This window comes from Canis lupus, chromosome 10, assembly GCF_048164855.1.
Source record: "Canis lupus baileyi chromosome 10, mCanLup2.hap1, whole genome shotgun sequence".
Lineage (NCBI taxonomy): Eukaryota > Metazoa > Chordata > Mammalia > Carnivora > Canidae > Canis > Canis lupus.
This window is the reverse complement of record NC_132847.1, coordinates 9,328,398-9,600,569: the sequence shown is the minus strand read 5'-3', so window position 1 is coordinate 9,600,569 and position 272,172 is coordinate 9,328,398. Positions and strand designations below refer to the sequence as shown.

At 39.7% G+C, this 272,172-nt stretch overlaps 2 protein-coding genes across 16 annotated transcripts; both read right to left on the bottom strand.

Annotated features, from left to right (window-relative positions):
* Positions 1-16,424: 16,424 nt before the first annotated feature.
* On the bottom strand, positions 16,425-129,625 carry TNFAIP8 (TNF alpha induced protein 8). 6 transcript variants are annotated; one of them, XM_072840650.1, is made up of 3 exons: positions 129,479-129,618; positions 56,878-56,937; positions 16,425-18,070 (listed from the first exon to the last, which is right to left on the bottom strand). In XM_072840650.1, the coding sequence occupies exons 2-3, from the start codon at positions 56,930-56,932 to the stop codon at positions 17,505-17,507; spliced, it is 621 nt and encodes a 206-aa protein (XP_072696751.1). In that variant the 5' UTR covers positions 56,933-56,937; positions 129,479-129,618; the 3' UTR covers positions 16,425-17,504. The 6 variants fall into 6 exon arrangements, with proteins under 6 accessions (XP_072696751.1, XP_072696750.1, XP_072696753.1 ...); XM_072840649.1 differs by lacking the exon at positions 129,479-129,618 and adding an exon at positions 77,292-77,532; XM_072840652.1 differs by lacking the exon at positions 56,878-56,937 and having other exon boundaries at positions 129,479-129,625.
* Positions 129,626-139,160: 9,535 nt separating this feature from the next.
* Positions 139,161-266,960, bottom strand: DMXL1 (Dmx like 1). 10 transcript variants are annotated; one of them, XM_072840635.1, is made up of 46 exons: positions 266,858-266,960; positions 251,399-251,524; positions 248,521-248,592; positions 245,002-245,080; positions 240,358-240,490; positions 236,131-236,197; positions 234,711-234,889; positions 230,225-230,414; positions 228,257-228,425; positions 224,877-225,089; positions 223,786-224,039; positions 222,990-223,674; positions 222,778-222,899; positions 220,282-220,371; positions 220,099-220,201; positions 210,613-210,732; positions 210,123-210,344; positions 206,055-207,740; positions 204,909-205,016; positions 202,485-202,654; positions 201,846-201,943; positions 200,636-200,801; positions 199,183-199,444; positions 196,325-197,418; positions 195,582-195,773; positions 193,174-193,250; positions 190,066-190,193; positions 189,264-189,512; positions 188,806-188,919; positions 181,480-181,658; positions 179,747-179,889; positions 176,793-176,878; positions 175,469-175,670; positions 174,323-174,440; positions 170,755-170,817; positions 161,252-161,338; positions 158,369-158,490; positions 157,894-158,035; positions 154,463-154,513; positions 154,150-154,210; positions 152,080-152,207; positions 148,209-148,301; positions 145,764-145,855; positions 144,601-144,653; positions 142,507-142,724; positions 139,161-141,262 (listed from the first exon to the last, which is right to left on the bottom strand). In XM_072840635.1, exons 2-46 carry the CDS (start codon positions 251,411-251,413, stop codon positions 141,038-141,040), a joined length of 9,120 nt encoding a protein of 3,039 aa, XP_072696736.1. In that variant the 5' UTR covers positions 251,414-251,524; positions 266,858-266,960; the 3' UTR covers positions 139,161-141,037. The 10 variants fall into 10 exon arrangements, with proteins under 10 accessions (XP_072696736.1, XP_072696729.1, XP_072696730.1 ...); XM_072840628.1 differs by lacking the exon at positions 266,858-266,960 and adding an exon at positions 266,535-266,834; XM_072840629.1 differs by lacking the exons at positions 154,463-154,513; positions 266,858-266,960 and adding an exon at positions 266,535-266,834.
* Positions 266,961-272,172: the final 5,212 nt, after the last annotated feature.

Below are 272,172 nucleotides of genomic sequence, written 5' to 3'. Positions count from 1 at the left end.
GTGCTTGGGTGGTTCAGTCCATTAAATGTCTGCCTTTGGCTCAGGTCATGATCCTCGGGTCCTGGGATCCAGTCTTTTCCCTGCTGCTCAGCAGGGAGTCTGCTTCTCCCTCTGACACTCCCCCTGCTTGTGCTCTCTCTCTCTCTCAAATAAATAAGTAAAATCTTTTTAGAAACAACAACAAAAAAAACAACTTATCAGCTGTGTCCCTCAACCATCCTTTTTTTTCTGAGCCTGACTTTTTTCCCCTGTAAAATGACAGTAGATTTTCCTACCTTTTCAAGTTGTGATGGAAAACAAGATGGCCCACCGAGTTTCACCAGGCCCTTAGTACTAAATTATTTTGGATCGTGCTTTTTGATTTGTATTGTTGTTGTTGTTTATTTTGTTTTTAAGTGCCCAGGTGATAAAGCTTGGCCTGAACTCTTGCTTCCATCAGAAGGTCTGTCATTGACAGCTTTTAGCAGCCTTCAACTGAGCAAGAGGAACACCATTGGGTAAGTTGACCAACTCTCACTAAAAATAAGAAAACAATCAGTACTAAGGCTTCCTTTTGCCTACCAACTTGTAAGAGCTAGCAAACAAATCTTAGGCAGTCTAAAGAATGTTAAATATACCTAATATCCTCTTTCTGGCAAGTTTGTGCTTTTAGCTTATGCTCTGTTTTGTTTTTTTATCTCAAGGATTTTTTTTTATTAGTGTCATTTTTAAGGTTTCATATTTTGGTCTTTGTGACTCATTCATGTAAACATTTTTTTCAGTTAATAGCTTTCATTTTTCTTTTAACAGTTTTGGACTCAAGGATTTCATTCTTCAGTTTACATTACTTTGACTCTTAATTTTGGCTCAAGGATATATTATGACCCATCATATAGTCCAAATGGACTCAGCATTTACATAGCCAAAAAATTTACCTGTTTTAAGTGTACAATCTAATGACTTCTAGTAAATTTACAGAGTGATGAACCTAGGTATGTTTTCCTTGTGTGTGTTTCTATGTGTGCATTGATATTTGGTGTGTATATACACATGTTCACACTGATGTTTCAGCTACAAATTATTTTTGTTTAATATTCAAAGTTAATTTCTGATTGACCCAATTCTCTGCAATTATGTTTAGAGTTGCATAAAAAACTAGAAACTGAGCAGCATATTATTCAGCAAATTTAACTACATCTATTTATGAATACTAATCTATTTTTAAAATATTTAATATGATTGTTTATCCCTTGTTACAAAAGTCTGCCTTTAACATCTCAGATTACATCAGAATCTTACATTATTGTTTTGCTTTTTTATAACATGTCATGCCAAATGGCAAAATTCAGAATTTTCTTGACTATTTGTATTTTTTATACTTGCATTTTAATTCCAGTTAGTTAACATAAAGTTTTACATTAGTTTCAAGTGTTCAATATAGGAATTCAACACTCCCATACATCACCAGGTACTCATCAGGACAAGTACACTCCTTAATCCCCATCACCTATTTCATCCATCCCCCCACCACCTCCCCTCTGGTACTATCAGTATGTTAAGAGTCTATTTCTTGATTTATCTCTACATCTTTTTCTCCCCTTTGCTTGTTTGTTTCATTTCTTAAATTCCATGAATGAATGAAATCATATGGTATTTGTCTTTCTCTGACTTATTTCACTTAGAATTATACCCTCTAGCTCCACTCATGTTCTTGCAAATGGCAAGATTTCATTCTTTAGTTTACTTTACTATGAATCTTAATTTTGGCTCAATTTGGCTTAATTTTGGCTCAAGGACATAATATGATCCATCATACAGTCCAAAAAGGAAAAATTCAGAGCATTATTAATAGTAATAGCTTCTATTTATTGAGGATGTACTAGGCTTCTTATTCTGAGTGTGTAATGTGCCTTTAATGATTATTTGAAGTAGTTTATACCCACTTTATAGATGAGGAAACAGGCTCAAAAAATGAAGCCACATTCCCAAGCTTCGACTACAAAGCTGCTTTTCTTCCCTTGGGGACACTTTACAGCCTTTCACAATTCTTTAAATAAACTGGAAGTGTGGGTGACTCAGTCAGTTAAGCACCTGCCTTCAGCTCAGGTCATGATCCTGGGGTCCTGGGTTTAAGCCCTACAGGGGACTCTCTGCTCAGTGGGGAGCCTGCTTCTCCCTTTGCTGCTCTCCCTTCCTGTACTCAAACGCTTTCTCTCAAATGAGTAAATAAAATCTTTTAAAAATACTTTAAATAATCACAAGTGTATAAAAATACTAAACCTCAACCTGAATCCATAAATTCTCACGACACTTCAGAGACTATAATTCTGTGCTATAGCTGGTCTATGTCCACTGACCACACCAGGTGCCCACAAGTCTGTCTCTTGTCCTGGGACTAGCGCTTCCTTAGGGTCCCTCCCCCTTCTCTGTTCTACAGGGAACACAAAGCCAACCTAGCAATCACCTTGTATCAATCAGAACTCTTTTCAGTCATACGGAAAGCAACTTGACTTAAGCTGGCTTAAGCAAAAGGATGAAATGTATTGGCTCTCGAGACTAAGAAGTCCAGAGGACGGCTGATGTCAGACGAGGCTCAAAGCTCTACCTCAGCTGATGGCATTAGGAGTCATTTTCTCTCTCTGCCTGGAAACACATTGGCTGCCGGAAGCTCCAGACTCAAAATTTCATTGTTTCAGGTTCTTTTCCTGTTTCTCAAGTAAAAGTCCCAGGATGATCTACAGTTGACCCTGATCACATGGTTATATTATGTATTCATCTCTACATCAATGGCTGAGTCGATGGGGATGAAATGCTCTGATTGGCTAGACCCATTTCATGTGCCCAACTGTCATCAGAGTTGACATCAGCACTTGGATAGAGAGTTGGGGACAGGCGGTACTCCTGAAGAAAAACCAAGATGTTGTTAACAGCAGAATGAGAATGAATGCCAAACAGCAAATGTAAATGACCACAACATAATAGGTCCTAATGCCCTATGAGCCTAGGGATCCTCAATTATATATATTCTGAAGTCTGGACATATGGAATGACAACAAGATATAACGTGAGAAATCAAGATAGTTCCTAAAATGCAGATAACTGCCAACATATGGACAGATGTCCTATGCTCTGGCTACGTGTGGATTTAATCAGTTATATAAAGCACCTTTCATGCAAAAATTAAGTTATGCCAGAGTCAATACCTGTGTTTCCATAGCAATGTAACAAGTGTCAATCATCCCTCTTCCCCCACGCTCACTTTATCATGACCTTGGAAATTCCAGGGCTTAAAACAAAGAAGCCATAACAGAGACTGAAGGAGCCACAGGAAAACAGGCCCCAAAATTTTCAGTTTATCCTAAAAGAGAGCTAACAGAGGAGGAAGTCTCTACTCAGATGGTGTCCATATGGTTTAACATATTGTGTTCATAGAGTTTATGTCAAACCTCCAGGCAGAGACAAGGGTGATGCGGGAGGAACCAACCAATCACCTTTCATGGAGCTGGAATCCGCTGAGAACATGAGCTCAGCTAGGCACTGGGGAATGAGAGGGGTCATTGTTGGAGGAGCCAGAAGACGGGTAAGATGGAATTTGGTTTTGCTTAGGTGGAACTGTTAGCACAGCCCCAATACCCTTGCTGGAATATATTATTATATCCTGAAACTAAAGAGAAGGGTGCAACCTGATAGCAGTGAGTATTTTCAGAGTGGAGAATATTTAACTCTGGATCTGAATCTTCCTCAAATATAAACTGCTAATTTAAAATGCCCTAAGGATGAAGCAGGTCTCCTAAATAAACCCTCTCTACATTAGATTCCTTCTTCATAAAACAGCAAGGATGCTGCCTCAGTTTATTTCAAACAAAACTCAATAACCAGCTTTTTTTTTTTTTTTTTTTTAAAGGCAGCTGTCAACTGCACAGGGATGTCAGCCCAGAGACTTGGCCTCAGCTCCCACATGGCACCACCCCTTCACCCTCATCTACAAGTGGTGGTGATGATGATGGTGGTGGTGGTAGTGGTGGCAGTTCCCAGAAGTCAATCACTTACTATATTCTGGGCACTTTTCTTTACCTAAGTGTTTTACATGGATAATCTGTAAGTACCACAATTATCTACATTTAACAGATGAAAATAACAAACAAGAGACAGAGAGAATAACCTGCAAACGACAGCCACTAAGTGCTCCCTCCCCAACCTGTTTAACCCAATCATCTGATTTGTGGACATGGTAGTAAGGATCTCAATTTTCACACTTTCAGTAGCATGAGGTTGTTACTTCTAAAAATTGTCAACCTTATAATTTGTTTATGCATGAACAAGCCTCACATAGGTAAGGGCGGGACTTAGGCGATTTAGATCATTTTTTGATAGCTACTTTCTCAGAACGTTCTGTCATTGAACATCTAGAACCAGGGAAGGCGAATAATACAAATTCACCTCAGCCACCCACTCATTCTGGGAACTGTAGGACGTCACTCAGCCCACGTCCTGGGCTCTCAGTGGCAGTCCTGGGTTCAAGCCTTGGCTCTTCCACTTACCAGCTGAGTCACTAAGAAAAGTTCTTATCTTCTCAGGGTCAGTTTCTCTCTTGCACAACATACCTCACAGTACACAGTACAATATAAAACAGCTAGCAGCTTCATGTTGGCACACAGTAAATGCTTCATGATAATAGCATCATATTCAGGGTGGGAAACTTTGAATCCCATGATGATCTATATAAGATAGCTGCAGAAGAGACAGAAAGTTCAGAAGACAGGAAAGGATTACATTTAGAGATAGCTGTTCTATCTCTGCAAGAACTGATCTTGACTAAAATAACCCCAAATATGCCACTTCCTCTTTCCTGGAACAAAGAGAGAATGTATCATCTGTGAGAACCTTCCATCAAAGGTTCCCTCGATCCACTCTCACTTGTACTCAAATGTTTTCAAATTATAACTACTGGTAAGGAAAGGAGCTGGAGAGGGGGTTGAGGAGCACAGATCAGGCAATTTGCTTCTACCTGCATCCAAATGATCTCAAGAATGCCTTTTCTTGAGAGATACTGGGAGGTTGATGGTGGTGGTTCATCACACCTCGGGGAAGTATGATACCTATTCCAAATCATTCATCTTCCTTCTTGATAATGTCCGCTTCCCCATTACCAAAGCTATCTTTTTTTTTCTTTTCGAGAGAGAGAGAGTGAACGCAGTGAGGTGGGGGCAGAGAGGGAGAGGAAGAGGGAAAATCTCAAGCAGGCTCATTGCTCAGGGAAGAGCTGGACCTGGGGCTTGATCTTATGACTCTAAATCATGACCTGAGCAGAAATCAAGAGTCAGATGTTTAATTGACTGAGCCACCCAGGTGCCCCATACTGAGGCTATCCTTAAGGCAGCTCGTATTCCTTTGAAAACATGAATACAAGAAGAAGGTGGAGAGGGTAGGAGGTTGTTCAGTGGCTTATATTTCAGAAGTTGCTCTGCCAGACCCTTACCATCAGCATCCTGAAACAAGATTTGGTCATTGATGTTAGTCAGGCATCAGAACTACTTGCTGGTTGGCTGCTGACATTAAGCCTAAGTGAGCAGGGAACCCAGTGCTTTTGTACCCTAATATTTAACTCCACAACATCTTCATGGTATTGGCTGCCTAAACTTCATAGTCTGTCACTCTTTGAGATGTTTTAAAAGAATACTTGATGAATCTTATGAGTAAAATAAATATAAAAATAAATAAATAAAATAAAATAAATAAAATAAATAAAATAAAATAAAAATAAATATATACTGAATGATTCCATTCATATGAAGCTCAAAAATAGGCAAAACTAGTCCATAGTGCCAGAAGTCAGAATAATGGACACCTTGGGTGGGGGACTTACAGGTAACAGAAATGGTTTTTTGGTTTTTGAGAAAGAGAGAGCACAAGTGCTGGTGGGGAGGGAAGGGGAGAGGGAGAGAGAATTTTAAGCAGGCTCCATACCCAGCCAGGATCCCAACATGACCAATCTCAGGACCCTGAGATCATGACCTGAGCCAAAACCAAGAGTTGGATGCTTAACCAATTGAGCCACCCAGGAACTCCAGAAATGTTCTTTTCTAAATGAAGCACTGATTAACAGGTGGGTTCCCTTTGTGAGAAATGTCTAGAACTGTATCCTTATGATTTTCTATATATATACATGTTATGCTTTTGTAAATTTACTGAGAAGTGAAGGAGGAGAGAAATGGAAATTTAAAATAAAAGAAAAGTAAAATTAGAGTCTGAAAAGATGTTTCATTAATCAAAATCACAATAAGCTATCATCACACATGTATTAGAGCAGCTAAAGTAGAGACTGTTGATAATGCCAAACGCTGGCAAGGATTTGGAGAAACTGGTTCTCATACAATGCAGCTGTCAATGTAAAATGGCATAGCTACTCTGGAAAAAAAATTTTTTTTGTAGTATTCACCATATGAGTCAGTAGTCACCCTTGGGCATTTATCCGAAGAAATAAGAACTTATTTCACCCCAAAACATGTAAAACATGTTTATAGCAACTTTATTCAAGGTAGAAAAATTTTGGAAACAACTCCAATGTCCTTCAGTGGATGAATGATTGAACAAACTCTACTATATCCATATAATGGGATACTACGCAGCAATAAAAAAAGGGGTACATTGCTGATACATGCAGCGACCAGAATGGACCCCAAGGGCATTCTACTTAGGAAATAAAAAAATCAATCTCAATAGATAACATACATTGTGATCCCACTTACACAACATTCCCCAAATGACAAAACCACAGAGCTGGAGAACAGATGACTGGTTAGTACAAAGAGGTGGGTGGCATGAGGGAATTCTTTTGTGGTGAGGAATCAGTTCTGTGTCTTGATTATGGTGGTAGTTTCACAAATCTGTTTATGCAATAAAATTACATTGAACTCTATGCACACACAGACACAAACGCAAGTTGAAAACTAATGGAACCTGGTTTAGTGAAAATTAAGAAACTTCTGTAGTCTGGTCCGAACATAGTGATGTCAACTCCTGGTTTTAATATTGTACCATACCTATGCAACAGGCCACTGCTGGAGAAAGCTGGAGGAAGGGTACACAGGATGCCTTGTACTATTTTTACAACTTCTTATGAGTCTGGGATTATTTTAGGATGAAAAGTGTGAAAGAAAAAAGAGTGAAGAATCTTTAACCCTGCCCAGTATCAACTAGCCTTATACATGTTTACAAATCCTGTTCCCTTCAGGCAAGGTTGTTCTCCATCAGGCACTGTCAGATGAAAACACTCAGCCCGTGTGGCTCAGTGGTTTAGCGCCACCTTCAGCCCAGGGCATGATCCTGGAGACCCGGGATCGAGTCCCACATCGGGCTCCCTGCACGGAGCCTGCTTCTCCCTCAGCCTGTGTCTCTGCCTGCCTCTCTCTCTCAATCTCTCTCTCTCATGGATAAATAAATAAAATCTTAAAAAAAAAAAAAAAGAAAACACTCAGCTCTTACTTGGAAGTTTATCTACAAAAAACACTTAAATTATGAGGGAAAGGAGTAGCCAAAGTATGCTTTGTAGACTCACAGGTTTGTGTCTCTTGCTCCTTAAGCTTTGTATGATTTGCATAACAGGTTTCACATCAACTTTGAATTTAAGACCTTTTACTGAAAATAGAATCTCCATATATGTGTACAAAGATTTTCTTAAACATCATGATAACTAAACAGAAGTATGGCAGGAGAGAAGGGAGACAAGCTGGCCAAAGTAAAACCATTTTGGCTTTAGGCTGGCCCTTAACCTGAAAGTCCTTGGATCATAAAAAGGGTCACAAGATCAGACTCCTAGAAAGCCGAAAGACCCCACTCCAACTGCCAGTAAAAGCCACATAGGTTGGGCATTCTTAAAATTGCTCCCCGTGCATAATTCCACAACCCTAAGACAATAGAAAAACTAACCACCCAACATAAGTGCTAATCTCAAAGTTAAAGAGTAAGCTGTATGGTTAGCTAATTTTTGAAAACTTACAAAGCCCTTTTTTAGAGGCAAAGGGAAGTGGTCTTCCCCATCTGGGAAGAAAGACCACTACTTTGTCTATGAAATAGCTCCTTTCTTCTATACTTAATACATCTTTGTTTCTCTGAAAGTCTTTTCTTGAATTCTTTTCATGCAAAGCCAAAAACCTTCTTGGCGAGTGGCCTAAGGTCCTCCCTCACAGAGCCTTAGCTCATTTGGGATCAGAAGAGTTAAAGATAAGCTATTTAGGAAAAATATCTGTATTAAAATTAGCACCAGAAAAAGACTGTAAAGCTTAGGTTGTCTTAAATTCCAAACTTAGTTCTTGCTGACAGCAACCAGCAAGTCAGAGCCTCTTACCAAGAAGGCAGCTTTCCCTTTCCTTAGGTTAAAAGGAGTGACCGTGGTCCTATCAATGGGGCTGCTGCTTTTAAAGTCTGAGAGACAGAAATGTAGCAAACAATATTTTCACACAGATTAGAAGGGACATCTTTCTTGGTTTGCTACTAAAAGCCGAACTGGTTCAGAATGTAGGGTGGGGTTTTTTTAAATTTTTGTTTTAATTTTTTTTAAAGATTTTATTTATTCATGAGAGACATAGGTAGAGGGAGAAGTAGGCTCCCTGCAGGAGTCCAATGCGGGACTCGATCCCAGGACCCCGGGATCACAACCTGAGCCAAAGGCAGATGCTCAAACACTGAGCCATCCAGGTGCCCCTGTAGAGTGGGTTTCAAAGCAATCACCCATGTTTCTATTATTAATCTTGGTCAAAATTATGTGGTTAGCTAAGAGAGAGATAAAACAAACTAAAACTAGGGCAGCTGGGGTGGCTCAGTGGTTTAGCGCCTGCCTTCAGCCCTGGGTGTGATCCTGGAGACCCGGGATCGAGTCCCACGTCGGGCTCCCTGCACGGAGCCTGCTTCTCCCTCTGCCTCTCTCTGCGTCTCTCATGAATAAATAAATAAAATCTTAAAAAGAAAAAAACCCCTAAAACTACAAAGGCCCATCTTTTTGTAATCATGAGATATAAAAAATCCTGTCGAGTCAGCAAGTATTAGGAAATGTTGTGATTTGTCCAAAAAGAACTTTGGACACCAGTTCTCTGAACATAACCCAATGAGAAAGAAAAGCCTCCTGTCTTGTCTGCAGGGAAAGCCACGGCAGGTGGTGGAACCAGGCAGGGTCTAAACCACACACTGGACGCCTTCCGCAAGCTGTGTTCCTGGTCCTTTGCTAGCAAGAGGACATGCTGCTTGTTACTGTTTCCTCCTGAAGACTCAGGGAGCTGGGCAGTGGTGGTCAATGACAAGTGGGCAGACAGAACCAAGTAGTGGGCAGGACCCACTGAGATCTGGCTCACTGCCTAGGCTGGCAAGAAACATGGAAGGGCCATGCTCACGGAACCAGTTCAACCATGTACTTCTGTGTCCTGGTCTGAAGCCTCAGGGGACACAGATAGACCTCACTGAGCACAAGGATGTATAGCCAGAATTTATCTAGCTTCACAAGTTTGGCTGCGATCTGCTTCTGGAAAAATGATTCTTTTTAAAAAGACTTCCATGTTGCTATTTCTCATATTTTCCCATGAGCTAAAATATTAATTAAATGTTAATTAAGATGTGATTTCATAGTTTTCACCTAGATTATTCTACTCAATAGATTTTGCCATGAGCTTGTTTACAATCATTTTTATTTTGAATTAAAAAAATGGACTATAAACATTTTTACTTTATCCATACTTTCACATGCACACACACATATTTGCCATTGATTTTGAAAATGAAACCTGCCATTACTATGAGCATAGTGCTTTTATTTTTTAGTTTATTTTTATTTTTTAAGATTTATTTATTTGAGAAAGAGAGCAGGGGGTGGAGGGGAAGAGGGAGAGGGAGAAAGAGTCTTAAGCAGACTCTGCACCAAGTGAGGAGCCAGATACAAGGCTCGATCTCATGACCCTGAAATCACAACCTGAGCCAAAACCAAGAGCTGGATGCTTAACTGACTGAGCCACCCAAAGCCCTGAGCATATTATTTTTAAAGCACCAATTTTAAAACTCAAAAACTGTTTGAAAATTTTCTTTTATTTCTTAAAGGTTTTATTTGTTTATTCATGTTAGACATAGAGAGAGAGAGGCAGAGACACAGGCAGAGGGAGAAGCAGGCTCCATGTCAGGGAACCTGACGTGGGACTCGATCCCGGGACTCCGGGATGGTGCCCTGGACCAAAGGCAGGCGCCAAACCGCTGAGCCACCCAGGGGTCCCCAAAAAACTGTTTGAAAATTTTAAAGCCAGACAGCCTATGTAGGCCTTTTCTTGGGATCTTCCTCATCCTGGGAATCTCAGTTTTGTACTAACTTACCAGTACATGGTCACTGTCCCTGCCAATCAGTAAAGTATTCTTCAGGTACAGGAATTAGGTAATCTTGTATAGTTCCAGGGCCCAGACTGGTGTTAGACACATGAAAGATATGCAATCATCATTTCTTGAATTACATAGATTAATTTACCAGGCACAGATGGGATTCACATCTTCATATGGACAAGAATGTGGTTATTAACAGGTTTGCCCACTGTTATTTCATTTTTTTAAATATACATTCATTTCCAGTTCAAACAGACTATCCCATGAAGAACTCCAGACACCCTAAGTACTCTGTTACCTCTTTGGAGCCATGAGGGGAAAATAGTGATATGGCACCTAGTTTTCAAAGATGGCCCCAAAGAACCCTGTATCTCAGAATTCATGCCCTTGTGTGGATTTTCCTATACTAAATCATAGTAGATCTTATGAGCAGTAAAGGGGTAACTCAGCAGCCTTGGGATGGTCAAAATTTATACTTTCCAAAGAAAGGACTGACTCTTGACCAGCTCTGAGGACATAAGCTCTAAATCCTTGATATATCCTCCTTAATTAGAGCATCTTTGTATATCTAGGACTCGGGCCATACCAAATAGTTTATGCTAACAATGTGATTTAACTTCTGTTCTTATTTTCCTGGGACTCTGGACCATCAGGCATCACTTTGACCTCTGGACAAACTGGCGACTAACAAAGATCAGTACTCTGTGCATTTTGTGCCTATGTGACTGACCTCCTAACAAAACCCCAGAGATCAAGCTTCAGGTGAGCTTCCCTAGTTGGCAACACCATATGTGTTGTTATACATCATTGCTGAGATGATTAAGTATTGTCTCTAAAACTACTGGAAGAGGACAACTGGAAACTTGTACCTGATTTCTCTTGGATTTGTTCCGATGTGCCTTTTTCCTTTGCTAATTTGAATCCATACCTTTTTGCTATAATAGACTTTGAGTATAATAGCTTTTCTGAGTTCTGTGAGTCCTTCCAACAAATCATCAAACCTGAATGTGGTCTTGAGGACCCTACACATCGCCTGTAGTTTGCTTTAACTAATAGAATCAGAGGGAGAAGCGACAGTGTATCTGTTCTGGGTGTTTGCCTTAAGAAGGCCCAGAAACTTCTACTCCTGCACTTTTGGACGCCCTGAGAAAGTAACAAGTAAAGACCAGGGGAAGAGGAGAGGCTGGCATAGTGGCACACTCAAATCTCCGGTCCGAGCCACTGAGTGCAACCGCATAAGACCCCAGTAAAGACAACTGGTCAGTTAAGTCCAGTCAGCCCACAGAACCATGGGAGAAAAAAAGTGCTTGTTGTTTAAACCACTAACCCACTTAACTTTGGGATGGCTTCTTTTTTTTTAAATTTTTATTTATTTATTTATAATAGTCACACACACAGAGAGAGAGGCAGAGACATAGGCAGAGGGAGAAGCAGGCTCCATGCACCAGGAGTCCGACGTGGGATTCGATCCCGGGTCTCCAGGACCGCGCCCTGGGCCAAAGACAGGCGCCAATCCGCTGAGCCACCCAGGGATTCCTTTGGGATGGCTGCTAATGCAGCAATAGAAAACAAAAGCCAGTAGGAATGGTAAAATAATGAAGTAATTCTGAATTTAATTGGCTAAGAAATCATACATCAGTAACTGCCAGAAACCATTACTTCCAACAACTCAACCCAAAAGAATTTTCCTAAATTGAAAGCAAAAAGTAATTTATTAAGGAAACCAGAAATTAATAAAATTCTCCCGAGCTGTGGAAGTCTGTTGTTTAATTTATATAAGGCTCCAGGCTTATGTTCACTGCTTGTTTGGAAAACAGCAACACACCATCCATAAACAGTACGTCACACAAATGGCCCACCATGTTTTAAGTTTGTCCTTAAAATAAGAATGTGAGGTAATTGATCTTATTCAAAGTTCAGATATGGTGGGAGAGGTCCCTGGCAGACAAGCTGAAACACAGGTTTTAACCCACATACCCTCTGTATCCCTGGGCTTCCACCTGACCACCCACCAGTGACTTCCCCCAGAGGAAGAGATGCCAAACTCCTGACCCATGATGTTTGGAAATACTGTGGAATATTTCCACTCATGGATTTTACCACAAGCTCAGTGAATATTTTCAGCAAGCTAAAAATGTGGCTCCTCAGTCATGATAATACGAAGTCCATACGATTAAGGGAACAGCAACGATGCTGGCAATTTAATTATCAAGTCCTCTTCCAGAACACTCAATGTCTGATAAAAATGTATAATTTGCTTTGCAAGTACTTATCCTTTAGTGAACATAAGTGGTCTTAGACAAGAGCAATAAGAGATGAAGTCACTTAGGTTGGTTGAGTGGTGGCTCTTCTAACAGCCCCTTTCTTGGAAAATTGAACCTGGATTTCTCATAAAACATCAATCATCCCAGATAATGGTGATAACCCAGGTATGTATACTTAATTTTCACTTCCTTGCCTTGAATTTATACCTCACATTCAGCAGGTTTAAATGACTTAATCAATCTGTAAGCTTTTAAATGGAAAAAAAAACAAAGTATAAAGAAGCACATTGTCTTAGGTTGCTCTGCAAATCAAAACACATACTTTTAAAAATCACATATTCTTTCCTTGTGTTAACAACCAACCCTAAGGGGCACCTGGGTGTCTCAGTCGTTGAGCGTCTCAGGGCATGATCCTGGGGTCCTGGGATCAAGTCCTGCATCGGGCCTTCACAGGGACCCTGCTTTTCCCTCTGCCTAAGTCTCTTATGAATAAATGTTTCTGCCTCTCTCAGTCTCTCATGAATAAATAAAATCTTAAACAAAACAAAACTGACCCCAAGTACCAAAAAATAGACTCTTAACTGCAGAGAAAACACTGATGGTGACCTGAAGGATGAAGGAGGGCACTTGCTGTGATGAGCCCTGAGTAATGTGAATTCTTGAGTCACTATATTGCACACCTGAAACTAATATAACACTGTGTTAACTATCCGGGAATTAAAAAAAAAAAAAAAAAAAAAGAACAAATGCCAAGTGCCTGGTCTGCACCTTCTCTCCACAAGGCTGAAATAGTTATGCACCTATTAGGGAAGTAGGCAGAGAATTTCCTCAGGCATGCATGAAAGAAGATGAGGAGGCTTTATTCATTGGCTGCCTCCTCTTACAAAGATTTCATGGAAATTTGGTGGACGTACAGCACATTTCTCTGTACTTAACATTTTCCAAAGCCCAGATGTTTTTCTCGTAACTGTGAACGCTGGCTGACTTGTCTGTGTCCTTCTCAGTGCTCAGCAGACGGGACGTTTTTGGAGTGTCTTGTCCCCTATAACTTGGGGGCTGATGTTCCCTACTGGATGGAAAACACATATTTGGCTAGACAGACATGAAAACACATCTTTGGCTGGTTACACGAAAATGTTTCCATTTTGGGAAATTCCCTGTGATAAAAGTGTTTTTCTGCTCTGGGCATACATAAGTAACCACGAGGACACCTCAGTAAGAGAGAAAACAGATTTATAGTACCTTGCCATGATAGTGACATGCGATTATAAGCTCCTGAGGATTTTCCTGTTGTTTCATTTTGGAAACAAAAAGTTGACTCATTTTTCTGGTTAGTACCTCAGTGTTTTCATTAGGGGGTTTCTATAAAGACTCTCTCTGAATCATCATAAGGAAAATTATTTCAGAGATTGGATAAAAGCTTATCCCCCATAAACAACACAGACTGCTAAAACCTGCTTGGAGTTGAACAAATTGCATAGAAGATTTATCCTCAGGAATGCAATGTATCAAGTAAAACAGTGATTTTTTTCAAACACTGCCAAGTTCAACTAGTTTAGATAATGCAAGTCTGGAAATGCAAATTGACTAAAAATGTCAAAGTATTCTTATACTAATTAAATTTGTTTCATTGGAATATTTTAATTTCCTAGCAATTACATAGCACTGAACTATTTACTAAAATATCTCATCAAATGGTTAGATGTATTCATTCTTCATTTATTATCTGTCAAGGTTGGTATGCTAAATTATAATTGAGTGCTCTCATCAGGGACTTCAAGGATAAATTAAAATTCTCAGTAAATTTCCAGTTGGTATATACAGACCACAAAATACCATTTTAATCCTTTGCAGGGGCAAGACAGGAATTGGAAGCTCAAGGCTTTCATTTTTTTAAGTGGTGGGGAAACAAAATATTCCAGATCATTGTGAATGAGACATGGTTCTGTAAGACCGAAAAAAAAAAAAAAAGCCTATTTCTGTACCATTCAAGTTTCTAACACTGGTTCTTCTTTTAAACTAATTTTGAGTTATATATGGAAGCTCTAAGAATCCGAAAAAAACAAGGCTATCTTAAAAGTGACTTACCCAGCTATTTCTAGCCTCTAAAGCTGGCAAATCATGGTAAAGTTGCAAAGTGAATCCATAACTTTTCTGGGGAACATAGTGGTGAAGGCCACTTCTCTCTTGGTTGTTGGCACATATAATGCCTTTCTCACCTATGGAAAGCCAGCCTGGGGAATCATAGCTGGTTGTGAATACCTCTCATTAAAATTCTGGAGGGGTCTGAAATTTGAGCCATGAGATAGCTGCAAATTAGGAGCCATGTTCAAAAGTTTGTGAGATGTCTCTGTATGAAAATCATACCCAGATCTTTAGAGAATAGGTCAAACCTGTATGATTTAAATAGCATCTCAAATGTCACCATGTGAAAAATCATTTCAGAAGCACACTGCCCGTTGTTGTCTGAAGCAATGTTGTTTCTAGAATGGTCTTTATCTATACCATATTTATTTATTTAAAGATTATATTTATTTATTTGAGAGAGCATGATGGGGATGCAACGGGGGGGGGGGGGGGGGTGGGCAGAGAGGGAGAGGGAGAAGCAGACTTCCTGCTGAGCAGGAAGCCCTGTGGGGCTCAATCCCATGACCCTGAGACCATGACCTGAGCTGAAGGCAGACACTTAACCAGCCACCCAGGTGCCCCTATCCATACTACATTTAAAGAAAAATAGGGTTTTACGGATATCCTGGTTTTGACAATAGCTAGGTGATCTTGGGCAGATTCCTTAACTTCTCTCGCCTTACTTCCTTCATCTGTAAAACAGTAAAGGTCATGGTAGGGAATAAGTGAGTTAATGTGTCTGGTGACCTAATTACTACTCTGTGTCAGCTGTTAACATCAGTATTATCACTCACCTATTACATTAACTCATAATGTTTGCAGAAAGGCCATCAGCATGAAGTTTTTAAAAATTTGATTTTAAAAAATCAGCTAATAGGACTCCCTCCTTCCAGATAGTCCTCATTGCCTTCCTTTTGTGTGGGCTTAAGGGTTGCTCTCTCTCCCCTTCATGCATGTTTGATTGTTAGCCTGTAGGCACAACTGTGTGATCCAAATGTGCCCAGCTGGATCAAAATTTATCCTTACAACCCCTCTCTCTAGTTGGTCCTGTTCATAGCTAGAGAGGAGCAAGCAGTACCCACCAACTGGCTGGGGAATCCATTTTGTATACTTCTGCGGAAGGAGATCTGTTATAGAACAGAAAAGCACCAAGTCAGTAGCTCCCGCAGACCACACTCTCATGTAGGGAAAGCAGAACTGGTCAGGCCAGGCTGCTGAACTAAACTTCATAAGCAACATAGCAGACCATGAAGCTGTGCTATTGCTGCAACATAGAAGAGTCACCCATCAGCTCTGGGAGACGAAAATGGTAATTTCAGTTGGCATCTGGGGGGTCGAGGATTTTATATCAAACAAGGAGACATTCTGACTGTGCTCCTTGTCTTGGACAAGCACACAGGGACCCCGAGAAACCGACACCTCCTTTAGGCTGGAGTGGGTTAAAGCAGATCACAACCTCTGGAATTTTTAAGTTAGGACATTTCCTGGTGAGCCCTTATTGTAATATCAATCTTTTGGAGGCAGGCAAATTCAAGTACACTAAATCATAGACACAGTGACAATGCAAATATTTAGGGCTGGTAGTTAAGTCTGCTATTTCCTGATAGCTGGCTGGCAGGGGTTTTGTTTCTTTTTATAAAAGAAGATGTTTACTTTATCATTCACAAACATAAAATTACATAGAAACAACACACAAAGTACTTAGAATGCAAATATTCTTTGGTTTACTCATCAAAATTGTAAATAACAAAATAGCAAAAACCTTATCAGTTAAATAAAAAAAAGTGACATTCTTTATTCACCTATCAAACCTTATTAAACATTGAAATGCATTTATTTTCATTCTCATGTTCCACAGCAATATGCTTTTTTTCCCTTTTGGCCCATACCCCCCCCTCCAAATTATTTTGATGAGCTCATCTCTAAAATAAAGACAGTTGTACTTTTCTTAACATCACTGGCTTTTATAAGAATCACCTAGATTTTTCTTTGTGTCTCTTACATCCCAAACGGATACTAAAAATGGAGATCTCCCCACCAGCATATTTTCAAGAATGATCACATTTTGGAAGTATCACTGTTGGTACTAAAAAACAGGACTCCACTCCAGAAGCATATTCATATCTTAGACATTATTTACAATGTCAGATACAGTTGGTTCCTACAATACTGATTTCAGAGAAGCAGTTTCCCGTTTTTTGACGGTTCACTTTGCCTCAATTCTTAAATGTCTTAATTCTCAATGAAGACTTAATTCTTAAATGTCTATGATAAGATCTTTAGCAAAAGAACATTTAACAAAAAGGTAGACTTGAAATTGTCTCAAAAGGAGCAACGATAGCAAAAGAAAATTCTCAGCTTTTTTTAACACAGGCACACATACATAGTAAGGAGCAAGAGTGAATCAAAGTACAAAACTCTGCACACGAGAGAAATACCCAATGTACTGACACATCAAATGACCTAAAAAACATATCTTGAGGTTTGGTGTCATCCATATCTTTCTTTGTCTAACTCCAAATTTGCATCACAACCATATACCTTTCCCGCGATCTGCTAACTGTAAGGGAGGGAGCGTTTGATCAGAATTTTTGGCAATATGCTTTTCTTCAAACAAAACAAGCTGCATAAAACGTTACAGACAATGCCTAACAACTGAACTGGGCAGAAGTCTTTCTGAAACGTGGGTAATCTTGAAAAAAATTCATTTTTTTCCTTCATAAATCAGCAGTGCTCTGTTTTCAAAGAAATCCCGAGCGCTCATAGTCTGAATTCACAGGATCATATGTTCTCCTCATCCAACATTTTGTTGACACCATCACAGAGTTTTTGTAAATGGGGTTTAAAATTTCCGAAGGGGTTATATAAGGCCGCTAAAAAATCACAATCTGAAAAATGATCAAAGACGTTATTAACTCGTCCATGTGACTTGGCAGTGAGGTGGCGCTGGATGATTTGGTGGAGCATCTCTCTGCACTCATTCAGCAGCCGGGATAACACGTTCCGGTCAAAGGTGTACTCCACCTGGTGGAAGCTGACCACGGTCATGGCAAGCTGGTGAACTTTCTTCTTAAATTTCTCCATCAGCGCCAGCTCATCTTGGTTGAACTGGTTATTCCTGTAGAGAATGGCCAGCTTGATGACTGTCTTGATGAGGTTCTTGATGATCTTCTCTGCCTCCTTCTTGTTCTGGGTGTACTCCTTGGTCACTCGGTAGAGTTCATCCAGCACTTCGCTGCTTGTGTCGTCGATGAGGGTAGTGGCGATGGATTTGGACACCATTTTCCCCAAGATCTTCTTTTGTGCCTGCACGGCCAGGTTTTTGGAATTGAAGACATCTGTGGCCACTAAAAAGAAGCAAATGAGAAAACAGATATTAAGGATTTTTTTTAAAGATGTTATTTATTTATTTATTTATTTATTTATTTATTTATTTATTCATGAGAGACACAGAGAGAGAGGCAGAGACACTGCAGAGGAAGAAGCATGTTCCTCGAGGGGAGCCCGATGCGGGACTCAATCCCAGGACCTCAGGATCATGACTTGAGCTGAAGGCAGCCACCGAGATGCCCCTAAGGAGTATCTTCCTTCTCATTTTCCCACTCTGTGGTTGCCTCCCATCTACTCACATTAGTTTCTGTTCAGAAAAGTACTAAAAATTTTAACCATATTTCTGGGCATTAGGTTCTCCTTTCTGAAAAGGACAAGTCATTGTGCATAATCTTTAAGGCCTCTGGCAACTCAAATGTTGAATACCTTCTGCTATATACTCAATACTTTGTTCAGCAGTTGAAGGTGAAAACCTTCCAAAAAGATAACTTTTTCTGATTAAAAAAAACGGAACGTCTCACGAGGCAGGAAGTACTTACGCAATTTCCCCCCAGTTCAACTTTGTAAGACATACATCAAAAATACAAAATCAACTCCACAGCTGTCCTCTGGACAGCAGGCACCGAGAACAATGTAAAGAAACCCCTTTAAATATAAGAAGGATAAATAGCAAAGCCACATGGAGTCTAGTACCAAATTCATGGAAGCCAATCAAGAGGAGAACCTTGCTTTAAACTTCAGCGGCAAAAAGTCAAATTCTCTGAGATACTGGCCCGCCTCTTCCAGGTAGGTCATCTTAACCGTCCAGAATTTCAACTCCCAGAAGTTGAGTCTTAGAAAAGAATATTCCTTGGAGAGCTCATTGTCACTTGCTATTTCTGAGGAACGGCCACCGTTCGTTCCCTTGAGACATTTATACGTTATGTGGAAATAACCACTTCCATGACCTAATGAAATGTGTTACATGAATAACACACATTTAAGCTGATGCTTAAAGTTTGCTTTTGAAATTGCCATCCCTTAGTGTGACAGAGGTGTAACATACAGGTAATAACCATTGCACGTACTAAATATGAATGAAACGCTGTGTGATGCTCAGTGAAAATGCTCAATAAATGTTTACTCCCCTAGCCAAGTTTAGTTTTTCCCCTGAATTTCCCCCTACTGTTCATGCTACTCCACCAAACTGTGCTTTCTCCCTCCCCGTCTAGGTCCTGTGAGCTAGAGTTGTGCCCCCACCCTGGATCCAGGACCAGTTGTCATCTCTTGTATACTAGTCTATAAGGCCAGGCCTGGGTGTTGGAAAGCAGTCATTTAGTAATGAAAGATAGAAAGACTAAAAATACAGATAGGTAGGAATGAGGCAGGGCATTAGTGGTATACGGTTATTTCTACTTTGGACGGGCTGGCGGCAGAAAGCAAAAAAGGCAGCTGCTCCCAAATCCAGGCTGGGGGAGGGTATCTAAGAAGAGTGACCCCCTCTGCGTGGAACTGCCACGTTAGATCTGATGCGCTTGGGCCAAAGTAGCTCATGCTATATATTCCAGGTAGTACCAAGTGGTTCCTACTGACCAGAACGCCGCTCACAAATACACAGGGTCACAGCCCTAAAAGAACGCCCTCACTGAACCAGAAGCAGTGTCCTCACAAATGTCGACATTTAAGTGTCTGAAACACGAACTGAAACTGCAGAAGAAGAACTGAAATATATTTTGAGAAAGAAGAGGAAAGTGAAAAAGCATGAGAAACGGACTTGTTAAGGTTTCCAAACTTTTTTCATATTTTCATCAGTTACACCCACCTCTCTTCCTAAAGGTTTGCAAAAGAGTGTATGGGTTAATCGATATTAAATAGTTTGTATCAAAATAAATGGCACATGCGTAGTCAATATTATCACATTAGGTCCAGGGACCTATCTTCCATTGCAGAACTTATGATATGGACTTCAACAAATAAACCTGATTTACGTAGGAAGGGATCCTACCCACCCCCCAATTTCAGATTCACAGTAAATAACATGATTTCAGAAACTCACACAAAGTTGAAGAGTTATTCTGTGTTGAGTCTTTAGGAATGTGACAGTCTCCCAACATCCATCTAGGATTTACTACAATGTCTACTCGATGGAAACATTGTACACTATGAAATCACTGGGAAAAATCCTTCTTGCTTCTCTCTCTAAGACTGGACTTGAAAGTTTGCACCTCCTGTAAGCTACTTTGCTTATTAAACCTCAATGCCCCATTCGATTTCCAACATAAAGACAATGCCACAAAAAAATTGTTTAGTGTAGTAGTGCTTGAACCCCCCATAAGAGAAATTGTGAAAAGCAAGGCCATGGCCAAAAAAAATCGCTCCCATTTACCACTAACAAGTCTCACTCAGGACAGAGAAGCTGACTTCTGAGGCTTTCCCAGTTACCCCAGAGGAACTTCCAAGCCCAACTCTAGAAACATAGCAGCCACTTCTTCTTCTTTTTGTTTTCTTCTTTGGGTTACAACCAGCTCAGCCATCTTTTTTTTTTTTTTTTTTTTTTTTTAAGATTTTATATATTTTTTTCATGAGAGATACAGAAAGAGAGGCAGAGACACAGGCTCCTTCCCTGCAAGGAGCCTGATGCAGGACTTGATCCCAGGACCTCAGGATCACAACCTGAGCCAAAGGCAGACGCTCAACCACTGAGCCACCCAGGAGCCCCAGCTCAGCCATCTTTTAAAGGAAAGCCCAAGCCCTTTCCCCTCCACTGTGCAGGGAAGACATGCTTGCAGTGGATTTCTTTTCTAGCATTCGTGAAGGCTTCTTTGGAGCCAACTGGGGGTTGTGGCTGAGAGTTGCTGGCCAGGGCTGTGTGGTCTGTGATCATGGAGTATGATTTTTTTTCCCCCTTGCAAATTAACTGCCATTAGCCTTTCCTGCTCAGGCTCATCTGTCAGTTCCACATCCTCCACCAGATCCCTTCTCTTACAGGCCTGGTGTATCTCAGAGCTAGTCCTGGATCAAGTTTTTCTCCTTTGCTCTACCCTCGGCCTTGTGTGAGCTCATGCACTCCCATGGCTTCAGATCTCCCCCTCCAGATGCCAGCAACTCCCACACTTAGAACTCACTCTGACCTCTTTCCCAGACTCATTTTGCAAATGCATTCAACGTTTTCCTTTCTCTTGGCTATTTTGCGGGCATTCCAAATGCACCATGTCCAAATTGGAATCCTTGATTCCCTCCTGCTTCCCACCCCCAAGCGTTCCTCCTCCATTCTACCTTCATGAATAGTATCCCTTCCATCCACTTGCTCAAAGGGGGCCTGGCTGTCACCCAGTGCCCCATCCTCTCTCTTGCCCAGCCCATTACTGACAGCCTTCCCTTCATGTCCACAGATACCAGCCTAGTTCAAAGTCTTTCCAATCTCTTCTCACAGAGCAGCTAGAGCTTTTCAAAATGTAAATTAGAAAAAGATGCTGACTTCAAGTCTTTGCTAACCAACACACTTCCTTGTTTCTGAAATCCTCATTTGCCTAAATTTTGATTGTATGCCTCTCCTCCCTAGGCTTGAAGTTCTCTGTGAGCAGAGATGGAGGTGATGGGGGTGCCTGGTCCATGGCGCTTCCGACAGAAAGGGAAGCCCATTTCCCCCTTCCCTTCCCTCCATTTAAATGCTTTCCTATGAATACATGGTGGGCTGCAAAATGAGAGTTTTAAATACATATGTGGGTGTTTTTGGTTGTTTGCTTTAAAAGCTGGAGAAACAGATATTTATTTTACCTAGCTAGCTATGTGGTTTTCTTATCTTGCACTCAAGAGTGTGGTTTCTCTTACTGCCGTCAATCAGGGTTTTTTTTCCCCCCAGAGGACAGATTTGTTGTGCATAGTGAGAAAACACCAGAGGGCAATAATACAGATATTGAGCATAAAAGCCAGTGCAATGGTTTTGCGTTGCATCTGCTACCTCTGGCTACAGTGAAGGATCAAACACAGGCTCACCTCTTCCTCTGGAGGGATCTACTCTTAAACACATAGCAGAGGGATGGACCCAAGGTAAGTCCTGGGAAGTAGCTAAGAGATGAAGAGGAGATATTCTCAACGGAGAGGGTGCTAAAAATATGGTTTCAACATTTCATCAAGATCAATTCACTTGTGTTTGAAAATCTACATGTACATCACTGACTAAGGAAAAATGATGCCATATATCAAAAATATACCAAGGACTGCCAGTAGTAAGATTGTTGTATGGAAAGACGTGTAAATGTTATTTTTATGCCTACTTATCTTTGGGTCCTTCCTCTATATCTCTATATCTCCTTTCTTGGTTTAACGAAATTGTCCATGTCAGCAACGTTTACTGTAAAGCCAACTGATATTCAGGGAATCCCAGGTCTAGCATCAACAATTACAAATTTGGAGACAAATTTTGATGGTAAAAATATACTGACCCCCATATATAAGGGGAAAAAAGTACATGTAAAAAACCAACCAACCAACCAACTAAACAAACAAACCCAACCAACCCAAGAATTTTCCATAAAATTAATGAAAAACTATAGTTTACTGAAATTAACAATTCCCCATAATATTATTCCAACTAAGAAATTGCTGACATCGTGAAGCACTCAAGTGACTTTCTATACAACCTCACCAGCAAACAAATAATTTATTCATCCATCAAATTTGTTATACTTGGAAATTTAAGCAATGACTACAGATGCACATGTATGCCATTTCTAATTCCCACCTAGTTAAAATTTGATCCAGCTGGCCCAGTCTTAGGAAAGATGGAAAAGAAAACAATTTAGAGAGTATGTCTGGCTGTTGTGAGCTGTTAATAAAAGCTCTTTAAACAAATATATAAAACCTTAGCTCTCCTGCACCTGAATAACTCCAAAGCTAAATGGGGCTTAGTAATGGGGATAAGAAGGTGGCCATAGCAAACTGTAAACAGTGTCACAAGAAGTCAACAGACTAAGAGTTGGTCTCCCTCCCTTGGGGTCTGGTACCACTCCAGTGGAGAAGCAAGAAATAGGATGGCTGGCGAGGAGGCATCTGTGACACCAGCTTCCATACTCAACAATCCCAAAGTGGGAAATTCAACAGGATAGAGAAGAAATAACAAACAAAAAGAAAGAAAGAGAGGGATAGTACAGGGGAGGGTAGGGGTGAGGGTCCTGGGCAGCAGAAGCAGCTGAGACTCCGACTGTGACAGTCTGCCTGCCTGCAAGGGTCAGAAGCAGGGACCATGATAGGAAGCTGGAGGCAGAGAAAAAGAGACAAGTGCCAGGCACCTGAGCCCCCAAATCGGCCTTTGATCACACAGATGGAGGCCCTGACACGAAAGAACATAATCTTAAGAGGATCAGTACCCCTGGGGTCCTTCACCTGGTACTAAATGCAGATTTGGATGCCTATACATTTTCCTGACTCCACATGGATAAGGACCTAGGGTAAGCATCATCACACTGGCAAGCTAAATATTCAATTCACTCCAGGCCTCCTACCATCTCCAGAAGAGTACACATTCACTTTAAAAGGCAACATAACAGGGGCAGCAGGGTGGCTCAGTTGGTTGAGCATCAATTCTTGAACTCAGCTCAGGTCTTTAATATCAGGGTTGTGAGTTCAAGCCCTGCATTGGGCTCCATGCTGGGCATGGACCCTACTTCAAAAGAAAAGAAAAGGCAACATAATAAAGAAAACAAATGTTAGGGAAAATGGTGACTTTGAAATGGGCCAAAAAAGGAAAAAAAAAAAAAAAATCCCTGCGTGGCTTTTCAGTGGAGTACCAGCAACCAGAAAGTACTCTGTTCCAAATTCCTATTACCATTCTTCAAGCAGCTACTCTACAGTTCTATAAGTCGTAGAAGACTGGTAGTATAGCAAATGCCTCTTGTCCACAGAGATACAAATATTTTTTTTCTAGTGGAGGTGCAACTCCTTCTTCATTTTCTTGTTCACCTGTGCTGTGCTTGGGATTCTCCTGAACCAATTATAAGAGCTTACGGGTTCCTTATTAATTAGTGACGTCAGTCAAATCTTTGGCATCCCCATTTTCTTTTGTAGGAGAGTCATGAATTTACCTTCTTAAAAATAACCTTCAATGCATATTAGAATTTTTTCATCAAAACTATTTAAAACAGAAAAATCGTAGCATAAATCTTCAGCATAACTAGTGAGAATTAATATACATTTCCTGTGGCAACTTACTCTGCCAGGGGAGAGTAAAAGAAAAGAAGAGTGGACTATAAAAGTGCAAAGATTCTGTACCTAATGGTTCCAGAAACTACCATACTGCTCAGGGATATAGCTGAGACTCAGTTTTCCCATCTGTAAGAGGAGAATATTGATGCCCACACTTCTGGGACTTGTTCCAAAACTAACGGACATAGGCCACCTAACAGTGCCTCACCCAATGCCTAGCACAAAAGAGCCTTCTCCACAGGTTTCTTCAAAGAACTCAACAAACTAAACTTCGACTGCATTCTGATGCTTTTGAACACTGAATCACATTTGGTCAGAATTAATCAACTCCTTCTGGAAGAAATACGTAGCTGAGAAATGCAAAACGCCAGATGGTTCTGTGAAAACAGAGACCTCATAGAGATCTCAGTTAATAAGGAGTTACATTTCCTTTTCCATGATGACATTATAAAAAACTAACATATATTAAAATTTTATCAGGGAATTTATCCTTTCTTTTAAGGTGTTGAATCTCTTGCTAGCAAGGACTCTGACAGGTAGTGTAAAGGTATTTTGTCCAGAGCAAATTGGCCAATGGAGAACAGAATCGAAGTCTACCACAAAAAGACAAGAGGAGAAGCAGCGTCAATACCCATGCAAAGCTGTGCAGCGGGGGACAGATGCAGAGCAAATGGGCCAAAAATAAAGCCAAAGTAAAAACCCACAGCGGCCAACAAGATTACCCCCAAAGAGTTACAGCATCTCCCCAGGAGTTTGTGAACCAGAGAACCAGAAACCCAAAGGCAGGGCAGGAAGCCAAGTGAGAATAGCATGAAGAAGACAAAAGGCTCAAGGTCAAGAGTTCTGGATTGTAAACTTGAGTGCAATTTAATTCTTTGAACCTCAGTTTTCTCATCTGTTAAGTGGACCTCATTTCAAATCAGTATGGCTTTGATGAGAGTGAATGAGTTAGGAATCTGAAAACACCCAGCAGTGGACTAGACTTATGATCACAGATGAACACAGAACCTTGTACCCTCATTGAATACCACCTGAAATGGAGGAGCAGGGATCCAAACCTAATACACACACTCACTGTGTTCTTTCTCCTTGTATCTCCCTGTGTTCCCTGTTTCCCAAATTTGTACACAAGATAAATTATGTCCTAAAGAAAACACTGTGAAGTCTTTCCCTGTGTGATCTTGGGCTGTCTTTGTTGCTTTAATTCTGGAATCTCTTCATCATGATTTTAGGATCAACTCTGTATCCCTGATGCCTGTAGCTTAGTTTTGTGACGATTTTAAAATTGAAAATGTAATTCCCTGAGTTTCAACCCCCTTTAACTTCGTATTAGACTTTATCTTTGTCCCTTTGCAGCCGACTTGCTGTAGGAATCATGTGATGCCTTGATTGCTTTCTGCATGGCATGAACTCTGGCAAGATGTTTCTGCTGCTGTTCACCAGTACCAGGAGTGGAAGAGAGGCTGGTGGTATTTATATGAAGTAGACCCCAAAGAATGTCTGTCTTGTAAATATTAGTACAGAAGATACAAGAATAGAAATGAATTCTGTGGTTACCTCAAGTCAGACTGGAAGGTTTACAGTCATGACAACCCATTAACTAGCCACCATAGTTTGGACATTTACCACACGATCCCCAGAACCTCCCAGAATCTGCATTATCTTATTGACGTTTCACAACAATTCCAAGAGGGTGGTTGTTATTGTTCCCATTTTACAGATAAGGTCATTGAGGTTCAGATAAATTAGGTTACTTTCTTAAGGCCATATAGTTAGTAAGTGGAAGAGAGGAACTTGAATGTTCAACTCCAAGGCTTCTTCTTGAAGGTACAGGAATACTTAATATATCTGGCTAAGTAAAAGGAAAGAAAAGGAAAGAAAACAAAAGCAAGAGATCAGTTCTCCTTGGGGGAAGGAAACAGATTCCATATAAAGGAGCTCAAACCAGCCAGGCTTAAAATAGTTTTTATTTCCAGGAAAAACTGAGCAGTTTTTAAACATTTTTAAATAGAACTCGAAAAAGCAAAAAATATGCTTACATTGTTCAAAAGCCAGGATGTAAATATATAAAGTGAAAAATCTCTCAGCTTTGCCACCCAACAGCATAGTCCAGATCCCAACTCCTGCTTCCCAGAGGCAACAAGTGTTCTTAGATTTCTGCAACTCTTTAGAACTGCGTTTTTTCCCTGCATATATAAGCATACACAGGAAAGAAACTGAAGTAGGAAGAAGTCTTACAGGCTTGCAATTCTTAAGAAATGCAACATTTTTGTTTTTTTTTAAAGTTGGCCATGGAGCCTAACGCCAAGCTTGAACTCACGACCCTGAGGTCAAGACCTGAGCTGAGATCAAGAGTCAGATGTTCAACCAACTGAGCCATCCGGGAACCCCAAGAAATGCAACTTTCGAGTGATACAAACTGTGTAAATGTCCATAGTTCCACCCAAGACTCTGACACAAAATGGTGAGATGCTAGAAGCACATGGCTGTTACCTTTGTCTCTTTCTGTACACACAACAGCACTACAAGTCTTTCAGTGAGCAATGAGAAGGCAGTGAGAATGAAACATAGATCTTTATTTAGTGGAGGCAAAGAAATGTCATAATTAGGGCAATCACAGATTATCATGAAAATGAAATACCTCTGAAAAGAGCACTCTTAGCAATTATACCACAACAACAGATCTGTGACTATCCCAGCGATGTGTCGGTGGCCACTGATGACTACCCGAGCACTTAAACACAAAAGACACTCAAAACTAAATAAGAAAGGGTCAAAAGTAAGAGACACATAAGCATTTAGGACCCAAGAAATTTCTTGGGAACCCCACAAAAGCACTAGCCAGCTTTGCTTCCAAATTATGCTAAAAACAAAACAAACCAAAAACCAAACCCAAAAACCTAGTTCTTCAAGAAGTTAAAAAGTCTTATGGGTAACAAAATTCTCCCTAGTGAAATAAGTTTGGGAAAGAGTATATACTAAGACACCCTTCGAGATGCCCAAAGAGCATTAATAATATTAAAGTCTGGAGGATTCATGCAGTCAAGAACACCTGAACTTTATTTACCCTAGTTTTCCAAACTAATAACACAAAGGTCCCACTAACAGATTGGTAGGATAAGGTCACTGAAGATTCCTGGCTAACAAATCGACGTGGAGTCTTGTTATTCCTCTAGAATGGATTCACAGTTGTCTTGTGCAAATACCAGAGGGCAAGACAGGCAGTCAGGCAAAGCCGGGCTACGTGAGCACGGACTCCAGAGCCATGCTGTATGGGTCAGCAGTCTGGCTCGGCCACCCAGTGCAGTGTCCCTGGGGCAAATGATCTAACCTCTCCATGCCTCGACTTCCCTGTGTGCAAATGAGGCCACCTAAGGTTTTTATGAGGATTCAATGAGAAGAATGATCCATATTAAAGTGAGAACATTAACTCAGAGACATGAATCATTCCACAAAACTTCCGTTGAAGTGTTTAAAATGTATCAGATACTGTGGTTTCAGTGATAAATGACAGTATCTCTTCTCCCCGGCACTCACATGGGGTCTTAAAACAGGCCTTGCTACCAAAGAGAGGGAACATTCCTTTTGCTGGATGTGGGGATGAAGGGAAGCTAGGTTTGAGAAAGGTATCACAAAAGGAGGTTCGCCCAAAATATTGAACTTGGAGGAAAAGAGGACTGCTTCACAGAGTAGAGAAGTAAACATGCTTACAGAAGTAAACATGACCGTATTCCAGAGCTGATCTATAGAATCCCTACCGGCTGGAGAGGGATTAACATTTCTGCCCAGCAGTGTAGCTGCATGTCACAAGCCCAATGATATGTGTGGGCCCTACAGATTTTAGAAAAATTGGAAACACAAACCATGTATAACTGTGGTCTAGGCCAGGAAAACTCACCACGCAGAGGTGCCCTATTTTCAAGAGGGTACTGGCAGGGAGGGAGGGGACATGTACAGTAGGTATCTAGGAGCAGTGCCAGTGACACAGGCCACCTGCATAGAAGAATCTGGAGGCTTCTTAGAAGTACAGATTGCCCTACCTACTGAATCAGAATCCCCAGGATGATAGTTGAAGAAGCTGCATTTGTAAGAGGCACCCTATGTGGCTTGGATGTATAAATACTGAAGTGTATTTCCTAGAATGCTGTACTTTAAAATGTTCAAACAGGGCCACCTGGGTGGCTCAGCGGTTGGGCACCTGCCTTCGGCCCAGGTTGTGATCTGGGGATCCGGGATCAAGTCCCACATTGGGCTCCCTGCGAGGAGCCTGCTTCTCTCTCTGCCTATGTTTCTGCCTCTCTCTCAGTCTGTGTCTCTCATGAATAAGTCTTTAAAAAAAATGTTCAAACAGATGTACTTTGGTCACAAAGGCATGTTCTAAGTAGATCACGAATGGATTTAATTCCCTGTCAAAAATTTATCACCAAAAAATAGATGTGAACTTGTGCACAGAATCCAAAGAAAATGTTTTAAGAATAGAGCTTATTGTATTATAGCCCCAAATAATTTTAATAATGTATCTAAGAGAACAGAAAAGTTAGTCTCTCTTAGATGTTACTTAAACCAAAATTTTGGACAGGGCCTACCTTTATCACTCATATGAGTTTGAAACGAAATAAAAATGTCCTACAAGCATTTATACAAAACTGACTTTAGTGAACTGTTCTTTCATATTAAATGAACCCCTCCTTACTTATTATGTTGGATTAAGATATTTTATATATCTCCTAAAGACTTTTCAATTAAGCTGGGCTTATTTACCCATTTTCTTGAGGGCATGAAACCTCTCTACTATCGATAAAATTCAATCTTTTATCAGAATGTATAGGAAAATCCTCTAAATAAGCTCTATGATTTTCTTTCTTTCTTTTTTTTTTTTCTTACAGATTTATCTATCCACTTGAGAGAGAATGAGTGGAAGAGGAGCACGGGAAGAGAGACAATCCTTAACTTAAGTGGACTCCCCATTGAGTGTGGAGCCTGACACAGGACTCGATCCCAAGACCCTGAGATCACGACCTGAGCTTCAATCAAGAGTCAGACAATCAACTGAGCCACCCAGGAACACTATGAGTTTCTACACTTTTCTACTTCCAAGTTCTCTTACCCTGCGAGAGGCTCTGCTCCTGATGAATATTCATATACACACATTACTTAGAAAACCAGTAACAGTTTTTAAAATCCAGCACACAGGAGTACAGTTTCGTTACTGCACCAGCCCCTAAAATTGGCATCAGTAGTCAACATAGCCCTTCTGGTCTCATCAGGTTGCTCCCAGTCAAATAATATGGACAATCAGACAATAAAATTACAGCTGACATTTGTGTAGCACTCTAAAATACGCAAAACATTTTCACTGTAACACTTTTTATGTTTATGAAAGTGTTTGTTCTGGTTTAGTCCTCTTATTACTTAACCCTGAGGCAACTAAATGAGAGAGCCAAGATTCAGAAGTCAAGTGACTTGTCCAAGGACACGGCAAAGTTAAGCTATGCTGCTTTGGCCCACAGCACACAACTGCTCTATAAGCAAAGTGAATTTCAGATAGTTCTCATTGTTTATGCATTTTCTATCAAATGCCATGATGTTGCTGGACCAGTAATAGAATCCCACTTCTTAGAGCTTGTCTGCTTCCCAGGATAAAGCAACTCCTTAAACCAGAAAAAGGGAACAAGCATAGGTCTTACACATTGGAGGACGAAGAAAAGCCATGTCTCTACCCTCACCCTCTCCCTCTATCCCTGTCTGAAAAAGTCCTGCTCGCATCCTATAACATCAGCCACCTCTATCAAGCTTTTCCAAATCCAGTGGCAGAATGATCTCTCCAAATCCAATGCAGAGAATAAATCTCTCCGTCTTTTAATGTGATTTTCTGCCTTGTGATAGAGTTAAATTCCTATCTTATCATACTCAGTTATGATCCTTGTCAACCAAGGGAGAATGTCTACTCATCTGGGTAGTCTTCAAATGTGCCCTCCAGCTGGCATGGAGTGAACTCCATGGAACTCATCAATATTTTTTACAGCAACTCACAAAGATTTGTCAGGAAATCAATCATATTTCATACATCTAATGCTTAACAAATTTACTTGTATTTCATGGACAAAAACAGCCCTGCCAGTAAGACATAATTTTTTTTTGTTTTGTTTTAAAGGAGAGGAATCTACATAAAAGACATGCATTTTCCTTTTCTGTCTCTTGCTTTTCTCCTCTGTTCTTTGCCAAAACATACAGAATAACCAGCCACTTCTGTTTGGAAAAGTGACCATATTTAGATAACTCTATCCCTACAGTAAATGTTCTGGAGTCTTCCATGCAAATATCCCAAGCCCATCTGTTTGAGTATTTTAGGAGTAACCTCTTGGCCTCAGCTTGGGCATCTCTCAAATATGCATCTTGGCACAACCTCCCAACATTCTTGTCAGAACTTTTCCCCAATAATTGCATGAAACAGTTAAGCTAGTGAAGCATTTTATAGCCATGTCAGTGTCCTAGGGGCAAGATCCCATTGATGGTAAGGCAACAGTAAGACGGGCCTTGCTGGGCCTGAAGCTAAACCAACTCATTCCAAGTATCAGGATACACTGAAGCCCTGAAATTCCTGGATAAAATACTAGCAAAATCCCACAGATTTCCAGAAGCAGTTTTGCATACTGCCAGTCCTTCCAGCTGGACACTTAGCTCTCTGTAAAGTACTTGCTACCTGTCTTTCTAACCTTTTCTCCTCTGCGTTTCTGATTTTCTTTGAACAATCATAAAAAGATCTGAACAAATGAGGCCCACATACCCACATGGCAACCAGTAGACTGTGGTTGCCTCCTTGAGAAGGAGAGTACCCTTCCCAGTGTATCACAGGCCCTCCTTGGTCTTCTCCACCAATGTTTATTCATCTCCCATGTTCTCTGGCCATTAGTATGGACAACTCCTACCTTCCAGAAACAAATGTGACTATATTTCAGAGCCAGCCTATAGAACTCCCACTGGTTCCTTAGGAATTAGAAATTCTGCCCAGCAGTGTACCTGAATGAAGCTACAATGGCACACCAAAATCCCCCCACCCTTATATCTACAGAATAATGCTGACTGGGTCACAGACAGGTGGTGAATTTGCCACATTTATCAATGTCCTAAGAGAAAGTTGCACTTGGATTTTCCTTACCAGTTTCGAGCTCTCCACAGAAAACAGGCATTTAGCAGAAAATTCTATACTCATTGATGCATTCTTTCATTCAACATATGGTATTCAGCACCTAAGATATGCTCTCAAGAAGTGCCTGCTCTCAAGAAGCACAGATTCTAGCACAGGGAGACCTAAGACACAAAGTAACAAATGTGTGCCAAAATGTCCAATTGAAAAAAAAAAAAAGTCCAATTGTGATAGGGGCTAGAAGAAAACTAAGGGTGGGGGATGCATATGTATGCCTGCACTAGAGAAGAGGATGAGGGGAAGATGGTTGGGGGAATTATGCTATTTTGTCCAGGGTAGGTGGGGAAGGTCCTTCTGAAAGGTGATATTTGAGCAGAGACATGAAGGAAGCAAGGAAGAACCATCTTGGGGCCATCCCAAATATTTAATAGAAGACCATTAAGTCTTTACTGACTAGCCCAGTCAGAAATGCTTTCTTCTGTCTCTAACTCTTACTGCAAACTGCTTTATACCATGCTTATTTGCTTCCATTTTCCCTGAAAGTTAAACCCTTGGGATTACTTATAATTTATTATTCATTTCCTGATGTAATAAATGCTCAATTAATCTTTACAATGTATCCTCTGTCTTTAAAAATTCCCAGGTCCTTTTGGGGGAGGGTGGGAAGCAAGATTGGGGATGGGGTGAGGGAAGCAATACTGCCTTCTTTTTATAAGACATAAGCAAAATAAGACTATAAATGAATACATTATTTTTCATTATCATATCTCAAATACCCTAAGAAACAAACATTACAATGCAAACCTATGGAAAAAGTGTATTATAAATGAAAATCAATTCATAACTAAAGATAGCATCTAAAACAACCATCTTTTGATAACATTTGGAACTGGTAAGATTTACTAAACAACCCACACTGCAGAGATAATTCTGTTTTTAGGACAGAGGTTGCTTCTTACTCTAAAAAAAGCCTATTTTTTAGAGTAAACATAAAAGACACTGGAAATTTTGAAAAGCATGAACACTCCTGTCTGCCAGGTTATGAAGAAAGAAAGAGTTGAAAATTAAGTTAGGATACATAGTAAAACCTTTTAAGTTCTCTATCTTACCCTTAGTGAAATTGGCTAACTTAAAATTATATTTAGAATTAAAAATAATAAAGCTTCCCCAAACCATAGAGACAAATAATCACATTAAAATAATTATAATCCTTTGATGTTGATGACACATACTTGGTATATTAAACTCATTTTTCAGTTAAAGAAAATAACTAAAAAGGCCATTATAGTCACTCTCTTGTAAGAACTGAAAACTGTTTCTCTAAATATATGAGCTTGCTGTCCTGGAGATGAATTACTTCCCTAATGGTAGATATTTGGGCAAAATAAACTTTGGCAAACAACATAACTTATCAATTTTACAACTGGTTGCCAACTAACAACAAAATAAATCACTTCTCTAAAATACTCTGGCTGGGCGCGCCTGGGTGGTGCAGTTAGGCGACCAACTCTTGGTTTCAGCTCAAGTCTGATCCCACGGTGGTGAGACTGAGCCCCGTCAGGCTCCACCAGCAGCAGGGAGTCTGCCTGAGGACTCTCTCTCTGTCTCCCACTGCTGCTCACCCCCAAGCACTCTCTCTCAAAGAAGTAAATAAATTTAAAAAATATATGTAAAAAATAAAATAAAATCTTTGGCCACCCCCACCTTCTCATAGCTTTGCCTTTTCATCCATACAGCTTGATGCTCCAGAATTAAGTCTACAATTTCTCTTCTCACTGTGCCTCTTGCCTGTTCTGTTATTAGAGATACAAGAAGCCATGAAGACGACAGGTAGAAACACAGAGGCCCCAAGGTCAATGCAGGGTTATAAAGTGATCCCCTTAACTCCTGGACACTGGCTCCCCTATGGAAAGGTGCTTTGTGTTGGGATTATCAAAAGTAGCAAAGAGTAATTCCTCTATTTAAAGAGGAGATCATAGGGGGATCCCTGGGTGGCTCAGCGGTTTAGCGCCCGCCTTCACGCCCAGGGCGTGATCCTGGAGTCCAGGGATCAAGTCCCACATCGGGCTCCCTGCATGGAGCCTGCTTCTCCGCCCCCCTCCCCCTGCCCCCCATGTCTCTCATGAATAAATAAACAAAATCTTTAAAAAAAAAAAAAAAAGATAATATACTTTGGGCTGGTAACATGTTTTGGTTGGATGTCCATATGTATTTTTCTTTTTAAAATTGAGATAAAATTCATATAACACAATGCATCACCACCACCACCACTTTAAAAATGTACAATTTGGTATTGGGCAAACTATCACCACTGTCTCCTTCAAGAACATTTTCATCAGCCCCCCCAAATGGGCCCTCGTAATGTTTTAATCCTTTTTGCAATTAGTGAAAAATATGTAAAAGTTGGGAACATTGACCCAAAAATTTACATTTTCAGCTTCTTAAGAAAAATCCGACCTTCTGACAGCATTGGGGGTGGGGGCTCGACGTGGGGAGAAACTGGCTCTCCAGTTCATTACCTGGCCAGGAAATTACCCAAGGCATATGAGTTAGCTACCTCTGCTTTAATAACCAGGGATTTAAGCCATTCTGAATCACTCTTGGGAGAGCCTTGGGTGTGACTCCATTAGATTCCCAAAGGCTAACAGCTCTCTGCTCCCCTAGCTGGCAATCAAGCTGAGCAAGAAGGCTTCCGAACTCTTCAACGGTTCTATGGGTTCCAGCAATTAATTAACTTACTTTCTTTCTTTGTTTCTTTCTTGGAGAGAGTACTTAAAGCAGGGGGAGAGGCAGAGGAAAGGGAGAGAGAATCTCAAGCAGACTCCCTGCTGAATATGGAGCCTGACGCTGGGCTCGATTCCAGGACTCTAAGATCACGACCTGAGCTGAAACCAAGAGTCGGCCCCTTAACTGACCGAGCCACCCCGGTGTCCCCAACAACTTCTTCATTCACTTTTCCTCAAAATGTCTTGCATTTCCCACCCCATGATATTTGCTGAAGTCTCTCTTTTTACCTAGAAAGCCCTCTCATATTTACCTGAGTGTCATCCTAAACCCCTGTCCAGTAGACCACCTTTGCAATGCGCTTTCACTTTCCACTTACTATTGTACTTTATTTCTCTGTGATTACTTAATATATTATTAAACAAGCAATATTTTTTATAAAAAGAATTATATATGTGAATGGTAAGGTACTGCTCCCTGACATATACCATAATAAAAATAATTTAAATTTTTTTAATTATTAAAATCAACTGAGAAAAAATATCAATGCTATTCATTTCTAACCATAAATTGTTGTCTGCTAAAGGCCATGAGCCCCATGACTACCTGCATGGTATAAAAGGAGGTGAGTCAGGATGAGTAAGGTAGCAAAGGTCACAGAGCCTCAAACACAGACATTCCCCATGGATGATGCAAAGTATTCCAAGGAAACTGAAATGGACAGATCTTCCTGTAATATGATTGAAGATGATTTAATCCTATGCCTGGAGCCTCCTAAAATCATATACTATACCATCACCAATGAAATACTCACCATATGTTGGGAAACAAACACAGCCCCTCCCTCCCAAAGCTTCCTGGCAATGCTATCCATCTTAAGAGCTGTGCCCAAATATCTCAGCCACAGACAGCCCATCTTCAACCTCTCTAACCTGGACATGGCATTCCCCTTGCATGTACTTCCATATGTGTAGATCTCTTTTTTTTTTTTTAATTTTAAAAATTTTGTTATTTATTCATGAGACACAGAGAGAGGGGCAGAGACATAGGCAGAGGAAGAAGCAGGCTCCCCGTGGGGATGTGGGACTCGATACCAGAACCTTGGGATCACCAATTGAGCCTAAGGTGGATGCTCAACCACTGAGCCACCCAGGCGTCCCCGTATGTGTAGATCTGATTGCTTCTAGACTGAAAACTACTCAAGGCCACAGAACAGATATTCCACCTTGCAAATCCTTTTTTGGTGAAGGCTTATCAGCATTAACTTCTATCTGATCACCTTCTTGGGGTATGCCTGTCTTGACATCCCTGGTGAGAGGAGTCTCAAAGTGATTTTTAAAAACTGCAAACTACTTTCCTAAATGAACTGAAACATGTCCTATAGATAAAGTGCCCAATATGGTGAATAGCATGGGGATAAATACCTGCATCTCTGTTCTTTCTTAAATTTAAGGGTATTATGAAGATTGAATGCAATTATAACTGGCAAGGCATTCTTGGTGTGCTCAATAAGAGCTATTCTGTTTAAGTCAGTTCTTGTTTTGAGGGTTGGTAAGTGTGGTGGCTCCCGACTGAGAGAGAGGCAGATACATGGGGAGAGGGAGAAGCAAGTTCATACTCTCTCTCACTATCTCTTTCTCAAATCTCTCAAATGGGTAAATAAAATGGAAAGAAAGAAAGAAAGAAAGAAAGAAAGAAAGAAAGAAAGAAAGAAAGAGAAAGAAAGAAAGAAAAGAAAGAAAGAAAAAGGAAGAAAGGAAGGAAGGAAGGAAGGAAGGAAGGAAGGAAGGAAGGAAGGAAGGAAGGAAGATAAGTAAGTATGTCTGGCAGGCTGAGGGTGGGGAGGTGGATAGTTAGGCTTTGTTTCTGGAGTGGGCAAGGGGGCTGAGCACCTTTTATGGTGTTACACATGCCTGGGAATAGTTTGCACTATCTGTCAGCTTGGTAAAGAGAGAAAGGACAAAAATCTCCATAAGCAAATAAAAGCAGGTAAGTAATCTAACCTTTAAAAAAATATAAAAGACAACGTATGATGGTCAATGTGTACTTTTTAGAATCTAGAGTGGTTTTCTAAAAATTGGAGGCCTTATAAGATCTGCTGAAGCTCAGTTTATAAGGCTTCAAATATGATTTTACTGATTTAAGTGATTAGCAAGCTTTATTGTCAAATCTTTGGGAAATATTACTGATCATGTCAAGCAGTTACTTTATAGTAAGTTCTTCATTAAGTAACAAAACCTCCAATTGAAATATTATTTCTGGGGCACCTGGGTGGCTCAATGGTTGAGTGTCTGCCTTTGGCTCAGGTTGTAATCCCGGGGTCCTGGGATCGAATCCTACATCAGGTTCCCTGCAGGGAGCCTGCTTCTCTGTCTACCTGTGTATCTGCCTCTCTCTCAGTGTCAGAAAAAAGAAAAGAAAAGAAAAGAGAAGAGAAGAAAAGAAAAAAGAAAAGAAAGTTTAAAAAAAACGAAAAACAACCCGTTATTTCTAAGGAGAAAGACAACCTACCTAAAAGCAAAATTTTCTGACTTACATGATTTCTAGTATTCTCATTTCTGCAAAAGGCAGAACGTATCTTAGAAAAATAATAATGCATTTATCTCTAAGATGTGAGACAATGTATATTAAAAAGAGTACATGCTCAGGAAAAAGATGAATCAAGTCTTTAGATGTATGATTGGAGTCAATTTCTGAATCTGAAAATTTATTCTATCACCAAACATTTTCCCTCTTGAACTCATGTCCTCTCATCTCTTGTTGATTTTTCATTTAGGCCATTCAGTCTATGCTCCTGCTTTGAAAAGGATGGTGAGTAGAGTTAATGGATTTGAGGGGGGTGAGGGGAGGCTTTTTCTCTTACATTTTCGGCATCTATCTTTCATGCCATTTGTTGAACTTGGAATGAAGGAAACAGATGTTACCGTTGGACATAAATGTCATCTCATACAGTATTTTTAAGCTGTCAGCTGTACAGTTGGTCTTTATATAGGCAATGAACAAGTGCTTCTCTGTACCTTTATTTCCCCAAAACATACAAATACACAAATGCCAGAACTCCACCCACATTCCAAGGCAGGGCACATTCTATAGCAAATAGCCAAAATGAATTCTGCTGTATTTTCCCTGCTAATGAATCAAAATAATTTTTTCATTACATCCTACAGAATAAAATAAAACCATTTCACACGCTGCCCGCTCCAAAATTATTGGAACTATGTTTAAATGAATGTGTAGAGATTCTAGCTAACAACAAAAGGAATTTAATTCTTGAATAGCAAACATCTAGCATCTATGAATAGGTTTCTTCCATTGAATTGGTATCATCACAGAATGGAGCAAAATTAGATACAGACAAAAAAAAAAAAAGTTATAGAACTCTTGGATTAAGATTCCAGGTTCCAAAAGCAGGCTTTAATAATATTCCAGCTCTCAAAGTTCTTAATGGCATCTAACAAAGTATGGAGGAGTCAGTTGGGTCATCTTTTTTTGAGCTGACTTATGGTTCATTGCATTTTGATGGAAGGTAAAGAATCTGAAATATTTTAATATGCATATTTTTTAAATCATTAGGGGTAATGAAGAGAGGCCTGGAACTCTGACTGGAGGCTGGTGTTGGGTCAGAAGAGGTCTTAGTAACAGCAGCTTGTCTTTGTCCCTGTCCTCAGTGCAAAATGGTGGTCCAAACCTAGAAAGACCACTGCTTTGGTCCTTTCTGGTCTGAGAGGTAAGATTTTTTTCAAGCACAATTCAGATCATTTTGACGAGTAGCCTGTCTTTATCACTCATTATTTGATAGAACTTCATATATGTTGATATATATATGTTGATGGTTCAACACAGGCTGGGGCCTTTAATTTGCTGTCAAAGTCTGAAAAAGCCCATTTCTATCTTCTGGGTATAAACTAACAAATGAAAGCTGGAATTTTAGCTGTTAAAAGCATTAAATCAGGTATAAAGACCTACTTTACTTAGCCTAAAGAATTTTACATCTGAATTTACCCACTCTTTCCCTGTCTCCCAATCAAATAACAGCTTTCTCTTCTCCTAGAAGTTGCTTTTTATTTTAAAGTAGACTTAAGAGTAATATACTTCTCTGGGCTGATCCATGTACCAGTGGCTGGAACTCAGGAAAAAACCCACAGACACACAATTCTAATGAACCAAAATGGAAAGATACTTCGGTGGCAAAACAAACAAACGGGGGGGGGGGGGGGGGTGGGCAGGAGGAATTTCAAACACAAGGGTTGCCTAAACCACTCTGTTTTCCATTATCCCAGAAGTGTTTTGATAATAAAGCCCGTTTGACCCAAATTTGGAAGACAACTCTTCAGTGACCATCATTTCTTCAACATAGGAAGAAATTGCCCTATTATGGCCCCCAACACCCTGAACTGACCTGGTCTGGTTAAAACCCTCTCCTGAGTCTATGCTGAGCTTAGGTCTGACCACTGTGATTCAAAACAGCAGCTAGGAAACGGAACATCTACCACATGGTCTCAAAGGGAACCAGCAAGAAGAAAGTCCTACCAGGCCTGCTTAAATGCCCCCCATACGCACAGCACATCTTGGTTTTATCTGGTTGCTGGAACCATGCATGGCACAAGTACTTGCCAAGAACAACACTGTTCTATATCTAAAAATCAGACAGCAAGGACAAATGATGGATCATCATCAGTGCTTGGTTGATCCATGAATCTCAGGAGAACAGCAGAGATTTTAATTCTGCAAAATATTTTACCCCTGGACCATGTCTATTCTCACACACCGTTAGTCATCAAGCATTTTCTGTCTGCCTACAATATGCCCATGTATCATAAAAACTAGAAGAGTCTTTCCACTACAAGAGTCTTGCTTACTACAAAGGTAAAGGAAATGAGTATTTTTGATGAAGGAATCGTTTTATTCAATGAAAATCTGGCTTGTATAAACACTTCGTTTTCCTCTTGAAAGCATCCTACTAGAACAGGTATACAGGGTATCTGAAGCACAAATACAGGAATCTTGTATTTTCAAAAGACTAGATTTTTATCAAACTCTAACCCAAAGCATAGCAGAGGCTGCTAACTCTGTCCTGCCTCAGTCTTGATAACAGAGAGGGCAATGAGGAGGAGGCATGGGAAAACAAGCATTTCAGAGTCACAGCCACATTTCACCCAAGTATGGCAACCAAAACCCTATTCTTCACAGGTGTGACTTATTTCTAAACTTGGCAAATGAAGCCTCATTGTCCCAAAAAAATCATTACTGCCTTTACCCTAACCCAAACCAAAGACATTTGCATGTATTTTGCATTTTAAATCATCATTCCAAAAAAAAAAAAGAAAAAAATCATCATTCCCTGGGCATGCTTTCTTACTTGAAAAAAGAATAGAAACACAGACACGAACACTTGCTCTGAGTTAAGGATTCAGAGAGAGGAACACTTTTTGTTGTTGCCAGAGACACTCTCGTCTAATAAATGCTGTGTTTCATTTAGCATTTCCACAAAATGTGATGGTGTTAATAATTAAGACCAAAAAAAAAAAAAAAAAGCTATTCAGGATAAGAAAGAACGGAGAGAAAAAAACTATATTTTCATCAAGGGAGGGAACATTATATTATTTTAGGGAGAGCAAGAAAAACAAAAACACGAAGTTATCTGTAAAGTCCTAAAATGATAGCTATAGGGAACAAGATGCCAAAAAACCTTTTGGTATCTGTCGAAATGGTACAGTTCTTTCAGAATGGCTAAGGGGCTTCGTGACAAAAGAAATCTAAAAAGGACTAAATTGATTGGCAGTAACTTTGCAGGGAAAAGTGCTCTTTCCAGCGGGCCTTGGATTCAAGAGGACCAGTGACACAGGATGCAGAGCTGTCCAGGCACATTCTTGCTCCTTTGAGCTGAAGCTCATACCTGGGCAGGTGACACCCTGACATCCCATTACACTCCTCAGGAGGGTGATGATTTAAAAGAAGCTCAAGATAAAAGAGACAACAAGGAGAGAATCATGACTCTGGCTGATTCTCACAATTCAAATCTCCTCTTATTTCATTAAAAACCAATGAGCACCATAAAATAAGTTTCAATCTGTATAATAGAAAATGTCAGGTGAACAACAGCACGGAAAAAATGAGAAAGCCAAGTGGCTGGCTTTGAGCTTCACACTTAGTGGGGCTGTTGAAACGAGTGACAAAGACCTCTTCTGTCCAGAAATCCCCCACTTTATTTTTAAGCCTGGAAACTGGTTAGTCACATCTATACAGAACACTTCCTGTCCAGGGGTACAACGATGGCAACGCGCTGCCAAGTTTAGTAGCTGCCTACATTTCATCAATTGAGTCATTCATGGAATAAAAAACAGCATCAAACATTAAAAAAAAAAAATCTGGTTAACTGAAGCTTTAAAAGATAGACAAAACAGGTTTGACTGTGACACAGAATCGGGAGACATGATGCCATGAAAAAAAAAAAAAGAAAGAAAAGAACAGACAATACGACTAGGAGCCTATTTGCTGGTAGTTCCTGGGCGATTCTAGCATCACTACCAAATAGAACACTTCCCACTCCCACCCTTGAGATTAATAGAGCAATTGATTTCTCACATCTTCATTTACAAAAATATCTGAAGACTGCAGACTATCTCGAGGAACCAAGCAACGGCAAGCAAGTCAATGCATTCCTTTTTTTCCTCTGAACGTGGTCTGTAATTACATTTGAAACCAGGGGCCGCCTGAGAAGTTGACAAAAGCAAGAAGGCAAGGGATCAAAATACAGATCGGGAACGGCAAATTTTATCAACTGGTCTAACGTGCCATCACGAGCCGTTTTAAGAAGGGGTATTTGGGAAAGAGAGGGAAACAGGGATGGGGAGAAGGCCCTCGACCCCCAAAACCCCAGGCCCGGCAGGCTCCGGCGGGGCTGCCTCTCCCAACAGCGGTTAGGATTTTACCTGACTGACCCCTGCGAGGCAGCTGAGGTCCCCCCAGAGCAGCACGGCGGGCAGCTCCCCCAAGCCTGAACCCCGGCACCCAGGCGCAAGCCCCCAGCAGGCCAGCAGCAGGATGCCAAGCCACGGCCGTGCTTCTAGGCCTATCAGTCTCATCAGGCGGGCTACGGCCGACTGAGCCAAATAATTTAAACCAGCTCTCCCCATGAACAGCCTCGTTCTGGAATTCTTCAGTGAGCCTGCTTGCCATCAGCCTCGGTAGCTGGCCGACCCCCCCCCCGGGTCAGGGACAGCCGCACTGGGAGCCGGCCCGGCTCTCCACCCCTCCACCAGCCGTTCAGCGCAAGTCCCGCTGGCCTCCCAGAAACCGGACGGCCGCTCCTGCAGGCCGCCTTTGCCGGGTGCTCCCCTTTCGTCATCTGCCATTTGCAAGCTTTTGGGGCGAAATAGTTTTTTATGACCCGGCAGGAGTGTCACTAGCAATCCAAGCCAACACTGCCCAGCCCTGGCTTCCAACTGGCCCCAATCTAGCAGCTGCGGAGGCAGCGGCATTCCTCAGTGTCACGTCCCTGCTGATGGGCTCATCCCAGCACAGGGGGAGGTGGGGACCCCGGAGCTTCTGTGTCCTGCAGGGGCCACCGGTTGACTGCCTCCAAGCTGGCCTCGCCCTCCGGGACCCGCTGGCCATCCTAGCCCCTATGCACTCCCAGGCAGACAGACCCAACAGGCTGCTGAAGCGTCTTATCCCATTTATCTCTGTTCCCCGCTGCTCACCTCTCTCCTTTCGCCCAAGATTTTGTTTTGGTTTTCTTTTCTTTTTTTCATTCCAGAGCTATTTCCTCACTCCTCCCTTCCTGCCTCTCCACACACCTACCCCTTTCCCTTCCCCGGGGAGACTCTCTGCACCAGGCCTGGATCTCACCCTGTAGATGCCATCCCGGCCCTCCCCACCCTGCTCCCACTCACCATTTCTTTCTCATTGTTCCCTTGAAATTTTGAAACCTGCCCAATGGCCACTCCCTCCCTCGAGGATCCCTGCTGTTCTGGTTTTCCAGGCCGGTTCCTGCCACACAGTGCATGCTGCTGGCCTCTAAACTCCCCCGAGAGACTCCTTCTTTCTCTGTCATCTCCTTTCTCTGGAGACCACGTTTAGGTTCAACATGGTGATACTGGGGAGGGGTCTATTTCATAACTGGCTGAATTTTAATTCTAACCCTCAAGAGGTGAAAATGGTTTTATGAAGCGCTTTATAATGAGAACAATTGGAGCACGAGTATCTTACTTTTATCAAATCACTTGAGAGAAGGAAAAAAGGTCCTTGGGACAGGGCCACCCTCCCCTGCTTTCTACAGAACGGGGAAGGAGGACTTGGTCAGGTGAAGAGCGTGGGGAGGCCTTGGACGGGTTCTGGCCCCGGGTGTCATCATAAGCCTCCTATCCACACAGCACCTGCCGAGGAAAGTTGTCCAATCACCGACACAAGTGTCCTCTCAGGGGCTTTCACAGGGGACGGGCATATTTCCACCACTGTGACCACTGCTTCCCACCTCAGGAGAAGTAGAAAACTTCTCAGGCTGGCTCAACTAATGAGCATGGCCCAGGTCCTATTTAACATGTATAAGACTGAAGCCTGAAGAGTTCTAGTTCATGTGTCAAATCTCGGGTGTCCCTGGCAAACACATCAGCAGTCTCCTGACGTGTTCTCAGGAAGAAAAGATGCAGGGTTGGGCAGGCGGTGGGGAGGGAGGACTCGAAGGCAAAAAGGAGGCCAGAAACAGTCTCTAATTCTCAGTTTGGCAAAAGCTTCTTCCTGGCAGGAAGGGCTGGATTTCTTGCTGACTTTCCCTGGTCAGCCCCACACACCGGTGCTGACTGTACATGATGCCACACAGAGAGAGGGTGGAGGTGGTGGGCATGAGGATCAAGAAAGGGATCTGAAGGTGACTAAGACTCCAGGGTGTGCATCCATGGAGACACGGAACACCCCCCTTCCTCAGGAGACTGGACACTTGCTCACAGCTGGGCCGTCATCCTGCACCCCCCACGCCTCCCCTCGTTCCCACCTAGTACTGGCTGAAGGTTCATCATGTGTTCCCATCCCCTAGCGGACGAGATCTGAGGCTCTCAGCTTTGGCTGAGGTGCCAGAGAGAAGGCGGCAAAGCAGAACCTCCTGAGACGTGGCTGTCACCATCCTTGCCGGCTCTCATTCCCCCGGCTCCTCAAGCCTGGGTCCCTCCTAGTTTTTCTCCTACCTCCTGAGCTACTGCATATCTGTTTCTTTTCACAGGTTGCACTGACCTCTTTGCTTTGTAAAAGTGAGTGTCCTCAGAGGTGAAACCCACGACTCAGACCCCATATCCCTTCAGTGTTTCCCTGAGAGATCACATGAGAGAGATCAAGTCTTCTCTTCTGGTTGGATATTCACACGCTGCTGCCTCGGCTCTTTACCCAGGCTCAGTCTCCAGGCCAACCTGTGGTTCTTGCCAGCTGGGTATTCCTAAAACAGTACTCTGCATCTGCCCCCTTCCAGCTCAGACCCAGGCCCTGGCCCAGTTCCCATAGAGTTCTCCTAGGAGGGATCTTGGGCACGCCTCGGTCTACTACGATGCCTGCATGATAGCGTCTAACAAGGAAACAGAAGTTCAGAGACAGTAATCAGTGACTCTTTGTCAGAGACAACCAGGGGTAAGGAGTAGAAGTGGTGTCCTGATTCCTGGGGTCTTTGTCTGTTACTCAGTGTCCCTCCGGGCAGACTGGTGTCTAGTCTGGCTCTCTGTACTGCCACATGGTCCACCAATGCCGTCCAGGTCATGAGCTCTCCACTACACCATGCTGTAAACCTCTTCCTCCTCCTTTCTTCTTGTGCAAAGAGCCTAGCTGAAGTCCTAGCTAACTCCCCTGTGAAGTCATTGCTGCCATGATGATATGTGAATGATCCCATCCTCTAGGTTCTCATAGGGTGCATGCCCCCATCCTTGAGCTGTATTCATCCTAAGCTTCTCATCACATATGTTATCCTATGAATGCACATATGCACATGTGCTGTGTATGATGCCTTGAACAGAAGTCCTTTGAGGTCAAGGTCCTCTACACACACACGCCCCCACACACCCCTCTGCTTCCCCAGGCCCCACAGGAGGTTCTGACTCAGTCAACATTTATTGCTATGAGTATCTGAGGCCCAGGGAAGGCCGCAGGGATGAAGGAGAGAGACTGTACTCTGGAAGCAGGACTCTACTGTCCATGGCAGACAGAACAGCCTGTGCTTCTGGGGACAACTTTGGTCCCCAGACCCCTCGCCCTAGCTGAGTGAGCCAACATAAAAAATACATACCTGGGCTGGGTGAGCTTGCATCAAACAGACAGGACATGTCAAACTGGAAGGAGAGAGTTCATGAACTGCTCATTCTTTCTTTGACAGTTAACCTCCGACTTGGACAATAAGGTCTCAAGGCTTCAGAAGCCTAAAGCCATCATGGTCACTTAGGGCATTCCGCTTTGTGGCCTCTTTGCTCCACCATTTCCTTGAGAGAAACCCCCCTCCAGTTACTTACAAAATTAAATCTGGTCACCGCAAACCTGGAGAGTGTATTCCCACGTAAGAGCACAGATGATACCACACATACAAACACCAAACTCCCCAACATCTTTAAAACCAAAAATAGCACAAGGTACCACCTAATAGTAACACAGGTTTTACACAGTCTTAGAGGTCCCTCCCCCCCCCCACAGAGCAGCACCCCTCAGACATTTACTGCCCACTGAGCAGCTAGCCACTCAGGATATACTACAGCTCTATGTCCGTCCACCTCTTCTTCAGGGATCTTAAGCCCTAAGAACAGGATTTAAGTAACTGCTCTTTCAGATTCTTTGGGCAGCAGCCAGGGGAGCAGTGGGTTGACTCCCAGAATGCACCAGGCCCGCGGGGCTCTGGGGTGCCCATCTTGTACTGCGACTGCATGTCTGGTGTCTGAACGCTTCCCACCCACATACATGCACACCTTCTCCCCAAGGAAGAGCGTCCCTGCCCAACCAGCACCCTCCATTGCTAATTTCCCTGAATGATGTTCTTCTCAAAGGAATGAAAACAAATGAGCTCACTGTTTAATTGCCTCTCCCTTGGTCCCCTGCTTTCTAAGCCAGGGACCGACTAGGACCTAATTGCAGAGCTAAATTTTATCTCACGATGCCTCCTCATCTTCCTCCTCTGTGACTCTCCTGACTTCCACATAGGAGAAGGTGAAATAGGAGCTCTTCATGTGTTCAACCACTCCCTTTAGGTTTGTGAATTCCCTTCCAAAGCTGGCGAATGGCACCTATACAAACAGATGAGGTCTGTCCCGCCTCAGGGAGGTCTCATGCATGAATCCAGGATGTGAAAACCTAGGTTTGCAAAACTTCTTGTTTGCCAAACAGGCATAAAGTGGGGAGGGAGGGCGTCGAGAGGGCCTGGATGTCACTTCTCTGGGCCTCAGTTCTCCAGCTCTTAAAATTAGAGGTCAGATGCAAGAGTGTGCAAAGTTGCTTTTAACTCTAAATCGTGGTAATTCTACTTGTGTTTGTAGCAGAATCATTTTAATTACAAAGTCTTCTTACTGTAGATCTTCCTGAAACATTACAGATAGGCATAATGAGTTGATTTCTTAAAAATTCAGCTTACACTAATCGTTTTAGGCACAGCTCACTAAATGAACAGAGGTCTACCACCATGTTCCTTCTTTTCCAAGTTGTCAGCATCTTTCTCGTACCAACAGAAATGTTGACAAATAAATGGTTTGTGGCAGATCTAGTGACTCTGCATTATTCCGAAATGAATCACTGGGTCCTGAGATTTTTCTAGCCCTATCGAGTGCTCTTTCACCTGCCCACCTTTTCTTGGTTTACCAAAGGCCAGGAACAGGGAACTTAATCATCCATGTTATTTTGATTGTTCACTGGTGTCATCATTTGAGGACAAGAAAGGCATGATGCGTATTCAATCTGATGGCAATTTCAGAAGTGAGGAAGAAAAAGGCTCAGATGTACTGAAGCCGACAGAGCTGGGTGTGTGGGGCAGCATCAGGTCATCAGTGATGTCCACTGTGCAGGAGACAGTGTGGCATGGAGCTCTAAATGGATTTTCCACTTTTAAGTCCTTGCGAGCACACCGCACTCCAAGGCTAATGACTACATAAAAGGAAACATAAGCACATCAAAGTCCAGTCTTTTAGGGCATATGCTGTGCCTTCTACGTTATACGTGACATCAGGTCAGCCGCACCCAGGGTTATATATTCCATCAGAGCCTTTCCTCTTTCCCTCTGCAAAGCAAGGGCTGGCGCAGGGAGGGAAAAGGGGAGAGCACTGGTATAGCAATGCATAGCAAGGAATGCAATCACATAAACTGCCACACCTCCTGAGGTTCAGACAGTGAGGACCCTACATGGTGTGGTTGTTTGTGTAATCCCACTGGGCTTTCTGATTCCAGAAGATATGAATAAGTAACCACCAAGGGAAAAACTGAACTCTTCTCTCTTCTATGATAAATGCTCTACCGGGTGTTGGTCCCATTCTCTCTAGTGTAAGTCTCTACTTTGTGTCTCTTTGAGGAGTTATCATCCCTCGGAAGTGGGGCAATGTTGACCATGAGGCCCCCAGATGGCTCAGTGGACGTGGGCCACAGTCCTCAGGCATACCTCTGTCTTGGCATTTGACTGACCTCAGACACTTGACTGGCAAGCTGATGGATCCAAACAGACTTCCTGTAAACCCACCAGGGAAGTGAGGACCCCAGCGAAGACAGAGCATGGTGAGGCAGAGTCACCACAGGTGTCCTGAAGCCTGGAGAATCCACTGCACAGGCGATGGGGAATGGGTCAGTTACCTGCTAAACGATATTCAAACCAAGGAAGGCTACAACTGAGTGTGTAAATGCCTGGGCATATCCCCAACAAATGTACACATCATCAGGAGACAGGACAAAGGAAGTGAGCCGAGAATCACTTACTTGTGTTGCACACACCTTGGCGATTTGAAAGAAAAGTGAAACTCAACGGGTGCTACAAAGTCGCTGAGTTGTGATAACCTAACACACACAGAAATGAACCTTATTTCACGGCAGCGACCACATCCACACTCTGTTTTCAAGCTGGCCACTCAAAAATGTGAGGGTTCCCTACCTTGTCCTGTAGGTGCTTGGGTCCCTTCCACTGTAGCGGGCTCCAGGCACCTCCTACCAGCCCTGCTGATCTCCTAGTTCCTCTCATCAGAGGTGGCAGGATGCACCCGATACTCACTACCTCCACCCCTGAGGGGCACAGAAACAGCTGGGGCCTGGGCTCTCCACTTTCTCCTCCAAACACCTGGTCTCTCCACTCCTGGTTTCTCAAACTGGGGTAAAGACAGACACAAGACCACAGAGAGCATCCCCCTGGGTGCCACGCTTGAGGACAGGGGAGGGTGGCTTTTGGACATTACCTGGTACTATCAGGTCAGGGTCAAAAGCACAGATTCTACAGTTAGTTGGCCTCCATTCCACTTCTTCTAGCTTTGTGCTTTTTAGGCACAAGTTTTAGCCTCTCAGAAGTTCAGATTCCTTGACTGTTATGTGGAATTAACCCAAAGCGTTTTTATACAAGTATTAAATGGGATAATATACATAATCAGATGCCTAGCACCACATCTGGCATGTGGAAGAGTTTGACACCTTTTAGTTTAAAAAACTGTGTCTTCAGTTTGCCAGGCAATGTGAGATGCTGGCAAGCCACTTGGGCCTTGACCTCAGAGATCAAAGACACATGTGCTTGTTTTGACTTTACCATTAAGAGTAGAGAATTTAAGGAACCCTAAATAGGTAAGCCCTTTAGGTTTGGAAGGCACTCTAGAAACCAGATGCAGGGTTCTAAAGTTTTCGTCATTTCATGTAATCTCGTTTTAAATCGATTCATTTGATAATGCTTTATTAAGGCTCTCTAATGGGAGAGGCCCAAGGTCAGCCGCTAGGGATTCAGGAAATAAAACATGCACAAACCTTGCCATCAAGGCAACAATGAAGTGGAGGCAACGGAAAAGAACATCAGGAACAGTACACATGAAGATATGGGACAATGGAGGGAAGTATGGGGTGTTATGGGAATGCCCTCAAAGAGCATCTACTCCAAACAGGGTCCAGTTGAAAATAATGAGCCACATGAGAGTGATCCCAGTAAAGGAAACAGCATTTGTTGAGGAAGAAGGGAGGACATGAACAGGCAACACTAGGGCCGGACAGGACAAGCCCAGTGGGTTAGTAGATATTTGTTGTTGTTTTGGTGATTCATGTCAGAACTCCCTTCCTGATTCTGGAGGAGCCCTCCTTTTGCAAGAAGTGGTAGGAGTTAGACTCCTATCTCCCACTCCCAAAGTTGAAAGCAGAAGTTTCCTCTCCCCAGCGGCAGGTGCACTTTCTCACACTCCCCAATCAGCTGATTTCAGGGATTTCTGAAGGCTCAGTATGACCAAAAAACGTTCAGCCACATCTAGAGTCCCGGGAGTGACAAAAATGAAAAATCCAGCAGAGAGGGGTGCGGTAAGGTCCTAACTAGGTGATTCTCGGGTATGGCCTTAGCTCCAAAGCCTGATGCATTTCAGGGGCCAATTTGCAGGCTTTTTGTGGATGTGTGAACTATGCAACGTGCTTCCAATACATTTTTCAGCTTATGATAGCAGGACTCAGTTTCCACTTCTTATAACCAAGAGTCCTGATGACAGAGGTGTTTATTGTCACCATCAGGGTACAAATGCCGAGGTCTTGCAAAAAGGCTGGGACAGGGGAGAAGAAAAGAAGATGCATCCAAGAGATAACGAGGAGGATGAACTGCCAGATGGCAGCTGCAGATAAACAAGAGGGTAGGGTCAAGGACACCTTGCAGATGTGTAGTCTGGAAGCCAAAAAGAGAGCAGTGATATATTTAGGGGAAAGACCAAAAGCAGATCACAGTTATGAAGAGTAGGGAATGATGGGCTCCATCCAGACCTGCTGAGTTTGAGGTTCCTGTGTGACATTCAAAGCATGGTGTTTACCAGGCAGCTGGCTGTACAGGTGGTTCTCAGAAAAGCCCCAGCTGGAGGTCTAGATAAGAAAGAAAACAGCTAGAAAAAGGAAAGGAGAGCAGAACACTGTAGTCAATGTTATAGGAGCCCAGGAAAGAGTTTAGGAGTGCAGCAACCCTGGTCTCCTAGCACAGCGCTGAGAAAGAAAGAAGGAAAGAAAGGAAGAAAGAGAAGGAAAGGGAGGGGAAGGAAAAGAAAAGAAAAGAGAAGAAAAGGAAAGAAAAAAGAAAAGGAAAGAAAAAAGAAAAGAAAAGAAAAAGAAAAGAAAAGAAAAGAAAAAAGTCTAGTTTGATCAGAACAGGACAAAATATGAATGCTGGGTCACTGGTGATTTTTAGCACCTGGGAAGTTCCTGGTGATTTTGGAGATTTCCGTGGAATGGTTGAGAACGACATATTTTGGTGGGATGAGGGGTGACAAGGATTGAGACACTAGGACCCGTGGGGGAAAATAATCTTTTTAAAAGATTCATTTAAAGGAGAGATAAATGCCTAAAATTGGACAGAGTGTCGAGGATACTTTAAAGAACAGAGGTCGGTCGTTCATTTTCTAAAGAGGCAGCGATCACCTCTGATCACTTGCGGCGAGGGACCGGACGCGAGGGAGAGGACACAGGGTCCTGCCCTCAAGAGCCTGTGGCCCGGAGGAGACGCTGACCGGCACCGAGCAGCAGAACGGGCGCCCTGAGAGAGGTCGGCGGGGATTCTAATTCAGGCTGGAGGTTCAGAAAAAGCCCCTGTGAGGAACCGAACGGGGGACAGGAGGGAGAAGGCTATTTCGGGCAGGAGGACCAGCAAAGCGCCAATACCTGAAGTAGGGAGCTGAGCATATCTCCATGCAGAAAGCCGGGGAGCAGGAAAGCCGTGGGGCCCACGGGTGGGCGAGGAGCGCCCGGTGGAAGGAGTGGCCGCCTGCGGTGGGAAGGACCCGGCTCTACAGACACCGGGAGGGGGTGCGTGTGGGCGACGGGAGTCTGTCACCCGGGAGCAGGAAGGTGAGGGCGCTGTGTACTGGCTACAGTTTTCTTGGTGAAACGGCAGGCCCGGTGAGGAGGCAGGAGAGAACCTGGCCGTGAGGTGGTGGCGGGGGGAATGTTCTCGTGGGCCGTGGAGGAGGAGCTCACTCACAGCTCTTTCCGCCTAAGGCAACAGCAACGATGGCCTCCTCACTTCCGGGCACCAACACTACAAGAACAGGGGCAAAGGAGCCCGTGGTCCCTTGATGCTTAGCACTAGGAAGGCCCTCAGAGATCTTAGTTGTCATTCCTCTTTTTTTTTTTTTTCCTACTTCATAACTAAGTAATTTACTCAACAGTCTGCAACTAAATGTGAAGAATATGGCCAACGACCTATCTCCTCAGGAAGCCGGAAGCCGCCAGCCACTGGAAACTGGTGATAGCCTCCTTCCTGTGACATTCCCCTTTTTACCACAGTGGGTTTCTTACTTCATTTCTCTTGCTTTCTCATTCACATCAGGCCTGGAATCTTAAATTCATACAGCTTGTCATGAAGCGAGGCCTGGATGATTTCTCTCTGTTTAATACTCAAGCACAATCACCTACTCATTTGCAAGGGGGCAAAATTAGATCAGTTCTTTAGGAGGTGGCTCTAGACTGAGGATGGAGGTTCAGCCCTCCTGGCACAGAGTCAAGTACGTTCTAAGCTATGATGGCTTAACAATATCCCCAGTCATTGGCTTCCACGTTCACTCACATACACAAATATGTTGGCCTCTGAGGACTTCTGAGTCGACTTGAAATTTCTTTCAGATTTAACCCCAAAGAAAGTATACTGGTCTTTCACTGAGGCTCAGAATAATGACTTAAAAATATACCCCACTATAGCCAATCAGGCATGAAGTGTCCAATGGCAATTTTTCTTGCAATGTAGACACTGTAAAGAGCTTGTAGTGATCTCACACTGACTGGGATGCTTAAGTCCATCAGGAGGGAAAAAAAAAAAACAGCTAAGGAGAAGGAAAAGGATAAATAAGGATAGAGAAGGTAACCGATAATGATTTACACAGTGTAGCTCTTTTCATAGACATCTGAGAGGTAGTAGCCAAACAGAGGGATCTAGATCACAGCTAACACCCAGCCTTGCAAGACCTGCTGAGGACATGGACACACACACATACACATGCACGCACACACACCCTTCACTTCCTGGCAGAGGTTACAGAATGATTCTATTAATAAAGCATTTGTTCTATCTCCCTGAAGAGCTATTCCATATTCTACCCCTGTCATCAATTTAAAACTCTGGCATCTCATATCATTATTATTTGTTAAATTCTGTGCTCTCTGCAAAAGGCAGAAGCTAGATAAACTGCTGCAGATCTGCAGAGTGCAAATGATGGCACGTGGAGGAAAGGTGAGGACCAAGTAGGAAGGGACCATCAAGAGACCTCTCCACATCCACAGAGCTGGGCAGGAGGGAACAATGTGGATATTCCTAGAAGAGTATATCATACACCGGGGGACACTGTGTTTCCACCTTCTTCTCGCTCCTTCTTTCCCAGAAGAAAGGAAAAACACACTCAGAAAAAAAGAAAAAAAAAAAAACCGATTTAAATGGTACTTGTAATCCATACAAAAGTTCACCAGGTTTGGGGTTCTCAGTCTGTGTCCTATTTGCCTCGGACAACTTTTGATTTACTCCTAAGTGTTGTTACAAAGACAGCAAAAAAGCATCCATCAGCACGTAGCTCCAGAAGGACAGAGGCTACAGCAAGGACACGTTAATCCCCCAAACTCCCCATCAAGTTCAAAAACAATGCCCCTGGCTGTCATTTTCATTCACAACAGTCTTGTATTTTCTATTAAACAAACCTCTTTTACAGACTTCTCCCCCCATACGGCATAATAAGGTACACAGCAGCCCACAGAGACTACATTATGAAACCCAGAGCTTTACTTTGGGAGGGGAGGCGGTAAAAGACAGAAGACGGCAAGCTTCAAGGGATCTCGCCTACCCCTGCCTACCACATGGAGAAGGAAGGGGGGGGGGGGTCCTTTCTGCTCCCCAGGCTCCCAGGGGCTCCTGGGATTGACTCGAAACTCACCAGCCTCCCAAGAGGCTCCTTGGAAAGAACAGGAATTTTCATAACTCTGCACAGTCTCGGCTCCTACTCTAATCCCCACTCCCACCCCCACTTACAAGAGGACTTTTGTAGACGCAGAGTTGCAGGAAACAAACCCTACAAACACTCACACACAAATAAACTCCCTGAACTAACACCAGCGTATAATTGTGTTTGGGTTGGAGCCTTTCCAGCCCTGTCACCCGTTCTCTGTTAGGAGTAAATGTAACCCTTTGCTTTGGCAAAGTTAGAAGCCGACAACGCTCCTCGGCTGCAGGCTGCCCAAGGCGCCCCTCGCATCTCTGCGCCCCCCGAAGCCCCCCACGGGATGAGTTCACTGCTGAAAAGTCGGCAAGGGAGAACAGAGAGAGAACGGGAGAAGGAAAACCCCAAACCCAAGCAACCTATTCCCCAAATGAAGCTCTTTCAGTTCTCTCTCTCTCAGCTTCTTCCCCCTTTAACCGGAAACACAGCGGGTTTCCAGTTTCTGAAACCCTCCTGCGGGGCTGCTGGGCGCCCGGGGCTCCTCCGGGGGCTCCTCCCGGGGCTCCTCCGGGGGCTCCTCCGGGGGCTCCTCCGGGGCGTCGCTCTGGGCTGTCCTGGTGCAGGCAGCAGCGCTCTTCAGAGCTCGCTCCGCGTTCCAGGAGGCGACACGGGAGCCCTCCGTTTCCAGATGGATCTAGGAGGCAGCCTTTAGCGGGCTGGCTGGGCGCGCGGACTCGCACCCCTCGGGCCTCGCTCAGGGCGTCGGGTGCCAAGGCACAGGGGCCGCGAACTCCGCCCTCCCCGAGCTGCCAGGGCGGGCCGAGGGGCAGAGTCGCGCCGCTCAGGACGCCCCCCCCCCCCCCCCGGGATCGGGCATACCGTCCTTGGGCTCGTCTGCCTCGCACTGCATGGTGGCGGGGGCGCGGGCTGCAGGGGCGAGGGCCGCGGACATGCGCTCCGACCAGCCCGAGTTCGCGCCGAGGTCCAGGCGCGCGCGCGACGCAAAATAAAAGGAAGGAAAGCCACTAAAATCAAAACCTCCCCGGGGCGGAGGGGCCGGTTCTGGTGCAGGGATTTTTTTTTTTTTTTTCAGGGGGAAAGTTCTGCAAGAGTGACGAATCGCGTCTCAGCTGGGCGGCGGGAGTCCGCCCCCGGGCCGCGCGCCCCGGCCCGTCGCAGGGCGGAGGCGACCTGGCGCTGCTGGCGGGGCCCGGGCGCTCGCAGGTGGGGCGGGGGCGGGGGCGGGGGCGGGGGCGGGGGGGCAGGACCGACCAGCCGCAGCGCCCAGACCCGAGAAACACACGCGCGGGAAGGAAATGCCTCTGGATCTTCGGGTTAACATTCCCCGGAGTGCACTGAACTTTCCTTGTTCTGGGATCTTCTATTAAAAAAAAAAGACACAACAATAATAATAATGATGATGATTTTGAAGCTGCTCTGCTTTGTACGTTATTTTTGCTGGAGTAACGTGGATATTGGTCGATGCGGCTGGAAGGACCAGTTTGAACAGGCAGCAGGGCCTTTTGAAGAAAGTGGGGGCGGCCCCCGCCCCTCACCTTTGCACGGGAAAAGCACACAGGGCGGCTGACTCAGCACGACCCGGGCGGGCACACTTACTCCAACCCCACCCGGGGGCGGGGGCAGCTGGCAGGGAGCCCCAGGGTGGTCCTCGCCCCCGAGGGCGCCCTGCCCTCCCTGCCCCAGGGGGAGGCCGGTATTCGGGTTTTTGAAATGCTGATTGGAATGCGGAGCCCGGGGAGACACCGCAGTTCTGCCCTCAGGTCGGGTCCACCGGCTCTTACAACTGGCTGAGAGGTGGGCGTCTTCGGTTTTAACTTCCGAGGAGCGAGGACCAGAGGTGACATTGCTGTACCTGACTTAATGGAGGTATTTGCACAGCATCAGTTCTATCATTAGTCTAAGCCAAAAGATCCTCCAATAATGCACCGAAAGGTCGATTTAGGAATTGTGGGAAACTCATGAAAATCCTTTCCATAAGTTTATTTTCCAGCTGCTTTCTTTTCTCTCATTTCCCATTTTTATATGGGCAAAAACAAAACAAAACAAGAGTAGACACTCGGGTATAAATTTAGTGAAAAGAATACGTAAAAGATTTGGATTTAAAGAGCCTGAATTAACATGTATCATCTTTATGACCTTGAGCAAATTATTTAATCTCTCTGGGAACCCCTTCCCTCGCATGTAATATGAGGATGAAAAACAGTATTTACTTCACAGATTTATGCGTGGTAGGAAATAAGGTAATACAAGCCAGAAGCAATTTGGAAACCATAAAATACTACACAGATTATTACAAACTACTGCACCACTCAAGTAAATTTTTGTAAAAGATGCTCAGGTTTATTTCAAAATTGGGTTCCATCAGGGAAAAAGTTTTTATGCAAGTCACAAGCAGTAAAAGTGTTTATAAATATTAATATAAGGCCTAGATATTAAATCACTTCCTATTGCTGAGTGATTCTCACATGCCTACGACCCTGAACAGACTTTTATCTCAATTTCACTGAAAGGGCAGGATGATGAGAGGAAAATCTAGCCAATGGAGAGAAGGGGAGAAACATCTGGAAAATATCAGTGTTGTGGAGCCTCCTGAAAAGTGACCTCACCACCAAAAGGGTAAGAGTGTGCACCCTTCTGAAAGTCATGGTGAACTGTGTGGTCCCCTCTGCCACGCATTCTGGGCCAGCAGCTGCAAAGATGCATACCTTCACTCAGTAACCTCCAACTTACAAGGGAGACATGATGATTTTGCTTGCAAAGAAATGCTCAGTCACCAGTAAGAAACGACCTTTCCGGTCCTGTCTACGGAATCGTTCTGGGAGATCCCCCCTCACACATCATCTGGTCTTGCCCTCCCTCTCCACAGCTCAGATGCCCATGGATGGCCATCAGAAGCCCCCCAGGATGTCAGCCGGGCTGTGTGCCACACAGATAAGACAGCTTCCATTCAGCTATCTTTGCACTAAGACTGCAACACCTTTTTCAAGGTGATGATTATGCAAATTCAGACGAGTCAAATCCCAAGCCCGACCCACTACAGGTAGGGCTCACTTTCACTCCCTTCTTTCACCCTCTTCCTCAGAATTATTTATTAAATGTCCTTTCGCAAGTCCGATGATGTAGAAACTGCATGAGATGTGCTAAAATGCATGCCCCTAACGTTCTGCTTGTTTTTACAACTGGTTCACAAAAAAGGCCTTCAGCCCGGCTCAAGTTAGCCAAGGAGAAAGCCTGCTGAATGAACAGCCCCCAGGCTGCCAGGTCAGCCTTATAATCAGCTTAGAGTCATTTTAGCAGCTCCATCTTTGAACACTCACGGGACCCTCAGGAAACCTGGAAAAAAACTTCTTTAGTATCTAAATGCAATCCAGCAGTCATCTTGGCAAAGGATGTCCCGATCTAGCTCAAGAGCGAGGAATGCTCAGCTTATTTTAAGAGACTGTATATGGACAAGGATGCTCCTAGGCCAGCAGTATAACCTTGGGCACACAACATGCCCCAGGCCCCAGGCCCCCAGCCTGCAAAGTGAAGCCAAAGGGTAGCTGATTCTCCTGGGCTTCCCTGTCACTTCTGGTATATGCTCAGGCAGTCACTTCATCTTGATTTTGTTCTTCTTTTGTTCCAAAGGCGATTAGTCACTTTTCAGCCCCCAGAGACTAATGCTCCAATACTTCATAACGATTAACCTCCTGTACACGGAATCTGATCACTCACGAAAATTTAAGAAATACTCCAACATGCTATAGGGTGGCAACATGCTTAGAAGTCACACCAACAATCATTATAGACCACCTGATACAAAATAGCAATTAAGTCAGCAACACTTTGTCAGTGAATACCATGTGGCATTTATACACTACCTTAAACTTCTACTCATGTCTAACATTGGGTCTTCCCAGTTCTGTGCCAAGGTGGGAGACGTAAAATGCCAGCTAAGATTCTGACATTTTTTTTCATTCATTCAGGCATTATCAACTGTGTATAGGTATTTCGTGTCAATGCGTCCTGCTCACCTGGATTACTGGTGTAATTTTGGTAATCTCGATCACAGATCTAAATAATCCAACCTTCCAAGTGACCTTGATTCTAATAGAGGTTTATTAATACCATCTCTTAATTGAATTTTATCACAGAGCAGCAGAAAAATCTCCTCTTAAATTATACCACACAAAAAAGCTCTTGTTTTTTTGTTTGCTTTTTTTAAAGAAAAAAAAAAGCCTGGATTTTGGGGTCTTTTGCTCAGAGCTAGCCAGGTCAGCAAGTGTTCAGACTCACACAAATGAGAACAGCAGAATTTGAGGTTTATTCAGGAGGTATCAAACTCTAGTCACTTTCAACAATGTAAATTCTCTGCAGTGAAAAATACTAAATTAACCAGATCTACATTCCCAGGTCACAGGAATGTCAGGTCATAACAACATGCATTGTATTAACATTTTTTATTTCTACCCTGCCGACAAGAGGTTGAACAGTTACATATGACATTTTAGGTCAGAAACAAAAGTTGTCTACTTAGCATAAAAAGTGGCTTTCTTCTATTTGACTTGAGGCTTTCCTCAACTTTTCTTGTATTACTTACGTCCACACCCTCGAAAGTCTTTGGAAGACTTCCATGATCAATACATACAGCTGGCTTTCCATCTCTCTCCTCCCATATGGGAAAGGTCTGTGTTCTTGGTCTCACCTGGTTGGAGCTTCAGGCTTTGCGTCCTTCTTATCCTTCTCAGACTCTTCTGCATTTTACCTTCCGAAAAAGAGGTGAGGCTACATGGGTGTCTCTCCAGAGCCCTCCCTGCTCCCCACCCGGCCTTGGTGATCTTGCTCTTCTTGCCTTAAGGACATTTTTATTTACCAGAAATAGAGATAAGGACACTCAGAAGAGAACAGAGGTCACTTATGTACCTTCTCAGGAGGCCAAGCACCCCGATGCTCATGCATTGCTGGATACTGAATGAGGCTGGGGGGTGGGGAGTGAGGAGTGGGGGCGGGACACAGAGCTGCTGTGAATCAGGAAAGACCCACTGAGATTAAGTGTGGCCATGGAGGAGGGGGAAAGCTGCCTCCCAGGGCCCTCCCGGGGAGTTTGAAGTTTGTTACAGGTAACCCCTCTCATTCTATCCCGGTGATACCACCTTCTCCTGCATCCACACTAATGCTCTGGCTGTGTGAGTGTATAATTCTGAGAGGCTGGGAAGAAGTGCTGACATCTGGGGTGAGCACATGTAGAGACAACAGTACATCTCCGATATACTTGTTGCCTCGGCTTTTCATCATTTGTGTTATTTTTCTTCTAAGAAATCTTCCTTCCTTGCTAAAAAATGTTCAGCAGATGATTTCAATGCACATACATGCACACACACACTCAAAATCAAGCCTGAAAATATGACCTGAAGAATGTATGATGCATGGTCTTTCTTTTACAATACTTAGCAATGATGCCTTGCATTCACATAGATTTTAATTTAAAAAAGAAGAAGAAGAAGAAGAAGAAGAAGAAGAAGAAGAAGAAGAAGAAGAAAGAAAGAAAGAAAGAAAGAAGAAAGAAAGAAAGAAAGAAAGAAAGAAAGAAAGAAAGAAAGAAAGAAAGAAAGAAAGAAAGAAAGAAAGAAAGAAGGATGCTTGGGTGGTTCAGCGGTTGGGCACCTGCCTTTGGCTCAGGTCATGATCCCAGGATCCCCGATCGAGTCCCTCTGCCTGTGTCTCGCCTCTCTCTCTCTCTCTCTTAGTCTGTGTCTCTCATGAATAAATAAATAAATCTTTAAACAAAATAAAAAATAAGATTAAAAAAAGAAGATTTTATTCAGACTCCCTAGTTATCTCCCTTGGGTCATTATACCCACTTTACGGATATGTCATTCAAGAAAAGGAGGTTATATGAGTTGCTCAAGATCACAAAACTAAGTAATAGTGTTCTTCAGACTGCAGTAAATGCAGTCTAGGCTTCCTGGGTCCTATATCTAGACTTTCTTACTCTGTGAAAGTACTCATGTAAAATTCAAGCGCTTTATTTTTTAGAAGGGTAACTCAAAGACTGCTACATTGGGAGGTTTCCAGAGTTTGAACTGACCAGGATGCTAGCAGAGACTGCTCAAATAGCTGTCTGAATGCTTAGATCAGCCTCAAATGAAAGTTATTCCATTCCTGATATTCAATGCTTAAATAAACTATAAGTTCAATAGCTTCTATTTATTCAGCTACATGAAACCACTACCATTTTTTTTTTTTTAAATAAAAAGTTTGGTCAGGACCTTAACTAAACCCGCTCAGCTATGAGGCTGCCAAGAGTAGGGAAAAGAACACCAGGCTCGGTGTGGGAGACCTGGGCCAGATCACCATAAACCCAGAAGCACTGCCTCCTGTGCATTAGGATGGTTTTTTTCCTATTCCTTCTCGTCTCACTTTTCTGCTAAATATGGGCAAGCCAGGGGTGCCTGGATGGTGCAGTTGGTTAAGCAACTGACTCTTGGTTTTGGCTCAGATGATGATCTCAGGGTCATGAGATCAAGCCCTCCATTTAGCCCCATGTCAGGCCCCATGCTCAGTCAGAGTCTGCTTGAGACTCTCTTTCCTTTTCCCCCTCTACACAAACCCCCACCCCCCGGCTCTTCTCTCTCAAATAAATAAATAAATTCTTTAAAAACATTTTTTAAAAGATTTTATTTATTTATTTATTCATGAAAGACAAACAGAGAAAGAGAGAGAGAAAGAGAGAGAGACAGAGACACAGGCAGAGGGAGAAGCAGGCTCTATGCAGGGATCCTGACGTGGGACTCGATCCCGGGACTCCAGGACCACGCACTGGGCTGAAGGCAGGTGCTAAACCGCTGAGCCACCCAGGGATTCCCTAAAAACCTTTTTTTAAAGGGACAAGCCATTGAACCTCTCTGTTTGCCCATCTATAAAATGGGGCCCAGTGCATGCCATTTATTTAACAGAGGAGAAACAATAGGCAAGAAATGAGGCAAGAATGTGACAAAGCACTGAAAACTCTACAATCCCCCTTTGACTCTTTCCCAAATACTTTCATGAATGAGACCATGTTGTCTTAGATTGTGGAACATGTATTTGGAAGCTCTCAGTGCTGGCCCTAGACACTCCAGATAGGAATGGTGATCTAATGTGTGTGGTCCAGCAACAGAACATGAACATAGAAGGGCTCAGCTTCTGTATTGTGTCCAGATTCATGGGGCCAGCACAGGGATAACATGAGAGGAGTTCCTAAAGGGACTCACCAGGGGAAGTAGGGCAGGAGTGAGGCTGAGCCTGGAAGCACCGTGTCACATCGGACCCCTGAATCCGTGGCTTTCCTCCAGAAAAGCAGCAGGAGGAAAAAGGGATCAACAACCATAGTCCCAGAAAGTACCACTTGGAGGTAACCTTAGAGCTCACCCCTCTAATCCTCTAGCTGGCTGATGAAGCGATCTCTTACCCACATCCCAAGCAGTAAGCATTCACCCAGACCCTCCTTGCTCACCTCTAGGCAAAGATTCACTCCTTTAAGAGCCTCATCTCCTTTCTGATCAGTAGGAAGCTCCTCCTTATAGTAAACTGCAATTCAAGAGAAGTCTGAAGAGGGGTGCCTGAGTGGCTCAGTGGTTGAGCGTCTGCTTTGGCTCAGGTTGTGGTCTCAGGGTCCAGGGATCAAGTCCCGTATTGGGCTCCCTGCATGGAGCCTGCTTCTCCCTCTGCCTATATCTGCCTATTTTTCTGTGTCTATCATGAATAAATAAATACAATCTTTAAAAAAAGAGCAGTAAGAAGAGAAACATAGATTATTTTGTTTGTCCATTTGAGAGAGAGAGAAAGAGAGAGCAAGTAGAGGAGGAGCAGAGAATACCAAGCAGGCTCCATGCTCAGTGCAGAGCCTGACACGGGACTTAATCTCATGACCCCCAGATCATGACCTGAGCTGAAATCAAAAGTTGGTTGCTTAACTGACTCAGCCACCCAGGTGCCCCCCAAAACACAGGTTTTTAAACTACATTGTCTTTTTTAACAACCCAGGGGGGATCTTCCTCATACTGTCTATAATGGACTGCAGTTGAATGCAATGTGGAGACACTTATGCAATTTTCCAGTGCCAGCCACACATCTGTTACTGGTTATGGTGAAGAATTCAGAAGCAAGCCACTCTGGATGAGTGGCTTTTCTCTTCTCTTCTCATCTCTTTTCTCTTCCATGTGCTCCCTCTAAGGCCATAGAAAACGATGCCAAGACAGGTTGGGTAGCTGGCCCTACTTGATTGCATCTGAGGAATTAAGAAGCTTTATTCTCGTTTCTGAACAAAATGTGAAATCCACAAGGAAACCAAACTAGTGCTTCATATGTGGAATTTGGACCATACACAGGCTCCTGGCCGGAGATCCGTTTGAAAGTCTAATCCTCTCCAAGCTGTCATAATTTTATTCTGACATTTGAGTTTCTGACACTGGTAGAATGGCTATTAAATTAACATCTGTGCCAACTAGTCACCGTTAAGAGACAGAAAAGCCTGGTAGGTGGAGCTCCCGGGCTGGACAGGCTTGCCAGGTGAAAGCAACCAGGGCTGAAACCCAACAGACAGACTCAGCAGGTGGTAAAAATGTGAACCAAAGCAGAACTTATCCAAACAGGGTTGGTTTCAGGGGAAAGAGCTGGGGGGGTGGGGGGTGGGGGGGCTGTTTCGCAGGTAACATTGAAAGGCCCGGGTCAGTTTTTCCATTTGAACAGATCAGGTTGCAAAACTTTAGCTATTCAGTTTCTCCTTAAAGAAGAGCTATAGAAATATGTAATCATTAAGATTCACCAAGTTGGAGACATCACCAAAATAAATATCTTTTCTGAGAAACTGCTAACATAAACAGGGTGCCTGTCTAACGAGAAAAGGTCTTGTGAAGCCCATACGTTTCCCAGCAGAAACAGAAGAGAGCTAAAACCCCTAACATTTCATAATCTGAAATCTATTCCAGCAGAAGTTTACTGAATTCAGCAAAGTACCATTATATGCCATTTAACTTCCTCAATTGCAACTATGTACAATCGGCCCAAAACAGAACAAGAGAAAACGTAACCACCTAAATGCATCTGCCCACCATTCCACGGAATAAGTTTATGCTGAGGGGTGAGCCTGAAACAAAGCTGTGTATTGACTGGTCCCTCCCTGACTCTCGTCTCTGTATGGCCTCCTCACACTGTGAGCATCTCATGCACTCAAGGTGTATTTAAGGCTGTATCTAAGACTATGTATGTCTTTTCACATCAAAGTGCCTCCAAAGACAAGCCAACTATTTCATCTAGCAACCCATTCCAATGGTAGAGGAAACACTTAGATAGTAAGTCTTATACTTACTGGCAAGTGATATGTTGTTCTCAAATCTGGTCACTTCCTAAGAAGCTTTCAAAAATAATATTACCCCAGACAGTCCTGATTTTACACATGACTCTTCTGTCCTCTTACCCCAAACTAGCACCTTAAATTGTCATATATTACAGTGGTGTGATCAGAGTTGTTGAAACAGACTCATAATTTGAGCCCTGAGATCCCCAAATTGTATGCCATGGGCACTATGGTAAGCACACGGGGGTGGGGATGGGGTGTTGGAGGATATTTTAAATTTTCGAAGAAAACAAAGCATTATTCAACATCTCTCAGAAACTGTATGAACTACTACTTTGAGCAAGTTCACAGCGTAACATTAGATTGTGCTACATTTCTTTTAATGACATCATTTCTTTGCCAAGCTAGGCTGTTGGCAGTTGCTGTGATAAAAAGCAAGTATTATATTAAAAAGTACATAAGGCAGGAAATTAGGGTAGTGAGAGCCAATCCGATTTCAAGGTTTGAGAAGTTGTGAGTTGGCCAGTGATCCGTTTATTGCCTGACAGCCCCAAATGCACCCTTCATCACCTGCTCTGAGAAAAGAAAGACGGGACTTTGAGTACTTCTTCTCTCTTGCCAGCCAGTACAATTCTAAGCTTTGTCAGTGGGATGCAGTGCAGAGACATTACAGGAAGAAAAACTTTCCCTCCCTGGTGCTGGTGTGCTCCTTCGAGAAACCTCCCCATAAACAGATTTCCTGAGCATCCTAGCGGGTGGATTTCCAGCAAGTTCTACCAGCCTGGCACTACAGTGACTTCTCTGCCATCCAAGGAGCCTGGCTAGCCATTCTTTCTCCTTCAAGGTCAGGCGTGAAATGGGGGAAACTCATGCTTGGTGCTCTACCTTGAACCCAAGGTATGCGGTTGCTCCTTACACTAGCTATGCCTCTATTATTTACAATTCTCTTCACTTGCTAGATAGTCCTTATTAAAGTTAGTGTTTCTTTTAATTGCTTTCTTTTTTATTATTATTAGTTGTGGTAAAACACACATCACATTAAATTTACCATCTTAATCATTTTTTTTAAAGATTTTATTTATTTATTCATGGCAGACACACACAGAGAGAGAGAGAGAGAGAGAGAGGCAGAGACACAGGTAGAGGGAGATGCAGGCTCCATGCAGGGAGCCTGATGTGGGACTTGATCTGGGTCTCCAGGATCACGCCCCAGGTTGAAGGTGGCGCTAAACCACTGGGCCACCGGGGCTGCCCATCTTAATCATTTTTAAGGGTACAGTTCTGACATTTCAGAGAGGGAGACAGAACATGAGAGACTCCTAACTCTGGGAAACTAGGGGTGGTGGAAGGGGATGTGGGCGGGGGGTGAGGGTGACTGGGTGATGGGCACTGAGGGGGGCACTTGATGGGATGAGCACTGGGTGTTATTCTATATGTTGGCAAATTGAACACCAATCAAAAATAAATTTATTAAAAAAATAAGGGTACAGTTCAACTGTACTAAGCACCTTTACATTATTGTGCAATCCTTACCACCACCCATTTCCAGAACCCTTTCATCTTGCAAAACTGAAACTCTGTACCCATTAAACACTACCTTTCTAACCTCTACTCCCCTCAGTCTCTGGCAACCACCTTTCTATTTTCTGTTTCTGAATATGACTACCAAAGACATCTCACGTAAGTGGAAATAGAGTATTTGTCTTTTTTTTGTGATGGGCATATTTCACTTAACATAAAGTCCCAAAAGTTTCATCCATGTTGTTGCTTGTGCCAGAATTTCCTTCCTTTTTAAGACTGAATGATATTCTATTGCATGGAGATACCATTCTGTTTGTCCATTCATTCATGGACCATTCAATGGGCAACTGGGTTACTACCACCTTCTGGCTATTGGGAATAAACATGAGTTTGTGAAATTGCAGTTCTTTTGGGAACATTCCCAGAAGTGGAATTGCTAGCTATATAGTAATGCTCTCTTTTTCAAAAAGATTTTTATTTATTCATGAGAGACACAGAGAGAGGCATAGACATAGGCAGAGGGAGAAGCAGGCTCCCTATGGGGAGCCTGACACAGGACTTGATCCCAGGACCCCAGGATCACAATGTGAGCCAAAGGCAGATGCTCAACTACTGAGCCACCCAGGCATCTCTATATAGTAATTTTCTATTATTAGTCTTTTGAGGAGCCACCTACCATATGGCCAATTCATATTTATTTATATTAAGCTTTCCTGTTCCAATTATCATGTCTCCTGATTGGATCCTGGCTGAACCATGCAAGGCCCAACAGGGGTACACATTCTGGGAGTCACTGTGGTGAAGAATGAAATAAAAGCATGGTTTTTAATCTTTCAATTTATATGTATGATGTGTTCCAAATGGTACCAAGTGACCAATACAGAAATACATAGTAAGTTATATAGACCTACACACCCAACAAATGAAACTGTTAGGTATTCCTGGTGTCTAGGAAAATGATGTGAAAACAAAACAAAACAAAACAAAAACAGAGACACTAAGGGGTCCCTAAGTGAAGCATGTTGGGAAACCTTTGCTCTTGTCTACATGTTTCCAGCTGCCACGGGGGCCTGTCCTAGATGGCTCCTACGTTCACTCCCTGTCCAGGAGTATCCTTCCATGTGAGGGCACAGACACACCACACACCCCCAACACCACCAGCAGCAGCAGTGTGACACATACCCACAGCATCTTGATTTTCTTCACCATATTTAATTATTTCTCGCTTAGGCAACAGTGGCTAGAATCCTGCCACTGTCTCTGACTTAGGCCCTGTGTCTGCCTTAATTTCCAATCTCACTATGTCCCCCCATCAGCATGTTTCCTCGACAGGCCTTCTCTCCATTCCTAGGCTGTCTTTCCAACTGTCATCTCTAGCTGGTAGAGTCTAACAGGGTATAAGCCGATTTCCATTCAATGAGACCAGGAGGTAGACCCCTCAAATGCCCACAGAGGCTGAAAATAGAGTAAATCTGTACCTGCCACAACTTCTGGCTGCCTGAGTCTCTGCACCCAGGAAGACACCAAGATAGGCAGGCTGCGAGCGACGTGCTCAGGATGCCAGCTGGAGTACCAGCCTCTCCCACAGAAGGCCGAGGCGGCAAAGTGCACATGCATGCTCCCACCAGGGGCCAAACCATGCATGTGCACCCCACCCCCCAAGTAGAAATGAATGCTCTGAAAAGTACTCATTCAGAAACTTCAACACTTGTTTTCATTCACTGGAAACAAACATGACAGTGAACCATGACACCTTGCACAGCCACCAGCCACGCCATGGGAGGAGCTGTTGCTGCCCGTCTATATTTCCTACTATGCTGCACTCTTTTTGTTTTTTTCTGAACCCCTGCTATAATCTTGCTCAGGTCTCAATTCCTCCAGAAAGCCTAGTAAAGCCCACAACAAACCTACACTTCCGGAGTGAACGTCTACTATGCTTAAAGTCGATCATCCTGATGTTTGTTGTCTTGTGAGGCAGATTTGTAAGCTGCTTAAAACACGATTATACTTTGTGGGTTTTTCCCCCTCCTTTTTAAGGAGGAGAACACGTTGGACGCTTGGAAGGCACTATAGCACTAATAAAACATCATCTAATCAGTTCGTAATCCTGAATTATGACAACGTGTACTAACAATTTTAATTTCCCCTTACCCCAAAAGTACATTACAAGGAAATGTGTACATAAATATCTGTTATCTTCAAAGAAAGAAGCAAGAGAAGAAAATTTGCATTACATCTGAAGGGCTGACGCTGGTGATCTGCAACAATCCATAAATCTGTCAGGTTTACAAAAAAGCCCATCAGATAAAGAGCCAAGAAGAAAATAACTCTGACAGCTGCAAACCTTCTGTTTTACAACAGGCACAGAATGGACGCACTTCCTTTTAACATCTTCATAAACACAGAGTGACGAGCAAAGGCAAACATCCCCAGTAGAAGCCTCTGGAGTCTAAGTCTGTGCTTATCTTTACAGAGGCAGCCTTGCCAGCCATCTATCAAATCCACCCCAGTTAGATGGATCCACCACTAATGAGCGAGACTGAACAGAATTCCCAGTTTGGTGGATGGAATTTCCAGGGCCAGCAAGGTACTGGCAGCAGCTGCCCACATTCAAAGGGCAGTGACCTCGCCATCCTCAGAATGGGAGTTTTTGTTTCCTTTAGGTGAAGAACTAAAGCACAGGGCCACCTGAATATATACACTAATAAATCCCAGATGGGAATTCCAGGCACCTCTTTACACAAAGCATGAGCTCCTCTTGGGCAATAAACATTCTATTAGCCCACTCTCTTAGGAATGAGCTTCCCCTCAGGGGCTGTTTGTGTTTATCATCTGCTGTGTTTTCTAAAGCCAATTTGGGATTCGTTGTTGCATAATATGTACTTAATTTTGTCATCTGTTTGCTTAATGGATGAGATTAACCTTTGAATGTAAAAAGGCAGAACTCTGGGTGTCCCATATATCCCATTATCTGGGCCAGAGGAAGGAAACAATATTCTACTTGGCCATTGCCCCAAATTCTGAACCAGCAGTCCAGTTTGGAATCGAATGATGTTTATGTTTATATTCAGCTGTCTTCCTGGCCTCAGGTATAGTTTATCAAGCACCTACTGCGTGCTAGGCACATTATGGAACACATCTCTAATTTACAACATCTCAGCAAAGTGGTATTTTCTACTTCTTGAAGTGTTTCTGCATACATCGCATTGATCCTCATTAAAAATCCCTCATGGAAAGAATCTTAGGTATTTTTGGCTCCATGTGCTTCTGAGGAGGATATAGATGCTCAGAGACATTAAGTGGTTGGACCAAGGTCATTGAGCTAGGACTGAGACTGGAATGTGGGTCTTCTGATCTCATTTTGTGCTACTTTTGTCTACAGTCTCCGAGTGAGCAGAACACCAATAATTTTATTTCAAAGCAAACAGCATATGCTCCCATGGAAGAGGGTTATAGAGCAGTGAGAGAGGTCAGGCAGCAACGGTGACTGGGAGGCTCTGAGCCTGGCTGACTTAGAAGAGGGAGCCAGACATTAATAGAAGAGAGGAAGTCTAGAGAGGAACAGGCGTGGCTAGGGGGAAGGGGAGGAGTCCATTTCACACCTCTGAGTCTGAACAGATCCACCAGTGTGGGGATGTGCCTAAGCCACTTGTATCAGACCGATATCCCACATGAGCAGGGCTCTTCCCGGGAGTGCTGCTGTTTCTATAAAGCCACAGCTTTTGATGAAAATATTTCTTAAATGGATTGCAAAGAATACCTCCTCTTAACTAAACAAAGGGTATGGAGTGTTACTATTATTATTATTTTTTATTTGCAAAGCAGGCTATTGTTGCCGATCACACTATTCTGTAAAGAGATATGAACCTACTTTTGCTCACTAAACTCTGCCTAATAAAGTTGTCCTTTTTCATTGTCTTTATACCCAGCCAACAATTCCTATCCAACTTCAAGACACAAGGAGATGCATGTGATCAAGATTTCACATTCTTTTCAAATGCACTAGAAAGCCAGTCCCAATATAGAGATCTACAGAGCAGGTGCACTGCCTTTAACAGAGCAGAGTCATGTTTTCAGAGGGGAGGGGAGGGACACTGGGTTCTTAAATCAGTAAAGCAAAATTGTATATAGTTGAAATTATATTAAAAAGTCCTTAAATGGCCCAAAAAGTACAGTACTGTCTACACAGTTTTGTATCTACACAACAGTTCCTTTAACAGTCTATGTTTCTCTAGAGCTGCCAATCAGATATTCAAGTTCTCCCTCCATGGTGATGATAATATTAATAGTGCCCAATTGTCTAGCTCTCTGAACAATGTGTTTCCCATTCTGTCAGTGGTCAGAACCCTCAAGACTCACCCACTCCATTGGTCCCTTCCCTTCCCTTCCCTTCCCTTCCCTCCCCTCCCCTCCCCTCCCCTTCCCTTCCCTTCTTTCCTTTCCACTATTTTATTTATTTATTCATGAGAGACACACAGAGAGAGGCAAATACCCAGGCAGAGGAAGAAGCAGGCTCCCTGCGGGGAGCCCAATGTGAGACTCGATCCCAGGACCCCGGGATCATGCCCTGAGCTGAAAGCAGATGCTCAACCACTGAGCCAGCCACCCAGGTGCCCCTCCATTGGTTTCATCAACAGGTAGCCCTCACTTGTCCAGAATAAGCAATGTGGAGAGTTAGTACCTGGTCATGTAGTGGCTAAATAGGAATGGTCAGGATTTCCTGACACCTGTTTTCTTCCTCAGAGTCAGATGCCACTTTTTACTGACACCATGTAACAATTCCTCTTACATCTACTAATTGGAAGTCCAAGGGACCTAGGGAGAACCAAAACTTAGCGAAGGAAGCCAGAGGTTCATTGCCTGTTCTAAAGGAAGCCATAGATGGCACTGTGACTGTGCAGATGTTGTCTTCATTTATTTAGTTCTTCAGTCTGCAGATACTTACTGAACATTTACCATATACAGGTACAAGGCAAATGGTGCAGATAAAACAACTCTGGTGCCCGTCCTCATGAAGCCTATAGTACAGGTGGGGGACCGGGAAGACACTAATTAAAATATAGTCTAAGTGCAAAAGCAGAAAAGTATGGGGTGCTACAAAAGCTGGTAGGACAAGCATGTAAATCAGGTCTGGAGGAGTGAGTCAATCAGGGAAGGCTTCCTGAAAGAAGTGATGACTACACTAAACCTTGAAGGTAGAGGAATTAGCCAAAGAAAAGGGGAAGTGAGATAGAAAAGAAGGAAGAATGGCTCCTGGTAGAGTTAACAGGTGAAAGAAAAACCCACCAGAAAGGAAAGCTAAAGAAAAAGCCACTGGCTATAATGATGAAGTGGCCGCCAGCATTCTTTGAGAATGACAACTGAGTAACATGACTAGATATAGGAGCCAAATTGCAAGGGATTCAGGGGTAAAATGCTGTTAAGAAAGTAGAGAAAGAATGGTGGACTCTTCTTTATGAAGTCTCACAGAAAGGAAGAAGATAGTACTCTAGAGAGTAAAACATTATCGGAAGAGCACAATTTTAGCCCAGCTTTAACTGAATGGCTTTGCACAAAGAGTACTTAAATCCCCATGATGTTCCCACTGGCCAGATACAGGGCAGCCTGAGCACCATCAATCCCTTACAAAAGCACATTTGAAGGAGTTTCCATGGACTCTGACAGGAGTGTGAAAAACGTGTAAAAAAAAAAAAAAAAGGATAAAGCCAAATCCCCCTCCATGCTCAGTGGCCGGCCAGTGCCAATCCAGCAGGTCTTACCTAAAGCAGAGCTACTAAGGTGCTATCTCTGGGGTGCCCAGAAGTCTCCCCAGCCCCAAATTAGCCAGTTAGAGCTACAGGAAATACTCTTATTATAGAAGAAGGACTTTTGGCAAAATTTTCCCTATTTCCTGTTGTACCATCAGGTTCTCTGAAAAACATAAGTGCCTCTTAAGGCCTGTGGATGACTGACACACCTAAGCATATAAGCGAATCTTTGTTCCTTCTTGAGAAGGGGTGTAGGGGGGAGCAGGGATGCAGAAATTAAGACCATGAGTGTGGGGAGGCTTGGAATGGGTGGGAACACAAGCTTGTCTTGTTCCAGATTCCACCCTGGTCCCTACCTCCAATCAGCCTAACTCAGAGAAAAGGCCAAGAAGAGTGAATATACCCAGCAGACAACTGGCAAGGCAGGTGTGGGCATTGCAAATGCTGAAGGTTTCTTGTTTTTAGTGACGCAAATTATTTTTTTTTTAAATGTAAAATACTCAGAACTGTTTTGAATGAGATTTCCATCCCTGCTTCTCTGAATTGATTCACTCTCTAAAGGTCATGAACCAAAGGAATGATATTTGTGAGACCATCATTTCTTTAGAAGGATTTCTAATTTGTGGGTAAAAGTTAGAGTGGCCCACTTACCTCAGTGACCACCTGTCATCTAAGGTAAAGAGCTAAAATCTACTCAGAAACAAAATTACAATAACATCTGACATCTCTGAGGCAGAGCCAATATATCAATGAGAGCTCAAGTTTGCTGATTCATAGCCCAGTGGTAGCCTTAGGACAGAATCCAGCTACACACGGTTTTCTTGGGCCAGATAAGTTTTTTGTTTTTCATCTGAACTCCAATGCCTGCCTGGGGATGGGACCTGTTCTCTCCAAGTCAGCCCCAGGCATCATGCTTTCCAACTGTTCATAGAAAACAGTTATTTCCACCTTCGTGTTTCTTACCTGGTTCTTGTAGACATTTGAGCTCGGGACCACTGGTTTATACGGACTAATAAAAACATGAACAAAGGGCGCCTAGGTGGCTCATTGGTTGAGCGTCTGCCTTCAGCTCAGGGCGTGATCCTGGAGTTCTGGGATCGAGTCCCGCATCAGGCTCCCTACAGGGAGCCTGCTTCTCCCTCTGCCTATGTCTCCGCCTCTATGTTTCTCCTGAATATATGGATGGAATCTTTAAAAAAAAAAAAAAAAAAACCCACACAAACAAACAACCTCTCTCCTATCACGGTAGAGCTCCAGAGTCAACCGTTTCCAAGCACCACACATGTGGGTAATTGAGCAACAAGAGCATTAAACACCGATAAAGCACAACAGTATGCAATATCACTTGTAATCAGACTCTTAACAAAACAGGAGACCAAAAACACAGCAGGGCTTGCCCATCCCAAGATAAGCCATGAGACCACAGCTTTGAAACCACTTTTGAACACAAGTATCTGCCAGCAACAGCAGTCTCCATCTGATCTCACCCCATGTACACGGTTCCTGCGAGACCCCTGACATCTGGAACGTCACGGAACACAAGCCTGGCAGCCAGCATCCAAGCCAGGCTTGGCACAGCAAACAACCCCTCTATTCAGTGAGCTGTGGCTATGCTGCAGAATCTGTAGTATCCAACTAACACCACACAAGTTGGAGCCATTCACATCCAGCCCTCAGCCAGCTGAGCTGCTTAGTACTCTTTAAGACATCTGTAGCACACAATGCAGAAACTGTGCCATCATCTATCTGTCCATAGACGATTTAAGTCCCCTACCCTTGACCCCACCACAGCTCCACATGACGCCTCCCATCACATCCAGCACAGAAGCCCAAAACCAGAAAGCCAGTGCTTCAGGGAAGCTTTTGAAGTCTTCTTGTTCAATCTCCTTATTCCTCAGACTTGTTCATCAATGAGAAATTAGGCCCAGAAAGGGTTTTTGATTTTTTTTTTTAAGATTTTATTTATTCATGAGAGACACGGAGAGAGAGGCAGGGACATACGCAGAGGGAGAAGCAGGCTCTCTGGGGGGAGCCCAATGCGGGACTCGATCCCAGGACCCCTGGTATCATGCCCTGAGCCCAAGGCAGATGCTCAACCACAGAACCACCCAGGTGCCCCAGGCCCAGGAAGTTGATAGGATCGATGTGTCCAGAGCTCATCATGCAAGTGTTCTAAGTAAGATGCACTAGAACCTACATCTCTAAGACCTCCTCTGTGGAGGTGAACTCTCTGTGACATAGCATCGCACCTTTAAAGGCACCCACATCCTTCTGCAGCCTCACCCAGTGTCTTAGACTTTATTTCCATGACCCTCATGTGCAGTCTGGCTCCTCTCTATAAAACATAAAGGTATTCTTAACAGGAACAAATGGCCTTATTACATTGTTCTAAATGAAAAATTACATTTGACTTCAGTGTTTTGTGGGGACATATAATTACCATAGATGGAAGGGCTGCCTGTAATTAATTTTCTCTAATTCTTATTCTCATTGTGCAGCGCTTACCAGACCAGGTCTATGATACCTTGGGGATGCTTTATTGACTTCTGAGAATCTCTCTTTCTGATCTGCCGGCTGTTGTGGTTCATGGAGGGTATGCCCTCATCTTCCCTGATAGTATCCGTGTCACAGTCACGGAGGCCAGGGGTGCTGGTAATCCAATAGGCAAGGCTCCATTCACTGTATTATTAAACCATAGCCAGTCACCACATAAGAAGCAACAGGGGGAAAAAATCCCCAAAAAACACAGTGAAAGGAAGTCTGTTTAATAGACACCATGGCCCACTCAATGTCACTTCCATCACCCCTCCCTAAGGAGCAGGATACTCTTTGAGGCAGACACTAAGCCCATCCCCAGCTCTCAGGTTTACCCTGACCCACTACAAGTCGCTCTTGGTCATTCTATACCCCGTGCCATACAGTGACTAGTTTAGACAACCCAAGCCTACACCCCTCAACACCACATTCTACAGCCAATCAACTGGCTTAAGATGGGGCAATGAGGCTTGAGAAGTTTGCTGGAGGCTTCTGGAAAAGGTCACTGTCTCCTCTGATGGAACTGCCAGAAACCAGTTCTTTCTCTCCTCCTGGACAGCGCATTGTGCATATGAAGTAAGAATTACTGCAGACGTTTAACCACTGTGAGAGAAGCTAACTGAGAATCACACTCAACCACAGAGGGCAGATTGGAAAGAAGATGGGTTCTTGACATCACGGTGCGGCTGAACCAAATCTCGTTCCAGTTAGGCAAGCTAATAAAAAATTCTCTTTTGGATGAGCTAATCTAAACTGGGGTTTCTCTTTCTTGCATAATAGGAGCCATAACTGATATACTATTCTGGACAGCTAATGAGGAGCATGCCTGAGGACTTCTAATCTTGTTGCCTAACCACGTGCCCAGCCCCTAAAGGAAAGTGGGCGAAGGAGCCCCAGAATACACAGATGACTGATACTTTCTCCCCCATTTTCTCAAGCTGGCTGCCTCACAAAGGCCAGAGCACAGCCCAGAAAGCCCCTCTCCTGCAGAGCCAAGTCTTGTCCATCTGATTGCAGGAGGAGTCAAGCACAGAGACCCAAGGGTGGGGTGTTGATGCTTAGAAACCTTAGTTACACAGACGGGGAAGAGAATCTGAGAGGCAGGACCTGGGTCTTCCACACCCAGTATGGTGCTGCCCCATCATCTCTGATGATGGACCTCTGATATGGGGCCTCCCAATGGACCCAATAGGGAAACATCCTTGCCACAAGCTGGGGGCTGCCTTCCTTGCAAAAAGAGCAAGACTGGGGATGCCTGGGTGGCTCAGTGGGTGAGTGTCTGCCTTCGGCTCAGGTCATGATCCCAGGGTCCTGGGATTGAGTCCCACATTGGACTCCCTGCCCCTGCAGCCTGCTTCTCCCTCTGCCTGGGTCTCTGCTTCTCTCTTTCTGTGTCTCTCATGAATAAATAAGTAAACACTTTAAAAAAGAAAAAGAAAAAAGAACAAGACTTAAAGTAGGAAAAAGTAAAAGCATCCCCAGTTGCACCCACTCTCCCAAAGACCCAAACCAAAGGACCCCAGGGAATGGTGCCCTCGGGCTCCAGAGATAAATGAAGAGCTTAGCAGCTGAAGGGACTATGGATTCCCAAGGATGCAAATAAGTGCTGATCCTGACAGCTGGAGGCAGTGGGATTTCAGAGCCCATTTAAAAAAAAAAAAAAAAAAAAACATAGACAAATGGACACATGAAATTATCTTGGTTGGCAAAAAATTCAAGAAAAAAAGAAAAAAGAGAAAGTACTACACAAACAAATGTACATGCCAAATAAGATGACGTAAACCTCACATTGCCTATACTGGGAGCTTTGCTTTGGAAGAGTGGGAAGGAAGGAGCAAGAGGGTGAGAGTCATGAGTTAGTTTTCTCCATTGGATGGGACTGACCTGGTGCCAGTACCTCCTGTTACTCTGTCCACAGGATCCAGGCTGTGGCTGTGATGGAGAGGGGATGATGTGGGTTCTCCTCTATTTTTGGCACTAGTCTGACCTTTGTCAGAAGGTGAGATTAGAGGGTTTGGCCTATGTCCAGAGGACAGTGGTCATAAGAACTAAAGAAGGTGGAAGGGAAGGGGTGCTTGAATGGGCTTACAGCAAAACAAGAAGACGAAGAATGTTGGGCAAAACTGTCCAGGTCCAGCTGCATTCGGTGACAACCAGTGGCTCCTCATCCCATGATCCTATTTTCAAATTTTTTTTTTTAAAGATTTTTATTTATTTATCTGAGAGAGAGAGAAAGAGGGAGGAAGAGGGAGAGGGAATCCCAAGCAGACTCCCCACTGAGCATGGAGCCTGACATGGGGCTCAATCCCATGATCCCCAGATCAAGTCCTGAGCCAAAATCAAGAGTTCCGATGTTTAACCGAGTCACCCAGGTGGCCCTCGTTTCAAATTCACTTTAAATAATTTCTATTCTTCAATTGTACTAACTCTCATGACAAAAACTGTGATCCAACCCCGTAAGATGTAAAAATCTCATATTCACTATATCCAAGTAACTGCAAAATGAACGTAGGGAGCCTTGAGGAGATTGTAGGTTTAGGGGTTTAACGGCGGGCAAAACCCAAAGGATTTATCTCTATACCAAAACTAAGGAAGGCCATACTTGGCAGTGTAGTCCTCTGAGATAAGGGGTCTGCTTGTTCCCATGTTTGCCGTGGCCACACCGAGGGAAGGACCAGGGTGACCCGTGCTGACACGCAGCAGCTGGAGGAGCCACACGCCTGGCTAATTCAAGACCCCTGCTCTTGGAAGCCAGAGCCTGCGTGTGGTCACACATCCCCTCCGAGGCAGGCTAGGGTGGCAGGAAGAAAACAGGGGTAGGAGGCATGGTTCCCCCCATCCCAACTCTGACACTCTGATGCTAAATAACCACAGACACCCGACTTGATTTCTTTGTCCTGAGTTTCATTTGTCAAAGGAGAAAATTGGGCTACATGGAATGGCTTCTCATCTCATGTCCAGGAAAAGTCAAATTCCTTATAATTGTCCTCATGGCCCAAGCTGAATTGGCCCCTTTCTATCTCTCAGGCTCGTCTTTCAAGTGATAAGCTCCCTGGTGCTTTCGGGAACACGCGAGGACCGTTCCCACCCCTGGGACCTTTGTATCTGCTTGCCCTCTGCCTGGAATGTTCCTCCCCAGAATATTCACATGTCTGGCTTCCTCACACCTTTAGGAGAGACTACTGTCACATTCTCAGTGTGGACACACAACTGCAAATCCTCCCTCTGTTCCCACCATGTACAATAATCCTTTCCCCAATTTCAGATTAAAACAATTTTTTTCCTCCTTAGCACTTAACAGTACTTATTGGGTTATTGTCCATCTTTCCCACTGGAATGTTGGCACTCCAAGGGTAGGGATTTCTTTATTCTATTTCTTTATTGTTCCTCAGGAGCAGGGATCTCTATCCACTCTCTTCACTGGTGTATCCTCAGTAACTAAAAGAGAGCTGGATCCATAACAGGAATTCAGGAAGTTTTACTGAACAGATGCAGGCATGGATGGGGGCAAGGGAAGATGGGAGGGGTATGGCCTTCTACAGTGTCTTCCAGCTCTGAGGTCTGTGGGCCGTGGTGCCTCCGGTGGGAGGGCTATCCTCCACCCCCATTGTACCTGGGTGGACGTTAGCTATAGCCAGGTGACACAAGCCAGCCCGGGGCCCGATGTGGTGCGCTTTCCCTGTGCTGTAGAACTTCTCACGTGCTCCTTCCTGCCATGCATACTTTGCGCTCCTCACAACACCACAACCTCCAAGCATCGCCTGTGAAAAACGCTTTATGTTGGGATTCAGTTCAATTTTCTAGAGTCAAATTTAGCATCATTTGGGGGCACACAGTTGCATCCACCTCCTCTCTCTGATTCTTCATTTAAAATTCCTGGGGAAGGGACACCTGGGTGGCTCAGTGGTTGAGCATCTGCCTTCGGCTCAGGGCGTGATCCTGGAGTCCTGGGATCTAGTCCTGGGATCTAGTCCTGGGATCAGGCTTCCTGCATGGAGCCTGCTTCTCCCTCTGCTTGTGTCTCTGCCTCTCTACTGTGTCTCTCATGAATAAATAAATAAAATCTTTTAAAAAAATAAAAATTCCTGGGGAAAAGAGAAGTGAGAATCCCCCTCTGCCAGCACACCAGCCACACTCTTGATTGAACCTGAGCTGAGAAGAGAGCGGTGCATTTCGGCCAGCTCCACTAGATGGCAACATGGTCAGCGGGGATCCCCGCGTGAAATTCCCAGCAACACACAAGAGCAGCTCCCACAGCCTCTGCTGGCCTCCTCCTCTATGCTTCCCCAGGGGGGTTCCTCTTCACCCGTAGCCTGGCTATTTTCAACCAATAATTTACAATGTGCTCTTATATGGTTCATGTTTACTCACTGAATACAACTAACTTAATCGCTCTAGCCTTGGAAGCTTTAGTCTGCTTCTTCCTTCTGCTTAGGTGCGATACTTACTTCTCCTTTGATACTCTCCCCAAAACTCACTTCTCCCAGGAAACTTTCCCAACCAAACCTGGATAGATCCCAACTGCATATGTGCCGTGAGACACAGTCATAGGCCTATAACCATTTTTAAATATTTGATAGAATGTGCCTTTATACATTCATAAAGAAAGTAGAGAATCCCGTGCACAGCTCCAGGCATCTGGAGCACAAATGTCCACTTAACATAAATGATGTGCAGGTGACCATCTACCACACACAAAAAGAAGCCATGGCTCTAGGAAATTGCAGTGGCTGCCAAAGTTCAATTAATGGGCCAAGAAACTAAATATACTGATGCCTAGCTACTTCTTCCAATTTCTAATTCCCTCCTCATATTCAGTTTAAGCTCCAGAAAGTCCCTTTTTTTGAAAATGTTATTTATTTATTTGAGAGACAGAGTGAGTGAGAGAGAGAGAGCACATGAGCAGGGGCAGAGGGAGAGGAAGAAGTAGGCTCCTCGCTGAGCAGGGAGCCCGATGCAGGGGCTCAATCCCAGGACTCTGGAATCATGACCTGAGCTGAAAGCAGACGCCTAACTCACTGAGCCACCCAGGCACTCTGCCAAAATGTCTTTTGAGCAGAAAAATGTTAAATGAACTTCAGCAAATATTGGGCATAGACTTGAACAAGTGTGCAACTACCTATATAACCTTAAGGGCTATGTAGATTGTTCTATTTCAATGCCAAAAAGTTTTCCAATTTACCTCAAAAATAAAATTAAGGGGCACCTGTGTAGCTCAGTCAGTTAAGTGTCTGCCTTGGGCTTAGGTTGTGATCCCAGGGTCCTGGGAGGAAGCCCCATGAGGGGCTCTCTGCTCCATGGGGAGTCTGCTTATCCCTCTCCCTCTGCCTGCCGTTCCCCCTGCTTGTGCTGTGTCAAATAAATACGTAAAATCTTAATAAAATAAAATGAAGTCTACTTGTAGAAGCATTAACTATGGCTGAAAACAAGCCCAAGATGTGCTTTTAAAATACAAAAGCCCATATACACGTTGGGTAAAATTGCTTTTTGGCTTAGGGAGAATGGTAGCCACAATAATTTTCTGATAAACATCTACACAACAGGAGAATAGAAATAAATACCCTGGTATTTGCAGGTCATTGCCCAACACACTGGGAGCCAGAGACTGCTTACAGTTAACAAATACATGGAAAATGTAAAAAGGAGAAACTATAAGTGAAAAAGCTACCCAATCTTCTCGGAGTCCCATTTCTGAAGCATTTCCATCCTTCATTTGTTTACAGAGGAAACCATCTACATGCAAACTTTAGATGCCCATTCTCCACCCACAATATTCATACTTCCCTCAGCTTAACACCAGATCCCCACAGCCAGTCACAGAGAAAGAAAAGCAGTGATTTGTTTGACATAACCACTTTAAAGCCGCGACCGAATGTTATTCCCTTGCACACAGCAGCACCATGTTACTGAGTCATCCGAACATTCCGCCAGATTCCGACACACTACACCCAAGCTAGTCGGAGGGCAGTTTTAACTCACCTAGTTTCAGCATTTTCCCCCTGTCCTCAGTCAGAAGGACAGCTTCACAGTGTCTTGGTTGTCACGTGGAGGAACATACACAGCCACTCTGCTGATACGGATCCTATGGTAACCGATTCACCCTCAGGAAGGATCACCCTTCCCCAAGAATAATTCCCAAGAATTTACACCATCCTTTAAAAAGGAAAAACTCCACCGTACGCTTACCAAACGCACAGAAGACACTGGTCAATAAGAGTCACTTTAAAAGTTGTCTTGCTAAAAAAAAAAAAAAAAAAAAAAAAAAAAAAAAAAAAAAAATAAAAGTTGTCTTGCTTGTTATTCTGGGAGCTGGGTTTCGTCACCTGTAGTGGAATGCATTCTGCAGCCTTTAATTGTGAATCCAGAGAGGTCCCCACATTCACAGCAGGGACGGACTGGTTGTTGCCTGCACTTGCTGCCCATAAATGAGGGCTACACAGAAACACAGGGATTACCTGTGATAGGCGGACAGGAGATGTTTTCAAAATCAAGTAGAAACAGGAAGTCTTAACGTTTCAACATGCTAGAAAAGAGGAGCCGATACTTTAAAAAAAAAAAAAAAAAAAGGAGCAGCTCCAATCATAGATGCCAGGCCAAAAAAAAAAAAAAAAAAATCAAAAAAAGCTCTTCATTCCTACCTGGCCTGTATAAACATGAATGTCTATTAAAAGGTACTACTGCTTAGAGGTATTCTTGTTCTCAGCAGACATAGAGAAAGGAGTTTGGACAATGTTGTGACTCAAGACCATTAGTCTTTTACTTTTGAAAAGAGTGTAAGGCCTTTCTAAAGAATGGTGTGTGACTGTATTCGGGCACACACAACACACGCACACGTACGTACAGAAAGATATATGCATATATACTATTAGTCTCTTCAGAAGCTTATTGATTTACCTGAGCATTTGGCAGTCATCACTACCCACTGGGCAAGATTCTACTGGTCCTGCAAGGCCTGCTTCCAAGTACGCCACCTCTGTGAACACTTTGAGCATTCCAACCAGCTATGTAGGATCTCAACTTCTTCCTTTGACCCCCATGGCACCTCACTTGAACATCCTTGGTAAGACTTCCTGGGTACCTCTCACAGGTGTCTGTGAATTATCTTTAGTGGCCTGTTTCAGCCCCAAACATGCTAACTTCCTAGATTTTATTTTTATCCTCCATAGCAATGACACTGTCCTGAGGCTACCAGGTACTCAGCAAAAAAGATACCTAGTGGAATACAATGGATAAATACTTGGGAGTCTGCTAGGTCTGGTTCATATTCCAGCTATGCCACTTCCTGGTTTTACAGAACTGCAAGTTACGTCACCTCTCTGAGCGATTTTATTCTCTGTCAAATGAGAATAACATCATCTACCCCATGGAATTGCTATCAGGATAAAGAGAACCACGTGAAGCAAGTAACACCTTGTCTGATGCACAGTGAGGGCTCAGAGAGCAAAGGGCATTATTGTTGACCTGAATTACAAACCAACCCGCCTACGACTAATTTGGGGAGGAGGATGAAAGAGATACCAGATCCACATCAATGTACAAACACATTATCCATTTCTTATTTTCTTTAGCCTACATTATCGTGTGACTAACTCGTGATAGCTTGAAGCTTACACCACAGAAACCATCGGTTTGCGTTCCTTAGGTTATCTCCCCACATTCTCACCGGCCCCTTCATGCTATGACTTCATCGGAGACCAAGGATCACAGGAGATGCCAAGAGCTTGCTCTCTTCTCCTTGGAAGTTCGAGATGCTGAACCACTAGGACTTTGCAAACTCTAACCCATTGGCTATTCTGAGCTCCACAGTGTAAAGAGCAGTGATGCCACATCTAAACAGAAGAACTGGTCCCTCACATTTCCTTAAAATGTGGTCTCGGTGGCAGCTGCATGGCTAGGTGGCTACCCAAGAACTGGTCTGTCCACTACAGCTGGAGAGGATGGAGTGGCACTGCGAAGCCAGGGGGAAAGGGGTGAATGGCCTCACAGAAAACAGCATGGTGGTGGAGCCCTCACATGTGCGCCGGACCTAGTGGCCCAGTGACCGAGGAATCTGTCCAGACTCAGCTCTGGGAGGCAGTTCATGTTCAGGAATGCACACACGGCTGTCTTTTCTAGGGAGCACAGCTTGGTAGCTGAAGCCAAGTGCTGCTCAGCACCCCACCACCCGCAGTCACCCGCTCGTGGCCACTGCTGCTGCTGCTGCTGGAAACGCTCTGGAATTTCATGGTGAGGCTAAATCACTGTCATTAGGCAAGTCTGGGTCCATCTCCCATGGTCTTTCTTCTCCATCGATCTGCAGCCATGTGACAGTGGCAGGCAGGACACCAGACTCTCCTCTTTGGTGTGCACATGCTTTAGGTTACCTAGCATCTCAGGGCAAGGCACTATCATCCAAATCATTTCACAATCCCCACACACCCAGGGGAAGTGGGTGGCGATCCCAGTTTCCACAGAGACTGGCGGAGCAGAAGAGGTTAAGCAGCAGAGCCAACAGGACTGCAAGCCCTACCCTCCCAGAACAATCCCCAGAGCGCGCACTCTCTCTCTCTGGCCTAGTTTCATCGACTGCGTGTTACATACCCCAAGAAAAATACTGCCCTGACACTTACCCACATCCTTATCTGCTGTGCATTCAACAAAATCACCACAATTGGGCAATTTGGGCCTGTGTGAGGAAGATACCTGCACCTGTTTACTTCATCTGATTTTTAGAGCCTTAGAGACAGAAGTGGTGATGTCTACAAAACACCTTGACCTTCACGCCCTGGCATTTCCAGGACGCTCCCTGGTCCCTAGGGTATGCTGCCATGGCCGCCAAGAAGAGAGGTCATCTCCCCTTTTGGCCCTTTCTGGACCTCCTCTGCCCTGCCTCCTCCAGCCACCTCCACTCTTTCAGTGGCCTCCTGAAAACCATGGCCCCCAACAGAGCCTCCTCCTCAGTTTGACTTGCTTTTCTGGGCTCCGCTGCTCTTCTTCTAGGAGGAAGGAGTCAGACCCACCCTCTCACCCGAAGAGGCTTGGCACTGGCAGAGAAGCCCATGGTTCAAGCCTACCTAAGCGTGGGAAGATCTAGCTGACTGGTGTCAGGAACCCTGCATGATGCTCTCCCTGAAACCACTCGGTCCTCACTGGGACCTCGGGACATGGGCACCATGATCCCCAGGTTACAGGTGAGGAGTGTGAGCTCCCACACGTCATGCTCCTACTCAGTGCAGTGCCAGCATATGGACCCAGGTACACCCTGCTCTCAATCTGCTGGCTTTTCTCTCTGCATATCACATTTGTGCAAGTGTCCTTGGTTTACCAGACAGAAAGCACAAATAGGTCAGCGTCTAGAAAACAAAAAGAACACCCGGCAAGCCACCTTTCAAAGCCAGGAGAGCAGTGACCAAGACAGTGTGAGTTGGAGCCCTGAGGGTGGGGGCCGGCGCTGGCATCAGGGACAGGACCGGGGCCCAGAGGAGTGACTTCTTAAATCTGTTAAACGTCCGCTGCCATTCACAGCCTCCTCCACCCTGAAACAAGCTGCACAAAATACAAGTGTGAGATGGCAGGCCTTTCTATCACATCGTATGTGTCTCTATGTTTTAAGCATAAATTTTATAAAATGCTACTCAGAGCCCCTCCCCACTCCAAAAGACCATTTTTGTCTTTTCTTTTTTAAAATTCACATAACTTCAGTGTTGGCAAGACCTCTGATAGCGTCCAATCTTATTTCACAAGCAAGGGAAATGAAGCCACCCAAGGAAGCTGAAAGCCATGCCCCAAATCACACTGCTAGCTGGTTAGCGGAGCAGCTGCAGTGAGGCCTGGATCCCAGGACTCCAGAAGGAGTCTGTCTTCCTCAGATACAGGCTCCAAGCTCTCTTCACACCTGCACCACCAATGAAAACACTAAATCAGCATTTACAAGGCAAAAAAACAAAAAAAAAACACCCAAACTAAACACCAAGCGTCTGCTGCAATAAATATGCTGGCACTTGAATGTGGTTTACTTTCTGCTGAACTGAATATAAATGGAATCCTGACACCTTCTAGCATTCTTCCTTTGCAAACCTTCATGTGACACTGAGCACAAGCCCTAGCGATAAAATATTAAACTAATTAAACTTTCTACTTGCCAAGAAAAACTCCAATTGCACAGTCAATTTCTCTATAAATTTCTAGAATGTCTAGTTAATATGCAACATCTGATATTTCCCAAGCTGAATTCCTCAACATCCCTCCCCTGCCAAACCCGATCCTTTTGCTCTGAGTCTTAGACTCTCTGGCTTCCATCACCACCCTGCCCGTGATCACTGCGGATTCCTCTCAGTGCAGATGGTCGTCACTCATTCACCAAGTCCCACTGCTTTCCCCCTGTGCTTCTGCTGTTCTCATTTTCATCTGGAACTTGTGAAACCCTTTGCTTTAGAAGTGGCACAAGCTGCCTTCTTGAAAAGACAACTTTCCAGGGAAGGCCAGTAAGCAGTTCTCCTGGCCCTTCCTCCATTAGAGGACAGAGAGCTTTGTCATCATGCAATTTTACCCCTGTGGTTATTTTTAAACCTAAGATGAGGAAAAAAAAAACAACACATAACTTTCAGAAACTTCTCCACTTAGAGAGTAATCAGACACTATAGCATGTACTGAGTAAAGTTTCTCAGATTTTTCCCTTCAGTAAAAACACATAATCAGATTTGACCGCTTGCAGGGAAAGCGCACTGTGTCACCCAGTGACATTTGTACTCAGAGTGCCGTGCTCATGCAGCCAACGCAGAGCCACCTGTCCTCCACCCCATCCTCCTCAGTCTCCAGACTGAACAAATTTACCCAATGGCAAGCTGATCCCAAACGAGTTCCTTCCACAAGTGACTGGGAGCAGACACTGCCGGCGAACTGCCTCGCATCCCCTGGGTGGTGGTGGTGGGGGGTGCTGGAGACCCACTTGCCCGTCTCGCTGGGCAGCCCAATGAGAAGGGGACTGTGAGAGCCTGATTGCTGGCCCCCTCCTCTACCGTCCCATCACCCGAAGCCCCTCAGGGCAAGGGAGGGCACATGAGCTGTTGTGATCTACGAAGTGCTCACTGATCCAGCGGAGGAGGGGACCCTAAATAAAACCACATGCCAGCTCCCACTCCCGTCTCCCTGTGCTGCGTGGAAGCTGGCGTGTGGCAAGCTTGCACATGCAGCACAGGTAGCCTCCGCCGGACCGGTTTCCTCATCTGCGCTCCGCTGTCCCCTCACGGGCCACACAGAGTTCCTCCATTCATTGGACAGCGTCACCCCGTATCCACCCGGTCCCGAGGGCAGGTCAGCTACTGCCCGGGCGCTGCGAGCACAGTGCAAGGGACACACACGAGGCTGCCCAGCTAGGAAATTAACATTCGCGGCGGAAAGAGACAGCAACCAACAAGACGCATAAATAATTAAAGGACAGATGGTGAGAGGTGCCAGACTGGAAACGGACAGGAAGGGAGCGGGGCCGGAGTGCACTCTGGCGGAGGTGGCACGGGAGGAGTGTGCCAAGAGCCAGAGGGGGAACGGCAGGCCCGGCGGCGCGGCGGGAGGAGCAGGTGCTCCTGCCCAACCCAGGACAAGCTGAGCACGCTGTAGGGAATGGAGCAGAAAGGGGGCTGGTGGGGCTGCGTGTTGGAGGCACAGGCAAGGGTGTGAGAAGCAGATGGGAGTCAGGCAAAGGCCACAACAGATAGTGCCATATGGGACGTGGTGAGAGGTTTATATTATATGGTGGGGATGTAAAACGGGACAACCGTCTGGAAGGCAGAGTGGCAGTGAAGAGCAAAACCCAAAAACTCCACATGTCCTTTGAACCACTTCCAGGAACACGTCCAATGAAGCAGGGACAAGTGTGAGCAGCTGTAGTACAAGGGAGTTGTGTGGTGTTTGAATAACACCGGAGACTGAAGCAGCCCCAGTATCCGAATAGGGGACTGGCTAAGTGAATTACAGCACGTCCCTATAATACAGTCTCTGAAAATGATCGTGTCAAGTAATTAATAACATGAGAACTCTTCAGAAAGTCTCCAAAGCAATATATAAAAGAAATTTTATTAAGTACCATATAATTTTTGTAGAGAAAAACTAGAGGTGTATGGGAAAAGCCTAGAGTGATACAAACCTTTTTTTTTTCCCCTGGGTGGTGAAATTAAGGAGTACCATTCTCCCCCCTGTTTTCGGTTAAATAGTAGTTGATAAATACACTATACAAGCATGCTATATACTTTTGTAATACACAAAAAAAGGCTTTTAGAAACCTGTACGTAACAAGGAGACCTAGCAGGGTAGGTATCCTAGGAGATCACAAAAATAGAGGTGGCTGATCCAAAGATGGGCCAGGGGGATCTCCTGTCTTTTTAGGGAAACTTCAAAGCAAAACAGAAAAAAATCCTAAAAACTCCCTAGAACAGGGCAGGAAATGTGTCATTCCTTTTTTGCATCTCCCTCTGACTCAGCACTGACTGTTGGCCTTTCTAATCCTCGTCATGAAGAGGTTACAGATAGGAGTTTGATGAGGACGGCGATGGAGAAACCTCACCCAGGAGCTCCCAGCCCTGTGGGGGAAGTCTGAGACACTGGACCCGAATCTTCTAAAGGAAAAAACACTTCCCCGTTCTCCTTTAGATTCATGGCAGCAGGGGCGGAGCAAGTGTCCTGTATATTACGACAGGTTAAACATGATTAAGTTCTTGTCCGATCCTTTGAAATCAGATTGGTTGAAGATAAGACCCAAGCACACTGTTGTGTGCAAGCCTCCTTCCCAAACAGGTTTGAAAATTCAATAAACAGTTTAGACAAGTCCCAGCAAGTCTCAGGTATTCGGATCCTGGCTTACGCATGCCCAAGTTGAAACAATTGACTGCAGAGGCTCATGCTGCGACAACCAAGCTGCCTCCCTGCTCGCCACTGGGTCAGGAAGGTGGTTCCCTGCCTCTGCCTTGTTTGGCAGCCTCTGAAGCTCAGCACTCAAAGGCCATTCAAAGAGCACAGACTGCAAACAATTTGCTAGCAGATGCCCACATACTTCTCTTCCATTATTGTTATTTTTTTTTTTTTTTTTTAAATCCCCTGGAACCTACAGAGCTGAGGGAAGCCCACACATAGGACTATTCGACAAAACAGACATTTTTGACTCTGGAAATCTTTCAGTTTTTAAGGCAAGGTAAATCAGAACTGGACCACAATCTAGGGTTACTGCCTTCCCACATTTATTCAACAAATATTTGTGGAGGTCTTATTGTGCCCTGTGGTAGCCCTGAGGATTCATGATAAACGAGGGGCCAGAGCAGGTAGTTATGTGTGTGTCCTGGGGTGATGGGATGGGGGTATGGAAGGAGGGAGGCAGATACTTCCAAGAAATCCCAACAGGTACAGCCTGTTGAGAACAGGTTACTAAGGATCCTTCCTCTAATTGCTGTTTAAAAGTTAATACTTCAGGGCTGCCTGGGTGGCTCAGTTGGTTAAGTATCTGCTTTTGGCTCAGATCATGATCCCAGGGTCCTGGGATCGAGCCTGCATAGGGCTCCCTGCTCCAAGGCGAGTCTGTGCTCCTTCTCCCTTTGTCCCTCCCCCCACCTGTGCTCTCTCTCAAATAGATATTTAAAAAAAAAATAAGTAAAAAGGGACACCTAGGTGGCTCAGCGATTAAGCATCTGCCTTCAGCTCAGGGCGTGATCCTGGGGTCCCTGGATTGAGTCCTGTTTTTCCCTCTGCCTATGTCTCTGCCTCTCTCTCTCTGTGTCTCTCATGAATAAGTAAATAAAATCGTTAAAAAATAAGTAAAAGTTAAGATTTTATTAAAACTCCAATAAGGCATCTTAGGCAAGGAGTGACACAATCAGATGGGCGTTTTATGAAGAGCAATGATGGCACAGGAGCCAACAGAGTGGGAGTTGGGGGACATAGCATCTATCCTTGAAGCAACCTAGGTAAGAGGTGATGTGATGGTGGTAGCCTGGTCTTGGTTGGTGGCAGCAGACAGTGACAAGAAGTGTATAGGTTTCATAGCTATTAAAATTGGCAATATTGATCACAGTAGCAACAGAGGGGGCATAGGGACAAGGTAGAGGGAGATGCCTTGCAGGTTTCAGGATAGTCAACTGGATAATTCACTAGGAGGAAACTAGAAGAGAAGATAATTGAAATTGTCTGTGATTTATCCTGGTGCTGATGAACACTCTATAGTGGGACATGCACATCTAGAATGCTGACAAGAGATTGGGCCTGAAAAATAAATTTGGACGTCATTGCCATATAGGGAATCTGAAGTCCCAGGACCAGGTAGGATGACCAAGGAAGAGAGTAGAATCAGAACAGCAGAAAAGCCAAACCAAGCCCAACATTTAAAGGACCAAGAAGAGGGAGGGGAACTTCAAAGGAGATGGAAGAGAACAGAGAGAGAAGCAAGAAGAAAATCAGGAGAGTAGATCATCAAGGAAAATGGACAGGACTTGCTTTTAGATGAGCTGTGTAGCCCCAAGGGAAGGAGGAGGGAGATGCAAGAGGTGACCTAGGCTTTTAGCTTGAGAGCTGCGTCTCCAATGTGTTGATTGAGAAGGGCAAACCTAGGGGAGGAGCAGGTTTGGGGATAGGAGGGAGCCGGTGAAATCAAGGTACTTGTCCCCAGAGGAAGTGTAAAATAGACAACAGCATAATCGAGTGTGGCATTTGGGAAAGATATATCACATACATTAATTTGGGAATCATTAGCTGGTATTTGGTATTGATTCCATAGGATTCGATAAAATCACCTGGATTCTCAATCCTGGCCACACCTCAGTATAGTCAAGTAGCAAAAACAAACAAACGAAGCAACATTTTTAACAACTGATTTCCATGGTCTTCCCTGGGGATTCTGGATTAATTAAAGAGGACCTACTACCCCCACATTTTAGCAACCCAAAGCCAGGTGAAGAACCGCTGCCCCCAAGGATGGAGCTGGGGCACTTCAGCGTGTGGACAGCCTCCAAAGGAGAGGTTGCAGAGGTAGGTGGAAAGGTGTAAGCCAAGTCAAGAAGGCATTTTAAGAAGAGGGAGGGAAGGATGTTGCAGAATACCACTGAGGCTATGAGGATGGAGAAGTGGTTATGGGAATTATTAAAGAGGAGGTCTCTGGTGACTTTTTTTTTTAAGATTTTATTTATTTATTCATGAGAGACAGGGAGAGGCAGAGACGTAGGAGGAGAAGCAGGCTCCCCGAGGGGAACCTGATGTAGGACTCGATCCCAGGACCCTGGGATCACGACCTGAGCAAAGGCAGACACTCAACCACTGAGCCACCCAGGTGCCCATCTCTGGTGATCTTAATAGAAATGGTTTTGGAGAGTGGAGGGGTGACGAGGGGCACCAGGAAGGGGAGACTATGCTGAGATAACTCTTTTGGGGATTCCATCACAGCGGAGAGCAGAGAAGTAGGGCAGGACCTGGCAGGCTTCTTCAGGTTGAGGAATTTTGTTTTTCATTTGCCTCTCAAGGCAGTTGATAAAAAGGTATGTCCTCATGCTGGTAAGGATGTTCCCACATGGAGAAAGAAGCCAATGTTGGAGAAGAGGAGGTGTAATTGCTCACAGGACTCACAGATGCTGGAGAGAAAAACCCATTAAGCAGCCTGAGCACTTGATTCTGAAATTCCCCTTCAAACGCTTGTGTCTCCACTCTTTACTTTTCAGGGGGTGTAAGAAGTCCTAAAAAAAATCACAGAATGGCTACACTGGAAAGGAACTTAAAGATCATCTGGTCCTACATTCATTCCCAGGTCCGCTGTTCAAATCCCCATGTCCTGTCCCATTCATGGTCTTCCTGACAACTCCAATTGGAAGGGGATTCCCACACTTCTTCACTCCATCCACCCCTACCCTTCACCAACCCATGGTTCATGTACCCTTTGGACGCTCCCTGAAATGAGCTAGAGTCTGTTTTCCCATATTTCGATCCACCACCTTCAGGATACACAGAACATATCTGATTGCTCTTCTTTGTCTTTCAAATATTTTCCACTATGAACTCTTGTCCCATCCTTTTAATCCTTTATTCCCCAAACCAAATCAGTTCTTTTTACATGTTGGGACAAACAGGTCCCCATTCTAGGAAATATCTAGACAGGAGCTACCAATCCACCTATGTGGTCTTCAATATGTTAAAGGTCTAGACAAACATATTGAAATAAAAGTTATACCCATTTATACAAATAATGTACAACATCCCTCATTTCCAAGAAACAAAAACGTTTTCAGAATATTTGTACTTCCAAGATTTGGGCAGGATCTACTCAGTCCATAAACACTAATTTGTTGTTGTTTTTTTTTTTAATTTTTTTTTTAATTTATTTATGATAGTCACACAGAGAGAGAGAGAGAGAGGTAGAGACACAGGCAGAGGGAGAAGCAGGCTCCATGCACCGGGAGCCTGATGTGGGATTCGATCCTGGGTCTCCAGGATCACGCCCTGGGCCAAAGGCAGGCGCCAAACCGCTGCGCCACCCAGGGATCCCGATAAACACTAATTTGATTCTCATCTTCCCTGTCTGACCTCAATCCCAGAGGACAATCCCCCCCAACTCAGACAAACACCCCCCCCCAAAATACATATGCGCACTCATTCAACCCTCAGGTAAGAGAATATTTGACCAATTATTCTTAAGCACACCTGTTATTAAGCAAATCTTGTGTTGGTTCTCATGACAATTGAATTTGAGGAAAAAAATCTCTATACCATAAAAACGGATTAATTTCTTACATACTCCTACAACAAATCTTCAAAGGCAGAGTAAAAACTTGAATGTTTACATATGCAAAGAGAACTTTCAAAAATGCAATTATAAATTAAAAGCACAGCTACAAAAACCAGGTTTGGATTAGGAAGTCATTGCTAAAACTCAATGAAGAAACAGTATATGTTATTCTAACCTTTAAGTTTGGAATATTCATGCCAAATATCACATGAGCTATTACTCTTCTACTCTTAATTTAAAACATTCCAACCAGTAGGTGTAAAAGGAACACAGCACTCAAGAGTATTGGCTTTAGTGCCTCAAGTTACATTAAACTAGGCTAAGCAATTTTTATAGATATTATAGTAATTAAGGCAAAATGCACATAGTGGGGCTTGAAATATTTACTGAATGAATAAACTGCATTACATAGGAGTCACAGTTTATGTAATAGGAAAAAAAAAAAACAAGAGAAAGCTGAAAAACTCTCATAACCTCAGATTCATACACATGAATCGAATTCTATAACAAAAGGTTGATGTAGTTGACATAGAACATTCAAGGTACCCCTTGAAATCTCTTTAGAGGACCAAATTTAAAAAAAATGTCAATCAACTACCTGCATAAAAAGATTAATGAATTTAGAGCAATTTCAAGAGTCCTAACTATTCACTTTCATCAGTTTTTGGAAACACAGTTTTGAGTATTTGTAATATATGCATAGTTGGTATTAAAATTCACTGCCTCAACTAAACACTTTAAACTTCACAAGTGTATATGAACCCACAAACAATTTATTGATGGCACAGATCTTTTAGCGTGTCACACTCGGAAACCTGCATATGTCCAGAGTAAGACAGAGTTCAAGAGATTAATGATACAATATAATAAACAGAAGTTAAAGTTAACCTGTTATAAAAGTATTACAGAATGACTCAAAATCAAAAACTACACTGTGCTAAAACTAAAAATGCCTTTCCTAGCCTCTTCTTCTCTAATCGAAAGAAAAGAAAAAGCAAAAGAATTCTTAACAGCACATAAAATCAGATTTTTTTTCTTAAAGCCCGTGCATAACCATTTTCAAATGGTTTACTCCCTAACTTAAGAAAACTTCATATTAGAAAACAAGCAGCTCCCAAGCTTATTTTACATTTATTTATTTTGGCTAATTTCTATGGGTTTAATTTTCCTAACTTTGGTCTTCTTCCAAGTCATTCAAGAACAATCAACTTATGGAAGCACAGGAAGAGATTCTGCCCCAAAATTCAGAACAAGGAGGTGCACCAGCTATAAGTAGGGACCACGACTGCATCATTGAACCACCACGATGGCAGGCACCAGGCACAGGAGAGACTCAAGGGAGAGAGACACTTAAAAGCCATATTATCCCTTTCCTCATCTTGCTGGGAGGCCAAAAATGTAAACTTCTTTATGCTATGATTTCCTCACAATTGGCACATACATTGCCCTGGCAGAGCCTATATTTGAAGTCTGATTATTCTAGAGCATTGTCTCTCCACCTTAGTACTACTAACATTTTGAGGCCACAATTATTTGTCATGGTGGAGCTATCTGTCCTCTGCATTGTAAGATGTTAAGCAGCATCTACCCGCTAGATACCACTTAACACACCCTTCCCCTAGTTGTGACAACCAAAAATATCTCCAGATATTGCCAAATGTCCCCTGGGGTGGTGGGTGGAGCCAGGGAGGGGCAAACTGTTCTAGTTAAGAGCCATTGTTTTAAAGCACTGGTTCTTAGTTATACATTGGAAGCACATTTTTTTAGAAAATCAGAATTTTCTAAAATACTGATTTCAAGTCTCACCCTGAGAGATTCTGATTTAATTCATTTGAGCTAAGTCCTGGGCATCCGGAGTTTTGAAAGCCAGGAGATACTAATAGGCAGCCAAGTATGAGAATTTGTGCCCTAGAGTACATCGATGACACCAAGTAAGTCACTGACTCAATATAACGCAACACAAAAATGCCTTATATTCCCCCAAATTAGAATAGTCTTTATCTTGGTATGAGAGTCAACATGATGACAGTAAAAAGAAAAAAGCAGAGGAAACAGAAAAAAAGGTTGACTGTAGCTCTGAACACTGCAAACTTCTTTTCCCTTTTGATTGGACAGGAAGTAGAGCATAAAGATTTATCTGAATCCCTACACTGTCTCTCACAACACTCTACGGTGTGGGGGGTTTAGAAACCAAGCTTCACAGTAGGAAACACAGAACTATTTCTGCACAGGGTGGAAATGCCAGCTCTCCCATGAAGACAGCTTTGGAGCTGCCATCTCTTTAATGAGTGCCACTAAGCCAGGCTTGGAGAAATGCAGAGTTCGTTAAAAATAATACACAAACAATCTGTGGGCTGGGAAGAAACCCAGAGAACTCTCATGGGAGCTAACTCAAGCCCTTCCTGAGTGTGTGGATGGGGGGTGCTGTTCATCCTCACAGCAGATGACATGACCAGGGACCTACCTACCTGGAACTGACGGCAAAGCTGGACTCCTGTACAAAAGCTCCAAGGCCACAAACATAAAAATTCTTTCTTCAAAAAAAAAAAAAAAATTCTTTCTTCCTCAGTGTTACACCTCAACATCCTCTGCCAGCCTCCCCAGTCTGCTCAAAAACACTGGGCCTGGTTCCAACTTTTGTAAAGAATGGCATGCCACGGCCCCTAAGGGCACTGCTCCCCCAAGTGCCAGTCTGGCGATGTCAACCATGTGCCAGCCTACCAGTTGTGCTAACAGATTGACTGCTGTTTCTTTAATTAGGGGGAAAAAAAAAGTAGACACACACATGCAAACACATATGACAGGGATTCTTCTCCCAGTTCAGGAATAGTAATAATCAGCAAACGTTACTGAGGGCTTACTGTGCCTACAGTACTTTGCTAAGTGCCTCGCAGGCATTATCTCGCTGACTCCTGCCAGCGCTCTGCAGGAGATACTATCATTGTTCCTGTGCGATAGACAAGGTTCCTGAGGCTAAGGCAGTATAAGAAACTCACCCAAGGCAAAGCCAGGACCCATTTCTGTTGGACCCCAAAGCCCGTGCTCTTACCCACCGTACAACGCTGTCTCTCCTGGTTCTCCAAAAAGAACCCCAACCAGTGATGGAACTCTACCAACTGTGAATGTTTCAAGCTTTCAAAAACTTGGGTTAGTAATGCTAAGTTAGGAGGAAATTTTCCAAATATAGAGAAGACGCCAAAGTTTGTTCCAGATTCCATCCATGAGACCGGGAAGCACTGTGTGGGTCTCTGTCCGTGCCTTAAGTGAACTTGGAGTTCAGCTTTGAATCCTCACATTCACCATGCTTTCTCGATTCTTATTTCAAGTGTCCTCCCTATTTTTTTTCCTTGGACTCTCATTTCTTACTCTTGGATTGGCAAGTGCATCTGAGCTGGCTGACGTAACTGCAATCCACCTTACATACAGATGTCAAATCTGCTTCCAAGCTGTCCCTTTTCTGCTCAAAAGTCTACCAAGGCTCCCCCTTTCTGATGGTCCCAACTCTTCTGCACAGCAGTGAAGATCGAAAGCTCCTTTTGCTCAGATCCTACAGTAACCAGTCAGTATTCTCCTTACTATTTCTCACTATAAAACCACAAAACTCTAGGACTAGAGCAATTTCCAATTCTGTTGGAAACTGGAATCAATCAACTGGAATCAATCTGACCAATTTCGATTATCTCCCACCAATACACTGTTCACACCAATCTCTGTGTCCTGGCTCTGATGGTCCCATTCTCTATATGTGAATCAAGTACTACCTCCTTCACTTTGAATCCTTTCTTACATTCATTTATTCATTTAGCTGCACATGTGTGTGTGTGGATGTATATATGTATGTATGTATTTATACATATATATGTATAAAATCTAAGGCAGAACTACCTTACTGAGACAATCTGATCTTGGGACCTGGTGGGGCTCTCCTCCCCCTAAAAATTTATTAAGCAGTGCCAAGCATTGTTTTAGGTGCCAGAGATAGACCAGTGAGTACAAGAGGTCAAGTTTCCCGTACTCCCAGAGTCTTCCTTCTCCAGATTTCCACAGGACTTTGTATGGCCAAATCAACCATTCCCAGAGATGCCAGGCCCACACACATTAATGCACAGAGGACTTCAGTAAATGCTACAGGCTGTATTCAGCACCTTCTTAAAGAATCAACATGAGAAGTCCTGTAGAACAAAATCCCCCTTTACTTGACCTAGCATTTGTCAAGTAAAACCCTGCTTGTGTTCATGCAAGTTTGTAAGCCCCCAGAGGACATGGACTACTCTGTGAACACTTACTCCGTCCACAGCTATTACTGAATGGTTGCTAACAGACAGATCCTGTCCTATTTGCTGGAGATTCATGGGAAAACAGGACAGATAGAGGCTGTTCTTTTTTTTTTTTTTTTTTAAGACCTTATTTATTTATTTGAGTGAGAGAGAGCGTGTGAGCCTAAGCAGGAGGAAGGGCAGAGGGACAAGCAGACTCCCCGCTGACAAGTCATGGGGCTTAATGCCAGGACTCTGAGATCAGAACGTGGGCCAAAGTCAGACGCTTAACCAACTGAGCCACCCAGGTGCCCTGACACAGGCTGTTCTCAACCACTATGCTATAGAGTCTCTTGCCTCTATTATGTTGTGTGCTAATCGCATTTGAACAAATACTCTGTCTACTGTGTGGAAAACTAGTCTCTGTGTCTGATTTTAACCCTATATCTAGCATATAAATGTCTAGCATATAATAAGTGCTCAGATACTTGTTGGATAAATGAATCAATCCATGCCTTGCAATTTAGCACTAAGTTTACAAGGTAAGGTACATCCAGGAACATGTTTCATGTGCTTGAGCCTTGTCTTCAGGCAGAGTATAAACTTCTTAGCCACAAGGATCACACTCTGCTCATACATCAGAACTAAAACCACTCCATCTTAAGCTGCTTCTTAATATACAACCTCAGAATTTAAAAGAAGCATACATAGTCCGTCCTTCTTTCTGCCACAGCTGACTACTCCATCATGTGGCCATGCCACAAGTAAGTTGACCTTAGGTAAATTAGGTTTGGTTAAGTTTGATGATCGTTTAGGCCGTTTCCAATTTTTTTCTATTACGTGTAATGTTGCCGTGGCTAAGCTCAGAATGCATTTGAGCCTCATACATTCGTGCACGCGTCCAATTACTACAGAAGAATTAATTCCAAGGAGTGGCATCGCTGGGTCTTTTAAATCTTGCTACTACAGTATTGCCCGGCTGCTCCCCGGAAAGTTGCCAACTTGCAATGTTTTCAGTAGTGTTTGAGGTTGAGAATGCCTGCTTCGCACCATCCCTCCGACCCTGTTGGTCTGTCAGAGAAGTAAAAAAACGATACTCCAAAGCATACGGACCTGGTATTGCTCTGTAGTTACCTAACATTTCCCTCCTGATAAACATAATGCCTGGGTTCCCATTGAAAATGTTCTAGATAAGAGTTCCATTTAAACCAATCCTGAGTTGTAATTACAAGGTTATCAGCAATTGCTATTTTCAATAGCCCCTATCATGACGCTACATCAATTTTCCACAACAAAAGGAGCCCAGAAAAATAATGCCATAGAAAGGATGCGGAAAAAGAGAGAATCACAGATGGGAGGAGTGGTTCTTTAAGGACGGACATGGTGGAAACTGGATAAGAATCCCTTGTACTGTTAAGAAGCTAGTTCCATACCTTGTAATCTTCCCGGAGAAGCAGCAGAAGTAACCTTCTGCCCAGTGTGGGATGGACCACAGGGCTATGGATATTTTTATTCCTCTGCCTAATACCCAAACCCCCCAAACCAGAGTTTTGTTCTTCCTGAGTGAATACCTAGAAGATCCCTTCATCAACACTATGTACTAATTTTACTCCACATTTGCTAGTCATCTTAGTTTCCAATTCCATCCAGTGGATCAAAAAGGGGTCATTCATTAGGTTCTTAATATTCATTTTAACCTTTCAAAATTCATGTTGTCATTTCCCCCTTTTGTTCCCTTTAAAATGAATGCCAAACAAAGCTAGGAATGTTTAAGCATTTGGAGTATGTTTTTGTTCAACAGCTCTTCAGTGAATCTTTGAGAATAGAGAAGGAGAAGGAAGGGAAGCCTTGCTCAGAGCATTGTCATCAGCCTTCAAGACTAGATTTTGGCCATGACCAAGTCTAGTTCTCTCTCCTCTCTAAGATTTCTAAGATCTTCCTTTCCTCCACTGTGGAGAGTTTCCCTGTAAGCCTCCAGACTCCAGCCTTTCTCCATGGTGTCTCCCCTGCTGAAGCTACTGTCCTGGGCGGAGGTTCAACCTCTGAGAGTGAGTACAGGGCCTCCCCCCGTCCCAGCCCTCCCAAGATGACCCCACTCCTTTTCCAGCCTTCTTGCAGGGCCTACCAGAGAAAGTGCCTCCCAGGGGCATCCTGTGTGTGTGTTTGGTGTGTGTCGGTATGTGTGGGGTGGTCCAAAGAGTGATATTTATTGCCTAATATCTGCAAAAGCATGTGAGTCCTGAGAGATACAATTCACCTCAGTGCAGTACGTGGTAACTCTTGTTCTGAAATCCATCTTGGAGAAAACCTCTCCACACTAAAGCGAAGATGGACAGAGGAGGGGAAAGGGACAGCAAGCTGCTGAAAATCCCGATATATGCCAGGTGTTTTATTCAGGTTATCCCCAGTTAGGCCTCCCCAGAGTCCTGTGCGCCTGACTTTCTCTCTTTCCACTTTTTTTTTAATAGAGATTTTATTTATTTATTTACGAGAGACACAGAGAGAGAGGCAGAGACATAGGCAGAGGAGAAGCAGGCTCCCCTTGAGGAGCCTGATGAGGGACTCCATCCCAGGACCCTGGAGTCATGCCCTAAGGCGAAAGCAGACCCTCAACTGCTGAGCCACCCAGGCGCCCCTCATTAAACAACTCTTTAAGGGGAATCGCTTTTGGGGAATGTGCCAGAGTGAACCACGGCTCTCCTGGGCTACCAAGCATCACCCACCACCCTCAAGCTTGCTTCAGATTCTCAGAAGGGTCCATTACTCAAGAAAGTTGAAAACTAGTGAGGAGCACCTCTATTAAGACTTAGTTCCCAAAAAAAAAAAAAAAAAAGACTTAGTTCCCTTAAGATGTGAAGACTCATAAGTAGCGCTTTAAGCATCCTGCAAGACCATCTGCTCAGAGGTACGACGCAGCCACAGATGAAGTGGCCACTGGTCACGCTGGGCCAACGAAAATACTATTTGCCACTCAGGGGTGAGAAAGTAGATTTCGAATGTAAGCTGCAGAGGCTTTGACTACAGAGGAAGGAAACTGTGGTTTGAGACGAGGAGGAAGCTGCAGAAAAGGTCTTTGATCTCCGTATTTCACAAAAAGCAACTGAAAATGTAAATAACTGTCTCCTACAATACCAGTTGACCGTTAACAAGGAGCAGTTGAACCATTTTATCACACACGTGCACAACTGCTTTTGCTTTTTGACCAGGCATGGGATAGATAACTGGAGAGAAAACGAGTCACCTTTTGCGGGACACACAGAAGTCAGACACCCTAGCACAAGGGTCTGAAGAAAGACCATCATAGCCCGGACAGCTAAGAACATCTATTAGGTGCTGACTGTTTAAGAGCAGACCAAGGCCATCCTTGATGTCATGGAGGCTTTCTGGTGCCAAGAGGCAGGAGGGCACAGCCTGTGTGGTGCACTGCACACCAGCTGGCAAACTAAAAAGTCAAGGTGGAGGAAGAGTGGTAGAGAGAAAAATACAGATTTCAAACCTAATTAAACAGAAAGGGAGAAGTGGATGTGAGGGGCTGACTTGCCAATGCCAAGCCCCTGGGAGATAATGGAGGTGAGAGTTCGCAGGTACAAGGCTGCCAGGAAGTCAGCAGGACAGGAGCGGATGCTGTCATCTGCACCAAAGCTGTCATTCTGTGCCTCAAGTGTGCCTTTGAGCTCTGCAACCTGCACTTAATAGTATTATTTTTATATCTATTCTCAGTTGGGCAAGATACATGGACAAAATACCGCGTGTTGAGCCATAAAAAGTTTCCTTCTCTGTAAGTTAGGGGTGGGGGTTGGAATCCTCTTCTAAGTTCTCTAACTCCAAGTGACCTGGTATCACTAGTTGTCAAGGTGCTATTTATGCCTCAATTTTTCCTTGAAATAGGGCTGTTTAGTAAGTGAAGTCTTGCTATCACATTGTGTGCAAATTCTAAAGGAGGGTAGAAGCTGCTGAGAAAAGCAGGATGTCTGAAAAACTCGGGCTTGTTTCCAAGGCTGCTTCAAAGTGAAAAGAATAACTCTATTTCCATTGTTAGAGTAAGAATAATTCCCAAATAAGTCTTGAAGGGTACCCACATACCTTCACTTAACATACACATACACTTAACCAGAATACATTGTATTTTGTCAGTTCCAAAAGGCTGCTGATTGTAAGCTACACAATTTATTAGCAGGTGTTTTGGGGGAAGGACTATAATGTGACCCATATACATCCATTTTACAATGCATCCCCAGTTGAGAACTGCTTTAAAAATGAAAAATGTGCACTTCAGAACCAAAAGACTATGGTCTCAGTGGATAAAAATAGGTGCTTATTAACTTGATGTGTTTACCCAACTTTCCAGAAATTCTCTCTACAAAGGACCCCAACAGAAGCTATTCATCTGTGTGTTTGGTTCCTTTCTTTTCTTTTCTTTTTTAAAAGATTTTATTTATTTATTCATGAGAGACACAGAGAGAAGGGCAGAGACACAGGCAGAGGGAGAAGCAGGCTCCCTGTGGGGAGCCTGAGGCAGGACTCGTTCCCAGGACCCCGGGATCATGCCCTGAGCAGACACTCAACCGTTGAGCTACCAGGTGCCCCTAGTTCCTTTCTAACCCTGAAAACATAAGGAGCTGGCCAAAGAGTCTTATAAAAGTCACACCAAAAAAAAAAAAAAAATGTATTGCACCAAAAAAATGTATTGTGCGCACACCTTTCGATCCAGCAACTCCACTTCCAGAAAGTCACCTTATAAATATAACTTATTTATAACTCACCTTATAAATATACAGTGACATACAAACAAGGACATTTACTGCAGGATTATGTGGAATATGGAAACCTGTAAATATCATGAATGTTCAATAATAAGGAAATTCTTAAACGAATCATGATACATTCATAAATTTGTAATACAGAATATGTACCTGAAAACAGACTTGGAATATGAAATACCATGAAGTAAAAAAAGAAAGAGTCTCAGAAGAGTAACTGCCTATATTTTATCAACTGTAAAATCTACATTTCTGCACATCTCAACATCTGTGAAACTGGAGTGTATTATACAATAAATGAAACCTTAGAACTCATGAAATACATGGTATGATCCCACATGTATATACATATATGCATAGAAATTTTAGGGAAAGCTACTTGTAAGTTTAAAGTAAGGGTAGGAAAAGATGTTTTATTTATTTTACCTTATATTCCTTAAGGTTTATGGTGTTTCATTACACACATATTATTTCCAAATAAAAATGCAACAAACCAAGTATTAAGTAGTTTCAGGCTTCTAAAAGGCAGTTGCTTGGACAATCATTGACAGGCCATCCCTTTTGGGAAAACCACACCCATGAGACTTCTTATTTTATAAAAAAAGAAAAGCAAGGACCAAAGAAAAAGGACCTTCGCTATGGGATTCTGAGAACCTAATAGAATTTGGCTTCTCCTCTGTTTCCTGATCACTCAGTAAGTCTTGCCAAATGCTATAGCCTGGTGTCTGTGCTGGGGGTGGAGAGGGTTGGAAATTCAGAGGAAGCCCTGTTCTCTGGGAGGATGGCTCAGCAAAGCAGAGCAGCATTCTACTCTGAGGGAGAAATGGGGAGTGGAAGACTGTTTGGCCAAGTCCAAGCACACCCAGTAGAGGATGGCAGCCAGAAGGAAGGGGCCCAGGACCCAAGCACAGGTAGTCTGGATACCAGAAGAACCCACGGAAGGTGAAGACTTTAGGCCACTGTTTCCAACTTTGTGATCCTCCATCTTTAGCATCACAAAGGGAGGCCAATGGGGGTAGGGAGGCCTCAATCCCAGGACCCTCAGGTCATGACCTGAGCTGAAGGCTGATGCTTAACCCACTGAGCCACTCAGATGCCCCAAAATATCAGTTCCTTTTTAAGAGGAGGTACCCCCTAACATGAATATCAAAAAAGTGCTTTAACTATCCTATATTTTCTCAGACCTCCCATTATTTTCTGCAGATCAGCTTATTAAGATTCTGCTCATAGGATGAGCCTGTAACTGAGAGCTCAGCATACTAGAACTTACACTTCAAATGGCTCCTCCTCTGTGTTTCAGCAGAAGTCTAAAGATTTAAGCTCACCACCCTCCCTCTAATAATGTGGTATCATTTTTCTCCTTCCATCATGATAGAAGGCACAGTGGATTGGCTTCCTTGCAAATGATTTAATTCTATGTCCTCCTTCAAAGATAATTTTCCCCTTACCATTCCTCAGGGCTTGCCTGTTCTGACAAATGAATCACTTAAGTCAAATAATATTAAACAGAGATGTATTGATTTGCTTCCTGATGCAACCAAAAGAGAAGCCTGTGCTGCCATATTTGAACAGAAGATGATGTAAAATAATTTCTAAAAAAAATACTGTCAGTTTATTGAAAAGAAATTATTCCCTGAAAACAAAACCACGCAAAACCAGGGGTAGTTATGCTATTTTCATCTGATAGAAGCCAGTTCATGTAATCGTGGTCCTTGATTTCACGACATTCCCAATGAGACATTAACTAACAGTGATGCCTACACATCGCATTCGGTATGGATTCTGAAGGCTTTAAGGACTTTGCCATGAGTTGCAGCAGGGAAAGGGTTCAGGTTTCCCTGTGGGTCATGGAGGGCCAGAAACTTCCAGAAGGTCATCACTACCTTCTGCTGCAGTCAACATCATACACTTCGCCCCTTTTCCCCCAAGCCCTTCTGTCTTGACAATTCGATCTTGTTTAAATAAGACAATGAAGATTTTTCTTACTGATCAAGGTAAGATTGGTAGGCCTCACACCAAAACCTGACAATCACCTGGGAGGAGACAGTCAAGTTAAATATATTTTTTTGGTGTCTGTCTGGTATATCCCTTGTTTCGCACCATCCAGGCTCTGTAAGGTCACAGTGCAACATCGCACTCACTCACTCATTGGTCCCTGTAAACATGGCATGCCCATTGGGCCCCCTAATGAGGGATCCAGCCTCTGCAAACATAGGCAATGGGTGTGGTGGTTCACGTTGTGGAGTCAGGGTGCCTGGGGGCAAATCCTACTTGTACCACCAGGCAGCAGCAATACTTTGGTTAAGCTGTATAGCACCCCATGATGCGGTGTACTCATCTTTAAGATGGAGAAAATACCAGTTTCTAATGTAAAGTGTTCCCATGGGGATTAAATGAGTTAATACAAATAAAACCCTTAGAAAAGCACCTAGTGTTTAATAACTGCTCAATAAATGCTAACTATAGACAGTTCCCAACTTAGGATGGTTGTGCTATTTTTCAACTTTACGATGGTGCTGAAGTGATACGCAGGCAGTACAAACCATACTTCAAATTTTGAATTTTGATCTTTTCCCAGGCTAGCCTCATGTGTATGACACCCTCTCAAGATACTAGATGGTAGCAGGGAGCCCCAGTTCCCAGGCAGCCACAGGGTCGCCAGGGTAAACAACGGATAGACTCACTACCATTCCATTTTTCACTTTCAGTACAGTAATTGATAAATGACATGGGATATTCAACACTTAATGGATAAAAGAGGCTTTGTGCTAGATGACATCACCCAACTGTGGACTAATGTAAGTTTAAGTATTCTGAGCACGTTTAAGTTAGGTTAGATGAAACTATGGCATTTGGTAGCTTAGGTGGATTAAATGCACTTTTAACAATATTTTCAAGTTACGATGGATTCACTGGAATATAACCCAGTGAGGTAGGTCAAGAATCATCTGTATTATGATTGTGAGTGGGGAAGACAGGCCAAGAATCCCACAATTACAGCATGGTAGTAAATGTTGTGATAGAGGCCCTGGGGGAATCTGGAAGAGCAGCATCTAATTTATTTGGGGGAATCAGGGATTTATAGGGGAGGGGGGCACACTTGGAAGCATCTCAAAGCATGAGTCCAGAGGAATCGGCCAAATGAAGGTCAGGCAATCAAAGCAGAAGAAACAGTATGTGTAAAAGTTTAGACTCATTTAACCGTAAGAAATAGTTGAGAGTGCCTGAAGCACAGAGTGCCTTTGGAAGAGGGAAAGGAAATGAGGCTGGAAAGTTGGACTAGCACCAGATCATCAGACCGTTATTATGTTAGGTGAAGGAGTTTGAACTTGATCCTGAAAACACTTTAGAGAACTTCAAGCTGGGGAAGGGCAGAATGGGATTTGTCTCTTGGAAAAATCCTCGAGCCCTTGGGAGGAAGTCCCAGGGAGGGCAGTGTCTATTTATAGAGAAGAAAAAAGTTGAGAAAATCTCCATTCAAACTGATTGAAATGGGGACGGCTGGGTGGCTCAGCGGTTAAGCGTTTTCCTTCAGCTCAGGGTGTGATCCTGGAATGCCAGGATCGAGTCCCACATCGGGCTCCCTGCACGGGGCCTGCTTCTCCCTCTGCCTATGTCTCTGCCTCTCCCTGTGTGTCTCTCATGAATAAATAAATAAAATTAAAACAACAACAACAACACCAAACTGATCGAAATGTTGACACTTACCTGGTAAATTGAGTGAGGTGAAATATTTCACCCCCTTACAATACAGGGGGGCGGTGCACAGGGGCAGAAACTATTGCACAAGGTGCCAGAAACTAAATGTGGCTGTTTTGTATGTACTTCTTACTATCAGGTTCACTTAAACAATGCGACTGGTAAGAACTTGTGGAAAGGATGACCATCTCATGAACGCATGTGCCACTTTTGGGGGAGGCTGGGCATTTCTCCCCAGTCAAATCCTGTTGCTGCCCATGATAACTTTCTTTCCTCAGCACATGCCATGTGAAACTGCTACTTAAACTCAACTTGTTTTTCCTTTCTGTCTTGTCTGAAGCAAGCACTCAATCCTTCCGCTTTCTACACCGTTATCTATTGCTTTGGATTTACTTCACCCACTTGTACCCACAAGATGGTGGGAGATAAACTATTGTCTCCAATCTTTTGAGGGATCAGGGATTCAAGTCAAGATGTACATTTGCATTTATCCACAAGAGGCGCAGGTATATCTACTTGGGCCCAGCCCAGAGCACACAGGTTTGCTCACACTGTACTCCTCAGGGAGGAGCAGAGGCAGAGAGAGGGAGGTGAAGTGTTTTTTGCATAACATGCTACCAGTAGCAAAACATTAACTGGGACCCAATCTGCAGGCTTCTAAACTCTGGAACATTTTCTACCAGACAGCACACACTTTAAACAAAACATGACGCTCATTAAAGTGAGCATATTCTTCATGACCTCACTGGCACGGGTAATAGAAAACCAAGAAGTTATCTCTAACCAAATTGGAATGTTTATTCTGGCTGCAGAGCTGTTCCCCTAAAGGAATCTTCCAGGAAACCAGATTCTGGTTCCCCAATTTCCTAGTTTGTGGTTTTTGCTCTGTAGGACTCTATGGTGCAGGAGTCTTTCTTAGAGAAGAGAAGCAGAAGAGACAAGTGAGTCTTTTCAAGCAGAGTTCTAACACATGATAAAACCAAATGAATGAAGACAGAAATTATAGTTTCTAACGACTCAAAGTACAACTATCTACAATGTCAGCTTTCCACCCCGTAGTGGGAAATCCCAATTAGGAGCTATCTCTCAACATCAATGCAAAATTAGGGCAGGGAGAAAGTCCAGGAATATTCTCATTTTCTTCTTTTCTCCTTGGCGTATGACAGGAGACTTGTTTGGCTTTGCTGTCCTGGGTTTTCATTTTTGTAGGTGAACCGTCTTAGATCATACATTTGTGCTAATTAAGAATGGAAATGAATGCATGGATCCAGCTAGCCCCGATGAAAAAATGACATTCAGATGAGGAACACCGTCCAGTGAGCTCATAAAATTCCAGTAGGGGCACCTGGGTGGTTCAGTAGGTTAAGCATCAGACTCTTGATTTCAGTTCAGGTCATGATCTCAGGGTCCTGAAATCAAACCCAAGTTGGCTCCATCCTCAGTGGGGTCTGCTTAAGATTCTCTCTTTCCTTCTCCTTCTGTGCCCATACTCCCTTTAAATAATAATAATAATAATAATAATAATAATAATAGGAAAATTTTGTGGAGCAACTGCAGAACACTAGATGCTGTCCACCTGATATAGGTGAATAATTTGACAGCTCTGCAGACCCTTTTCTCAAGAGAAATCCAACTCATTTTCAGACCATCCTTTTACTTATTTATTTGAGAGAAATGTGTATGTTTATTTTGAACTTTTACCCAGGGACTAACAGGAAATATAGTGGAAGCAGAGAAGGAAAAAAAAAAAAAAACTATTCAGGGTTCTCTAGATTATCTTCTCTAACAAAAGGATATGCATATTTCTGGATTATCTCAGGAATATAAGCCTTTTGAGGCTGTCACCCCTGAAAGTTTGGAGATCTCCAGTGTACAATGTATCAGTAAACAGTTGCAGGGAAGCTATAGCTCAGAACCAGGACATGTCCATGTCCATGACCTGGACATATAGGTGGCTTGAAGATCAAGTTCAATGCACTGGCCGGTCTGACCCCAACAAGGTCACCACATTTGGCTCTCTGATTTCAAATATCTAGAGAGTGAATAATCAACCCTTCCTTTCTCTTATTCGCTAAGATGAGGACTGAAACAGCTAATCAGGGTTTGACAGGATCTTAGAAATTACATAATCTAAGTATTGTCCTCTTTCCTGAGAACAAACTGGAAAATTCCTAGGAACATCTATCTCTCTCCAGCTCCAGGATTCCATTTTCTTACACCTTCCCCAACATAAAACAGTTAGATGTGACACTGAACTGGAGAAACAGTGTAGTGGGAAAATCCTTGGTATCCCGGATAATACTTGGCCTATAATTTGCCCTAAGAAATAGGATGACATTACGAATATGTGCCTTACTACTTCCAGACCAGTTCCAATTCTTTCTCATATAAACATGATTTGTAAAGATCTTCAAAAATCTTAAATGAGAGTTCCATGAACAAATTTGCTCTGTGCACATTTCCTGAGGGCTTCTTCTGTGCCAGACATGGGACTGGGCAAGGAGACATAAAGATGGCACTGCATGGTCTCCAGCTTGAAGGAACCAGGGCACTTAACTGACAAAATCACAAATAACTGAGGTGTGTAGACAGTGTCACAAAAATCCAGAGAAGGAAGCAGCTGGTCCTGCTGAGGGAGGATCACAGAAGTCTTCCCAAGGAGACAATATTTTACTGGGGCTTTGAAGGTTAAATAGGAGTTGGTCCAGTAGAGAAGGGGACCAGGAAGCTATAGTCAGTAGGAACTAACCAATCCACAGAGAACTGTGGAGTATTCCAGATGGTATGAGCATAGGGTCCTCAGCGGGGAACAGTGGGAGGGAAGATACAAAGAGAGGGTCAAGCAAGACATGAGGGGCTCTGAACACCAAACAAGGGAGTTCAGACTTTAATTTGTGGACAAAGTGGGGCCACTGATGTTTTTTGTACTTGGAAGTAAAACAAATGGGTAGCAAGTCAAAGAGTGGACTGGAAGCTGGAGGACTGGTTAGATGACTTACAATAAGTTTGCCAATCAATGAGTATCAGAATTCAGAATTCCAAATTCCAAATGACTGCCTCCAACACCTTGGAATCAAAGCTTGGGACTCACGTGTGATGCTTTTATCACGAGACAGCCCAAGACCCATCTTGGAGACGGCCGCTGCCTCAAGCAAGCACCTGCACCTGTGATTTCTCTTTCTAGAAAACGCTGCCTCCTCTTTCTCATTTATTGGAGCTGATCTGGAAGTATCAAAGGGAGGAGATCACCTACATTGGTCCAAATTCTCTGGAAGAAAGGTCTTTGACAGAAATGAGGCTCCCATGCAGCCAGGAAAGTGAAACTGATACGGGCATAGGCTGCAGCCTCAGAGGCAGGCCCAGCATTAACATTCACCAGCTGCTTAATCTCAGGCAAGTTATTCAGCCTCTCTATGACTCAACATTCCTCATTGTAAAATGGGCACAAACTCCTACCTCCTTCAGGATGTTAATATGAGGTTCGAAATCAGATCCTCATGTAAATAAACAGTGATCAAAGAAAATAACTATCACTCACTTCTGACAATACATTGCATCTGAAATGGAATGTTGTGGGGGCACGGGATGGCTCAGCTGGTTAAGCATCTGCCTTTGGCTTAGGTCATGATCCTAGGGTCCTGGGATCAAGTCCCGTGTCCAGCTGCCTGCTCTGTGGGGAGTCAGCTTCTCCCTCTCTCTCCACCCTTTCTCTGCTCAGGCTCTCTCTCATTCTCTTTCCCTCTCAAATAAATACATAGTATATTTTTAAAATATGAAATGGAATGGAATGGAATTCTAGCTTCTATGATTCAGGCATAGAAAAATCCAGCTATCAGAACTTTTACAAATGATATGGTTTTTAGAAGGTCTACTTCTCTAAGATTGAGAGTTCTTCTGAACTAAATCTTACTTTAATTTTATCCTTTCTAAAATGTATCATACTTACTTGAACAGAATATGCCTATGAAAATTTAACCATCTTCCCAATGATGCAATCACCATGATTTTCTCAAGTGCCTGCTAAGGTATTGGGAAAAGCTAACACATTGAAAGTGACTTGATGTTCTGTGGCTTTGGTGTCAGTGGTGGCTAAATTATATGCCAAGACTGCCCAGAACATTCCCCACTGTAAAATGTAAAACATTTGCTGTGTTATCTGACTGCTACACAATCACAGGTTTAAGATTGGCTTTTTTCTTTATGCTTAGACTTTTAAATCTCTTCTATTATCTGAAATTTCAAACATATGCAAAAGGAGAAAGAAGAGTGTAAGAAGCCCTCATCACCCCTTCCTTACCTGCCTTGTACAATAATCAACATACTACTTCTCTACTTCCTGCCCCTTCTTGGTTACCTTTTCCTTTTACAGCTTTATTGGGGTATAATTTACAACCATATAGTAGAAACTTATACAATTAAAATTGTACAATGCCGTGATTCTGGTAAATTTAGAAAGTTGTACAACCATCACCACGAGACAGTTTTAGAACATTTCATCATCCCAAAAGTGCCTCTTTGCAGTTAATCTCCATTCTCATCTCAGCTTCAGGCAACCAGTAATCTACTCCTTGTCTTGATACATTTGCCTTTTCTGGACATTGCTTTAATTAAAGGGAACCATACAATACGTAATCTTGTATCTGGTTTTCTTCCACTTAGCAGAGTGTTTTTGAGGGTCATCTGTGTTGTGGCAAATAAAGTTCTTCCTTATTTTTTATTGCTGAATAATATTCTGTTGTATAGGTATCTAACATACTGTTATCTGTCCAACGGGTGGCTGTTTAGGCTGTCTCAAATCTGAGGCTTTTATGTAAAATACTTCCATGAATTTTTGCAGAGAAGAGATTGCATGGACATAAGCTTTTATTTCTCTTAGGTAAACAGACTGGAGTAAAACCACTGGGATTTTCAGTGCCTTGTTTACCCAGTAGAATCACAACATATCAGAATTTGGACCTTAAACATTGTATGTTCCAATCTTTTTTTTTTTTTTTTTTTTAAGAGAGATTTTACTTATTTATTTGAGAGAGAGCTAGTGAGAGAGAGCATGAGCAGCAGGGAAGGGCAGAGGGAGAAGCAGACTCCTCTGAGCAGGGAACCCGACCCGGAGATTGATCCCAGGATCCTGGATCATGACCTGAACTGCTTAACCGACTGAGCCACCAGGTGCCCTTGTTCCAACCTTTTGTTTTTGTTTTTGTTTTTGTTTTTAACAAACAAAGAAACTGAAGTCCAAAAATATTAACTGATTTGCTTCCATTCACAGTTCACTGGTGACAGAGACAAGAGTCAAACCCAGAATTTCCCAGTCTTCTTTCTTTTTTCTTCTTTTTTAACCCGTTTCATTGTTCATCCCAGAGCCATCTTTCCTGCCCACTGGGACTGGCCGTTCTCTCTATTCCAGAGCTGCCGTGGAAGCAGCTTGCTTGGTTATCCTGAGAATCCTCCTCACTCCTTGCTGACTTTCCTGCCCCTCACCCACCCGGAGGCCCTCTGTCTGCCTCACCTCTGTGGAGCCTGGAACCCCCATTGCTGGGCCTTCCTGTGACTCTAGGAGCACACGGGTTGCTTCTGGCCCTTTCCCCTCACCCTCCCTGCACATTTGCTGCCACCTCATCCCCGTTCTCCAAGTCCTGTGTGGTTCAGGGTTGCAGATGTCTGCTAAGTGTAGGCGCACAGTCTGCATTCCTGTTTTTGCCTTTTTGGTTGTTTGAGGGAGATTTTTCAAGAGAAAACTGTCTTTGCTGGCCTAAAACCAGACCTCCCCAACTTTCATGGGACTCCGACTGAGTCCTGGCTTCTCAATGAAAATACATAGACAACGATCACTTCATTCAGACTGAGGATAGGGGAGGGAGACAAAACCCAGTCCCAAATTCTGAACAAGAGCTTTATTCCCTCAAAGTCTTATATGTGTAGGAGAGAGGCCACTCTTCAGGATTTGAAGAGGCAAACAGCCCATCTTTCGCTCTGTGGCTAGTTATTCCCCCCCCCGCCCCCCCCCCCACATCCCTATTAGGGCAAACTAAAAGCTCCCTTTGAAGCTGAAAATAAACCAGAGGTTTTTAAAAAACAAAACGATTATCCCAGGTTTCCTCTATTTTGGCAAATGCCAAGCACACAAAACCGGTTTGGAACACTTTTTCCAACTTAAATAAATCAAATCCACTGCAAACTGCTCACTCTTTTGAAAAAATGTTTAACTGTAAATTATGCACCGCAGTCCGGAAGCCGTGGCTGTACACACACCTAGTAATTGGTTGCTATTATCCAATCAGTTAGCAAATATTTATTGGGCACCCAGTGCGCTAGGCACAGCAGGGGAAACAGAAATGGATAAAGATATGGCCCTTATGGCCCTTAGTAATCTACTTATGATAAGACAGAAACGGGAAAAGCTAAACGGTATAAGGGCGTAAGTCTGTGATCAAGGAGCAGAGGTGGAGAAGTGCTACAGCATTTTTGAAATTAGAGAATTTAACTACCTAGATAGTAGAGAGGTGCAAAAGGAATGAAGGGCACTGGAAAACTTAAGCTTGCACAGAAACAAAAGCTAAAATAGGTCAATGATTATCTCATCCACCTGCTCAAGAATTTCCCATGACACATCACTGATAATCCAAGAAAGTCCAAACTCCCCGGCTTAGCCTTCCAGACCTCACAGCCACTGGCTCCTTTACCCTGTCAGGGTTTGCTCTGGCAAATGCCCCTTGGATGGATACTCTGTCCAATGCTCTTTGCTCTTGATGCTCCATCCTTCTCAACAGTCTTTCCCACAATCTCAGCTACTGAAAATCCACCCGTTTTATAGCCTGCCTCCTTCTAGAGGCAATGCAACGCTGACTTCTCATTACTACCCAAGATCTCTGCCTCTTGGGAGAGCCAGTCTCCAAGATGCCCTACAATGCTTTTCTCTTCCTGGCATCCCTGCCCTCCTGTAGCCTCCACCCACAATGGATGGCAAGAGCTGTGTAACTAGTGACATACTGTGGAGGTGAGGGTGTGTGACTTTCAAGATGTGATCATGAAAGATGAGAGATGCTTCTACTTTGATGAGGGGTAAAGCCATCCACCATGTCATGAGGACACCACAGTAAACCTGTGGGGAATGGCTTCCCATTCAGAGCCAGCACCGACCTGTAGCTGCGTAAGTTAACTGTCTCGGAATTAGTTCCTTAGGAGAAAAAACACACACACACACAGAGCAAAAAAACAGGAAAAATCTTTAGATGTCTGCAAACCTGGCCAACCTGCTGACTCGTGAGAGAACTCAAGTCAGAATCACTGAGCTAAATTGCTCTCAAATTCCAGACCCACAGAAACTTATGTAATAATAGATGCTTATTGTTGGTTTTAGCTGCTAAGCTCTAGGGCAATTTGTTACACAGCAACAGATAACTGATATACCTCTTGGATGTGGTCTCCATTACATTCCAATTATTTGTGTCCTACCCTTTTTCCTAGAACTAGATGAACATTTCTCAGAGGGCAAGAATCTTCCTTGTTTTTTTCAATTCTCTAGTAAATCACTTAGTAATCATTAGTTGATTGACTGAACGATAAGAAAAAAAAACCACAACTCTTGGTGAAGTTGTGCCTTCGTCTGACTTCAGGACGGCTTTGGATAGTTGCGTGATTTTTTAATTTTCTTTTCTTTTCTTTTCTTTTCTTTTTTTTTTAACTTTAAGGACTTGGTAGTGTGGAAGGAGTAACAGTTATTACTCTGGACTTTGATCGCAGGCCTGGATTTTAAGAAATACTGCCAGGAACACAGAGCAATCTCGCCTCACCTTCTCCCCAGGAGACTTCTCTCCCACCCTGATATCCCTCACTTATCTCAGGGCAAGAGTGGCTTTGGTGTCACCAGTGATTAATAGGCAAGAGTCAGAGAAGGTAATGAGGGGAGGAGACCAGCAAATAATAAACAGCAGACGCTTTAAAAAGTTAGCTGTCAGCCACATCCAAATAGCCTGAACTGGGCAAAGCAACCATCACAGGCACCCTGGCCATAGTCCCAGGAACTGAAGCTATTTCGTAGATTTCTAATTGAGAAGATTTCTTCTGAATCTTCCAATACCTTAAAGAGGCTTCCAGCCCAGTGCAGGTCCCCTCTTGAATTCAGGAGTAAGTTAGGATCTAACAGAGTCCTTCTTGTAAGGTCTGTCCTCTTGTGACTCACTGTAGCTGGTCTGGGTGGATGGTAAGACATTCATGAATATGTCTCTTTAAGCCATAAATTGAAACAGAAAAAAAAAAAAAAAAAGGAACAACGTTTTGTGGGTCCTTTTATAGACCAAACCATGGGAACCACACCTCTGGGAAAGATAAAGAAATCTGATCATCATCTCTATGCTGGATTATAAGAAATCATATACAATAAGTATAGAAAAACAAGATAATGAAAGTATACTATTCCTGACGGGTAACCTGACCAGGAAAGCAAATTTTCCTTGATTGTCATTTGTATTAAGATCTACGACTGATGATAGAAATAACAAATAATTAAGAAAGCCCATATAGGAAGGCTACATCATCCAGTTAGTAGACAGTTGGTTAACATCGTGAAAAGGAGTCAATGTGGCTTTAAATCAACAAAGAGAGTACAAATCTCGTCGATTTAGCCTAAAGCCAGAGCAAGATTAGTTCCAACAAGGAACATATATAGTGCTAGTTAGGATTCTGTGCAGTTCATTTTAAAGGCCCCTCTCTTTCTTTGGAGACTATATGCAGAGACCTCAAAGAGATTCTGGTAGTTGGCCCTAATGATTTCCTTATGCAGAACACACCTCATTGCCTACAGGCACCAGCCAGATTAGTTTCTTCTGAAAAAGGAGGCTAGAAATTGATTCTTCTATGTAAAATTATTCCATCCTATTAGGGCCCAAGCCCTGAAATTCATTAGCAAATAACTTGGGGCTGATAAGGGAAGGCTGCCTTCCAGCTGTAATGAACACGCCTTTGTAAATATAAAAGGCACTGCTTGGGAAAAAACTCTTGTCTAATCTCTTAAAGATGTGTATTTACTTAAGAAAACGTTTTAAAAGTAGCTCATGATCTTAATCTCATTTACTGTGCTGCAAACTTCAATCAAATAAGTTAATACTTGTGCTCCAGTGCATCTCAGCAATATCAGAATAAGATCATGTCTTTTTTTAAAAAAAATACACAATGCTGACATTCCCCTGGGCTACATCTCTGTTTTACCTCACTTGAGAAAGGCAACAATCAACTGAACTCCAATCAAACGTCCATAAACACACGAAAATGTGTAGGCAGTAATATTGAGAGAAAATAAGAATATTAAACCATGTATACCCTATGGCCACCGCTATAATGTGGATCATAATACAGATCCATATAACTGTGGATAAGAATGGAAAGAAATAGGAAAATGAAAGAGCAGTTTTCTCCCACCCACCTACAACCTTACTGCATGTTTGGGTTTTTTTTTTTGTTTTTTGTTTTTCTAAATTTCCTTTATCTCTGCTGGGAGTTGTCTTAGTAGTGGGTGTGGTCTGTTTGCTTTTTAAAAATTATCAGGATAAGATCTCACCTCATCAGACAAGAACTTATGAGCCAGCTATTCATGTAAAGGGTGGCGACAGCCCGGACCACCCTAGGTAAATGTCCATCTCTTCCTAAATGTTCTTTGGGGACCACAGCTCTACAGCCTGAGTTAAATCCCTGCAAATGGGCAACAAATTCCACCTAAACTCTCTTAAGAGTGGATTTCAAGGAAATATCCTTTTCTCTTCCTTTCTTTTTAGCTGCAGACTGAACTAATCCTTTAAATGAAAGTAAAATAATGCTGGGCGAGTCATAAAAAGGAAGTCACTCATTAACACACACTGCAAATGTGGACAAGAATGAGTCCCCATCACGCACGAGACTTAGTCACTGAGCGCAGGAAGGTTACCTATCTAGCAACGTAAGGACAGCTGTAGACTCAGGAGGATGTCACCAGTGGTGTCATCACTTTGAAGATCATCACTGTGAAGAAGGGAGGGCAGAATGAACTACTCTTAGGGGGAAGAGAATACAGCTGGCCCTTTATTTTTTTTTTTTCTTGGTGGAGACTAGAGCCAGGAAAGGTTGCCTGGAGGTCACATCTGAACTGGGTCCTGAAGGATAGTCTAATTTTGTCCCAGAAGGACAAGTGTTGGATGTTGCAGAACAGAGGGTCAGAGCCAGTAAACAAAGGCAGAGAGGAATGGGGTGTGCTCTAGAATGATGCAGTTTAGGAATGGGGACCGGTGCAGAGGAGAAATGGGGGGGGGGTCATACCTGGCCTTGAGCGTGGAGGGAAGGGTGGGGCAAGTGGGCAAATACTGTCCTTTGGGGCCTGGGTAAGGAGCCTTCCATGTGCTGCTGTACTTATTCCTGATGATGAGTGCCTGTTTTTTGTTGTTTTTTATTTTTGTTTTGTTTTGTGTTTTTATAAGAAGCTTCTGAACTGAGACTCGGAGAAGTCCGACACAAATCTCTGAATAGCATGTCATTCACCTACATCTCTGAGTGACCACAGTGCCTGGGCCCTGAGCAAGCAAGGCCCAAATGCACTGAAGGCAAACCACAGGCCCATCTATCGTGTTGCTCTCCTGGACTGGTTTCTGCTGGATGTGGGGAGCCACTGACAATTCTGCGCTAGAGGGATACATGCAATCACTGGGGGGCTGTGTGTTAAGAGGAGTAAAAGGTAGGGAGGTGGCATGGCGGGGGTTGGGGCAGGGGGGTTCCTAATGTTCAGAGCCTAAAGTGTTTACAGGCAACATCTGGCTTTTGCTCAGCAGGATTTGTTTAGACAGTTTTTCTTTTTCTTTTTTTTTCTTTTCAAAGATTTTATTTATTTATTCATGAGAGACACAGAGACAGAGGCAGAGACAAAGGCAGAGACAGAAGCAGGCTCCCTGTGGAGAGCCTGATGCAGGACTCGATCCCAGGACCCCAGGATCACAATCTGAGCCAGAGGGAGATGCTCAACCACTGAGCCACTCAGGCGTCCCCTAGACAGGTTTTTCTAAAGAATAGAAAGTATTAGAATGCCTCAAAAACCCAACTGAAATCTAAATTCTCTCCTCTACTATGAAATGTAAGCACTACGGAAGGTATCAAATGAAAAGTTAAACTCCGCCCCAATCTTGCAATCCACAGTTCTACTATTCATAGTGTATCCTTCATTCTTATTAAAAAAAAAATGCTCATGTGCTCATAAACATATAATATGCTCTTTAAAAACATAATGAGATCATTATTTTGCTTTTTCATTTAATCTGTCTTGGAGATCTTCTCCTATCAGGACACAGAAACCAGCTTTGTTTTAAAAGCATATAATGTTTCAACTCAAGGAAGTACCATAATATATATTAGCAGTTGATGCATATTTCAGTTGTTTAGAGATTTCTTTTTTCTTTTCCATTTTTAAAATCAACACTGTAGTGGACTATTTTTGTCCCAAAATGAATTCACTTGTGGTTGGTTATATCAGCATCTTGGATAGATACAGATGGCTCTCTTGTGTAAGATATAATTCAGCAAATTTGCTCATATGTTAATATAGTTAACAATTGATTATCTTAGCAATGAAGGGGAACATAAAAATATTCTAAAAATAAATTCACTTGCAAGAGTATCTCACGATGTTCTGCAGCCTGGGAGCTTCCTGGAAAGACTCAGGACCAGAGTTCTGCATTCCAAGCCTGAGCCCCTCATTCAGAATTTCTTATTCCACACTGAGGCAGGACAGCATTCCTGCCACAGGGTCCCAAGGCTCTATCCTTCTTGCTCTACCAGTGGCTTCAGCCTCCCTGGCTCACAGGTTTAAAATGACAATGAAAAGTGCAGGTGATCACAATCAGAATCACAGAATCTCAGACTGAGAGGGATTCAAGATTATGTAGTCTACACCTTATATTTCTTAGATGTGGCAATTTTTAAAAAAGTATTTTATTTATTTATTCATGAGAGACACAGAAAGAGGGAGAGGCAGAGACATAGGCAGAGGGAGAAGCAGGTTCCCTGCAGGGGAGCCCGATGTGGGACTTGATCCCAGGACCCCCGGATCACGACCTGAGCCAAAGGCAGACGCTCAACCACTGAGCCACCCAGGTGCCCTAGATGCAGCAATTTTGACTTAGAAGTTTGCATATCTCAGCAAGATCATACAGCCCACCTTCTACACTCACCGTTCAGAGTTTTTCCAATATATAGTATATCTGTATGCTCTTAATTACTTCAAAAAGACCAGGTAAATAAAAATTGCCTGTAATAGTCCCCTGGGTAGAAATAATAATGCTTAAAAAAAAAAAAAAAAAAAGAGGGGAGAAGAGTCAGGGAATAGGCAAAAAGGGGTGAAGGGCATTAAAAGGTACAAAAACTTGTAGTTATAAAGTAAATAAGCCTTGAGAATGAACAGTACAGCAGAGGGAATACAACCAATAAAATGGTAATAATTTTGTACGGTGACAGATGGTGACTCCACTTATCACGGTGAGCATTCTGTAATGTATGTATTTGTCAAATCATTATTTTGTACACCTAAAACTAACATAACATGATAGGCCAACTCTACTTCAATTACAAATTTAAAAAATATATATATACAGGTCTACGAATGAAGGCTTGCTGCTCATGCACAGCCCAGCTTCAGAAGCACTATTTAAAGTATAATCTTTGTGGACGGTGTCCCTTGCCATTGTGCAGTGTGCAACCTAAGTGGCCATACACGGTCATCCAGAAGAAATGAAAAAAACAGCATTCAGAGAACATTTACATATACAGAGACAGCACAAACAGTTAAAAACTCAAAAACCTTGTTTTTAAATCATTTTAACTTCCTTCTCCACCACATTTACTCCTAGAATGTCTAACAAGTTTCAGAATTTACACATTTGGGTTTCACCTCGTTCTCCCGTCCCCTGTTGAGGCGTTAACAAGCAGGTGCTGGCAACACTGCTGACTTATAACACTTGAGGCAGGCAGCTCTCAACAACAGATTTTCAAAACAGGGGGGCTACTCTGGGCCATAAGACTCTAGAGCCATATCTGTATTCCTCCCCACGGCCCCTCCGATCAATGCTACAGAGTCAAAGTCAGGAATGTCGAATAGCTCTGAGAAAAGCTTGTTCGAGATCTAAATGTCAGAGAAGCCAACTCCACCTTCTGATCCCCAGAGCCCAGTCTGTCACTTATGGCCAGCACCGGCAAGGTCACTAGGTAAAATCTGTGTTTTTGCAAAAGGAAGTACAGCAATGTGGTTAGGAACCAATAGATTTAAATATCAGCTTTGCTTTTTGACTTGGGTAACAACTTAGACTCTTGTGGTCTCAATTTCCTCGTCTTTTAAAATGGCTATGATACTGAGAGAACCAGGATCTGGCAATGTACATGAAAGCTTAGCATAATGCCCGGCATCCAGTAAGTGCTCACTAAATATGCAGCCTGTACCACCACAGCTGGTTCACACATGGGCCAACCAGAGGCAAGAGGCAAAAATACAGGCGCCTAGGAGCAGGAAAAGAAGAAAAAGTCTTCAGTGTGGTTTCTGCTGAATTAATAAAAGCAAAATAGAAAATGCTTACATTTTCACACAAATCCTATATTCATTCATCCTAAGAGTGAAGAGTCATTCCCTGGACTATTTTGATTGACACCTGAAATGCTAGATCTGGGGAGAAAACTCATGAGGGCAGTCAGACAAGTGACCTGCCTCCCACGAGCCCAGCCCCAGGAGTGGAGAGCCTTTGTGCAACTCCTCTCCTCAGGGTCACTGACCAAGAACAGAAAGGCGGGGCAATTGGAGCAATTCCTCATGTCCAGGGCAGTTTCTCCCTATCACCGACTCACTGTTGCCAGGGATATTTCTCTGATGTGCTCCAGCCTATGGGTTTCAATCTTTTTACATACCTGAAGTCACCTCATTGCTCACATCCATTGGAGAAGAGCCACTATTCCATTACTTCTGGAACCTTCTTATCATTGCTTTTATAGGGTGACCATTTGTAAAAGCAACATATTACAACTTTTTTTCTTCCTGTTAATTACATGGCAGAGGTGTTCAAGAGAAAGGGGAAGAAAAAAAATTCTGCAAGGCCCACAGGTCAGGGCCTAACAAAAACAACCAGGGTAGGCATGTTGCTGGACTCGCACAGGCCAGGCATAAAACTGGACAGTCCATGGGGTCATGGCTGATGGCAAATGCTCTGAGAAGCATGAGATGCCAGCAGTCAGAGGTTCCAAACTCAACTGTCTACAGGAAGCAGGCAGATATATGAAATGTGTGACTGACCAGGCGAGTTCAGCAGCAAGCAGCAGAAGCTCTGGCCAAAGTGGCACGTATAACTATAACTAAGAATGAAGTATATATAACAGACATCTGTGGAGGATCACAACAGTGACTTGTCTGCAAGCTATCATCAGAAGACCTCACTGATTACATCTCAAACAGCCAAAAAACATCTGCATAAAAGTTGGTAAAGCAAAGAAACTGTTCACTGCCTTGAGTTGGGCTCCCTGCTCAACTGGGAGTCTGCTTCTCCCTCTTCCTCTGCCCCTGCTTATACTCTCTCTCAAATAAATAAAATCTAAAAAAAAAAAAAAAGGAAAGGACAGATGGCAGCTCCAGTACTGTGAGAGGCTAGGGTCTGGGCCCCACATTACAGGGGCCTGGGCCTTAAAACCCACAGTAAGAGGTTAAGGTATGGTGAACCAGGAATGCAAACAGGCAGGGAGGCACAGCTGTGTTCTGGATGGGGCCAGACTCTCTGTGGGCCTGGGTTCCCAGGCTGCCAGTTCTGAAAACCCACTAACATGAGAACAGGGCCTGACAACCTGACCCTGTGATGCAAGGACAACCCAGGGCCCAGCCACCGCCACACACCTGCTGCTGAGGGAGGAGCCTGCCTCAGTGAGCACGCTGGGTCTGGGGCCAAGCAACTCTCCTTTTTTTTTTTTTTTTTTTTTTTTGGTGTATTTTTTTATTGGACTTCGATTTGCCAACATATAGTATAATACCCAGTACTCATCCGTCAAGTGCCCCCCTCAGTGCCAAGCTGCTCTCCTGATTGGAGGAACAGAGCTGAGAGGGCCGGGCAGTTCCTGACACGCTAAAAAGGAAAGGAAAAAAACCCACATCCTTCCCCAACGTTTATTTCATAAACAAGTATATATTTAGCGCTAACTCTGAGGTTACAAAGATAAGAAGCTATACTTACTCAGAGTAAGTGGCTTATTTTGGGTTAACAGGAGAGAGCGATTAATTGGCATCAGGGCTGGCCAAGTCATAAACTTGCATTTGGTAACACTGTAGTTCACTAATTATTGTATTGGAATAGTAGGTAGAGAGTAGATGGAAGGGAAGAGCATTTTGTTGAGGCGCTCAGAAGTGCTCAAAGAGTCTGTCACATAGAGGGAAAGAATATTAAGTTATCATCATCAGAATTTTGACAACAATGTTTGATCAGAAGAAAATGGGGTAACATATTTAAGATTCTCAAGAAAAGAAAATGTGGGCCAAGGACATTGATATATAGGTCACAAAGTGCTGTAAAGAAATTAAGGGATGGGGAATTGGTTGGCTCAGTCCATGGAGCATGTGACTCTTGATCTCGGGGTTGTGAGTTCGAGCCCAACAGTGGGTGTAGAGATTATTTAAAAATAAAATCTTTTTTTTTTTTTTAGGAAATAAATTAGGGGGAGAAAAAAGAAGTTAGGGAAATAAACAAACAAAAAATCAGGGAATTACTTAAGGAGTCTATCAGAGAAAGAGCCAAAATCAAAATGTCTAGAGACACTGATATGAGGACTGATAATAAGCAAGACATACATAGTTATCTGCAGGAATAAGACCAAATGAGTCTTAAAAGGAAGATATTTTGTATGTAATGGCTATAGGGTCTGACAGTGTAGATGTAGTACAACCATAGAAAAAAGTGGAGAAAAATGAGTGTATGACAAAGACATTATCTTTATTGTTTTAATCATCAAAATTTATTATTTGGAGACGGCTCATGTGTAATGCAGGACAATCAAATGGGTTATAAGACATTCTATCTCCCCTGTAACTAAAAAACTAGGATTCTAAGTCTGTAAGAAGCAAAATACAAATGTAATAAAGAAGAGGTTAAACAAAAACCTGTAATCTTGAACTTGCCTTGGAAATATCATTATGAATTCACAGTACATTTTATTTTTATATGTGTATATATATGTTTGTATGTAGATGTATATATGTCTATGTATGTGTCTTCCCAGCTCTGACCAGTAAAATGACCTAAAAACGATAGCCACTCCAGTGAATGAGCATCCCTAGTGACTGGATTATGGTCCTGAAATATCAATTCTTATTTAAAAAAAAAAAAAAAAAAAACAGACAAGCAAACAGGGATTCTTGAGGAAATGGCTGATTTTAGGTCTAGGCAGGAAACGTACAAGACAAGCCTGGATAACCTTAACATACCAAATAGCATGGAAGCTATCAAAATCACCAAGGTCATGTCAGGAAGACTAAGGAGCTAACTGGAAGAAGAGCCCACTGGTGAAAGATAGGACAATCTGAGTCTCGGTTAAAATTAAACTTTCAGAAGATTGCAACCCATCAAATACATTTAATTCTATGATTATCACAATTTTAAAAACCCATACCTAACTGGTCACTGTTTGAAAATGACAGGAAACCAATTCTTGAAAAGTGGGTAAATCAAATGAAAGAATCAAATACTCACTCTGGTTTTTCTATGTGACCTATACCACTGGGTAACCAAATAGTAGGTTGAAGGGAAGTCTACCCTTATAAGATGATTGCAGCTAATAAACAAAATCAAAATGGTGTAATTAGAATATACCAGTCTGCGATCCTTAATGAACTAATAGATGCAGTGAAGATCAACAGTTGCTAAGAGCAAAAAAGAGTATAAGAAGCAGACATCTTAGGCCTCCTGTGAAAGAATCCAACAGCACCCATTATCTTGCTAGAGCGACCAAACCTGTGTCTGATCAGGCCTCTGGACCCAGATGCAGGAAACACACGGGAGAGGCCCAAGCTCAACTGTGCCATGAGTGTACATCTTGTTATCAACACTGTGGGAAACTCTACAGATCAAACAGCCCAAAACTTTCAACAACAACAATTTTTTTTTTAAATGAGGGAGGATGTTAAGGGAATCTGTAGATTAAAAGAGATCTAAAAGACACATCAAGTTTTTGTTTTTTTTTTTAAATAAGCAAGACTAAACTCTCATGGGTCAGGCTGCTCACTTGGGTGATAAAACCATAAAAAGATGCAAGGAAGTGATTACTATAAAAGTCAGGATGGCATTTACTTTTGGAGGGACAAAGGAGAATTATGACCGGGCCTGGGTAAGCAAGTGAAGGCACTTTGTGGAGTGGTTGGCCAAATGCTATTTCTTGCCTGGAGTGCCGTTTATATGAGTGTTTGTCTTACACTAAAGTCACTAAAGTGTATATTTGTTTTGTGTGGGTTTGGTACTTATGTTTCATTTTACAATAAAAAAAATTTTTTTAAAGTATTCAGAAAATCTAGGTATGTCAACACAAAAAGGGCCAACTGATAAAAGAGATAGAAAGATGTGGTGGGGAAGGGGCCCAGCAGTACATCAGTCAGGAGCCCATCTTAGGAAGGCCTTCCGTTTTAATGAACTTCTTTATGCTTCAGGCCAACAATTGCATCTATAATGTCTTGATTAAGATTTGCCTTATGACACTTATAATTTTCCAAAGCTTAGAGCAAATGATGTGCTCCAAAATATTTCAAAGGCAATCTCAATTCAAAAGGTCCTCTTGGGTGCCTACTGGAATGGCCAAAAGCTGTTGGATATTGGGTTCTTACAGATGTGACAGTCGTCACTGGACTCAAAAGTTGCAGTGTTCAGCCTACCTGCTTCAGGTTCCCAGAATTAGACAAGAAATGTACACTCTTTACTCTTTCTCCCTTACTCAGCCCCGCCATGAAAGCTATTAGCAGCAGGAGATTAAGAGAGCGAATGAACAAAACTTCTCCCCACCCCAACCTTTAGCAATCCTGAAGTCTAACCGAACTGTCACACCCAAGGTGGTGTTACAGCTTTAGCAATGTGAGTTCAGGAACTAAGTGAAGAAACACAGGCTCCCAGGGTCTGCCCTGGTCCCGAGCTGCGGGGACAGGACGTTGGGGCTTGCGTTGTTGGCATCAGAGCCACCGGACCAGAAGCACACAGAGCATTCCACCTACCGTGGCCAACCCCCACCTGCCCAGGTATGCCCAGGGCGCGGTCTCGGCACAGTGACCGTCAAGAAGCTGTCCCAGCTTTTAGAAAATATGCCTCACACAAAGACTCTATACACCGGAGGACAAATTTGCCCCCGCTCAGATTGGCCCTCTGCAGCATGAGCCAATGACGAAGAATCCATCCCTCTGGGTTATGAAAACTGTCCGTCTTTTTCCTCTTACAAAACAGGAGGACAGAATTATCCTCTCAAGTTGAGAAGCTCAGTTCCATGGGTTTGGAATGCCCACCCTATGCCCACTCTTTTACTTTGAAAGGTGAATTATATTGAAATAACCTTAGGGTTTTTCTCCATGAAGTAGACACTGGCTGGCTGGAGAGGGATCAGCCTTGAGAGTCCATGGAAAATGAGGGAGTTTGTAGCAGGTTTACTGAGGGCTAATTACGTGGTAGCCGCTCAGAGCAAGTGTAAGGGGGACAGTTGCCACCATATGAATCCCAGCTCAGCCAGGCATCTACTTAACCTCCCCATACCTCAATCCCTCCTCTGTAAATGCGGATCAACACTAATACCTTTCTCATACATCTGTTTTGAAGACAAAATGAAATAATGTGTATAAAGCACTCAACAGTGCCTGATCCGCTAGAAGTACGCCATAAACGTGTGTCATTATTGCTAGCATGGTCATGAACATTTCCAGAAACATGAAGAACTCTCTATGTGATGGACATCTTCCAGGTGTGAATGTAGGATGCTGTCTCCAAAGCAAGTTGTGCTATTTTTATGAATCCCCAACCCTTAACATAAAAAGCCACTACTAGTAGTAATTAAGCATACATGATTTTCAACACCTCCCACATCTTTTGTTTTTCTCCCAACTACTCATCATGGGTGGTTAATTTTAATTCCAATAAAATCTGGTTTTATTATTATCAGGAATAGTGATGGCCTTAGCTACACAGCTTCTAGAGTATGGGAGCCTGGGGCCAGGGCAGGCTGTTTGCCCACTATCCTGCCCTCTCCCTTCTTCCTACTGGCACAGCCAACCTCCCACAGTGGTTTTCCCTTAACAACTGCCATTCACATTCTCAGCTTTTCTTGTAGCCATGATTCAGGTCTGCCCGGTGAGGTCTGAGGAGATTCATGAAAGATTCTACCCCCCGATATAAAGACATGGACACTGCAGGAGAACAGATTGATCTTTGCCCTCTCTGTGCCCCACCTCTCCCCTCCATACACACATACACTTCTTGCCTTTGGATGGGTTTAGGGACAGGGTGTGATACCTGGTGCTGAGGACACCATTTTCGGCCCATGAGGCAACAAGTCTTCAGAAGAAAAGGTAACACGGTTATGATGGGAGAGTAGAAGGACAGAAGGAAGCTGGTTCCTGGTGATATTGACTGAGCCACTGGTTCAGCCTTGGATTGGACCAACCTCTGACTGCCCTTCACAAAAGATAATTTAATGACTTTACTATTCAAACCTATTAGGTGGGCATTCTCTTACATGCCACCTAAAGCATCCTGATTGTTATGGCCTGCATTTTTCCCCCCTCCAAAATTCAAATGTTGAAGCCCTAACCCCCAGTACCTCAAAATAGGACTGTATTTGGAGATAGGATCTTTAAAGACATGTTCAACTAAAATGAGGCTGTTAGGGAAAGCCCCAAGACAGTATGACTGGTGTCCTTATAAGAAGGAAGTTAGACGCACAAACATGAAAGGCACATGCACAGAAGAAGTTGAGGGCATTTGTTGCCAGTCGATCTGAGCTATGGGAAATAATAAATGAAACTCTTCAGACTGAAAGACAAAAAAATATCCTGATGGAAATAGGTCTACATTAAAGAATGAAGAGCCTCAAATATAGTAAATAAGTAGACAAGTAGGAAAAAAACTTTTTTCGCGTTTTAATTTTTTCAAAAGATAGTTGTTTAAAGTGAAAAATAATAACCGTGGTTTCTGAACACTATGCTATAGATGTATGCTGTATGACGCTCACATAAAGACTATTATTTGAAAAAAAATAATTAAAAAAAAAGACTATCGTTTGTAATACCCTCTACAAAGGTGACTGTTACAGAGAGAATCCTGTCCCCCAACAAATTCATATTTGGAAGCTCCAATCTCCAATATGACAGACAGTCTTCGGATATCGGCCCTTAAGAGTGCATGTGGGTGACGCAGTGGTTAAGCGTCTACCTTCGGCTCAGGTCACTATCCCAGGGTCCTGGGATGGAGCCCCACATCAGGCTCTATGCTCAGCCGGGAGTCTGTTTCTCCCTCTCCCTCTGCCCCTCACCTCGTGCTTGTGCTCTCTCTCAAATAAATAAATAAATACATACATTCATACAAAAAATCTTTAAAAGAGAGAGAGAGATAATTAAGGTGAAATAAGACCACAAGGGTGGGGCCCTAATCCAAAAGGGTCAGTGTCCTTACATCAAGAGAGAGACACCAGGGATGTGTGCAGAGAGAAAAGGTCAGGGGAGGGAACAACAGAACGTGGTCATCTGCAAGCCACAGAGAGAGGCCTCAGGAGAAACCAAACTTGCTGACACCTTGATCTTAGCCTTCCAGTCTCCAGAACTGGGAAAAGTATATATTTGCTGGTACAGCCTTCCAGTCTGGTATTTTGTTACAGCAGCCCCAGCAAACTGATACAGTGATACAGCATACTATTTATTATCAGGAATATACAAACCCTAGGGGCAACAATAAAAGGGAGCAGGCCTGGGGCACCTGGGTGGCTCAGTCCATTAAGCATCTGCCTTTGGCTTGGGTCGTGATCCTGGGATCCTGGAGTAGGGTCCCCTGCTCTGCAGGGAGCCTGCTTCTCCCTCTCCCACCTTGTTCATGCTCTCTCTTTTGCATGCTCTCACTCAAATAAATAAAATTTTTAAACAAAAAAAGAGGGTGTGTGTGTGGAAAGAACTTACAAGAGACAGATGGAAGGTACATTTGATTAGGTGTGCCCAGAGGGAACTCAAGAGTCCAGGTGAGTACCTACCACCCAACCTCCTACAATGGCCCCTCTTCCCAAACTGCAAGGTTCGCTGGCGCCCCCTGCTGTGCTGCAGGGCAGGTGCCTGGGGTGGGGGGCTCAAGCATGCCTCAAGTTAGTCCCTTTTCATCCTTACTGGTCTCTGGTCAAATATTTAAACCTTGAGGGAAAGGCAGAGGCTCTGCTCAAACTACTATTATGTATCAGCAGATGCAGACTTTTAATATACTCCTTGGCCTTAATGGAATATAGTACATTGAAAAGTGACCAGAATTCAGAAGAGAAGAAAGGCTCAAGTACTGGCCCCATTCAAAATGCAAAAAAAGAAAAAAAAGAAAAAGAAAAAGAATTTTTTTTAAAAAAGGAGGAGGAAGGGGAAGTGGAGGAAGTTACAGCAAGGTGGCTTCAAAGAAAGAAACTGCGCTTTCCATCTTGCCACCGCCCACCATTTTGAAATGAGAGGGGCACTCTGAGAACAGGAGAGCCCTGAGGGGCCGCGGGACCTGAGGGAACCTAGAGGAGGCCTCACTGGCCACTTGGTGACCCAGTCTTGGGTCTGGAGCTCCTCCCAACATCTGTCACTCTTGAAAAAGGGGCGGCCAACCCATGAGTGACCTACAAAACCACAGGAGATGGGCCCCTGGCAGCCAGCACACTACCCGATGATGTCAGCAAAGTCATCTAGACTTTTAACTAACAAATACTGAGCATATTTACCAGGGTCTCTGCTTCAGGGCTCTCAATTCCTGGATCTATTCATGGGACACCACTCTTGGTTTTGGTTGTTATTTTTCATTTCTGACCTAACCGTTGGTCAACATTGCTCAACCCAGTGAGGACCTACTAGAAAAACCACTTTGTTATTTCTTAGGGTGGGTACACAGGTGTTCATTTTGGGCAAGTTCATTTTAATCTTCTTTAAACTTTTAAAAAAACCACTCTGTACTTTCAAGAGATTTGCTCTTTCCACTGCCCAAACCACCACTGGCCCCCCAAAACAAACAAAAAGCAACCCTACAGGTACCTGCTGCCTGAATGGTCTCCTTCACAGAACCAGACATTAAAACTGCTCTCACAGGCTTGGAGTTTAGAATTTGCTATCAGGTAAGGGGCTGGGGGTGAGGGGTTGGGGGGTAAGAAATTCAGATTCCCAGGCCCAGCCCTTGTGATGCCATCATAGGTGGAACCCAGGAATCTGCACCTTTTGTATCAAGGGTCCCAGGTGATTCTGATTTGAAGGCAGGTTGGGAGCTCTGACCTACACTATAGCAGCATGCTGGAAAAGTTTAGAGCTTCACGTGGTCTCTCACCTTTGCAGCTGCCCAGATCCTCAGGCATTCAAAGCATCCCATTTGGGGTACACATAGCAGGGACCCCCTGCTCCTCAGAAGGCTATTGACACATGGTCTCTTACCTGCCAAGGCATAGCAGCCTGAGCACTTGAGGCCAACAAAGCTAAAGAGCCAAATGGCTCAGGGTGTGCCACATGGAGGGGAGGTCTGAGCTCACTCACCTCTCCCAGGTACACTCTGTGAGTTACTGGGAGCCCATCCCTTCACCCAGGCACACAGGGTTCCACCACTGGTCGGGACTGCTCCATAGTTTTATTTTCTATAGAATCAAATACCAGCCTTTCCCAGAAAATGACCTCCGTTTTTAAAGAAAGAAGAAAGAAAAAACAAAGGGGTTATTTCCTTGATCACTGAGTGGTGGAACCAAGTCCCAAGACTTATTCTGTAAAGGTCTGAAACCATCGAAGTTTGTTCTGAACTCTGCAACCTGTTGCCAACATGGTGTCTGCAGATTTTCTCAGAAGACTGGCATTTCTGCAGAATTCCTTTGTCATGACTGTGTGTGTGGGAGAACATGAACATAGTCAGCTCGGGGGCTTGTGGTAGGAACAGGTGAAGACAGGTTATCACACACACACCACAAGCCCTGCCTCCTTCATTTGGGTTGACAGTCATATTGTAAGAAACTTCTTTTTTTTTTTTTTTTTAATGGTCAGGCATGGAGAAGGTTGGCTCATTTCAAATATACGTGAGGGTACTGTCTGCAGAGAGAGAGAGAAAGAAGTGTGCCTAGCAGACCTTGACCCAGGGGATAACCGTGAAGATGCATTCCTGCCTTCTGGAAATCTCCCAAGTTCCCCTGAGGATGTGCCTGCCCAGGTCCCTTTGGGACACCAAGGGCAGCTGAGACACATCTGCCTGTCTGTCTTGGATAATCCGGTTTCATCCAATACCTGTTTTAAAAAAAGGGCCTCCAGAGGTGAAAGGCCAACCCACTACTCACATCTTAACTGTAAGAGGTCTTTTAAAAGCTCCCTCTTGGAGGTCCAGGGTGGCTCCGTCAAATTCGACTTGATTTTGACTCAGTTCATGATCTCAGGGTCATGAGATCAAGCCCCCTGGTCAGGCTCTGTGCTGGGCATGGAGCCTGACTAAGACTCTTTCCCTCTTGCCCAGCCCCCTGCCCCCAAGTTCTGTATAAGAAAGAAAAAAGAAAAGAAAAGAAAAGAAAAGAAAAGAAAAGAAAAGAAAAGAAAAGAAAAGAAAAGAAAAGAAAAGAAAAGAAAAGAAAGAAAAGAAAAGAAGAAAGAAAGAAAGAAAGAAAGAAAGAAAGAAAGAAAAAAGAAAAGAAAGGAAAAGAAAGGAAAAGAAAGGAAAAAAAAAGAAAGAAAAGAAAAGAAAAGAAAAATGCTTCCCTCATGCACAGGGAGGCTTCCAGGATGCTGTGGCTCTTCTCATGCTCAGATATATAAAACCCAGATGCCCTGCTCTGGCTCATTTCTCTTTAGCAGCAGCAGCAGCAGCAGCCACCGCCGCAAGATTTCCCTACATAATCACATGACCCTGCAGCTGGGAATCATTGAAATTGTGCTATATTCACCCCATGCTCTGGGCTCCTCTGGCATCATTATAGGAAAAAAAGAAAAGAAAGTTCATGCTAAAAGCACATGTGGTACAAGTTATCACTCTTCCTCTCCACTCCACTGTGACCCGGTACAAACATCATCCTCTTGAAATGAGACCAGTTCGGCCAATCCAGAAAAGCCCACCCTTTGCTGAGTGTCTTCTACTCACTGGGCGACAGGAGAGGAACATTCTGTGTTAATCCCCATAACAAAACCCATGGAGTAAATACCATCCCCAGTTTTCAGGGGGAGAAAGTGCCTCAGAGAGCTTCAGTGGATTATCCAAAGTCACACAGCCAGTGTGGCAGAGACAGGGACAGCTGAGTCCTGCAGAGTCATGTGAACCAACTATTTCGTGACTAAACAAAAAGTCATCCTTATTCCCAATGTTTATGGAAACTACAAGTGGTATTTTGGATTTAATTCCATTCTCTATTATTAAAGAAACAAATCTTGATTTGTTTATAAGTCAGCTTGGGGTGCTTGAGCAGAGGCCCATTCCTGGGACCTCTCATCCATTTTTTTTTCTCTTTGGTGGGGCAGACTGCTGTACGCCTGGCCCCCCAGTCACCTAGAGAGAAATATCACCACATCAGTCTATAACTCCTCTCGTTCTATATATAAAAGCACACCTTGGGAAAACAAACTTGTCAATTCCCATCCAGCTTTGCAGCTGGTTCTGAACCTCTGCTACCTTGGTTCTGAACCATAAATACTTGATTCTAGAGGAAAAGCAACGGTTCTCTAAAAGGATGCGTGGGTATTACTTGATTATCGCAGAGCCTGTGACATTTTAAAACCAGTTTCTCAGGTAACTTCTCTGCTGGACATAAAAGGCCAAGGAAACAGAATCCTAGGAAATCAGGCTTATGGCAATTACATTTGAAAGGGACATCAGAAGAAATGTGCCTATTTCAGCTTCTTATTATTTTGAAATAAAAGTATTTTGCAAGTGGCTCTTCTATCCTAAGGAAGTACCTTTCCTTTCCTGCACAAAACAGAAGAATTCTAAACCCACTTTTGCCCTCGTCAACTTACCTGCAGGGGCCCATTCTCAGCAACATTTTCCTGCAAGTTGCCAGGCCTCTTGGGACCCTCCCTGTGAACATGAGACGGCTGTGTGGTGCAGTACACACAGGAGGAGCTCAATAAATGCCTGCTGTGAGAATGAACGGTGCTCCCGTCCTGCGAGCTGTATGAGGGGATACACCTCCAGATTTGTGTAACAGCAGATATTACGGTCTGAGACTCATAGGCCAGAGCGTTTCTAAAGTGCCTGGTGCCTCTTGTTTCCAGAATTATCTACCCTCCAGTCGTAGCTCATTTCCTCCTCTGATTCCAAAATGTAGAAGTAAACTAATGTCCACTGGATACTCTTTGACCTCATTTACGTTTTGCAACAAGGTTCACTCAATTTTTTTTAACCCTCAAAGAATCATCCATTTTCAAGTTGTGGGTAAGAATCGCTCGCGGATAAAAGTCTAGAAGCTGCAGTCAACTCAGACTCCAGGATCATCCTCCTCAAAACGAGGGACAGGAGAGTAGAAACTAAACTGTTACCTGCAGGGAAACGTAAAGGTTGGGGTGTTAAAAGCTCCTGTTTAGTGTTTGTTGAGTTCTTATTGTGTGCACTGGGTATTAAATGCAGGATGTGGGCAGCATGAGGAGGGGCGAGGTGATAAAAGTTAATCCAGCACCACACACAGGGCCTGCCCTTAATTTCGGTCTCACACCTGAGCTGCCTGAGAACGCCAAACAGGGGTAAATTGTCCACTTGGTTTTTTGGTTTGTGTGTGTGTGTGTGTGTGTGTGTGTGTGTGTGTGTTTATCCAGGTTGGCCCCTGTGCATGGTCTCATGGCCCAAGTCTGTGCTCCTGGGACTGGGGTGGCACGAACACTGCCTTTCCTCTCTGTGAGAAAACAGGTGGCCCTCACTCCTTATCACTGATCCTTATCCACCTCCTGAGGGTCACCCCGCCTTCGGTCCCCTCGCTGTGTACAAAAGTGGAGGGGATGGGGAACAGACCATCCTGTGAGGTGCGGTAGCAAAGCTCACACAGTTGTGCGTGAGCACCAGTGAAATCTTCAAGAAGGAAATGTCTTCCATCCGAGGGGCTGTCCCAAGCAGAAGAGGGTTAATTGGATCCCTGAACTCAGAGACCAAGGTAGGGCCCAGTGCAGTAGAGACCCAACAGCAAGAATCGGCCATTTGAAGCTCCCCAAGGCAGAAACCATCTAGAAATCTGCCCCTCCTCCCCCATGGCATTTCCTAACGAGTCCTGTGTGGATGCAATCATTTCTCTCCACACACCCTTTCCTCCAATTACAACAGAACCAAGATCTGCAGAGAATAGGCCTCATAAAATACTCTTCCAGTGGGGCGGTGGTGGCGGCGGGGAGGGTGTCACCCTCAGTTTTGGCCATTGGTTTGGGAACCCAGGACGGCCTGTACTCAAAACACCCTGCTACAAAGGTGAAGACTGTATTTGGCAATATAGTCAGAAACAGAAAATTAAAGAACCACGAAGAGGAGATATTCCAGCTCCCGCCACCTCATTTCTCATTGAATTTAAGCACTCTAGACCAAAAGGCACAATAGATGAAAAGTCTCCCTTAAGGAAAAAAAATGTAAGGGCTGACTTGCGCAGAATCGCTGCACTTTTGGGGGAATCTTCTTAGATGTAGTGATTTCTCAATGATTCTTATATTATGCGATAATCTAGATGAGTATAACGGCTTATAAGGCCCGCATCTGTTCATGCAAAATGGTGAATGCAAAACATTCAATGTCTAAAGCCTTCACGTTTTATAGGAGGTAGGTGGCATCCACATCCCGAAACGATTTACTCAAATAACAGGTAAAAACTCAAAAGGTGGGCAAAGGGGTGGTGGAGGCAAATGAATGCGTATGGAGGGGAACAGCCGTCCAAAAAATCTACAGAAAAGCTAATTGTGTTACCAGCTAGAGAATTAGCAATAACTTGCTGACTTAACTCCCCATGACAGATCTAATTAGAAGGTGGCAATAAATGTTTCCAGGTGTTTAATTAAGTGTGATAATTCTTTCTTTCCTTTAAGAGAGATGGAGTCATATGTTTACATTTCACAGCATAATGTTTCCTTAGTTAAAACACTGTGGAAACACTTTTGTGTAACACAGGATTGAAACCAGGATAAAAATATCTGCTGAGATAAGCAGCACTTAAAGTGATTTATCAGCTCTGGCTTTCATATGCCAATGTACAATGGCAACGTAAAGGCTGCTCTGTTCTGGTGATTTCCTTTAGCCACAGAATTTTCTGCCATCTTTACTTACACCTCAACGAAAAATTTCTATTCAGCACGTCGTTTCCCTATCAGTAGGTCTTAAATGAATTCTTATCCATGAAGTGGGGAAATGGCACGGGGATCTCTACTTTCACACCAAGAACAAACACAGCAAGGGCAGAGTGAGATACAGAAGAATTCAGAGACTATTGGAATTGGATGGAACCTCTTCACCAACCAGGGGAATCATTTCATGGATGGATTCGAGGACGGTGAGGCTATCAGTTGACTTTTTTAAAATGCAGAAATGTACTCTAAGTCGAGAGAGTGTTGAGCACCCCACTGCCCCCAATAAAATAACTTACAGAGAGACGGAATTACCAGTCTTAAGTAAATCAGAGATTTTGTTGTTGCAAGGCTGGGCTCTCCACTAGGGTCTCCTTCCCTCCAACCCCCCTCAGGGTACTGCTCTTTCTACCAGTTCTAGCGTTTCAGGAAATCAGCCGGCTTCAGCACTACGGTGTCCCACAATCAATAAGCATCCTCTAGGTGTCTAAGTTTGGTTGGTCAGCCTGGTCTTGAACATACCTATCAGCCTCTCTGGGTCCCAAGGCGCTCATCAGGTGTTCCTCCAACAGACGCTTAAGGCTCGAGTCTCACACGAGCGCGTGCAAGGGCGCACACACACGCACACACACGCACACACGCACACACACACACACACACACACACACACAACTCTCTTCTTCAAGCGCAGTCTCCATCGCGCGATCGCAAGGCAGAAGCCCTCGCCCGCCGGTTTTCGCAGCGCGGGGTTCGCTTACGGTCTCAGCCTGCGCCTGGGGCGTGGATGACCCAGGCAGGGCTCTGGCCGGCGAGAGCTGCTAGGAGGCGGCGTGACACCTAGCGGGGGCCGCGGCCCCAGGAGGAGGGAGCGACGGAAGGAAGGAAGGACGGACGGACGGACGAGCGAGGCGACCGCGACCGCGAGCGGGGCTCAGGGCGGGGGTGGAAGCGGGGTCGGGCCGGGCGGCGGGGCTGCCGGCCGGGCTCTCAGCCGCCGCCACGCACACCCGGCGACACACCTCGGGGGGTTTCCGGGACTGAGCGTGCCGGCGCGCACCCGCACACGCCCGCTCCCTGCACCACGCACGCCCGCGCGCCGTCCCCGTCCCCGTCCCCGTCGAGGAGAGGTCCCCTCCCGAAAGGCCGGGAGCGGAGAGCGCGCCGCGCCCCCAGCAGCAGCCCGCGCGCCCGGCGGCCGCGAGAGCCCCGCGACGGAGGTGCGAGACCCGCACGCCGGGGGCACTTACTCGGAAGAGAGGGCGCGGCGGCGCCGGGACTCAGACGCGAGCCTGGGGATCTGACGGCGCCCGGCGCGCCTGGGGCTCCAACGCTCGCGGGCTTCCGCGGACCGGCCAGCAAGCGCGGGCGATCGCCGGGGCGGGCGGGAGAAAAGGGGCCAGGGGCCGGGGGCGGGGCGGGCCGGGCGGGGCTCCGGGGAGCCGGGGCGGGGCCAGGAGCCGGGGCTGGGGGCTGGGCAGGGGCGGGGCCACGACGAGCTCCGAGGCCAGAGGCGGAGCTGAGACCAGGAGCGAGGGGGCGGGGGGCCGAGCGGGCCGGGGGCGGGGCCTGGGCCGGGCGGGGGCGGGGCCACCAGGAGCACGAAGGTCGCGAGCGGAGCTGAGACGAGGAGCTAGAGGGCCCTAGGCGGTCAGGGGCGACGGGGAGGAGGGCGAGGGGGAGGAGCCAGGTGCCCTGGGCTGGGCGCACCCGGCGGAGGGTCCTAGGAGGTCGGGGGCGACGGGGAGGAGCCAGGTGCCCTGGGCTGGGCGCACCCGGCGGAGAGTCCTAGGAGGTCGGGGGCGACGGGGAGGAGCCAGGTGCCCTGCGCTGGGCGCACCCGGCGGAGGGTCCTAGGACGTCGGGGGCGACCGGGAGGAGCCAGGTGCCCTGCGCTGGGCGCACCCGGCGGAGGGTCCTAGGACGTCGGGGGCGACGGGGAGGAGCCAGGTGCCCTGGGCTGGGCGCACCCGGCGGAGGGTCCTAGGACGTCGGGGGCGACGGGGAGGAGCCAGGTGCCCTGGGCTGGGCGCACCCGGCGGAGGGTCCTAGGAGGTCGGGGGCGACGGGGAGGAGCCAGGTGCCCTGCGCTGGGCGCACCCGGCGGAGGGTCCTAGGACGTCGGGGGCGACGGGGAGGAGCCAGGTGCCCTGCGCTGGGCGCACCCGGCGGAGGGTCCTAGGAGGTCGGGGGCGACGGGGAGGAGCCAGGTGCCCTGCGCTGGGCGCACCCGGCGGAGGGTCCTAGGAGGTCGGGGGCGAGGGGGAGGAGCCAGGTGCCCTGCGCTGGGCGCACCCGGCGGAGGGTCCTAGGAGGTCGGGGGCGACCGGGAGGAGCCAGGTGCCCTGCGCTGGGCGCACCCGGCGGAGGGTCCTAGGACGTCGGGGGCGACGGGGAGGAGCCAGGTGCCCTGCGCTGGGCGCACCCGGCGGAGGGTCCTAGGACGTCGGGGGCGACGGGGAGGAGCCAGGTGCCCTGGGCTGGGCGCACCCGGCGGAGGGTCCTAGGAGGTCGGGGGCGACGGGGAGGAGCCAGGTGCCCTGGGCTGGGCGCACCCGGCGGAGGGTCCTAGGAGGTCGGGGGCGACGGGGAGGAGCCAGGTGCCCTGGGCTGGGCGCACCCGGCGGAGGGTCCTAGGAGGTCGGGGGCGACGGGGAGGAGCCAGGTGCCCTGCGCTGGGCGCACCCGGCGGAGGGTCCTAGGACGTCGGGGGCGACGGGGAGGAGCCAGGTGCCCTGCGCTGGGCGCACCCGGCGGAGGGTCCTAGGAGGTCGGGGGCGACGGGGAGGAGCCAGGTGCCCTGCGCTGGGCGCACCCGGCAGAGGGTCCTAGGACGTCGGGGGCGACGGGGAGGAGCCAGGTGCCCTGGGCTGGGCGCACCCGGCAGAGGGTCCTAGGAGGTCGGGGGCGACCGGGAGGAGCCAGGTGCCCTGCGCTGGGCGCACCCGGCAGAGGGCCCTAGGCGGTCAGGGGCGACGGGGAGGAGCCAGGTGCCCTGCGCTGGGCGCACCCAGTCCGACGCTGGGGCGGCGCGGCGGGTGCTCCTTAGAAGGCAGAGCTGGGTCCGGACTGGAAGGACGGACCTGGGTGCGAGGGGCCAGGCCTGGCTTGAGGGACGCGTTCACACCCGTTTCCTAAGTCGCAAAAATGAGATACTAGCCCGATAGTGTGTTGAGACGGTTAAAGGAGCTCATCATGCGTGCTTACCGCGCCGGCACCAAACAGGTCCGCAGGACTGTTACCGTCTGCTGCCATTACTATGGATTAGAAATATCCGTATAAGCACCAAATCGCACCTGGTCTTTTTTTTTTTTTTTTTTTTTGCTTCTCAGCTTCTACGGGCCTCAAGTCTACCCGGTGACGTCCGATGCATTCGCGATTCCCGGCTGCCTTTCGCGGGGACTGCAGGGCTGCCTCTGGCGGGACTGCAGGGCTGCTCCTTGACTTCTGGGAAGCCGGTCTGCTCCCAGCCACTCCCGTGGACTTCACTGTGACTGCTCCTGCCTTAATTTGACAGGAAAAGGGAGAGGTAGTGAACTAAAATAGTTCCACATTTAGGAAGTGGCACGATATGGCTGGAAGACCGGTAATTAAACACTTTGTAGGTGAAGTAGACCAGAACATCACAACACGTTTGTGTTTCATGCCCCAAATAAGGATATGCACAAGGTTCAGTGGTCCTGTCCTGTCCTGTCCTGTCCTGTCCTGTGGTTCTAGCTCCGGGGAGGGAGGGCAGTGTCAGGAACACCTTCCTGAAGGAGGTGAGGTGATGTGTGATTGGGGTTTGGAAGAAGGAATAGGAGTTTCAGGAGCAGCTACAGGTGGAGAAATGGGCACAGTCAACATTTTTCAAGTAATCAGGAGGGTTGGGAAAAAGTATAGATTGGAATGAAGCCAAAATAACAAAAGAGGACCAAATCCAAGGGGTTTTTTTTTTTTTTTTTTTTTCCCATAGAGGCTAAAGAGCATTAATTTGACCCTTGGTTAGAAGAAAGCCAGAAGGAGTTTGATCATGGGGGGTATGTCAGTTGTTCCAGAAAGGTTAATCTGAAAACAGCATGGAGAATGCCAGAACCAGGAAACTTGCTTATGAAGTTACTGATATCTGTCAGGTTGGGTTACTGTGGTAGGCAGAAAAATAAATCCGGGAAGGATGTCCACTCCCTAACCCTTGGAACATTTTGCAGATATGCTGAAGTTTAAAGACAATGCAATGAAGAGCTTATCCTGGATTATGTGAGTAGGTCTAATCGAACCATGTGAGCTCCATAAAGTAAAAGGGTGGGTCAGAGAGATTCAAAGTATGAGAGGAACTGGACCTAGTTTAGTAGCCAAGGAATGGGTGGCCTATAGAAGTTGGAAATGGACTTCAGACAACAAAAAAATGGGAATCTCAATCCTATGACCCCCAAGGAAGTAAATTCTCCCAATAACCCAAATGAGCAGGGGAAAGAGGATCTTCCCTTAGAGCCTACAGAAGGGAACTGTGCTCTTGAGGTAACACTTTGATTTTATCCTGTTGAGTCCTACACTGGACTTCTACTTTACAACTGTAAAATAATAATTATAAATAATAAATTGTGTTGTTTTGAAACCTTATATTGGTGGTCATTTATTGAGACAGTGAGAGGAAACTGATACAGATGCTGAAGACCTAAACTAAGTGGTTGGAGAGAAGATGGCTCATGCAGGCTCTGGAAATTGATGGGATGTGGGAGTTGAGGGAAGGTAAGTCATCTAAGTTGATTCACAGGATTTCTGGTTTGGCAGGCCCAGTCGTTGGTGGTGCCACCCATCAGAGGGAGGGATAAGGCAATTACTTTCTAAATACTTTTGAATCTGCAGTGATACAGCTAAATTAGGTTTAAAAGAATTGATGCACCCCTATCCTTCCCCATCCCCAAATAATTAGAAATGATTCCTGCCTGAATGCCCATTGGTAGTGATATTTGTCACCACCAACCGAGAACTGTAGTAATATATCTGCCATGTGTAAACTGGATGCCTTAGGACAAGGCACAAGTGTTAAGGACACCTGGCTTCTTCTGCTGAGATAGGAGGAGGAGACTGTCTGCATGAGTGCTTTGAGAGTCAGCCAGAATGTCATGGTGTCTTCAAGCTCAACCCCACGAACTGTCCTCATTGCTTCACTTCTGTCTTCCTTGTTCCCAGCTGCACCCTGACACAGCACTGCCCAGAGCCCCTTCTATATCACAGATTCTATAATCTATCTTCAACTTTCTACACCCTGACTAGTCTTCTCATCCTTGACTTCATTTTTGACTCTTTACTTTACATACTTTCATTTCTCCCAGCCCACTTCCTCTCCCACCCAGCCTAACCCCAACAACCAACACTTCAGCTACTCATGGCTAGTGCCTTCTGTTCCTTCACTTCGTTGTCCTTTCCTTGTACTCATCTGGCAAAATCTTCCTGGCCATCCACATTTTCAATATGGACTCCTTAAGAAGAACCAAAAAAGGTGACACTTGATTCTCTACAGATTCATGACCTCTAATCTCAGCTAAGTCTGCATGCCTCCTGTATCATGAGTGGAATGAAGGGAGTTCCATCTTCACCCCTTTCCAGAGACATCTTTCCCACCCCTTGCCCTTCCTGCTTTTAATATACCTTCTTACCTCCTATTTCACACAAAACATACAGGTCAGCAGTGGAGTTTTTGTGACTTCCTGTGGGACCTAGCAAAAATACCATCTGCAATCACTCATATTGGCTTCCTTTCCTCTCATTCCAGTGGATCACAGCAAACCTCACCAGTTCTCTGGGACTCCTCAAGCCCTCTCTTCGTTTTGTTAATTAAAAAAAAAAAAAAAGATTTATTCATTCATGAGAGACAGAGAGAGAGGCAGAGACATAGGCAGAGGGAGAAGCAGGCTCCAATGTGGGACTCGATCCCGGTACCCCGGGATCATGCCCTGAGCCAGAGACAGATGCTCAACCGCTGAGCCACCCAGGTGTCCCTCAAGCCCTCTCTTCTATCTACATGAGCTGCATTCAGTTAAATATCTCTCTATTCTCAACCTCTTAAGTTCTACTTTCCTTGCAAAACTTTAGTGGTGCTTGGGTGGCTCAGTTGGTTAAGCAACCAACTCTTGGTTTCAGCTTAGGTCATGATCTCAGGGTCCTAAGATCAAGTCCTGTGTCAAGCTCCGTGCTGATTGTGGAGTCCACTTGGGATTCTCCTTCTCTTTCTCCTTCAGCCCCTCACCCCTCTTGCATACTCTTACTCTAAAATACATCTTTTAAAAATGCTAAAATTAGGGTGCTTGGGTGGCTCAGGCAGTTGTCTTTCAGCTCAGGTTATGATCCCAGGTTCCTGGGATTGAGTCCTGCATTGGGCTCCCTGTTCAGCGGGGAAGATGTAGATGGGGTCGGGTAAGAGAATTGTTCAACGTCAGGCAAATTAGAAACTCAAGGATAGAATAAAAGTTTTGGGATCAATGCTCTTTCCTATTACTTCCATAGACCACAACCCCCACTCATAGCTAGTACAGATCACCAGTGGTTATACCTTCATCACAGAGTATTTTTAACTCTCTATTCAGAATTATTTACCTATGATAAGTCACTAAAAGGGACATCTTCTGAAGAAAGCTTGCTAGAACTATTGCCTGTATCAAAAGGCAACTTTAGCCATAATCTTAGCCAATCCAATCAACCACCCTCTCCAAGAAACTGAGTTTGCTGGTTTCCAGATGTTGAACCCTTGAGCTATTCTGTATAGAAATTAGAGTGCTGCCCTGAATTAGAACACTTATTTTTCTGCAGTTGCACCACTGGCTCCTTGTCTATGGGTTCTTCCTCACCTGAATTATTTTCTCCTTTTTGACCATCTCAAATCTCATTTGAACCTACCCCAAATACTACAAAAGCTAGTTTTATCTTTGGCTGTGTAATTCTGCTCTATATAGTTCTCTCGTGTACTTACCCATGAGATGCTATAGTCCAAGTTGGCAACCCTTGATTTTAAACAAGAGAGCCTCCTACCTTCTTGAATACTTCTAGCACAGCACCCTGAAGCTCTTGTTTTCCTGTGATAACCTATCAATGCTTTCCTTCCAATTACCAATCTTCATAGTAAAGGGTTGCTGTGCTAGCTCCTTCTGTGTTGTCTGTGTGTGTGCATGCACACACGGGTCTATGTAACAGTGGCCTCATGGTAATTTTTGAAAAAATTACCCAATACCTGGGTGGATTATAAATGGTCTTGGAGTAGAGATGTGGCCAACGTTGTGTGAAGTCCCTTTGTTGAGATCTCCAAAAAAAATTATGGGTGTGCCATCTAGACCCTTTTCATGAGATACTAGAATTTCTAAGAATCTTTTTTTAATATATTTTTTTAAGATTTTATTTATTTATTCATGAGAAACACAGAGAGAAGGAGGCAGAGACACAGGCAGAGGGAGAAGCAGGCTCCATGCAGGGAGCCCGACGTGGGACTCAATACCGGGTCTCCAGGATCACACTCCGGGCTGCAGGCGGCGCTAAACCACTGCGCCACTGGGGCTGCCCAATTTCTAAGAATCTTAATGTGGTATACCACAGCAACCTTGGAGGTAGCTCAAGGCAGAGAGGAGCCCGTTTCAGAAGAAAAAAAAAAAAAGTATGAGTGTGGCTGTTTTCAGAATGCATTATAAATTAATACGGAAGAAACACAGTTTTTAAAAGCAAATTTTTTTGAAGATTTATTTTACAGAGAGAGAGAACACAAGCAGGGGGAGGGGGCAGAGGGAGACAGAGAAGCAGGTTCCCCACGGAGCAGAGTCTGATGTGGGGCTCCATCCCAGAACCCTGGGGTTATGACCTGAGCCAAAAGCATAGGCTTAACTGACTGAGCCACCCATATGCCCCTTTTAAAAGCCATTTTACTAGGCTGAACTATAAGGGACAGGGAGAGCACAAAATGTAGAGGTCTTTGAATCCTGAAACTTCTTTTGTTGACATTTTCAGTTAAAAACATGGGCCACTTTTATGGAAAAAAGCTAACTCAGACTTTGAAAGAAAAAAATAGCCCAAGGGTGAGAGCCAAGAGTTGTGGAGAATTAAGTTGAGGGAAGAGGGGATGCCTGGGTCGCTCAGCAGTTGAATGTCTGCCTTTGGCTCAGGGCATGATCCCCTGGTCTGGGTTGGAGTCCTGCAGGGGCCTCCCTGTAGGGAGCCTGCTTCTCCTTCTGCCTATGTCTCTGCCCCTCTCTGGGTCTCTTATGAATAAATAAAATCTTAAAAAAAAAAAATTCCAGGGAAGAGGATTATTTAGAATCTGTATAGACCTGGTACTACTATGTGACTCCCATTTCCCCTTTTTTAGAATGGGAGATAGTCATACGGTCTCACAACTGTGTGTTTGGTGTGTGTAAGACCTATGAACTAATACTAGCTCTAGTTCATACTAATTAGTACTAATACTACATAGGTCTTTAGACTGAGAAGTACTCTACACAAGGAACCCCAATCAAGGAGCCAAATATGTACTTGGACCTGATTTCGATAATGGGATCCTGGGGCTCACGCCTGATCTGGAAGCAACAACAGGATAATATTGGAATTTTGGGGAGTATTTTGCATGTGGGAGGAATATAGTTTTTAAAATCATTTAAAATTTATCCAGGGCTGATATACTGTATTACTTAAGTTCTGTTACGTAGGTTATACCTACAATAAGTGGACAACTCCAATGAATAAAATCTCTCTGTGGAAAGAAATGGGTTGTCATAACAATGGTTTCTATCACCCATCTGTATTTGCTGTGGGAGAGCCTAAGAAATGTTCTTTATTCTCAGAAGCCTTGTGAAACAATGTGATACTGTATCTACATTAGGTCCTTGAATTATTGGCCACATATACATAGGAGTCAAACAAGGAAGGGGGGGAGGAAGTCATGAAAAACTAAAAAACAGATTGTGTTTTGAAAATAACTATAGCAAAAGCTACATACCTTTCTAGAAGGCATTTGAGTAATATATGTTCACTTTTTCCCAAGTACTCCAGAGGGTAACATTTTAACCTCTCTACTTAGGTAAATATATCAAGCATCAAAATACTTCAGAGTATTCTTGACCAGGCCACTTCATTCAACAGAGCAGCTCTGTCATTAAGTACTATGTGGTTTAGAGATCCCTGGGTGGCTCAGCGGTTTAGCGCCTGCCTTCCGCCCATGGTGTGATCCTAGAGTCCTGGGATTGAGTCCCACATCAGGCTTGCTGCATGGAGCCTCCTTCTCCCTCTGCCTATGTCTCTGCCTCTCTGTCTCTCATGAACAAATAAATAAAATCTTTTAAAAAAGAAAAGTACTATGTGGCTTAAAGATACAGATTCGCTCTCTCTTTGGTATCCTATTACTCCGTGGGGTTCAAAGGAGTTTGGAAAAATATTACCTCCTTCTTCCCTTCTCCCATGTTAAACTTTTGTATATTCTATTCTATTCCATGGATGTTCCACAATTTACTTAGCATTTACCTACTAATTAACATTTAGATTTACAGTTCTTTCTCCAGATAGTTCAATAAATATCTAGGTGCACATATTTATGTGCAGAGGTGCTTTTATTCTTATAGGATTTCTTAAAAGTAAGACTGCTTAGTGAAAGTAGGTGTATTCAAGCTTGACATGCATCTAGGTGACTCTGTCCCACCTTACTTCTACCAGCAGTGTTCTGGTATGCCTGTTTCCTTGCATCTCCACCAAACTGAGGTTGTCCCTTGATTTTATGCCAATCTGACAGATGAAAAGTGGATGTATCATGTTGTTGTTTTTCTTCCCCCCAAACATTCCTTTAACCATTAGTGAGGATGAACATACTTTATAACTTGCTCTTTTTTTCAATGTCCTGTTCTGTGAATTGATTTCTCCAATAATTTATCATTTTTAAGTTCTCTTTGCATATATAGACATTAATAATTTTCCCATTACTATACAAATATTTATGGTCTACCTGTTTTTTTGTTTTTTTTTTTTTTAACATTGACGATGGTCTCCTGCCATGATATCAAGGGTTTTTATTTAGTAAAATAAAATAGAATCTAGTTAGATTACTAAGTTAGTAATCTAGATAACTAATCAACTAGTTATCATTAACTAGTTGAAGAAGAGTCTGAGATGTGTATGTTTGTCTGGTTCTTCAACCCTACTAAAAAGTTCATCACCATTTTAAGATCGTATAAAGATTTCCTTAAAGTGGGCATCTTTGTATTGTGCTCTGACTGTTGAGACTGGTGTGAAAAATTCTTGTAATTTTTTTTAAAAGTCATTTAAAAAAAAAAAAAAAAAAAGGAGAAACCAGGGCAGCCCAGGTGGCTCAGCGGTTTAGCGCCACCTTCAGCCCAGGGCCTAATCCTGGAGGCCCGGGATGGAGTCCCATGTCAGGCTCCCTGCACGGAGCCTGTTTTCCCTCTGCCTGTGTCTCTGCCTCTCTCTCTATGTCTCTAATGAATAAATAAATAAAATCTTAAAGAAAAAAAAAAAGGAGAAACCAATCTCGGCAGAACAAAGAGAACAAGAAGGATAGAATTGACTGTCCCATAATTCTGCATAAGAAAAATCCTCCATTTCAGAAAGTAAGACTTGCAATGTTGTGAACTTTTCCATCATTACAAAGCCACATTCTCAGAGAATAATTTGAAAAATGTATTTTGATGTACCCATTCCATTACTATAGATAAAATTTTACATGTATGTATATCATTTTAATACTTACATATACATTTTAACTTTTTATTCTCACCTTTTTTTGAATAACATTTAACTATTAAGTTAAAAAAGATTATAGAAAAAGAACAAGGTATTTAGGAAAATTAATGTTTCCTATATTTACTAAATATAAATACAGAAACTCTCTATTTTAAAATGTCACATACTTTAAATCAACTAAAGGTGCATAAATATTACTTAAAACAATAGCATGCTAAAAAAAAGTCACTGCATGATTGTTTATTTAAAATATTATGACTCTGATGTAAATACATATGGGCTTACATAATTACTCATATAAACCCTCAATTAAAATGCTTAATTGTTCATCCACAATGCCTTTTTCCTAATAAGCATAATAAATTTTCTATCTCACTGAAAGTGTTTAAAGCTTTTTAAATCTTGATTTGTGCAGTTACTGAAAAATAACTTAAGCTTAACTACATCACACAGCAGGATCGCTTGCAATGCTGTCACAGATTTATCCATGGCAAAATAGTCACATATCGTTACTGTTATTGCACAGTTATAGATACAGGTTATTATGTGCACATAAACTCTCTACATAATCAATGACAGTGCAGTTTCACTGCAACTAGCTTAACACATTTAAAATTATGAATACAATTTACAAAATCTTTAACAATATACTTTTAAAAGTATCCTGAGGATATTACAAAATTCATTTTACCAGCCCTTCATTTCTTCGCTTTGCCTCTTTAATTTCCAAGATAATAGTTGTCCATATTTTGTTACATAAAAATGTCTTTATAGTTCCTATTAACAAAATATATTTAAGCTACATAGTATATAATTGTCCCTTAAATACTTAGTCCCATCTGCCTCCAGTCTCCTCTGAAATCAAGTATTTATCAAGTTGTCTATAATTTTTAATCAGAAAAGGTATAGCACAAAACAGACAGAAATAGGGTTATTAGCACATTTAAGTTAAAAGCATTGTGCATTTTTAATATTTTGGTCATATTTTATAGTAAAATAATATATTTTGGCAAAAATAATAAAATATAAGGTCTAGTTTATTTTCTTTTAATGGTAGATCTGGCAGGTATTTTACATTTGTAAGTATTATCTATTTAATTTGACTGTTCTCACATTTGTTTCTAAAAACACTGCTATAAGGTGTTCAGAACTTTGAGACTAAAAGCACCTAAAAATAAAAAAAGTAAGGAAAATGGTGCTCTAAAATCTTTTGACAATTTTATAAACTTACTTTTAAGTGTCTCATATATGCCAACACAGAATCATTATTGCCTCCTAAGACTTATTTGACTCAAGATAATCTTTAAAATAATGATCTTGGACATCTTCCTGAAATTATCTGAAAATTAGGATGGGAATTCAAAAATTAAGAACAACAACAAAAAAGGAGAAACAGATGCAAAAAAAGTTGCTATTCTAGTGGCAGTTGTTATGGCACAAAAACACATGAAAAGATTTGTAATTTTCTCTGATATATACACAAACTAAGTTCAAAAAAGATGTGTAAGATATATTACATATATACACACACACTTGGGCTCCAGACAGGAAATGGAGAACTTTACATACTAAGGCCATTTGGGTCATCTATCACTCAAGTCCCAAATGACAGTTTTTAATGAAGATGTTCATTATGTTTTTTATTCTTGCCCAGTTTTCAAGTTATCATTAACTAGTTGAAGAAGAGTCTGAGATGTGTATGTTTGAAAAAAGAAATGAGTGTGGTGAATTGATGACTGATGTCAACTGCCTTACATAAAGAGTATTTTTACTGTTAAAGAAATTCATACAGAGACATCTGCAGAAGAGTTTATCAACAATAACACAAAACTCCTTTAACACTATGACATACCCACTCTAACATACTATAAATATGTATCATTACAGTATTATTTATACATTCTACTTTAGGCAATATAGTCTAATTCTGAATGACCTTGTTAATTTTTAAGGCATCAGTGCATCAAGGGCAAAGCTCCATAAAATAAATATGAAAAGAAAGCATTAGCTTATCTGTGGCAGAGAGAGTGATCACTGTACATTATAGTTGTTGGCCACTTCCATGGAATAGAGAATAAATTTTACATCTTATTGTCAAAATGTTATAGCATTAATTTTACATCATTTTTCAACACTTCATTTAATGGGCTAAACTGATCCGGGAGTATTCTCATTTTCATTGTTCCATCAGCTCCACAGGAAAAAATGTGATTTGCTGGCCCTGTCTCAATTTGCATCACTCCAGTTCCAATATTTCTGAAAATGGACTGCCGGGCATGTTCATTGATAAAAGTGTGAAGAAGACTAAAGGTAGACAGACTCCAAATCTGAAAGATAGTAGGAAAAATATTAAAAATTGAGGTACCAATTTTAATAATCCAAATGAAAATTTGGATTATTAAATCCAAATGAAAAATTTAGGCCTGTTTTCTTGTACACATAAGGAATTTCTAGAACAAAGATGGAAAAAAACCTCCATAAGCCTAAGGTCATACATAACCTCTTGACTCTTTTTTTTTTTTTTTTTCAGTTTTTCAGTTTTTTTCAGTTTTCCAAATCCTTTTGATATTATTACATTCTTCAAAATCCATCCATTTAGAAAGGGAAGGATTTTAAACCTTGCACTGGAGAGAAGAACTGAGGTACAGGAGGTTAAGTGTACAAGGCTATAGAAATCTGTAGTATCATAGGGACCCTCAGAAGTTTGTGCTGTGTAGTTTATAATGGGGTAATCCTGTATAATACCCAGCAAAACTATGTTCCAACTCAAGATAAATTATCATAACTTTAGTATACTTAATTTACTAAGATTTTCATTTTCAAAGTAGCCTAACTTACTGAATAGTCTCACTTGGGGCTCAAACAATGGATTCTAAGAATGCAGGCTCCTTCAGTGGGTCACTGACCATTACAATAACTTACTGACTAATCTAAAGTGACTTCTCCCTGCAGATCTTTCCAAATGTGGCCAGAGGACCCTCCATCATGAGTGCTAGGTATATATTATAAAAATACACATTCCTGAGCTTAGAGTTACCATCTGACTATTTCTGAGATGGGATGCATTTTAATAAGATGCTTCACATTTTAAACAACCTCTCCGTTTTAAACACAGTGGAGTTTGAGGACAGGGCTTATTCGGGTACATTCAGAATTCTTCAATCAGCCACTGAGTAGCCAGATGCTATGCTATAAATGAAAAAAAAAAGGGGGGGTAGCAATTCAGGATAAAGGAATATGTTAGTACATTTCACAGTACCTGAAACTGAGTTCAGTAATAACTCTGAAACTGGAAGTCAAGACTAATTCCAATGTCTGAAATATGTTTGTATCTACAGAAAATCAAGTTCTTTTGCACATTAATCAAGCATATTTGAAAACAACTGAAAAACAGACAATTTCAAGTTAAATATTATTTCATTTATTAAAAGTTTTATTAAACAGCAACCAACATGTTGACCAAAATAGGAGTTAATATCTCTATTATTTAAACAGATTGGTATGATTAAAGACTTAGGGTTTCTGAAGATGACTTTTCATTTTGTAGATACTGTGGCATTACTGTACTTACCTTTATGTTGCCTTCAGCAGATCCTGTGACAAAGTACTCTTCCGTTGGATCAATAGCAATGGCTTTAACAGGAGAATCATGGCTCTGGAATAGCTGCCTCTGCTGTCGTTGCCGAAGGTCAAATGCACATGTAAAGCCTTTTCTTCCACCTGATATTAGTAGCTGATGTTTTGGAGCATATGCTAAAACAGTAGCTCCACTATCATGGCATGTAAAAGCTAAAAATTAAAATAAAATAAAATAACATAACATAGAAAAGTAAAAGCCATTTAATGTTATAAGAAACAGACTTCTGGCTTTTGGCCAAGGTAGAATGATAGATCACCAGACTTACCCACCTACCTGAAACAATTTAAAAAATTAAATGATACATAGGGAACAATGGTTTGAGACACTGGATATCAGGCAAAGAAAAATGATCTCTAATAGATGGGAAGCAAACTCTGGGGGAGCTATACAATTGCCTCTGTTTATTGACTATAGAGTGTTTTCTGGCCATGGCACAAGGGGACCCCAAGTTGGTCTGGGTTCCTATTCCCACCAGCCATAGTGGAAAACCTCATAATTCATAAGGCACAGAATACTCAGAAGGGTTTGCCTCAGGAGTAGGTAAAATTAATAATGCCTAGTATCTACTACAAAATCAACAGGCATGCAAAGAAGCAGGAAAATACAATCCATAAGGAGAAGAAAATCTTTTTTTTTTAAGATCTTATTTATTTATTCATGAGACACAGAGAGAGAGAGAGAAAGAGAGAGAGAGAGAGAGAGAGACTGAGAGAGAGAGAGAGGCAGAGACACAGGCAGAAGGAGAAGCAGGCTCCATGCAGGGAGCCCAATGTGAGACTCGATCCCAGGACTCCAGGATCAAACCCTGGGCCAAAGGCAGGTGCTAAACTGCTGAGCCACCGAGGGATCCCAAGTAGAAGAAAATCTATCCACTGAAAATAACCCAGAAATTACAGAGATGATAGAATTAGTAGACAAAGAAATTAAAAGTCATTATAACTGTATCCCTTATGTTCAAAAAGCTGGATAAAAGATCAAGCTTGTTAAGTAGAGACATGAAAAATATAAAAAATAGAGATACAAATAAAAAGTCCAGAGATTAAAAACTACAACATTCAAATGAAAAATGTTTAAATTTAAAGGCAGATTAAACAATGCAAAAAAAAACAAAAAACAAAAAACACCACCCAACTAGCGAACTTGAAGACATACATACCCTTGTAAGTATCAGAAACACATAAATACAAGAAATATTTTTTCTTAAAAAAAAAATTTTCCCCTAACAAATCTTGGCTGGGAGTTTTGACTAGTGTTGCATTTAATCTGTAAAGTTCGGAGGCAGTGACATCTCAACAATGGATGTGGACTAGCTCTCCATTTATTTAGATCTTTGGTTTCTTTTTATTTTTTTATTTTTTTTTTCTAGTTTTCCCCAACAGAGGCTATACATATTTTGTTAGATTCACACCTCAGTATTTCGTTATTTTTGGTGCTATTATAAATAGTGATTTTTTTAAAATTTCAATTCCAATTATTCATAGCCGGCATATATGAAAGCAAATGACTTTAGTATGTTATCTGGTATTTCATGATTCTATCATACTTGCACATTAGTTCCAAAAGTGTTTATTTATTTATTTTTGTAGATTCTTTAAGATTTTCTACACAACCATGTCATCTGTGAATAAAGGCAGTTTTATTTCTTCTCTTCCAAATGTATACCTTTTGTTTCCTTTTCTTGTTTTATTGCATTAGTTAGAATTCCCAGTACAATGCTGAATATGATTAGAGAAGGTATATAATACTGTACAATAACTGATGTTCACAATGCAGACCTGTGCCTGTCAGATCCAAAATAAAGACATATGATTTTCATATTATCTCTGTTCTACTACTGTCTCTCATCAGCTCATAAGCTAATTATATATCTTGCATTTTTCTGCTTTCCAACTCTGTGCCATTGTGGGCAAAATAAACCTCACTGGCTAATAAATATGCGTCATTAAAGACAAATCCATTAAAAAAACTCTTTAAGTTTATGAATTTCTTGACTTCCAAAATTTATAAAATGCTTTCAAAACTTACCATGGACTAAACTATTGGCAGGTGCTACAAGAGTATCCCACAAACATATGTTCCTGGAAAAAAAAAAAAAAGACTTGAGTGACACAAAATTTTAACAACAGAATAAAAAGTAAGCTTGTCTCAAATAGGTATATAACATTTGAACCTTGCTCTCACAAAAAGTTCTTAAATTTATAAAAGAACCAAATATAAGTATCCAATGTATTTATTCCTGATTAATTTTTATACAAAATTAAAAAAAAAAAACTACTAACTTACAAAACTGAGTAATTTTAGACTGACATGTATTTACAAATAATTACTACATAAAGCCTGAATGCAGAAACTTCTTTTTGTATTTGCTGATTCTCTAACAAATGGACTGACATACACCAATAGCAGGATACTCTGAATTTTCCAAGCACAAAGAAAGCTTATTCCTGCTATGAATGGGAACAGCTTTTACTCCTTTCTATGAGTTGCAAAGGAAGCACCAATATATGTAAAAATTTCTATGCAAGATGGGCTAAAGATTCCATATTCCTACAATCCAATTTCTAGTGCAAAGTGAGGCCTCACAGAGAAATAGAAAAGCTCAGCAATCTCAGTAGGCATTCACTCAGAATTCTGCTGTATGAGGGAAGTGAAACAGGGGATTGTGGAGATTGAGATAGGAAGGAGACATTTTCTTACATATTTAAGATTTGGGAGGAGATGAGGATAGGCTGCCACTCACTAGCTATTGTACAACTAAAAAGTCTTTGAGTTTCTTGTTTTCTTCTTATTGTGAAATGCTAATAATATCTACTTAATAGAGCCACCATGAGGATTAACAAAAGAGCAGGATCAATAAATAATAGTTCTTTTTTTGCTTCAAGCTTGCTTAATGCATAAGGAATAATACTACAGTGAAAATTAATTTTGCTATCAAATCCTTTTCTCCTAAAGTCTTAACAACAGGATATTAATAATACAGAAGGAATGGATTTTGTTTTTAATGCCACCAGAATTTCCTTAGCTTTATAAATAGAAAACTAAAAATGCTCTAAGAAACAAGTGTTTATAATAAAAATACTGAAAAGCTTAACTGTGAAAACATTATTGAGACACAAAAATATAAAGCAAATAAAGAATAAGGTTCAGCTATACAGATACATACTTAAATTTCAGTTATAATCTCTTACCTATTGTCAGTTGAAAGACCAGCTGTAGCTATCAAAGAGGAGGAACTAACAAACACAAAATCATTGGCTGTTTTGTTGTGACACTGCCAAGTCTGGAACAGTTAGAAATAAACAAATTTTATTGCTATCCTTAGCAACTTTATGACCAAGTACATGCATTAATCAAAAAGGGATCATGTAATTTGTGGCTTACTTAAACCTCTCGGGTCTTCCTCCCTACCCCCAAACTTTAGACAAATTTCAAGAGTAATACAGAGAATTCTATACACCGTTTACCCAGATTCACCAATTTTGAACATTCTGCCACATTTGTTTTGCCTCTCCTTTTCTCTCTCTCTCACACACACACACTTTCCTTTGAACCATATGTATTATAAGTCTTTACGAGACCTTGTGTTTTTTATTCATTTAAAAGTTCAAAAGAAAACAAAAAGGTTAAATGTTAAATATTTTCAGAATATGTGAACATTTTTTCTTAGAAAAAGCTAGAATTTTAGATTATTATTTTTCAGAAATGTTTAAACTCAAATAATTTTTCAAATATGTAACAACATATTAAGTCAAAAAAATTAGAAAACTTAAAATGTTTCTGAACACTCCATCAAACAGTAACCTGAGAGGTTTAGTCTATTACAAAGACTTCCAAGATAATTTGTTCAGATGTTTCTCTTCAATAAAAAAATGATTTAAGTATGTCAAAACCATCACATTTAAGATTTTTCTTTTGAGTCACTTCCCCATTGCCCCTGACTACCACTGGAGCTGGGCTAGATGGTATGTCCTTAACACAAACAAAATACACTTTAACCCCATAAATCCAGTAATGTACATTTTCAATCTAATTTGTCTTTTTAGAACTTAAAAAAAAAAGGCAGGCCCTTAGGGAACATAAACATATTTAAAGCTTTTTTTTAACATATTTAAATCTATTATTGGCTTAGTGAAAATATGAAGAAATAAATCTTTCATAGCACCCTCACCAATCTCCTCCTTACCTGCTTTCACTTAGATCAGTACCATACTCCGTAATTTAACCTTGAGTGAATTACCAGAACCTTAACTCATATTCTTAATATTTTCCTAATAGGTATTGTTTAGTCCTATAAAGGGCCTAAAGAATATATAAAATAAAAATCAGTGTTCTATGAAGCTTTAGAAGGTTCATTAAACCTGTGTATTCCTGAATAAAGATGTAGCTTTTTTTTTTTTTTTAAGACACAGGTAAAGGTAAGGGGTGCCTGGGTGGTTCAGTTAGTTAAACTCTGATTCTTGATTTCAGCTTGGATCATGATACCAGGCTTGTGAGATTGAACCGTGTATTGGGCTCTGTGCTCAGCACAGAGTCTGTCTGTCCCTCTACGTCTGCTCTTTCTAGAAAGAAAGAAAGAAAGAAAAGAAAGAAAAGAAAGAAAAGAAAGAAAGAAAGAAAGAAAAGAAAAGAAAAGAGAAAAGAAAGAAAAGAAAAGAAAAGAAAAGAAAAGAAAAGAAAAGAAAAGAAAAAAAGAGAAAGAAAGAAAAGAAAAAGGAAAGGAAAGGAAAAGGAAAAGGAAAAGGAAGAAAAAAGAAAGAGAGAAAGAGAGAGAGAGAGAGAGAGAGATGGGCAAAAAGAAATAATTGTTCCAGCTATAGCATATCCTTTCTACTTTGTTCATAAGGGATAATTAAAAAAAAAAAAAAAAAACAAACCCATGAGATGCGTGGTCTATTGACCATTCTTTTTAAGTATAATCCCCAATGTAGCTTAGTGAGGCTGGAAAAGAGCTTGAATAGCCCATAGGTTCCATGGGTATCCGGAGGTACCATGTTTGGTCGATACAGGTTAATTTTCCAGGTTTCCAGAGACTAAGAATTTTAAACCTCACAGACTATTTTTCACGTAATACAAGGACAGAAGCTTATAGTAAACTGACTGAATACACAGAACTAAATGGATTTTACTTTTTGCTTTAATATTTATTGCCTCAAATATATATTCTTGCTTTCTTAAAAATAAAAATTCAAAGATTGCCTGGGTGGCTCAGTCAGTTAAGCATCCTGCTTGATTTTGGCACAGGTCATGATCTCAGGGTTGTGACACTGAGCCCCATGTAGGTTTCTTTTTTTTTTTTTTTTTTTTTTTTTTTATGATAGTCACACAGAGAGAGAGAGAGAGAGAGAGAGGCAGAGACACAGGCAGAGGGAGAAGCAGGCTCCATGTACCGGGAGCCTGATGTGGGATTTGATCCCGGGTCTCCAGGATCGCGCCCTGGGCCAAAGGCAGGCGCCAAACCGCTGCGCCACCCAGGGATCCCCCCATGTAGGTTTCTATGCTGGGCATGCAGCCTGCTTGGGATTCTCTCTCTCCCCCTGCCATTCTCCCCACATACTCTTTCTCTCTCTCTCTCAAAAATAACAAAAATAAAATAAAAATTCAAAAAAGTTTAAAGGAAAGCATTTTTGGCTTACCAGGTATGGCTTAGGCATGCTTCCAGTTACTGGACAACATTTCCAGTTTGTTTGATACAAACTTAAATATCCATCAGCATCAACTATTCCAAACTTAGAGAAAAAAATTTTTTAAGTATTTAATACAAATACAAAAGCACATATCAACCCCATACCTTACCTGCGACTCTCAAATTTTGATCTTAAATACTTAATTGATAAATTGACTTTTACTTCACCTACACATGGATCTAGCCCAGAAAAACATTTAGCTGCTGCTTAAAAGAATTTCAGGTGACAAAGAAGAACAAACATTAGGCACACATTTTATTATACCAACCAAAAGCACAGACTGTATATTCTCTAAAAATACTCAAAAGATAGGATACTGAATTTACATATTTAATCGTGCAACAAATGTTTAGTATATAAAACAGAAAACTGTCACTATGAAAAAGGTAAATTAAGGACCTCTAGAAATACATGCGAAAATCATGTCAACATCAGTAGAAAGCAAAATAAAACAAAAATTATTACAGTAAAAGAATTTCCACTACGGGAACTCAGGGTAATTTGAGAAAATGCCAAAATTATCCAATGAGAAATTATATGTTACACATATAAAAGGATGAGTAAGATTAAGCATTTTTTTCTATAGATTGCAAAAATAACATATATATATAGTTTATGAAATAAAACAAATGTCTACTTTGGACTCTTGCCCTCTCCCATCTCCAGATCTAGCAACTCTTGACAATTTGATGTGTTCCATTTCAAATTTGGTCTATGATTAGGGCTGTTTAAAAAATGAGAACCATAATAAATATACAGTTCCACAATTACATTTTTTACTTATTACAGCCATCTTTTCATATCCATACATTTAATCTACTTTATTCTTATGTTGTGTAGTATTACACTATATAGTTGTATTATAACTTTTGAAAACTTTTTCCTTAGAGACAGTTTCCAATTTTCCCTATTACAAAGTGCTGCTTTAAATATTCTGGTACATGTACCTTTGAGTATTTATGTAAGATAGATAATCTAGAAAAGGGAAAGCTGCACATCATTTAAAACTGGCAGGCAAAACTAAAATTTAACCCTAAGTGGTAATGTCAATTTATATACCGATTTTTCTTACACATTAGTCAACCCTGCTTATTACTAAAACTTCAAATATTTGTTGGTATATACAAAAGGAAGATTAATTTTTAATGTGAATTTCTTCAATTATTAGGATTATTGGCCATGCATAGTTGTTTCATAAAATGACCTGATCATATCCTTTATCTACTTCTCTATTGTCTTTAAATAAATTTGACTAATAAGGTGAATATTAGAAATCTTAATCGACTGTTTACTGTATTTGTTACAGATATTTTCCCAAGGTCTATCTATTTTGTGATTTATCCTGTTTTCTGGAGTAGACCTAATGTATGGTCTTCAGAAAGGGTATATGGAATGTGTTAAGTCTGCACACTTAAAAAAATCTTGTTTAAAATATATTTTTCATGAAATTTGAACGACAGTTTGGACAGATAATGACACCTAATTCCCATTCATTGTCCATCAGAATTCTGTGAATACTGCTTCCCTATATGTTATCTCTATTTTTGAGTAGGCCAATGCCATTAATTTCAGAGGGGAGGGGTGGAGAGGTTCTAAGGAACCATTTTATCCCTACTCCTTCCTAGAAGCTGTCTTTATCCTTGGATTAAAAAAACAAAAATCAAATCATCAGGGTGTGTCTAGGCATGTAATGTTTCTCAACACTTAGGCCTAGTACTTGGTAGGTTCTTGTCAAAAATTCTATTTTTCTTTGTTTTGGGGATATTTTTATTTTAAGAATTCCTTTGAATATAATGTTTCTTTCTATTTCAAAATTTTTTCCTTCTGAAATATCTTTTAAATGTTTTTTATAAATTTTCCTGGATCTAGCCTTAATTTGCCTCTTGTATTATTTTCATCATAGAGTAATTTCCTAATTTGTTCTTCCTAGTCACAAACTTGATTTTCAACTATTTTCATTCTGTGATTCAGCCCTTATAATGAGTAGTTCTACAAACCCAATTTTGGGAATCATGTGTTTTAAATTTCCAAAAATTCTTCCTTGTTCTTCTACTTTTATTTCATAGTAGCTTATATTTGTTTTAGAATGCAGTATATCTTCCCGAATCTAAGGAACTGTCCCCTACAGGTCATTATTCCACTTAATGCCTCTTTTTAGGCTCAATAACTTTAGGCAGCCCATTTCTGTTCATAATGGACAAACTGACCAGCATAACTGTCAACTGTTTTATTTACTATAGTAGGCTTCTGTGCCATTTGGCTCCTTCATGGCCATGGTGAATGGACAATTAGTTGACTATCTATTAAATATACTTGGAGAGGTAATGAAGAATAGTTTTTTGTACCTTCAAATAGCATATGTGGAAGGCTATGGTGAGCATTAAGTCTAGACAATAATTCAGACTATAGAAGGTATAGAAGGCCATGCTAAAGAATATAGGCTTCCATATAAGAGCCTTGAAGGGCTCTTGAAATCATCAATAATGTGATCTCCCGTAGGGTGTAGTTATATAACTATATTATTTGTTATATAACTGTAGTAGCAACAGGAAGAATGCACTAGAAAGGTAAAGAGTTGAGGTACAGAGACTAGCTAAGGAGCAATATGATATAGACAACCAAAGTAGAAAAGCATGAGCGCTAAAGCATACTGATATGTTACACAACTGAAATTACAGTAGAACTCTAAAAGCTTCTAGATTAAATCCCCTCAATTCCCATTAAGGAGCAAAGAATGTTGCCAATTGGTATTAAGAAACCATATGCTCTCAAAAGTTATAGTTTCATAGCTACATGAGAAAGTTATCTTTGACTTTTGGGAACTGTAACAGAGTTAAGTGATAAATGTGGTAGGCAAGAAGGCTGTATGTAGCACATCATGATACAAAGAACACGTGAGAAGAGCGAAAGGTTTGGAAGTTGAAAGAAAAGAAAAGGCAAGATGGACCATTTGTGAGAGTGCTGTTTGTTTTTACTGAAGCTTGGCTCTGAAGACAAAGAGTAGGCTGATTTCCCCTTTAAATGTTGCTGAATGTGATAGTGAAATACCACAGCAGGCAGAGAGGCAGTCTGAGGAAAACAGGATTATGGGAAGTAAAGACAGTAAGGGATACTCTAGAGCAGGGTTGAAAAACCTTTACTTAAAGGGTCATATCATAAATATTTCAGGCTTACTGTCTATAAGTCTTTGTTTTCCTGAACTCTGTTGTTGTAGTGGAAAATTAATCACAGAAAATAAATAATGAGTGAGGTAGCTCTGTTCTAATAAAACTTTTATTTACAAAACATGTGGCTAGGCCATGATTTGTTCATATGCTATTCTAGAGAGTCCTCAAAAATTTAATGTATGCACAAATCACAAAAGTATCTGGTTAAAATACAGATGGTGACTCAGTAGGTCTGTAGTAGAGTCAATAATCTGAATTTTTAATAAGCTCTCAGATTTTACTTGCTACTTGACCATACTTTGAGTACATTCCAGAAGACAAAGAAAGTAGAAGTATTTAATCAAAAATGTGTAATATATGATGGTTCTATAATCATTTGGTCCTAAAGCATCATTTAAGTGAATTTTAATGGATACATATACATACACAATACTCATATGCATAACACAAAAGGTCATTCCAAGAAGAACCAAATGAATGTAAGTATTATGAGAATGTAAAATTCTTTGAAAATAATTTTATAAAAAAGAATATAGAGTAATACTTTATCATTAGCTCATTGAGCTGTTCTCTCTTCAGAAATACAGACTAGTCACATTTATAAACTTCCAACAAAATCAAACCATATTCCCATTTGTGTTTGTATATACTACCTTATTTCCTTGATAGTTAAACCTCATTCTCGTAACTCTTGAATTGCCACCAGATCGAAAACAGGTTATTTGTTGAGAATGGCCCCATTCAAACATTCTGACACTTCCATCCTGAGCTCCAGTCAGATCTGCATAATAAGGAGCAAAAATTGCAAATTTAGGGACCCCTGGGTGACTCAGGGGTTGGGCACCTGCCTTTGGCTCAGGGTGTGATCCCGGGTCCGGGGATCGAGTCCCACATCGGGCTCCCTGAATGGAGCCTGCTTCGTCCTCTGCCTCTGTCTCTGCCCCTCTCTCTCTCTCTCTCTCTCTGTGTCTCTCATGAATAAACAAAATCTTTTAAAAAAATTGCAAATTTACTGCAGTAATCTTAGGAAGGTTTGTTTTTGAATCCAAGTAAAAACTTTAATGAAAGAAACACCTATGAAATGAATCAGTCAGTTTACATGAATTCACCTTTGTTACGAAATTTTGCTTGAATACTTTAATCTTAGAAAGATAATTTCATGATCTATTTTCATTTGAATAAGAATATACCCTCACGCTACAGGACAGAGGCAATTAAATCACAGTTCTGCAGTCTCACTTCCTTTTCAAATTATCTCAATGATGTTTTAATAACCTTTAATAAATACCTTGTATAATAACCACTTAACCAATTCCTGGGTGAATTAGAGTCAATTCTTATCAGTCACACTATTAATGTTTAAATTTATACATTTTCTCTGGAAAAAAATTACAGAAAGTCTTGAATGCGATGTATGGTAAAGAAAAAAAATCACTTCTAATAGTTATTCTGATTAACCTGATAGTTCAAATATGTTATATGTTTCAGTGGAATATGAACAAGCTAAATGATTATTAATTCTTCACTTTGTCATTTACTAATTTTGTGATACAAGGAACCTTATTTAATCTCCCTGAGCCCACTTCAAATTGTCCTGTAAAAGGGGAATATATGTAAGTTAATGGGCAGCTGAGAGAGGTAAATGAGATAATCCATATAAGTCCTTTAGAAATATGCTTAACATGGAGGACTCAATTTGTGTTAAGTGTAATTATCAGTAGTAATGTATTATTCAATGCAGTAAAAATGATTAATTTACATATTTCATACCTTTAGTATAATAATAGAAGTTACTCTATTTTAAATACATGGTTTTATTAAACCCTTTGGTGGACATTGGTATGTAATTTTGATAATGTTTGCTTGTAGTACTTAGGACAGTGAGGTAGAAACAAAACTGGTTTTGGCATATTTATTTTATCAGAATATCTCTCATTAAGAGAGAGCAGTAAAATTTTTTAAGTGTTACAAAATTGAAGGGACACAAATACTTTTTAATTAATAGGCACTGTGCTTATTGCTGTGTGGTAGGACAACTTGACGACAGGCACAACTTAAAAATCATATTTAAAAAAGCTTGAGCTTGAATACTCAAATGACAGTATGAATACGATTCCAACCCACAAGTTATTTTTAAAGTTGTCCTTACTGTTTTTTCTCTGCTTCAATGTTCCAAATAAACTCCCCATTAGTTAAGGTCTTTATTAAAGGAGAAAAACTTTTGACATTCCCAAGGATATTAACTGAAAATAATATAGACTGCCTCAGAGTATAAGAACTTACAAATAGCCAATTTCAACGCCTCTACGATTACTGTGTCTGATAAAAAGCAAAGTGACAAAATATTAGTCAAATACAAAGTGACAATGATGAGGCAATAAATGACCACGATAGAGTTCTAACTATGTAATTAAAGATGGGAGTGATCCAATTATTAAAACAGTAATTACTGACTATAACTTACGGTTGTGTAGAGTCCAGAAATATTCAAAAATAAAATGTTCTAACATAGAAATATGCGGTCAACATAGTAAAAATTTATTGCATCAAGCATAACTTGATGCAGTAAACTTTTTTCTATTTTTATCCAATTTTGAAATGAAGATTTTATTGGCTAGCAAACATTCTCTACAAAAAAAGTAAAATAGCTGACTATCTTTCAATTGAAACTAAAAACTTGCTTTAAATTCCTTAGAACACTGGGCTAATTATTATTAACTTACAGTAAGGAAGAGTTGGATGAGAAGTCATTCTTCTGACATTATTAATGGCTTTCTTAATCATCTGTTAACAGAGAAGAATCACTCTTCTATAGTTACAATAAAATGTAGTATTAAAAATAAATTGTGACAGGAAATTCAAATAACATTTATTTGTTTACTTTTATGGGATTCTATAACTACCATTATGGGTGCTAAAAATACTAAACATAACAGAATTTAAATAGCTCAGCTCTCTTATACTTAAGTGTACATACATTTTCTGCATCATTGACTAAGCTCTAAGAACAAATTCACCTTGAGAATTTAGTCTTACCTCCTTTCTTGCCAATTCTTTTCTGATCCCATTAAATTTATTGGAATAATCCTGAATAGTACAAGGTTAAAAAGATAGGCAGAAGCATGTGAAAAAAAAAAAAAAAGAGGTAAACAGAAAATTGTATAAATTTTTAACTGGTAGTTTGGAACTGTTTATCCATTTTAAAATCATGCTTTGAATGATTAAGTAGCCTGTCAAATAAGAATAAATATGTGAAATTAAAGAGATAATTTTAATAACGTTTCCTATTTATACAGCACCATAACTACAATTATATGTTATCCTAAATTTGTAGCATCAGTCTTGAGTAGATTTTTCACTGTTGTTGTTGCTCTTGTGGATTTAAACTGTCCATGAGACTAAAGTTGTGAGTAAAGTGGAGATTGGGTAGGGAGAGAAGAGAGCAGGCAAGGAGAAATGGCGAAGGAAAGAAACACTAGAATATGTTTATGGTTGTAATTATATTGCAAAATAGCACAGATTGGTCTTAAGGATTCTTTCATGTTAGAATTAATAATTCAATAAAGCAATAGAAGAAAATATTTTATTAATTCTCTACAAAAAAAATGAAAACCTGCTGAGAGTTACTTCTGTTTAGCAAACTTGATGTTGCAATCTCATGTTCCTTTTAAAGAAATGCCTAAATATTCCTATTCTTTTACCTTTCTTTCTGACTAAATAATCAAAGTAGAATCATAAGTAAAAAAAAATACATAAACAGGTTTAATAAAGTTTCTAAGCGCATATGCAGAACACTACAGAGAAAACATAACTTATTTTATAAGATCCTTATAAAAAAGAATCCCTTTATTATATTGGTTTCTTCTTTTTGAGGATGGAGTAGGGCCAATCAGATTAATTATGCTTTTATGCTTACAAATCACAATGTTCCCCTCTAAAAAGATATCCTTCTAAGATGGAGATAGAAAGAAAATTCAGTCCTAACAGGAATGACAAAGGTATATTTTTATATTATAATGCTCTGGAGTAAAAACAAGTATTTTTCTGAGCACTGACTGTATGCTAAAATGCTATTCTAATTAGAGATCATAAATGTCTGAGGCAGGCATAATCTCTCACAGAGTTTACATAACAGAGTACATTAAAAAAGACAACTAAATAGTGAACAGATAATTTCGAAACTGCTACAGGCCATAAAGATGATAAAATGGGGATGACACATAGAATGACTATGGGTAGAGTAAGGAGGGACAGATGCCTTCACTAGGGAGGCAAGGGAAATCGCTGGGAACATGAGCTGAGATCTGAATGATTAAAGAAGAAAAAGGATATTCAAAGCAGAAAGAAGGCTAAGGCTCTAACCGGGCAATGAGCTTGATGCTTTCAAGAGACAGAAGGCCATTGTAATTAGAGCAAAGTGAATCAGGTATAGAATGAATAGAGAGAAGCTGCAGAGGTTGGCAAGGGTCAAATCACAGAGGACCTTACAGGTAATGTTAAGGACTTGTTTTTTTTAAAGTTGTACTGGGAGATCTGAAAGTTTTAAACACTGGAGTGACAACCTAAATGATGCTTTAGAAAAGAGCAGCTCTGGCCGCTGTATAGAGAACACATGGAGCAAGTGTGGAAGCAGAGAGACCAACAAGAAATTTGTTGTTACTGGAAGAACTGCACCATATTCTCTGAAACTAGAAAAATTGCCCATTCTTTCTTTTTATATATTTTGTATAGTCTCTTTAAGTTTTCCTTTAAAGGATCATAAAATCAGTAGGTTTTATAAGTGAATTTTAATATATCTGTTAGTTGGACAAAAGTGAATTATAAATGACCAAGTCATTTCATTTGAATAATTATTAGATAGCTCTTCAAATTCTTCAATACTTCAAACAAACCTATCTGAAATAAATGAACTAAGAGGGCTTTAATATAAGCTCTACCACAAATCTGAGATAATGACCTAGATTAAATCAGTAGACCTTTCTGGATCTTAAACTTCATCTGAAAAATGAGAAGTAGGAGAAATTATAACAGCTATTTCAACAGATATCTCAAAGAATAATAAGGTTATATGAAAAAATAAGGTTATATGAGCAACAAGAACTACATTAATATAAAATAAAATACTATCACGTATTATTAAGGATGATTAAGTCTTAATCATGATTAATGAGGCACTTGATGGGATGAGCACTGGGTGTTACATGTTGGCAAAATGAATTTAAATTTTAAAAAAAATTTAAAAACTACCTTTGCTAATTAGTTAAAAAAAAAAAATTGGTGGGTGGGGGGGAGGGCAAGGCAAGAATTCTACAGGAATTAGGGAACTGAAAATTACTTCACCACCAGAAGGCCACTGAAAGAATTACTGGCCCTGGGTTTCTCTGACGCCATATATCATCATTAAGTATTAATAAAAGAATTTCATGGAGGGATAAACATGGATCACATCTTAATCAGGGCTCAAGAAGATCCTCAGACAAAACATAAACAAATGACTATGACTATGTTCCAAATAAAACTTTACTGATAATGAAATGTGAATTTCATATGATTTTCATGTGTCACAAAATACCATTCTTCTTTGGACTTTTTTTTCTACTACTGAAAAATGTTTATAAACACTATTCTCATTATGCTGAGTGAAGTAAGTCAGTCGGAGAAGGACAAACATTATATGTTCTCATTCATTTGGGGAATATAAATAATAGTGAAAGGGAATATAAGGGAAGGGAGAAGAAATGTGTGGGAAATATCAGAAAGGGAGACAGAACGTAAAGACTGCTAACTCTGGGAAACGAACTAGGGGTGGTAGAAGGGGAGAAGGGCGGGGGGTGTGAGTGAATGGGTGACAGGCACTGGGGGTTATTCTGTATGTTAGTAAATTGAACACCAATAAAAAATAAATTAAAAAAAATAAATAAACACTATTCTCAAGCATGTTTATACAAAAACAGTTGTTGAGCAAGATTTGACCCACAAACCAGAGCTTGCTGATGCCTGATTTGTACCAGTAAGTTACAAATAACTTTAAGATACAGCTCTTTGTATTTTAAATTAATTATTTAAAATAATTTCATTATCTTTTTTATATGAAAACATACTATTCTTTACAATCAAAATTCATAATTTCTAGCAAGTATGACTTATTAAAAAGGTTAAGAATTTTTAAAAAAATGTTTAAATCATTCCTTATCTATTAAACTAGAGGGGGAAAAAGGACATTTATACACAATTTTTTTTACTTTGTGTGTTTTGTTTTGTTTTGTTTTAAAAGTGGGCTCCATGCCTAGCATGCTAGGCATGCTCATCCCATGCTAGACAAGGAACCCAATGTGAGACTTGAACTCATGATCCTGAGATCAAGGCCTGAGCTGAGATCAATGTTCAACCAAATGAGCCACCCAGGCACCCCTATACACAATACATATATATATATTTTTATACACAATATTTTTAACGTTACGTACCACAGATGCTCCTCTGCCAGTCTGTGTACTACCAAGCCATGGCATGTTGATTGGAGTGCCAGGATTGCTATGTGTATATGGGGTTGTACCTTGCACAGCTGTTAAATCATCACGAGCATGTATAACCAAGAAATCTTCTGATCTACAAAAGAACATCAACTGGAATAAAAGCAACCCATCAGTTCTTCATTTCTTCTGTGATACCTGAAAGCTCTAATATATGATGTTGCATTTCCCTCTAAAAATTTTCTTCAGCTCTTAACTCCTAACTGGTACTCCTCTTACTTTACTCTCTCTTCTAACCCTCAATTCCTTCTTTTAGGCACCTGCTACCCCTTTTTCACTCTTTTTAGCCTATCAGTATCCACTACACTGACTTAGAAATATTCTTCTAAAAAATTTTGAAAGCTATAGTTCTGTGGATATCATCATTTTTAACACACCGTTACTGAGTAAAAACAAAGTACAGAAGTACCCTTTGGTTTCCATTTCAGCATCATCATCTACCCAAGTATAGATCTGTGTAGCCAGAATTCCAGAAACATCCAGTTCTTGAACATCATGGCTCGAAGCAATTGCTATGCAGTTTCTATTTGCCTAAAAAAAAAAAAAAACCATATCATAATTTTTAAATTAAAAAAGTACAACATGTATATGAGCTACTTTTAAAAATGGAAATTACAAAATAGCCCCTATAAATGCTAACTTTAAGATAGCACTTTATTTCTTCTCCCAGCACTCTGTCTCCAGTCTCCTAGTATGGTACAGTTTCCCTAAGGTTTGTACAGTTCAGAAATGTGGAGGGAGATACTGGATTGAAGCTCTAGAAGGTAGAAAAAGGTAAGGGAGATAAAAAAAATACTAAAGAAATAATAGCACATTATTCAAGTAAGATAGTATCACTTTCACCTAAAGCTTTCCATCTTAGATAAGAAAAACATAATCTGGGAGACGCTCACAAAGAAAAAGTGTAGGGGGCAGAAAAAGAGTGGGGAAAGTATGTCAGAATAAATCATAAGTGAAAAGTTGGTCAGATTCGGGACACCTAAATGGTGCATAGGTTAAGTATCTGACTCTTGGTCTGAGTTCAGGTCATGTCTCAGGGTTGTGAGATGGGAGCCCTATATCAGGCTCTGTGTTCAGTATGGAGTTTGCTGAAGTTTCTCACTCCCTTTCCCTCTGACCTCTTCTCTGCTCCCTGCTCTCTCTTTCTCTAAAATAAATTTTTTTAAAAAGTTGGTCAGATTAAATGATAAAAATTTTAAACATCTATGAACTGAAACTACTCATCTCTAAAACAGAAAATAAAATGATATGACAGCAAAGAGAAAAGAAGGTTAACATTTCCATATGTAAAATCCTAATACAAACTGAAACGAAAAAATACTCTAGAAAAAAAGATATAATGAGATAAGATATAATGAGACTTCTCAGAGATAAATCCTCCATAGGTTTCCCCATTTCTGAATGCCTGGTGAGTGACTTACTATGTTTGTTCTTCAGAATAGCTATACACCTATAGTGTCTCCCTCCAGATCAAAAGGCAGATACAGTCCAATAGAGAGGATTTAGGTTCCTTAAACTCAGCATTCCTTTCCTATAATGCAACCCACTTTATGTACAGTTATCATTTGGTCCCTTCTCTACCACACAGGGAACGAGAGCATAAATGCTGATATTCTGGATACTATTTCTGCTATTAGTAATAAACTATTTTTGGTCTCTGGCCTAGGAGTCTTGTGTCTTCTCACAGCATCCATTAAACTGAGAAAGATAACTTGTTAGCTTGAATGCAGGGAAAGATCTCAGACCTTTCACAGTTCTTAAGACAGATAATTCACAACTAAACAAGTGGGAAAAAGTTCAATCTCATCACTATTTTAAAATAATGCAATTTAAAGCAAAAGGTATTCCTTCTCAGCTACAAATCAAGCAAGGATGTAAAACAATCATCAATCTGGAAGAATAAAAATTAAACAGGTCGTCTTCCTGCACAGTGAACAACAGATTTTATATATGTGGATGATTGTTCATTACTAGTTACTCATATATATTCAAAAAAGAAAAGAAAAAGAAGTTTGTTTTATAGCACAGAATACTTAAAATCACATTTTTTTTTTTAAAGGGAAGGGAGATACTTGTTGGGTGTAGAAAATAATTTTGTATTTGTATCTGACATATATATATATCATAATGCATAGATACTACAACATGAGAACTACCTAGCTAAGGGGCTGTTCCCAAACTTGCCTGTCTTCAACAGAACTAGTCACTGTTCAGCAGTGTGTTTAAGAGGGAAATGAGACAAAGGACACAGGGAAATATGAGGACAGAATGATAAAGGACCTACCTAGAAAAAAATCAAAGAAAAGAAAGATACAGACTATAAAAATGGAGAACTGGTAAAATGATTACTGAATGTGTAATACCATAGGGTATTTTTCTAAATAATACTTAAAAATTCTTTTAAAATTAGGAATACATAAAAAGGAGACATTCATACTTAAGTGTATATATGTATTTGTGTGTGTGTATAAATGAAACTGTACAGCAAGGCATTTAGGGAAAACAGAAAATGACTAAAACAAATTTTGAAATAAAGATACATAAATAGGGCGCCTGAGTGGCTCAGTAGGTTGAGCGTCTGCCTTCAGCTTGGGTCATGATTCCAGGGTGCTGGGATGGAGCCCCCTTGCTCAGTGGAGAGTCTGTTTCTCCTTCTCCCTCTGACCCAACCCTGCTTCTGCTCACTCTCTTCCGTCTCTCTTGCTCAATGTTTCAAATAAATAAATGAAAAATCAATAAAATCAACAAATCAATAAATGAATAAAACAAATTTTGACTTTGGGCAATTGTATATCTATGGCTACCCCTTCTTTAAGGAGCTCAAAGACAGCTTTAAGGAACATGTTGAGTAGAATGTAAAGGAAAAACTAGTTAGGCAGCTACTATAGCTGTAAGTCAATGAAGGAGAATTTCTATAAGTCATATTTAAAAGCTTAAATTTGATCTAATATTAATAATCACATTCAACATATTCATATAAGAAAATAAAAAACCTCTTTGGATTAAATGCTAGAATGTGTTGTATAGACTCTAAGGCTACTGCATATATAAATACTTGATATTCTCTCTGTGTAGTACTAAAACATTATTTTATCTGTTACATGTCCAATAAATTTAATTATCAAACAATATAATCATTTTATAACATAATTTATTCAGACTGCAATTTAGGTAGTGGGAAGTAGCTTTGGGAAAGAGAAATACTAATACTGAATAAACTTACAAAATAGAAGACATTCTTCAACTATTATGAATACTTAATAATCAAAGAATAAAGAGTCTATGCACTTACTTTATTAACAGCAAAGGCAGTAATGATGTCAGATTCCTTGTGAATAATCCTTGCTTTCCCTCCAGGATATCCCAAGTCTGCTTCTATCTAAATGGAAAGAAAGAAAACATAAAAATATAGTGATTTTAGTAATAGAAAAAAAAAATGTAATCTAATCTGTCATTTAATACTTGCATTGATTATTTTAAGAAACTTCTTAGATATTTCAAAACCAAAGGCACTATTTTACATGCTAACTATCCCTAAAATAAAACTTATTTGATCAGGGAAATTAAAATTTTTTCCAGCTTGCCCTCCTATGTATAAAAAGACAGTTGATACAATATACAACTTCATTAATTGCTTATGTTTCCAATAAATTAACTTTAAAGGATTAAGACATTCTAATTATTGAAATAAGATTTTTTTACCCTATTTCTTAGCCTTGGATAATATTTTATAAATACTACAAGGTCAAAAGGCAAATATATTTATGTTTTGCACATCAAAGAGGATCACTGTTGCATATAAATCTTTTTTTTTTAAAACAACCTTTTAAAAATATAAGGACCATTCTTTTTTTTTTTTTTTAAAGGATTTTATTTATTTATTCATGAGAGAGAGAGAGAGAGAGAGAGAGAGAGAGAGGCAGAGACACAGGCAGAGGGAGAAGCAGGCTCCATGCAGGAAGCCAGATGTGGGACTTAAGGATCACGCCCTGCTCTGAAGGCAGGCGCTAAACCGCTGAGCCACCCAGGGATCCCCATAAGGACCATTCTTAGTTTACTGCCTATAGAAAAACAGGTCCAATATGGCCAGCTGAATACAGTTTACTGACTCTTAGTCTAAAGCAACTTCTAATTTATAAAAACAAAAAATGAACAAAAAAAACAACCTGAAACCCTGAAAATCTCAATAATTTTCCCAGGCCAGTAGTCATTTTTAATAGCTGAATAAACCATAATTTAATGTAGTTTAGATGAGGGAAATATATGTGACCTTCTGCTTACCCCAGAGAAGGTATATACTAGGCCTTTGAACTCAGAAGAGAATAGTGTATAAAATCAACATTTACTAAAATAAACAGAGGTAAAAAGAGGAGGCAATTATTAAGAATTAGAAATGTTAATATAGGATATTATTTCATCTTATTTTACATGTCTAACCTTCAATCTTTAAAATGAATTAGTATAAAATGATTCACAACTCATTTTGAAGTGCAGAAGTTATTAATTTAACATAAGAATATAACAGACTTAGCATGTCTGGCTAGCTAGGTCAGTAGAACATGCAGATCTTGATCTCAGGGTTGGGAATTCGAGCCCCACACTGGGTGTCAAGATTACTTAAAAATAAATTTTAAAAAAAAAGAATATAACAAATATAATTCCTGCAAAGTTTAGATAAGAACATCAACAATGCCTGTCCAGTTTGACTACTAGAACTGAGGTAGCAGTATGTTTTAAAATGGCAAATAAGACTGTTGAATGGCAAAGTTGAGACTTGTAAGATAACCAAACCCAAATAGTCCTATGCAAATAAAATTCAGTCACTAGATGTAAAGATGTAAAATATATTCTAATCTAAAATGCAACTGATAGCAAACATAAAAGACTTTCAGCGCTTGCCAAACATTTTTGTTGATTCAGAGTCAACTTCTTTTCTAAGGAAAATCTTTCCTCTGGGTACAAGAGGCCCATCGAATGAATATAATGTGTAAGTCAAATTCTGTAATTTTATGACAAAATCCCAATTTAGTATCCTATCTGCCTGGTATCTGAAGCATACTAAGTGTCCACTACTGGATTCAGAAGAAATTAGAAAGACAAATGATATTTTGCAGGCAACAGAGGAGTGTGTTAGTTGCTGGTAATAGATAGGTGGCAGGAAATATATTCATTTAACCTGTAGAGCTTTTTCAAATTTTACATTTATGGGGAAGAAAGCTCCTGCAGGCATAAACTTCAAAAACCTTCTTTAATGTGAAAAATACATTCCTGTCCTCTCATTATCTAGATTTAATAAAACATTAGTTCTTAATATTGTGGCCCCAAGATTACCTAAAAGAGAATCATCTGGAGAAAGGGGGAAAGAATGATGTTTAGTATTTCAAAAGCTTATGCATATTTAATTTTGAGAACAAGGGTAGTGGTAGGAAGTGAGATTAGAGACCAGGCAGGATTCAGTGTACAGATGGCCTCTTAAGCCTTAATAAAGAGTTCAGATTTTATTTTAAAGCTAGGAAGCTACTATAGGGTTTAGGTAATTCTGGATGTTGTGAGGCAAAGTATACAGGCTGTGAGAATGGCTGCCAGGAAATCAGGTAAGAGACTACTTTAGCAGCTGGAGTGATAATGGATTTGATTAGAGCAGTAGCATTGGTAGCACTGTGGTTGTGGTTGGAATAGGATAGTTTGCTAATGGAGTGAACTTACAGTAGGAATAAAAGAGAAAAAGAAAGGATAATTTCTAGTTTTCAGACCTGGTAACTGTGTGAGTGAAGGTAACATTTAATGAGACAAATGTGAAGAAAAAGTAGGGATTTGGGTTAAGATTAGAAGATAGAAAATTCTGTGTTTTGACATTCAGGGTGAGGTAACTATCAGATTAATAAAGCCAGTCCAGAGTTCAGGAAATGAATGGACTAGAGAGATCTGACTTAAGAGTTATCATTTAAGAGCTAGCTGTTGATATTTAAACATAAATATCATAAGATAACTCAAAGAGAAGTAAAGACAAAGAAGAGCAAAGGTTAGAGAACTAAGTCCTGAGACACCCAACGTTTCCAGATGGGAAAAAGATAAGCCAATTTAAGATGGGAGTAGTTTTTGAAAAGAAATACTTACAGAATAAATTGATAAAACAGAAAACATTCTGATAGAACAGGAAATATTCTCCAACTATGAATCCTTAGTAATCAAATATGATCCACAGAAACCAACTGAAGCAAATTTCAAGAAGGCGGCTGAGGTTAACAGTATCAAAGGATACTGAAAAACTGAATTAAAGGAAGACAGAATTGACTACTGAATTTACCATCCTGGAAGTCAAGGGCGAGTGATTAGTAAAATCTCAGCACAGTGGACTGGAGATAATACTCAAGTAGATTAGAGAGACAGGTGACTATCAGTGAATAGGGAGGGAAATCCACTGGGAAGATTCACAGGGGCATTTGACTGAATTGATAATGTTTTTTGTTTTTTTTTTAAGATTATTTATTCATGAGAGACAGAGAGAGAGAGAGAGAGAGGCAGAGATACAGGCAGAGGCAGAAGCAGGCCCCATGCAGGAAGCCTGATATGGGACTTGATCCCAGGACTCCAGGATCACGCCCTGGACCAAAGGCAGGTGCTAAACCGCTGAGCCACCCAGGGATCCCCGATAATGTTTTATTTCTTAAACTGGATGGTCCCTTCACGAGGTTTTTGCAAAATTACTCTTTAAGTCTTCTTTAATGATTTTATAGGCAATTCTACAAATGAATTTTCCTAGATAGGGAATTACATAAATGGAAGAGCAGACAGATTCAAAGGTAGGTCTTTCGGTTTTCATTTGAAAGTAAGACAATAAAATATATTTGCTTATGCTGAGAATAATCTAAGAGAAAGATAAATATTTATCATGGAAGGAGGGAAGATAACTACTGAAGCAAAGTCCTTGGGTAGATAAAGAGGAGACTGAATGGAAGATCTGGTCTTGGGACAAAAAAGTGACAGTTCATCTACTGCGAGAAAAGGCAGAGCAAAATATCTACATATAGAACAGAAGTTAAGATTTGGTGGTAGAAGATTAGTTTAAATCCCATGCATTTATTTTGATGGCAAAACAAGGTCACTGGTGGGAAACAGCAAAGGAATATTGTTAAGTTTGAGCAAATAGGGCAAAAATGGGGAAATAGAAGAGAGAACAAGAAAACAAATTCACTACATAGCAATTTATTTTGATTGTTGGAAAGTTTAATTTGGGATTTGTGGCTATATATTTTAACTAAGGCAAGCGCCCATGATTTGTGCCTTTTCTCCATCCACATTCAGCTAATGTAGGTAAAGGTGTCACTAGCTAAACCCCAAGATCTGACCTTTACTGCCTACTTGCTTGGATTCACTGACCTTTGTCCCACATTTTTCTTTAGGCTATCCTTTCCAGCTTATCTCTTAACTCAGGCAAACAGAAAGCAAAACTGCCCTTCCAGCAACAGCACCTGCCCTGATAAGACCTCCAGCCAGCCCAGACCACCCACACCAGTGTGATCTTAACCCCTGACTCCTGCCTGCACAGTTGGACCACAGAGTTATCTCTAGATTGAGGATGACTGCTTTTACCTCATTGTAATACTAATAGCTCCATCAAAGAGTAGCACAAGCCTCATTTACATAATAATATGTATATAGGCAAGTTTCCTTAAGACCTACACATGTCCTTATGTCCCTCTGCACAGGATGATCAGGCTTCCCTATCTAAATATTGATTATAATCCTAAGTTAAAGCCATTTCCCCGTGATCTCCTTATTGGCTGTAAATAAAGGTTTCTTTGTGTGACAACTCAGCCTGCTGTTTGTGACTCACCAAGGAGGGAAGCACGTTGCTTTGGTTATAAGGCACAGAGTAGAAAGGAAGTTGCATTTAAACAGGTTTAGGAATTTTTTTTAAAGGTTTTTTAATTCATTCATTTGAGAGAGAGACTGTGAGAGCAACAAGCAGGGGGAGGGGCAAAGAGTGAGGGAGAAGCAGACTCCCTGCTGAGCAGGGAGCCTGAAATGGGGCTCTATCCCAGGACCGACGTGAACCAATGGTAGACACTCAACCCACTGAGCCACCCAGGTGCCCCAGGTTTGCGAATTTTCAAGGCAAATACAAAATAGAATAGCACAAAAGGGATGAGGATTTTTGCAAAGTATTGATCATAATAATGATGGATCATGAAATCTAAGGTAGGAAAGGAAGTGGAAACATGATGTGGCCAGCTAAAAAAACACAGAACTTGCATGTGGTGTGAACATAATTTAATTTGCTAAAGGCCATACAACATAAAATCATAGTTTAAAAAAAAACCCACGATGAATATGATGGTCACAATGTAAACTTTAAGTTTAATGTAAACCCTAACGTAAGGTTTTCAGGCCACGCTTTAAAATTTGGGCTGGATATGTGAGTAAAAATAATCCAAATACTAGTGCTAAAAGAGATTTTAAGAGATGTGCAGATCAATATCTGTATATCCAGCCATTCCATTTCTGGGTATATATCCAAAAAAATGGAAAGCAGAGACTTAAACAGGTATGGTTTATATCAATGTTCACAGCAGCATTATTCACAGTGGCCAAAAGATGGAAAACACACAAATGTGTAACAACAGATGAATGGATAAACATTATATGTGATTTACCCATAATGGAATACCATTTATCCTTAAAAGCAAAGGAGATTCTGATACATACTACATACATACCTCAAGATGGTATGCTAAATGAAATAAGACAATCACACAATGACAGATATTGTATGATTCCACTTATACAGCTACATAGAGTAAAAAACTCATAGAGATAGACAGCAGGATGGTGGTTGGTGGGCTACTGAGGTGAGATGGAGACAATGGAGAGCTACTATCTAAAGTGGACAGGGTTTCAGTTCGGGAAGATGAAAAAGCTCTGGAGATGGATGGTGGTGATGGCTGCACAATAATATGAGAAAGAGACTCCCAAGCAGGCTCCACGCCCAGTGCAGAGGCTGATGTGGGGCCTGATCTCCTGACTCAGATCTCTGAGTTGAAATCAAGAATTAGACACTTAACCAACTTAGTCACAGGCACTACAGACACATTTCTTTAAAGATATGGACTACTAATGCTCACTCAAGAAGATAATAGATCACCTGATTTGCCCTTTATTTGTTAAAGAAACTGTATTTGTAGATAAAAAAAACTCCCAGGCCACCTGGTTTCTCTGGTGAATTCTACCAAACACTTAAGAAATAATACTAATTCTACACAAAATTTTCTAAAAAAATTAGAGACTATTTCCCAACTTATCCTATGAGTCCAGCATTAGTTTAAAACCAAAAAAAGGGATCCCTGGATGGCGCAGCGGTTTGGCGCCTGCCTTTGGCCCAGGGCGCGATCCTGGAGACCCGGGATCGAATCCCACATCAGGCTCCCGGTGCATGGAGCCTGCTTCTCCCTCGGCCTATGTCTCTGCCTCTCTCTCTCTCTCTCTCTCTCTCTCTCTCTGTGACTATCATAAATAAATAAAAATTTTAAAAAAATAAAAAAAAATAAAAAAATAAAACCAAAAAAAGAACCCCCAAATATCTTTAAGAATATTAACCAAAATTCTTTGTTAACATAAATGCAAAAATTCTTAAAATTTTTAATAGATCTACCAATATATAAAAAAGACAAACATACCATGACCAAATGAAGCTTAGAGAATGCAAGGCTGGTTTAACATAAACTAATCCATCCATTTATTTAGCCATATTAATGGACTAAAGAAGAACCATATGAACATCTCAATAGTGGCAAAAAAATTAATTAAAAATTTTAAAAAATTTTTAAAAAGGAGACAGAGCTGGATCACTGATTAAAAGCTTTCAACAAGCTAGGAACAGAAAGCTCCTCAACCTTATGAAGGGTATCTAAAACCCTATAGATAACAGCATACTTAATGACAAAAGACTGAATGCTCTCCCTCAAGATCAGGAAAAAGATAAAAATGTCTGCTTTTACCCTTTGTATTCAATATTGGACTGGAAGTTCTAGTCAGTGCTGTAAGATAGTGGGAGATTAGTATAAAGAAAAATTGACTAATGGTCCATGACACATATACGTCAATTGGTTTTTTAAACGGAAGAAAAGGCAATTCAGGGGAGGAAAAGATAATTTAATCTTTTCAGAAAAGAGCGGTGAATAACTGATACACAGTTTTGTTGTTTTTTGTTTTTTTTTTTTTAAATAACTGCAATCCATACTTTGTATCATTTTTAAAAACCTGAACCAAAAAAATTTTTGGTAGAATTTAAACAATGCCTTTGTGTTGTGATTTCTTTGTAGGGCAGAGCTTTAGATGCCTTTTCCATTGGAAAGTTGTGGTAGTGGAAGTCATCTTCACTAACTGTAAAACTAAAACTTGAGCAAAACAGGAGAAAATCTTTGTGACTTTTAGGTTAGGCAAAGATTTCTTAAATATGGCACCAAAAAGAATGTCCATACATGGAACAAATTTTGATGAGGTCCAACCTATGCATTAAAAACCTCTCAGTTTAAAACAAATTGTAAAGAGAATAAAAAGACATACAATAGGGTAAGAGAAAGTATCTGACAATTAGCTATAAGACTTATATTTAAAATAAACTAAAAACTATTAAAATTCTATTAAGAAAACAACCCAATCAAAAAAAAAAGACACATTTGAAAAGACACTTCAACCAAAAAGTTGTTGTTGTTGTTTTTTTAAGATCTTATTTATTCATGAGAGACACAGAGAGGAGGGAGGCAGAAACACAGGCAGAGGGAGAAGCAGGCCCCATGCAAGGAGCCTGATGCAGGATTCGATCCCTGATCCTGGGATCAGGCCCTGAGCCAAAGGCACACAGACCCTCAACCACTGAGCCACTCAGGCGTCCCTAACCAAAAAGTTAGAAGTCATACAAAAGATAAACAAGCACATGAGAAAATGCTCAATGGAAATTAAAACTACACACCTACTGGAATGGCTAAAATAAAAAGGCTGAGCATACCAAGTGTTGGAGAGGAGGTAAAGCAACTGAGATTTCATGCACTGCTGCTGGCGATACACAATGGTACCACCACCCTGAAAAATACTTTCTTAAAAAGTTAACCACACACCTACAATGCAATCTGGCCATTCTACTCCTAAGGATTTGCACAAGACAAATGAAAGCATATGCTCATACAGAGACTTGTATATGACTATTCTTACTTGTATATGACTATTCTGAGCATTCTTATTTGAAATAATTCTGGAATGGGAAGAGCTGAAGTGTTCACTAATAGATACAAAAATAAACTACGGTACAGTGATACAATGAATACATCTCAGTGTAAGCAATGAGTTGCTGAAATACCTAACGTGGAGCAATCTCAAACTAATTATGCTAGGGAAAAAAAGGACATACTATATTGATTCCATTTACATAAAATTCCAGAAAATACAAACTAATCTATATCTAATCTATAACACGAAAAAGCAGATTGGTAGCTGCTAATACAGGAAGAGGGCAGATGTGGGAGAAAAGGAGGAAGAGGGAGATTAAAGTTTTGGGAGTGATGATTATATTCATTTTCTTGATTCTGGTGATGGCTTAACCAGTGTATACATATGCGAAGATCAGTAAAATTATACTTTAATAAATACGTACAGTTATTTTAACTCAGGTATACCTAACAGAGCTGTTTAAAACAAAATTGTAACAGACACCTGGAAAATTCAGGCCAAAAATGGTTATGATGTTAACTCACCAACCAGAAAGACTACCTTTTAATGTAGTGTGAGGACTATAGAAACACCACATTATTAACATCTTAAAAATAGTGTGAAAAGAGAAATCTTTGGATAAGAATTCATAACATACAGACTAGTAATTAATGATTACCTAGGCAAGGACTTATTGTTAACTGATTGAAAGTTTCAACTATATTCTTTCAAAATTCCCAAAGGCCCGTAGATATTTCCAAAGTATGAATTGGATAAATTTATTTTGCCAAAGTTTGAGTTATAACTTGACAGCTAATCAGTCTTTTTTACTAAATGTATAAAACTATTTTTCCTTTTTTTACCAAAAGATTTTCTTTGGGAAAGAACTGGCAGTGGGAATCAGTAGCCTTAAAAACTAACTTTTGAAAAACAAAAACAAAAACAAAAACCTAACTTTTGAGAAATTTTTCCCCTAAAAATGACTTTGTTGAGAGGGTCTTAATATCAGAATAAAAAAACCCATGAGTCAAGTATCAACTTAACAGAAATCATATTTAAATGTACGATCACAAAACATTTGGGAGATATTTCATGATTACATAAACTCCTACAATTTTTGCTCTTGTTCTCAAGTGTTATGAGAAATTGCTACACATTAAGGCCAGTGCTATATGCTATTCCTACCAGAAAAATAAATGTTATGTAATAGTATTTGATATATTTTAAGGAATTAACATAATAGGAAAGCACGTTAACTTCAAAAGTGACACGGGCAAAAACAGAACAATACTACCATAATTCTGTAATGGCTACTATGATTACATTTTATTAAGATCTTCAGTTGTATTTACTTTGAAAAATCTGTAGCCAAAGCAGGTTACATTCAACTCCCTTTAAAATTGCATTCTCTTATTATTAAAACAAATAATTTTTATGATTGCATATTTAAGTTGTGGAAATTAAAGAGTAATTTGAGAGAATAACTTCATTGCACTGGAAACAAAGTCCAGTTCAAAGCTAAAATGCAAACAATTTGTTTTTCTTGTTAAAGAATGCAATTTCTAATTTCAGTTGAATGATATTTTGTACCTTATTGATGTTTGGCTCCTCCATCATAGAATTTTTGATGGTTTCACAGTTGTCCTCTAATGACTTCATCAAGAAAGAATAACCACATGACAAAGAGTAAAGACGAGATATAATACTGGGGATATGTTTTTATATTTTTAACCAAATTTACTAGAAAACAAAACTGGACTACGTTATTACTTTTAAATATCATACATCTTAAAAGAAGCCTGTGTAGGGGTGCATGCTTAAGGGTTAGGGAAAACTTATTTACCTCAGAACTCATTAACCATCACCATAAATTTTATTTCACCTCCAAGAAATTTTAACGGACTTATTTTGAAATCTTGAAATTAAAGCAAAATTGAGCCCATAGTTCTTCATACTAAAAATTTCAGAGCTACTGAAAATTAAAGTCAAATTGCTCTTCTTCATACATATTACTATGCCTTGTCTACATTATGGTATCTTACTCCTTAGCAAAACCTCCTGATTAGAAGATCTAGATTTCTAGGTTTCTAATTCTCTTTCTCTAGCCAAAAATAGTCAATAAACTGTATGAAGGCACACATCCTTTTTAAAATGGGATACTAGCATCTGTTTAAGTAGTAATTCAAGACGTCAGAAAATAAAAGAGAAATATTAAGTAGGGACAAAGATGATAGCTGTCAAGTATTTTTTTTTTTTTTCTGGTTGAAAACCATTCAAAAAAGGAAAGAAAAGAAAAGAAAACCATTCAGATACAGTCTATTTGCAGCTATCTGCACTTAATTTCAAACTAATATAAACAGGAAAGATCTTCTATTTTAAAAATGCAGTATATAAAAAAAGAAAAGCTCTGAGGATACATCAGGATTTTATTTTTTTATTTTTTATTTTTTTAATTTATGATAGACATAGAGAGAAAGGCAGAGACACAGGCAGAGGGAGAGGCAGGCTCCATGCTGGGAGCCTGATGTGGGACTCGATCCCGGGGCTCCAGGATCGCGCCCTGGGCCAAAGGCAGGCGCTAAACCACTGAGCCACCCAGGGATCCCCACATCAGGATTTTAAATATTAATATCAGATGGAGAAAGTTTCATTTTCAAATGTGTAAGGAATAAAGAAACAGCAGCAGTCTCAAAATCCTCCCATCCAAAATATAGGGCCTGTCTTGCATCTGTTTCTAAGCACCTAAAAAGTCACAGTGACTTGGACTCCAACTATTTAAATAAAATAATTTTATTAAAAAAAGAGATGGAAGGTGTTTTTGTTAATACCAAAAATAAGCTAATCAACTTTCCAGAAAAGATTAAATAATAATATACTAACTCTATAAAGTTAATATTCTATTTAAATCCATCTAATCTATGCTTCACCATATAAATTTTTCATTTTTATATTATCAAAATGTCACTAATTTTCAGAGCATCACCATCAAGAACAAAACAATAAAAAATAAAAATAAATTTTAAAAAAGAATAAAACAATAAAGCAGTAACGATTTCTAACAGCTACCAATGATCATGCCAAGTTTTAAATAAGTTAATTCTACTGGACAACACACTGCCAATTAAGGGGTACTGTACTCATTTTGCAGATAAACATCCTAAAATTCAGAGAAAATATTTAGCTTACTGGTAATTATAAAGTTTTTAGTCCATGCTTTTGATTAAAATCGTAACACAAAAATAATTTTAAAATTTTCTTACAGTATCATCCAACTCCTAAGAAAACTAAAAATAAAATAGCAAAGAAATTTAAAAGGCGTAGCCATGGCTCATTTACCTGTTATCCTTCCTTATGCATTCTGGCTTGCTCATACAATTCTTTCACCTTAGTGATTCTATTCCCTGATCCAGCTAAATAATCTAATGGTCTATCAGCTTTTTGTTTTGTTTGAGAACTATTTAATTTCCCAAGTACAAAGACTACATCAGCAGTAGAGAAAAGTTTTTATATTCTTACATCTATATTAATCAAATATGGCCATGTTTTTTAAAAAATGATTTGTACTTGGAATATTATGCTAATTGCATCTTCATGTTACAAGGTACATCAGAAAAATAAAGAAATAACAAACACATAAACATACTTTTTATACAAAATAATGCAGAAGGGATTTATAAACTATTATGAGAATGCTTTAACTTGTAATACATTATTTTAGGCAAAGATATATTTAAAATAAAATAAGAAACATTACCTCACCAGTAAATACATCCTAACTAGTTTCTGATTCAGTACATTTTTAATTTTATTTATTCAAAAATTTTCTTGAACTGTTTAATGTTAATTCATATACTCAATATTTAAGAATACATCTTACATAAGGTTAAATAAAAGTACTTCATTTGTATTAAACTTATTTCATCTATTGTTGGCTTAGATTTCAATGTTATATGGTACATATGTCAGAAGTTTTCTAAGTTAGCCAAAATTATGTTTGTTTCCTGGCTTGGCTAATCCAAATGTATTTATATAATCTGGTGAATACTAAATAATAGCTTATGCAGTTGCCTCTTATAAAATAGTGTTCAAACCGAGAGTCAATGAGCTCTATAATGAACTCTATGAATTTTTCCTTTTTTTCATTAAGGTTATATGCCATCTTGCTTACTGCTTACTTGTCTATTAAGAAGCCATTTTAATGTATAAAGTTATTGAGTCACTAAGCTGTACACCTGAAACTAATGTAACACTGTAATGTTGACTGTACTCAAATTAAAAAATTTAAAGAAGAATGAAATTAGGAAAAAGAATTCATTATATTTCCTTATTTCTTGAAATGAATTACTTTGTTTTCTGCCCCACTTCAAAAACCATACAAAGCTTGCTTTCAGACTAGTTCAATGCTTCTCAAAATGAGTTCCACAAAACAGCTGCTGGTCTTGAAACTCTTTATTACTAGTTCACGAAGACATAAGGAATTAGTACCATCACTAAGTCCACTACTGAGTTTACCCACTACCTTTTAATAGCAATACCATCACAAAAAAAGAAGTAATATGTTAATTACATTCAGGTGCAAGTTCCCCATATCATCAAAATAGAACTTTTTAAAGCTCTGAACTAAATGAGAAAAATAATCATTATAGTGATAATATCAAAGTATAATCAACTAGAATATACTTACAAATTGTGTTTACAAAATTTTGGTAAGAAGCATAATTAAAAGAATAAAAAAAAATATACATATTTGAAATGTTCTCAGTATACTGACCTAGTTTCAATTCAACTTCTAAGATAAGTTTCTTTTAACTATCATATGAAAACCATGGAAAGTTTCTATTTGATTTCCAAAACTGGCAATCATGACAACTCAAAACACAAGGTCTCAGAGAATCTTCAATCAAACAGTATCTTTTTAGGGAAAAAAAAAAAGTTCCAAATATATTTGAATTTGTTGCTTTAAATTAACTTGATTTAGGAAAATACTGAACCTCTCTCCTTTTCAATCACCTTTTCTATCTATTAAGTGGATGATAAATGTCTATGATATCAAAGTGAGTTTTTTAAAAGTCTGTAAAATGTATCTTATTTTTTATGGTTACATAATACAAAAAACTTCAAGTAATAAAAGAGTAAAAAGGTTTTAATTTATACACACCTCATTTAGACATCTTTTCTTTGTGAATATATTTCTGATAAAGGTTTCCTGAATTTCTTCCTGCTTCACCAAGTACTGCCAAAGTCTCTTCACAGACAGTGCCAGATGGTGTTTGGATCTGCAGAGACAAGACATTTAATTATATACTTTGGAGATTTCTGATTAACTTGACCACATTTCTTTAATACTCCATGAATGTTTATAATAATAGATTAACTAGAATCAGACCGTATCATTGAGGACAGCAGTCTGCAAATTTTTTCTTAAAAAAACGTATAGTAAATATTTTAAGTTTTGTAGGCTATCTTTCAACCACTCAGCCTAGTCACTGAAGTAGGAAAGCACCCATAGGTAATTTAAAATGAAAGAGTATGCCTGTGATCCAATAAAACTTTATTTACAATGCAGGAGGACAGGTGGATATGGCCTCATGGCTGCAGTTTGCTGACCCCTAGGAATCTAATATCTACCAAAATATCTCTCTCCTAGAAGGCATCTAGAAGTAGATGTACTCAAAGGGTCTGTGAACACATACTGGTCCATAAACTCTGTTACTAATGCTCACGAAGATAAGAACTTCTTATGAAATAATATAAATCAACTAGGTCATTAAGTACAACGTTTATTAATTCAGTTATCATTTTGTAGCAAGATTTATTGGTGAAGCAAGCACTGCATCAATTTACCTTTTGGTGCAAATGCTTCTTCTCCTCATGGATAGTAAAACAGCATGCTAACTAAATACTTTGAATAGCAATGTTCTGGAGTAGGTGGAAGCAAACTATGGCCCACAGGTCAAATTCAGCCTGCTTTTCATTTTCAAAAATAAAGTTTATTGGATCAGAGCCATGTCCATTTGTTTACTTATTGTCTATGGTTGCTTTGACTCTACAATGGCAGTTTAAAAGCAGCAACGAGGACTGTAGGATCCACAAAGCCTAAAATATTTACTATCTGGATTTTTGCAGGAAATGCTTGCTAACCTCTGGCCTACAATATACATCAAACAAGGACACAGATCTGAGCCAAGAACCACAAAGCAGATACAGAAGGCCTTGAATATATATATATTTTTTTTAAGTTCTAATTGATAACATTATGATTTAGTAAAACTGACTTCAAAACAGTATCCACACGACAACCTACTTGAAAGGAGTGTTTGTAGGTTCCAGCAAAGCTTTATGGCGGAGAATTGCAGGGCCTGCAGACAAACTCTCTTCAGAGGTATGACTTGCAATATAGTTTTGAGGTGGCCCACCATGGATTTCGAGTCGTCGGAGAAGAACTTGCTCCCAACACTGAAGAGTTTTTAAAACTGCATGACAAAGTGGTGAACTAACTGGAAGCTCTAAAAAGAGAAAATAAAAATGACTTATGTTTGTCTTCTTCAGTAAAATGCTACAGTTGACTGTAAGAATGACAGAGATAAACATTTTGGCAGAGATATGTAAGAGAAGTGGGGAGAAACCTCCATTGGATTAAAAAAAGATGTAATAAATCTCTTTTCAACATAATTAGGTGGCCCAGAACAATAGAAAGAAGAGTAATCTGAGTCAAAATTATATCATAGTTTTACTACTACAACTTGAAATAATATTTATGACTTATGATGTTAAAGTACTGCTGTATCAATTACTGCTTTTGGCTTTATTTCACATAAAAAATATACCTGAATATTATGAAAACATGTTGGAGAGGAAAAATAATTGCTTTTAAATCTATCTATACCAATTCTATATGGTATGTAATTAAAATTTGTTTAGAAAATTAAAATACACAAAAGCTAAAAAACAAAAAGACGTTTACCATGAAATTTAGCACTTTCTAGTTCTGTATACTTTCATTTTCCTGGTACCTCACTCCACTTTCAACTTTTAGCTATTCTTGCTATTCAGTTACAAAAATCTAAATAATATGTCTATACTGTGAATTCTTGATTTTTTTCAATTTTAGAAATGATGTACTCATTTATTACTACGGAATATGAGAATAAACTACTTTCTCCATCATTCCAATATAGTCACATAATTTTTGGCTAAATTGGTATTTTGTGTTTACCTTGCTATTTATATTTATAAATATAGATCACAGCTGGACCACTTGGTATACTATTATACCCCTTTCCTCTGTACAATCTTTTCTTCCCCTGGAGTTAATAATCACTAAGTTCTTGTGCTTGCTTAGTTTCCTATGTGTCTAGTGTTACTAAATCCCCCAATACCTCCACTAGAGGTATAAAGAGTCAATACCATCAAACACATCAAATTCAGATCTCCTGATTTTTTAGACATTGTCCTCATAATGGCACCTAACAATATGATAGACACATTTATAGACAGATGATCTGGTCAAAAGAAACCTATCTTCCACAACAGGAAGTTACTAAAGCTTTTCTTGACTATTAAAAAAATATACATATGAGTAATTCAAGAGCAATGGGAATATTAGTTCATGTTAAGATATTCATTACCTGCAAGATCATGACCAGCAAAGGGATAGAAAGTCTTCAAATTGTTGAGCACTAACTGCACCATTGCCAAGCGCATCAATGACCAACTGAAAATAAAACAATGGTAGATTAAAGATTTACTTAGAGTTGTAGAAGAATACATCATTCTTTAATCCAACAATTTCACTGCCAAGAATCTACTCTGCAGATACCAGAAAAACAAAACAATATAGGCACACAGTTACTCATGTCAGCTTTATCTATAGCAAAAGAGTAGAAACAACCAATTATCCACTAGCAGAGTACTGGTTGGAACACTTTGGTTTTGAACCAAGAATATTAAAGAAGCCATAAAAAAAAAAAAAAAGAATGTAGAAGAATCTTGAAGTTTTACTATGAAGTGAATTTCAGTATGTATTAATAATCAAAATATAGAACATTATATATACTATGCCACCTGTTACTTTTACACACCCATAAACATGCTTATTTTGCAAACAAAAGGATAAAACAAACTAATAAAAATGGGTTTATGTAGAGGGTATAGAAGAGAGCTGGATGGAAGGCAGCTATGTGAGACTTCTAATTTCACATTTTTATGAAATTTTGTTTTATTAAAAAAAGAAAATTCAACTTCTCTTTTAAGTGAAACACATTTTTTTTTTAAGATTTTATTTATTCATAGAGACAGAGAGAGAGAGAGAGAGAGAGGCAGAGACACAGGCAGAGGGGGAAGCAGGCTCCAATGCAGGGAGCCTGACGTGGGACTCGATTCCAGGTCTCCAGGATCACACCAGGCTGCAGGCAGCGCTAAACCGCTGCACCACGGGGGCTGCCCGAAACACATTTATTTCTTAGAGTACTGTCTTTTTGTTACTTTATTTATTTATTTATTTATTTATTTATTTATTTATTTAAGATTTTATTTATTCATGAGAGACACACAGAGTGAGAGAGAGAGAGAGGCAGAGACACAGACAGAGGGAGAAGCAGGCTCCCATGCAGGCAGCCTCACGTGGGACTCGATCCCGGCTCTCCAGGGTCACACCCTGGGCTGAAGGCAGGCGCTAAACTGCTGAGCCACCTGGACTGCCCTTCTTGTTACTTTAAATTGTGGTAAAATATGTATAGCATAGAATCTACCATTCTAATTACTTTTAAGTATACAGTTCAGTGGCATTAAATACATTCAACCATTACCATCATCTAGTTCTATAAGTCTTTCATCTTGCAAAACTGGAACTCTTCCCATTAAGCAAGAATTCCCCATTTCACCCTCCTAGCCCCTGGCAACTGCCATTCTACCTTCTGTCTCTATGAATTTGACTACTCTAAACATCTCATATGTGGAATTATATATAGCATTGCCATAGTATTTGTCCTTTTGGGATTGGTTTATCTCACTTGGAATAATATACTCAAGGTTCATCTACATTGTAACATGTGTCAGAATTCCCATCCATTTTTTTTAGGTGGAATAATATTCATATGTATATACATACACACACACACACACATATATATATACACACACCACATTTTGTTTATGCGTTCTTCTGTCAACAGACACTTGGTGCTTTTATACCATGGCTATTATGAATATTATGAACATGGTTTGTACAAATACAGTTCCAATTTTTTTTTAGCATATATGCTGCCAAAGCGAGCACAGTCTTCACAAATACATGTCCAAGACCATGCTTTTAATTCTTCTGGTTATATACTCAGAAGTGAAATTGCTGGATCATATAGTAATTCTATTTTTAATTACCTAAATACCTAATGTTTTCCATAGTGGTTGCTGCATCATTTCATATTGCCATCAACAGTGCACAAGGGTTCCAGTTTCTTGTATTTTTGCCAATACTGTTATTTTCTGTTTTTCTGATAGTTATCCTACAGGATGTGAAGTGATCTCTCATTGTGGTTCCTATTTGCATTTCCCTAATGATAGCATCTTTTCTTGTGCTTACTGGTCATTTGTATATCTTTCGAAAAATATATACTCAAGTCATATATCTTTCGAAAAATATCTACTCAAGTCATTTCTCTGCTTTTTAAATTTCATTGTTTTTTTCTTTTTATTAAGTTACACAGTTTGAGCCACGTAAATCTTTTATATATTCAAAAAACAAAATTGTGTCAATAGGAAAAAAAAACAACAAACACCAGTAAGCAAAAAACTCCTAACAATTTTTCCTTTCAATAAAGGAGTATTTCATTTTTGCTAATATACTACTGTTTCTCACGGAAAATTTCCATTTTCCTATAATACCATTAGCACACAATATTTTAAAAATATCTGTAACTTTCAGAGATATACAATGTATCAAAAAGGACAAGATAATATCCTGTTGCTCATGCATATAAAGTAGCACTGGGAGGTGAGGGGGAACATTTTGAACACTTATAATTTCTATAATATGTGGAAGACATTTTTAAGACAGTAATCATTGACACCTTGGAGTATTAGTATTATACTGAAAAGACAGTATGTTTTCTAGGCTAAAACAGTGGGGTTTGTTTATCTCAGTGAGTAAAGGGCAATGAATAGTCTGAGAGCATCTGTGAAGACCAATTCATGGATAATAAAAAATTAACTGTATAATTATTTTCTTTTTTAAAAAATGAGTTTATTTGTTTATTTGAGAGAGAGAGAAACTGAGAGCATAAGAGGAGGGAGAGGGGCAAAAGGAGAGAGAGAAGCAGACTCCTCCTGATGTCAGGCTCGATGCCAGGACCCTGGGATTATGACCTGAGCCAAAGACAGACACTTAACCAACTAAGCTACCCAGGTGCCTCCTGTGCAATAATCCTTAAAGAAAAGAATTAAACAATTTCATCTAAAGAAATCTGAGTTATAATGTATATTTTAATTCAACAAGCTGTTAATCTCACATGTTATTTTAAAAAATATTATGCATATAAGCCAAGATGAATTTTTAAAAAGAAGCTTAAAATTATATATTCCATACCTATATGAATTTGAATTAGAATGTTCTTGGAGATGGAAATCTGAAGCTAAAACATCATCATCATCATCATCATCATCATCATCACTTTCCAGACTTTCTTCTGAATCATATTCAGCTCTACTTTGGGAAGGGGGTAGAAAAGGCTAAAATAAAAAAGTTAAAGAATTTATCATTCAACTCTCTGACTTAAACTTTGAAAAAAATTTAACCAAAGTTGTCTTGTACTGGTAAATGGCATCCTAATAGTTACTCAAGCCAGAATCCTAGAAATAGTCTTTTTTCCTCTCCGTCTCTTTCTCTCTATATTAATCAGCATATCTGTCAGTGATTTCCCCAACTCTTTCTCCCCACAGAGAGAGAGGCAAAGACACAGGCAGAGGAAGAAGCAGGGTTCTTGCAGGGAGCCCAATGCGGAACTCAATCCTCAGACCCGGGATCACGCCTTGAGCTAAAGGCAGATGCCCAACCACTGAGCCACCAAGGCATCCTGGCCAGGCTTCCTTTAATGTGAAGTGGGGTTCCCCTCCCGCCCAATTTCACTATCTCTAGAATATCCTCATTCCTGTGTCATACTTCCCACACTTATGTTGACAAGTTAGCCTTCATGAAATCCTCTCGTTGCACATCCAGAATCTCTCAAATGAGAGCAGTATCAGTTGCCCCAAACTGAGCTATTTTTCTATAGCTTTGTTTACATTTGATGTGAATTTCACTTATAGTACTACCACTTTTCACTGTTTTACTGCACTACCATCTTCACAAACCAATTCCCTCTTCTGATTACCCAATTTTGTAAAATGTCACCTGAGTTTGTGATGGGAGCCAAGACAACTATACACTTCACTATCTGTATATGAATTGAATCATGGGTACTAAATGATCAATCACCAACAGACTTTAAAAGAACTGTTGTGATTGGTCACTGAACATGAGGTGCATCTGATTATTTCCACAGTGACATGTGGACTGAAGAACCAGGAGGGAAGTCTGTACTTCAGGCGATTACTCATAGTTAATATACTGTGGAAACTCTGAGCCTTGTTGTTGAGTAACTCAGGTTACTTAACTCAACAGTGGTAATTGCAATGTGTGTATATGAGAACAACACAGGATGTCTGAGATAAAGAAAAGGAACAACAGCAGGAATGGCCTTGTGACTTCTAGTACTCTTGATTCCTTACTTACCAGTAAGTACGTCAGCACTAAGGTATTGACCAATTTATCTTTTCACTAAGAACTGTATTTTGTTTAAAATACATAAATCATAACTTATCAAAGGATTGCCTTAAAAGCTGGATGAGGGATCCCTGGGTGGCGCAGCGGTTTAGCGCCTGCCTTTGGCCCAGGGCACGATCCTGGAGACCCGGGATCGAATCCCACATCGGGCTCCGGGTGCATGGGGCCTGCTTCTCCCTCTGCCTGTGTCTCTGCCTCTTCTCTCTCTCTCTGTGACTATCATAAATAAATAAATAAATAAATAAATAAATAAATAAATAAATAAATAAATAGATGGATGGATGGATGGATGGATGGATGGATGGATGGATGGATGAAAAAGGCCATATATCTTTGAGGCTTTTCTGTTTTGTTATGTAACCCAACAAAATTAAATTGTTCTGAAACAGAGTGGGAAGATACTTGGAAGTAGCAATAATTCCACTTACTTTAAACATTTTAAAATGTTCATTTCCATTTAATTGCATAAATGTTGTTCGAGGTGGCACTTTTATTACCTTGGCTATGAAATAGTCCCAGATACTGAGCTCCGGTGGGATGAACTTCTCTTGGACTGTCAGTGACTCCTGGCTGACTAGTGATGAGGAAGAGGTCAGTGCAGCAGATTCTCTGCAAGATATTTTTGATGGCCTAAAACGTTTGTTCTGTTTTTCTCCTTCTTCCACAAGTGAAGAAACTAATAAAAACAAAATAAAGTATTATTAAAGTATGTACTATTTCCATTGTACTAATTTCATCTATCTTTACATAAGATTTAAGGTTACAAATAAGTACAAACACAAAACTGAGAATATTATGATAGTAAGATAAAAAAAATAGGTAGAAGGGAGACAAAAATCACTGCAAACAGTGATCTTTGCTTTTATCTCAATGTATCCCTCATTCTCTAAATGTTAACTTTTCTGTTGCATATGTGGGTAATGGGATAAAGTATCTGTCTATAAATGAGTCCACAATTGAGCCAAGATCATGAAAGAAAATTATTTACATTCCTCTACTTTGTTTTTAGGAATAACATGGAAAACAGACTATCATGGGATGTCAATGTTAATTGAAGGTAACAACTCATTCATGAGGTTCTTGAGTAATCCCCTGGCCTTTTATCTACATACAAAACTGAATGTTTTCACTGAAAATATAAAAAAAAATTTAAATACGTAACAATTAAATTTGATTTGGATTTCTGGAAATGGTTTGCACATGGAATATTCTGGTCAGCGGAATAACAAAAAGGGAAAAATGCAATCTTTGTTGTTTTAACTTCTAAACATTTAATGGTTAGTATTCTCTTAGTATTTTACTTTAGAATATTAAGGGCATCAGTAATGAAAACAAATCTAGAAATAACAAACACTAAGTCACAAGATGCAAATGACAATACAGAACCAAGGATGTCCCAAACAGAAGTGTATGTCTAATTGACAGGTGAACAACTCCCAATAAGGTACACCAATCTTCTCTTTCAATGGTTCCAGTGAGAATTGACTTACCTTTTAAAAGAATGCAAATATTTGTTCTGTAATGTAATTTTTATTGTTTGAAGCTACTCAGCTTGCGTAAACAGCATGCTCATGCATTATACCAAGCTACAGCCAAGCTGAGTTTAACAAACTGATTTAGTGATTTTAGAAAAAAGGAAATTAAAATGGATAAAATTCTAAGATTGCTAAGATGTGGTATGATTACTACACAACCTCTCAAATGACTTTAAAAGGAACTTTCAGATTAAATGTATAGATTTGTTTTTTTTAAAACTATTTATTTATACTTGAGAGAGAACACAAGCAGGCCCAGGGGCAGAGGGAGAGGGAGAAACAGACTCTGTGCTGAGCAGGAATCTGAAGTGGGGCTTGATCTCAAGACTCTGAAAGCATGACCTGAGCCGAAACCAGGAATCTGATGCTTAACCAACTGAGCCACCCAGGTGTCCCAAGTATTTTTTCTGATTTTATAAGCAATTGGTAGCCAACAATCATGTTTTTAATATATGTTGCATACATTCATATTCTATCTAAAACTTAAACAGTGGTTCTAACAAATTCTGATCAAGTAAAAAATTTATAATATGAAGGTATTTTTCACCTTTCAAAAATTAATGCTGTAGTTTAAAATTAATATGATTTTAACAGTACTACTTTGCTTTTTTTATTTTTATATTATAAGGCATATGAATATAGAAGCTTAAAGGATCTCTGGAAAAATAAAACTTACAAACAACACTAAATACATTTTTTGCCAAGACACCTATATAATGAAAAATCAGAGGTTCTTCTTTTTAAAAGATTATTTATTTATTTATTCACGAGAGACACACACAGAGAAAGAGGAAGAGACACAGGTAGAGGGAGAAGCAGGCTCCATGCAGGGAGCCTGATATGGGACTCGATCCCGGTACTCCAAGATCACGCCCTGGGCTGAAGGCAGGCGCTAAACCACTGAGCCACCCAGGCACCCCAAATCAGGGTTTTTAAACCAAAACCTAATAAGATTAAAAAAAAAAAAAGAAAGAAAAAATTTGCAAGTAGAGTCAATGAGCTCAGACGCGGACATGAAAATAAGAAAGTTACCACAGTGGGGGGTAAATGTTTAAAATTATAGACTCGATATAAGAAATACAAAACTACTTATTAAAATACTTCTGATGGGGCAGCCGGGGTGGCTCAGCAGTTTAGCGCCGCCTTCAGTCCAGGGCCTGATCCTGGAGACCCAGGACCGAGTCCCACATCAGGCTCCCTGCATGGAGCCTGCTTCTCCCTCTGCCTGTGTCTCTGCCTCTCTCTCTGTGTGTCTCTCATGAATAAATGAATAAAATCTTTAAAAAAAAATACTTTTGATGAACAAAGACAGAAAAAAATGGCAAACAGGCTCACAGTACTGAATGTTCTATTACTTGAAATGCTATAAATAAAAGAACCTGAGTGACGCCTCCCAGCAAACAAAAAATAATCCGTAGCTTCTCATTAGCATAGATGCTCCTTCTTTTCTCCCAAATACAGCAAGACCTAAGACAATTTTATGCCTAAATCACATTGGGTTAGCATCATCATGAAGCACCAGTAGAGACTGCAGAGTGCCTGAGTACTCATCTGCTTATTTTGAAAATGTTAATAATCAAATATCAAGAACCTCTGTCACTTCTTGGATAAAAACTGACTTTTGTTCCATTACCAACAGGGTAAATGAGTATTTTACTAATAATAGAAGAAAAAAATAGTATTAAGGAGAATTAAAAAGGAATGTGGCTAAGGAGCTCAGAAATCATAAGAAACAGAGAGGCTAGAAAGTGGTTAAAGAAAAACCAACATAACCATGGGTAAGAAAAAATAGAATCACGCACTAACAGACATTTTTAAAATAAATTGCTTAGCTGCTTTGGATTCATAGAAAGTACTTTTAAAAATTACTTTTACTGTCAGTATAGTGGACTTTCCCTCCATTGTAAGAACTCCTATCCTCATTCCTAGTCCATTCTGTAGTAGATTTCCTGGAACTATGAAAATGCCTCCCAAAGGAACTAAACACAGAAATGGAGAAACAGCTCAGAGACTACATACATCTAAAGAACAGGCAGAGAAGGTAGAGAGTAAGAAAGATAATATTGTTTTTTTACCATAAATTCTTCTGGATTACTGGATCTGTCACCATGTACACATATTGGTTGATTAAAACAAAACATAAGAGGAAGGCTAGTAAGTTAATACCTTTTGAGTTTATTATTTTATTTTAAGGATTTTATTTATTTATTTGAGGGGGGAGGAAGAGAGAGAGAAAGTGTGTGCACACAGGAGCGAGCATGATGGGGGTGGGTAGAGTGAGAGGGAGAAGCAGACTCCCTGCCAAGCAAGGAGCCCAATGCAGGGCTCTATCCCAGTACGCTGAGATCATTACCTGAGCTGAAAGCAGACACTTAACCAAGTGAGCCACTCAGGCACCCCCTGAGTTTATCATTTTAAATCAGACAAAATTAACATTTAAACCCAGACTTAAATGTTATTTCTTTTAAAATCTGACCTCAAAGTAACCTGAGAATTATCTCACTCTCTGCTTCTCAACCTAAGGCACACTTATCACTAGACTATTCATGAAAGTGCCAGAGAGTGTGTGTGAAGCTTCAGAGAGCACGTTGTTCTGGACCTACAAATTTAGATCCCAAATTTAGGGGGTGGGAGGATGAAGGTAAGTCATTTAAATGATGATTTAAAATATTTTATTGGAAAGAAAGAAAGATATGGAGAAGATAAAAGTCGTGTAAGTTCAAGATAAAACATTCCAAATCTATTTTTTGCTTTTGGTAAGATAATTCAGTATAAGAGATCCCCCAGGTGGTGTATGTATGTATGTGTATATGTGAATATATATATAATATATAATATATATATATTCACATAATATATATATATTCACTCTCCTCTAGCATGCACTTCAGGCAAAAAGTTTGAGAAGTACAAATATATGCCAACACAAATGAAATAAAAAACCAAATTCTCAAAGTTACATGTAAAACATTGATCTTACAAGTAAACTTCAAAGATTTTTAAAAGGAAAAGACCAAAATAGATTAAAGAAACAGTACATTTAAGATACTTCTTAATCCTCAAAGAATGAAATTAATGCTAACAAAATGTCTGACAGGTAACAATTTCCAGAATTTAGAAAGACTGACTCTCAAGGATTGGTAGGGCACAGTGGTACCTTGCACCTCCTTCATAAGTACCTATAAAAATGAAATGATTACTATTTTAGTAGAAAGTAGTGATTTGTCTTCAAATCACAGAGGAAGGATTCTCCAAGGTAGTTGGTATTCAAAGTGATTCACTGGAATATGGAAAGAAAATATTACAACTACTACTTAGATTTATTTTTCAATAAGCAGAAGTGGGGAAAAGGAAGAAAAGAGAAACAGGGTAAGAAGGGGAGAAGGAACAGAAGAGAGGAGGAGGAGGGGAAGGGAGGGGAGAGATGAAGAGGTTGAGGGGAAGGGACTCAAGGAAGGAAAAAGCAAGGGGGGGCTGGAGAAGTGGAGCCAAAAGAAGAAAATAAAATCTGTCAATGTTTAATATCTAGATCAGCAAGAGTACATGTGCTTGTAAATAAATAAATATGTACATTCTGAGGATTTGCTCAAGCATGTTTTGTTAATAGGGTTATATGATAAAACATCTGGAGAAAACTGTCCTGGGGTACTGCTCTCCCATCACCAACCATGAAGACCACAATACAGATGTGCCTATAAGACTTCAGCTAAGGCTTCAGAGACTTCTTGAGAATGGAGTATATACACACACAGTGAAATATGACTCAGTTGTATGAAGAAAACCCCATCTTGTGCCACAATATGGATGAACCTCAAGGACACTGTGCTAAGTGAAATCAGCCTGTCCCAAAAGGACAAATACTGCAGTTATGAAATGAAAAGATGCTTTTTAAACTTTTAATGAAAATATTTATCTGTCCCTCAATAAAAAGTCTATCCAAGGAATCTAACAAAGATGTATTTCCTTCTCCAGCAAAACTAGTTCTTTTTCGGTTCAGCAGCCAGTTAAAATTATTGGGCATATTCATCTGTATTTTAAATAGCTGATTGTTTTCTATTTTAAAAATGCTGAAGCCTTACCCTCCGGTCAAGAAATGTTGCTATTTTGTATATTTTACTAAAGGAAGGATAGCAATGACATGTATAATCTCTATATACTGAACACAAAACTTATTTTTATATAAGTTTCAGGGAAAAAGCAAAACATTTGGAGTTTCTGATCCATATTTAATATAAATAATCAAATGGTAAAAATATACTTTAAAATGTCTAAAACATCATTAGCAGTTTCATAGTTAAAAAAAAAAAAAGGATATGCTTACCACAAATAAAATACTCATTTTATATTTAATTCCTCAATTTGGAGACATAAAAAAATCATTACTATAAATTTATCAAGATGAAGATGAAAAATTCAGGTTTTATAATTGCAAATATTATGACAAAATATAATAAAAATTATTTAAATAAAAATACTGTTTTGCTTTATAATATACAATAAAAAGCAAAGTCTGGATTTCTAACTGTTAGTAAGAAAAAAAATCATTTTTCCAAACTTGCTATTGCTTACCTGATTGTCTGCTTCAAAAATTAACCATAATAGCAAAATAATTCCTAATTCCATGAACATACCCCTACATTAGTTTTAAGTAGAAAAAATAAATCTTTCATTAATATATGATGTGGAATCCACAAAGTTAAATTTGATTTAAAAAAAATAATAAATTACTGATTAACATTTTTGTTAAGAATTCTAACGTGCCAAACTGAAATCTAATAGAAATCATCTATCATTTTCTATAATAAAGCTTAGTCATATTTAAATTTTGTCACTAAAAATATTAGTGCATTAAGTATATAAAAGGCATGTAGAGAAAAATATAATTTAGTTTACAAGACCATTATTGCAAAGAAAATTAAAATCAGAATTTACAGGAAAACAAATTGGTTACTTTTAAATTCCTCTTCTAGTACTAAGTTACATCTATGATTGATTGAGCATAGTTTCTGGGTTCTCAAAGACAGATGAGCTCCACATAACCTGGATGTGGCTATATTTGGTCTGGCCCTACCAATACGTGAACCACATGTTTTAAGTACTCTGTGTTACTTGCCACCATATCTCAATTCCAAGGGATTAAATGTACAGATACAGATAATTTTCAGTCACTATGATTACTTAGGGTTCAGTAAATGGTGGAATACAGTTTATGATGGTACCTAGAGGATAATTTATGTAATGGTATTTTGTGTGTAGAAACAACTAAAATTGAGTGGTTCAACAAAGAACTTAGACTTTAGTTCTTTACACATCTGTGCTCTGTAGAAATGGTTGGAATTGAGACATAGTGACTGGTTAGTAAGAATATTTAAAAAATTTTTAAAGGTATTTGGACATTCCATAGCAAGAATTTATCCCTTTTTAACAGCTCATATTAACCAGATCAAAGTTTTAAATGATTTTCTCTTAGGATACATTAAAAACAGGGCCACAGTTTTCCAATTTTTTTTTAATGCTAATCTCAGTAGAGCTATAAATCTTACTTCCTTTTAGACTTTGCAAGTTTTTCTTTAATTGAATTCAGATAAGTTAAATATTTACTCCAAGGTAAATTTCACGATAAGTTAGTCTTTTTTTGTCCATATGACAAATAAAGCACAAAAATTACTCTTTAAACATTAGAAGAGATGTTCATAAAAGTGAAAATATTTTTAAAAATTTGAAAACTAAGATTATCACATATAGGCTAATAAATCACAAAAAGAAAACAGCAAGGTAGAAAGCATTATCAAGATTCTTTTCAAGTCAAGATACAACATATATATAGTTTGAATATTAGAAAGTTCAGAAACACGGTTACAGTTGTTTAAAATGTTTACTTTTCAAGGTTGTTATGAACACTTAGAAATCCAAAACCCCTAATGGCCAGAATCATAGTATGCAAAACATAAAGCAGCCTCATTTGAAATGTTTTCCAGACATTTCAAGCCATAGTCTGATTTACCATGATTAGCACTGACATTTATTTCTACACAATTAAAAAGATGTTAAAGTCTCAGGAATACAAAACATCAAAGGAAATAATTTAAAAGAATAAAAAGCAGAGATGGTTTTCTGAAATGCTAATCATCGTTTTAAATAAAAAATATGGCTTGATTAAAGGAAATTTCTCAATTTTCTATTTTAAGTGCCAAACAAAATAAAACGGGCCCCAGGTACCCCAACCCCTTCAAAACAACACAAAGCAAGCTGAGCTGTGAAAGCCTATTTCTAAAGCTAGTATCTTGCCTGCAAGACTGGGAGGGCTACGAGAACTGATGGTTGAAAGAGCTTTGGTAAAGCCCACACATTCCATGGAGAATACCACTACCTGGTGGGGGCTAGGCATAGCAAAGTGCCTTCCTGCCAAAGAAAGAAGAGAGAATCTGTATTTGGGATAGAACAAAGATCAGTGTTACAGTATATTTCAAAACAAACGATCATTTCAACAGTAAAGATTTAAGAAGAAAATTACATGAGATAGTTCTTATCACTGGTGCATGAGTGTCTTACAGTTTGAAAACTACACCAGAAACTTTATACTGCATTTTCACCATAAAACTATTTATTCATACTTTAAGAAAATGGTCTGTAACAAAATCTTTCTGTGAATAAATTAAAATGTAATTACACTTGACAGAGTTATCATTCAGATGAATACAAAGTTTCAGGTTTAAAAACAAAGAAACACACATTAAAAAACTAACCAGGTAAAGCTTTTGAGTGTGTCTGTTCCTTGCTGGGAACATGTGCACCTCCACCAAACACAGCAGACCACATTTTCTCATTCAGAGGATGGGCCACAATCCGGAACAGTTCATTACTAGAATGTGTCGCCAGGCCATGGATGAAAAGACTCAGATACACTGCTGTGAGAATCTCACAAAGCAAGACTGTAAGCCCTGACTGTGCTTCCTCGCCAGAAGAATTCAGAAGTCGAATCAGAGAAGTTATTCCTAGAACAAACAAAACACAGCTACCACTGACAATACATTTTAAAAATAAAAAAATTAACTGATTTTTTTAACTTTTGAAAAAACTTTATTATTCCAGGATTTAAGTTTTTCTTTCTCTAGATTCAGACTAGTAGAAGTTATTACAGCTAATGCACAAATATTGAACTATTTGTTTAATTTAGAGAAACAGTGACAATCTATAACCTAATACAAATATGATAGATAAAATTTAATTGCCACAACAAATGTTTTTCTATTATGACAAAAAATTGTTACAAGTGATACAACAAAACATTTGAGTCACTTTAGTAAAATGGTCAAGGAAATACCAATGTTAAATAACTGCAAAATTTATAATGAATGGTAAACACTTAAGTGATATCAATTCTTTTTTATTTTTTTAAGTGGTATCAATTCTAACAAGATTTAAACAGGGGTTATCATGTAGCAAAACCACACCAAACATACTTTTTCCTCATCTGGTTAAGTTCAATCAGGTTAAGAAAAATTTCATATATATTCATTTATATACATATGTATAAATTATTTATACCTGGCCATTGTGCTGGTGATGTATTGGGAGTTATTGCTTCATCTAAGCTTCCTGTTTTCAAAGAATGTCGATGCGGAAGCAGTACTGTCTGATACATCATACCAGTAAACTGATTTGTTTGAAATGAACTAAGAAAACATTTAAATAAGAATAATCTGTAAGAATTACAATATAATAAAACAATAATAAAAATACAATGACCTAAAGTGAATTTCACATATAATATTTCTATGTTTTAGATCTAACTTCTAGAGTATCTTAAATTCAAATTTTCATTAGTTATACTGCTATTACTGAGCTAAGTACCGTTCGTTCTCTAAAGTCTGGCACAATTTTAAAACTAAGGATCCTCTAAGTGTAAATATGCAAATTTTCTAAATTAAAATACATGTGATAGGTTTTAAGCATATTTATTTAATGAAAGATGTAGAAAAAATACAAATGAAAAAACTAAATCACTAATGACCACAAATAGCAAGCTATTCTATCAAAGTTCAAAACAAGATTATCTGATTGAAAACAAAGTTAGCTTAGGTTCAGTTTGATATTTAATACCTAGTCAGGATAGGTTACATCAGGTATATGCACCAAGTATCAAGGATATTATGAAAAATGTGGTTTCTGTATCCATGAAATTTATAGTCTGGTGGAGGAATCAAACACAAATAATTTTATCATACTGCTTTCTTTTTTTGAGGGAGAAGATAGAGGCTATAGAAGGAGTGTGAGAGAGAGAATCCCAAGCAGATTCCATGCCCAGCACAGAACTCAACTCTGGGCTCAATCCATGATCCTGAGATTATGACCTGATCTGAGATCAACAGTCAAATGCTTAACCGACTGAGCCACCTAGTCATCCCTATCATATTGCTTTTAAAGACAAAACCTACACATACAGGGTTATGAAAGCAAAAGTGGGGAGCATTTTACACAATTTGGGAATTCAGGGTAAATTTCTCTAAGTAATGGTACTTTAAACTAAACCTAAGTAAACAAATTAATGAACAAAGTAATTTGCAGCTTCACATAAACTATGGAAAATATCTGACAGGGCAGACCGGGTGGCTCAGCGGTTTAGCGCCACCTTTGGCCCAGGGCGTGATCCTGGAGACCCGGGATTGAGTCCCACATTGGGCTCCCTGCATGGAGCCTGCTTCTCCCTCTGCCTGTATCTCTGCCTCTCCCTCTCTGTGTATGTCTCTCATGAATAAATAAATAACATCTTTAAAAAAAAAAAAAAGGAAAAATATCTGATAGAAGTTTTTAAAAAATCCTATCAGAAATTTCTATATCAAATGTGAGGTAAATGAATGTAATATTTAAATATAGCACATTTATTGGTTTAGATCTGTGCTGGCTGGCAAATCTTCTAACAGTCATAACATTTTGACGCATTTGTAAATAGTTTTTCTTGCCTTACTTTCCAGTTTTGAGATGGCAGTCCGCCAACAAAAAAACCCCGTCTACTACAATCAGCCTATGGAAATGATGAAAAAGATAAACATATGTTGAGGGAAAAAAAAAAGGCCACACTCAAAAACAAGAAAGTGAACTCCTGGAGGATGAAAAAATCAAACTGAAGCCACCTGTGGAATGCAGAAGCAGAGGAGTACACTGAGACTCCCATGAGAGAATGCAAACACATAAAACAATCAGAAATCAACACCAACAGAGGCTAACATCAGCTAAGAAATAACAAACTCAGTGAATGACCTGCACCCGAGAAAGCAGACTTATTATTAGAACATGACAGAAGGTGCTTTATACTCAGGTTAAAACAATTCAGAAATACAGACAATAAGTTACAAAAATAAAAGTGGTCATTAAAATCAACCAGAGATCTTAAAAATAAAAAACTATTTCTAAAACAAACTCAGGCTAAATAAAGGACATGAAGACTGAAGAACGAGTTAGTGTCTGAAAAATGAACAAGGGTTTCTCTTGAAATGAAGCAAAAATAAAGAAAAACAATGAAATGAAAGCTGAAAGAGAAAAAGAGAAACCTCTAAGTTCCAATACCTGTCTAGTAAGAAATACAAGAGAGAAGACAAAATATTTAAAGAAATAAAGTCAAGAAACAAAGGATCATAGGGGAAAAAGAAGAGGCAAACCAAGAAACAGACTCTTATAGAGAATATACTGATGGCCACTGGAGGGAAGAGAGGGGTCGGACTGGGGAAACAGAGATGGGGATTAAAGAGGATGAGCAACAGGTGCAATCACTACCCTGTACACCTGAAACTAATATTACACTGTGTTATCTAACTGGAATTTATTTTTTTATTTTTATGATACTATTTATTTATTCATGAGAGACACAGAAAGAGAGAGGCAGAGACAGAGAGAGAAGCAGGCTCCATGCAGGGAGCCCAATGTGGGACTCAATCCCGGGACTCTGGGATCACACCCTGGGCCAAAGGCAGGCGCTAAACCGCTGAGCCACCCAGGTGAACCACTAATTGGAATTTAAATAAAACTTTTTTAAAAACAAAGAGAATTTCAAAGAACTAAAGAAAAATACCAAAGTGTCAAACAGTATATTTTAAAAGTTTAGGTAGATTATAGTGAAATCTTAGGCTCTAAAGAGAAAAATCATAAATATCACTCTTTTGTCAAATTATTCTCAATTCCATGTCAGTTACTCCTTCCATTGTGCTACCAGAGACTTTCACTACAATATATATAATTATATAATATAGTACATATTTTAGTATATAATTATAAATATAGTTATATATAACTACAATATAACTACGCTATAGTACTTACCACTTAAGTGCAATGTCATGTTATACATATATCTTATCAACTCACATTTGTTTCTAGATGGACTTTAAGAAAGGAGATCTTAGTGCATATCACAATGCCTGGCATTAGGCAGTGATCAATAAAAGTTGGCTAAATTAGTTATACTGACAAGGGTCTACTTAACATTCATTTGCCATTAAGGCATAAGTTAAAATTCAAAGATGAAAAAACAATATTCATCACTTCAAATGCTTTCTGCATTATTTAGACTGTGATAGTTTTTCTAAAGCAAGAGCACACAAATTTTGAAACCTCATCAGTTACCACAAACATTCCTAAATTTCACAAAAAGATATTTACCTGTAGTTATGACTACCACAAAGGCACTGATAAATACAAGCAGAAAGTGAGGCTGCTAAAGTATGCATTACGTATACCTGAAAAAAACAACAAAATTACTTTAAGTATAACTTAAAAAAATCAAACTTGTTTTAAAACCTACTTTAATCAGCATTGTAAAAAAAAGATGAAAAACCTATTTTGTCCTTATAAACTATTTTTTTTTCTTAACACTCATTTATGCCTATAGAGATTGCACTACATAGACAAATTAAAAACGCTAAGGCTGTTGGCAGAAATCATAAAACACACACCTGCTACCTAATTTCTATTTCAAGAACAAATGGGAACAGATGTTAGCTATTCAGTAGTGTATTAAAAGAAAGCCATGTATTAAAAGAAAACCTTCCAAGATTCAACCTTCTTCCTCAACCAAAATATGTAAAAGCTCAGTCTGATAAATTATAGTTTACCTATGGACAAGCCATTAAAGAATATGCTACCATATATTCTAGCTACTAAAGAAAACAAGCAATCTAAGGAGAGTGAAATTATTTAGAGAAAAGAGAAAGTATGAAAGACAACAACTGCAGGGAAACTTTTGTACTGAGAAAGAGAAAGCTCTAAATATGAAATGACAAGCAAGAAGAGAAGCAGGTTTGAGAAGCACAACCCAAGTCAGAAAGCAAACTAGATTAGACTATTAAAAGACTAGGTTTTGATCTAGTCATGAAGTATGACAGTCTTCTATGTAAATAAAAATGGGACTCATAGATTAAAATCGAATTGCTATTTCCCCTTCAATTATCAATAAGATGTGGGGTATGAATTAAAATCAAGAATATAAAAATAAATAAAATAAAATAAATAAAGAATATCATTATAAAAAGAAGACAGTAAGACCACATATAGAAAACTGCAAAAATGATCAGAATTTCTTCCAGCTTCTCCAATCAAAAAGTGGAGTCTATTTCTCCACTTACTAAATCTGGGCTGCCCTTGTGACTTGCTTTGACCAAGAGGACAAAATGATATGGAACTTCTGAACTTAAAAGGCCTTACAAATTCTACTCTGGCTGTTCTTTAAATCCTTGCAACCACAAAGGGAAATAATCTAGGGGTGATGGTTAATTTTATGTATCTACTTAACTGGACCATGGGGCACCCAGCATTTGGCCAAACATTCTGAGTGTACCTGTAAGGCTGATGTGGGATGCAATTAACATTGGTAGAAGTGGTAGACTGAATAAAGAAGACTGCCCTCCTTAATGTGGGTGGGCCTCATCCAACCAGGGGAAGACCAAAATAGAACATAAAGCTGAAAAAAGAGAACTCCTGCCTGGCTACACTGAGCTAAAGCATTAGTGTCTTCCTGCCTTTGGACTAGAACAGAAACACAGGCTTTGGGGCTCAAGCCTGCTGGCTTTCAGACTAGAAGTTACACTCCATGGGCTCTCCTAGTTCTCAGGCCCCTGGACCCAGACTGGGACTACACAATAGGTCCTAAGTTTCCAGGTTGAGGACTGCTGATCTTGGGACTTCTCAGCCTCCATAATTCTCGGAGCTAATTGCTTGTAACAAAGCTCTGTACACCCACATACACACATCCTATTGGTTCTGTTTTTCTAGAGAACCTTGGTTTGCTTGGTAGTCAACGGTAAGACACATTATGACCCCAGATTCTCCTGGAAATGGTCTGCCAACCACCAAAAATGTAAACACAACCATGCAAATCCAGAATCCAGCCAGCCTACCAGCTGATTAAAGACAAATGAAAATATCCAGAGGTCAGTCCAGCTGGCCGGAATTAAAGAAATAAGAAGCCAATCCACTGAATCATGAGCAAAATAAGGGATGGCCATTATAAGATACTAATGTTTAGGAGTTAATAAGCAGCAGAAGCTAACTGATATGCCAAGTGAATGCTTATTACTAAAATAAATATGAGATACAATCTGGCTAAAATGAGCACAATCTAAAGAAAATTAAATTCCTTATTGTATAACATACCATGTGGACATTTATACTATAGAGTAATACAGGAAAGTACTAATTATTATTATATCAAAATACTCCATCTCTATTTCTAAAAAGCAACCAGCTTTTTGCCTAAGGGTAATGCTAAAAGAATTGCACATGTATCTGTACAAACACTTATTACTCTTATCTTAATAAAGTGCCTAAATAAGACTAAATAACTAGCATTGTGATTAAAACCTCAAGTACCCTAATGGGATAAGAACAAAGTGAGGTAAGCCTGGCCCTCAACCACAAATTTTCTTTGGTTAAAAAATATAAAGATGGTAATGTAACAATCCCCATGTGTAGTCTAATGTTTAAAACTTTCTAAAAAGTGCTTCTTTACATTTTTCTTTCAGTTTTATCATAATAAATAGGTAAATTTTAAAGAATGAACCAAGTGTACTTACTTTACTGCTCTGGATGTCAGGATGGGGCGGTGAATCAAAGTTTATAATGGCATGTAGAATATCATGTGTTAGGTTACTGAGGTGCAGTAATGGGTTGGCAACTACTGTCTTGGCACTGGCTGTACAAGCAAAGAGGAGGGGTACCGAGGTTTGCTCTGACAAAGGGCTGGGAAATATTGGTTCTGATGTTTCCTTAAAGACAAAGGGGATAAAGGGTTAACTGACTATTTATAGTTATAATCCATTGCTTAACTAATTCAGGGGCCTGGGGGAAAAACTTCAAAACAATGATAAATTAAAAGTGTAACAGAAACTCTAAGAGTTAGACAGGACCTGAGGAGGTCAACATTCCACTAAATATATTGAAAAGTGAGGGACAATACCCTCTTATCCTAAAGAGAAGTTCATCACCTCACACGTACTCACACAAGAATGCAGAGTATGAATTCACCATATCACAGGGCCTGATATCAAATGATCCTGAAACCATTATGTACACACAATTCTACAAACTCCTAATATAAAGCACCACACAAAAAGAGTATTCCATAAAGCAACCATAATGAAGAAAGCCAACAACTTTAAGGCCACGTTATCAGAGAAGTCTTCTCTACCTAATTTTAAATGTTAAAATTTTTAAATTTTATAATTTTAATTTTTATATTTAAAGACAAAAAGAACACTACCGAAACCCATTTCTCCTATGTATACTATTTCAACTGGCCATTGTCTAAGCAACATACCTGCTGAGATTCTTGTAAAAGCAAAATCAATTCCATTCTTACAGAGGCAAGACCGCCACCATGGGACCCATGAAGTATGCAGTAACTCAGGAACATCCTCAAGAGTGATTGATATTTCAAAAGCCACTGTCTTTTTTCCTGAAAATTTTCTCTCAGTTGTTTCATTTTTGTTTGCTGAAGCAAATCTTCAGCATCTCCATTTAATCCAAATTCATCTCCATTTTCACCAAATACAGCCTGTAAGTCTTCACCATCTGAACAATAGTCACATGTCCTCTGAAGAGCTATCACCTCTTTTTCAAGCCAGTGGTAGAGTTGGTAACGCAATTTTCCACCATCTATTTCATAACCAGTAGATAATGTACGAAGTTCTACTGTGAGAATCTTTAAACATGCTCTGAATTTTAATTGAACTGCAATTATATCTTCTGATGGACTTAAAATGTCATTTTCATCTAGTGTGCTGAGAGAGTCTGTGTAATTAGAACTCATTTCATCTATTTTTTTCTCTGTTTTTCTCTGTAAAGGTTTTAGTTCTTTCATTGAAAGTGGGAGATCCTCATTTTCTTCATCATTATCACTGTCCCATTTTAATTCTAAAGAGTCATCCTGAAATACAACACTTGGTTGGCTCCAGTCAAAAGAAAGAGTGGAGTTTGACTGCTTCTCTGAGGAACCTTCTGAAGAAGAGCCAAAACCATTCATTAGTGATTGTGACCAATCAATAGTAGAAGACTTATCTTCCTTTGCATCCAATTTTAATGGAGAAGAAGGAGAATAGTCTTTACTAGTATCCAGAAAACTAGATGTTCTGCAAAAAGGTTTTGTTTTCTTGATGACTTTTGGCATCTTCGATAATACTTCCAAAGCCAACATAGGGCAGCCAGCTTTCAAATGAGCACTGGCAGTAGTAAAAAATAATCTTCTTTCACTTAAATTAATTGTTCCTGCCAGTCCACTTTTTCCTGTTAAACCCATGTGTGTGGATAGTACATCAGATGATCCAAAATGACGTCTTAGCAAAAGAGGATGTGTTCTTAGGTAATTGTAGAAATTAAAAACTGCAGGATTACAGGCTGACATCATGACTTGATCTGAAAGAAAATTCACTCTATGAGCTAAGAAAAGTTTAAGAGTTGTATTGCAGTCCTTTTCCTCAACTATGGCATCTTTATCTACCTAGTCTTTTGACAACATCTTACTAAAAGACCACACTAATACATAGCGCAGAATAGACAAGAACACATTTGTAATGGAAGTGTTTTAACACAAAAGGAAAACAAAGGTTATACTGATTTCACACTTCTTCAAGTAACAACAGAATATCCAATTTTACACTCATAGTTCTTATTCTCCTACTTCCCTCAACATTCCTTCCGAGTTTGCTTTGTTCAATCTTCGTCATCTCTACTAGAGTTCAGGGCTTGACCTCTTTTCCATTTATACTCCATGTAGAACTCATACAGTCCCATGGCTTCAAACAGCATCAAGGCACTGATACTTTACACATCTATTTCAGGCCCAAGTTTACCCTGTAAATCTAGACTGCTATATCCACAGGCCTACATTACATTTCCATTTCCATGCACACACTCTTGCCTCAAAGCCTTTTTATTTAGTGAGCCTTTGGCCTAAACTACTCTTGACCCAATTAGCTACACTGACCTACCTCCTGACAGGTCTCTGCTCAGATGCCATGTTATCAGAGAAGTCTTCTCTACCTAAAACACTCCCTCATACCTGCTCCTGGTCTTGCCCCTATCATTTATCTCCAGCTAAAAACTTCGAGGAATTATCCTTGACTCTTAGTTCCATCACCTTCTATATCCAATCCTATCTAGACTACCTGAAAATTATATTCCAAATCCAACCACTTTTCTCTGTGTCCACTCCTATCATCCTGGCCCAAGCCACTACTGCCTTTTGAAATTTTCTTTTAGAATACAGATTTAATTGGCTCTAAAAGTATGTGATCTTATATTAATCCCAAATCAAAATACATTTTTGACATGAATATGTGTAGGTATAAAAAAAGTGATAAGGAAGGTCTTTTCTTTCCCCCTGCATTACAGAGGCCAGTTTGGCAATCTTCAGCTCAGGTGGTCTGGACACCAGAAAAACCAAACGTGGCTTTCTCACAAGTCTTTCACAGTAAGACACATGACACACTTTCCAATTAAATGATGCTATGTAAAAAGCTATGAACTAAAATCTTTTCCAGTTAGTACTCCAAATGATATGGCATCTATGATACCAGCTATCAGAAACAATTCAATTGTACTATGGAAAAATATTTGAAAAGCGTATATCATCATTTTTATATAATTTATAGAAAGACTTCCATTTTATACTAACCTCCAGAAATGCTTTAGCAAATGGGATTTCTAAAACAAAAAGGCAGGAGTAGATCTCAAAAATATAAATTATAAAATATTATCCACCACACTCATCTCATAAAAAATTGATCAAATCCTTAAATCAACTTTCTTTACACTGAATATTTTTAGTATAAAAATTATAAAACTACTTAAACAATACACAAGCTTCCACCTAAGAAAACTACCTTTACATCATTATTTTCTCCAAAATTTAAACTCAAATGTTTATAATATTTATGTTCAATGGATTTTATAAAAACAGAAAATCCAAAGTACTTGGTTTTCAAAAGATTTTTCTGAAAAAAGGAATTCCTTCCACCTAAAAGCAAAAACAAAAAAACCCCACATACTTAACTCTGTGTTCCCACCTAAACCTTAAAGTCTTAGTCCATGTTTCCAACTTGCATCCAACAAGTGTGTTCTGTACCCAACAAATACTAATTTAATTATTTATTCTAACATCTTAGAAATGCAGCTTACCATCATCCTCTCTGACAGGTTGCTTTATTAATGTTTCCAGAGCACCGCTATAATCTTCCAAAATCCAATACGCCATACTCCGAAGAAAAGGATCATAATGCATATTTACATTCAGTGAATTGAGTTCACTGACAGGAGAATCAATTCCCAAAACTTTTTTACGTAAAATAGATTTATATGTTGCAGATGTATCAAATTCAGACTCATAAAGTCTTGCTATTACAAGAGCCAACTGAATGTCATTCAGTTTCTCAAGACATACCTTCAAAAAAAGAACTACTGGTCATAAATAAGCAGGAGTATCTTTCATTTTAAGATAAACTCAACTGACTACTAATTAGAATGAGTAAAAAGCACTGTTAATATCTGATCTAAGTTAATAAATAACAAAAAAACATATACTGCTTACTTTAGCAAATCTACTTGACATTTAATAACTGCAAATCTGCTTGCTAGTACTACTTACTTGCAAAAAGAATTAGTATATAACTATTAAATAATTCTCAAGAGATTCAACTCAAGTGACCCTTCCCTCCTTCCTTCCATCTTTCTTTCCTTCCTTCCTTTTCTTTCTCGCTCTAGAGAGAGAGAGAGAGACAGTGGGGAGAGGGGGGAGAGGAAGAGGGGAAGAAAATCCTAAGTAGGCTCCACAGTGTGGAACCCAACTCGGTTTTCCACCTTACAACACTGAGATCATGACCTAAGCTGAAATCAAGAGTGGGACACCTAACCGACCAAGCTACTCAAGCATCCTGACATTTTGTCTGTTGATCTTTCTTCTCCATCTACCTCAGCAGACTGTATGATTTCCTAATTAAAAAGCTCCTTTGATCACTTGTTCGAAACCCTGAACAAAAGGGCAATTTCAGAGGTAGGCTGTGTGGCTCAGTTACTGAAGTGTCTGCCTTCAGTTCAGCCATGATCCCAGGATCCTGGGACTGAGCTCTGCATCAGGCTCTCTGCTCGGCGAGGAGTCTGCTTCTCCTTGTCCCTCTGTCCCTCCCTCCACTCATGCTCTCTCTCTCTATAATTTTTTTAAAAGGGTAATTTGAGATACATTATACCTTAAATGCTTTAATTTTTTTAAGGCTTACTGAAAAATAATCAGTAAAAAATATGCTAAGGTTCATCACCTAAGACAGAGCCAAATATAGATTCATGTAAGTTTAAAATGACAGGACAAACTTTTTTTTGACCTGCTCATAAATAATATTCTTAAAAGTTAGATCAACTATCTCTACCAACCAATACAACACGGTTAATCTTCATTCCTTGTAAATATCATTCGAGCTAAATGACAAGATTTTAAAAGTCACTGTTAAATATTGCTAAGTATTTATTTAGGCTTACATAATTTCCACTATTCTTAAATTGAAATTAAAAAATAAAAATTAAGCCTATAGAAAGAACTTAAAAGGATGACAATGCTTTTTAAAAAAAGTTTCATGATTACCTCAATTGCATCTCTAAGGCAACCAGCTAAAAGAAAAAATGCTGCAGAATGTTCAAATCTTTGTTTGCCTAACAAAGAAAAAGCATTCTTTAAAGCTGCTTTACGCCATCTCTCATCCTCAAAATTGTGTCCAAAAAACTGTGTCATCCTGGGGTCTTTTTGGGATCTATAAAGAAAAAAAAATGAAAAATCTGAAACAATGTTTCTATAGTCAGAACCAATTTTAACCAAAGTTAGCCATTTAAAAGTTAGGACTCAAAAGAAACACTTGCCAGTGTATAAATTACTATACAACTGCTTCTTTTCTGAGCAAAAAGAGCACAGTAAACATCTGCTTCTTCACATAAATCTCAGAGATTATTGAGAAAAAACTTCTTTCAAACTATAAAGAAGACTGCTTTAGCAGTACTTTGAGAAATTATGCTTAAATCCATAGAAAATATATACTTTATATTAACTTATATATATAAAATACATACTTCATCATTTAAACTTCATCAATCACCCTCATCCCTGCTGCCATCTGAGGAGGACTGGTAACTGAAACCTAAGGAATCTATCTTGATTCAAAAAAAATCTTAAAATCTCTAGTCTCTTAGGAAACCGACCAGTGCCCATGATTTTCCCCCAAAGGTTGCCATACATACGGATTCTCCTAAGAAAACTGGGACTGAATGCAAAACAAATGGTAAACTATTCTTGGTGATCATGTTTATCAAGTCTTGCTGAAAACTTGTGAAAGAGAGAAATTCCTAGTGACCCTAGCTCAAGAATGGGGTTAGGTCAGGGACCGCAGCAGGAGGGTACTTTGGAGGGATGACCCAATCCAAAAACTCCTAGTAGGGGAGAGGGTGGATCCCTGTTCAAGATTCCACCAATTCATTCATCTTCTTCCCCACCCCAGATGCAAGGTTTTGATTTAGTTCTTTGTTCTATAGAGGCATCATGGGAAGTTTCTAAAATAAACAACAACAACAACAGTTTCTTCTGGACTGATAAACCTGAAAACCAAACTAAACTGACCTCATCAAGATTCTCTTTGCTCTGGAAAACACCTGGGCTTCTTTCTTATGAATCTCTATTTTAATGAAAAAATAACTAAGAATCTACATGAATCACACTTAATAAGAAAAACAAATCTTTACTTTTATTTCATACATTGTCTTTTCATTTAAAGTTTTCCATTTTGAAGCGCAGTCTTTTCACCTACCTATATAATCCCCAAATCACAGCTTTCTTTCTCATTGCAAGGTAAAAAATGGCAGCATCTAAAGGATCATTCTTTCTATAAAACGCTGCTTTGGCTACCTATAATTAGAAAATAATGGTCAAAATTCCACAGAAACAATTTTTAAATGAACAAAATAATTTCTCTCACATTCAAGACTGGCACACATTATTTAACTGTTCAATATATTTAGAAAATATGTCCCCTAATGCATGGATGTATACACACACACACACACACACACACACAAATATTATACACATATACACAAATACATTTGTTTTTTTATAATTTCAAAAGTAATTCTTGGGGGCCTCCAAAGACACAGGTAAGTGGGAATATAGGACGACACTTTTCATTACAAACTCTTCAGTACTATTTTATTTTTCCAAAGATGTATACACATTATTTTGTAAAAATCAGACATATACTACTAAATACATGTATCAACTAGTAATTTAAGAATTGGAATATAAACATTAAAAACCTGTATTACTGCGGTATTTTGAAATATAATGGCTATTTAAAAGCATTTTATAGCTTCAATCTTTAAAAGAGAGAAAAAAAAAACACCCAAAATATACTAGTTATTTTTTAATACCAAAATAAAACACAGCTTACCTTTTCTATGCACTTGCGTAAGGTACGGGTATTTCGGACCCACCACCCCACACCCATGGCTCTCAGTTCAGACCAAGTAGGATCCTCTTTCTGCATGGCTGGCAACATGTTCAGCAGCTCTTCTTCTGCTACTGAGTGAAATGCCCAAGCAAAATGACTAGTAGACAGGCCTGAGGAAAAGTAAAAAATAATGTTTATAAGAAATATAAATATGTTTATATAATGATTATCAGAAATGTGTGTTCCATGATTGCCAGAAAAATGTCTAAACTTTTTATGAGACTCACAGAGTTACAAGTAAGTAATTAAAGTTGAAGGGAATATGGGTTTTTATTTTCTTGCTTCTTCTAACAACTTTGTCACTTTATTATTTCCCCAAAAAGCATGTATTTTCCAGAATTAAAATATATTTTCTAAAAGATAAGAAAAAATGCTATATGGCAAATGCTGTTGAGATTTTTTTTGTTCTGTAGCTACTACCTACAATCTTTCTTTAGAACATGAGAAACACATAAAGTATTATTCTATGCTGAAATGATTGTTCTTTGTAGCTGATTCTCACTGTCCTTTGGCTAACATTTGTTTTTGTGGATTTAACTCCATGGAATTCAAAGAGCATCAAGCAGACACAGAACAGTGTGCTAAACAGAACTTAAGATGTAGACTCTAGAATCAGAATGTATACAAGAAGTCCAGCCCCAATCCTAAGTACAAGACAGTGGACAAGTTTATTTAGTCTCTTGATTCCTCAATTTCCTCATTCATAAAACGTGAATAATCATGGTACTACCTTATTACATTGTTGGGAGGATTACAATACTATAGCTAAAGCATTTAGAATAGTATTATACCTGGCACATAATAACTATTATGTCAGATACTTTTCAAATTATTTAAACAGCAACATTTAAAGAGAACAGCAATTCTCTCAACCTACTAGCCCATACACGTGGTATTTCTTGTTGAGCTTCTATTTTGTCTCTTCACAGTACTACTTCTAGGTCAAGTATTAACTATAAAATGTGGCTTTGACATATATCGACTCAAAATTTAAACCTAGTATCAAATGCCAAGGAATCTGAAATGCCCACTACCCAAGTCTTTTGAAAGAAAGAAACCCCCCAAAAATTATTTACTTATTTATTCATGAGAGACACACAGAGAGAGGCAGAGATACAGTCAGAGACAAAGGTAGAGGGAGAAGCAGGCTCCCTCAGGGGAGCCTGGTGCAGGAATCAATCCCAGGACCCTGGGATCACAACCTGAGCCGAAGGCAGACGTTCAACCACTGGGCCACCCAGATGCCCCAAAAGAAACAAAAATTTAAAAAAAGGAAAACCCCTATGCAATGAACAGACTGCTATTCTAAACTATTTTTAGATTCCTATTATCTCTCAACTGAGGTCAATAATGTTTCATATATAAACACCTTAACTTGAAATTTTAAGCTTTACTTTTCCAAAGCTAAATACAAAGTGAGGGGAAGGAGGAAGTAGAAACAGAAAGAAAGGAAAAGCAAGAGCAAGAGGCAGATATCAATGAGCAGAGGCTAACCTATGGAATCCCCCCAATAACAATGTTTAAAACTACAGATCCAATAACGCTGGATCGCAGTTCTACCTCTGAACTTCCTGGGCACATAGCCAAGAAATACCATTAAACTTCAGTACAGTATTTCTGTTCCTCTGAGTCCTGACTAACTACATAAGAGTTTCTGAAAGGGTACTAAACTAGAATATGAAATACACATTAATGTTAACAGTTGTTTGGGGGTAATTTGCACTTTCGATGTTCTATACTCTGAACATAAGACAACTAAAAATTGAATATATATTATTTCTGTAATAAAAATGTTACGCAAATTTTGGTTAAACACAACTTCAATAATTGTCAAACAGGAGAACGAAAATCTAAAGAAGTTAGAGAAGGAGATCCCTGGGTGGCGCAGCGGTTTAGCGCCTGCCTTTGGCCCAGGGCGCGATCCTGGAGACACGGATCGAGTCCCACATCGGGCTCCCGGTGCATGGAGCCTGCTTCTCCCTCTGCCTGTGTCTCTGCCTCTCTCTCTCTCTCTCTCTGATGACTATCATAAATAAGTAAATAAATTTTAAAAAAATAAAAAATAAATAAAGAAGTTAGAGAATAAAACAGTATTTATTGGCCTTTAATGTATGATGCATTTGAAAATGTAACACAGAATATCCAACTGACCAATATCCATTTCTTCATTAATTCTATCTACCAAAAATGTTCCAGTATTTTAAGCAAAGAAAATTAAGTAGAAATAAATAGTTTTACAAGTAAGTGAAGAAAACTTAGTCTGTGTCAAATTTGTCATCGTTATCATATCTGGGCAAAAACAAATGTCCTCAAGCCTCTCTACTTTCACTCCCATTCCCTTTAGTAGATTACTACTAAAATCACCTTGGTGGAGAAGCTGAGCTCGATAAGCTGGAAGGGAGGTTGTAAGGAAAGTATGAAGTCGAACAGCCAAAAGAAATTTTAACCCACATTCATCAAGAGTTTCTCCACCTACAAAAACCAACAACATAAAATATTTACTTATTTGTATTTGTAAGGAAATCATTTCATTAGTAAAATTCAAGTAAATGTTAATAATTCTGGCAAGAATCAAATGTCACAGCACCAACTACTGGACAAAACATTTTGAAATAGACAAAAGCCATCAGTCTAAATATTATCTAATATTTCTTTCTTCTTCGTGACCATACACTACAGACAAAAGTAGTATATCTAAGTATTCTGAAAAATATTAAAGAGAATTAAGTGGCTTAGGATTAGTGATATTTTTTATAACCCAACATCCTTGGATTTTATCTTACTTAAAATATGACTAAATTTTAAAATAGTTTAATCTTTGCTGTAGAGTATGTAAAATTATTTTCCATGTCGATTCAAGTCATAGACCCATCCCAGTAATCTGCTGCTACTACAGGAAAGAATAGTTGTATATTTATCTTTCAAGCATAGTTCCAGGGGTGCATCCTAATGTCCTATGCACAAAGCTGGGCATGTTAATTTCAGATCTTACTGAGATTTGATGGAAATTCTACATTCAATTTTTTTTCACAACTCAGGAGATTAAAAAGAAAAAAATGATCTTGGGTGAGGAAAAGATCTAATTTTAATATACTTATCTGTATTAGCCTAGGTAGAAGTAGACATTAGTCCTAATTTTTTTTTAGAAAATCTCAATATTTAAAGAATCAAATTAATACTGACAACAACACGAAAAAAAAGTAAAGCAGAATGCACCTTTTATTTTCAGGTACCTAAAGCAATTAAGTAATGTTAATTTTTGCAAAACTCAAAAGGATTCAGTTGGATCTCTGGTAAAAATGACTGGCATAATTAATCTTTGTATACTTTCTCAAAGTACTATGATTTATGGGAAAAATAGCATATATTAAAACTACTATGAAGGTAACAATAATGATTTAAAAAACCTTCCAGGGCATAATTTTTATAAAATTACTTGATTATTTTCTGTGTAAATAAGTAAACATATGATCAGTTTTTCCCCCAATCCTGTATTCTATTTAATTTTACCTTGGCTTCTGTCTCTGCTCTCCCCGATATCAGTGCTGGTAGTTGCAATTGTATCTGCTAAGGCCATCAGAGACATCTGCTCCATCCGGCTGAGTCCTGGTAAACTGGAATGAAGTAAGTGGCCAGAAAGAACCTGAGCATGCTCAGGACCAAAGTAAGTTGGACTGTACTGCGAAAGGTCAATGACCCTGGGCTTGGTATTTTCTTCATCTGTCTCTAACACATGATGATCAGTCATTAAAGTTGGGATCTGAAAAAGCTCATCATAACTTTCTTTTGACACCTGGTTTGAATTATTTAAGGTACTCTGATTACTGGACTTCTCTAAAGATGAGCAGCAGCTATCATCATCTGCTGCAAGTAAGGCATATAAAGGAAGTGGAGGGACAGAATCTATTTCTGTGTAATCTGTATTTTCACTTTTGTTGAAAGCCTGGGGGTCTCTGGTAGTGCTTCCACTAGCACTGATAGTGAGAGACCTAAGGCGGCGCTCATGATTGGATTCAGCTTCATTCAGAGCCACAACCTCTCCAGCAATGCACTTGACAAGGTGTGACAAGATGGCTTTTGCTCTCCGAACCTTGCCAAGGTCCATGAGTTCCAAAAGCTGCAAGGGATGATACTGAGGTAAAGTTGGGGAAAGAACATGGGCTGCTTCAAAAAGACCTGAATCTTCCACATCCACAGATGGATCAAAGGCAGTTTTCTTTCCACAGATTTTCTGGGCAAGACTGGTCATAGATCGAGTCAGAGTTTTCTTTGGAGGATGTAATCCAGAACTCGATGAGTTACTCTGTTTTATTAAACTTATTATAGATGGAGTGCTCCCATTGTATGAATCTGTTATAACCGGTTCCTGCTTAGAAGATGGCTGCCACTGGGAATAGACATGCATTTCACAATCCATTCCTACCACCAGAATACCATCCCGGACCCACGATAAAGAAACAGGAAAAGGTGGAGAGCCTTCTACAGAAGAAACCAAGTCCATACTTCTTAAGAGTACAAATTTAGAAAGTGGCACAGCTTTAGTACTTTCCCAGAGAGGAAATGCTAGGCTTTCTTTACCAGCCTGTTCTTGTATCTTGCCAGCCAGGGGTCCATACATAAAAAGTTTTGATCCAATTCCTACAGTGAGGATATGAGAACCATCTTCTCTAGACATCCAATCTAAGTGAACTAAGTGCTTTGTGTTTGATGTGATACTCTCTTTACTAGATAAGTACACCTCTTGCTTATTATAAGCCACTAAATTGCTATCAATACTAATACCAGAATCTAACACTGTATTCAGTTCATCTAAATGAATTGTCTGTTCAAGGACCCAACATGAACCTCCTGTAGACTCACATTCAAAAATACTGACATGCATTAGAAAGTCCTGAGAAGACCTACTATTAGATGCAGGCTGCTTAAATGCTACTGCTAACCTATTTGTATGTGCACAGCTAACTTCTACAGGCCTACCAGGGATGGTTATACTACTATTGCTATGAAGCCCATCTTCGATAAGCAATGGCCATTCTTCCCAAACGTATTCAAGATTCATTCTTTCATTCTTTGATGTGTCAGATTCTCCATCTGTGACTCTGCATCTCCAGAATCTTACTTTCTCATCCGAGCATGAAGTTGCCAATAAGTAAGGAGCACTGCACACAGGATATATGGAAGAGGAACTCAGATGTCCTAAAATAAAAATAATCCATTAACAAAATGTCAAATTTGGTTAAATATTTCTGTTTTCATGTACTAAAGTCCTTGTATAAAGCACTGTTAACAACAAGAAAACCTATATTTAGTTTATGAGTCAACAAAATCAGTAAAAAGCTTTTAAGGACTTCAAAAAGGAATACAAAAAGGAAAATATTATCAAAACCTAGAGCTGAAAGAGAACTATGAGGTAATTTCAATTCCTATATCTTACAGGTAAGGACCCCTGACCAAGTGTGTATAGTATCTCATGCTAAATCCAACAGGTCGAATAAGACAGAATTAGAAAACCTGAATTCTCAGGTTTGAGAACCTGGTTCTCAGACCAGCATTCTTTTCACCTAATTCTTATTACCCAATTCTTATAAATCTTATTTTAAAGATACCAATACATTTTTAAAATGGTGTCAACACTTATGGCTCCTTCTCTTCAGTATTTTTACCATTTTGTGAGCAGTCTGTGCTTACCTAACTTATGAAATGGATCCTCCATAATTGAAGGGTATTTGATACTACTGATGCTTACAAGATTCTTAAGCGTGACAAAATGTTTCCTGTCTTTTTTTTTTAAAGATTTTATTTGAGAGCATGAGCGAGAGATAGCATGAATGGGGGGAGGGGCAGAGGGAGAGGGAGAAGCAGACTCCCCACTGAGCAGGGAATCCAACCTGTGGGCTCAATCTCAGGAACCCAGGATCATAACGTGTGCCAAAGGCAGATGTTTAACTGACTGAGCCAACCAGGTGCTCCACATTTCCTGTCCTTAATTTAATTATAAACTCTTAATTTCCTAAATCATTGGCAAGCTTTCCTTTTAAGATAGTAGTGACTATTTTAGGCTTTGCTAGCCACAAACAGAGTCTCTACTCCAACTATTCCAGAGTCTCTACTCCAACTATTCCACGCTGCCAGTCTAGAGTAAAAGCAGGTATACACAAAAGTAAATCAATAAGTGTAGCTAGGTTTAATCAAAGGTATTTACAAAACAGGTATCGGGCCTATAGTCTGCCAACTCCTGTCCTAAATTATTAAACTTAAAAGACTAGTTATAATATAGAAATGTTATATAGGACATTATACTTCAAAAGCATTTTGACATAATTTTAAGTTTTCTTAAAAAAAAAAAAAAAACCTAAAGGAATATAGCAGTATTGCTGAAGGATACAAATAGTATTGTTCATTGGTATGTCTGAGCTGAACAGAGAATAGCTTACCTTCCTAAGAGATGCATTAAAAATAAGTTCTTAAGACTAGCTTTTACTGTCTGCTGTTTTTGCCAAACAAAACAAATTTCTTTTTCCCTAGAACTCTTCTTCTTCTGCCCAAATTACTTGGACCAAAGTTAAATAAGAGGACTGTTTCTAGAAATATTTCTCTTACATTTGCCATATTGTCTTAATTGGAGTTCAGCAGTGAAGATCATACTGTTCTGGCTAAGGGAACAGCTCTTAAAATTGTGTCAATGCAAACATTCATTTTCAAACTTTAATCTCCCTTGCATTGATGCTTCTTTTAGTAAAATATACAAAGAAGTAGAATTAAAAGTTATCAGAATACTGTTAATACCGCAACTCCTGCTGCTAATTTCACCAATTAAAAATGAGTAAGAACCTGATATATCAATAAAGCCCTAAGAAGCATTCAAAGTCATAAATCCAAAAAAAATGACAGAGAAATAGAAAAGAACAAAAATACACACCATGACAATGAAAACCAAAGAACTGAATGATAAAATGACGGATTTTGTCTTGGTTTTCTTGATACCCTAGAACTGTGGTCCGTAATCTATCTTATGTACAATCAGAATCTTCTGGGTACCTTGCTAAAATAGCCTTTAGGTGCACCACAGAGTTTTTAATTCAGTAAATCCAGCATGTAGCCCAAGAATTTTTACTTCTAAAGAGGTCCCAGATCACGCTCATGTTCCTGGTCTGGGTATCACATTTTGAGAACTGCCGCCCTAGGATAAAGATGATAGGTATATACTGGGACCCACACAGTCAGAATCCTATAGGGCACACAACTCTAGGCGGTCACTACCAGTATTATCAAAGATGACAAATAAGGCACAACCATGTTATTATCTCTGCACAGGAAACTCTGGGTTTTTCTTCATAATGACACCATAAAAATTTGTTTGGGAAATCAATATTTAAGACTACAAATGGTTGACAAATGCAGAATAATCTGAAAACATATTGAGAATTTATTTAAGTTTTAAATTCAGGGTAAAGATAGTATTTCCAATTCTGCTTCAACATGATTTACAAACAGGTAGTTGTGCCTCTTTTTAAATACCTTACTAAATATTCATGGATTACCAAGTTTGATTAGTCTCTTTTCACAAACTATACAAACCTGCTGATGGCTTAACACTTATTATTTCAACTCCTTCTGGCAAATTCAACTCTTGGCTATAAACCATTTCTGAAGACAGAGTCAACTTGCTGGTACTCTGGAGATTTGCTCTGCAAGCCTGATACTTCTGTGAAAAAGGAGATACGATCTTCTCTGGAGAAGAAGAATAATGTTCTTCTGGCTGCCAAACTGCTTCAGATATTTTTGTATCTACTTTTTCATCTATAAAACACATAAGAACCATAAACCGAGGGGGGGAACCTGTGAATCTTCAAATTGCTACATTTTATAATCCCAAAGCCTTATAAAAATAAAAAATAAAACAACATATTAATAGAATTCTTTATGGCCAGAATATCAGAGAATCTGATTAACTGAATAAAATACAATTATTTTCACTCAACAGGTTTAAAAACATGCACTGCTCTAACCACATATAATTTGTTAATTTAAGTCTACTTAAAGTTCAAAAGATTAAAAAAAAACTTACCCAATGAGACAGGAGTGGACTTTAAATGTAAATTCCACATGTGTAACAATGAACGGTTGTCTTGGGTGCCCTCAATTACAATTAGGTAGAATTTCTCAGAAAACCCATTAGGTAAGCTGCCTGTTGGTATTAATATTTTTCACTATTAACATGGATAAGTGAGACAACTTATTAAATATGCCAAGTTAAAATAAATGAATTTAAAAAAAAAACTCTTACCTAAGGTTCGAATGCAACCAATTTTTTACGTGAATTTGTATTAAATTAAAATTTTAATAATTACATGTATGCTACACTTTTCATTTCTAAATTGACATGCTTAAAAAATTCACACATTACAGTAATCACTATGACCTTATTCACATAGGTTCGACCATAATAAGGCAATTTCTGAACAGGTGCAACTATGTGACAGATACTTTAAATCAACATATTATAATTAAAACTGTATTGCTGGGGATCCCTGGATGGCTCAGTGATTTAGTGCCTGCCTTCAGCCCAGGGCGAAGTCCTGGAGTCCCGAGATCAAGTCCCACATCAGGCTCCCTACATGGAGCCTGCCTCTCTCTCTGTGTCTCTCATGAATAAATAAATAAAATATTTAAATAATAAAAAAAATAAAAACGTATTGCCAAACATATTTCAAGGTAAATAACTTTCACAATGGAATGACTTATTAATGAAGTTTATTAAGATTCAAAATAAAAGTATTCCTCATTCACATTTGAGAAAAATTTTCTTAGTCAAACTGCATGATTTAAGCAGCACACAAGCTGCTCAAAATAAACTAAAAAGCAACAATACCGGGGCAAGATGGCAGAAGAGTAGGTTCTACAAATCACCTGTCCCCACCAAATTACCTAGATAAACTTCAAAATCATCCTGAAAATCTATAAATTCGGCCTGAGATTTAAAGAGACAGCAGCTGGAATGCTACAGTGAGAAGAGCTTGCGCTTCTATCAAGGTAGGCAGACAGGGGGGGGAAAAAGAAATAAAGAAACAAAAGGCATCCAAAGGGGAAGGGCCCCGTGAGGAGCCCGGCTAAGGCCGTGGTGAGTGCCGCCAGGACAGTAGAGCCCCGACCCGGAGAAGCAGGAGCTGCACCAATCTTCACGGGCGGAAAGGCCTCCCAGGGAGTTGCAACAGGACCGCAGGAGGGCGAGGATGCCCTCGGGCTCCCTGGAACAGTTAAGAGACACCTGCGCCCCCTGGGAGAGTGCGCCGAGCTCCCTGAAGGGCTGCAGCGCGCGCGCACACACGGCTGGACCCGGGAGCTCGGAAGGGGCTCGGGCGGTGGCGCTGCGTGGAGGGGGCTGCAGGGCGGGAGCAGCTCAGAGGGACTCGGGCGGCGGCTCCGCGGAAGGGGATGTGGGGCCCGGGAGCAGCTCCAAGGCAGCTCCCGTCAGAGGAAGAGGCTCCGTGCGGAGGGGGCTGCACGGCTCCAGGAGCAGCTCAGACGGGCTCTGTGCAGCCACCGGGAAAGCGAATCCAACAGCGCAGGCCCAGGGGCACTGGGCCCTGGGACAGAGCCCAAGATCCGGCCTCCCCTCCCAACCCCCACAGGCAGAGGCCAGGAGGGCCCAGGACCGCAAGGACTCTCCTGCCCCGAGCTAAGCAGATCAGCGGCCCCGCCCCAGAGCCTCCAGGCCCTGCAGACGGAGAGCTCCGGAGTTACTGCGGGGGCTGACTCCAGGGCTGCAGAGCTGCCTCTGCCACCGTGGTTGTTCCTCCTGGGTCCTCACGGGGTAAACAACCCCCACTGAGCCCTGCACCAGGCAGGGGCAGAGCAGCTCCCCCAAGTGCTAACACCTGAGACTCAGCACAACAGGCCCCTCCCCCAGAAGACCAGCTAGATGGACAAGTTCCAGGGGAAGTCAAGGGACTTAAAGTATGCAGAATCAGAAGATACTCCCCCATGTTTTTGTTTTTGTTTTTGCTTTTTGATTTGTTTGCTTCCCCCACCCCTTTTTTTTTCCTTTCTTTCTTTTTCTCTTTTTCTTCTCTTTTTTTTCTTCCTTTTTTCTATTTCTCTTTTCTTTCCTTCTTTCTCTCCTTTTTCTCCTTTTCCCAATACAACTTGTTTTGGGCCACTCTGCACTGAGCAAAATGACTAGAAGGAAAACCTCACCTCAAAAGAAAGAATCAGAAACAGTCCTCTCTCCCACAGAGTTACAAAATCTGGATTACAATTCAATGTCAGAAAGCCAATTCAGAAGCACTATTATAGAGCTACTGGTGGCTCTAGAAAAAAGCGTAAAGGACTCAAGAAACTTCATGACTGCAGAATTTAGATCCAATCAGGCAGAAATTAAAAATCAATTGAATGAGATACAATCCAAACTAAAAGTCCTAACGACCAGGGTTAAGACCAGGGTTAATGAGGTGGAAGAACGAGTGACATAAAAGACAAGTTGATGGCAAAGAGGGAAACTGAGGAAAAAAGAGACAAACAATTAGAAGACCATGAAGACAGATTAAGGGAAATAAACGACAGCCTGAGGAAGAAAAACCTACGTTTAATTGGGGTTCCCGAGGGCGCCAAAAGGAACAGAGGGCCAGAATATGTATTTGAACAAATCATAGCTGAAAACTTTCCTAATCTGGGAAGGGAAACAGGCATTCAGATCCAGGAAATAGAAAGATCCCCTCCTAAAATCAATAAAAACCGTTCAACACCTCGACATTTAATAGTGAAGCTTGCAAATTCCAAAGATAAAGAGAAGATCCTTAAAGCAGCAAGAGACAAGAAATCCCTGACTTTTATGGGGAAGAGTATTAGGGTAACAGCAGACCTCTCCACAGAGACCTGGCAGGCCAGAAAGGGCTGGCAGGATATATTCAGGGTCCTAAATGAGAAGAACATGCAACCAAGAATACTTTATCCAGCAAGGCTCTCATTCAAAATGGAAGGAGAGATAAAGAGCTTCCAAGACAGGCAGGAACTGAAAGAATATGTGACCTCCAAACCAGCTCTGCAAGAAATTTTAAAGGGACTCTTAAAATTCCCCTTTAAGAAGTTGTTCAGTGGAACAATCTACAAAAACAAGGACTGAATAGATATCATGGTGACACTAAATTCATACCTTTCAATAGTAACTCTGAACGTGAACGGGCTTAATGACCCCATCAAAGGCACAGGGTTTCAGACTGGATAAAAAAGCAGGACCCATCTATTTGCTGTCTACAAGAGACTCATTTTAGACAGAAGGACACCTACAACCTGAAAATAAAAGGTTGGAGAACCATTTACCATTCGAATGGTCCTCAAAAGAAAGCAGGGGTAGCCATCCTTATATCAGATAAACTAAAATTTACCCCAAAGACTGTAGTGAGAGATGAAGAGGGACACTATCTCATACTTAAAGGATCTAGCCAACAAGAGGACTTAACAATCCTCAATATATATGCCCCGAATGTGGGAGCTGCCAAATATATCAATCAATTAATAACCAAAGTGAAGAAATACTTAGATAATAATACACTTATACTTGGTGACTTCAATCTACCTCTGTCTATACTCGATAGGTCTTCTAAGCACAACATCTCCAAAGAAACGAGAGCTTTAAATGATACACTGGACCAGATGGATTTCACAGATATCTACAGAACTTTACATCCAAACTCAACTGAATACACATTCTTCTCAAGTGCACATGGAACTTTCTCCAGAATAGACCATATACTGGGTCACAAATCAGGTCTGAACCGATACCAAAAGATTGGGATCGTCCCCTGCATATTCTCAGACCATAATGCCTTGAAATTAGAACTAAATCACAACAAGAAGTTTGGAAGGACCGCAAACACGTGGAGGTTAAGGACCATCCTGCTAAAAGATGAAAGGGTCAACCAGGAAATTAAGGAAGAATTAAAAAGATTCATGGAAACTAATGAGAATGAAGATACAACCCTTCAAACTCTTTGGGATGTAGCAAAAGCAGTCCTGAGGGGGAAATACATCGCAATACAAGCATCCATTCAAAAACTGGAAAGAACTCAAATACAAAAGCTAACCTTACACCTAAAGGAGCTAAAGAAAAAACAGCAAATAGATCCTACACCCAGCAGAAGAAGAGAGTTAATAAATATTTGAGCAGCAAGAGACAAGAAATCCCTGACTTTTATGGGGAAGAGTATTAGTATTAGCAGAACTCAACGAAATCGAGACCAGAAGAAGTGTGGAACAGATCAACAAAACCAGGAGTCGGTTCTTTGAAAGAATTAATAAGATAGATAAACCATTAGCCAGCCTTATTAAAAAGAAGAGAGAGAAGACTCAAATTAAGAAAATCATGAATGAGAAAGGAGAGATCACTACCAACACCAAGGAAATACAAACGATTTTAAAAACATATTATGAACAGCTATACGCCAATAAATTAGGCAATCTAGAAGAAATGGACGCATTCCTGGAAAGCCACAAACTACCAAAACTGGAACAGGAAGAAATAGAAAACCTGAACAGGCCAATAACCAGGGAGGAAATTGAAGCAGTCATCAAAAACCTCCCAAGACACAAAAGTCCAGGGCCAGATGGCTTCCCAGGGGAATTCTATCTAACGTTTAAAGAAGAAACCATACCTATTCTCCTAAAGCTGTTTGGAAAGATAGAAAGAGATGGAGTACTTCCAAATTCGTTCTATGAGGCCAGCATCACCTTAATTCCAAAACCAAAGATCCCACCAAAAAGGAGAATTATAGACCAATATCCCTGATGAACATGGATGCAAAAATTCTCAACAAGATACTAGCCAATAGGATCCAACAATACATTAAGAAAATTATTCACCATGACCAAGTAGGATTTATCCCCGGGACACAAGGCTGGTTCAACACCCGTAAAACAATCAATGTGATTCATCATATCAGCAAGAGAAAAACCAAGAACCATATAATCCTCTCATTAGATGCAGAGAAAGCATTTGACAAAATACAGCATCCATTCTTGATCAAAACTCTTCAGGGGATCCCTGGGTGGCGCAGTGGTTTAGCGCCTGCCTTTGGCCCGGGGCGTGATCCTGGAGACCCGGGATCGAATCCCACGTCGGGCTCCTGGTGCATGGAGCCTGCTTCTCCCTCTGCCTATGCCTCTGCTTCTCTCTCTCTCTGTGTGACTATCATAAAAGAAAAAAAAAAAAAAACTCTTCAGAGTGTAGGGATAGAGGGAACATTCCTCAACATCTTAAAAGCCATCTATAAAAAGCCCACAGCAAATATCATTCTCAATGGGGAAGCACTGGGAGCCTTTCCCCTAAGATCAGGAAAAGACAGGGATGTCCACTCTCACCACTGCTATTCAACACAGTACTGGAAGTCCTAGCCTCGGCAATCAGACAACAAAAAGACATTAAAGGCATTCAAATTGGCAAAGAAGAAGTCAAACTCTCCCTCTTCGCCGATGACATGATACTCTACATAGAAAACCCAAAAGCCTCCACCCCAAGATTGCTAGAACTCATACAGCAATTAGGTAGCGTGGCAGGATACAAAATCAATGCCCAGAAGTCAGTGGCATTTCTATACACTAACAATGAGACTGAAGAAAGAGAAATTAAGGAGTCAATCCCATTTACAATTGCACCCAAAAGCATAAGATACCTAGGAATAAACCTAACCAAAGAGGTAAAGGATCTATACCCTAAAAACTATAGAACACTTCTGAAAGAAATTTAGGAAGACGCAGAGATGGAAAAATATTCCATGCTCATGGATTGGAAGAATTAATATTGTGAAAATGTCAATGTTACCCAGGGCAATTTACAAATTTAATGCAATCCCTATCAAAATACCATGGACTTTCTTCAGAGAGTTAGAACAAATTATTTTAAGATCTGTGTGGAATCAGAAAAGACCCCGAATAGCCAGGGGAATTTTAAAAAAGAAAACCATATCTGGGGGCATCACAATGCCAGATTTCAGGTTGTACCACAAAGCTGTGGTCATCAAGACAGGGTGGTACTGGCACAAAAACAGACACATAGATCAATGGAACAGAATAGAGAACCCAGAAGTGGACCCTGAACTTTATGGTCAACTAATATTCGATAAAGGAGGAAAGACTATCCACTGGAAAAAAGACAGTCTCTTCAATAAATGGTGCTGGGAAAATTGGACATCCACATGCAGAAGAATGAAACTAGACCACTCTCTTTCACCATACACAAAGATAAACTCAAAATGGTGAAAGATCTAAATGTGACACAAGATTCCATCAAAATCCTAGAGGAGAACACAGGCAACACCCTTTTGAACTCAGTCACAGTAACTTCTTGCAAGATACATCCACGAAGGCAAAAGAAACAAAAGCAAAAATGAACTATTGGGACTTCATCAAGATAAGAAGCTTTTGCACAGCAAAGGATACAGTCAACAAAACTCAAAGACAACCTACAGAATGGGAGAAGATATTTGCAAATGACGCATCAGATAAAGGGCTAGTTTCCAAGATCTATAAAGAACTTCTTAAACTCAACACCAAAGAAACAAACAATACAATCATGCAATGGGCAAAAGACATGAACAGAAATCTCACAGAGGAAGACATAGACATGGCCAACAGGCACATGAGAAAATGCTCCGCATCACTGACCTTCAGGGAAATACAAATCAAAACCACAATGAGATACCACCTCACACCAGTGAGAATGGGGAAAATTAACAAGGCAGGAAACCACAAATGTTGGAGAGGACGGGGAAAAAAGGGAACCCTCTTACACTGTTGGTGGGAATGTGAACTGGTGCAGCCACTCTGGAAAACTGTGTGGAGGTTCCTCAAAGAGTTAAAAATAGACCTGCCCTACGACCCAGCAATTGCACTGTTGGGGATTTACCCCAAAGATACAGATACAATGAAACGCCGGGACACCTGTACCCCAATGTTTATAGCAGCAATATCCACAATAGCCAAACTGTGGAAGGAGCCTCGGTGTCCATCGAAAGATGAATGGATAAAGAAGATGTGGTTTATGTATACAATGGAATATTACTCAGCCATTAGAAACGACAAATACCCACCATTTGCTTCAACGTGGATGGAACTGGAGGGTATTATGCTGATTGAAGTAAGTCAATCGGAGAAGGACAAACATTGTATGTTCTCATTCATTTGGGGAATATAAATAATAGTGAAAGGGAATATAAGGGAAGGGAGAAGAAATGTGTGGGAAATATCAGAAAGGGAGACAGAACGTAAAGACTCCTAACTCTGAGAAACGAACTAGTGGTGGTGGAAGGGGAGGAGGGCAGGGGGTGGGGGTGGCTGGGTGACGGGCACTGAGGGGGCACTTGACGGGATGAGCACTGGGTGTTATTCTGTATGTTGGTAAATTGAACACCAATAAAAAATAAATTTATTTAAAAAATAAATAAATAAAAATAAACTAAAAAGCTACATCTCAAATATAAAATCAAAAAAATAAAATAAAATAAAATATAAAATCAGTGACTCACTATTAGCTGAAAAAAAGTGAACTTGGTTTAATGACTGACTTTAATCCAAGTTCTCTTAACTATGTACAAAATTATGTAAAGAAAAATTATAAAAACTATAGAAATCATAGGACGTATAAAAATCAGAAAAATAACCAGAAACATCTAAAGTCATACTGTGTTAAGATACTAAATGAAAAGGTGACTTTGGTAATATGTTCTGTGTGAGTTAAGCATTTAAGTTACAAGAGTTAAGAGGAAGGAGAGGATAAGGGATTATGACTGAAGGAAAAAAAAGATCAGAGAGCAACCCATTTCTAATAATTTTACTAACAAGAAAGAATGTAATAATGAAGGTAGCTGAGAAATGGTTCTTCTCTTCTTGACATTAGAACAAAGTAAGATGAACACATTATACTTTGGGTATGTTCTGGAAAATTGATAATGAAGATAATAGTTTTTCAGTAAAACTCAGTAAGAATTCCCAGAATATTATTAAAACTAGGAAAAATATTTAGTTTTAAAGAGAAAAAAATAAGTTAAAAATTGAATCCTAGAAAAGATAATGCTAGAATAGATTTAAGATCACAAAATTCAACTTGAAGCATAAAAGAGTAGTTTCTTTAAGAAAAAAACTTAGAGATTTGAATTGTTAAAAATATTAATGTTCTTAATATTTTATTTTATTTATTTTTTTAAGATTTTATTTATTTATTCATGAGAGACACACACACACACACACACACACACACACACACACAGAAAGAGAGAAAGAGAGAGGCAGAGAGAGAAGCGGGCTCCTCGCAGGGAGCCCGATGTGGGACTCGATCCCAGATTCTGGGATCACGCCCTGCGCTAAAGGCAGACGCTCAACCGCTGAGCCATCCAGGTGTCTCTGTTCTTAATATTTTAATATAAAAAAGGAAAAGTAAAGGACATTTTGTTGATATAACTAACCCTTTATCTTGTACCTGACATCTTTATTTTCCTTTCTCAGTATCTTTCCATCACTGTATTCAGAGCTTACCAAAGCACTGTGCTTTTGCACAGTTCATGAATTCTCAGGGAAAATCACAGACTAAGTGGAAACAGTGGTAAGAAATTAGACATTTGACATGACAGTGCAAAACTCATAGGAAAAGAAAACTGAATGGGACGCCTGTGTGGCTCAGTGGTTGAGTGTCTGCCTTTGGCCCAGGGCATGATCCTGGTGTTCTGGGATGGAGTCCCACATTGGGCTCCCTGCATGGAGCCTGCTTCTCCCTCTGCCTATGTCTCTGCCTCCCTCTCTGTGTCTCTCATGAAAATTTTTTTAAAAAAAGAAAAGAAAATTGGAAAAACTTGGAATTAAGAAACAATATACAAGTAAGAAAAATAATCTGGAGCAAATACAGAAGAAAAATAGTATTACTTGGGGCTTAATAATGGACTTTTAAAAGCCTGAGGCTGTATAGTTCATTTATACTGTATAGTTCATTTATAAGGAAAGTCATTTTTCTTTTTTTCTCACCAGGAAAGTGATTGCTAAGTTTGGTTTGGCTCTGTACTTGAAACTGATGACCAAGAAATTTTGATCTTCATTTTGTTCTGTTTTCCTCTATGCAAAATAACAATTTTAAGTGGAGGAGTTTAATATAATTTTTAAAAATGTTTATGAAAGTATTAATTGAAACACCTTGTCTTTAAATTTTAACTTGAAGTTTTAAAAGCTACTGTTTTAAAAGTGTAGATTTCTAAAGGGTCAGGTGTCCCCATATTATCCTAATTTTTAGTATAGGATCCTATCCATGCAAAGAGTACTCATACATTAATAATAAAAAACATCTCTTATTATGCTTTTTAAAAGATATAACTGACAAACCCCTTTAATTTTTTTCATGTTTATTTCCTGGTTTAAGAATAAAAAACTACTGATATTTATATAAATAACATCACAAACCTACATAGAAAAATTTTAAGTTCACATATGATGATATGAAACATTATATTAACTTATCTTTATTAACTGTTTAACATACTCTACATATTTCTCATTACATAAAAAGACTATTTTTTACCTGCATCAGATAACATTCTGTCTTTTCCCAGACTTTTCTTCTCAAGGTTATTCAAAATGAAATCTTCTTGAAAAACATGAAGCAGCTGGGTTTTTCTGCCTTGCTGAATGTAAATAAACACCAACATAAGTTGATTTATATATTATTTACCTAATGCTGAGTGGCCAGAAAAATAATACTTACAAGTTTGGTAATGGGATCTAATGCAATAATACATCCAGGCCTGGCTGTTGACTGTTGACTTACGATGTTAAACACTTCACCAACATATTTCTGTTTTTTAAAAAAAATGGACATCTCCTTTATTAAACAGTTAAATTAAAAAATAATAAATATGAAAATTCAGGCATAGTAGATAAATAATACATAAGTTCAAGTGGGGCTAAATAAATTGACAAGTCTCTTTCGTTATAAACATTCTAGGACTTTACCTTACTATTCATGATGTAGGAATGAATAAGAGTTATGGCTCAATGTAAAGAGCAAAAGCAATGAGTGGTGATTATTAGAGAGAAGAATATTTTACATCTATAAATGTGAAAGACTGACTTCAATGTCACAGAAATGTAAGAATTAATGCTTTTTAGGCATTAATGTTGAAGTGAGAAAGATGGAGGTAAAGAAACAAGTTGATATTTACATAAATTTACATTTATGTATGCTGATTTCTCAAGCTACTTAATATCCTGACTGCTCTAGTCAAGGTCACATTGTTAAATTCGATCTTCATCACACTTAATCTATGAGCAGCATTTGATTCTACTTATCACTCCCTTCTTGAAATAATTGTCCTCACTTGGATTCCACTATATACCACATTCACCCCACTTTTAGCAATGGGATGCCCCAATGTTCAATCCTACCACTTCTACTTTCTTTCCTTCAGTGATCTCATCCAGCTCCATACCTTTAAATTCATATTCTGACAGCTACTTATTTTATATCCTCAGATCAGACCCTCTCTAAACTATGAGCATAAAGATGAGCATATTAGGTCTGTTGGGTGTTAAACAGGCATCTCAAAATTAACATGTTCAACACCAGGCTCTCAAATCCTCCTGCCCTTAAAAATCAGCCTCTTAGGCTTTCTTCCTAACTCAACTCAAGGTCTTTGTGCTCACACACAAACAGGGCATCATCCTCTTTTTCTCATACAAGCCCAACATCCAGTCCAATCCTGCCTGTTCCATGTTTGTACCACATCCAGATTTGACCAATTCTTCTCATCTTTATCACTACCACTTGCTACCGCTACCGTTCTACATCCCTTTGAGTCTCTCCTGGACTACTGTAAAGATTCTTGCATTAGCCTCTCTGATGCCACTTCTGCTTCCCATGTCTAATCTATAGAGCAGTCAGATCCTTTCAAAACCTAAGTGAGATCATATCAACCTGTCCTTGTCTCCTACAGTTTCTATGTTATTCACAGTAAAAGCCAAAGTTACCACAATGGCCCAGAATGGCTTGTAAGATCTGGCCAGGCTAATTTTCTAACCTTATCCCTGACTACACTCCACCTCACTTACTCTGTTCCAGCCACAACGTCCTCCTTGCTGCTCCTTTACAAACCAACATGCTCTGACCTCAGGATTTGTGCAATGGCTGTTTCTCTTCATAAAATACTCTTCCTTTAAATATCCATATAGCTAGCTCCTTCATTTCCCTCAGTTCCTTACTCAAATGGTACCCTTTCTGTGAGGCTTTTTCTGACCAGCACCTGACTTGGCAGTCCCTTCTGCAACAAGGTTTCTTTTGATAGTATTTATTAATATATTTTTACCTTTTTTTCTATACCCCCCTTCACTAGAATGTAATCTTAGATTTTTGTCTGTACTCTTCACATCTAAATTCCCAGCACTTAAATAATATCTGAAAAATAGAAGGCCCTCAATAAATATACATATTTCTACTATAACACTGTTATATATGTTTTGAAAAACGTTGCATTCTGAAAAACCACACATTAAAAATAACTTAGGGAAAAGACAGGATCAAAGCAGACCACTGACACCTATGCAGTTGTACAGCCAGAGTGTTAACAAAAACATTAACCAGTAGCTGAGGAGATGGCCTGAATCCCCTAAACAAGAAGCTCAGTATGGTTGAAGGTTACCTTAGAGTATATTTAAAAATACCAAACTAAGAGTGGAAATACTGGCCTACTGGAGGTGCCAAGACAATACAGATGGTGGGTGGTTATTAGCTGTATAAAGGAAGAAGTGCCATTTGTCATAAGACAAAGTCTTCGCAATGGTGTTAGGATTCCTAACTGTACTGCAACCAAGCTGAGAGCTTTTTTCTTTTTTGGTTAAGATTAAAATTGTACTGTTACTTCAGCTCCCACTGCCTTAAAAAAAAAAAACTGCAGATGAACCAACATAAATTCCACATTTACACTGCCAGTGGTCTTCATTTATGTCTGAGCAAAGAAGCATTAGAGAAACACATATTGTATGACACTAGACTCTATTTTTGGAATGAATGAAAGAAATGGTTTCTTTTTAAAGAAGCTCAGAATCACTGTAATGGTACATTGCAAATGTGAAAAAAAATAACTAGAAAATATACATCTATTTATTATAAATTATATGCCACAATTCTAGAACATGCCCAAAAAGTATAAATTAAGTATCTAAAAACATGATGCTATACACTTAATTTTAAAAGCCATTTACTTACAGAAATTTCAGGATTGGAAAGCTCATACAGGAGTTTCTTGGCATCAATAACAGCTTCGTATAATCTCAGATACTGTCCATCACTTGCTACAAAGCATGCACTAGGAGAGTTGCAGTATGCACCTAGAAAGTATTTACAAACATATAAAATTTAACCCTTACACAATGATGTCAGAAAATCTTAATTTCTTAAATAAAAATCAGAAAGCTTACCTAGACAGTAACTGGGTATAAGAGTAGGCAGCCACGCCACATTGGAAAATGCAGAAACATGTAGAGAATTAATCCGGGCAAGCTCAGAAACACCTCCAGAAAAAGACAATGGCCCAACCGGATCAACCCTCCAAAGAATAAGCTCACTATAAACAGCATTGGGATCCTGAAATGTTACGTCAACGCTGCTTTTATTCTGTTGTGCCAATGAACATTCTTCAATATTTATAAGATCGTAAGGTTGCTTTTGGGTATCAACATCTGGTGTCCTTAGTGCATTATGGTGTGATGTTGTCAGCAATAATGGTAATACTGAGTGGCAAGCTAAATCATTAAGATGAAAGCGATGACCACAGTATCTGGATTTATGAGAAATACTGAGAACTGTAGAAAAAGCAGATTCTTCAGCAAAACTGACCAGCCACTGATTCAGAGAGCCATCAGCATGCTTTGAAATCATCATAACATTAGGAGTAAAAATGCTTAATTTTAAACTATTAGTTGATTTACTGTGGCCAGAAGAGATTAGCATTGATGTAGACCGTGTGAGGCTAGAAGGTTTTTGTTTCCCTTGCTGAATAGCCAAGTCAACGTTCTTGGTGCAGGCATACATCACTATGCTTTTACAGAGAGAGTTCGCATCACCTGTGGGAAAAGCTACAGGAATTCTGGAAACAAAGGACACCTGGAATTAAGAAAGCAAGCATTAGAACATATGAAACAATACAAAGTAGTATTACAAAACAGTACCCACATTTAACAAGAAGCATCTCTCCAGAGATCATAGTAATAGTACCTGGACTTGGCGAAACATACCAGGCTGGTATTCGTCCAGCCAATCCACATGCCAAACCAGCAAAGAGCCATCCATGGGATGAATACTGAATAACATGTCTGCATTTTTACTCCATTCAGACAAAAGTACTTCAATCTGATGATCAATGGCAGCTGATGGTAATGGTACAAAACTTGAATTTGGTACTACTTTATCACTGCCCAATTCCTTCTTTTCATGATTTATTTTCAGATCATCCACACCATCATCCATTTCTATAAGCAAAAGAATTCATGAACCAAGTATATACAATCAAACTATTAAGAAAGACCTTTGTAAATGCATTAAAGATGAAAAACATAAGTTTTCATATAAACAAGAAATTGGCTCCCCTTTAAAAATAACTTTGCTCCAGGAACATAAGTCCACTAGAATTAACACAGCAGTCAGAGGGGCTATAGGACTGAGTCCTATATTAAATGGTAGAGGACTAATACTGGACTGGAGAATAGGTAAACTGGTTGTACCACAATTTTCTCAGAGGTAAAACATACTTCCCTGGAACTTAGTTTTTCTCAATGAAGGAATCAGAATTGGGTCTACAACTCTGGGGTGACTTATTCAAATGTATTATTGGAATGTAATTTGTACTTTCTTCATAATATCAGATTTTTAAAAACCTGAGTCTGCTATACTAGCAATGCTCTAGGTATATGCACTTACAACTGATATGACATCTTAAGGAAACTATTTTAAAGGAATACATTTACAATATCAAATTTCCAGATTTCCTTCCATATATAGGTAATTAATTTTTAACAAGCTCCCAGATAATGTCAATGTTAGTAGGCCACAAATAGTCCTTTAAGTAGTAAGGCCTAGGGGCTGACAGAAGATAAGCATAGAGAATCCTGAGTCTGTATCATCCAGTAAAAGAAGGTCACCTGGAACAGGAATACCAACACTGGATTATTAAATTAAATGAGCTAGTCCGAAGTTGTATTAAGCCACTGCAAATTTACATTTCTGATGATAGCTAGTGTTACTCTAATATAAAAATCTTGGCTATTTTCAATAAAACTTAACATTTTTCATCCTTCTTAAAGCTTTACCTTCGTCAGATTTTACATCTGCCTGATTAGAGTCTTCTACACTGGCCTCAGAAGATGGTTGTTCAAAACTTTTTCTAAGTTGCTGTAAAAAGACTTCCATGGACAAAGTAAAATGCAATTCTTTATTGTTCAGCCAATGTACCACAAAAGGCCCACTCTTCTCATTATTTTCACTTAGACTTAGAGATGTGATAGAAGGAAGAAGTGGAATATCTATAAGGAACAACAACAAAACACACACACAATTAATATTTCTATCATTCTAACATACAAAACATTCACATCTCATATTTTTACTACTGTTAAATTTATTCTTAAACCTCTGTACTAGATTTTAAATAAGACACCCCCCTAAATAAATAAATAAATTAATAAATAAGACTCCCAACATGTTTGCCAAGATTATTATTAATGATAACAGCTTTTAAAAGTGGCAAATTTAACATAACTATTATTAAGGAAAACAATTATATATTCTCGGTCATAGAACATAGTTTATTTATGTATACATACAGATATTTTCTTTAGTTCAAAAAAATTCTTATTAAGAAAATCTATAATTTGTAGACATGTTAAGAGGAAAGTTTCCTTAAAAATGTCTCCAAGAGGGGATCCCTGGGTGGCTCAGCAGTTTAGCACCTGCCTTCGGCCCAGGGCGTAGTCCTGGAGTCCCTAGATCAAGTCCCACATCGGGCTCCCTATGTGGAGCCTGTTTCTCCCTCTGCCTGTGTCTCTGCCTCTCTCTCTCTGTGTCTCTCATGAATAAATAAATAAAATCTTAAAAAAAAAAATGTCTCCAAGAAAAATGCCATCAATATGTCAAAGGAATAAGTGATTTATCTAATTTTAACAACTTTTTAACTTAACTTATAAAATGAGCTACCTATCTAACTCTAAGCTAGAAAATGCCAATTTATTAGCACCAAGATTCAAGTTGGAAAGTAGAAACTAAGATTCCCATCTTACACTCAAGGAAGGCATTCAAGACAAAAACAAGCTAAAAAAAATTCTTTCTTGGTATTACTTTTCATCTAGTTGCTAAATTAAGTATACTGAAGACAAATTCAGAGTAAATTGTAGCAAATGAAAATCCCTAATAGAAAGGTGAAGAAAAGTTTGTCTATCATCTTAAATCAAATCTAAATCTAGATCATGCTGGTATCTGCTGAACAGTAAAGGCTAGAATGGATTCAGGGAAGGTAAATTATTTCACAGAACAAATTTATTGATTTTTTTAAAGGAGAAGAAAAGTAATTTAATTACCTGTTTGAACAATGTATCAATTATTAGTCACCAATGAAAACAGAATTATAGGGGATGAATGATAAAGGAAAGAAGAACCTTCCTCCTATCCCTTCTATGGGGGCAAGAGTTGATAGATATATTCAATCCAATCCAAGCGCTGTTTATAAATGTATATTCATTACTATAGTTATTTGATTAGTATTTATCTATCCCCTGCTTAATGCAACATTTCAGGAGAGCAAGTTTCCAACACTATTATACCTTCAGCTCCTACCACTATTTCTAGTTGCTATATGGCACAGACTTTTTAGTAAAAGTTTTGAGGGACTGTACTGCCACCCTATTATGGATATACATTATTCCAGGGAATCAGACAGTGCCCTCAAGAATCCTATTAAGTATGATTTTCTAATTTTCGAGTTACAATCAACACAAAAGAGATCAGCAACGCCCCTAGGAGACCACAGACCTAGCTGTTAAATATGCAAGGAGAGGCTAATGTAGGCTTTTAGCAGCAGCATTCTTGGTTAAAGGAACTTTACATTTCTTCTATCTCTGGACCTCAAAGAATTTCATTAAAGCCATTTTTTTTATGAGAGGTCTTCAGGGAAAGGATATAAGAACTAGAATGAAAAGAAGTGTTCTCATGAGCTCCTCTCTTATATCTATTTCTATTGATGGGCAATTAAGTGAAGATCTGAGAATTTAGCCTTGAATAAGAAACACAACACCAAGAAAGGTCATTCCAAATGGTCTAACTTAGGGAAAGGAGATCTCCATAGTGTCTAGTCTAGCTGCTAGTATTATTTTGCTTTGATTTGTTCTACATATATGAATTTCCTTAAGGACTTTTTATCTAAATAAAAATTTTAGATAAAAAATTTGGAAGGTCATCAAGTACATACTACTTTGAAATTTAGGGTTTATTTTTCTATAACCTCTCAGCCTTTTCCATTAAAGGTAAGAATCCAAGCTTTCTTTATTTTCAAAAAGGCTGTCCTTCCTTCAGAAGAGACTTTCACAACTAATCCGGTAGTCTCAGAGCTGCCTCTGGGTGTTACTGCCAGTATATGTTTTTTGATAAAGGTAATGGTATTTCCCAAGCTCATAGAATGTTTTAATAAAAATAGTTCAATATCATCCCCTTTCATTTTCTTGGATCATGGATTCTTTTAGAGCTGGGACTGTTGTTAATCAAATAAAAGCTAAAAATATCAGCCAACACTCTTCATTCCTACCGGAAGTATCTCTATCCTTAACTTACCAGAATATTTCTCACTTTGATTCTGGTAACTAATGAACCACTTTTATTGCTATGTTTCCCTGAAGAATATAATAATACTACAAATCCAGTACTACAAACCTGTTTTCATGTCATATGACATGAAAATAGATCATGCTTTTTTTTTTTAAAGATTTTATTTATTTATTCATGAGAGACACACACACACAAAGAGGCAGAGACACAGGCTGAGGGAGAAGCAGGCTCCATGTAGGAAGCCTGACGTGGGACTCAATCCCAGGTCTCCAGGATCACACCCTGGGCTGAAGGTGGCGTTAAACCGCTGAGCCACCCGGGCTGCCCAGATTATGTTTATTTTATGCGTAAGAATATCTCCAAATATACAAAAACTCAATAGTGGTTATCTATGGGGGGAAAAACTAGAGTGGGCAATATTCACTTTATGTGAATATTGACAAATGTGGTCTCATATTGGACTACTGAGATACGTTTCTTAATTCTTCCAGTTATAACTTCTACATATTTCTGCCCTATTTCTAGAAGTTCTCCTAAGATCAAGCATTAGACACATGGTTTTAACAACTATACTATAGTTATAAAATACTATTCTGTGATGTTAACCTGTTAAGTATGGACTCCAATCTCAACTTTTGAATAAACTAATTAAGAATCACAATGATTGAATAATATCTTAATCACAAACCAAATCATAGCTTTAAAAAGCAAACAAGTAAACAAAAACCTATGTTTGTATAATTAGTGAGCTGGCTATAATGAAAAGTTAGATAAGTCACCTTCAATTTTTTACTTATCCAAAACTAGAAGGAAAACATACTTGTTATAAAATTAATTTAGTTAATCAAGAACAGTTTTTGAACAGTGTTCTATTTACCTGTAGCCGGGTTGATGCTGGCTGCAATATGAAAGTGGCAGAGTGCATTGGCATGCAGTGGAGCATTCCTGTGGACATGATGAGGGTCCTGCTGGTGTGGCAGGTATCCAGTATGTGCTACAAGAGCAAGTGATCTCCTCCGACCTCTGCGAAAATGTCTCAGATTTACCTGTATGAATAAAAACAAAGTAAATAATGGCTATAATATCATAAGCATTTATATATGTGTGTGTGTGTGTGTGTGTATACATGTTACACAACTGATTGCTAGACATCGTTCTTTCATTTGTCTATTTTAATTAATTTTTAATTCCAATATAATTAACAGCATTATATTAGTTTGAGGTGTACAATATAGTGAGATTCAACAATTTTAAACATTACCCAGTCCACAGCATGATGAGTATACTCTTAACCTCTTCCACCTATTTTACCCATCCTCCCACCCACCTCCCCTCTGGTAACCATGTTATTTTTTGTCTTTGTCCATTTCTTTTGTTTCTTAAATTCCACATACTTGTGAAAGCATATATTTGCCTTTCTCTTATTTCATCTATACCCTATTTCAAATGGGTTTATGTGTACATACATCTTTCAGTTCTTTTGTGCGGCAAATTTGAAATCTGAAAAATAAGCTTAGAACTAAATTATTTTAACTTCTTTTAACCATCACACAACACTTTGCAATTTTTATTTGGTTTATTTTCTGATAATTAATTAATTTTACATACTTAAGTATACAGCAATGTGTCTGTGAATAAGGATGTCTCTATGTATACTGTTCCCTTTATATCCAGAGTTTACCCCCTATGACCATAAAGCATTAAACAATATTGTCGGTATACACTAGGATATTTCAAATATCATAGCTAATTTGCAAAGTTTTTTTTACAAAGATCACTTCTTTTGGTCCATAAGACAGAGTGCAGATATTTGTTATCCTCATCTTTCATATGATAAAATAATTTCTACAGAATGCAAGGTCACTAAAACATATAACAAGAGTCTTCATTCCTAATCAAGAACCTCTTTCAGCTATTATTACACATAATCATTCTATCGTTGTTAAGTTTCCAGGCAATATATACTTAATTACATTCTGAGCCTGAGAATACTCTCCAAATTTGACAAATAGTTGTTCTATAATCATACAAAGCATTCAAAGACAAATCACTTTTAGATCACTTTCTGTTTTCAATAACAAGAAAGTAAGGATCTGTATTACTAGTCTATGTTCAATTAATCTAAACATTAAAAATTTATTTTTACTTTCCACACTAATCAGTAAAATAAATGCTTCAAGGGGCACCTGAGTGGCTCAGTCAGTTGACCAACAGACTTGATTTCAGCTCAGGTCATGATCTCAGGTCATGAGATAGAGCCCCATGTTGGGCTCCATGCTGGGTGTGGAGCTTGCTTGGGATTCTCTCTCTCCCCTTCCCTCTGTACCCTGCCCAACCAGGCTCTCTTGCTTTCTCCAACCCTCCCCACCCCACCCCCCGCCCTCGCCAAAAACAGAAAAAACAAAAGACTTCAAGTTCCAGGAGGTTCTAAAGATAACAAATGTAGAACAGAATCTAATAAACTGTTCTAATCATTCCTGTAATTACGATGGGACAAATCCCTTCAACCTCTAAACAAAAAATATCAATTATTTTTATAGTCAAATCCTTGCATTCTCAGATTTTCATTTGTTATTTTAGCTAAGTTAAATGTAATCTTTTTATCATCAGTTAACCTAAGATTAGCTTCATAATTATAAGTAGTTTCTTAAATACTTTTTCTTTCTTAAATACTTTAGAACCAAATAAAATAGAAAGTTTAATGAGAACTATTTTCCTAATATATGTATTTTTTTCATAACTAACCATATGACTTAAATATTAATTAAGATGAATGTTACAAAAAAAGGCAATGTACAAAAGGTTTTAAAACTTGTAGGAAATAACATCTAACAAAACCACTTACATCTAAAGCATTCTGAACTCGTTCTTTACTGGAAGCATTTCTTTTGAAGTTATTTGTTAAATTAATTGGTTCGGCCCAATGGCTGCAGTCACCTCCATATAGCAAACAATCATTTGGTAAAAATGTCTCTACCCAAAGGCGACATACATTATCTTTGCAGCAAGTCAACAGTACATTACATACAGAAGCCCTGAGGAATAAAAAAGATTTTATAGACAAAAATATAAATTTCACATACTATAGCATTCTACACAGTGTTTCTGTAATTATTTAAATGCACACAACAAAGGTACCAATGAAGAAAATGTCAATATACATTTATATAATGCATTAGTCAAAACCATGAAAATTGAGTGCGTATTTGATTTCATCACAGCAAATACCTGCTACCCCATTTCTTTTCTACCTAGAATTTGGTAGTTCTTGTTTTAAGAATCTAAGATTCTTCTTATAGCCAAAGAGCAAAGACTGAGACAATACCATAATCCTCAATAAGGAAAAAACCTACATCTTTTAAAATTCTCTGTTTTATTCAGTGGATGGTTACCATTTGAATTCTTTCATAATGCTTCATGTTGATGTTCTGTAAAGCTACAGGTACACTTGTCAGCAATAAGCTACACTATTTATTTAGTACATTTTTTCTCTGTTTAATTAACATCTGCAAAAAGCAGTGAGAACATAAATAGAAAAAAAAATGATAAAATAATTACCAGCAACCTTCCTTACTCTCGACTTTCAGTGAATTCACTGTCTTTCCAGTCACAAAATAAAAGCAAAACCAATTTTATACAAATTAATAAATCCGTAAGTGTGAGGAGCTCAAAGGTTGAATCCTCATCATCAAAGACTACCTTTTATTGGGTAACTCATCAAAAAAAAAAAGGAAAGAAAGAAAAAGAAGCCACAATATCCTGTAGCAGACACATATTCAAACATATAAGATTACAAAAGAACAATCAGGACAAGGCTTCTACCAAGTACCTCAGTAAGTCAAAGAAAAGTAAAAAGGAAATCAAAATATTCTGCAGTAGTCACTTTGTTAAACGTATCTGCTTGTTTAAAAAAAAGAACTCTCACAAAGGGGAAGAAAAAGGAAACCAGCACATTTTGCATGGGTTGCTCTCCCCTGCAGCTCCCCCCCCCCCCCCCCCCCCCCCCCCCCCGTTCTCTCACCTCCCTCCCTCTCCTCTGCCTACTCCCATGCCTTTCCCACTTTCCATCCACTCTCTGAGCCTCCTTCCCTCTGCCCTCACCCCTCAGGCACTCTCTGCTTCTCAGCCTCTCCACACCACCCTCCCTTTCCAACTCTCCCCAATTGCTAGGGCCCCTCCTTCTTTCCTTTCTAAATCCTGTTTCTCCCTCCTTTCCCCACCCTTATGTCTCTCCCTGCTTCTCCATTTTTTCTGTCGCCTTCTGACTTCCTACCTACCTCCTTCCTTTTCTCTGTGTGTCTCTAGCACATTCACATAGACACGGGCAGTGACAATGAGATTAAAGGTAGACCATCAGAAAACAGAAGAAAATACATCAAAAGGCAATACGGAAAGCTAAAGGTTCACAGTGTCCATCCTGGAACCGGAAGAATGGGCAGACTTATGAAGGAAGAGCAGAAGGCAGTAGACTGAGGGACTGAAGAGAGAGCAATCGGAAGAGGCATAAGAACTTAGGCAAAAGCAAAAAAAACAAGCAAGAAAGATGCACAGCTCAGAAGCCTGGAGAGGGCTTTGATCTGGAGCATGGGTGGCTCCAGGTGACTCCCTTCAGGATAGTAGGCCTTACAGACAATCAGCACAAATTGCTGGCAGGTAATATAAGGAGAGGATGGAAGGAATACCCTGCTCTGTCTGAGGCATTTCTCTGGCAATACCTCCCTGCCCCACTTGTTATCAGGGTACCCTATTTTCTCTTCAATGGCATATCCTATTTAGGTATAACTGCTCCCTCCCTCAAAAAAAAAGTATAACCCTATGAAAGACAACCACGTGATGGGTAAGTGCAATACCTGTCCTACTTTTATATAACACGCTAAGACAGTTTTAAAACTAGCTGTCTACAGCAAACTTTTCGGATGTTTTGAGGAGGGTATAACAAAACTCCCCACTTATCCTACATTCATCAGTGTTTAATTAGTGAAGAAGTATATGCTCATTACAAACACGCATTCTTCTCTCTTGACCCAGCAGTACCCTTGCATAAAGTATTACCATTTGGCTAATAGTTTAATTTTATGTGAAAAACAAAGCACCTGTATGGCCCAGTGAAGATGCCATATCAGAAAGAGCAATAGTTTTTATTTTGATATAATCTCTGTCATTATCATGAAAAGGGTCAGCCTTCCCACTATATACCTGCAGCTGGTAAAGCAAAAATGAAACCTAGAAGAGCTCCAGGAGATTAGCTAGTTCTTAAAAGACATGCACTAAGACAAAAATTCTTGAGACCTCTAAAAGATACCATAACAGGGATGCCTGGGTGGTTCAGTGGTCCTGAACCTTTGGCTCAGGTCACGATCCCAGGGTCCTGGGATTGAGTTCCACATCAGGATCCCCGCAGGGAGCCTGCTTCTCTCTCTCTACCTGTGTCTCTTCCTCTCTCTCTCATAAATAGATAAATTTTAAAAAATAAAATAAAATAAAAAATATAAAATATCATAACAGAAAATTCTAGTTCTATACCACTGTTCCTTATACTGCAGAATTTAGTTGGCAAAGATAAAATGAACACAGGCAGAAACAAAAACTGGTATGTCTCACCGGTGTTATCAGTCATTTGTAATGGCCCAGTGTAAGGCACCTGCCTCTGCTCTACTGTGGTCACTTGTAGTAACACTGAGTGAACTAGGTCAGGAACAGATGTGACTGTCCTCTCTCAAAAGATACAATAATTCATAAATCTCTTTTTTAGTATTCTTGTGGTCTAACCATGTGCCAACGAAAACACTTGGATATATCAGAAGAAATCAACCTCTGAAATGATGTAATCTTCACCGTTTCCAGTGACAATTACTTTTATTGGGGCCACTTATAACTTTTAAAAGGAGAATTAACATATGCCATGGCTCATTATATTCTAAATAGATTTTTATATATGTGGGCCATGGTCTCTGGGGGACTGGAGCAATAGTTCTCAAAGTGAAGCAGGCTTTTGCTAACAGATTGTCCGCACCACTCTCCCCTAACCCAAAGACTCCAGCACATCCTCCTAACAACAGAACCATTACTGTCCTGCTTCTATGCTTTATTATACTGGAAGGCTAGAGTAGGAAGAATAGTACCTACTATACTAAAAAAGCTAAAAAAAAAAAAATCAGGTATAACAATGATAGAAAAACATCTTTCAAAAAAAAAAAAAAAAAAACATCTTTCTACATTTGTCTAAACCCATATAGTGCACAAACAACATCAAGAGTGAACCATAATCTAAAATATGGACTTTAGGTGATAATGTGTTGACACAGATTCATCAATAATAACAAATATACCACTCTGGGGGAGACTATGCATGTGTTAGTGCAAGGGATATATGGGAAATCTCTCTACCTTGCCCTCTATTTTGCTGTGAACCTTAAACTACTCTTTAAAAATCAGTTGTAGGGGATCCCTGGGTGGCGCAGCGGTTTGGTGCCTGCCTTTGGCCCAGGGCGCGATCCTGGAGACCCGGGATCGAATCCCACGTCGGGCTCCCGGTGCATGGGGCCTGCTTCTCCCTCTGCCTGTGTCTCTGCCTCTCTCTCTCTCTCTCTCTGTGACTATCATAAATAAATAAAAATTTAAAAAAAAATCAGTTGTAATATACATTTTTAAAAAATTTTGCATATACTCTGCTGGCTCAAAAGAACAAAACTAAAGTCAACAAACAATTCAGGTATCCTACCAAACATCAGTGATAACAGGTTAAGGGAAAAACTATACTGCTCCATGATATGGCCAAACTGAAAATGGCCATGAACAAAAAGTGATTTCTACCCATGCTGAAGAAATAGGTCTCTGTACCTTACTAACTATAGGCAAAAATTCAATGGGATATCAGGTCTTGCAAGGATCACAGGAAAGAAAGGAAATGTCGACAGGTTTGAGGCCTCATGGTATATACTCGCAATAAAGCAGTTTAAAAACAAAAAGGAAACCAGAGGAGATACACAGAGAAGGTACCAGATTAAGGAGTGAAATATGAAAAATTTCACACAAATGGCAATACGCAGAATGACTAGAGATAAAAAACCTGGACACCTAACACAGAGAAGGAAGGATGTACAACTGTCACTTAAAAACATCTAAGATGGAAGTAAAATATCCTTTCACTTCAGTGAAAGTGTCTCCTCTGAAACGTCAATCACAGCTGACCCAATGCCAGACATCTGCAGGTCAAGGGCTATCTAATATTATTTAATCTTCCTATAGCTATAGATTCTTAAGGTGAGAAGAACAGTCAATGTCACAATGATGTTCTCTTAATACATAGACAAAATAACTAAATCGCTAACCTAGGCATATATTTGCTTGTTTTACGCCAGGAAAATCCATTTACAGCTCGAGGATGGGCCAGATATACAAAGGAAAAATCCACTTCTCCTTGGGACTGTTTTTCTGAACTTTTGTCCGGAGAGGTAACAGCTGTCCGCCAGTTTTCTACATTATACCATACCTTTAAAAGACAGTCATCCTAATGAAAAGAAAAACAGAAAAACAGCCACATCAGAATTAAAGATTCAGATAAACAGCAAAGATAAGAATTTTCTCACCAATCACAGAAATTTAGGGATAGGAGGGATGGTGGGGCACAAAGGACAGAGGAAAAAATCTAATTCTGATACTTTTCTATCAGCATTCCATAATTGTGCTTTGAGAATTAGGTGTGTGAATATATATTTTGCAAGGACTAGACCAAGGAAAATGATAATTACCACATAGTATGCTAAAATGGAGTCACTGAGGAAGAATGATAGATGAAGGGTTCACTTTCCCACCTAGCCAAATTTCAAACAAGAAAGCATTACCACCAGCAGGCTTGTGAAGTCTGCTAATTTTTGAAAACAAAAGTTTTCATGAGATACCATATCAATGTTCAAAGAAAATGTTGAAGATGAGATTAATGAGTTAATACCTACTACTATAGGGGGATCCCTGGGTGGCTCAGCGGTTTAGTGCCTGCCTTCAGCCCAGGGCGTGATCCTGGAGTCTGGGATCGAGTCCCGAATCTGGTTCCCTGCATGGAGCTTGCTTCTCTGAGTCTCTCATTAATAAATAAATAAAATCTTTAAAGAAAAATACCTACTACTATATAAAATATTCTAAATACAATTAAAACTGCAGTTCTTAATTTGAGGAGTAAGGGAAAAAGAAGTGGACTAGAACATACCAGGCTCTGCTTTTAAGCTATAATTGCATTCCCATGCTTAAGGTTAATCAGAATCAAAAGCCTCACTTCTCTCCTAACAAAAAGTTCACTAAGGATTTAGGATACCTCATATACTCAGTCTACCGAAAGCTATGATCCATGAGAACAATTAACTTCACACAATTAGTGTACATGAACTATTTGGTGAACCAATGATTACAAATAAATAATTTCAAGGAAATATACTCTTCTGACATCAACAGGTAAAAACATGAAAACAATTAGAAATGTCCTCCTAGAAAGTCTATAAATTATTATATTTGCTCAAAAAGATTAACCACTTGACCAAAATCAAAGTTGGTAAATGGCAGATTTATATCCAGATATATCTTTAAGTCTATGTTTCAATGATATCACATTGCCTTTTAACACAGTAATATTTAGCCAGTTTCTGCTATTTAACATTTTTAATAGAAAATATTTTTGATGTAAATAAAAGAATGAAGCCAGTTAATGTTTTTGATGTTTCAAAATAAATCAATAGCAACAGCATTTTCACAAATTACCTTCCCAGCAGTGGCAAAAAATTCTCCATCTGGTGAAAATTTCATTAAATGAATTTGGGAAGCAGTTCTGTAAATCAAAAAGGTAAGAAACAATTTTTAAGGAAAATCAGAATTGAATATTACTTCTGCAACTTAGCAACTTGCTTCAAACAATGGAAGATTTGTGATAATACAAGTTTCAAACTCAACTTTAAGTATACTTCATAAATGTAAAATAAAAAGTATAAATTTTTAAATAAATATAAAAATTATTTTTATGTGAAAAGACCTACACATAAGAATCATGCAAGGAATGACTGATATTATCACTCTTTAAAGCTCAGGACAAAAAGAATCATAGTTCTCATTGCCTTAGAATATGAGAAAGAGATATCATTTTCTAGTTTGGAAATCTAATTTCCAAAGCCATTAGGTACCTATATTCTAACATATTTTCTTAAGATTTTATTTATTTATTTGACAGAGAGAAAGAGAGAGAGAGCGCACAAGCAGGGTGAGAAGCAGGCAGAGGGAGAGGGAAAGGGAAAAGCAGGCCCCCCACGGAGCAGGGAGTCCGATGCAGGACTCCACCCCAAGACCCTGGGATCAGGACATGAGCTGAAGGCACACACTTAACCAACTGAGCCACCCAGGTGCCCCTACATACATTTTCATGGACAATAAATTAAAAATTTGAAATTAATTCTCTCTTAAGGTAGCATTTACCTAAAGATTATGTGTGGATTACTGGGGGGACTTGCAAGCATGATGGAGTCAGCCTGCCAGCTTCATCTATACACTTGGTACACACCTTTTTCTTCTTTAAGGAGCTTTGCTCTTGTTCCTTCATTGCCTCCCCTTCTGGCTACCTGTATATGCTGATCTCAAGACAACCCTCTCTACCACTGTTTGTCTTTTCTTTACCCAATTTTATGCTTGGATAGACTGTCTTAAATTTATTTGTAAAGGAGGCCAAAGAGGAATTCTGTCACAGTTCATTCCAAATTAAAAATAACTTCTAGGAAACAAACTGAGGGTTGCTGGAGGGGAGAGGGTTTGGGGGATGAGGTAGCTGGATGATGGACACTAAGGAGGGCACTTGATGTAAATGAGTACTGCATGTTACTTGCAACTGATGAATCACTAAATTCTACTTCTGAAACTAATAAAAAAAAACTTTTCTTCTAGATTTTAAAAGTAATAAATATGTAATAGAAAGTATGGAAACATACGTATGAAAAGAAGAGAATGAAACCATCTAGTTTCACCAATATCACAACACCCATTCCCAGGCAAAACCACTGCCTATAGTTTAACACACTGCCTTCCAGACCCATCTCTCCACTCTTGTCTACTTTCTGTGGTAGGATATAGGGGAGGAGGAAATGGAAAGTAAGGTCATAGATACAATTTGCTTTGTAATACTTATTTTAATGTATGTAACGAACATGTTTTCATAACAATGTGCATAGATCTGCATCATTTTACTGGCTATGCTATTGCATTACAGATATATGCAATGCTTTAAAATAATTTCTTTATTCATTGCTGTTTTCTCATTTTTATTGCTACAAAAAAAGTGGTGCAATGAATATCCTTGTATATGCACTTTTATGCATCTGGTTAATTCTAAAAATATTCTTAAAACAAGTAATTAAAGATGCCTGATCTCCATTGCAATCCTGTCCAAGATTGTGACCTTTGGCTCCAGGTCTTCTCAAAATGGCAGCAAAGGCAGTCCTTTTAAAGGGGAAATCAGTCCTCAATGCTCCCTTGGCTCAATCAAAGTCCTCAAGATTTTCCCAACTCAGAATAAAAGGCAGAAGCTTCACAATAACCTCTGAGCAGACCCCTGATCCTTTTCGCTTTGCTCCTGCCACAAGCTAAACACACCCTTACCAGAGAGTCTGCACTTGATGGTTCCCTCTGCTTACAACACGCTTCTCCCAGAGATATGCTCCCTCGCTTCCTTCAGATCTACACCCAAAAGTCACCTCCATTCTTCTTCCTCTTACCCTACTTACTTTTCTCTATCTTGATCTAATATGTATAAAAAGTATTTTAAACACATCACAAAATGAATGTGATATAACTCAAAATTTAAATGTGTTCCAGTTAGTATAATCATCAGCTGCTCTTAAATAGAAATCTGAGTCCCATGGCTTTTCTACTTAACAACCATCTCAAATAAAGAGTATGTCTAGCCCAAGTTACTACTGTAGATTCTGATCTTGATTTAACTTAAGATTCTTCCCCTCTCCCAAAGGCACCAAACACATTTCAAATAACCAGTTCAACCCACAGAAGCCCTGCAGTGAAGGCAATATAACACTGCTGCTCCCCCCTCTGCTAAACTTACATGAAAGACTCCAGAACAAAGGTAACTCTTGCTAAAGAATTTACTTTTTGCAAAATCCTATTCCCTTTCCATATGTTAATCCTTTATAAAACCTATGATCCAGGTGAAGAGTGCAAAATACATGGAACCAGCTGCTCTGAAACCTCCTTTGGAAACCTTATATATATGAGGTATGCCTTACTCTCACTTTGCTATCTGATAGATTTCTTATTACTGTTTCATATAAAACTGACTCAGGAAGAATGCCATTTAACATTCTGTCATACTGGTTTACTGGTTTACAGTCTCTCTCCCTATCTGGTCCCTGCTATATTCCAAGCACTTTTACCACTGCCTGAAACATTTGTTGTATGAATGACTGAAATTTGGAGTTAGTCTCTCAAGGGTATAAAAAAAAAATTAAGCCTGTTAATCCATACTTCCAAATTGCTCTACAGAAAAATACCAACCACACTTCCTTATTAACAGACTATAAAAGTACCTGTTCTCTAAACACTCACTAGTAATAGCTATTATCCATCCTCTTCTTTCTGGATATTTTGCATTTCTTGATTTTAAGTGAGGTCCATCAACACCTACTTAATTTGCTATTATTCACATGTACTACCATTTACAATTTTTCTCCTCTTTGTCCATTTTTGTTTACTATTATCTGTTCTTTTCTAGTTAATTTTTAAGACCACTTTTTAAAAAAGGCATTAATTCCAAACTGCAAATCTCTCCCTTCAACTTTTCAGTTTCCTTATTTTACAGAAATTTTTTAAGGATATGGTTGCAACTATTGAGGTTTTTCTTTCCTTTCCTTTCAGTTTCTAGTTCTGGACACCTAGAAAGTCTCTCCCTAATCTAAGGCAGCAGTTTTCATGCAACTGTGATAGAACATAAACATCAAATGCTAAATTTCCTAGTAGCCGCATTTTTAAAAAGTAAAAAGAAACAGGTGATATTATTTTATTTAAGCTAATATATGAAAAATATTATTTCAACATGTAATCAATTAAAAAATTAACGATATTTTACATTTTTTTCCTTTGTGTTAAATTCTTGAAATCCAATGTGTATTTTATACTTAGAGCACATTTCAATTCAAACTGGCCATATTTCAAGTGCTCAAAAGTGAGATGTCACTAGTTGCTACCATAATGGACATTATAATTCTATATTATTAAAATTCACCTGTATTTTCCTTTAGCATCGTTTCATTGTATAGAAATTCAATGTTTCCTTCTTCTGACACTTATTGTGGGGTCAGACTCTAATTTCATTTTCTTCTCCACAGAGCTATCAAGTTTGCCTCATGATATAAAATGACACCTTACATATTGAATCTCCCTGGGTACTTCATCTAATCCTGGACTCTAATCTGTTCCTATATCAAAAACAAACCACTTGACCAGCTCTAGCTTTAGAACCCACTTTAGTATGTTATCTTCATTATTTCTTTCAATTTCCCTGATTTTCTCATATTTAACTTTTAAGAGTTTAAAACTATGCTCAAAAGTAGAAATTCCAATGGAATTTTGACAGGGATTATGTTCAATACATAAAGTAACTTTGGAAAAAGACACTTCTTCACAATAGGAAAACTTCCAGTTAAAAGCATGGAAAATGTATGTCTCCTTTTGTATAACTTAGCAAGTTTCTATTTAACGATAATCATATAGGCTTAAAAAATTTCTTATGTTTCTTTCTAGGTGTTTCATTCAACAATTAAAAAACTGGATCTGTAGAACATGGGAAACAGTGCATTCTCTGTATATAATAAAAGACCTGTCACAGAATAAAAAATCAATACTTATGTTAGTGTAGTTTTACACAAACTAAAATGCATTTATAATAAAACCCACACGAACAGGTTTATCACTTCAATCCCCTAATAGATTGCTTACTTGCAATGCCAAATGCATCTCCAGTCCCCCAAATTAAGGTCTGTTTTATCTGGATTTTCATCTTCAGATGGTTTCTCCAAGTTAGCATTGTACCACAGTTGCAAACAGCTAGAACCAGTTAAAAGACGATTGCCTAAAAATAGATATATATTATTAACAATTTATTATTTAAAAGTATTTAATTAAGTCACATGGTCAAGAGTTTCATATAATACTACAAAAACAGCACAACTTCTAAAAAAAGTTAAATAAAAAGATTTGTTGGGGGAGGCTGTGTTTTAATTTTGTTGAGGCAGCTAGAGAAAAAGAGAATAGATTATACAATCTCTCATTTAACAAACATTTAACGAGCATCTTCTCTGTACCAGGCGCTGTCCTAGCCATTGAGGAGGATACGATGACAAATGAAGCACTGTCCTTTTCCATGACGACTTCATGTTCTCGTAGAGACATATTGTAGAGAGACATGAAGTCATGCAAGTTCAAATATATTCCCAAGAATGATTCATACTCTGGTTTATGGTTATGGATAAGGTACACAATAAACTTGGAAAAAGAAATAAGGGTGGAAAAATTTCTGGGGTCAGATTGCAAAGCACTTTCAAAATTTACATGGAACTTGGACCTTGTTTTAGGTAGGTGGGAGTTTTAAGTGTGTGGGGGTTACATAAGTGGATCTGTATTTTAGAACAGGAGTCTGAACTGGAATGGGGGGATGTCAACAGATGGGCTTGAAGAGAACTCCTAAGATAATACACAAAAGTTATCTGTATAGTATGTACAGTTTTCTAGAGAGGTAATCCTTAAGTTTCATCATGCTTTCAAAGGCTCCAGTACACAAAGAAAGGCAAAGATTCTTTTTAAAAAACAAGACTAGAGATAGATTAGGGAAAACAAAAACACAGGGAAACATGGTTAACTAATTATAATAAACAACAAAGGAAATCATGAGGATCTGAATCAAATACTGAAGTAAGAAGGAAGGATTTGAAAGCCATTTCAAAAGCAGAATTTTCAAGGCTTAACACCAACTAAAAAACAGGAGATACAAAAGGTTTCAAGGACAGATCCCAATTTATGACTTGCATAATTGAGAAGAAGGCTATTGTCCAGACAAAAAAAGAGAAAGGAAGGGACACAATTGTGGCCAAAAAGTTGAAAATAAGTAAGGCATTCACTTTGGCAAATAAGGACTGTGGATCTGTGTTGCTCTGGAAAGATTACTTTATTTCAAAAGGAAAGTGGGTCTGGGACAAAACCCTATCGATCAGAAATCTCTGTGTCTAAATCCCAAATAAGTCACTTAATTAGTCATGTGAATCTGATCTAGTTGGACGAACTTTGAGCCTCAATTTTCTTCTCACTTGTAAAATCAGACATATGTAGAGTTGTTCTAATGATTAGCTATAATATGTATAATCCATCTAGCACAGGGTAGGCACTTAGCAGAAGCTCAATAAATTGCAGCAACTAGATAGAAAATTTCATAAACAAATAAAAACAGCCTAGAAAGCACCAATGAGACATTCCACGTACATATGGTTAGACACAAGTTTTCTTTTTAAAATTGAGATATAACATATATAACAATTTATTCATTTCAGGTGTACAACATAATGATCCAATATTTGCATATACTGTAAACTGGTCAGCATAGTAAATCTAGTTAACATCCATCATCACACATTGGTTATAATTTTTCTCTTGTGATGTAAGAACTTTTAAGAGCTACTCTCTTAACAACTTTCAAATATACAATTCAGTATTGTTACCCATGGTATGGTCACTATGCTGGATACTACATCCCCAGGACTTATTTATAACTGGAAATTTGTACCTGTTGACCCTCTCTTCACGTATTTCATCCACCCCTCACTCCTGCCTCTGGCAATTGCCAACCTCACCTCTGTATTTATTTCAGTTTTTACACATGTTCTTGAACATAAACTGAAGCTGAAATTAAGGTATACCATGAAGGATTAAGAAATTAATATAGAATACCAAGTACTTAATCCCAGTTATGATACAAAATGATGATGAAATGATACAAACATACATTTCATATGATATGAAATGATACAAAAATAGCTAAGGTATGGTACAGTATGTTGACTTGAACACAAACGGCGGAGGTATGAATATTAAAGTAGAGAAAAAAAGCATAGAAAGTCTTAAAGAGAAAAACCTTACGATTTAAGCCACATGCAATAATGGATCTGGAGAAAACACAAAGGCACTAGAGTCAATTTAGTAGCATCATCTGAAAAAATTTCTTTATATCCCAATACCTGGCATATAGTTAAATAAGTATCGATTAAAACCAGAATACTAATACTTCACTTAAAATATTTAAAATCTGTTTATAAATAAAGTTCACTTGGAAAAATAATATAGTAATTGTTTCAAAATATTTATTACAACAATAACCCATTTCTCAACCAAACCATTACAAATTTTGTTTATAAAAATACAAATAATAAACTTCAATGTAAATTTTAACTCATCACAATAAAGAGATAATTGTCATGAGTTGTTGTCAAGTTGATACCACATAGTTAAGAAAATAAGTTCTCTTTTGATACAACTCTGAAATGACTGAGGAATTTAACATTAATATTATCCTCCAAACCATTAGTACTGATAGACCAATAGTACAAAATTTACAAGTGACTATTATGTTATTATTAAAGAATTATCACTCAATTCTAATGTGAAATGTTTTTATTGTAGTTACTAATATGACATTTCAAGTAGCTAGTTTATTTGCTAACACTATTTTTACAGGGCTCTTATCATTTACCAAATACTTTCAAATACACTGTCATATCTGATCATTAAAAGCTTTCCTTGTGAAAAAGATATGACTTTAATTTACAAGTGAGTTAACTATTTTTGATATGTTAATTTCTTCATGATCATAAAACTTAGAGTAAAATATGTAAACATTGAAAACCTAATATAATGGCCCCTCAAAGAAAATACTGAATAAAATAGAATCTCAGCCTTTGTCTTATCAAAAATTTAAACCATGTAAACAAACAATTACAATAGAATGTTGTGCTATAATAGAATAAACTAATGTATCATCCAAATAGGAATTTTTCTGAGAGCAGAAGGTAACACTATTAATAATCACAGGAAAAACAGGCAATAACTGGAACATAAGTCTATCTATAGTAGAGTCATACATAAACTGCAATACTAAGCTAAAAGCCAAATTTGAACCCAGGTCTGACCTCTTTCCATTTGTATGCCTAAAATATACATGTAGGTTACCAGCTAGTAGGCATCAAGTCTATATCCTCACATAAGAAAGAACATTTTAAACCATTGTGATCTTTTTTTAGAAATATCTAAAAGATAATCTCTTTTATCTTCTAAAATAATTTCCTAATATTCTGAACTTTGTTTTCTAAATATTTTTTCTCAGCCATTTCATCTACTATATTAAAATGCAAGCTATCTGATCTAAACTGAGGACTTCCAGTTCTATGTTGCAAGCATGTCAAATTCCACATGTACAAACAAAACCTATGTTCCACTATCTGTAACTCTGATATATCAATCTTCTTCTTGTGATCACAGATATTCACAAAATAATCTACAATCCAACTGTCACACAATCACCTAAATGCATTTCATATCTTTGCACTGCTTTCGTTAAGTCATTCAACCTTAATTAAGCACCTACTACATTAAAGGTCTTGACTTAAATTCTTATTTCTCATTCAGACTCCTATGAATGCATACTGTGCAAAGGTAATTATAATAATTGTAAATATTTATCCTCCTCTTCCAACCTGCTGCTACCAGAAAAATCATACAAAACCATAAATCTTGGCTTGTCACGATCCACTTTTTAAAACTGTAACATTTTTCTGGATAATTAAAAAGAATTAAGTTCAAATACCTTAATATAGCTTTAAAAGCCTTCCATAATATGTTGTGGTCTATCTCCTTATCACCAGATTCACTCCAGCCCCAATGAAGTCTTAAGCACTAAGAGAATGTAATGTGTCTTGTATTTTCTTTCTCTGTGCCTCTGTGTATTGTGGTAGATTAGTACAACTGGCTTTGGGATTTTTTTTAATGCAGAAATAGGTATACGATACACAGACACACGTTATCTCAGAATTCACTTCTTTTTCTCTCCTCCCATCTAGCCCCACTCTTAATGTTAAATCTACAAAAGAGCTGGTCAAAAAGCTCCTCTTCAATGAAATTTTGATTGTCCAGAGAGAATTAAAGTCTCTTTCCCGGGATCCCTGGGTGGCGCAGCGGTTTGGCGCCTGCCTTTGGCCCAGGGCGCGATCCTGGAGACCCGGGATCGAATCCCACATCGGGCTCCCGGTGCATGGAGCCTGCTTCTCCCTCTGCCTGTGTCTCTGCCTCTCTCTCTCTCTCTGTGACTATCATGAATAAATAAATAAAATCTTAAAAAAAAAAAAAAAAGTCTCTTTCCCAAAACAACAGGTATTACAGTGAGCATTTGTCTTCATTTCAGTACAAGTTCTAAAAGAACATAATGTTATCCTTACTTTTTATTCCCCACAATATCAAGCAAAGCAGAATTGAAACATAGGAAAGTAATAAAAGAAACAGCCTAGGCAAGTGATACTTCATTTCACTTAATCCAGTTCTTACCTGCAGGATCCCAAGTTATGTTGTGTGCTATTGATTCCAGAAAAAATTGGCCACTTTTCTGCCACTGACTATATAATTCCTAAAATTAAAAAAAAAAAAAATCAAATACCTCATTTAGCCAATTATTATTGGCAGCTTTTCTCTATCAGATATATACGTTCATGTTTATTATTCTTAGTAATATATAACGTTTTTTTGAGGTACAACTGACTGACCATGCAGTCATTTTTAATGGGGAACAAAATGTTCAATTGAGTTGAGAATAATAAGAAATATGTGATGGAAGAGATTAGTGAGAGAATGAATACCCATTCTTGGAAGTCCAAAAGTTTGTCTTCAGCATAAACAACCAGTAAGTATATGCTAGTTTGGACAACATTCTCCTTAACCTCAGACTTTTACAATTACACTGACTACCTTTTGTTATTATAGTTACAAAGGCTTAATTTTAAATGTGTCTGTCTGTGCTGAGGCTTCCTTCTCTTTTAATGTTTCATCCTCACATGAGATCATAAAGTACGTGTGAAAACTCAGAATACAAGATGTAGTAATACTTATAGAAGTTTTTTTTTCATTCCTTGAAGCAACATTTTTCAAACTTTTTTAGTAAACCAGTAAGAAATGTATGTTGTAATAGGACCCAAAACACATGTACACATAAATGAAATCTAGGTTTACCTTTACTACATGTGATGTACTCTAACATTTTCTATTTTACTTTGTTTTCTTTTAAAGTCAGGCTGTGGCCTATTAGGTTGAGCTCATTAACCTCTAAAAGACTGAGACCCATAAACAATCTTTTAATGTAGTGGTTCTCATACTTTAGTACAATAACCTGAGATGTTTACTAAAAGTTCAGATTTCTGAGACCCATGACCAAAGGTTCAGGCTCAAAAAATCCAGAATGAGGAATCTGTACTTTAAATCAACACGCCACTGGGCACCTGGGTGGCTCAGTTGGTTAAGTGTCTGCCTTTGGCTCAGGTCACAATCCCGGGGTCCTAGGACCTACATCAGGCTCTCTGCTCAGTGAGGAGCCTGCTTCTCTGTCTCCCTCTGCCTGCAGTTCCCCCTGCTTGTGCTGTCTCTCTCTTGGCCAAATAAATAAATAAATAACATCTTAAAAAAAAAATAAAATAAAATAAAATAAATAAATCAACACCCCCCCAGGTGATTCTGATAAAGGTGGTCTGCAGAATAGGTTTTTACCAAACACTGCCTTGCAGGAATGGCTCTTAATCATAATACATATCAGAACCCTCTCTAGAACTAGACATAGAAGTGTCTAGGCATAATCTCACACCTATAGATTTAGAAATCCCCGGGGCAGACTCTGGACACATGACATGGTCCAACTAGTGATCCTGAAGTGCTCCACTCATGAAGAACCACCACCTTTAAAGAATATTCTACAATGCACATAGGAAAGGAAATAATATCTTTTTTATGAAGATCTACAGAGTCTCTAAGACTATACCCAGTAATTATAGATTCTGTGTACCTTCCAAGTCCATTTTTCCATTTGATCCAGTTTTCCCTTTATTCATCAGACTTGCTTTTTAACCCTTTCAGCAAAGTCAGTGCAGCCTAGCAATAAACCAGAGTCTTCTTACTGACTTTTAAGCATTAAATTAAATAACTTTAATTAGTACATGAGAAAATGGACAAAAACTAAAATTCTTGATTCTATCCTTCATAATAAAGGCATTTTAACATAACATACTGACTTTTTTAAAAAGTCAGTTACTTCATTCAATAAATATTTATGGAGTACTATTTGAAACATATCATTCTGAACAAAGCAATCACTTATTTTTACTACTATCAGTTACTAATTCATAGTTATCAGGGCCTCCAATATTGGATTCATTAGATAATATACAACACAAATATAAATCAGGGAAGGACTGTAGACTCCTTCCATGAAATTTCAAAATGAGTGTCAGTTAACCTAGAGAAAATGTTTTTCATTAACACAAGGTATGGAACAAGAATGCTCACACTTAGGAATCAATACAGCTGGTTGTACTTAGTTCTGTGGCTTAGCAGCTATTCTAATGGTCAACCAACTAATTTTCTTTGGGCCTCTGTTCTCTTATTCATAAAAAAGAAATAACAGCTATCATACTAAATCAGAGGGAATTTGTAAGATACTAATGAGCTAAGTGAAAATGAAATGAAAAATATTAAAAGTTATATATATAAAAGTATGTGTATTATTAAAACATGTTAATTCTTTATATTTAATATACTTCTGCATGGTTTTTGACATCATGTCTTCATTCCAATATTCCCATGAAGAATCAATAGCGAGGATCCCTGGGTGGCTCAGCGGTTCAGCGCCTGCCTTTGGCCCAGGGCGCGATCCTGGAGTCTCGGGATCGAGTCCCACATCGGGCTCCCAGCATGGAGCCTGCTTCTCCCTCCTCCTGTGTCTCTGCCTCTCTCTCTCTCTCTGTCTATCATAAATAAATAAATAAATCTTAAAAAAAAAAAAAGAATCAATAGCTATTAACCTATTTCAGAACTGAGCAAAGAGCCTCGTAAGACACTGACTTGCTTAGGATCAAATGGCTAGAAAGCAGCAGAGAAAGCAAGTAAACAGTCCTTGGCTCCTAAGATAATGCTCTTAAGACCATATATATGCTGATCCTCTTTCCTATGGTTTAAAGCACCAGTTTAATCTTCATTAGAAATGGGTAAAATAACCTGGTCTATTTTATTTAGAACATTAAAGCACCCAAGAAATCTAATATTTATAAACTGTTCTAAATAGCTTTTAGAACTATTTCTGAATATAGTTTTTCATAAAGAAAAGCAAGTATTGATCTATTAACAGTTATATTAAGGAGGGAAAAAAGTCCTGGAGGTATGTTAAGACTCTGCAATTAAAACCTGTAACTTTGGGCAGCCCGGGTGGCTCAGCGGTTTAGCACTGCCTTCAGCCCAGGGCCTGATCCTGGAGACCTGGGATCGAGTCCCACGTCAGGCTCCCTGCATGGAGCCTGCTTCTCCCTCTGCCTGTGTCTCTGCCTCTTTCTCTCCTTCTCTCTGTCTGTCTCTCATGAATAAATAAATAAAATCTTTAAAAAAAAAAAAAAAAAAACCTGTAACTTTAAGAACAAAATACATAGGAAAAAGCAGAAGTATATAAAAGTAGTTTATAGTTAAAAGTAGTTAATAAAAACCAAAAACAAAGTGGCACCCTTCACTATATAATGGTATGTGCCATTAGCAATAAGTTAACTGCAGAATTTAAAGTTGTTGACTCTTCAAATACCCATTATAAAGCAAAATGTCAGAAGAAAAAAAAACATTTCCACATAATTCAACACAATTTAGTTTACTTCTTTTTTAATCCAAGATTTAAAACATATTTTAAATATGGAAGTAACAATGTGTATCTTTTAATTATAGCATAATTTATACGATTTACCTGATGATCACTCTGTACTCTTTAAAATACTGTCTTTTAATACTCAATTTCAATTTCTAAAAGAAAAATGATAAATTACTGACCAAATTTTTCTTTTGCTTCGGTAGGTTAACTGGTTCAAAAACAGAGATAACATTTCCATAGGATGCTGCAATCTTTTAAAAAGAAAAAAGAAAGAAAACTTATGGATATGTTAACTTACTTATGAATCAAAAGAGCAAAAGAAATTAGTAGTATATCTTAAAATAAGCTGCCTCCCACAATTTCATTTATCAATTTTTGAGAATAACAGTTCTAAGAGACTACCATACCGGAGTCAGAATTCTAATACTGTCACTTACTAAGTAACCAGCAAGTTAATCTCTGTGCACCTAAGTGTCTCTATCTGTATTTATAATATGCATAAAACTATCTTCCTAATGGAATTAGTTTGAGAATTAAAATATCTGTAAAACATCTAATATATAATTAGCTATAAGGTGTATGGTAAATATTAATTCCATTCCTAATAGAAAAAAATGTATTGATATATTCCTTGTCAAGTGGAAATTAGGACTTAAAAATCAGTTTCTAGGCTATGTCTTCAAAGTTCACAATCCTGTCAGTGGATATTTAGCTTTGTAAAAATAAAATTTAGATCTTTTCCTTTGTGAACTCTCTAAGAAATGTATTCTTTTCAATACTCCATTTTATCTGAGAGTCCTTAAAATTTACTCTTTCAATCAATGGCTCTGTATATAAGGTGGTTACTATTGTAGCTTAAGTGAGCCACAGATGAAGAACACTGAAATATCAGAAATGAGATTGATAGAACAAAAATGAATGAAGGGTAAAAAAATAAGAGCATAAACTTTACAGAAGAAAGGGGTAAGCAACAAGGAGGTAATATAGAATAGAAAAAACTTTCAATGGCTATTTTTAGTGTTCTGAGAAGTTCATAGGATATAGAAATCATCATAGACACTTAGTCGGTCTAGGAGGGAGTATTTAGTTTGGGCTTTTAAGAGTGGGTAGTACTTCAAAGAGCAGTGAATATTCAATTGTAGAAATAGGTTATAACACAAGTATGAACACAAGTATAAAGATCAGAAGAGGCAATGTACACCTGAAGGAGACTACCAGCCCAGATTGAACAGTGTGTTCCTTCTAACACAATGATGGACATGTGTCCAAAAAGGCAGGCCTAGCCAGGTTGTACAAGGGCCTTGTGCCAAGCTGAACAATTTGAACTTCCCAAGGTAATGGGAAGCAAAATATGTTTTTAAGCAAATGAATAAGATAAATGCACATGAATTTTCTCATGAAAATTAATCTGGTACAGAGAAAAAAAAAACACAATAATGCTAAAGTACTGGATGTATACAGTATCAAGTAGCACTTTCTTCTTAAAGCAAACAGAAATCTCCAGGTATCATACCCTGTAAATTTTCTTCCTGATACCGTTAGGAATTGTTTAATTGTATTAATATTTGCAACACAAAGGAAATCTGCCCTTTGTGAAAATGACTAGGTGGAGCCTGGGTATATCACTGGATTAAGCATCTGCCCTGGGGTTCTGGGACCAAGTCCCTTTCTGGCTCCCTGCTCAGCAGGGAGTCTGCGTCTCCTTTTCCTTCTACTACCCCACTGATTGTGCTCTGTCTCTCAAATAAATAAATGAAATCTTTAAATTAAAAAAAAAATTACTATAAAACCAAATGACCTGTTTATTTTAACCTGGACTATGATGTAATCTAAGTTATCAAGAAAACATAACTCATATTGGAAGTTAATTAAAATAGGATTTCCAATATAACCAGGCCTAGGTAAGTCTGGATGTTATAAGCAAATTTAAATACAATTAATAAAGATAATAGAACAAGAGCTGAAGAGAAAGGGGAAAGTCTCAAGGATTTTTAATATTCCACAATAAAGATCATTTTTGTAATATAGTGAGAATGAAAGGTATGAGCAAAAGAAAGATGAGAGATCCTTGTAACTGTAAAAGAAAGGGACATAGAAGTAAAAGAAACAGGTCAAGATTGTAAGAGCTGAAACTCATTTTACCAAAAGTATCTCTAAACTAGGTACTAAGAGGCAACTTTTCAGACAGGCAGATTCATTAAAAATGATTAGATTTAAAAAAAAGAGATTGGGTCCATTTTATTCCTCACACAAAATGTTCTGATGGAACCATATAGTCTAATAATATATTTATATATCTAACAAAAAAATCAATAAATTGGCAAAGTTCAGCCCAATCTACCTACAAGGATAACTAGGCCTGGCCACCTATACCTATGTGATGCTATGTTAAGCTATATACTATGCTGTGTCCTAGCTATGACTACCAATTCCGCTACTGTATAGAACTGCATTTCACCTGATGCAGAATCATAACCTGTTTCTCTGGTTGTTGTTGCTGTTCTACTTTCAAGGTTACTTTTTACTTTTCATGTGAAAATGGAAGTGCAAACAAAATTTTTCATTTCTCTTACAGATTTGGAATAAATTAATAAAAAACTGTGGACTTTAGAAGAGTTGACCTTCACTTTAGTACCAAGTTATCCAGAAGCTAGAAGGAGATACCTCTAGAGAGAAAGAATGACTCTAACAAATGATTTCTCTTCATTTGTTTATTTGTAAATAGACTGAAGATTTACTGTCATTCCTTTCCCTTAATCCAATCAGTTTTTAAATAAGTAAGTTTTAGACTTATTCTATGGATAATATTTCTTTATCAACCCACAGAAAAGATTATGCCATATTTTGAAATTATGTAAGAAAAGAATTTCTTATAATCTCTAAGACACATCTGGAGTCTGGAATTTTTTTCTCAATGGTGCATCTTGGAGAGCCAAAAATTTTGTACCTATATGGTCCTTGAAACAAAGCAAGCTTCAACTTCAACAGGAAATACATAGAGATTATCCTGACAAAAAAGTATATTCAAAACAAATCTCACATAACAAGATTACAAACCTTGCCTTGTTGCATTGAGCAGTCTACACATCCTACTTGAATATTTCCATGTTTAGCTCCTGGGATTATTTGTAATCTTTCAAAATCACTTCCCAGTATAACAATGTCACATCCAGATGCATAAGCCTAAAAATAAAAAAAGACAAAGAAAAAGATAAAATAAAAAGGAGAAACTTGTCAAGAAAGTATCTATCATGTAGAATAATGGCATTAAATATTATGTTTTAACAGAGTAACTTTAAATACCCCTATTTAAAAAAAATCTCTATTATTTGAGAATATTTCCTTTACCTCTGATATTCAAAACCCATCAGCAAATTTCAGTCCTACCTGCAAAATGTTCACTTCTACCTCCACTGAATGGTCCTGTTCTACCTCCCTACCATGGTTCAATGCCCTTATTGTCCTAACTCTCCAAACTCATCTCAAGCTACTCTTTCCTTCCCTCCATTGGCTCTGTTCCTATATTGCCCTTGCTTGTTCCTGAGGCATATCAATTTTTTCTCCACCGATGTGTTTTTTATCTACCTCTCTTCTGCCCGGTCTTTGTCTAGCTAGCTAGCTTTTTTCCAACATTCAGGTCTCAGTTCCCAAGCGTGTGCGCGTGCACGCACACACACGCACACACACGCACGCTCTCTTTCTCTCCCGCTCTCCCTTTACTTCCTATCACATTACTAGCTATTCTTCACAGCAGGTATCACAATTTCATTTTTTTTTTTTTTTGAGATTTTATAGACATAGAGAGAGAGAGGCAGAGATACAGGCAGAGGGAGAAGCAGGCTCCATGCCAGGAGTCCGACGTGGGACTCGATCCCAGGACTCCAGGATCGCGCCCTGGGCCTAAGGCAGGCGCCAAACCGCTGAGCCACCCAGGGATCCCGGTATCACAATTTCAAAGTATCTTGCCTATTATCCATTTTCATTATTGCAAGTTAAGTTACAAAACAAAACTATAGAGTTCAACTGCATCTTGTTCTCTATTCTCCAATTCCAAATGAAGGGGCTTCTTTATAAATACCTATGGCATAAATGAAGTACTTAACTTCAAAAAAAAGCTACCATAACCAAACAGGCATAGTTCAAAGCCTTTTAGCAAGCATTTATAGCTCTTTTTGAATTTTACAATTAGCAGGACTCTTCCAACCAGACTTCTTCTTGTATCCTTTTCTCTAGCTTCTTAGACCACAGGAATTTCTTTGTGGCTGTCTTCTTGGAATTTACTTATATAAGCCAGCATGAAGTATAACACTGACAATAAAACATCTATCACAATCTTTTTCCCATCCAAATATAAGTTCTTAAAGTAATTATTTTCTTTCTCATCACTTTTGCACCTCCACACATACCTTACTTAATGTAGAAAATAATAATTTATACTTTACGACTTTAATTTTTACCAAAGCCAAAATTTTCTGTACATGCCAGCAAAAAATATTTGGAAAGGTATTTGAGAGAACATACAAACACATCTGCTTACATTACAGACAAGAAAATGAGGCCTAAACAGGCTGACATAATTTCTTAGTGGCAGAGTGGGCTTCAGAATCTTGATCTCTTGATTCTTGATCTAGTTCTGTTCCTAGGACACCAGAAGAACTTCCCTAGTTAAGTATGCTTGCCTAGAATTTTCCTAAAAGGAATTAGGGACAATCAAGTCTGCTTGTACTGGCGTCATATAGTGGAAAAACTGGCTCAGTAAAAAAAAAAAACAAAAAAAAAAAAGTCTCATGATGGTCTGCTCACCTATATAAATATACACAGTAGGATCATAAGGCTTGTCACAAGACTATTAGCAAGAATTCCAAAAACTAATTAAAGAAAAATTTTCATTTATAATGCTCTAAATATCTTAATATTTTAGAAACTGATTCCCCCCCATTATTTTTTTTTAATTTTTATTTATTTATGATAGTCACACAGAGAGAGAGAGAGGCAGAGACATAGGCAGAGGGAGAAGCAGGCTCCATGCACCGGGAGCCCGATGTGGGATTCAATCCTGGGTCTCCAGGATCGCGCCCTGGCCAAAGGCAGGCGCTAAACCTCTGCGCCACCCAGGGATCCCCCCCACAATATTTAATTTTGGTAAGATAACTGCTAGTCACTGTATCCCAAATCATTGTATCAAATTATAAATATTTACAACTTAGATTTCCTACTCATTAAGCAAAAATTTTAGTTTCCATTAACTGAAACACACACACACATATATAAAAAACATGTCTTCATAACTTTGCCTTCCTTTTGCCGTACCTAAAATTGTCTACCTACTTTCAGATATTGTATAGCAACTATTTTTGTCAACTACAACTCTGAATTTTCCTGAATCAAGTTTACATTAATCCTGAAGTTCCTCACAAAATTACTGTTTAATACAAGTACTAAACATCTACAGAGTTGAGACATGCATAGTTATCCCAGAAATAAACACTTAGCCCTACAGAGAGGAAGATGCCAACTTCACAATTAACTCTTGATCATTCAAAGATTAACCAAGCTCTGAATTGCCCTTGTTCTTTTGCTGGAGCTGTATTACATTAGTACAGCTGTCATTTGACTTTCTCTTAGTGACAGTACTAAAACGTACAAAGCTTTCTCTCTCTAGTTTTGGTAAACTTCAAATCAATTGAAAATGACTGATCTTATCTGGAATATCTCTTTCAGTTCTCACTTTCTTCTCTTAAAGCTGTAACTAATGGATGTCAATAAGCTACTATCTGAGGGGAAAAAGGAATATAACCAACTGTAGTCTACACTTCACAAATTGACTATTATGCTTGGAGTTATAATAAAAATCTTCTGGTATTCTTGATTACAGAATTTAAATTTTTACAGTTTATTTGACTGTATAAATGCAGGATGCATTTTATTACAGACAAACTATATTTGCATTATGTTCCACTTCTCACTCATTTTCAAGAATTTGTAAACGTATCTCTTTAAAAAATCTTGTATAGGAGATTAGTGGAATAAATAAACTATAGCTCATAACTGCTATAGAGTATCATACAGTTATAAAAATAATAAGGACAAAGTAGAAAAGGATGTATAAGGGACAAATTTTGGATAAGGGACAAGGAAATAAGAAAACATATATGGGGAAACAAAGGCAAAAATGAACTACTGGGACTTTATCAAGACAAAAAGCTTTTGTACAGCAAAGGAAATAGTCGACAAAACCAAAAGACAACTGACAGAATGGGAGAAGATATTTGCAGATGACGAATCAGATAAAGGGCTAGAATCCAAAACCTATAAAGAACTTAACAAACTCAACACCCAAAGGATAAACAATCCAATCAAGAAATGGGCAGAAGACATGGACACACATTTCTCCAGAGAAGACATACAAATGGCCAATAGACACATGAAAAAAAGGTTCCACATCACTCACCATCAGAGAAATACAAATCAAAACCACAAAGAGATACCACCTCACACCAGTTAGAATGGCTAAAATGAACAAGACAGGAAACAGCAGATGCTGGCGAGGATACAGAAAAGGAGGAACCCTCTTACATTGTTGGTGGGAATGCAAGCGATGCAGCCACTCTGGAAAACAGTATGGAGGTTCCTCAAATAGTAGAAAATACAGCTATCCTATGACCCAGCAATTGCACTACTGGGTATTTACCTTAAAGATACAAATGTAGTAATCTGAAGGGGCACCTGGACTCCAATGTTTATAGTAGCAGTGTCCACAACGCCAAACTATGAAAAGAGCCCATCAACAGATGAATGAATAAAGAAGATGTGGTATAGATAGATAGATAGATAGATAGGGTATGTATACACACATATGTGTGTGTGTATATATATTTATATGTGCATGTATGTATATAATGGAATACTACTACTCAGCCATCAAAAATGAAAACTTGCCATTTACAATGACATGATGGAAATAGAAAATATTACACTAAGCAAAATAAGTCCATCAGAGAAACACAATTATCATAAGATCTCACTCACATGTGGAATTTAAGAAACATAACAGGATCATAGGGGGAGGGAGGAAAAAATAAAACAAGACGAATGCAGAGAGGGAGACAAACCATAAAACACTCTTAGTCGTAGAGAAAAAACAGAGGATTGCTGGAGCAGACAATGGTGGTGGTACGGGGTAACTGAGTGATGGGCCTGAATGAGGGCACAGAATGGAATGAGCACTGGGTGTTATAAAAGACAGATGAATCACTGACCTCTGCCTCTGAAACCAATAATACATTACATTAACTGAATTTAAATTAAAAAAAAAAGGAAAGGCATAAAACTCAGTGCATTTTATCAAGCACTGCCAGTGGATATTGATGTTCATAGTTCTCAAACTACAATTTAGGAAATATATATCTTTGCAAATACAAAAAAAAAAATACCCTACTATACCTGAAAGAAGATGCTTTAAAAAAAAAACAAAAAACAGGCAAGAATCATCATCAGTGGATATTCAATCTAGAGGGAAGTTATGATGAGGATCAGGATATTGGCATGGTCTTTTTATTTTTTTTTTTTAAGATTTTTTGTCTTATTTATTTATTTATGAGAGACACAAAGAGAGAGAGAGAGGCAGAGACACAGGCAGAGGGAGAAGCAGGCTCCATGCAGGGTGCCTGATGTGGGACTTGATCCCGGGTCTCCAGGATCACGCCCTGGGCTGAAGGCGGCACTAAACCACTGAGCCACCCGGGCTGCCCTGCATGGTCTTAAAAGCCTCTCTCACACACTGCGTATTAGTTGCAAGAAGAAGAAAAAAAAATCTGTTACACAGTGCAGAAAATGGGCAACACCTTGAATGGCCATCAAAATTAACATCACTAATGACAGATATCACGTAACTCCAAATGGGATACGTAGAAAAGGACACAACATCATCTAAGCAGAATTTTGGCCAGGAATGCATAAGCTCAATCTAATCAGGAGGAAACATCAGATAAATGAGAAATGAAAAAAGTTTTGTTTTTTAAAAGTGGGAGGGAAGTAGTATAGTCTTCAAATACACTTGAAATGAATAAAGAAAAAGGGATATGATGCTAAAGAGGCATGATAACTAAATGTTCTCCCATAGACTGAACCTTAAACTAGAAGGACGCTATAGAGAACACTGTCATTTCAACTGATAGAACTCGAACATGGGTAAAAAGTCTATCAATGTAAATTAACAAAGTAGGTAAGTGTACTATGATCATGTAACAATGTTCCTCTTATCATGAAATCAAACTAAAGTATGTAAGGGTAAAGAATTATGACATACATAACATCCTCAAAGGGCTCACAAAAAAATTATGTAGGCATATACATAACCAGGGAACACAACTGATAAAGAAAATGAGAGTAAATTACTGCTAACAGTCAAATCTAAGTAAAGAGAGTATGGGTGTTCTTTACATTATTTTTATTTTATAACTTTTTCTAGGTATGAAATTATTTCTAAATAGTTATTTTCCAAGTAGTAATGAAAACTACTAAAACCTAAATAATTATTTCAAAGTTAAAACAAAAAAATACTGTCACTTCTTTGCACTTTCTTTTATCTTTCACTCACTATAGTCTTCTGGACCTGTTTTCTTCTCTTTGGCACCATACTGCAAGGCCAGTACTAAGTGCTTTTGATTGGTAATCCATTTAATCCCTACAATAAATTCTGTGAAGTACTCTGGGTAACCACCCCATGTTAGTGTTAAGGAAATTTAGGCTTAAACAGACTAAGTAATGGGCTCAAGTTTCAGAGCCAGTAGGAGGCCAAGTAAGACTAAAGCCAAGTTATAACTAGTGGGAAAGGACAAGCTCTTACTTCCTTTGTTATACTATCACTCGATGCCTTATAAACAAACACTGGCATCAATTTAATAATTTTTCTCTAATTTCTTCCCATAATTAAGAATCTCTTATTTGGACTGTGAAGCAACCAGAACTCCTGTATCTGCTGATAGGAAAGTAAATTAATACAGTATGACTACTTTACAAAGCTAAACACATGCCTACTCAATAATCCAGCAATTCTAAGTTTATACCCAACAGAAATGTGTCCATATGTACACTAAAACACATAAATAAGAACATTAGTAGCTATTCATAAACACTCCAAAGTAGAACCAAGTCAAACATCCACCAACAATGGAATATATAATAAGCTGTAGTATAATCAGACAATGGAATACTATAAAGCAATGGTTCTCAGACTCTCTGGTCTCAGGAATTCTTTGCACTCTTAAGAAAATATTGAGGTTAACCATCCTCCCATCCCCCACCTCAAGAGCTTTAGTTTTTGCACATTATCACCACTAATACTTTCTCTGAGAAATTAAAACTGTGAAAATGTAATACACTGACTGAATCAGTAATGAAAACCTCCAAACAAATAAAAGCCCAGGATCAGATGGCTTCACCACTGAATTATACCAAACATTTGAAGAATTAATGCCAATCCTTCTCAAGGTCTTCCAAAAAACTGAAGAGGGAATACTTTCAAACTCATTCTGCAAGGCCAGCTTTACATTGTCACAAATCTAGACAAGGACAATTACAAAAGAAAATTATATGCCAATATCCCTGATAAACATAAATACAAAAATTCTCAACAAAATACTAGCAAATCAATTTCTATAGCATATTTAAAAGATTATATACCATAATTAAGTGGGATTCATCACTGGGACTCAAGGACAGTACAATAAAGGCCATATATAACAAGCCCACAATATGAACACCATATTCAATGGTAAAAAGCTGAAAGCTTTCTTCTAAGATCAGGAAAAAGGCAAAGATGCCCACTCTCATTGTTTCTATTCAACATAGTACTAAAAGTCCTGGCCAGAGCAATTAGTCATGGAAAAAAAAGGGGGGGGGGGCTTCCACACTGGAAAGAAACACATAAAACTATCTGTTTATACTTAACCAGATATATTGAAAACACTAAAGATTCTACCTAAAAAAAAAAAAAAAAAAATTTGAATACATGAATTCAACAGTGTTGTAGGATACAAAATCAATACACAAAAATTAGTTGCATTTCTATATGTTAACAATGAACTATTCAAAAAAGAAATTAAGAAAACAACTTATGACAGCACCAAAAAGTAAAATACTTAACAATGAATTTTAAAAAGGTGAAAGATCTTATACATTGAAAACTGTAAGACACTGATTAAAGAAACTGAAGATGACACAGATAGATGACAAAATATCCTCTGTTCTTAGGATGTCCATACTATCCAAAGCAATCTACAGATTTAATGCAATCCCTATCAAAATTCTAATGGCATTTTTCACAGGAAAAAAAAATTCCAAAATTCATATGAAACCACAAAAGACACCAAGTATCCAAAGCAATCTTGAGCAAGATCCATCATACTGCCTGATTTCAAACTGTATTACAAAGCTATAGTAATCAAAAACAGTATGATATTAACATAAAGACAGGCACATGAACAGAAGGAACAGAATTATAAGCTCAGACATAAACCTACACACATATGGGCAACTAATCTTCAACAAAAGCAGTCTCTTCAATAAATGGTGTTAAGAAACTGCACATCCACATGCAAAAGAATAAAACTGAGCCTTTATATTACATTATACACAAAAACCAACTCGAAATGAATCACAGACTTGAATGTAAGACCTGAAACTATTAAACTCCTAGAAAACAGAAAAGAAGCTCCACTTGACATTGGTCTGAGCGATAACTTTTTTGATATGACACCAAAAGCTCCAGCAGTAAAAGCAGTACTAAACAAGCAGGACTATGTCAAACTAAAAAGCTTCTGTAAAAAGAAAAGAAAAAAGAAGAAAAGAAAAGAAAAGAAAAGAAAAGAAAAGAAAAGAAGAAAAGAAAAGAAAAGAAAAGAAAAGAAAAGAAAAGAAAAGAAAAGAAAAGAAAAAGAAAGAAAAGAAAGAAGAAAAATAAAAGAAAAATTGTCAACAAAATGTAAAAGTCAACCTATAAAATGGGAGAAAACTTTGCAAACCATCTCTGATAAGGAGTTAATATCCAAAGTAGGTAAGGAACTCATGCAACTCAATAGCAAAAAAACAACCTGATTTCAGAAAGGGTAAAGGGGGCACCTGGTGGCTCAAATATCTGCCTTCTGCTCAGGTCATGAATCTTAGGTTCCTGGATCAGCCCTGGTTAGCTCCCTGCTCAGCTTTTCCCTCTTCCTCTGCTCCTCCCCACCACTCATACTCACACATAGTCTCTTTCTCTTCTGTCTCAAATCAATAAAATTATTTTAAAAAAAAAGAATTAAACATACATTTTTCGAAAAAAGACATAAAAGTGGCTAGTAGGTACATGAAAAAAAAGTTCATCACTAAGTATTAGGGAAATCTAAACTTTACACCTATTAGAATGACTATCATCAAAAAAACAAGAGATAATGTGCTAGTGAAGATGTAGACCAAAGGAAATTCTTTGTGCACTCCTGTTGGGAATGTAAACTGATATAGATGCTATGGAAAACAATAGGAAGGTTCCTAAAAAAATTAAAAATAGAACTACCACATGATTCAGGAATCCAATTTTTGGGTATAAATCCAAAGATGATGACATGACTATCTCAATGAAATACCTGCACTCCCATATTCACTGAAGTGTTTATTCACAACAGCCGACATGGAAACAACCTAAGTGTCCAACAGTAGATGGATGGATAAAGAAAATAGGGTACATATACACAATGGAATAGTATTCAGCCATAAAAAAAAGAAGAAAATCCAGGCATTTGTGACAACCTTGATAGCATAATGCTAAGTGAAATAAGTCAAACAGTGAAAGATAAGTACACTATATATGCATTCCACCTATGCAGGGACTCTAAAAACATGATACTAATAGAAATAGGAACAGAAAGGTGGTTGCCAGGGGCTGTGGAGTGGGGGAAATGTGAGATGTTGGTCAAAGCGCAAAAACTTCAGTTGTAAAATAGTTTCCAGGGATCTAATGTACAGCATGGTTACTGTAGTTAATGATATTGTATTATATACTACAAAGTTGGTATGACATTAAAGTTTTAATGTTCTTACCATAATAACAAAATGGTAACGAAGTAAAATGTATGTTAACTAGCCTTATTGTGATAAACATTTCACAACATATGCATGTATCAAATCATCACATTATACACCTTAAACCTACACAATGATATATATCAACTATATCTCAATAAAGGTGGGGAAAGAAAGAGATGAGTCTATACAGATAATCCAAACTGGATTACTTAAAATAGACACTCAAAAATTACTTAAAATAGACATATCTTCTTATGCATAGTTCTAGTAGACTATTAAAATTAATTCAATCTTCTCTAGTTTATACAATATGATGACATAATAAGCATGGAAGTACACCAAGCCTTCTCTCTCCCAAAAACAGGGAAAACAGCTTTAAAGTGAGCTATGTACCACTGAATTTTTTAAAATAATCCATCATCCCGGTTTAAAGAAAAATCTAAGTAATATGATACATAGTATTTTTTTTAAGATTTTATTTATTTATTTATAAGAGACACAGGCAGAAGGAAAAGTAAGCTCCCTGTGGGGAGCCTAACGCAGGACTCGATCCCTGGATCCCAGGATCATGACCCAAGCCAAAGGAAGACGCTCAACCACTGAGCTACCAGGTGCCCCTGATACATAGCATTTCTAAACCCAAATATAAAACTAGTTTGACAGATTTTTCTTTTTTTTTTTTTTAATTTTTTATTAATTTATGATAGTCACAGAGAGAGAGGCAGAGAGAGAAGCAGGCTCCATGCACCGGGAGCCCGACGTGGGATTCGATCCCGGGTCTCCAGGATCGCGCCCTGGGCCAAAGGCAGGCGCCAAACCGCTGCGCCACCCAGGGATCCCTTGACAGATTTTTCTAAATTATTCTTAAAATCTCACTTCAAGGTGTCCTGACTACATTGTGTAACATTATCAAAAGAATAAGGACAGCAGTGATTTATTAAATAAACTACCATGCTATTTGGTCTTCAAAATTAACATGTATATATTACAATTGATACATTAGTTAGTTCTGTCAAAAGATCTGTAATCAGAACAACCTATTACTAATCAATGAAAATTAAATTAGCAAATGAAAATTCTCTTACTAGGCACATATAATATTAGGTTTACTAATTTTGAGACTAAACAAGATGCACAGGAAGAACTGAGCTCATATATGTGCTATCAAGCATATAATCATGATTTTTAACTTTAAGTTGTGGCAGAAAACCTTCTCAAATATTCTAAATTTCAAAAATTATCCAAGGTTATAACAGTTGGTACTTGAATTTGGAAATATTGTGATTTCTGTGAAACACTTGGATTTCTTGCTGTTCGGTTCTAACCAACCATACCAGGTAAATATTCCAAGGAATTTTTTCCTGGTATATTTCCTGATTAAATGACTTGAATTTTAAAGTGTTGTAATTAGCACTTTTCTCTTTTTTAAACATAGAATGTTGAAATGTAGTATTACTTCAATAACCTTAAAGATACTTCAATACTATTTAAACCCTAATATTTTAAAATAGGCCAGTTTTTAAAAAGAAATCTGATATAATAGTTGTGATGGGGTATGAGTACCTCAAAAATATTTTTCCAGATGTAAATAGTATCAAACTTTTTCCTCCTGTGTTCTCTCCACTTACAAAGACCCATTAAATCCCCTCCAAAAGAACAGACAACAAAAAAAAACTTTCTATCCACCCACCTACAAAGGTTTCCCTAGAGTAAACAAAACAAAACAAAAAGGATGTTTACCATGACAGTAAGAGAAGGAAGAATGCTAATGCACCCTCCATTTCTCTACCAACACCCAGATAGCTGCTGTCTTTCGACTTCTAATATGGGTCCCCTTGGCTGTGAACACTGGGTTGCCTAACACAAACGGGAATCTGGAGCTCTAACATCTTTGCTTTCTCTCCTATAGCAGAGATGTTTAAATTCCAAACTAGAGACAGAGTCCTAAATATTAACACAGCCTGTCTCTTGTAAATTTCCTCTTTCATTTCATTTGAAACAGAGTCTCAACACTAACTATAAAGTATGAAATGAAAAAAATCTGTTGTATATTAAAGCACATATGTCATCAGTATCCACAGGAATACTAGAAAATCTAGATTCAAATTATCTGTGCCTCTTTTATAAACAAAATATTTTCTGTTCTAAAAACAAAAGTTGTCAACAGATCAGAACCAGTATGCTTACATATCCTGACTCTTAGCAGGAAATAAACAAGTAAAAAAGACTGAGGGAAGCATTCAGGTAAAGAAAGAAAAAATAAAGAATTTTTATTTAATGTACAGGAAAACCATTGCTCACCTGATATCGAGGGTAAAATGCATAATATGTGACTGAAAAAAGCTTAAAGGAACTTTAATAGAAGTATTTTATTTGGACTCAAATATAAATTATTAAAACTATTTTAAAACACAATGACTTTTAATTATATTGCAATAAGGCTTCTGTAACTACTATTCATCAATTCAACCAGTATTTAAATGCCAAGCATTAGAATAAGTAAAACTTTAATTATAATAATAATTAACATTTTTGAGAGTTTCACATATATAATGAAATTAGAACCTAGAACTTTTTTATGTAACAACCCTATGAATAGATACCACTTTGGCCCAATCTCACAGATGAGAAAAAAAGGAATTTAAAAGAACTTGCTCATAGATGTATAACTAACTATAAGGGACTAGGCTAGAAATCAAATACAAGTAATAACTCAACTAATGGAGTACCTTAATCACTGTTGTAGATGGTCATAATGAAGTCTTGGGAGACACAGGCAATACTGGTTAATGATATAACGAAAGTACAAATAAAGTGCCTTGACAGCATAAGAGACATAGTCACTGCCTACTACAAGTTCCCTTACTAAGAAGGAAGTCAAAATATTCTGTGCCAGTTTAAGGAGTAAAAGTATTACTAATACTTAGACAAATTGTATTAGTAAGTATATATTTTAAAATCTAGAATCCAAAATAAATAAATTAATTAAATTAAATAAAATCTAGAATCCATGAGAGCTGGCATTCAATTTCATTTCTGTTTAAAACCTGTCAGACTTCCTTTGAAAAACAGGATCTCATTTCTGGTAATCTTTCAAAACAAGAACAGGTAAATTATCAGCAAACATGCAAAGGGAGGAATTACAAACACAGGATGTCTTCACAAAAGAATAAAATCATTCTTCAAGGGGGCCTCCAAGATCTCCTGTTCCTCCCTCAAGTAAAACTGAAAATTAGAGATTTTTTTAGTCTACATAAAGGATATCATCTACCATTAATGTTTGCTATCTTTCTACCAAAGAAGTCAAAATCAGAAGAGGTTAAAAACAGAATTCAAGGAGTAAACAACAAATACATTGTGTAAACAACAAATACAGGCAATTTCAAGAGAGAAAATTAAGATGGAAATGGATGAAACTGAAGGCAAGAAACTTAATTTGTAACAGAACTAGCAACATAATGTTAGAGTCAAGGATAGACTAGGTATAAAGGAAGAAGTCGATCATTAATCCTTAAACTACCACCCAAATTACAGAGAACTTGTACCTCTTTATACGAAACAAAAAAAAATCACATTATTTTTATATAATTTACTAGAATCCTTCCTGAGATCTGGGAGAAATCTATAGTAGGCTTGGTAGGAGATGATTAAAGTCTGGTCTATGGAAAGGCACCTGGGTGGCTCACTTAAGTATTCCACTCTCGGTTTTGACTCTGGTGGTAATATGAGGGTCCTGAGATCGAGCTCCCTGCTGGGCTCAGGGTGGAGTCTGCTTAAGTCTTTCACTCTCTCTACCTCTGCCCCCTACATGCTGGCCACATTTGCTTGCGTACACACACACTCTAAGATAGATAAATAAACCTTAAAAAAAAAAAAAGGGTCTAGTCTAGGGCAATAGATTTTAAAATAAGACCACACACACACTCTAAGATAGATAAATAAACCTTAAAAAAAAGGGGGGGGTCTAGTCTAGGGCAATAGATTTTAAAATAAGACCTACACACACACTCTAAGATAGATAAATAAACCTTAAAAAAAAAAAAAAGGTCTAGTCTAGGGCAATAGATTTTAAAATAAGACCACAGAGGAAGCTACATGACAGTGTAGAATAACCATATACAGTTTCTGGCACATTAACTCACCTCTTCTTTAAAATAACACAGAGGCATTCACCAAGATTTTATATACACTCAGAGGGGTCATCTAGGTGATAAGTAGGCCAGTATATTGTGCTTTGAAGTTCACATTATGGCATAGATTCCAAAGGCCTTCTTAGAAAAAGTTGTTAGAATTTACAATGGAGAGGCACCTGGGTTGCTCAGCCAGTTAAGCATCTGCCTTCAGCTCAGGCAGGTATTGATCCCAGGGCAACAGAGTCCCAGGTCAGACTCCCTGCTCAGCCGGGGGTAACCTGCTTCTCCCACTCCCCACCGCCTCCTTGTGCCCTGCTCTCTGCGTCAAGTAAATAAATAAAATCTTTTTTTTTTTTTTAAGATTTATTTATTTATTCATGATAGACAGAGAGAGAGAGAGGCAGAGACACAGGCAGAGGGAGAAGCAGGCTCCATGCCGGGAGCACGACGCAGGACTCGATCCCGGGACTCCAGGATCAAGCCCTGGGCCAAAGGCAAGCGCTAAACCGCTGAGGCACCCAGCCAGGGATCCCCAATAATTTTTTTTTTTTTTAAGGCTCCTGGGTGCTTAGATGGTTAACCATCTGCCTTTGGCTCAGGTCATGATTCCAGGATCCTGGGATCCAGCCCCAAGTCAGGCTCCTTGCTCAGCGGGGAACCTGCTTCTCCCTCTCCCTGTCGCTCCCCGTGCTTGTGCACCATGCTTTCTTTACATCAAATAAATTTTTTAAAAAAAATTTTTTAATAAATTAAAGAATTTGCACTGGAGATAGCTTTCATGTAACTATAGGAGATGTCGCCATCCAGTAATCTCCCACTAGGAAAACCTCCTTAGGATGCTGTTTATTTTTTCTCTTAGTAATAAAAGCAGAAAGCAATGTCCAGCTACAGGGAGTTTATAGTAACTCACAGAGACCCTCAGAGTTCACGCTTCCCCTGAATATTCAGGCTTCATTAACATTTAGCATCAGAATCTCAAAATTGGGCAGCCCTGGTGGCTCAGCGCTTTAGCGCCGCCTACAGCCCAGGGCGTGATCCTGGAGACCCGGGATCGAGTCCCACACGTCAGGCGTCGGGCTCCCTGCGTGGAGCCTGCTTCTCCCTCTGCCTGTGTCTCTGCCTCTGCCTCTGTCTCTCTCTCTCTCTCTCTCGATTAAATAAATAAAACCTTAAAAAAAAAAAAAAAGAATCTCAAAATTGCTGGTGTCAAATGCAAGCTAAGGTGTGTACGAATCTGTCCAGAGTCGAAGCACAGACTTTGGGAGCAAAGTATTTGGTTGTCACAGATCTAGAAGCACAACTCAGATACGAAATTCCTATAACATTACCAAAAGAGTTTTATTGAAAAGCTGTAATGCAAGTCTTAGTAATTAATGTGCGCAATCTAAAATAAAAAAGTTTCCCAGGATTCCTAAACTGTTACATACGGAATTCAAAGGATGACAGCAGTGAATTACTTGTGAAAAACATATTTCTTTTTCTTTTCAAAGTTATTCCTCGGTGACTACGAAGCAAATGAAAACATTGTTTACTCAGCGCAATTAGGAATTGTTTTAAGACACCCACTTTTTTTGAATTACAAAGATACTTAATCTTAAATTAGTACCAAGAAATTAAAGCAATCGCAACTACTTCTAAATGTGGCCAATTAAGCCTACAGAACAGGGTAAGGAAAAGCCCCCATACACATCACAACAACAATTTCTGTACAATTTTATTTTGGTAAAAACCACCCGAGTCCACGGACATCAGACCAGAAACTTTAAAAACCCTACAAAACCTTCTAAGGTCCGACTCAGTGCCTCGATGCCGGACATGTCTCCACCTCCTTTGGCTCTCAAGCGCCGGGGCCCGGGGACCCCAGGGGGGCGAGCGGGCGGGCGCTCGTGGCCTGGGCGCCGCGATTCGAGGCCGACCCCGGCTGACTCCGGGCGCGGACCGGCCACGGGCTTCGCGGGAGCCCCCCGCCCCCGCCCCCGCCCCCGCCCCCCACTCACCGTGAAGCGCTGGTCGCCGACGCTGCCCACGGAGAAGCAGTGGTCCCCGGGGTTCACGGCCCCGGTCAGGACCTGGTGCAGGTTCATGTCCGCGCCTTAGTCCAGCAACGGACGCCGCGTCCGGCTCATGCCCCGGTCGGCTGCCGCGTCCCTCCCTCCTTCCCTCAGGGGCGGCGGCCGCTCTTGGGCGGCGACGGCGGCCGCGACAGGCGCCTGGAGCCGGAGCCGCTCTGCTGGGGCCCGCAGCTCATCCCGAGCCCCGGCGGCCGAGGCCCGGAGGGGGCGGGCCGCGGAGAGGGCGCCGCGCGGCGCCAGTCGCGCACCTGTCACAGCCCGCGCGGGCCCAGGTGAAGCTCCGGGTCGACTCAAGGGCCGACGCCCCAGGCCGACTCCCCCGGGCAGGGCCGCGCCGTCCGCACGCTTCCTCTGGGCTCGGGGCGGCCGGCCCAGTCCCAGCCTCAGTGGCGCAGGCAGCACGCGCGCCCGCCTTCCTCGTCTGACCTGTCCCTTCCCGGCTCCGGTGCCCGCCACCCCCACTGGCCTTTGCCGCTCACTACGCGTCGCTAGGTCCCCTCGGCCGAAGTACCGCGAGACTTCGCGCGGCGGAGAGGGGTACTGCGGGAAGGGACTCACTTCTTTACCACAGTTTACGGATCCGCAAGTGTGAGAAGCCAACGCCTCGTCTAGTCAGATGCTGGCCAATCCCGAGCGCCAGTCCGCCTCGGCCCCGCCCACCAGTGGAGGACGGGCCAATCCCTTCGAGGCTGGTGAGTGAGTCCGTCGGTTTGAGTGCTGAGCAGAAAGGAGCTTAGAAGAAAACGCAGCGAGCCTAGAACGAGGTGGGGATACTCCGCTTATGCTTTAGGTTAGGGCTTAATCCGTCGGGTCGGAAAGCCTGCCTGAAAGGAAGAAGTGCATTATAAATGCGGTTGCGGTGTCCTCCGTTCTGGTTGGACTACAAGTCCCGACAAGCACCGCTCCCCGAGGCGGCCCTTCGGGGACTCCAAATAGAAGTGACCCTTCTTGCGTCCTCCGTCCCCGCGTCATGGTTTCCCCAGCTTTCCGCGCATTTCCAACGCGCTGAGCAGGGTGATTTTGGAAGACGTTAATACTCGACAACTGTTAAAGTGAAGCGTTTTCGGCTAAGTTTTCCTTAACATAGGTTTTGAAGTAGTGCTCGTACCACTACTGCACCAGCCCTAGGTTGAGAGTTTGTTTCGCAAAAACAAAAACTAAGGAATCCAAAATGATTACTCTAACAGTTGCGACAGCTAGATACCTTCAGTATATTCAGACACAAGTTTTGTGTTATTATTGATCAAAGTCTATTTATACATTTACTTGCATATATTTAAGCCTCTGACTGTCCGTTCCGTCTCTGTATCTTGAGTGTCTAGCGCGGCGCCTGTTCCAGAGCAGGTGTTGAGTACATGATAAATCGATGAATGTAAATAGGAATTCTCCACCTAAAAAGAGTAGTTTGTTAAAAATTGCTAAATTGATTTTTATATACTTTTGTTGTGGCATTAAAAAAAAAACTTTCATACTAATACTTGGATGGGAGGGTATTAGTTTTATCTCTTTATGCTTTGCCAAAAATGTTTGCGATGTACCTTTATTTTGCAATAGAAACTTACTTTAAAAACAAGCTTAAGGGCACCTGGGTGGCTCAGTGGTTGAGCGTCTCCCTTTGGCTCAGGTCGTGATCCTGGGGTCCTGGGATCCAGTCCGCATCAGGCTCCTGCATGGAGCCTGCTTCTCCCTCTGCCTGTGCCTCTAACTCCTCTGTGTCTCTCATGAATAAATAAATAAATAAAATCTTAAAAAACAAAAAAAGTTTAAGAGCCATCCCCTCTTTTTTAATTTGAAAGATGTAAATGGATTCTATTATTTGTCCCAATCTCTTTAAAACAATAAGACTTAAAACTTAATTTGTCTTTTAAAAAAAACATTTTATTGAGATCTAACATACAACTTAATTTCTATTTTAATTATTAATTGAAATCTGATTCCAAGTGGCTTTAAGTCAGTTTTATATTTTAGATTCTAAATGAAGTTTTTCTGTGTCCCACAAAAATTGTATGTGGCCCAACATGTTTACTCATTCTATCCTGATCAGTTTTTGGTTTTCAAGGGCATGCAGTACAACAGAATAAAAGAAACTGAGTGACCTAGTAGTTAGGAAATCTGAAATCTACTCCTGATCTCACATTAGCTATATACGACCTTGGAAAGATTTGACTAACTCTCCTCATCTGTAAAATCAGCAAGTTTAACCTATCAACAACATTTTGTTTGCCATTTTCATTTCTGCAACTCACTACATCTATTAGTTTTTATTAAATTCCTTCAACCTTAAGTGAGACTACCTGAATTTGAATCCTAGCCTTACCACCCTCTTAGATTATTTAATCTCTGTGCTTTACTTATCTATAAACAAGAAATAGTAGTAGATTTTCTTTATATAATTATCATGAGGATTAATGAGAACAGTGTTGGGTGCCTGGGTGGCTAATTTGGTTAAGTGTCTGCCTTTGGCTCAGGTCATGATCCCAGGGTCCTGTATTCGAGTCCCTCATCATGCTCCCTGCTCAGCAGAGAGTCCACTTCTCCCTATACCCTTCTCCCCTGCTTATGATCACACTCTCATGCTCATCACACTTTCTCAAATAATTTTATTTAAAAAATGAGAACAGTGTTTGGCACATAGAATTCAGTAGATATTAGCCATTATTATTATTATTATTATCATTATTACTAAATAAACCTAGCCTTTCAACGTATTTTTACTCTTTTTAAGGTTTTCCAGATAGTGTCAAACCTCAGTCCAAATCACACTTTCCAGGGATGCTTGAAATTGTCACAGATGTTCCGAGGACATTCTAGTCTATCTAAAACCGTGGCACTACAATACCTAATGAAAAGCAAATGTATTCTTTTGCTTCTTATTCATCAGAAATACTTCTACTTTATTAAATTGCCCATTAAACAACCTTTCTTTGATATACAGTAGATAAACTGTTTCATTGAAACAACTGAATGCTAGTAACTTATCTTTTTTTCTTCCCCTGCAACTCCTGTCAAGTGTCTGGTTTTATACAGCCCTGAGCTAAGAATTTTTTTTACATTTTTAAATGGCTGAAAATATCAATAGAAGAATATTACTTAATGCTATGTGAAAATTATATAAAGTTTACATGTCCATAAATAAAATTAAATTGGGATACAGCCATGCATAATCATTTAGGTATTATCTATGGGAGCTTTCACACTACAAATGCAGAGCTGAATACAGTTAACCATTGAACAATGCAGAAGTTCCAGTCTCAAAGAGGAAGAGGGAATTTAATTAGACTCAATAAGTAGTGACAGTGTAAAAAACAACAAACAGGCTAACCTCGGAGATCCTGGGAGAAAAAAAGGAACATATATATTTATAGGAAGCCCACCCAGATTGAGAAGTATTCGTGCCTGTTCTTCACTTTCTGATTTCCTGAAATCCTTGTCAGTACCCTCTTCCCTGCCACCCTCATCCTAAACTCATTAATATAAATTCCTATCTCTCCAGTCCTTGTGCCATGGGAGCCACCAATAAGAGTTTCAGCCAATACTCAATAGATGAGATTGGAGGTAAACAGAGTCCCTCATCCTATAACTAAGGCTGAATCAGGGGGACTATGTTGCTGGACTTTCACACAACCATTTGGAACTTACTGGTTCATAAAAATAAAATGAGAGTGTCTGTACATCTAAGACACCAACTGACCCAGGAATCTGCCTGTACTGGCAACAGCAACAGCAACCTTGCTATAGCAAAATCGTTCAGGGATATTACAGGTTAAATAGATAGTCGAGCAATGAAATAGGACCCTAGCCATCATTTGCAATATTGTTACTATAAAAAAGTTAATTCTAATACCTCTAAAATTTGGAGATGGCCATTTAATGCTCCTTGGCTCACACTCACTTGCTCAGCTTAAGAGTTCTCCCCCCATAAGCCCTTCAAGGGCAGTTATTTATAAAAGCTACTATTTATTAAGCACCCACTCTACACTATCATGGGTATTTTATTTCATTTAAATCTCAATAAATTCTATATTACAAATGAAGAAACCTAAACTAAAAAAAGAGACTAAATATTGCCCAAGGTTATATTAGATTTGGATCATTATCACCACCCAAGGATTTGAACTCAGATTTCTTGGGCTGCAAAGTTCCCCTCTAAGTGCTCTCCAAAGACCCCTGAATCCCAAAGTGAATACCAGCAGAGTACTACTTACCTCCTTGCTGACAAGGTGAGACACAAAGATGAGATGACTTCTTTAAGTTGGATCTCCAGTGGTTTTCTAGGAGAAAGAACCATCTTCCCCAAATACTTTTCTTTTCCCCTTCTTAAAGATAGAGGAAAAGGTGTGACCTCTTTACCTTGACCCACTCCCAAACTATAAAGACCGTACTTTGTTGAAAAATAAAATAAACATCTCCAGCCAAAAACCTTCTGATACTTTCCTACCACTAAGGGAAATGTTGTGGGGTGGGGCCGGCATACTGAGGTTTGGATTCATTTTCCCACCTCCTTCTGCTTTGATCACAGTTCTTTTCTCTCTCAGCAAATGCCAGAGAACACAAACACAAAAACATGAGACAAAACCAGCAAGATCACCCTCCAACTGGGCCACTCCCAAACCCTCTCCCTTCACTGACTGCATCAGAAGGCTGCAGGTAAGAGGCACAGTGCTCCTTTCTCAGATCAGGTGGGGCAAAGTTTATAAATTAGAATAAATTAACGAGGGCAGGAGAGGAGCACAACTTTGTGCTGGGAGGGCCCCTTCTATCCAACACACAAGAGAGTTGATGGGAGGCGGGGGGCGTTTCCAAAGGCCTCTACAGTAGGGATAAGAGCACTGGGGACAGAAGTCAGCTTTTCCTCCATGTTCTTTCCAACCCAAGCAGAAGAATTAAGAGTGGAGAGGGAAGACACACACAAGGAAAAATGTATACCAATTAGGTAGATATTCACTTAGTTAAAGGCAAATACTTCTAGGAAAGTCTTGGAATTAAGTAAGTCATACAGATGAGTTGTGGCTTTAATCTGACTGTGACTCTCCTCCTGCCTATTGGAGTTTTCATTAGGCAGAAATAGAAGAGATGTAATTTTGCTCTCATTTGCTTTCTCTGCCATTGTGGGGTGTGTGTTGTTGACTCTGCTGTGTCTTCTCCCAAGATTTTGAGGATCAAGCAATTCCTGGCAAAGAGACAAAAGTGGAATTGTCCCAAAATCAATGGATTTGGATGAAAATTGGTAGTAGAACCAATTACAACTGCAAGAGGAGACATTGGAGAAGCACCAGTTCGGGTCTCTAAGGAATTATACATGAGATGGTGCTCATCTATGCCCTTTTAAGGTCAATTACATCTTACTATATCACTGAAAATATCACTGCCATCTGGATAGCTGGACATGTTTTATTGGGAGAACACCTCTTCCTTTTATTTTATACTTGTGCACTAGTAGCTTGGTTTAGTAATAAATATGTGAGACCTTTTGTTTGGGAAAAAAAAAAGGGAGTGAGGAGAGTGTAGAAGGGAGAGGCCATATGGCAGACAGCAGCAGGAAGTTTTGTTTAGCCAGAAGCAA

Bases quoted from the DNA above. Each gene is read 5' to 3' on its own strand.
- TNFAIP8 (XM_072840649.1), bottom strand. The intron at 18,071-56,877 runs GTGAGACCAAGA...GCTTCTTTTTAG, and splicing joins AAGCCTGAAGCTCCAACCAG to TGGCCACAGATGTCTTCAAT.
- DMXL1 (XM_072840628.1), bottom strand. From the start codon at position 266,621: ATGAACCTGCACCAGGTCCTGACCGGGGCCGTGAACCCCGGGGACCAC. The intron at 222,900-222,989 runs GTAAGCTTTCTG...AATACTTTCTAG, and splicing joins TATACCCAGTTACTGTCTAG to GTGCATACTGCAACTCTCCT. The intron at 170,818-174,322 runs GTGTGTATAAAT...TTCTTGATGAAG, and splicing joins AGAAAAGATGTCTAAATGAG to TCATTAGAGGACAACTGTGA.